This window comes from Salmo salar, chromosome 23 (genome assembly GCF_965601325.2).
Source record: "Salmo salar chromosome 23, fSalSal1, whole genome shotgun sequence".
Lineage (NCBI taxonomy): Eukaryota > Metazoa > Chordata > Actinopteri > Salmoniformes > Salmonidae > Salmo > Salmo salar.
This window is the reverse complement of record NC_138313.1, coordinates 32,359,491-32,647,848: the sequence shown is the minus strand read 5'-3', so window position 1 is coordinate 32,647,848 and position 288,358 is coordinate 32,359,491. Positions and strand designations below refer to the sequence as shown.

At 43.9% G+C, this 288,358-nt stretch overlaps 3 protein-coding genes and 1 non-coding gene across 11 annotated transcripts; 2 read left to right on the top strand and 2 right to left on the bottom strand.

Moving 5' to 3' along the window:
* Window positions 1-44,535: 44,535 nt before the first annotated feature.
* On the top strand, window positions 44,536-78,469 carry LOC106584410 (phospholipid phosphatase 2-like). The gene is made up of 6 exons (XM_014169705.3): window positions 44,536-44,884; window positions 72,571-72,722; window positions 72,910-73,172; window positions 73,415-73,472; window positions 77,489-77,665; window positions 78,031-78,469. Exons 1-6 carry the CDS (start codon window positions 44,824-44,826, stop codon window positions 78,181-78,183), a joined length of 864 nt encoding a protein of 287 aa, XP_014025180.1. The 5' UTR covers window positions 44,536-44,823; the 3' UTR covers window positions 78,184-78,469.
* Window positions 78,470-112,879: 34,410 nt separating this feature from the next.
* On the bottom strand, window positions 112,880-112,951 carry trnaq-uug (transfer RNA glutamine (anticodon UUG)). The gene has a single exon. It is a non-coding gene; the product is annotated as a tRNA-Gln (tRNA).
* A 7,026-nt stretch (window positions 112,952-119,977) lies between these two features.
* Window positions 119,978-166,609, top strand: tle2a (TLE family member 2, transcriptional corepressor a). 7 transcript variants are annotated; one of them, XM_082968058.1, is made up of 21 exons: window positions 119,978-120,154; window positions 120,586-120,651; window positions 131,047-131,192; window positions 141,562-141,625; window positions 144,941-144,985; window positions 146,605-146,667; window positions 148,284-148,358; window positions 149,081-149,319; window positions 149,573-149,633; window positions 149,848-149,943; window positions 150,367-150,411; window positions 150,538-150,702; window positions 151,256-151,415; window positions 153,318-153,511; window positions 155,437-155,516; window positions 159,409-159,658; window positions 160,009-160,256; window positions 161,393-161,540; window positions 164,124-164,274; window positions 164,687-164,763; window positions 164,952-166,609. In XM_082968058.1, the coding sequence occupies exons 2-21, from the start codon at window positions 120,628-120,630 to the stop codon at window positions 165,057-165,059; spliced, it is 2,439 nt and encodes an 812-aa protein (XP_082824184.1). In that variant the 5' UTR covers window positions 119,978-120,154; window positions 120,586-120,627; the 3' UTR covers window positions 165,060-166,609. The 7 variants fall into 7 exon arrangements, with proteins under 7 accessions (XP_082824184.1, XP_082824186.1, XP_014025173.1 ...); XM_082968060.1 differs by having other exon boundaries at window positions 119,978-120,651; window positions 148,284-148,325; XM_014169698.3 differs by having other exon boundaries at window positions 119,978-120,651; window positions 149,081-149,318; window positions 149,617-149,633.
* An 80-nt stretch (window positions 166,610-166,689) lies between these two features.
* LOC106584409 (transducin-like enhancer protein 4) lies at window positions 166,690-250,641 on the bottom strand. Of its 2 annotated transcripts, none has more exons than XM_014169700.3 (20): window positions 249,636-250,641; window positions 238,600-238,697; window positions 236,820-236,883; window positions 222,362-222,406; window positions 203,890-203,952; window positions 200,193-200,267; window positions 199,351-199,528; window positions 198,785-198,801; window positions 196,742-196,879; window positions 194,717-194,770; window positions 184,787-184,957; window positions 184,527-184,668; window positions 184,038-184,195; window positions 183,516-183,604; window positions 182,595-182,844; window positions 182,258-182,505; window positions 180,558-180,705; window positions 180,163-180,313; window positions 179,957-180,033; window positions 166,690-169,784 (listed from the first exon to the last, which is right to left on the bottom strand). In XM_014169700.3, exons 1-20 carry the CDS (start codon window positions 249,657-249,659, stop codon window positions 169,677-169,679), a joined length of 2,298 nt encoding a protein of 765 aa, XP_014025175.1. In that variant the 5' UTR covers window positions 249,660-250,641; the 3' UTR covers window positions 166,690-169,676. The 2 variants fall into 2 exon arrangements, with proteins under 2 accessions (XP_014025175.1, XP_082824189.1); XM_082968063.1 differs by having other exon boundaries at window positions 199,351-199,525; window positions 249,636-250,640.
* Between the last annotated feature and the right edge of the window lie 37,717 nt (window positions 250,642-288,358).

Genomic DNA, 288,358 nt, shown 5'->3' with positions numbered 1-288,358 from the left:
TGCTCTACAGTATTCTGCCACTAGAGGGATCTCAGCTGTCACATAGTCTGAAGAGAGCCTGCCTGCTTCACAACCCCTGCTCAGGTGGGCCGGAGAGAATACGTCCCCTGTGCTCTCTGCCCTGACAGCAGGAAAACGGCATGTCTTTATTTATTGTTATAGGTGGGGTCATCCTCTACTCCCTGCTCGGACCTAAGCTGTTCTAGATCTGTGTTTTCTTCAACCGTTTACAGGAGGTTCTGGATGTTGACTATCGGGGAAGGAAAGGGAGTAGAAACACAGCTTTTGTTTATTATTTTTTAGCATTTATATCGTACTGCTTCTGTTGGTTTGTAATTATAATTATTATATTTTGTAAAAAAACTTTAAAAAATAACCTATTAAAAATACACGTTGACAATGAAAGTCATTGCACATACACACTCACACACACTTTTTTTACTATCGAAGTGGGGATCAAAAAATGTATACCGATTCAAAATCCTATTTTCCCTAAACCCCTAACCCTAAACACAACCCTAACTCCTAACACTAATCTTAATGCCTAACACGGAACCCAAACTGGCTGTGCGTGTGCGCCATCGTGCATAAATGTATTTTGTCCCCCCACACCAAACATGATCACAACACGCAGGTTAAAATATCAAACAAACTCTGAACCAATTACATTAATTTGGGGACAGGTCGAAAAGCATTAAACATTTATGGCAATTTAGCTAGCTAGCTTGCACTTGCTAGCTAATTTGTTCTATTTAGCTAGCTTGCTGTTGCTAGCTAATTTGTACCTGTGATATAAACACCGAGTTGGTATTTTGCCTGACAAGCACAAGGTCCTCTACTCCGACAATTAATCCACACATAAAACAGTCAACCGAATCGTTTCTAGTCATCTCTCCTAGGCTTTTTCTTCTCTTGACTTTATATTGCGATTGGCAACTTTCACAAATTAGGTGCATTACCGCCACTGACCTCGTTCGTCTTTCAGTCACCCACGTGGGTATAACCAATGAGGAGATGGCACGTCGGTACCTGCTTCTATAAACCAATGAGGAGATGGGAGAGGCAGGACTTGCAGCGCGATGCGAGCAGTGTAGTCAGCCTGTAACCCCAATTGTAACCCTAAATCTAACCACAGGAGGCTGCTGAGGGGAGCACAGCTCATAATAATATCTGGAACGGAGCAAATATAATGGCATCAAACACATGGAAACCATGTGTTTGATATATTTGATTCCATTCCACCTATCCTCCGCTCCAGCCATTAACATGAGCCCGTGCTCCCAAATTAAGGTGCCACCAACCTCCTGTGAATCTAACCCCTAAACCTAAAATAGCATTTTTCCTTTTGGGGAATGTGAAATGTCTCCACTTTGTGCTTGTTTTACTATCCTTGTGAGGATTTTTGGAACCCAAAAGGATGGTAAAGTTAGACCACACACACACAAGTTCTTGAATCAAATTTACAACATTGTACCCAAATTAATCTTCATGGACAGACTACTTATCTGACCAAATTACATGAGTTTCTAGTTCTGGGTTAACCAAGATTATACCCACATAGGCAATACAAAAAATCCATCCTGTGATTATGTGGTGCCATAATAGTAGTTGAATAACCCACTGCACTGTGTATATAACCATTTGGGTATAGGTTAATCAGCAGCAACTTGGTTAACATAGAACTGATACTAAATAACCCAGTAGTTGAAAAACCCAAACAGATCAACAGAGTAGTGGCCTTTCTACTATGCCTATGGTATAACCAGGCTTCAAGTGCACCTGGATCCAGCGGCGTAGCCACGGGTAGGCCAGTTTGATCTCAGGCCTACCCCCAAAAAGTTATTAGTATTATTATTCAACATACATTTTTATTTGTATTTATTTTGTTACATGTTTAAAAATTCTGGCTACGCCCCTGCATGACCTACATCACAAGGCGCAGACGGCAAGGCTTTGAGTTGAATATGGTGATGATTTCATCATAATCCAATGTATCTGTCAGTTCACGCTCAAAAGACAGCAAACTGAAGTGGTTCAGCTGGGCGCTTGTCATTGATGTGTGAAGACAATTTTTTATCCTAGTTGTTGTTGAGAAAAGTCTCTCCACACTGCATGATGTCATTGGAAGTGTAACAATGATCCTTAACAGAGAGTTTATATTAGGGAAAATATAATCAGGGCAGCTATCAAGTACACTCATTATGGAGGAAAAGTCGCTCTTTCCCATGTTCATTTTGCGACTCAACTGCTGAATAAAGACTGTGAATTCACATCCTCAATTGATATTGCATAATGATCGCATGTGGTCTTCAGGCCGCAGGTTTGGGATTCTTTGGAAAAGGAGGCTGCTGCTTGCATGATCCCATATGTGTCTTCTTGAAATCTTGAGTTTAACTCCATAATCTGTCTGTCTAGAATATTGTTCCAACGTTGCCTCAGGTCACTGTCACTCTTGATGCTGGATGTTTTCCCTAATGAAGTTGTGACTACACTGTCTGCCAATTTTACAGGCAGTTTTTGCTGCCGTGATGCGCTCACATCCCAATTACTAATATCATGCTTAACCATCATCTCTTCAGTTAGCTTGAGAACTTTATCAAAGTCCCCCCCTGAGTTATCTCTGAACGTAGAAAAGCTGCTTTTGAGGATTTCAATTAAACCAATACAGTCCGTCACAGATAATGTAGAGCTTTGTAATCCCTTGGTAGAAAAATCACTAGTGTCAAACAATTTACTAAACGTGACTAACAGGAATAAAAACGTATTGTTCTGGAGTTGTTGTAAGAGGGCATCGGCTTCTAAATTGGTTTGTCCACAAGCCTCTGAAAAATCTGCAAGAACCTCTAAAATGACATCTAGTAGTAACTGCACTTTACTCACAGACCCTGATTTTGAACTCCAACATACATCCGTGGATCTTTCTAGCTCGATACATGGTCTATCGGGATGCAACTCTTTCTGTACTTCTAAGAATCGAGCATGTCTGTGGGATCCACGTATTGTGTGTAGCTGGTTTACTGTGTCAAAAAAAGTACTGACATGTCTCGACACTTGCCGCCATGCACAGAACCAAATTCAAACGATGGGAGTTGCAATGCACATATACTGCTTGCTTAAATGCTTGCCTTAGTAAGACATGTACCCCTCCTCTGTTCCCTGACATGACTAGCATCGAAACAAAAACCCACACACAGAGTGGGATCCAACTCCAAGGGTTGCAACACTTCAAGTATTTTCAGAGAAATTCCTTGTGTAGACAAATCAGCGGTTTCCATAAACCCAACAGCTCTTTCTTTAATCATTCCAGCATGAATGTATCGGATGCACACAGCAATAAGTTCTCGTTTAGATTGATCTTTATATTCATCTGCTAGTATGGCAAAATACGTGGAAGGCGCAGAATGAACTTCATCTTTTATCATGCACAGCAATTTCGGGGCTCATAAGCGTGGCATTGCGAGGTAGCTCTGTTATATCTAGCCTAGCTGTAGAAGAACGCACATCTGCACAGTTTCACATTGTACATCACTCTGTTGTTTAATGACATGTGCCACTCATTCTGACAACCCATTCATCCGTAAAGCAGCACACTGTCGTAAACCATAACAACGTACAGTATGACGTACAGCACGTCGTACCATACATAACATTTCCCCCCCCTTTCCAAAACCAGGGACTGGTACCATATATAAAATGTCCATAGGGCAAGAACCTAGAGTGATACCTGTAAGAAATAAACATTAACCCTTAAACGGAAGGACTCTCCAAACTAATCAGTTCAGTCCATTAACCTGGAGGTTGACTAAGACACCTACCGGAGCCTAAGAATGAAAAGAGGTTAAGTAGTCCCCCAGATGAGCAGGGCGAGATCGTGCCCGCATAGGCCTTTCTTCAACCGCCACCGCTTGTGGCTCTGGCCCTTGGGGAGCCCACAGAGGCTGGGGCTCGGGTGGTAGTGGTGGGGGAGGTCCATCCGGTGGCGTCTCTGGCCTGCATGTCTGTTTTGTGTGCATTCGTATTCCTCGAGGGGCAGGGACTTTTCTGAGGCGGCTGGCGTGCCAGCGTGATCCATTGCTCAACATGAATGTGGCGGGCCCCAGTTGTCAACTGACCTGCAAGGGGTCCGACCAGAAGCCGACCAGAAGCTGCAAGGGGTCCGACATTGAAGCCGGTGCACGGCTTCAATGTTCGACATGAGTGGGGCAATGCCTTTGGCTGACAGGCGGAACCCCACAAACTCGACGGCTGGAGCTGCAAAGGTGCACTTTCCACCGTTAAGGGTCAGGTTGTTCTGCAGTAGAGCGCTGAATACTCTGTGGAGTCGATAATCATGGATGTGGAGGTCAGGGCCGGGGACCACGATGTCATCCAGATAGACCGCCACCCCAGGTATTCCAGCGAGGATGGTGCTCATCACCTTCTGGAAGCAGCTGGGGGTGGAGCTTAGTCCAAAAGGCATGCGTGTATATCTAAACACGCCAGCATGTGTGACAAAGGCCGTGAGGTCTGCTAGCTGCATGGAGGGGTACCTGAAGATAACCCTGACGAAGGTCAAGCTTCGTGAAGATCGTGGAGCCATGGAATTGTGCGGTCAGCTCCTCAGCTGTAGGCAAGGGGTACTTATCCGGGACAACGGCCTTGTTCACAGCACGGAGATCCACACAGGTCCAGATTCCGCCTGACTTTTTGGTTGCAATGACCAAGTTTGAAATCCAGGGGGCAGCGTTGACTGGCTCAATGATGCCTGCATCCAACTGTGCCTGGAGATCTTTTGTGACATCATCATGCAGGGCAAAGGGAATGCGCCGCAGAGGCTGCATGACTGGGGTCACTTCCGGATTCACTAGGGGCCTGTGAGTAAAGGCTGTGAGGCAGCCCAGTCCATCAAACAGAGTTGGCCAGTTCTGTTGCCATGTGCAGGTAACCTGGTGGATAGCTGACCCACTGTCATCTCTCAGTGTGAATCCCAAGCCTGTGAAGAGGTCGAGGCCCAAGAGGTTGGCACCCCACTTTGCAACATGGGCTGTGCCGTGGCGGAGATCTTTGTGGGCTATACTCGGCCTTGTCCCGGGATGGTATGTTGGTGGTTGGAGATATCCCTCCAGTGGTGTGGAGGCTGTGCTTTGGCAAAGTGGGTGGGGTTATATCCTACCTGTTTGGCCCTGTCCGGGGGTTTCATCGGATGGGGCCACAGTGTCTACTGACCCCTCCTGTCTCAGCCTCCAGTATTTATGCTGCAGTAGTTTATGTGTCGGGGGGCTAGGGTCAGTCTGTCACATCTGGAGTATTTCTCTTGTCTTTTCTGGTGTCCTGTGTGAATTTAAATATGCTCTCTCTAATTCTCTCTTTCTCTCTTTCTCTCGGAGGACCTGAGCCCTAGGACCATGCGTCAGGACTACCTGGCTTGATGACTCCTTGCTGTCCCCAGTTCACCTGGCCGTGCTGCTGCTCCAGTTCCAACTGTTCTGCCTGCAGCTATGGAACCCTGACCTGTTCACCGGACGTGCTACCTGTCCCAGACCTGCTGTCCTAGACCTGCTGGAACCCTGACCTATTCACCGGACGTGCTACCTGTCCCAGACCTGCTGTTTTCAACTCTCTAGAGACAGCAGGAGCGGTAGAGATACTCTCAAAGATCGGCTATGAAAAAGCCAACTGACACTTACTCGTGTTACTGACTTGTTGCACCCTCGACAACTACTATGATTATTATTATTTGACCATGCTGGTCATTTATGAACATTTGAACATCTAGGCCATGTGCTGTTATAATCTCCACCCGGCACAGCCAGAAGAGGACTGGCCACCCCTCATAGCCTGGTTCCTCTCTAGGTTTCTTCCTAGGTTTTGGCCTTTCTATGGAGTTTTTCCTAGCCACCGTGCTTCTACACCTGCATTGCTTGCTGTTTGGGGTTTTAGGCTGGGTTTCTGTACAGCACTTTGACATATCAGCTGATGTAAGAAGGGCTATATAAATGAATTTGATTTGATCATACTTGAAGGGAACTTTGCTAGCTTTGGTTGACAGGCTGGTTCATCAATGGCAGACAAATCTGTTGGTGGACCTACTGCAGGTTCACCCCCGCCTGCAGCATCAAGAACGAGAGGAGACGGTGGGGTAGGCAAGCATGCCTGGCTCAATGTGCCAGTGGCGATTGTGATGGCGATTGCGGTTGTTTCTATCCTGGGGCCACCTGTTAATGTCTCATTCTGGAAGCTATCGGTAGATTGATCCAAATAATTTTCTGGCACACACTCTTTTTCCTCCAGACGTCTTTTTTTTTTTTTTTAAACCTAGCGATCGACATTTGGTTTGCCATTGCTAGAACTACTAAATGACCTTAGCTGGTGAGTCAATTCGAGTAAGCTAGCGTGGTAGAGGTTGCTAGCTTATGCGCTACAGAGTTTATCCATGTGACCTTGTTCAGTTAAACCACCGTATGATTTTATTTTTAAATGTAACCAATAGTCGGAAGCCAACTTGATTGTCACAGACTATTTCTTTGTTACATTATATTAAAATTACCCATAGAACACATGTATTTCTTTTAAACGTATAACAAAATAAATACAAATAACAATGTATATTGAATAATAATAATAATAACTTTTTTGGGGTAGGCCTGAGATCAAACCTACCTAGGCCTACCCGTGGCTATGCCACTGAGGTCACGCCTTATGATACGTCTACTAAAGGTAAGGTACCTTTTTATAGTACTACTGCCTGCCGTGGTATACATGGTGACATCAAATATAGGCGTGTTTGCCCATCGAGATTAAAGTGCGCCTGAAGATGAGTTGTATGTTGTTGGCAAGTTGGCAACTGGTCTAAAGTTACTGTCTTATTTTAATATGCTGGGATAGGTAATTATTTGTATATGTAACGAGGTTGCTCCAAGTACTATGCACTAGTATAAAACAATTGTATTACGAAATAATATACGGTGCACATCGCAAAAAAATGTAATAAACAAGTAGAATAAATGCCTATCCAAATTTTTCTAGGTCTATCCCCCCCTAAACAAATCTGGCTACACCCCTGCCTGGATCTACTGTACATTTCTGCATTCTGTGCTTTTAACATAGTGTTTTCAACTTACATATCTGACACACGTTGACCAAGATGGTTACATTGTGCATGTTCATTTCTACAGGTATTATTATTCAACAGTTCTCACCTGGGTTTTTGAACGCACAGCCTCTTGGTTCCCGGCACTCCAATCTTTCCGCTAAACCACCGTGCCCGTGTCCATAGCGGTTATCGGTCAATCTGACTATTCTCAGCATTGATTTTATTTTTTTATTTCAGCAAGTTAGGGCTTTCTGAATAGTTGTCTAATGTTTGTGGGGCGTGTTAACCTGTTTTAATGATACTCATGGTGAAAGTGAAAGAACAATGGTGAAAGTATAATTAATTTCTTCCCTGTACAGGACCTCCACATTTTTGTATGGGCCTAATCATATAATTACGTATATAATATGTTAATTCAATATGATCTCTGTGGAAATAGTCATAAAGATGTGTCATTTAACTTTTCAAATGTAGACCTAATAAGTTTTTATTCTGTCAAACTCTACCAGTTATGATGTTTTAATCTGATTGTCTAACAATCACGTTTAGGCTAGCGGCTGATTGTACACATGTGGCTGAAATATGAGAGGTTGCTGAAGAGCATCGTCATAACTGGTAAGAGGGGCTCGTTATACTAGCTATGTTCCTGCAACTGTCACACTATATTCAGAGCTCTGTTGTGTGACACTCCGAGGACACCGTTAGTGACAGCAGACCCCTTTCTAATGAGGCATGTTAAGATTTGTTTACACAGGCAAGACAAGCTGTTTAGGACCCATATTTTAGGGCAATACGAGGCTTCAGATAGTCAGCCATCTCATAATCTGGACTCGGGGTGCTGGAGGCATAGGAATTCATCGTAACTCGAGGATGGACGACAGGAGTCTAGCACTTGTGGCTCTATACATTGGACTAAATATTTGCACTGCTACAGGTGAGAGTTTGTATAACTTTTTAGAGTGTTGTATCTACATACATTGGAAGTTGGAACAAGTCTTGTTTCTCTTATGAAAGTAAAAAAAACTACCTATTTAAGAGATCTTGATTAAATACTAGGTAATGTAATAATTGGCATGCTGCTACCTACCCAGCTAACAACAAACATTCCCACAACTTTAGAGAACGTTCCTTTAAGAGTCTCATTAGGTCATTAACTAACGTTTTCATAGGAATGTTCCCTTGATGTGCAAGGAATGTTTCCAGAGACTTATCCCGGAATGTAAAATATACCATGTTCTCAGAATTTAAGATATTAATGTTCTGGACACGCTTCATGGGAACGTTGCAATAACATTCATGTGTCCAGTTTTCTGAGGATTTGGAGAATATTCAATCAACATCCCACCAAACATACACAGAACATGGTTGCCATGTTCTCCGAATAGAAGATAATGTTCTAGACACGTTTCATGCTAACGTTGCAAGAACATTCATGTGTCCTGTTGTAAGGATGTCGCCTGATGTTTAAAATGTTTATTTCATTACACATCAAGCCTCATTTCTGTTGCCGAGCCAAATAAAGCTCCGATTAGTGAACCACTAATCTGATCGTAGCTCTTTGTCTGTTTGCAATGTTATGGATACTCACACACACACAGTACTTTTAACATAGTGTTTTCAACGTTGACAGCAGTTGCCATACCAAGCGGTGATGAAGCCAGTCAAGATGCTCTCAGTGGTGCAGCTGTCATCTAGTAATGACAGAATGTATTTAGAACTTCACTCACAGTAAAAATTGTATGATTTAATACAATTATTTTATTGATAGGAGTGGGAAAAATGTCTTTGTGCACACCAAAGCACACCAAAAGACGGCATTAACGATAAGTAATAAAATAAAGACGCCACTTCTAAAATCCTATTTTACACCATAGCCTGCTGAATTTGCAAGATACATTTTATTTCATTTTTATTTAGTCACAAATGAAAATGTGACACTGACTCACCCATGGATTAATGTTTCAGTATTGTCTTAATGAAGAGTTCGGCGTTCAGTATCCACCGGTCGTAGTACAGATGTGTAACATGTACTCTGGGAAGCAACGACAGGGAGTGCAAATTTAATAACAAATAGAACATAGTACAAAACAAGAAACACGAAAAGCGTACAGATAAGAAACAACAGAAACAGAGTCAATAACACCTGAGGAAAACACCAAGGGGAGTGAAAGATATAGGGGAGGAAATCAGAAAGGTGATGGAGTCCAGGTGAGTGTCATGAGGCATGTAAGGATGATGGCAGGTGTGCATAATTTGTATTTATTTATTTAACTAGGCAAGTCAGTTAAGAACCAATTCTTATTTTCACTGACAGACTAGGAACAGTGAGTTAACTGCCTTGTTCAGGGGCAGAACGACAGATTTGAACCATATCAGCTTGGGGATTCGATCTTGCAACCTTTCGGTTACTAGTCCAACGCTCTAACCACTAGGCTTCCTACCACCCCAATGATGAGACAACTGGCGCCGGAGAGGGGGAGTGGGAGTAAATGTGACAAGTTGAAGCCTGAGCTGGAATGTGAAGCTAACTGAAGCTGTCTAGCTTTAGAAAACCCTGAGTAGATCTAGCTTCCTTCATAGTATAGTATACCTGGCATACTACAAAGCAGGATCAAGGCGTTAGCCAGCTAACTAGCCTAAATATTCTGGGGAAAAAACATCGATATTTTTGAAAGGGAGAGCTTGAAATGGGCAATCTCTAATTGACTCAACAACAAAAAACTCATATCTAAGTTTAGCTTTCTTACTGAACTGTAAAATCATCAATTATTTCTGGCTATTTATCAAAGTTATCTGGCTAACTTATTGCTCCTGCTTTGTAGTATACCCTGCAGAACTAATAACATAGATTTCTGCAACCTACTTCAGGTTGGTTAGTGAGGTCAAGCCTACACTGATATATTTAACAGTGTCAAGAGCACATGTGGAGAGGTAGCATACCAAATTTACATCACTCTAGTAGTCAATGAAGGTCAGTATTTTTGGTGTGCCAAAATCCTGAACTATCCCAAATTCAGGACCTTAATTAAGAGCTTGGTTGTGGAGGAATGCAATATTTTTTAATTGTTTTATTTTCATTGTGTATAGCAACATTTTTTGAAATGTATTTCTTTTTGATTAATTACTATGTATGTTGTTTCTTAATCTTTTATTGGCTTTCAGGATATAGATCAAATTAAAAAAATAGATGAGCTAATCTCAATATGACTTCATAGAAATGATATAAGCCTAAATAGATAACTAGATTAGTAAGGAATGCACAGTAATATCCAGGAGTATATCAGAGAGGACTATAATTTGTTGGTATTTCTTGAGAGAGACAACGATAGGGAGGAGGTCAGAGACCTGGCAGTGTGGTGCCAGGATAACAACCTCTCCCTCAATGTGAGTAAGACAAAGGAGATGATTGTGGACTACAGAAAAAGGAGGACCGAGCATGCCCCCATTCTCATCAACAGGGCTGTAGGGGAGCAGGTTGAGAGCTTCAAGTTCCTTGGTGTCCACATGACCATCAAACTGTCATGGTCCAAACTCAGATGTCGACCGATTATGATTTTTCAGACTGCTCTATCAAATATCAAATCATAGACTTAATTATAATATAATAAACGCACAGAAATACGAGCCTTAGGTCATTAATATGGGCAAATCCAGAAACTATCATTTCGAAAACAAAACGTTTATTCCTTCAGTGAAGTACGGAACCGTTCCGTATTTTATCGAACGGGTGGCAAACCGAAGTCTAAATATTGCTGTTACATTGCACAACCTTCAATGTTATGTCATAATTATGTACAATTCTGGCAAATTAATTACGGCCTTTGTTAGAAAGAAATGGTCTTCACACAGTTTGCAACAAGCCAGGTGGCCCAAGCTGCTGTATATACCCTGACTCTGCTTGCACTGAACGCAAGAGAAGTGACACAATTTCCCTGGTTAATATTGCCTGCTAACATGAATTTCTTTTAACTAAATATGCAAGTAAAAAAAATATACATGTGTATTGATTTTAAGAAAGGCATTGATGTTCATGGTTAAGTACATTTGTGCAATGATTGTGCTTTCTTCACAAATGCGCTTTTTTTAAATCATCACCCGTTTGGCGAAGATGAAGTAGGCTGTGATTCAATGATCAATTAACAGGCACCTCATTGGTTACATGCAACGCAGGACAAGCTAGTTACACTAGTAATATCATCAACCATGTGTAGTTAACCAGTGATTATGTTAAGATTGATTGCTTTTTTTATAAGATAAGTTTAATGCTAGCTAGCAACTTACCGTGGCTCCTTGCTGTACTCGCGTAACAGGTGGTCAGCCTGCCACGCAGTCTCCTCGTGGATTGCAATGCCGATTAAAAATGCCGATTACTGATTGTTATGAAAACTTGAAATCGTCCAGAATTAATCGGCTATGCTGATTAATCGGTCGACCTCTGGTCCAAACACACCAAGACAGTCGTGAAGACAGCACAACAACGCCTATTCCCCCTCAGGAGACTGAAAAGATTTGGCATGGGTCCTCAGATCCTCAAAAAGTTATATTGCTGCACCATCGAGAGCATCTTGACTGGTTGCATCACTGCCTGGTATGGCAACTGCTCGGCCTCCGACCGCAAAGCACTACAAAGGGTAGTGCGTACGGCCCAGTACGTCACTGGGGCCAAGCTTCCTGCCATCCAGAACCTCTATACCAGGTGGTGTCAGAGGAAGGCCCAAAAAATTGCCAAGGACTCCAGCAACTCTAGTCATAGACTGTTCTCTCTGCTACCGCACTGCAGGCGGTACCGGAGCGCCAAGTCTAGGTCCAAAAGGCTCCTTAACAGCTTCTACCCCCAAGCCATAAGACTCCTGAACAGCTAATGAAATGGCTACCCAGACTATTTGCATTGTCCCCCCACCCCCATTTTTACGCTGCTGCTAGTCTCTGTTTGTTATCCATGCATAGTCATTTTACCTCTACCTACATGTACATATTACCTGAATTATCTCGACTAATCGGTGCCCCCACACATTGACTCTGTACCGCTACCCCCTGTATATAGCTTCGCTACTGTTATTTTATTTCTTTTTTTACTTCAGTTTATTTTTGTAAATACTTTCTTAACACATTTTTTTCTTAAAACTGCATTGTTGGTTAAGGGCTTGTAAGTAAGCATTTCACTGTAAGGGCTGCCTACACCTGTTGTAATCGGCGCATGTGTCAAATTACGTTACATTTGATTTGATTTGAGACTGTGGTTTGTTCAGCCAATGGCAAGCAATAACATAGATCAAAACAGGTGATTTTGAATGTGTTGTTTCCATATGTGAGCATTAATTAAACATTATTTCTACACACTTTGACTCACCTATATCCTTTCTCTCCCCTCTGGTCCATGCAGAATTCTCCCTCAGCCCTAGCCAGCCTCAGTGTGTCTTTATTGCCTACTCCAACGTGACCTGCTACTGGACACCTGGACAAGGCTCTCCCTCAGACACACGCTTCACACTGCAGGTCAACATGTAAGACACGTGCTACAACATCTACGGCACAAGTTAATAGTTGTGATTGTATGAGGCCCCTTAGACAGAGGAAGAGGAAGTACTTGAATGCCAATATATCCTTCAACATGCAGTGCCCTGACTGAAGTAAACAAAGGCAGGCTGACATATTCCAGCAGTTGCGCAACCACAGAATGATTCATTACATTTCGGAGGAAGCTGGTGGGAGGACGGGCTCATTGTAATGGCTGGAATGGAATTTTTGGAACTGGTTTCCATACGTTTGATGTGTTTGACACCGTTCTATTAATTCCATTCCAGCCATTACAACGAGCCCGTCCTATAGCTCTTCCCACCAGCCTCTGTTCTATTTCAATGAGTACTCTACACCTTGACATCAGCATGCCTTTGTTTTCTCCATGACCACAGGCTGAATGAGGAGATTTAAAATATAATTCATAGAGTTCATTAATTATATTGATGGCAAAGCTCCCAGCATAAGTTGCCTAATGCCTACCCAAAGCCATTCTGGTGTATCAACTTTATCATTGTGTTTCATCATGTGTGAATCATATTTGAGTTTGTTATGGTTATTTCCCTGGTTTGTACTTAAAAATGACATTGTATTTTCTCAAAGTTGGTGCTCATAACCTTTTACATATAGATCATTTTATTTCATCACCAGGAAACATCAGGCGAAACACCTGACTGCAGTGTAATGTGATTTGAGGTTCGGATTGGGTTGTTCTGAGGCTGATACAGTGGAGATTCATTGTACAGGAAACAAACAAAAATATTTTGTGTGCGTGTGCATGCCTGTGTTTTTGTGCCTGTAGAACCGGATGTGATGACCCTGTGATCCATCAGTCCCAACTGTGTCAGACTGTTACCCAGACCCACTGCTCGGTTAACGTGACCTCTCTGAGCCGCTGCTACTGCATCAGGGTCCTGGCCGACAGCCCTCACACAACAGCCAGCTCACCCAGCCTCTGCCTCAATGCCATAGACGCAGGTAATACAGTGTCATACAATAGACTATACAGAATGAAGGATCTTAATTTGATCACCCTGTTGCAGGAGAATATTGGGAATGTAAACCTTGTAGTGTATTTGAAGTTTAAAAAGGCTTCTGAAGTTTGTAAGTTCCACTTTGACATTTCTGAGTTGATTTTCCCTTATGAAAAATGTATCAACCCCTACAAAAATGTCCATTAATTACAAATCACATAATAATTCACATTTCCTATTGCTACAGGATTATTTTCCTGCTGTAGCAAACTGGCTCAAATTAAGATCCTACATCTGTACATACATGTTTTACACACATCTTACTTTACATCTAACCCTTTGTCTTTTTTCCCCCCCAGTGAAGCTGCCCACCCCTGTCCTCTCCAATGTGTCAGCAGTGAGAGGCAAACCCAGATGCCTGAAGCTGCAGTGGACTACCAATACCAGCTTCCCGGTGACCAGAAAACATATCTCCAATGGTGCTCTGGTCTTCCAGGTGCAGTACAGCACAGAGGATAAGGTGTGTGGCCCACTGTCATCTCCAATCTATCAGTTACTGTAGGACTATGTAATGTATACAGTGTGATGTGTATAATATATGTATATCTACAGTGGGTGTTTGGCGTTAAGTTGTTGTCCGTTTTTTCCCTATATATTGCCATCAGCCTGAGCCCAAGACAGTGAAGGTGGACCTGAGACCTGAGAGAGAGCAGGGTCTCTTCTCTGCCTCCACGTGTCTCTTCTCCGCCTCCACTCTATATACACTGATGATGCGTTACCGATACAATAGTACCCTCAGCCACTGGAGCGACTGGAGCTTAACACAACAGCAGTGTACAGAGGTGGCAGGTGAGAGAGTGAGAGAGAGGGAGAGTGAGACTGAGTGTGTGTGAGTGTGAGAGAAAGAGAGAGATCTAGTGGTGTAAGCCGTGGCCTCCAGACCGGAACACATACAGTGGGCTCCAAAATTACTGGCACCCCTGACTGGCAATGCACAAACAATACTTAAAAAATATATAATTATGGAGATAAACTCAAAATACTGTACTTTATTAATGTTTTAATGGAACCAACCAAAATCATGCAATTATTTAATGCAAAATACATTTCCCCAAAATCAAGGTTTCCTAATTATTGGCACGCCTCATTTAGTACTTAGTTCAACCACCTCTGGCAAGGATAAAAGCAGTGAGTCTTTTCTTGTAATGTTTGACAAGGTTAAGGAACACGTTTGGAGGGATTTTGGACCATTCCTCTATGCAGATCCTTTCAAGATCCTTCACATTCTTGGGTTTGCACTTATCAACTGCCCTCTTCAACTCAGCCCACAGGTTTTCGATTGGATTGAGGTCCAGCGACTGAGATGGCCATGGCAGAACATTGATTTTGTTGTCACAGAACCATTTCTGTGTGGATCTTGAGGTATGTTTTGGGTCATTGTGTTCTTGGAATGTCCACCTACGGCCAAGTCCCAGCCTTCTGGCAGAGGCAACCAGATTGCCAGCCTTAATTGCCTGGTACTTGGTGGATTTCCTTATGCCATCAGTCTTAACCAGTGCCTCTGGACCTCTGAAATTAAAACAACCCTCAAAACATCACAGACCCACCACCATATTTCACCGTGGGTATGAGGTGCCTCTCCTTGTATGCATCTCTGTAACGACGCCAAACATGCTGATGCTGTATCTGACCAAAACGTTCAATGTTGGTCTCATCTGACCAGAGCACCTTCTTCCAGTCATAATTTAAATGACGTTTGGCAAACTCCAAGCGCTTGTGTCTGTGTCTTGGGGTCAGAAAGGACTTTCTTCTGGCAACCCTTCCAAAGAGACTGTGGTTGTGGAGGTGGCGTCTGGTGGTGCTTTTTGAAACCTGGTGACCCCAAAAAACCACCAGGCCTGCAATTCTTTCACAATGATTCTTGGGGATTTTTTGCTTCTCTCACCATCCTCCTCCCTATCCTGGGGGGCGAAATGCATTTGCATCCTCTACCCGTGAGGTTTTCAACTGTTCCATATCTTTAGATTTTTTTTATCATTGCCCTGACTGTGCTCAGTGGTATATTCAATCGTTTGTGGATCTTCTTGTAGCCATTACCAGATTTATGAAGGTCTACGACCATCTGTCTCTTTTAAACTGCCAGTTCTTTTGTTTTCTTCATGGTGTTGGATGGCAAAGAGATATCGCATGCGTGTTACCTTATTTTTATATCCTAGTGTAACAGGAAGTGATGTAATGGCTCAATATAGTTCCTTAAGACTTAGATAAACTTAAATAAGCGGAATTTAATTCCAGGTCTAATTTTGGTAGATGTTATTTACAATAATATTTAAGTGTGCCATTAATTGTGAAACCTTGATTTGGAGGTCATAGATTTTTTATTAAATCAATAATTGATTTTGGTGGGTTCCATTGAAACATTAATAAAGTACAGTATTCTCACATGTTGGTATTTTGAGTTTCTCTATAATTATATTGTTTATATTTTTTTAAGTATTGTTTGTGCATTGCCAGTCAGGGGTGCCAGTAATTTTGGAGCCCACTGTATACAGCTGCAGCATGGATTCCAATGCCCTACTCCTTTAGGAAAAAGAAAATAAGAAAAAAAGAAAGCGAGGAGAGGAGAGGGAAACCATGTGACATGAGAGAGTTTGATGTGCTTTCTGGTAGAAAAAGAAGAGAAGGGAAGTAGAGTAGAACATTATATTGTCAGCGTAGTGTGCTTTGTTCCTAGGACTATGAAACGGTCCAGGAACAATGATATGGGAATATCTTTTATCACATCAAATCAAAACTGTTGATAAACCCCAGTTCCTCATATTCCCCTCATATAGATCTGTGTGGCTTTTCAAATGACTCATGTAGAATAATTTGACCTGTTAACCTAGAACAGAAGTTGATTTCTAGTACATTCTAGCTCCTGATTGGCACAGCAGTCTAAAGCACTGCATCTCAGTGCAAGAGGCGTCACTGCAGTTCCTGGTTTGAATCCAGGCTGCATCACATCCGGCTGTGATTGGGAGTCCCATAGGGCGGTGCACAATTGGCCCAGTGTCGTCTAGGTTTGGCTGGGGTAGACTGTCATTGTAAATAAGACTTAGTTCTTAACTGACTTGCCTGGTTAAATAAATGTAACAAAAACATTCAAATGAAGGGAAGAGGAAATTCAGAAACCCCTGAAGAGTTGCTGAATTTCCTCTTCAGTTTTCTCAACAATTCATGATCATTTCATGACCGTTGGTTGGAGACTGAGGTCGTGGTAGTGTAGCTTCTTCCCCTTAGCACATGAAAAGGGCGAACTGAATTTTAAATTAATGATATATACCCAGAAATGTTTTACTAATTTAACTTATGCCTTATGAGCTTAGTTCAACTAACCCCATAAGAACCCAAAATATAAGCTTGTTTAACTCCTTAAACTTTGTAATTGTAAACAAACACTGTATAGCCTCAAAACATGGTTAAAGCTATAATTTTGATATCGTTAATGGTCAGTCCATAGCTCTTGTCTATGAATTTGAGAGTGGTTACATTTCTCCAGCCCCATCCCTAAATTGTTTATAGAAAGCGGGGTGGCCACTTTGTTATTGTTTAAATATGCAGATTGCCCCTTTTAAAAGTCACACACAAGGTGAAAGTGAAAACCAAGCCAAGTTGGCCATAGTGTGCTTTCTCCTTGGCTGCACAGGCTTATGGGAAATGTAGTCTGGGCAGACCATAAATCATATGTAGATAAGAACAGAAATTGTCTGCTTAAATGAGCACATTATTGTGCATGAATCTTTTATACATCACCTTACAAGTGTGGCAAGGATTTTGAATGGATGTGGTTAGGAGTGTGTTGTAGATACTAGTGAGGTTTGCGCTATCTGATTGTGTTCTCCCCTCTAGCACCCTCTACTGTCCCTCAGCTATGGAGGACCGTTCAGCCTGTAGGTGGAGCAGACATGAGACGAGTGACTCTGTTGTGGAAGGTAAGGTGGCACAGAGGAGGCTGGTGGGAGGAGGTATAGGAGGACGGGCTCATTGTAGTGGCTGGAATGGAATGGTATCTAACACATCAAATATATGAAAACCACGTTTGACTCAGTTCCATTTATTCCATTCCAGCCATTACAATGAGCCCATCCTCTTATAGCTCCTCCCACCAACTTTCTCTGAGGTGGCACTAGGGCTAGTTATTCTGCTCTCTCAGGTCTATTCCATTGTAAAGTGTCTATATGCATATTCTTCTATAAACATTCAGTTTGAGTTGTTGTTGTCCTTGTGTGTCTTGCAGTCCCCACCCAGGAGTCAAGTGAAATGCTCTGTCCCATGGTTTAACGTATCCTGCTGTACTGAGGGTTCCCAGAATGCACTGCATACATGGGACTGCAATGCCCTGAGTGTGTCTGACACTTCCTGTCATCTGACCCTTCCCCCTGAGCGCTGCTCCTGCACACTGAGCATGTCCAACCCTGCCGGCATCTCTCCTCCAGCTACCATCACAATCCCCAGCACCACGGACACAGGTACACAGACTCTGACTGTATTTGACCATTGACGTCAATAGCATTGCGACATATTAAGACGTATTGTGTGGCAGTGTATATATTGATATGAATTTGAACAAATGCCCAGAAACTTTTGCATCATTTTAGTTGTATTGTGTCCAATGCATATCCTCTGTAAAATGAGAGTATAACTTACTGATGGTATGATCACCAGCACCCAAGGCCCTGGTGGATGTCAGTGTCACAGCATTGGATGATTCCAGACTGGAGGTACGATGGACAGCTCTAGAGTCCCCATCACTAAGCAGCTTCCTGGTGGAGTGGTGGGCTTTATCTGAGACAGCTAGCTATACTCCATACTGGCAAAGACTGAGCCACAATGCAAGCAAAATTATAATCACAGGTAAATGGGTTGATTCTATGCACAATTCAGCTAGTTAATTGTCATGCCTATGACTAGGGCACAGAGTTTTCCCTGATCAGGTCACATGTCACAGGGTCCTCCTACTCTATGTGTGCCGGGGGATGTTCTAGTGGTTGTCCTGCCGCCCCCGCCACGACCAGCCCCTGGTGGCAGTGGTCCCTCCTATCTATTTCCCCATCTCATATTCTAACCTATACCTGTCAATATAACTTCCAAATACTCCACAAAATATGGCCAAAAAACTAAGTGGATAATATCCACCACTTAGTAAACGGAAAATGACGGAACATTTATTGTGGGTCTTACTTTTCCTCATCAAGGCACTCTTGAAAAAAAACAGAGAGATGAACTTCTTGATCCTTTTACAGCCTAATGAAGGCTTGTACCACACTCAAACACTTAGGCATTTCGGGTTGTCTGTTTTTTATTATATAAAAACATGACGAGCCAAAATGACAAGACAATAAAGGCTTTTTACATCAGCCCCTTTTTACATCATCACCCTTCAAGAGTGCCTTGATGTGAAAAGTCAGCCCAATGATTATTTTTTCAAAATTTTTCACTTACTAAGTTGTGGACATTATACCTTTTGTTTTTATGCCAATAATAGTCCACCCTTTACAAAGAGCACCTTCTACCAAGTTTCCATGGCCTTATAGTCTTTACCAGTGGAGGCTGCTGAGAGTTGGACGGCTCATAATAATAGCTGGAATGGAGTCAATGGAGTAGTATCAACCAAATGGAAACCACGTCTTTGATGTGTTAGATATCATTCCATTGTCCCCATTCCAGCCATTATTCAAATCAACTCACGTTTTATTGGTCACATGCACATATTTAGCAGATGTTATTGCTGGTGTAGCGAAATGCTTGTGTTCCTAGCTCCAACAGTGCAGTAGTATCTAACAATTCACAACAATACACACAAATCTAAAAGTAAAAGAATGGAATTAAGAAATATCTAAATATTAGCACTAGCAATGTCGGAGTGGCATTGACTAAAATACAGTAGAATAGAATACAGTATATACATATGAAATGAGTAAAGCAGTTTGTAAACATTATTTAAGTGACTAGTGTTCCATTATTAAAGTAACCATTGATTCTATGTCCATGTATATAGGGCAGCAGCCTCTAAGGTGCAGGGTTGAGTAACAGGGTGGTAGCTGGCTACTTATTATGACCCGTCCTCCCCTCAGCAGCCTCCACTGGTCTTTACCCATTTGAGTGCAGCAGCACATTGTTTTTCTACCCTAAAAATATGTACTGAACAAAAATATAAACGCAACATGTAAAGTGTTGGCCCCATGTTTCATGAGCTGAAATAAAAGATCCCAGAAATGTTCCATACGCACAGAAAGCGTATTTCTGTCAGATTCTGTGTACAAATTTGTTTACATCCATGTTATTGAGCATTTCTCCAATGCCAAGATAATCCATCCACCTGACATGTGTGGCATATGAAGAAACTGATTAAACAGCATGATCATTACACAGGTGCACCTTGTGCTGGAGACAATAAAAGGCCACTGTAAAATGTGCAGTTTTATCACACAACACAACGCCTGACATATCTCAAGTTTTGATGGAGCGTGCAATTGGCATGCTGTGTGCAGGAATGTCCACCAGAGCTGTTGCCAGAGAATTCAATGTTAATTTATGTACCATAAGGTGCCTCCAACGTCGTTTTAGAGAATTTGGCAGTACGTCCAACCGGCCTCACACCCGCAGACCAAGTGTAACCACGCCAGTTCGGACTTCCACATCCGGCTTATTCACCTGTGGGATCGTCTGAGACCAGCCATCTGGACAACTGATGAAACTGTGGGTTTGCACAACCAAAGAATTTCTGCACCTACTTTTAGAAACCACCTCAGTGAAGCTCATTTGCATGCTCGGCCAAAGTGTGCTCTTCACGGATGAATCCCGGTTTCAACTGTACCGGGCACATGGCAGACGGCGTGTTTGGCATCGTGTGGGCAAGCGGTTTTCTGATATCAACGATGTGAACAGAGTGCCCCATGGTGGCGGTGGGGTTATGGTATGGGCAGGCATACACTACGGACAACGAACACAATTGCATTTTATCGATGGCAATTTGAATGCACAGAGATACAGTACCATGACAAGACCCTGAGGCCCATTGTCATGCCATTCATCCGCCGCCGTCACCTCATGTTTCAGCATGATAATGTACGGCCCCGTGTTGCAAGGATCTGTACACAATTCCTGGAAGCTGAAAATGTCCCAGTTCTTCCATGACCTGCATCCTCACTAGACATGTGATTTCCTCATATGAAGTGTAACTCAGTAAAATCTTCGAAATTGTTGCATGTTGCGTTTATATTTTTGTTCAGTGTAAATAAAAAAAATTGCCTATATTTGGTGACGTGATCAGGAAAACCTCTGGGGGCCTACTTTTACAGTATATGTTGTATCTACAAAGACTTGACAGACAAGTATGTGTTGTTGCATGGGATTACATTCTGACGATGGGTATGAGTAATGTGCAACGAAATACCCATTGTTGTCAGAGGGCGTGTGGCCGAAACTGTGCTACAAAGTGACTGTGAGGCCTGAGTATGATGCAGAGACTGGGGAGGAGCTGTCAGTAGAAGCCTACACCAGGCAAGAAGGTCAAACACACACACACAACAACAACTTACTTTATATCCTAGGCTTTAGCTCATTCATTAATTTGTCAATAGCTGCCACCATAATGAATAACCTTTTATGTGGATGTGTTGTACACCTTTTTACTCACCCTTTTACACTGACTCTTCAGCCCCCTCTGCTGGCCCCAAGCCAGTGGTGCAGGAGCTGAGCAGCAGTGCTGTTGTCCTGCAGTGGGATCCTGTTCCTCTGGAGCAGAGGCATGGCTTCATCCGCTACTACACCCTCTACATCCAGACTGAAGAAGAAACTCCAGAGGTTGTAGTGGTGCCAGGAGACAGCCTGAGGTACCAGTTGAGTGGTTTGTCTGGACTGTACAGGATCTACATGGTGGCTCACACTGATGCAGGAGGGGGTCCTCCTGGTCCAATGCTTGATGTGTCTATAGGTGAGGACTAAGACAGGCTGAGATGTTTTAACAGTTCTATTGACTTACCTCCATTGGAGTAGACAGTTGTTCATTCATTTGTGTGTGTGCATGTGGGTGTGTGTTCCAATCTAGGGGGCATTGTTTTGGTGGACACCATCCTGTGGTGTTCCATTCCTACTGTGCTCACCGTCCTGATACTGATGAACTGCCTACAGTGGAGACAGAGGTGAGAGAGCCACAGAGAGAGCAGCCTACTAGTAGAGGTCTTGAAGTGGAACTCTCCCCATGTCTTGCTAGCCTGCTGCACTTTTCCAGACCCACATGTTTCCCTGGCTGATTAGCAGCAGACTGCAGATGCCTCCACTCAGTCTGTGAGTCTGATAACAGTGTCTGTTCTCTGCAGGATAAAGCAGAATCTCTGGCCTACAGTCCCTGACCCTGCACATAGTAGCCTGTCCACCTGGAACACAGAGACGAAATACACCACAGTCCTTTTCACTGGGGGGGTGAGTACTTTTATGATCCTTCCCATCCGGAATCCTTGGGACGTCCCTACCCCATTAACGTTTACATTTAAAATGGTTAGGGTAAGGGTAATAATAATAATAATACATTTTATTTTAAGTGCTTTTCACGACACCCAAAGTCACTTTATATACACAAGAAAATCTGAAGGATTAAAAGCAATAAAATCACACATTAAAATAAGTAAGTGTATAAAAGTACACCAAACATGATGACAGGCTAACCATGAAGAATACTAAACATGATGACAGACTAACCATGGAGAACGCTAAACATGATGGCAGGCTAACCATGGAGAACACTCAACATGATGACAGGCTAACCATGGAGAATACTAAACATGATGACAGGCTAACCATGGAGAATACTAAACATGATGACAGACTAACCATGGAGAATACTAAACATGATGACAGGCTAACCATGGAGAACACTCAACACGATGACAGGCTAACCATGGAGAACACTCAACACGATGACAGGCTAACCATGGAGAACACTCAACATGATGACAGGCTAACCATGGAGAACACTAAACATGATGACAGGCTAACCATGGAGAATACTAAACATGATGACAGCCTAACCATGGAGAACACTAAACATGATGACAGGCTAACCATGGAGAACACTGAACATGATGACAGGCTAACCATGGAGAACACTGAACATGATGACAGGCTAACCATGGAGAACACTCAACATGATGACAGGCTAACCATGGAGAACACTAAACATGATGACAGGCTAACCATGGAGAATACTAAACATGATGACAGGCTAACCATGGAGAATACTAAACATGATGACAGGCTAACCATGGAGAACACTAAACATGATGACAGGCTAACCATGGAGAACACTAAACATGATGACAGGCTAACCATGGAGAATACTAAACATGATGACAGACTAACCATGGAGAATACTAAACATGATGACAGGCTAACCATGGAGAACACTAAACATGATGACAGGCTAACCATGGAGAATACTAAACATGATGACAGGCTAACCATGGAGAACACTAAACATGATGACAGGCTAACCATGGAGAATACTAAACATGATGACAGCCTAACCATGGAGAACACTAAACATGATGACAGGCTAACCATGGAGAATACTAAACATGATGACAGGCTAACCATGGAGAATACTAAACATGATGACAGACTAACCATGGAGAACACTAAACATGATGACAGGCTAACCATGGAGAATACTAAACATGATGACAGGCTAACCATGGAGAACACTAAACATGATGACAGGCTAACCATGGAGAACACTAAACATGATGACAGACTAACCATGGAGAACACTAAACATGATGACAGGCTAACCATGGAGAATACTAAACATGATGACAGGCTAACCATGGAGAACACTCAACATGATGACAGGCTAACCATGGAGAACACTAAACATGATGACAGGCTAACCATGGAGAATACTAAACATGATGACAGACTAACCATGGAGAATACTAAACATGATGACAGGCTAACCATGGAGAACACTAAACATGATGACAGGCTAACCATGGAGAATACTAAACATGATGACAGGCTAACCATGGAGAACACTCAACATGATGACAGACTAACCATGGAGAATACTAAACATGATGACAGGCTAACCATGGAGAACACTCAACATGATGACAGGCTAACCATGGAGAATACTAAACATGATGACAGCCTAACCATGGAGAATACTAAACATGATGACAGGCTAACCATGGAGAACACTCAACATGATGACAGGCTAACCATGGAGAACACTAAACATGATGACAGGCTAACCATGGAGAATACTAAACATGATGACAGGCTAACCATGGAGAACACTAAACATGATGACAGGCTAACCATGGAGAACACTAAACATGATGACAGGCTAACCATGGAGAATACTAAACATGATGACAGGCTAACCATGGAGAACACTAAACATGATGACAGGCTAACCATGGAGAACACTCAACATGATGACAGCCTAACCATGGAGAACACTGAACATGATGACAGGCTAACCATGGAGAACACTAAACATGATGACAGACTAACCATGGAGAACACTAAACATGATGACAGGCTAACCATGGAGAACACTCAACATGATGACAGGCTAACCATGGAGAACACTAAACATGATGACAGGCTAACCATGGAGAACACTCAACATGATGACAGGCTAACCATGGAGAACACTAAACATGATGACAGGCTAACCATGGAGAACACTAAACATGATGACAGGCTAACCATGGAGAATACTAAACATGATGACAGGCTAACCATGGAGAATACTAAACATGATGACAGGCTAACCATGGAGAACACTAAACATGATGACAGGCTAACCATGGAGAATACTAAATATGATGACAGGTTAACCATAGAGAACACTAAACATGATGACAGGCTAACCATGGAGAACACTCAACACGATGACAGGCTAACCATGGAGAACACTCAACATGATGACAGGCTAACCATGGAGAACACTCAACATGATGACAGGCTAACCATGGAGAACACTAAACATGATGACAGGCTAACCATGGAGAATACTAAACATGATGACAGGCTAACCATGGAGAATACTAAACATGATGACAGGCTAACCATGGAGAATACTAAACATTATTTATTTCACCTTTATTTAACCAGGTAGGCAAGTTGAGAACAAGTTCTCATTTACAATTGCGACCTGGCCAAGATAAAGCAAAGCAGTTCGACACATACAACAACACAGAGTTACACATGGAGTAAAACAAACATACAGTCAATAATACAGTAGAAAAATAAGTCTATATATAATGTGAGCAAAAGAGGTGAGATAAGGGAGGTAAAGGCAAAAAAGGCCATGGTGGCAAAGTAAATACAATATATCAAGTAAAACACTGAAATGGTAGATTTGTAGTGGAAGAAAGTGCAAAGTAGAAATAGAAATAATGGGGTGCAAAGGAGCAAAATAAATAAATAAATACAGTAGGGGAAGAGGTAGTTGTATGGGCTAAATTATAGATGGGCTATGTACAGGTGCAGTGATCTGTGAGCAGCTCTGACAGCTGGTGCTTAAAGCTAGTGAGGGAGATAAGTGTTTCCAGTTTCAGAGATTTTTTTACTTCGTTCCAGTCAATGGCAGCAGAGAACTGGAAGGAGAGACAGCCAAAGGAGGGTGACTAGAGAGATATGCGTTTTGTGTTTTGTTGCCAACCTTACTTTGCTACCTGACAACTTTACGATTTTTACTTTTTAATTACCGTTTATATTTGTAGTTTTTCCCTCACTCAACTTTTTTCATTCAACTTTTTCACTCCGGACGTTTTATCTGCACATGGTTCGTCAGGACTTCCAACAGCCGAAGCTAAGTAGTAACATTAACATGATGCCTTCTAATTGCAGTCGTTGTACTCATAATATACAGGAGAACGATCGCCTTACGCTGAGGATAGCTGTGCTGCAAGGCCAGCTTCAGACGCAATCGTTAGGCAAGGGTAATTTCAGTGTAGGAAAGGATGAAACAGCGTCTGTGCAACCAGTAAGTACAGATAGTAACGTTAGTATAAATCCCCTCGCACGGTCCCCGCAGCCGGACATCTTTCTCATGGCTTCTGTAGGGAAATGCTGTAGGAATGCTCATTAAGCAGAGTCTGAGGCCGAGCCTTCTCTGGTCTCTACTCCTCCCGTTACGGGGTCTGAGACGCCGAAGCTTCCCACCATTAGCTCTGACAAATTGAAAACCCTAGTCATTGGCGACTCCATTACCCGCAGTATTAGACTTAAAACGAATCATCCAGCGATCATACACTGTTTACCAGGGGGCAGGGCTACCGACGTTAAGGCTAATCTGAAGATGGTGCTGGCTAAGGCTAAAACTGGCGAGTGTAGAGAGTATAGAGATATTGTTATCCACGTCGGCACCAACGATGTTAGGATGAAACAGTCAGAGGTCACCAAGCGCAACATAGCTTCAGCATGTAAATCAGCTAGAAAGATGTGTCGGCATCGAGTAATTGTCTCTGGCCCCCTCCCAGTTAGGGGGAGTGATGAGCTCTACAGCAGAGCCTAACAACTCAATCACTGGTTGAAAACTGTTTTCTGCCCCTCCCAAAAGATAGAATGTGTAGATAATTGTCCCTCTTTCTGGGACTCACCCACAAACAGGACCAAGCCTGGCCTGTTGAGGAGTGACGGACTCCATCCTAGCTGGAGGGGTGCTCTCATCTTATCTATGAACATAGACAGGGCTCTAACTCCCCTAGCTCCACAATGAAATAGGGTGCAGGCCAGGCAGCAGGCTGTTAGCCAGCCTGCCAGCTTAGTGGAGTCTGCCACTAGCACAGTTAGTGTAGTCAGCTCAGCTATCCCCATTGAGACCGTGTCTGTGCCTCGACCTAGGTTGGGCAAAACTAAACATGGCGGTGTTCGCCTTAGCAATCTCACTAGAATAAAGACCTCCTCTATTCCTGCCATTATTGAAAGAGATCGTAATACCTCACATCTCAAAATAGGGCTACTTAATGTTAGATCCCTCACTTCAAAGGCAGTTATAGTCAATGAACTAATCACTGATCATAATCGTGATGTGATTGGTGTCGTGTCTTTGGCATCATTAAAACTGAAGACATATTTATCAAATAACTCTGTAATTATTATTACGCGATTAACCTGATTAATCATGTAACTGTAATTAACTAGGAAGTCGGGGCACCAAGGAAAATATTCAGATTACAAAGTTATAATTTTCCTAATATTACTTTCAGATATTTTAATATCTGATCAATTAGTCTTCGAATTAATGACTTATTTACCTCACGTCAGTCTCATTCCAAACGTCGTAAATTGTTGGTTATCTGCACGAACCCAGTCTTCACTATGAGTCATCCATACATCAATTGTCTTAAAATCATTTATTTACTAACTAAGTAATTCACAGAAATGCATAACAAACAGTAGATGGTTACAAGGAAATCATAGGGGAATGTGCCCTAGTGGGTTAAACCGGCATGGCGGCTTGTTAGATAAAAGGGGAGTGGGGGGGTCAACTGAGAAGGCACTACAGAGTTGATAATTATAACAATTGAAATGCGGATCCTTTGCACATGAACGCTCACTCATTCGGGAACAATTGCAATCAATATATATATTTACGCTCAGTGTGTCGTCGGGATCTCTGTTGAAAAGTTAGTTTCTGTTGAAGAGTCTGTCCGCCCTCTCTCTCTCTCTGTCGTGGTTAGAATGCATAGTTCAGAGTAACATTCATTCATGTCATTATAGAATAGCTGTTTCGGCGGTTGACAGTCTTCGCGTTCAATGATACCGAATTCCTAGCTGCAGACTAGTAATTAATATCAAAGACTTGTTCTTATTCTGTCAGTATCGATAGTCTAAGAGTTTAACCACGTGGTATGGTTAAAAGTTCAGCAAGAGGAATGCATGGTCAAACCTTGGCCCTCTCGTTATCGAGGTAAGCTGGTATCCAACCTTTAGCCATCTCGTAATTGAGGTAAGCTCGGTCTCCAACCTTTAGCCATCTCGTAATTGAGGTAAGCTCGGTCTGGTGATAGAAAACCTAGGTGGGGGTTTTATTCGGAAGAGCAGAAAAGGGCCTGTCCCATGACGCCAGACCATAACTGTGCTCATGGGCGGTCCTCTGATTTAGTTAAGACTCCAAAGGGAATTGGAGTTTCCTTCATTAACCTCTATGGGCTAGGTGGGACGCTAGCGTGCCACCCGTGGTGCACTCCATCAACAGCAGGTGCATTTCAAGAGCGGCAAATTTGAATCCAAATAAATGTCAAAATTCAAATTTTTCAAACATACAACTATTTTACACCCTTTGAAAGATAAACATCTCCTTAATCTAACCACGTTTTACGATTTCAAAAAGGTTTTACGGCGAAAGCATAAATTTAGAGTATGTTAGGACAGTACATTTACAAGAGTTGTGTGTAATGTTTTGTCAATTCAAAGACAGGGTCACCAAAACCATAAAACCAGCTAAAATGATGCACTAACCTTTTACAATCTCCATCAGATGACACTCCTAGGACATTATGTTAGACAATGCATGCATTTTTAGTTCTATCAAGTTCATATTTATATCCAAAAACAGCGTTTTACTATGGCATTGATGTTGAGGAAATCGTTTCCCTCCAATAACCGGCAGTCAAGTCAGCGTCACAAATTAAATAATTAAAATTAGAAAACATTGGTAAAATATTATATTGTCATTTAAAGAATTATAGATTTACATCTCTTGAACGCAATCAACTTGCCAGATTTAAAAATAACCTTACTGGGAAATCACACTTTGCAATAATCTGAGCACTGCGCCCAGAAAAATACGCGTTGCGATACAGACTAGACGTCATGTTGGGGAGATCTAAAATCGAAAATACTATGTAAATAATCCATTACCTTTGATTCTCTTCATCAGATGTCACTTCCAGGTATCACAGGTCCATAACGAATGTAGTTTTGTTCAAAAAAGCTCATAATTTATGTCCAAAAATCTCCGTCTTGTTAGCACATGATCTAAGCCAGCCGGACTTCTCGTCATGAACGAGGGGAAAAAATATATTTACGTTCGTTCAAACATGTCAAACGTTGTATAGCATAAATCATTAGGGCCTTTTTTAACCAGAACATGAATAATATTCAAGGTGGACGAATGCATACTCTTTTATAACGTATTGGAACGAGGGTACCCAACATGAACTCGCGCGCCAGGTGTCTAATGGGCCATCATCGTTCCATGGCTCTTGTTCGGTCAGATCTCCCTCCAGAAGACTCAAAACACTTTGTAAAGGCTGGTGACATCTAGTGGAAGCAATAGGAAGTGCCAAAATATTCCTCAGCCCCTGTGTTTTTCAATGGGATAGGTTTAAAGGTAATACAACACATCAGGTATCCACTTCCTGTCAGAAAATGTCTCAGGGTTTTGCCTGCCAAATGAGTTCTGTTATACTCACAGACACCATTCAAACAGTTTTAGAAAATTTAGGGTGTTTTCTATCCATATGTAATAAGTATATGCATATTCTAGTTACTGGGTAGGAGTGGTAACCAGATTAAATCGGGTATGTTTTTTTATCCAGCCGTGTCAATACTGCCCCCTAGCCCTAACAGGTTAAACAGTCCAAAATCACATTACACAATTTCACAAACATTTCCATCCTTATTCATTCATTTTATACAACCATTTAGATGTAAGTCTCATAGCTGAGGCTATTGTATAAACATGATTATGGTAATGTGGCGGTATTGTCTCTCATGAGTTTCACAAAAATGTACCAAACGGACCAGTTCGTAGCTGGATTCTTCACCGATCTTTTATACCTTCTCCAGAACATAAATGTTGTTCGGTTCTCCAGTTCTCTGAGGTGGAAGAACTCCTTTGTTCTCTCTATACTGTGGCCATGAGGAGAGGGTCTCCTCGTAGGAATTTACGACCGCTCTTACAGAGCCTGGTGTCACAAGTATAGAGGTCGGGGGATGGTGCTCGCAGTGTCCAAAGAGGGCAACGTCATGACATTGGCCTGACTGAAACATGGCTTAAGCCTGATGAATTTACTGTGTTAAATGAGGCCTCACCTCCTGGTTACACTAGTGAACATATCACCCGTGCATCCCGCAAAGGCGGAGGTGTTGCTAACATTTACGATAGCAAATTTAAATAAAATATTAAAAAAACAACGTTTTCGTCTTTTGAGCTTCTAGTCATGAAATCTATGCAGCCTACTCAATCACTTTTTATAGCTACTGTTTACAGGCCTCCTGGGCCATATACAGTGTTCCTCACTGAGTTCCCTGCATTCCTATCGGACATTGTAGTCGTAGCAGATAATATTCACATTTTTGGTGACTTTAATATTCACATGGAAAAGTCCACAGACCCACTCCAAAAGGCTTTCGGAGCCATCATCGACTCAGTGGGTTTTGTCCAACATGTCTCTGGACCTACTCACTGCCACAGTCATACTCTGGACCTAGTTTTGTCCCGTGGAATAAATGTTGTGGATCTTAATGTTTTTCCTCATAATCCTGGACTATCGGACCACCATTTTATTACGTTTGCAATCACAACAAATATTCTGCTCAGACCCCAACCAAGGAGCATCAAAAGTCGTGCTATAAATTCTCAGACAACCCAAAGATTCCTTGATGCCCTTCCAGACTCCCTCTGCCTACCCAAGGACGTCAGAGGACAAAAATCAGTTAACCACCTAACTGAGGAACTCAATTTAACCTTGCGCAATACCCTATATGCAGTTGCACCCCTAAAAACTAAAAACATTTGTCATGAGAAACTAGCTCCCTGGTATACAGAAAATACACGAGCTCTGAAGCAAGCTTCCTGAAAATTGGAACGGAAATGGCGTCACACCAAACTGGAAGTCTTTCGACTAGCTTGGAAAGACAGTACCGTGCAGTATCGAAGAGCCCTCACTGCTGTTCGATCATCCTATTTATCCAACTTAATTGAGGAAAATAAGAACAATCCTAAATGTTATTTTTGATACTGTCGCAAAGATAACTAAAAAGCAGCATTCCCCAAGAGAGGATGGCTTTCACTTCAGCAGTAATAAATTCATGAACTTCTTTGAGGAAAAGATCATGATCATTAGAAAGCAAATTACGGACTCCTCTTTAAATCTGCGTATTCCTCCAAAGCTCCGTTGTCCTGAGTCTGCACAACTCTGCCAGGACCTAGAATCAAGGGAGACACTAAAGTGTTTTAGTACTATATCTCTTGACACAATGATGAAAATAATCATGGCCTCTAAACCTTCAAGCTGAATACTGGACCCTATTCCAACTAAACTACTGAAAGAGCTGCTTCCTGTGCTTGGCCCTCCTATGTTGAACATAATAAACTGCTCTCTATCCACCGGATGTGTACCAAACTCACTAAAAGTGGCAGTAATAAAGCCTCTCTTGAAAAAGCCAAATCTTGACCCAGAAAATATAAAAAACTATCGGCCTATATCGAATCTTCCATTCCTCTCAAAAATGTTAGAAAAAGCTGTTGCGCAGCAACTCACTGCCTTTCTGAAGACAAACAATGTATACGAAACACTTCAGTCTGGTTTTAGACCCCATCATAGCACTGAGACTGCACTTGTGAAGGTGGTAAATGACCGTTTAACGGCGTCAGACCGAGGCTCTGCATCTGTCCTCGTGCTCCTAGATCTTAGTGCTGCTTTTGATACCATAAATCACCACATTCTTTTGGAGAGATTGGAAACCCAAATTGGTCTACACGGACAAGTTCTGGCCTGGTTTAGATCTTATCTGTCGGAAAGATATCAGTTTGTCTCTGTGAATGGTTTGTCCTCTGACAAATCAACTGTAAATTTGTGTTCCTCAAGGTTCTGTTTTAGGACCACAATTGTTTTCACTGCATATTTTACCTCTTGGAGATGTAATTCGAAAACATAATGTTAAATTTCACTGCTATGCGGATGACACACAGCTGTACATTTCAATGAAACATGGTGAAGCCCCAAAATTGCCCTCGCTAGAAGCCTGTGTTTCAGAAATAAGGAAGTGGATGGCTGCAAACTTTCTACTTTTAAACTCGGACAAAACAGAGATGCTTGTTCTAGGTCCCAAGAAACAAAGAGATCTTCTGTTGAATCTGACAATTAATCTTGATGGTTGTACAGTAGTCTCAAATAAAACTGTGAAGGACCTCGGCGTTACTCTGGACCCTGATCTCTCTTTTGAAGAACATATCAAGACTGTTTCAAGGACAGCTTTTTTCCATCTACGTAACATTGCAAAAATCAGAAACTGTCTGTCCAAAAATGATGCAGAAAAATGAATCCATGCTTTTGTTACTTCTAGGTTGGACTACTGCAATGCTCTACTTTCCGGCTACCAGGATAAAGCACTAAATAAACTTCAGTTAGTGCTAAATACGGCTGCTAGAATCCTGACTAGAACCAACTAATTTGATCATATTACTCCAGTGCTAGCCTCCCTACACTGGCTTCCTGTTAAAGCAAGGGCTGATTTCAAGGTTTTACTGCTAACCTACAAAGCATTACATGGGCTTGCTCCTACCTATCTTTCCGATTTGGTCCTGCCGTACATACCTACACGTACGCTACGGTCACAAGACGCAGGCCTCCTAATTGTCCCTAGAATTTCTAAGCAAACAGCTGGAGGCAGGGCTTTCTCCTATAGAGCTCCATTTTTATGGAATGGTCTGCCTACCCATGTGAGACGCAGACTCGGTCTCAACCTTTAAGTCTTTACTGAAGACTCATCTCTTCAGTAGGTTCTATGATTTAGTGTAGTCTGGCCCAGGAGTGTGAAGGTGAACGGAAAGGCTCTGGAGCAACGAACCGCCCTTGCTGTCTCTGCCTGGCCGGTTCCCCTCTCTTCACTGGGATTCTCTGCCTCTAACCCTATTACAGGGGCTGAGTCACTGGCTTATTGGTGTTCTTCCATGCCGTCCCTTGGACTCAACCCACTTGAGTGGGTTGAGTCACTGACGGGGTCTTCCTGTCTGGGTTGGCGCCCCCCCTTGGGTTGTGCCGTGGCGGAGATCTTTGTGGACTATACTCAGCCTTGTCTCAGGATGGTAAGTTGGTGGTTGAAGTATCCCTCTAGTGGTGTGGGGGCTGTGCTTTGGCAAAGTGGGTGGGGTTATATCCTGCCTGTTTGGCCCTGTCCGGGGGTATCATCGGATGGAGCCACAGTGTCTCCTGACCCCTCCTGTCTCAGCCTCCAGTATTTATGCTGCAGTAGTTTATGTGTCGGGGGGCTAGGGTCAGTCTTATATCTGGAGTATTTCTCCTGTCTTATCCGGTGTCCTGTGTGAATTTAAGTATGCTCTCTCTCTCTAATTCTCTCTTTCTCTCTTTCTTTCTTTCTCTCTCCCGGAGGACCTGAGCCCTAGGACCATGCCTCAGGACTACCTGGCATGATGACTCCTTGCTGTCCCCAGTCCACCTGGCTGTGCTGCTGCTCCAGTTTCAACTGTTCTGCCTGCGGCTATGGAACGCTGACCTGTTCACCGGACGTGCTACCTGTCCCAGACCTGCTGTTTTCAACTCTCTAGAGACAGCAGGAGCGGTAGAGATACTCTCAATGATCGGCTATGAAAAGCCAACTGACATTTACTCTTGAGGTGCTGACTTGTTGCACCCTCGACAACTACTGTGATTATTATTATTTGACCATGCTGGCCATTTATGAACATTTTAACATCTTGGCCATGTTCTGTTATAATCTCCACCCGGCACAGCCAGAAGAGGACTGGCCACCCCTCATGAAATGTATGCATTCACTACTGTAAGTCGCTCTGGATAAGAGCGTCTGCTAAATGACTAAAATGTAAATGTAAATGTAGGTTTCTTCCTAGGTTTTGGCCTTTCTAGGGAGTATTTCCTAGCCACCATGCTTCTACACCTGCATTGCTTGCTGTTTGGGGTTTTAGGCTGGGTTTCTGTACAGCACTTTGAGATATCAGCTGATGTAAGAAGGCCTATATAAATACATTTGATTTGATTTGATATACCTGCTGGAGCGCGTGCTACAGGTGGGTGCTGCTATGGTGACCAGTGAGCGGAGATAAGGGGGGACTTTACCTAGCAGGGTCTTGTAGATGACCTGGAGCCAGTGGGTTTGGCGACGAGTATGAAGCGAGGGCCAGCCAACGAGAGCATACAGGTCGCAGTGTTGGATAGTATATGGGGCTTTGGTGACAAAACGGATGGCACTGTGATAGACTGCATCCAGTTTATTGAGTAGGGTATTGGAGGCTATTTTGTAAATGACATCGCCGAAGTCGAGGATCGGTAGGATGGTCAGTTTTACGAGGGTATGTTTGGCAGAATGAGTGAAGGATGCTGTGTTGCGAAATAGGAAGCCAATTCTAGATTTAACTTCGGATTGGAGATGTATGATGTGAGTCTGGAAGGAAAGCTTACAGTCTAACCAGACACCTATGTATTTGTAGTTGTCCACATATTCTAAGTCAGAACCATCCAGAGTAGTGACGCTGGACGGGCGGGCAGGTGCAGGCAGCGATCGGTTGAAGAGCATGCATTTAGTTTTACTTGTATTTAAGAGCAGTTGGAGGCCACGGAAGGAGAGTTGCATGGCATTGAAGCTCGTCTGGAGGGTTGTTAACACAGTGTCCAAAGAAGGGCCAGAAGTATACAGAATGGTGTCGTCTGCGTAGAGGTGGATCAGAGACTCACCAGCAGCAAGAGCGACATCATTGATGTATACAGAGAAAAGAGTTGGCCCAAGAATTGAACCCTGTGGCACCCCCATAGAGACTACCAGAGGCCCGGACAACAGGCCATCCGATTTGACACATTGAACTCTATCAGAGAAGTTGTTGGTGAACCAGGCGAGGCAATCATTTGAGAAACCAAGGCTATTGAGTCTGCCGATGAGGATGTGGTGATTGACAGAGTTGAAAGCCTTGGCCAGGTCAATGAATACGGCAGCACAGTATTGTTTCTTATCAATGGCGGTTACGATATCATTTAGGACCTTGAGCGTGGCTGAGGTGCACCCATGACCAGCTCTGAAACCAGATTGCATAGCGGAGAAGGTGCGGTGGGATTCGAAATGGTCGGTAATCTGTTTGTTGACTTGGCTTTCGAAGACCTTAGAAAGGCAGGGTAGGATAGATATAGGTCTGTAGCAGTTTGGGTCAAGAGTGTCCCCTCCTTTGAAGAGGGGGATGACAGCAGCTGCTTTCCAATCTTTTGGAATCTCAGACGACACAATTTCGGCAGATAATTTTTGAAAGAAATGGTCCAGATTGTCTAGCCCGGCTGATTTGTAGGGGTCCAGATTTTGCAGCTCTTTCAGAACATCAGCTGACTGGATTTGGGAGAAGGAGAAATGGGGAAGGCTTGGGCGAGTAGCTGTGGGGGGTGCAGAGCTGTTGACCGCGGTCGGGGTAGCCAGGTGGAAAGCATGGCCAGCCGTAGAAAAATGCTTATTGAAATTCTCAATTATAGTGGATTTATCAGAGGTGACAGAGTTTCCTATCCTCAGTGCAGTGGGCAGCTGGGAGTAGGTGTTCTTATTCTCCATGGACTTTACAGTGTCCCAGAACTTTTTTGAGTTTGTGTTGCAGGAATCAAATTTCTGCTTGAAAAAGCTAGCCTTGGCTTTTTTAACTGTCTGTGTATATTGGTTTCTAACTTCCCTTAAAAGTTGCATATCACGGGGGCTGTTCGATGCTAATGCAGAACGCCACAGGATGTTTTGTGTTGGTTAAGGGCAGTCAGGTCTGGAGAGAACCAAGGGCTATATCTGTTCCTGGTACTAAATTTCTTGAATGGGGCATGCTTATTTAAGATGGTGAGGAAGGCATTTTAAAAACATAACCAGGCATCCTCTACTGACGGGATGAGGTCAATACCCTTCCAGGATATCCGGGCCAGGTCGATTAGAAAGGCTTGCTCACTGAAATGTTTCAGGGAGCGTTTGATAGTGATAAGTGGAGGTCGTTTGACCTCTGACCCATTACGGATGCAGGCAATGAGGCAGTGATCGCTGAGATCTTGGTTGAAAACAGCAGAGGTGTATTTAGACGGCAAGTTGGTTAGGGTGATATCTATGAGGGTGCCCGTGTTTACGGCTTTGGGGTGGTACCTGGTAGGTTCATTGATAATTTGTGTGAGATTGAGGGCATCAAGCTTAGATTGTAGGATGGCCGGGGTGTTAAGCATGTCCCAGTTTAGGTCACCTAGCAGCACGAGCTCTGAAGATAGATGGGGGGCAATCAGTTCACATATGGTGTCCAGAGCACAGCTGGGGGCAGAGGGTGGTCTATAGCAGGCGGCAACGGTGAGAGACTTGTTTTTAGAGAGATGGATTTTTAAAAGTAGAAGTTCAAATTGTTTGGGTATAGACCTGGATAGTAGGACAGAACTCTGCAGGCTATCTCTGCAGTAGATTGCAACACCGCTCCCTTTGGCCGTTCTATCTTGTCTGAAAATGTTATAGTTAGGGATGAAGATTTCAGAGTTTTTGGTGGACTTCCTAAGCCAGGATTCAGACACGGCTAGGACATCCGGGTTGGCAGAGTGTGCTAAAGCAGTGAATAAAACAAACTTAGGGAGGAGGCTTCTAATGTTAACATGCATGAAACCAAGGCTATTACGGTTACAGAAGTCATCAAAAGAGAGCGCCTGGGGAATAGGAGTGGAGCTAGGCACTGCAGGGCCTGGATTCACCTCTACATCACCAGAGGAACAGAGGAGGAGTAGGATAAGGGTACGGATAAAAGCTATGAGAATTGGTCGTCTATGACGTCCGTAATAGAGAGTAAAAGGAGCAGGTTTCTGGGGGCGATGAAATAGCTTCAAGGTATAATGTAAAGACAAAGGTATGGTAGGATGTGAATACAGTGGAGGTAAACCTAGGCATTGAGTGATGATGAGAGAGATATTGTCTCTAGAAACATCATTGAAACCAGAAGATGTCATAGCATGTGTGGGTGGTGGAACTGAAAGGTTGGAATAGGTATAATGAGCAGGGCTAGAGGCTCTACAGATGACAGGCTAACCATGGAGAATACTAAACATGATGACAGGCTAACCATGGAGAACACTAAACATGATGACAGGCTAACCATGGAGAATACTAAACATGATGACAGGCTAACCATGGAGAACACTAAACATGATGACAGGCTAACCATGGAGAATACTAAACATGATGACAGGCTAACCATGGAGAACACTAAACATGATGACAGGTGTCGTGTCTTTGGCTATGCCGGATTAAGTGATATGACATCCTATTCTATAAAATCATTTCTCTGTAATTAATATTACCTGATTAAGCTAATCAGGTAGATAATTAACTAGAAAGTCGGGGCTGTCACGCCCTGACCATAGAGAGCCTTTTTATTTCTCTATTTGGTTAGGTCAGGGTGTGATTTGGGTGGGCATTCTAGATTATTGTATTTCTATGTTGGCCTGATATGGTTCCCAATCAGAGGCAGCTGTCTTTCGTTGTCTCTGATTGGGGATCATATTTAGGCAGCCTTTTCCCACTGGGATCATACTGTGGGATCTTGTTTTTGTTAGGTATCTGTGTAGCCTGCAGAACTTTACGTTTGTTGTTTTTGTATTTTGTTGTTTTGACGGTGTTCATTTTTAATAAAGGAAAAATGTTCGCCTACCACGCTGCACCTTGGTCTCATCCTTCCGGCGAATGTAACAGAAGATCCCACCAAAAACGGACCAAACAGCATGGCCAGGAGGAGTGGACATGGGAGGACATCCTGGACGGCAAAGGATCCTGGACGTGGGAGGAGATCAAGACCGGAAGGGATCGCCTCCCATGGGAACAGGTGGAAGCAGCGAGGGAGGAACGGCGGCAAGATCGGGAGTCACATCAACGACGGAACTCCCCAAATACAGGTGTGCCAAGCATGTAGCGTCATACCCAAGAAGACTCGAGGCTGTAATCACTGCCAAAGGTGGTTCAACAAAGTACTTATTAAAGGGTCTGAATACTTTTTTTATATATACATACATTTATTTAACTAGGCAAGTCAGTTAAGAACAAATTCTTATTTACAATGACAGCCTAGAAACTGTAACGATCGTCGTATATACTGGACCAAGGCGCAGCGGGTTGAGTGCTCATTTTATCTTTATTTTGAGACACGTAACAAAAAAACAAAACAAGAAAACGTACAAAACAAACAGTATTGCAGGCTAACACAGCAGTGCAACAACAACTTCCCACAAAGGGACAGGTGAAAACAGGCCTACTAAAGTATGACTCTCAATCAGCAACAACGATGTACAGCTGTTCCTGATTGAGAGCCATACCAGGCCAACAAAGAAATACACAACATAGAAAAACATAGAAATACAAAACAAGAACATTACCCAAAAACCCCGGAACACATAAATCAAACACCCCACTTACATAAATACATATCCCATTCAGGGGCGAAAATCTGATATCAACTTTGGAGGGGACAATTACATGACATTTTCTCAAGAGCAATTCCTGAGGGGGACACCAAAAGTAGTGCTGTAACACATAGCCTACATTGTAATATGGTAAATGTATATTGAGGAACCAAAGAAATAAGGTGTTTGCCGTACTCCTAACTACCGGTACCTAAAACTACACAACTAATCACAACAGCAATACCATTGCCTTTAACAAATCTTAGTTCAGTCACCAGTTTAAGTTGAGAGTGGGGGTATCCATGGCATTTTCCAATTATGTTCCTATTTTACAAGTCAAAAATGTTTAGAACCTTTCATAATGTTGCCAAACAAAGACTCAAAGTTACCTGAGACTCCCTGTCTCTGCCAGTCTGTCCCTGCATATCTGTCCCCAACTCTGCTGTCTGTGTGCCATCTGTTGCCTGCTCTGCCTAATGACATCATTGTGAAACATTTCCATTAGAATTTAATTTCTTTCTTATGAACATTTTATCAACTAGTCTTTGAGATATTAGGCTACTAGGGTTCTTACTATGCGTTTTGGTGTATTGAAAAATACTCTGATGTCCGTCTTTTATTATTCTGCCATTTTTCTACCTGGCTGGCTGGCTGGCTACACACACAGTGTGTAGGTTATTTACAGTAGGAGATGGGCTTCTATCATCTTCAATCATTCTATTTGGGCTTCGATCTAAAAGGTAGCTAGCAAATGTGAAACGGATTAAAATGACAAGAGTTGACAGCTGTATGAGTTCACCATATACACAACATATGCTGCAACCTTTTGTAATTTTAATAGTTTGTTTCATATTGGCTGGCTTCCAACAATAGCTGAATTTGCAAAGCTAGCGAGCACCAATTCAGTTTCAGTGGTGTTTGCTATAATCTTTGCTACCCGGGTTAAATAAAGGTGAAATAAATAAATAAAAGTTAACTTGCGACAATTTAGCTTTTGCAACGAGACCATTAAATATATTTAAGACAATGGTAGAAGAGAGTGTAGTTCTGTTCAGTTTGGATTTCAGTTTATCGCTAACCTTATCACAGGGACTTTGAAGCACTAACTTACATCATCTGCATGCTGATTCCATCTTTGACGACGCCACATAAATGGAATAGGTACTAGCTAGCTTAATAGTTAATATTTGCGCGCTAGCTCTGCATATTCAGCTAGTGTGTGTGCGTGATTGACTGGATTAACCTCACGTCAGTTACGTTCATTGAGTGCCTTTCAGACAGTAGATACGACCTATCTGTTACCTAGCAAACTAAGGAACTGGCAGTGGATCAAACCATTGTGAGGCAACGGGTGGGGGGGTTGCAATCTTTTGAAACTTAAAAACGCGCTATTAAGTGTCTATAATCAGCACAATTGCTTTCATTGCGTATTATTAATATTATTTAAATTACATAGTTCTGTTTCAGTGATATATTGGGGGGGACAAATCATATTTTTCCCAGGATGGGGGGGTCGTGTCCCCCCCGTCCCCCCCGGGATTTCCGCCCCTGATCCCATTAAACCCCGAACCACATAAAACAAATACCCCTTGTCACGTCCTGACCAAACTACAATAACCAATAACCCCTTATTCTGGTCAGGACGTGACAGTGGTTAGAGCATTGGGCCAGTTATCGAAAGGTTGCTAGATCGAATCCCTGAGCTGACAAGGTAGAAATCTGTCGTTCTGCCCCTGAACAAGGCAGTTAACCCACTGTTCCTGTCACGTCCTGACCAAACTACAATAACCAATAACCCCTTATTCTGGTCAGGACGTGACAGGAACAGTGGGTTAACTGCCTTGTTCAGGGGCAGAACGACAGATTTCTACCTTGTCAGCTCAGGGATTCGATCTAGCAACCTTTCGATAACTGGCCCAATGCTCTAACCACTAGGCTACCTGCCTCCAATAAGGTTGGAACGTAACAATATGTGGAAAAAGTCATGGGGTCTGAATACTTTCCGAATGCACTGAAAACATAAATAAATAAAGTCCTTAAAAATAGGCTACTACACATAAAAAAAAGATAGCCTACAGTCGGAAGGGCCCGCAATTTGCGCAGCTCATGCTGCAAATACCAAATAGATGATTGTTGAGTTATGACTGTCAGTGAAAAGCAGAGACCCAGCCAGGCATATCACAATATTTAAAAATACAATCAGGAAAAACTGTTTTAAAAGCAAATGGCTATTACTGTAAAAAGATGACAATGAAAAGACTCCAATTTGTCTTTTACTTATCAAAATGATTAACTTAATTGAGCAAACAGTAGCCTATCTTATTGGCACTTATTGGCATCTTATCGGCCATATCCCCTGTGAGTGTGCATATTCACTGTCTTTATCATTGGATCAGTGCCACTTTTGTTTGTTTTTGGACAATAATTTCCTCCTTCAGGTTAGATGGACGTCATATTGTATTCGTGTCGCCCCTTTTCGTAGGCCGATTATATGGATCAGACAACATCGTATTTATTGATCTGTTTGTCATTGTCAACAGAGTAAGCTACCCTGTAATTGTTGTACTATTAAAAGAAATGCGTGTGTACACTTGGGTGTCCCGTACCAGTAAGAAAGGGTGAGACTGTTGCAGCTGTTGGATAGATAGCCTCGGCCAGAATACTGTCACAGAGGTCGATGGTGGTTGTGAGAGAGGGGTTATCCAATGGGCGGAGAAGTTTGTTGATGTTTGAGAAGAGCTCTCTTGGGTTTCCTTGTTCATACCTTATGATGTTGGAGAAATAGGCAGATTTGGTTGTGGCAAGTGAGTCCTTGCAGTTGTGAATGTGGTCTTTGTAGGCCTCCTTGAGCCCTGTTCCGTTTGTAGAGCCGTTCTAGTTGTCATCTTGTGGCTTTCATGGCACGCAGCTCAGGATTGTACCATGGCGCTGGGATGTTGAAGGAGACCACCCTCCTTTTAAGGGGGAAAAGAACTTCCAGGTGGGAGGAGAGTTCACTGTTGTAATGAGCCACCAAGTCAGTCATTGCATGAGGGTCAGGGGGGTCATGTGATTGCAGGTAGGGGTTAGGGTTTAGGGTAGGGACGTCCCAAGGATCCACAATTGCATACTTTTATATACCAGATGGCAAAATTGGACTGTGCCCTAAAAAATGGAAAAACACAGATTTCTATTGTACATATCTGTAGACAATGATCTCATTGAAGATCTCTGGAAGTCCACATAAAAATACACGGAGTAGGACTAATTTAGTGAAGCATTTATTTTATTGATTACTCTGTATTGCACGTTTATGCTATATTATTTGTCTAACCAATAAAACATGTTCTAAGTTATTCTCTTTATTTTTCAGAATCTCAGAGGAGAGAACACCATTTCAAATAAAGCCCCAGTGTCCCCACTCCCCCAGCAGGGGGGCAGAAACCTATTGATGTTGATTGTATGTGGTAATGTGATTTCTTAGGACGTCTGAACCTTGTTCTTTGTTTTTCTGTTATATGTTCTGAATTTGTTTGTTATAACACACTGTGAGGTTTTCATTGGCATCTGTACAGTACTTTGAATATTGTTTTTATCCAATCAAGTCTCATTGTGACCTGGCAAGTCAAAGTAAGGCCACTTGCAAAGTAAATCAAGTAATATATGTTTCATCTGTTCTATATATATCCTTTATATGCTGTAATATCGTATCATCTACTGATGCGTGTCTAACTCCTGGTACGTATTTACTGCAGTTTCTTTTAAGAGCTGCTGTGTTATAAGAGAGGCTAGAAGGCTGTCACACCAGGCTAGAACATCTAGCCCCAGGTCTGGTGCTGATGAAGAAACAGAAACACAAGTTTTCCCAGTTCCTCTGAGTCCTACTGTTGCTTGGTGATGTTAATTCTACAGTCCCAGCAGGACTTAGAAAACTCCCTTTGCTTTTGTAACTCATAGAGTTGTAATGTTTCCACATACTGAGTCCAGTACTTTGTAACGATAATGTTATTACAATGTTTAGAATTATATTTAGTAAATAATTACTTGCCTTGAATTCTGTGACTAATCACTTTAGACTAATCATATAACCTTAATAAAATATATAAAAATATCTTTATTATAAATACGTCACCATTAATGTAGAGTGCCATGGATTTCCCCCAAAAATCCCAGTAGACACTGATCTATGGAAATGCCCTAAAATATCCCCATAAGTTTTATGGCACATGTACACAGTCAGTCAGTAACACAGGCAACTCCCCAATAGTCAGCTGCTATCCACTGTGTGCACTGTAGGCTACTCTGAGAAACGAACTGCTTTACCACCAGCAAGACTGACAGGGGCTGGTGCAGAACGCACGGATGATTTCTGCTCTGCTTTCCTTTATTGTTGCTGTCAGTAGCTACAGTAGGTTTCCATCCAATTGGGAACAGATTTTCATGCAAATATTCTAAAATCCGCATAACAGCAATATGTGCATTTTCCCACAAGAGATGTTTCCATCAAATTGACTTGTTGTGAATAAAAGGCTGTGCATGATGACGTAGTGCACAAAAATTACTTTTTGCTGTTAAATTCCCATATACCAAATAAAAAAATATAAGTTAAAGGAAAATTCCACCCCAAAACTTATCTGCTAACTTTCAAAATACAGAAATACAGCCGGTATGATCATATGATTCAAAATGCATCATAGAGGCTGTATTTCTGTATTTTGAAAATTACATATCTTGAAAACTTCATTGCTGAGATGCAAAACATTTTGAGACTATATCAACAATGGAAAAATGAAATGAATATTACAAGAGTTTTTTGTGGAGTTTTCCTTTAAACCTCTACGGGATCGGTGTCCCCCCCCCACGGGATGGTTGAGCAAACGTGCACTTATGTGATTAGCATGACGTAAATAACAAGAACATTTCCCAGGACATAGACATGTCTTATATGGGCAGAAAGCTTAAATTATTGTTAATCTAACTGCACTGCCCAATTTACAGTAGCTATTACAGTAAAAAAAAGACCATGCTATTGTTTGAGGAGAGTGCACAACAACAACAAACTTTTATCACAGCAACTGGTTTGATACATTCACCTCTGAAGGTAAATAATGTACTTACATTTTGTAATTTTTGTAATCTGATTTGTCATCCTGATGGTCCCAGAGATAAAATGTAGCATAGTTTTGTTTTGATAAAATCTATTTTTATATTCAAATGTAGGAACTGGGTTCTACAGTTTGAATCCCTGCTGTGTCTGGCCCCCCTCACCCCATCTAGATGTGTGAAGGTTGGTGTCTTTTCTGTAGGGAAGCTAATTATCCATCATTTATGACATTCCTGGGAGTGTGTAAACTTAAATGTTGTATTATCATACCAGTTTTGTATGTTCTCTATAGTTATGTACTTGAAAAAGTATCAATTGACCAATTCGGCACATTATACAACATTTTCAATAGTAATGCAATGGTTCATTGGAATAATCTAAAACTTTGTACACACACTGCTGCCATCTAGTGGCCAGAATCGAAATTGCGCCTAGAGTCCTAAGTGTAATAATGGCCTTTCTCTTGCATTTCAAAGATGAAAAAAATTTAAATAGAAAACGCAGGTTTTTTTCATTATATTATCTTTTACCAGAGCTAATGTGTTATATTCTCCTACATTAATTTCACATTTCCACAAACTTCAAAGTGTTTCCTTTCAAATGGTATCAAGAATATGCATATCCTTGCTTCAGGTCTTGAGCTACAGGCAGTTAGATTTTGGTATGGCATTTTAGGCGAAAATTGGAAAAAAGTGTCCGATCCATTTTAAATGGGTTTCCATGCGTTTTCAACTCTACCGATGGTTTTGTCTCAAACTGTTGCATTATATAGCAAATGTGCCCAGTCTGGTCTTGGCAGTGAGCTCTAACCAACAGCTCGCAGATACAGTGCTGGTATAGCCTACATTATGATATTATGGATAAGAGCGGGATCATTTTTATTTCTCAAACTGGAGCCAATTAAGCATTGATCATGTCACCAGAATTAGATCCTCCATATTTATTGAAATGGAGCATCAAACTCATCACAGTGCACTTTCACCACCCTGTAAAGTTCATAATTTATTTCAGCTGCAGCCTTCTAAACTGCATGCTTTCCCGAGTCATAGTGGGAAGACCATACGTCATCGCGTCACCTCAAATTGACTACGATATGATGGTTATTAGGCCTATAGGCTATCAATATTTGCGCATAAAGTCGTTTCCACCACCATTTCTCGAATCATTTATTTTACCGACGCAAACAAATCATACATTTTCTAGCATATTTTGTTTTGTTAACATTTGGAAAGTTTACTGATTTGCTATTACCATCGTGACATTTTTTATCCGACGTACTTTATATCTATAAAAAGGTTGTCTGGAAACCTGGCTAGTGTCAATTCTTACCTTTCAAACTTCGCACATTTAAGTAACAATTTCCGAGTTCCCAGTTGTTTGGAACGCCGCATAAAATACTGTAAGGAAGTGGGAAGGAGGGATCAGTGGCGTGGTGAACGGAGAGGGTTGAGTTGGTTTGTCAGACGCCTCAACTAATATAAAAACGTTTTCTTTTTCAGTCCGTAACCAAAATATGCGGGCAAATGGCGTAATAGTTTTAACACTGTGGCCGATTGAGATGATTAGAGTCTGAGTTCAGAAGACATTTTTGGCATTTCAAAATTGCATAGGCCCACCTAGGTAACAGCATTTGTGGGCAGGTAGGGAAGTAGTCTTCCGGAAAAATTCGCGATACAGGTTGGCAGTTTGCATACGGCACTCGTAAAGCAAGTTTTGAAACAAGTTTTTAATCAACTACAGCCTCTATCAACAGAAGGAAAAATGAAGGATTTTAGAAAGAAGAAGCTGTATGTCTTCGTGGACGTGCTGTGCGTGGTAGTGGGTAAGTACAGTAGCTACAGTGTATCAATTTCACACTGCGCTTGAACAAAGACAGGATTATATACTAGGCAGGCTACGTAAACGGATCTATTCACATACAGTCATTGGGACTACCGTGTCCGTGCCTCGGTAACATTGATTTTAATTATAGACTGATGAAAAACCATTGGACATGAGGTATCCAGATTGTTACCAACATAATATTCCTCCTCGTGGTTAATTTATGTGGCAAATGACAACGTCTTGACTGTAGATTTAACTGATTTAGTCACTTTTGATTACATAGTTGAGTCGGCCTACTCTTCATAAAAAAATAGAAAGTTCAAATATGTGCGCCCTAGAGACAATTCTTATAAAGCTGGCGGACTGTGAAAGAGTCAAATGTAAGTTTTTGTGTAAACACTTTCTCCAGTTCATACTGATTATAACACCGTAGTAGGGAATAAAGATGGGAGTAGCTTGTTTATAATGCCAGCCTGTCTGATCCAGACCATCACCACTTCCAAACATGCAGATTTGTCCAGATGACATGATGCGATATTAAATTGCACCATGGGAAAATAGGAAAAGCTCATTCGCATCATGGGCCTTTACTTTTTGTACTGAGTTTCAGTAAACTCAATATTTGTTTACGGAAATGTAATATGCATATGTGTGCCCCCTTATCCCTATTTTCCTCTATTTGGCCTTCCAAAATCTTTTGAAGAATATGCCTCTTGTCCACATTCAATGCATTTTCAAGGAAATTGCTTGCAAATGTGCATGACAGACCAGCTACTTCAATACTGAACTTCAATATGAACTCTGGCTGGGCATTTCAAGTGCAGACTGTCAATGAATCAATGAATATAAATAATAGGGCAGTGCAAATGTACAAGTGGACAGTGGTTTGAGGTGAAGCTATAGCAATACATACAGTACCAGTCAAAAGTTTGGACACACCTACTTATTCAAGTGTTTTTCTTTATTTTTACTATTTTCTACATTGTAGAACGATAGTGAATCAATCAAAACTATGAAATAACACACATGGAATCATGTATTAACCCAAAAATTTGTTTTATATATTTTACATTTGAGATACTTCAAAGTAGCCACCCTTTGCCTTGGTGACAGCTTTGCACACTCTTGGCATTCTCTCAACCACCTTCATGAGGTAGTCACCTGGAATGCATTTCAATTAACAGGTGTGCCTTGTTAAGTTCATTTGTGGATTTTTTTTCCTTAATGCGTTTGAGCCAATCAGTTGTGTTGTGACAAGGTAGGAGTGGTACAGAAGATGGCTCTATTTAGTAAAAGACCAAGTCTATATTATGGCAAGAACAGCTCAAATAACAAAGAGAAACGACAGTCCATCATTACTTTAAGACATGAAGGTCAGTTAATCTTGAAAATTTCAAGAACTTCAAATGCAGTCTCAAAAACCATCAAGCGCTATGATGAAACTGGCTCTCATGAAGACCGCCACAGGAAAGGAAGAACCAGAGTTACCTCTGCTGCAGTGGACAAGTTCATTAGAGTTAACTGCACCTCAGATTGCAGCCCAAATAAATTCACGCAGTTCAAGTAACAGACACATCTCAACATCAACTGTTAAGAGGAGACTGCGTGAATCAGGCCTTCGTGGTTGAATTGCTGCAAAGAAACCACTACTAAAGGACACCAATAAGAAGAGACTTGCTTGGGCCAAGAAACACAAGCAATGGACATTAGACTGGTGAAAGTCTGTCCTTTGGTCTGATCAGTCCAAATGTGAGATTTTTGGTTCCAACCGCCGTGTCTTTGTGAGATGCAGAGTAGGTGAACGGATGATCTCTGTATGTGTGGTTCCCACCGTGAAGCGTGGAGGAGGAGGTGTGATGGTATGGGGATGCTTTGCTGGTGACACTGTCTGTGATTTATTTAGAATTCAAGGCACACTTAACCAGCATGTCTACCACAGCATTCTGCAGCGATACGCCATCTGGTTTGGGCTTAGTGGGACCATCATTTGTTTTTCAACAGGACAATGACCCAACACACCTCCAGGCTGTGTAAGGGCTATTTGACCAAGAAGGAGAGTGATGGAGTGCTGCATCAATGACCTGGCTTCCACAATCACCCAACCTCTACCCAATAAAAAAATATATATATATTTAACTAGGCAAATTCTTATTAACAATGATGGCCTACACCGGCCAAACCCGGACGACAATGGGCCAATTGTGCGGTGCCCTATGGGACTCCCAATCACGGCCGGTTGTGATACAGCCTGGATTCAAACCAGGGTGTCTGTAGTGACGCCCCTAGCACTGAGATGCAGTGCCTTAGACCACTGCGCCACTCGGGAGCCTGACTTGAGATGGTTTGGGATGAGTTGGACCGCAGAGTGAAGGAAAAGCAGCCAACAAATGCTCAGCATATGTGGGAAGTCCTTCAAGACTGTTGGAAAAGCATTACAGTTAAAGCTGGTTGAGAGAATGCCAAGAGTGTGCAAAGCTGTCATCAAGGCAAAGAGTGGTTATTTGAAGAATCTGAAATATTAAATATGTTTTGATTTGTTGAACACTTTTTTTGGGTTACTACATAATTCCATGTGTTATTTCATAGTTTTGATGTCTTCACTATTATTCTACAATGTAGAATAATAGTAAAAATATAGAAAAACCCTTGAATGAGTAGGTGTGTCCAAACTTTTGACTGGTACTGTATATTGTTGTCCAATCATCCTCTCTGACTTTTCTATTATTGTGTAGCACATTCCCCATACATGTCAAGCAGGCCAATCAGTCCCTACTCCCTAGAGATGGGTTTCCCAACTCCGGTCCTCAAGTACCCACAACGGCACACATTTGTTTTTGTAGCCCCGGACAAACACCTGATTCAACTCATTTAAGGAATGATTCAGGTTTTTTCGTCCAGGGCTACAATAAATATACACTGCTCAAAAAAATAAAGGGAACACTTAAACAACACATCCTAGATCTGAATGAAATAAATAATCTTATTAAATACTTTTTTCTTTACATAGTTGAATGTGCTGACAACAAAATCACACAAAAATAATCAATGGAAATCCAATTTATCAACCCATGGAGGTCTGGATTTGGAGTCACACTCAAAATTAAAGTGGAAAACCACACTACAGGCTGATCCAACTTTGATGTAATGTCCTTAAAACAAGTCAAAATGAGGCTCAGTAGTGTGTGTGGCCTCCACGTGCCTGTATGACCTCCCTACAACGCCTGGGCATGCTCCTGATGAGGTGGCGGATGGTCTCCTGAGGGATCTCCTCCCAGACCTGGACTAAAGCATCCGCCAATTCCTGGACAGTCTGTGGTGCAACGTGGCGTTGGTGGATGGAGCGAGACATGATGTCCCAGATGTGCTCAATTGGATTCAGGTCTGGGGAACGGGCGGGCCAGTCCATAGCATCAATGCCTTCCTCTTGCAGGAACTGCTGACACACTCCAGCCACATGAGGTCTAGCATTGTCTTGCATTAGGAGGAACCCAGGGCCAATCGCACCAGCATATGGTCTCACAAGGGGTCTGAGAATCTCTTCTCGGTACCTAATGGCAGTCAGGCTACCTCTGGCGAGCACATGGAGGGCTGTGCGGCCCCCCAAAGAAATGCCACCCCACACCATGACTGACCCACCGCCAAACCGGTCATGCTGAAGGATGTTGCAGGCAGCAGAACGTTCTCCACGGCATCTCCAGACTTTGTCACGTCTGTCACGTGCTCAGTGTGAACCTGCTTTCATCTGTGAAGAGCACAGGGCGCTAGTGGCGAATTTGCCAATCTTGGTGTTCTCTGGCAAATGCCAAACGTCCTGCACGGTGTTGGGCTGTAAGCACAACCCCCACCTGTGGACGTCAGGCCCTCATACCACCCTCATGGAGTCTGTTTCTGACCGTTTGAGCAGACACATGCACATTTGTGGCCTGCTGGAGGTCATTTTGCAGGGCTCTGGCAGTGCTCCTGCTGCTCCTCCTTGCACAAAGGCAGAGGTAGCGGTCCTGCTGCTGGGTTGTTGCCCTCCACGTCTCCTGATGTACTGGCCTGTCTCCTGGTAGCGCCTCCATGCTCTGGACACTACGCTGACAGACACAGCAAACCTTCTTGCCACAGCTCGCATTGATGTGCCATCCTGGATGAGCTGTACTACCTGAGCCACTTGTGTGGGTTGTAGACTCCGTCTCATGCTACCACTAGAGTGAAAGCACCGCCAGCATTCAAAAGTGACCAAAACATCAGCCAGGAAGCATAGGAACTGAGAAGTGGTCTGTGGTCCCCACCTGCAGAACCACTCCTTTATTGGGGGTGTCTTGCTAATTGCCTATAATTTCCACCTGTTGTCTTTTCCATTTGCACAACAGCATGTGAAATGTATTGTCAATCAGTGTTGCTTCCTAAGTGGACAGTTTGATTTCACAGAAGTGTGATTGACTTGGAGTTACATTGTGTTGTTTAAGTGTTCCCTTTATTTTTTTGAGCAGTGTATATACTATTGGCGGTACTTGAAGACGGGAGTTGGGAAACACTGCTTAAAGTTTGGTTCTCCATCTGTCAAGGCTCCAATGTGGGGGTGTTGTTACACAGGGGGGTGTATGATAACTGCACTTACACTTGGCAGACTGATTGCATAATGGTCTGGCCTTTAGCAGCACATTCCCGTGTTGTTGTTGTTCAGTGTGGTGTGAGAGAAGAGGAGAGCAGAATGGGTCATGCCTGTTGGGACCTGCTTCAGAGCAGCATCCCCAGGCTTTCAGGATATGATCCATTCCACCATGAGATTCCAGCAGTGAGTACATCACACCGACTGCTACATGGAGAGAGTCTGGCTGGCCCCCCTAATGAACTCTAAAGCCCACCATGCCACGAGGCTTAAATTCTCACGGTCAAATTTAGAGGATCCGCCTCACTTCTTGCACCCTCCAAAGAAAGGAGAAATAAGTCAAATCCATGCTCCTGATCTTTGCAAAAAATAGTGTTTTTAGGCACAGGATACACTAGTTATGGTGTGGCTTTTGTTCCACCTCATAAATGGATTGAAATGCGCTCCACTGCCCATGCCCGTTGCAATAGTATGAGAACAATGTTTTTGCTGGCTTGCCTGAAGGACATAAATTGCTAGAAGTAAAAATACAACTGAATCTTTACCATGGGGAAGTTGATATAAAGGGAGGGTGCAGTGATGTGGTCTGTAGTTTAATTATTAGAAGGTTACTGTGAAGTGTGAATTAATGGTATTGCAATGGTTATGCAACAAGTCAGAACCACATTCCCCAGAGTTAACCTCTGATGTAGGCTATTACATTTAAATGACATTACACTAAGCTCTGTAGATATAATCACAGAGTAATATAACTGGTAAATACTTATCCTGCCCAGTGCTTTGCCCATGTCAAACTATCAAAAGCTGGTGTGGCAGGTGAGGTGTGTGATTATTAACCATGGGTCATTTCCATTTTTAAAGGAGCCATGAGCCCCAGCATAGGAAGTTCATAGGAGCATATCAAATTGGGTGTCAAATGAAAGCTAAGAGTCTATATTTTTGGCAAATGAAGGCATAGATTCATTTTTCAACCATTGTCCATGTAAAACAATTGTAATGGCTTTGATTTCTGGTCAAACAAATGGAAAAGGAGTCTTAGAAAACATCTTCCAGAAAAAGTCTTCAAAGGTATTAGAAATACATCAAAACACAATCATGTTGAAGAAAGAACCCTGCCAACTAATATCAACACTTCTATTTAGTTTTGGAGAATTTATTTTCCTTCTGTGAATTTATGAAACATTGCCTTGTGCCTTGTAATTCCATTACCAAAAACCCACATATCTTTAAGATATTTTCAAAAGTCTCTCCCTCATGATTAGGGAGGATTATGAAAGTTCACAGAAGTAACAAGTAAAGGTAGACCTACCAATTTGTTATAGTGTTTTTACTGATCAATATTTGTTTATGAGTTATTAAGCGACTCAAACTCAATTCTGTTACCAAATCAGTAAGAATGACTGAAAAATCAGTAACGGAATTACTGCAGTTGAATTGTCTACAATGGGAAATGATAGTAGTCACAATCCACAGTTAGGTCTCCTGCTACTGTCATCCCTTCCACTGGTATACTGGTATGTTCAGTTTATAACGGTTGTCTTTCTCTTTCTGTCGTTTCGTGGTCAAAAACTGTCTGGACAACCCCATCCGCTCTCTCTCTCTTTGCCTCTCTTCTCTCTCGTCTCTCAACTTCTCTCTCGTCTCTCAACTTCTCTCTCGTCTCTCAACTTCTCTCATTCTCCTCTCGCTTCTCTCTCCTCTCTCTTCTCTCTCTCTCCAGTTAATGTTACCTCTCCTCTTTCTTTCTCTCTCTCTCTCCAGTTAATGTTACCTCTCCTCTCTCTTCTCTCTCTCTCTCTCTCTCTCTCTCTCTCTCTCTCCAGTTAATGTTACCTCTTCTCTCTCTCTCTCTCTCTCCAGTTAACGTTACCTCTCCTCTCTCTTCTCTCTCTCTCCAGTTAATGTTACCTCTCCTCTCTCTTCTCTCTCTCTCCAGTTAACGTTACCTCTCCTCTCTCTTCTCTCTCTCTCTCTCTCTCTCTCTCTCTCTCTCCAGTTAATGTTACCGCTCCTCTCTCTTCTCTCTGTTCTCTCTCTCTCTCCAGTTAACGTTACCTCTCCTCTCTCTTCTCTCTCTCTCCAGTTAATGTTACCTCTCCTCTCTTACTGACAGCTACCCAGCATGAGCCCCCTCTCTTTCCATGTACTGTAACCAGCATTCCTACCAACTGAGCACTGACCTACACCGGACATCCATGGACGTTGAAAAGTAGTTGATTTGATTTCAACATCCACAGACGTTGTTTTTTGGTCCGATCCGGAACGGCCTTGATTTGGCCCAAACGTGGACGTGAACCAATCATAGACGTCTATTTCACAAGTTTGGTCATCACAGTACAGTCGACTATAGTACTGTAGAGCACACTAGAGTTTAGTACAGAAGAATGAACTCTACTGAACTGTACTGACCTCTACTTTACTGTGATGTACTGTGCTGTTCAAACAATGTGAAACAAAGATGTCTATGATTGGTTGAGATTTGGTCCGAAACAACCAAATTTGGGCTTGTTTGTGGGCGGAGCTCTTTACAATAATAGTCATATATGCAAAGGATTATGTTGCATATTTCTACCTTTATGTACCTGTTTAGGACACATCACCATGAAGAGAATGACATTCATATCCATAATTATGCATTTCTGTGTAGTACAGATCAGGGATCCATGATTGAATTGGTTACTGTAGTTCAGTAACCAAAATAGATTATTTAAAAGTCATAGCTGACATCCCATTCTTTCTGCAGACATCTTTGAATCTAAAAGGGATACTTCGGGATTTTGGAAATTAAGCCCTTTATCTACTTCTCCAGAGTCAGCTGAATTCATGGACACCATTTTTATGTCTTTGCATCCAGTATGAAGGAAGTTAGCATTAGCTCGCAAAACTACCTCTAACTAGTGTTACCATAGACTTCCAGTCATTGCGCTATCTACTAGCAGCTACCATAGACTTCTAGCCATTGCGCTAACGCTACTTAGCAACTTTATTCAAACTGCATGCAGACACATGGTATACATAAGTTAATCTCTGGGGAAGTATATAAAGAACTTCATTGCCTAAATCCTGAAGTATCCCTTTAATTCGGAACAAATACTGTTTTTGAAAAACGTGGTCGCATATATGGTTTTTTAAACTTTGAAATCAATGTTTTTTGTTTGGCTCAGCATAATTCCATTATTGTGGAATTGCCCCATGACAAAGAGGCAGTTTCAAAGTCACTAGTTGGAGTCCTCACAAGCCCCCTGCTTTACAACCCATGCTAGTATTTCACTGTGGAATTAGATGTTCCTCAGACAATAAGGTGCTTCAGAGAGCTTTCTCTCATGTTTAGGAAGATGGCCTCAGCGGCTAGTAAGTAATCTGCAGTTACCAATTTTTTGGGATACTCAAATATCTGCCCTAGTTTAGGCTTGAGTTTGACATTCAATATAGGCTCCTCACTCCCACCCCTCTCAAACCCTCTCTCTCCCTCCCTCTCTTCTGTCTGTAAACCTACACTCAGCACAAATAGACAGTGGGTGTTGGCTGGGGTTAACCTCTCCCTGTCTGAAGTTTTCATAGGTATCACTACAGAGAGACCAGCAGAGCAGAATAACATAGTCTACATTTTCAGCTGTACTCTGTGCTTCAGTCCATATGTATAGCTTTGTACCCCCCCCCCCCCCCCCCCCCCCCCATCCACATCGACAGGGCCGCAGTGGTGAGGTTGAAAAGTTTCAAGTTCCTCAGTGTGCACATCACTAACAACCTGAAATGGTCCTTTCACACAGAAAGTGTGGTGACACATCACTAACAACCTGAAATGGTCCTTTCACACAGACAGTGTGGTGACACATCACTAACAACCTGAAATGGTCCTTTCACACAGACAGTGTGGTGACACATCACTAACAACCTGAAATGGTCCTTTCACACAGACAGTGTGGTGACACATCACTAACAACCTGAAATGGTCCTTTCACACAGACAGTGTGGTGACACATCACTAACAACCTGAAATGGTCCTTTCACACAGACAGTGTGGTGACACATCACTAACAACCTGAAATGGTCCTTTCACACAGACAGTGTGGTGACACATCACTAACAACCTGAAATGGTCCTTTCACACAGACAGTGTGGTGACACATCACTAACAACCTGAAATGGTCCTTTCACACAGACAGTGTGGTGACACATCACTAACAACCTGAAATGGTCCTTTCACACAGACAGTGTGGTGACATCACTAACAACCTGAAATGGTCCTTTCACACAGACAGTGTGGTGACACATCACTAACAACCTGAAATGGTCCTTTCACACAGACAGTGTGGTGACATCACTAACAACCTGAAATGGTCCTTTCACACAGACAGTGTGGTGACACATCACTAACAACCTGAAATGGTCCTTTCACACAGACAGTGTGGTGACACATCACTGACAACCTGAAATGGTCCTTTCACACAGACAGTGTGGTGACACATCACTAACAACCTGAAATGGTCCTTTCACACAGACAGTGTGGTGACACATCACTAACAACCTGAAATGGTCCTTTCACACAGACAGTGTGGTGACATCACTAACAACCTGAAATGGTCCTTTCACACAGACAGTGTGGTGACACATCACTAACAACCTGAAATGGTCCTTTCACACAGACAGTGTGGTGACACATCACTAACAACCTGAAATGGTCCTTTCACACAGACAGTGTGGTGACACATCACTAACAACCTGAAATGGTCCTTTCACACAGACAGTGTGGTGACACATCACTAACAACCTGAAATGGTCCTTTCACACAGACAGTGTGGTGACATCACTAACAACCTGAAATGGTCCTTTCACACAGACAGTGTGGTGACATCACTAACAACCTGAAATGGTCCTTTCACACAGACAGTGTGGTGACATCACTAACAACCTGAAATGGTCCTTTCACACAGACAGTGTGGTGACACATCACTAACAACCTGAAATGGTCCTTTCACACAGACAGTGTGGTGACATCACTAACAACCTGAAATGGTCCTTTCACACAGACAGTGTGGTGACATCACTAACAACCTGAAATGGTCCTTTCACACAGACAGTGTGGTGACACATCACTAACAACCTGAAATGGTCCTTTCACACAGACAGTGTGGTGACACATCACTAACAACCTGAAATGGTCCTTTCACACAGACAGTGTGGTGACACATCACTAACAACCTGAAATGGTCCTTTCACACAGACAGTGTGGTGACATCACTAACAACCTGAAATGGTCCTTTCACACAGACAGTGTGGTGACACATCACTGACAACCTGAAATGGTCCTTTCACACAGACAGTGTGGTGACACATCACTGACAACCTGAAATGGTCCTTTCACACAGACAGTGTGGTGACACATCACTGACAACCTGAAATGGTCCTTTCACACAGACAGTGTGGTGAAGAAAGCGCAACAGCTCCTCTTCAACCTCAGGAGGATGAAGAAATTGGGCTTGGTCCCTAAGAACCTCACAAACGTCTACAGATGTACCATTGAGAGCATCCTGTCGGGCTGTACCACCGCCTGGTACGGCAATTGCACGAGCTGTAACCGCAGGGCTCTCCAGAGGTTGGTGCGGTCTGCCCAACCCATCAACGGAGGCACACTGTCTGGCCTCCAGGTCATCTACAACACCCGGTGTCACAGCCACCCGAACCTCGGCCTGTTCACCCCGCTACCATCTAGAAGGCAGAGACTGTACAGGTTCTTCAAAGCTGGGACCAAGAGACTGAAAACAGCTTATTTCGCCAGGCCGTCAGACTGTTAAATAGTCACCACTAGCCAGCCTCCACCGAGTACACTGATCAGTCTCTGACATCCCATTTGGCCAAAAAGCAACAAATTTGAAGTTTTGGAATGGCCTAGTCAAAGTCCAGACCTAATCCCAATTGAGATGTTGTGGCAGGACTTGAAACGAGCAGTTCATGCTTGAAAACCCACAAATGTCGCTGAGTTGTGCATGGAAGAGTGGGCCAAAATTCCTCCACAGCGACATGAGAATCTGATCAATAAGTACAGGAAGTGTTTGGTTGGAGTACATTGCAGCTAAAGGTGGTACAACATGTTATTGACTGTAAGGGGGCAATTACTTTTTCACACAGGTGTTGAGTGTTACATGACTTTGTGAAATAAGGATGTCATTGTTGTATTATTTGTTCCCTTTATCTAATATTAGGTTTTGGTTGAAGATGTAATTACATTCTGTAAAAAAAATATGCAAAAGTAGAGAAAATTAGAAAGGAGGTGCAAACTTTTTCACAGCACTAACTACTGCTGTACACGCCTTTTCTATTCATATACTGTCCTTACTGTGTATTCACACCATTATATACATATAGACATTGAGTGGACAAAACCGGATACAGGCTTCAATAAGCCTTGAGTTTCTCAGCATTTCCATTCTGTTTTCAATCGGCTGCAAGGTGTGAACATTCCTACCAATAGGATTTTGTATTGAAAGGCTGTGTGTGTGGAGACAGATTTCATGTCATACTGTCTAAAACATTTCCAGCTGTACAGTAACGACAGCCATGCACACAGTAGCCCTCAAGACAAGTTTATTTTCATTAGAAATGTATGTCCATGTCCACTGAGTGTACAAAACATTAAGGTCACCTGCTCTTTCCATGACATAGACTGACCAGGTGAAAGCTATGATCCCTTATTGATGTCACTTGTTAAATCCACTTCAGTCAGTGTAGATGAAGGAGAGACAGTTTAAATAATGATTTTTAAGCCTTGAGACAATTGAGACATGGATTGTGTATGTGTGCCATTCAGAGGGTGAACGGGCAAGACAAAATAAGTGCCTTTGAACGGGGTATGGTAGTAGGTGCCAGGCGCATTGGTTTGGTTTGGATGTGTCAAGAGCTGCAATGCTGCTGGGTGTTTCCCGCTCGACAGTTTCCCGTGTGTATCAAGAATGGTCCACCACCCAAAGAACATGCTGCCAACTTGACACAACTGTGAGAAGCATTGGCGTCAACATAGGCCAGCATCCCTGTGGAGCGCTTTCGACACCTTGCAGAGTCCATGCCCTGACAAATTTAGGCTGTTCTGAGGGCAAATAGTGGTGCAACTCAATATTAGGACAGTGTTCTTAATGTTTTGTACAGTCAGTGTACATATTTATATTCTGGTCTCTGACATTGCTTGTTCTGATATTTCTTCATTTGTGTGTATTGTTAGGTATTACTGCACTGTTGAAGCTAGAAAAATAAGCATTTCGCTGCAACTGTGATAACATTTGCAAAATATGTGTGCGGCCAATAAAATTATATTTGAATGTTAGTGCCATCGGTAAGAAAGTTTTTCTATCCGTGTTAAATAGGATAGTACTGGAAAAATGTTGGGAAAAAGATTTGACTCAATAAAATATGTTCCCATGTTCTTTGACCTGACTGCCCTGGAGTTTCTAGTGGTTGAAAGAGGCCTGTGAAGGAAACGATGAAGCAGTCTCCAGGGATTCAGGATTCTCATCCACATTGGTTGGGAAAAGGCATTGTCATGAGTTCTCCAACTGGTTCCACTCACGGAGAAATGTACTGATGACAGCAGAGGGAATAGTGCTCCCAGGGCAGTTACGTTATGGAATCTGAAGGCATTTCAATAAACAGAGTAGAATAGGTGGACAAACACACTTAGATGAGTTTGTTTAGTGAAGTATTGCAACAAATTTCGCAACCAATGACCTTAAGCACTACATTTTAAGGATTTGATACAATTAGGTTAAATGGAATGGAGAAGAGTACCTTAAATAGTTTCTTAACCTTTTTATATCATGGGTCTACAAATATCTATAGCTCCCAGATGTATAATCAAAATGTGTTGTCTGGTCTATTTGTTTGATCTAAGATAAGTCAGACTATTCCCCAGACCAGATTTAACTGCCCTCCATCCGCACTACTTGGTGCTCAGAATGCGTAAATGATGAGAACGAGAGAAAGGGGATTAGAAAGCAATGGGTAGCTGGATTTGGTGTGAGTGATTGGGGAAGTCGGGTGTTTCTAGTGTGAATTAGAATTCCCGATCCAAATGCAGAAGTTGTATGCTCAGCACATACCTTCCACATTAGTCAGTCTAGCCTGCCAGAGAGGACAGAGCAGAGTAGACTGTGGGGCTGGGAGAAGGGCCCTAGTCCACACACTACACAGTGAGGGAAGAAGACATTGAGAGAAGTTGAATGAAGTGCTCTACACAGTCTACGCAAACAGAGCCGATGTAGGTCCGTTTGCATTGTGTTCCAAAAATTCAGCCGCACAAATGTATGTTGAACTACGTAGAGAACGACACAGATGGACCTCCGCCAGCTCCATTTGTGTAGACTGGGTAGAGAGGACGGAGAGAGATTGTAATATTGGCAAGATGAGAGTTGAGGAAAGGGCGTAGATGGACTGGCGGAAGGAGAAACAGAGTAGAGGCACTGAATGAGAGACTTAGAGGAGAGTGGCTGGAGAGAAAAAAAAGTCGCTGGATGACCCTCACAGTGTGGAAAGACAGGCCATCCAATCCCAGGAAAGCAGAGTGTTCTAGCACGTGGTCCAGCTGTGACTCTGTAGGAAGGCCGCCTCTCCAGTCTGAACCAGTCAAGTCACACCTAGGGCTGTTGGGGTGACAGTGTTACTGTGAAATTCTAGATGACTGTCGAGTCACAGTAATCTCCTCTTATGCATTCTTGTACCTTTTATTGACCTTTTTATTCCAGTATTTGCACTGTCTCTATGCACACTCACAGGGCCCTACACACTCACACACACACACTCACTCCATCTGCTCACTCACACATAATAATGCACATACATTTATACTGACTCTACATACCTGCACACCCACTCACATACAAGCTGCTGCTACTCTGTTTATCTTATATCCTGCTGCCTAGTCCCCTTACCCCTATATATATCTACCTCCATCACTCCAGTATCACTGCACATGTACAGTAAATATGGTAGTGCAAGCTTTTTTTTGCAACTTTCTCAAATCATCAATAGCCTGTAGTCGCATCATGCAGCCCATGTAAGTTTTCATTTCTAATGCATTCTAAGGTTTGTTTCATTAACAACTAAAGTTGCCCAATAACTCGAAATCAAATGATCACTTTTATGTTTAACATAGCCACTTCATATGCGCGCGCTCTCTTGTTCCGGAATGGGAAATTATTCAGCTAAGTTCCAATATATTCTTCTTACTATAAAATCATGTAAAATAATGTCACGGGACTTATAAGCATATCTTGTCAGCTAAATGAACAAGCCTACAGCCTATATCATGGAGCAGAGCCAGATTACATACAGTATCTAGTCAGCTAAATGAACAAGCCTACAGCCTATATCATGGAGAATAGTCAGATTACATACAGTATCTAGTCAGCTAAATGAACAAGCCTACAGCCTATATCATGGAGCATAGCCAGATTACATACAGTATCTAGTCAGCTAAATGAACAAGCCTACAGCCTATATCATGGAGCATAGCCAGATTACATACAGTATCTAGTCAGCTAAATGAACAAGCCTACAGCCTATATCATGGAGCAGAGCCAGATTACATACAGTATCTAGTCAGCTAAATGAACAAGCCTACAGCCTATATCATGGAGCATAGCCAGATTACATACAGTATCTAGTCAGCTAAATGAACAAGTCTACAGCCTATATCATGGAGAATAGCCAGATTACATACAGTATCTAGTCAGCTAAATGAACAAGCCTACAGCCTATATCATGGAGCATAGCCAGATTACATACAGTATCTAGTCAGCTAAATGAACAAGCCTACAGCCTATATCATGGAGCAGAGCCAGATTACATACAGTATCTAGTCAGCTAAATGAACAAGCCTACAGCCTATATCATGGAGCATAGCCAGATTACATACAGTATCTAGTCAGCTAAATGAACAAGCCTACAGCCTATATCATGGAGCATAGCCAGATTACATACAGTATCTAGTCAGCTAAATGAACAAGCCTACAGCCTATATCATGGAGAATAGCCAGATTACATACAGTATCTAGTCAGCTAAATGAACAAGCCTACAGCCTATATCATGGAGCATAGCCAGATTACATACAGTATCTAGTCAGCTAAATGAACAAGCCTACAGCCTATATCATGGAGCATAGCCAGATTACATACAGTATCTAGTCAGCTAAATGAACAAGCCTACAGCCTATATCATGGAGCAGAGCCAGATTACATACAGTATCTAGTCAGCTAAATGAACAAGCCTACAGCCTATATCATGGAGCATAGCCAGATTACATACAGTATCTAGTCAGCTAAATGAACAAGCCTACAGCCTATATCATGGAGCATAGCCAGATTACATACAGTATCTAGTCAGCTAAATGAACAAGCCTACAGCCTATATCATGGAGAATAGCCAGATTACATACAGTATCTAGTCAGCTAAATGAACAAGCCTACAGCCTATATCATGGAGCATAGCCAGATTACATACAGTATCTAGTCAGCTAAATGAACAAGCCTACAGCCTATATCATGGAGCATAGCCAGATTACATACAGTATCTAGTCAGCTAAATGAACAAGCCTACAGCCTATATCATGGAGCAGAGCCAGATTACATACAGTATCTAGTCAGCTAAATGAACAAGCCTACAGCCTATATCATGGAGCAGAGCCAGATTACATACAGTATCTAGTCAGCTAAATGAACAAGCCTACAGCCTATATCATGGAGCATAGCCAGATTACATACAGTATCTAGTCAGCTAAATGAACAAGCCTACAGCCTATATCATGGAGCATAGCCAGATTACATACAGTATCTAGTCAGCTAAATGAACAAGCCTACAGCCTATATCATGGAGCAGAGCCAGATTACATACAGTATCTAGTCAGCTAAATGAACAAGCCTACAGCCTATATCATGGAGCATAGCCAGATTACATACAGTATCTAGTCAGCTAAATGAACAAGCCTACAGCCTATATCATGGAGCATAGCCAGATTACATACAGTATCTAGTCAGCTAAATGAACAAGCCTACAGCCTATATCATGGAGCATAGCCAGATTACATGCAGTATCTAGTCAGCTAAATGAACAAGCCTACAGCCTATATCATGGAGCAGAGCCAGATTACATACAGTATCTAGTCAGCTAAATGAACAAGCCTACAGCCTATATCATGGAGCACAGACAGATTACATACAGTATCTAGTCAGCTAAATGAACAAGCCTACAGCCTATATCATGGAGCATAGCCAGATTACATACAGTATCTAGTCAGCTAAATGAACAAGCCTACAGCCTATATCATGGAGCATAGCCAGATTACATACAGTATCTAGTCAGCTAAATGAACAAGCCTACAGCCTATATCATGGAGAATAGCCAGATTACATACAGTATCTAGTCAGCTAAATGAACAAGCCTAGAGCCTATATCATGGAGCATAGCCAGATTACATACAGTATCTAGTCAGCTAAATGAACAAGCCTACAGCCTATATCATGGAGCATAGCCAGATTACATACAGTATCTAGTCAGCTAAATGAACAAGCCTACAGCCTATATCATGGAGCATAGCCAGATTACATACAGTATCTAGTCAGCTAAATGAACAAGCCTACAGCCTATATCATGGAGCATAGCCAGATTACATACAGTATCTAGTCAGCTAAATGAACAAGCCTACAGCCTATATCATGGAGCAGAGCCAGATTACATACAGTATCTAGTCAGCTAAATGAACAAGCCTACAGCCTATATCATGGAGCAGAGCCAGATTACATACAGTATCTAGTCAGCTAAATGAACAAGCCTACAGCCTATATCATGGAGCATAGCCAGATTACATACAGTATCTAGTCAGCTAAATGAACAAATCTACAGCCTATATCATGGAGCAGAGCCAGATTACATACAGTATCTAGTCAGCTAAATGAACAAGCCTACAGCCTATATCATGGAGCAGAGCCAGATTACATACAGTATCTAGTCAGCTAAATGAACAAGACTACAGCCTATATCATGGAGAATAGCCAGATTACATACAGTATCTAGTCAGCTAAATGAACAAGCCTACAGCCTATATCATGGAGCAGAGCCAGATTACATACAGTATCTAGTCAGCTAAATGAACAAGCCTACAGCCTATATTATGGAGCATAGCCAGATTACATACAGTATCTAGTCAGCTAAATGAACAAGCCAACAGCCTATATCATGGAGCAGAGCCAGAATACATACAGTATCTAGTCAGCTAAATGAACAAGGCTACAGCCTATATCATGGAGCATAGCCAGATTACATACAGTATCTAGTCAGCTAAATGAATAAGGCTACAGCCTATATCATGGAGCAGAGCCAGATTACATACAGTATCTAGTCAGCTAAATGAACAAGCCTACAGCCTATATCATGGAGCAGAGCCAGATTACATACAGTATCTAGTCAGCTAAATGAACAAGCCTACAGCCTATATCATGGAGCATAGCCAGATTACATACAGTATCTAGTCAGCTAAATGAACAAGCCTACAGCCTATATCATGGAGCAGAGCCAGATTACATACAGTATCTAGTCAGCTAAATGAACAAGCCTACAGCCTATATCATGGAGAATAGCCAGATTACATACAGTATCTAGTCAGCTAAATGAACAAGCCTACAGCCTATATCATGGAGCAGAGCCAGATTACATACAGTATCTTGTCAGCTAAATGAACAAGCCTACAGCCTATATCATGGAGAATAGCCAGATTACATACAGTATCTAGTCAGCTAAATGAACAAGCCTACAGCCTATATCATGGAGCAGAGCCAGATTACATACAGTATCTAGTCAGCTAAATGAACAAGCCTACAGCCTATATCATGGAGCAGAGCCAGATTACATACAGTATCTAGTCAGCTAAATGAACAAGCCTACAGCCTATATCATGGAGCATAGCCAGATTACATACAGTATCTAGTCAGCTAAATGAACAAGCCTACAGCCTATATCATGGAGCAGAGCCAGATTACATACAGTATCTAGTCAGCTAAATGAACAAGCCTACAGCCTATATCATGGAGCATAGCCAGATTACATACAGTATCTAGTCAGCTAAATGAACAAGCCTACAGCCTATATCATGGAGCAGAGCCAGATTACATACAGTATCTAGTCAGCTAAATGAACAAGCCTACAGCCTATATCATGGAGCAGAGCCAGATTACATACAGTATCTAGTCAGCTAAATGAACAAGCCTACAGCCTATATCATGGAGCAGAGCCAGATTACATACAGTATCTAGTCAGCTAAATGAACAAGCCTACAGCCTATATCATGGAGCAGAGCCAGATTACATACAGTATCTAGTCAGCTAAATGAACAAGCCTACAGCCTATATCATGGAGCAGAGCCAGATTACATACAGTATCTAGTCAGCTAAATGAACAAGCCTACAGCCTATATCATGGAGCAGAGCCAGATTACATACAGTATCTAGTCAGCTAAATGAACAAGCCTACAGCCTATATCATGGAGAATAGCCAGATTACATACAGTATCTAGTCAGCTAAATGAACAAGCCTACAGCCTATATCATGGAGAATAGCCAGATTACATACAGTATCTAGTCAGCTAAATGAACAAGCCTACAGCCTATATCATGGAGCATAGCCAGATTACATACAGTATCTAGTCAGCTAAATGAACAAGCCTACAGCCTATATCATGTAGCATAGCCAGATTACATACAGTATCTAGTCAGCTAAATGAACAAGCCTACAGCCTATATCATGGAGCATAGTCAGATTACATACAGTAGGCCAACTCATATTCTGTTCTTCTGAAATACATTTTCTTCAAGTTTCTTTAGACCTGCCTAAAATAAATAATGAATTTATTGTGATGGTGTATATTCAATTGATTTACTATACTTTTTTAAATGTAGATGTTCCAAAGGTGAGCATCAGAGGCTTGTATGCTGCTTGTGTGAGTAGGGGGCCTGGAGATGCTAAACATGTTTATGTTAAATAACTGTAATGACAATAACCAGCTGACCATTTCATGACCGCCACAGCCCTAGTCACACCACAGCATGTGAATATCACATCAGATCAATCAGCTATGCTTTAAAAAAATTGCACAAAGTAAAATCCCAGGCTGTATGTTTTTGTAATTTTGTCCAACTGTGTCTATAAAGCAGTCCAGGTGCCACAGAGTAAAAGGCAGGGAGAGGCCCGGTCTATAGTGCAGTGTCAGTAAAGTTTGAGGCGGAGAATGATTCTTTAATGAAATCAGTGGTCTAGATGAGTTGTACAGTCAGTACAGTTACTCAGGTGTTTGAGTTCAGGCTCTGACCACTCCGTTACTGCACTCATTTCAGGGAATAAATGTAAATTCCAATGCAAGAATCGAAATGAGCCATGTACAGTGGGGGAAAACGTATTTGATCCCCTGCTGATTTTGTACGTTTGCCCACTTACAAAGAAATGATCAGTCTATAATTTTAATGGTAGGTTTATTTGAACAGTGAGAGACAGAATAACAACAATAAAATCCAGAAAAACACATGTCAAAAATTTTATAAAATGATTTGCATTTTAATAAGGGAAATAAGTATTTGACCCCTCTGCAAAACATGACTTAGTACTTGGTGGCAAAACCCTTGTTGGCAATCAGAGGTCAGACGTTTCTTGTAGTTGGCCACCAGGGTTGCACACATCTCAGGAGGGATTTTGTCCCACTCCTCTTTGCATATCTTCTCCAAGTCATTAAGGTTTCGAGGCTGACGTTTGGCAACTCGAACCTTCAGCTCCCTCCACAGATTTTCTATGGGATTAAGGTCTGGAGACTGGCTAGGCCACTCCAGAACCTTAATGTGCTTCTTCTTGAGCTACTCCATTGTTGCCTTGGCCGTGTTTTTTGGGTCATTGTCATGCTGGAATACCCATCCACGACCCATTTTCAATGCCCTGGCTGAGGGAAGGAGGTTCTCACCCAAGATTTGACAGTACATGGCCCTGTCAAATGATGCGGTGAAGTTGTCCTGTCCCCTTAGCAGAAAAACACCCCCAAAGCATAATGTTTCCACCTCCATGTTTGACGGTGGGGATGGTGTTCTTGGGGTCCTAGGCAGCATTCCTCCTCCTCCAAACACGGCGAGTTGAGTTGATGCCAAAGAGCTCCATTTTGGTCTCATCTGACCACAACACTTTCACCAGTTGTCCTCTGAATCATTCAGATGTTCATTGGCAAACTTTAGACGGGCATGTATATGTATTCTTGAGCAGGGGGACCTTGCGGGCGCTGCAGTATTTCAGTCCTTCACGGCGTAGTGTGTTACCAAATGTTTTCTTGGTGACTATGGTCCCAGCTGCCTTGAGATCATTGACAAGATCCTCCCGTGTAGTTCTGGGATGATTCCTCACCATTCTCATGATCATTGCAACCCCACGAGGTGAGATCTTGCATGGAGCCCCAGGCCGAGGGATATTGACAGTTCTTTTGTGTTTCTTCCATTTGCGAATAATACCACCAAATGTTGTCACCTTCTCACCAAGCTGCTTGGCGATGGCCTTGTAGCCCATTCCAGCCTTGTGTAGGTCTACAATCTTGTCCCTGACATCCTTGGAGAGCTCTTTGGTCTTGGCCATGGTGGAGAGTTTGGAATCTGATCGATTGATTGCTTCTGTGGACAGGTGTCTTTTATACAGGTAACAAACTGAGATTAGGAGCACTCCCTTTAAGAGTGTGCTCCTAATCTCAGGTCGTTACCTGTACAAAAGACACCTGGGAGCCAGAAATCTTTCTGATTGAGAGGGGGTCAAATACTTATTTCCCTCATTAAAATGCAAATCAATTTCTAACATTTTTGACATGCGTTTTCCTGGATATTTTTGTTGTTATTCTGTCTCTCACTGTTCAAATAAACCTACCATTAAAATTATAGACTGATCCTTTCTTTGTCAGTGGGCAAACGTACAAAATCAGCAGGGGATCAAATACTTTTCCCCCCCACTGTACAGCCAGGTCCAACATTATTGGCACCCTTGATAAAGATGAGCAAAAAAGACAGTATGAAATAAATAATACATATTTTATGTTCAACATTTTTTGGAAATGTATATTTTATACTAATACAATTACTCCAAAAAGAGGCGTATAAATGATTGGCACCCCTGTTTTCAATACTCTCGGCACCCTCTCCTTGCCAGGATAACGGCACCGAGCCTTTCTCTCAAGTGTTTTATGAGTTGGAGAACACATTGGGAGAGATCTTAGACCATTCCTCCATACAGAATCCTTCCAGATCCTTGATATCCTTCACCTGCACTTATGGACTGCCCTCTTCAATATAAACCACAGGTTTTCAATGGGATTCAAGTTTGGAGACTGAGATGGCTATTGCAAAATTATGATTTTGTGTTCAATTAACTATTTCTTTGTGGATTTTGATGTATGCTTGTATTGTCTTGCTGGAAGATCCACGTTTCAGCTTCCTGGCAGAAGCAACCAGATTTTTGGCTAAAATGTCCTTGTACTTGGTAGATGCCGTTGACCTTAACAAGGGCCCCAGAACCAGTGGCAGCAAAACAGCCCCATAACATCAAAGATTCACCACCATTTTTACAGAAGGTATGAGGTTATTTTCTGCATATGGCTCTGGATATGGCTCTGGATAAGAGCGTCTGCTAAATGACTTAAATGTAAATGTAAATGTTTCAACGCCAAACCCACCACTGGTGTGCGTGGCCAAAGGGTCATCTGACCATAGTACTGGTTCTAATCCAAGTGCCATTGGCGTTTAGCAAACTTTTACATTTGTTGGTGGCTCTCAATAAAGTCACTTTTTATGGCAACCCTTCCAAAGAGCCTATTGGCATGGAGGTAACGTCTAATTGTAGATTTGGAGACTTGGCGACCCAAAGATGTGACCAAGTTCTGTAATTCTCCAACTTTGTCCCTTTTGATATTTCTTTGCGTCCTGAACCATCTTCCTCACTGCGTGGGGACAAGATATGCGTCCTATCAGGCAAGTTTACCACTGATCTTAATTATTGCCCTAATAGTGATAAATGGTATATCTTTTTTTATTGCTATTTTCTTTGTACTCATTGGCTGATTTTTATGAAGGTCAACAACCAATTGTCACTTCATTTGTGAGCTCTTTGCCTTTTCCCATGGTAATGGCTGACAACAGGATTTTACATGCGTGTTATGTCATTACCAGTAAAACAGGAAGCCATGAAAGGCCACAATAGTTAATTAGTTGAAATTAACTTCAAATCTGCATTCAAATTGAAATGTTTTATTTTGTTTGATTTTATTTCTGAGAATCTTTAGATGTGCCAATAATTTCAATTCCATATGTGTTATTTCATAGCTCTGATGTCTACACTATTATTCTACAATGTAGAAAATACAAAAAATGAAGGAAAACCCTGGTATGAGTAGGTGTGTCCAAACCTTTGGCTGGTACTGTGTATATATACCATCCAATAGCTCAGTATTTTAATTATTTGTTTTATACAGTCTTTTTTGCTCATCTTTATCAAGGGTGTCTGACTGTATTTTCAATTATGTCTCTTTGGTTCTTTTGCTGGAAATTCAATTCACTTCATGAATTGAGATGGCATTGACCTTATCCCTGCCCTCCACTGTGTAGACAGAGAGAGGATGTGACAAATTGCAGTGACTCTCAGCTTCCAGTGAGATCATGACCCAAATCATCCCATGTAATTGCAGATCAGCTGTCTAAAATAAGCCGGGCTCCATTCAGACCTCTATATTTACAGAGCGGGAGAGTATAGGAGGACACTGGGATTGAAGGAATGACAGAGGATGAATGAGCTCGAGAGACTCTGAATAAGAGAGGATAGGAGGATAGAAATTAGTGGCGTTGATGTAATACAATGAATCTCTTCTACCCAGCTCAGAGGGGCCAGGTAGCTTAGGACCCTCTATGAAAAAGTGTAGATCTTATGTATATCCTGTAACTTTGAGCAGGTGCTGGATAGCTTTAAGTGAAACTTTTTTCCCATGTGTTTGTGTCAGAACCAATTGTCTTCAAGAGTCATTTTCCTCCCCTCTCCCTCGTATTTCTGTGCCCCAAGACCCCGTTTAGGAGAAGCATAGAGTAGATGAAGGTGACATTGTAAATGATTGTGAAAATCGAAACTAGAAGAGAAAAGGGGAACATTAGCTTCTGAAAATGTGACTGAAAGCTGTTCAAATGGGGTTCCTTAATCTGAGGCAGGTAATGTGAACTCCTGCTTCTTGTGACTTCAGAAGGCCTCATTATGGGCTCAAATAGGAGATATTTCACTGGCATTCCAAGCAGGGCCTCATTTCCCTCCAACTGTATAGTCAGGTGTTTCATGGAGCGAATACATTCCCTTTCAAACCTGCTTTCCTCTATTACTCTACCTTTTCTTGCAACAACTTTCATTTGGACCTTTAAAGACCAAGTTCCCTATTTTCCTTCTGTAAAAATAAGGTTCTGCAGCACTGTCAATTTGGGCTGTGGCATTTTGTTGTGGTATCCTGGAGACCTATTTTGCCTGTCTATTTTTGCCAGGTCAGTGTGGCTGTGTTTGTTTGTCTGTCTGTGTGAATGTTTTTTGGGGTGGGTGAAGAGGCTTGGAAATCTCTTTCAGATATTCTATGTAGACCTCATGAGGTTTGTTAGACACTTCTACTGTAGGACACTAGAGACAATTTATTTTTATTTTTGGTATTTGTTTATTTATTTATACATTTATTTAAATTTTTTGGTACTTTATTATTTTATTTTTTTGCTGACATTGTTTAAAAAACTATATTTTCATATTAACTTTTAGATGTATGTCTCATCAGTCAAAGTGATGTCTGCAGTATAAATGCAGTATTATGAGTACAGAAATAAAGATGTACACAGCTTAACAAGCCTGGAGGGGGTCATTTCAGGCTTGGTGTACTGCCTACCCCATGCCCTACACTAATACACTAATAGAAAAAGTGTCCTTCACTCTTCTAACTTCTTTATAGCCAGAAGTGCTAGATCCAAACTTGATGCAATGTAAGATTTCTGCACAAATATTGTAGTTATTTTTGCTCATCTCAGATTCGACACTGATTCTCTCCACTCCTGCACTGTCTTGTTACTTATGTTGTAGTGATATTTTTCTCGGTTTTCTGTTTTCAGTTTATAGGAACTAATATTCACAAGTCTGAGTATTCGGTCACTTTTCTTTCATAATTTGAACCTTATTTTTCCCACTTAGCCACTATTAATGCTCCTGACAGACCCTTCTGAACAATGGTGTTAAAAGCATTGCAATTGCTGCAGGGTGTTTGTTATACAGCATCAAGCACAAACTGGCTATTTAAAATGGCCTTTCACCATGCTGTATTAAAGAAAAGAAAAATGTCCTAGATTTTATCCAGGGGTGCAGACCAGCGCTCAGACTCACAACACTAATACTGTAAGCATTCTATGTTCACTCATATGGGCAATGCAAACCAGATACAGGTTTCTATAAGCCTTGAGTTTGTCAGCATTTCCATTCTGTTTTCAATCGGCTGCAAGGTGTGAACATTCCTGCCAATAGGATTTTGTATTGAATGGCTGTGTGTGTGGAGACAGATTTCATGTCATACTGTCTAAAACATTTCCAGCTGTACAGTAACGACAGCCATGCACACAGTAGCCCTCAAGCACAAGTTTATTTTCATTAGAAATGTATGGCCACTTATAGTCCCGGTAAATATTGTTTTTCTGAATACATTACAGAGGATTTGACAGCTGGCGCTAATCCCAAGCAAGCTACATTATGAAAGATCAAGAGTCTGGAACTTCGCTTTGAGAAAATACTGTATGTTGTATAAAAACTTTCAAAGTGATGTATGATTAACTCAGAAGTGAAGTGGTGATAGAGTGAATGTCCTTCAGAGATCATCAGCCTGTCCTGATTTAAGTTACACACAGTTCTTTCTGTGATTCACTTCCTGCCATGTGTGGATTTGGAGGAGGAAAAGGAAGCCGTTCCTTGACATTCTTGGTGTGATTCTGACTGACGTTGTTTGTGCTAGCTGGAGGCAGGGTGTAAGACAAATGAATTGACAATCAAATGGTGGATGGCCACATTGTCTTGTGGCACCACCAGAAAGGATGGAGGTGCTGAGGGCCTGGGGCCACTAAGGCTTTTATTCTAGGGTTCTATTCCCTCACAAAGCCTTCTACCACTGTGTAAACACTACCCCAACAGGCCTGTGCTGAGAAAAACATGGAGCGGCAGGCAGGTGAGCTACTGCTGCTGGTGATGACAAACACAGAGCAGAATACAGAGGGATAATGGTTGGTGCCGGTTGGTTCCCATATGAAATATCTGACGGTTAAGTGCAATCTGTTTGGTGGTGACGCTGTCTGATCTCTGTTGATATAATGGTGGGTGCTTGCATTCATATTAAATGTAATAAACATATCCTCTTGAACTAATATTAGAAGGCTAGCAATGCAATGGACCATTTCTGTCAATGTAGCTTGTGTGAATCTCAGCTGCTATTTCCAGTTTTTTCTCTCCAATGTTTGTCTCATTGTGCCTTTTGTCGTGTCTGAAACCTAGCAGCAAGGTTAGACTGTATGACACAGTACACTGATCTGTCTTTATCCTATAGGGTAGTTCCACCTCAAAAAGCACAAGAAAGAGGATTTCGACACCCACCATCTCAGATTGTTCTGAAATTGTTTCTGTTGTTGTAAGCAGATAAGTTTAGCATTCCTGCAACATTGTTTTATATAATTTGATCTCTGAGAAATTAAGCTAATAGATTACACCCAAATTGGCCATTTTAATTGATGGGATTCATATAATATTCAATAAATATAGTACCTAACATCTGATTTGGACCAAACTTTTTTTTCGAACAATGAGTTAGACATGAGGAATCCAAAGAAATGGTCTAAAGCCCCTCACGGACTCAGTCGCCAGGTGCACAGTGTTTCCTCCGACACATTGGTGTGGCTGGCTTCCGGGTTAAGCGGGCATTGTGTCAAGAAACGGCACTGCTTGGCTGGGTTGTGTTTCTGAGGACGCACGGCTCTTGACCGTCGCCTCTCCTGAGTCCGTACCGGAGTTGCAGCGATGGGACAGGACTGTAATTACCAATTGGATACCACAAAAATTGGGGAGAAAAATAGGTATTAAAAAAAAGTCCATAATAAAGTAATAGTGCTAAGTGGCTAGCTAGCCACGAAAAATTGGCAGTCAGCTACCCACGACAAATTTACATCTACCTTGCATAACGTTAGTTTTAGGTCATTTTTGCCTGTTTAACTAGCTGGCTAGCTAGATTATTACAGTTCACATATATCAAGCTGATAATTATGAAGTAAAACGCTTGCTTTGTTTATTTCTTGTTTCATCTATTGTTAACATTGTCCTGGCTGGAAGAAGGTTCAGTGAAGGGGGAGATGCAGCATTAGGTAGTATAGTAGGGGGAGCGATTGCTTCTTAAATGTAATGTTTTATGCGTTCTCCACACTCTCGCCCTTACAAGAACGTCCTCTGAGAATGCACTCGGAGAGTGTGGAGCACGATAGTATGCATATTGATAAACACCCTGTGTTTAAAAGCACTGTCTGTGTGTGTCCCTAACCTTGCCAACAGACAAAGCTGTGAATGGATCAGTGGTTCACCAGTCAGGGCCTTGATTAGCTCTGCAACAGTAACAAGGCGTGATGTGTAATGAGAAAAATAAAATGGGTGGAGAGAACGTTTCTTTAGGACCATCAGGTGACATCCTGACAACTGATAAACGGAAATGTTTATGGCAACTATGTTTGGTGGGATGTTGGTGGAATATTCTAACCCTCAGAAAACTGGACACGTGAAATGTATTGCAACGTCCCATGAAACGTGTCTATAATATTAATATTGGATATTCTGAGAACATGGTAACCACGTTCTGGATTGGTTTGACATTAAGGGAATGTTCGCCTAACTCTAACCCCAAAACATGCTAAATAGGTTTTCATTGAATGTTCCTGGAAAACTGGACACTCAAACATTAGGGATAATATTACAAACACTTTCTCTCTCCCTAGAATTGTTAGCTGGGAAGAGCTCCTTGCAGTTGTACCAATAAGGTATTTTTCCACATATGTTTTATTTCGTAGATGCAGCACAGACTAGAAGAACATTAGTCATTAGGTTGAGTTTATCAACAGGAACTGCAGCAACGAACGCGTAATGCCTTCCTTGTGGTGTGTTTGTGGCTTTGCATCACACATTAGACAGGTTGAGCGTGTGTGTGTGGATTCAAAGATGTTTTCTCAATGTTTCAAGTACATTTTCCATCCACTCTATAGTCTGGAGCGGCTATATTTGGGCTTGTTTGTGCACACCACCACATCAGTCAGTCTTCTAAGGAAGTGCACTGGGGAGGTGTGTGTGTGTGTGTGTGTGTGTGTGTGTGTGTGTGTGTGTGTGTGTGTGTGTGTGTGTGTGTGTGTGTGTGTGTGTGTGTGTGTGTGTGTACATCTCAGTCCATGTGTTTGTTTTTGCAATCCCTTACTCTAAAGACTTTACTACAACATTTCACAACCTACTTCAATGTGTGGTGTGCACAGCTTCGGTATACTGGGCTTTTCTGGGCCATGAATGTGACATATTTTCAGGATAGTGTTATTCCACTGAACGAGGTCTTCAGGAAAGGAGGAGAAATAAAACTTCTCAGAGCACCTTGAAGAAACATTTAACCTCCCAGATTGAATAGTGATGTAATGTCTGGGTTTCTGGAAATGTAAAATATATTTTATTTAACTGATGGATGCTCTCGTAAATCTTTATATACGTTAGCTTGAATCAACAGCATTATCATTAATCGCTCCTGATGTACTTTATCACCCTTTATTATAGGAAATGTCAATGCTGGTAGTTGAAGTGAAATAATGAAAGAGAAAATAAAATTCACATCCTGCTAGTTCAGGTGCTGGACATAAAAACGAATGAAGAATGAAATGATGTCAGCAGTTGGATCATATCCATACAATTGTTGCAGACATCATTTTTCCAGTTGGAGTGAATTAACAAGTTGCCTGCCTGCTCTCTCTTCTCATAGCGGCACTGCCTTTCCTCATTATGACCGTCGTTTTCCGGCCATACCAGAGGGGCGTGTACTGTGACGATGAGGACATCAAGTACCCCCTCAAACCTGACACTATCACCCACGGCCTGCTGGCTGCGGTCACCATCTCCTGCACCGTCATCATCGTGAGTCCCGCCCTATACTTTCCTCTCTGACACCTAGGTGAGATAAAGAACATCTGACTACATTGATTCCCAGATCAGTGTAACAAACAGCTGTTTCTCTATGTAGCCAGTGGACCAAACCAGATATTAGCTGTCATACTGGAAGGTTAGATGTAATTCAAGCTCCTCTCTCTTTCTCTTCCCATAGCTAGCATCAGGAGAGGCCTACCTGGTCTACAGTAAGAGGATTCACTCTAACTCTGAGTTCAACGGGTACGTGGCGGCGCTCTACAAGGTGCTAGGTACCTTCCTGTTCGGGGCAGCTGTCAGCCAATCACTGACGGACCTGGCTAAGTTCACCATTGGACGCCCGCGGCCCAACTTCATGGCCGTCTGCAACCCCAAGGTCTGCAAAGGCTACATGCTGGATATCAACTGCACCGGCAACTCTCATGACGTCACTGAGTCCAGGTAGTTACTGAGGTAGAGGGTGTCAGGGGAATATTGTTGACCGGTGCATTGCTCTATGCCAGTGGTTAATGCTGAACTGGAACCAATGCTTGCACAAACTGCTGCTCACCAGGACACGGGTTGGTGACCACAGCTTAATGCTCTGATAGAAACACACTGAATAGATCCACTGTCGTCTCCAAACAGTCATGATAGGTTGACATGACCATTTTTAAGAACATCAATTCTTTCCATTTCTCCAGGTTGTCCTTCTACTCCGGCCACTCCTCCTTTGGGATGTACTGTATGCTGTTTCTAGCAGTGAGTATCCAAGGCTCATGGAACAGACGCCAATATCGACTACAAACACCCTTATATTCAACATTCTCAAACAGAATCAATTTATGTAATGCCTCTCCATTTAAATTAGGAGTAATGGGGTAGATATGAAAAGGCAAAATAGAGCAGGCTTTACCGAGAGTGATTGTGATATATATATACGCAGAGGCTAATGCCCTGCTGGACTGCCATAGACCGGAGATGAAGGCTAGGCCTGTGCTCTGTTCCTGGTTATCTAGTTCAACTACCCTGGCCCTTGTCATTGGCTTTTTAGTATTTATTACCATCCCCATTAGCTGCTGACAAGGCAGCCGTTACTCTTCCTGGGGTCCAAACAGGAATAAAACAACACATCAAAACAATAGTCTACATCATAAATAAAACAATTACATCACCACAAAACAATAGACTACATCAGTGGTTCCCAAACTTTTTATAGTCCCGTACCCCTTCAAACATTAAACCTCCAGCTGTGTACCCCCTCTAGCACCAGGGTCAGCACATTCTCAAATGTTGTTTTCTGCCATCATTGTAAGCCTGCCACACACACACACTATACAATTCAGTTATTAAACACGAGAATAAGTGTGAATTCTTGTGAATTTTTGTCACAACCCGGCTCGTGGGAAGTGACAAAGAGCTCTTATACAGTAGGACCAGGGCACAAATAATAATATAATAATGATCAATAATTTAGCTCTTTATTTAACTATCTTACATATGAAACCTTATTTGTTCATCGAAAATTGTGAATAACTCACCACAGGTTAATGAGAAGGGTGTGCTTGAAAGGATGCACATAACTCTGCAATGTTGGGTTGTATTGGAGAGAGTCTCAGTCTTAAATCATTTTCCATACAGTCTGTGCCGGTATTTAGTTTTCATGCTAGTGAGATCCAAGAATCCACTCTCACATAGGTACGTGGTTGCAAAGGGCATCAGTGTCCTAACATCGTGTTTTGCCAAAGCAGGATACTCTGAATGCAGCCCAATCCAGAAATCTGGCAGTGGCTTCTAATTAAATTACATTTTCACAGAACAGCTTGTTGCAATTTTGATGACGCTCTCTTGTTCAGATATCGGTAAGTGGACTGGAGGCAGGGTATGAAAGGGATATCGAATCCAGTTGTTTGTGTCATCCGTTTCGGGAAAGTACCGGTACCTGCTTAATTACGCACCCAACTCACTCAGGTGCTTCGCTATATCACATTTGACATTGTCAGTAAGCTTGAGTTCATTTACACACAAAAAAAATCATACAATTATGGAAAGACCTGTGTGTTGTCCTTCTTAATGCAGACAGAGAAGAGCTCCAACTTCTTAATCATAGCCTCAATTTTGTCCCGCACATTGAATATAGTTGCGGAGAGTCCCTGTAATCCTAGATTCAGATCATTCAGGCGAGAAAAAACATCACCCAGATAGGCCAGTCATGTGAGAAACTCGTCATCATGCAAGAGGTCAGACAAGTGAAAATTATGGTCGGTAAAGAAAACTTTAAGCTCATCTCTCAATTAAAAAAAAAATGTGTCAAACTTTGCCCCTTGATAACCAGCGCACTTCTGTATGTTGTAAAAGCGTTACATGGTCGCTGCCCATATCATTGCATAGTGCTGAAAATACATGAGAGTTCAGGGACCTTGCTTTAACAAAGTTAACCATTTTCACTGTAGTGTCCAAAACGTCTTTCAAGCTGTCAGGTATTCCCTTGGCAGCAAGAGCCTCTCGGTGGATGCTGCAGTGTACCTAAGTGGCGTCGGGAGCAACTGCTTGCACACACGTTACCACTCCACTATGTCTGCCTGTCATGGCTTTTGCACCATCAGTACAGATACCAACACATCTTGACCACCAAAGTCCATTTGATGTCACAAAGCTGTCCAGTACTTTAAAAATATCCTCTCCTGTTGTCCTGGTTTACAGTGGTTTACAAAAGAGGATGTCTTCCTTAATTGACCCTCATAAACGTAATGGACATATACCAGGATGATGAAGTCATTGTCTGTATAGTTTTTGTGGCCTTTTCCCCCAGCATTGTCCCAGCCATATCCGCGGCAGCAGGAAGAATTAAGTCATCCACAATAGTATGAGGCTTGCCTGTCCTAGCCACTCTGTAGCTCACCATATAAGACGCATCTAGCCCCTTCTTATTAAAAAAAAGGCTGCCTAAGTATGGCTTCCAATCAGAGACAACGATAGACAGCTGCCTCTGATTGGAAACCAAAACATATAAATACCAACATAGAATGCCCACCCCCTATCACACCCTGACCTACCTAAACAGAGAAAAACCAGCTCTCTTAGGTCAGAGCATGACAGTACCCCCCCCCAAAGGTGCGGACTCCCGGCCGCAAACCTGAACCTATAGCCTTGAGGGCTAGTGGTAGGTCATTATTAAAAATAGAAAACAGTAAAGGACCAAGACAGCTGCCTTGAGGTATATCACACTCTACCTGGTTTACGTGAGAGAGGCTTCCATTAAATAAACCCCTCTGTGTTCTATTAGGTAGGTAGCTCTTAATCTACAATATGGCAGAGGATGTAAAGCCATAACACATCTTTTTCAGAAATCGATTACAATCGATAACCTCAAAAGCTGCACTGAAGTCTAACAAAACAGCTCACACATTCTTCTTTCTGCTTATCATCAGTCATTTGTCTCAGTGCCATACATGTTGAGTGCCCCTCCCTATCAGCGTGCTGAAAGTCAGTTGTTAATTTGTTTACTGTGAAATATCATTGTATCTGGTCAAACACAATTCTTTCCAAAAATGTACTAAGCGTCGGTAGCAGGCTGATTGGTCAGCTGAACCAGAAAGGGGTACTTTAATATTCTTGGGTAGCGGAATGACCTTTGCTTCCCTCCAGGCCTGAGGGCTCACATTTTACTGTAGGCTTAGATTGAAGGATAAAGGAGTGGCAACACAGTCCACTACCATCCTCAGTCATTTTCCATCCAAGTTGTCAGCACCAGAGGGTTTGTCATCATTGATCGACAGCAATAAATCTAGCCATTGACAGACACAGACAGACAGACAGACAGACAGACAGACAGACAGACAGACAGACAGACAGACAGACAGACAGACAGACAGACAGACAGACAGACAGACAGACAGACTCTAGCAGACGACTCGGTCCTCACTGCCAATCAAAGCAATCAGTCATCTGCTCTGCTTTGTTTCTCACAGACCCTTTGATATTCCCTATTAGGTGTGATTAATATCTCCATCTCCCTACAAGTGTTGAATGCTGAGATTGAGTGTATGTGCGGTAGGGGGGCATGTATGGATGCCAATTTACACACCTACTATGGCAGGAGCCTGCTAGCAGCCCAGAGAAATGAATGTGCCAGTTAGACATTCTGGCAGCAGCTCTCTTCTTCTGTGAAAAGGGGTTTCAGTCCATAGTTGGGCATAAATTAGATCAACATTCAACGTCTTTTCATGGTTTATGCGATTCAAAGCATACCATATTTCAGTTTTTGCTGGAATTTGATTTAGTATGAAGGGGCATTTAACTTTTAAATTATTGCCTGTTATCATGTTTATCTGACTAAATCAAATCACAGTTCATTTAATGTGTATTTAACAAAGTAACGACACACTTAACAGAAAGAAATTAAAAACAATTATTTCCTGTTACATGTTTATCTGACTAGTGACTACATGTAGCTGATGTTAGCATTTTGTAAAAGCTGAACAATGTGCTTTCATATTAGCCACTTCTAGAATGGACTCCCACACACTGTATACATGAAAATAACATTTACTAACAAATGCTGTGTTTCACATGTTCATTGAGGCATATTTGATGGACTGAAATATGATGATAGGCTTTATGTTACTGGGGCCAGTTTACAGTCAAATAACATTGCCTTATTTGGTGAGATGGTTCACCACTAATGACCTCAATCAGCAGTAAAAGCAAATAGTCTTCAAACAAAGATAGCTCTACTTATGAGAACTGAAACATCTCCTCCCTCTCTTTCTCTCTAGTTGTATGTCCAGGCGAGGCTGAGGGCAAAGTGGGCCAGACTCCTCCGACCCACAATTCAGTTCTTCCTGGTGGCCTTTGCAGTGTACGTGGGCTACACCCGCGTGTCCGATTACAAGCACCACTGGAGCGACGTTCTGGTGGGCCTCCTCCAAGGCGCTCTCATTGCCATCCTCAACGTGAGTGTTGCCTGCTGGCTTTTTATTGTTCCTAGTCCCCTGTTTTGATTGAACCTCTTTCAGCAGCGCCTTTTGGATGTCTCGGAGACGTGGGTGATTCATATTGGAAAGCGTAGCCGCGATTCGTATTTCAGACTACTGCATGCAATTGGGGACCCTCCCAGGCCCAATGTTTTATGACTTCTCTGGCCTGGTTAGAGAGCTGGAGGGGTTATGCAATGCACTGTGTGTTCCTCTCAGACGTGGAGCAGCTGCATGGTGCCCTCCACCACCAGACATACAGTATATAATCACATTTTCCAGCCCTACCCTTGGTCCTCTCACTTTATCTGACCCACACCATTTCACTCCTCTCCTCCCTACAGGTGCGCCACGTATCAGACTTATTCAAGCAGGGTCCTCCCCACTGCTCCAGCCCAGAGACGGCCGAGGACGAGGAACTGGAGCGCCGCAAACCCAGTCTGCAGATTTCAGATGCAGATCACAACAACCATTACAGCTACCCAGGGCCTGTGTGAGAGGGGCCAGCCCGGTCAACCACTCTCACAACAAGGTCCCACAAATCACTGGACTGACTGAGGGGGCTGCGCACATTACCAGAATCCTCTATGGCCTGGGTGCACCAGCGCATGAGTGGGAGAGGACTTTTATATTGAGACATCATGGTTGATGTTCACTAGTTTTTTTTTGTATATTCGTCTCAGATGTTTTTTTTACACAATAGATTAGGTAAGAGTACCAAACATTCAGATAAGAAAAAAAGAAAGACCATTCTCAGAAGACAAGATGTCTAGATGAGTCCCATTTTAGTGCACCTTAATCATATGAGTAATCTGAATTTCAGTGGGAGTTTGGGATTGATATGTTGAATGTTTCACCTATGTGAAATGGACTGCAGAGATTTAGAAATGTTGATTGTGTAAGCTTGATATACCACTAGATCACAAACAATCAATGCAAACGTTTGGCATAAAGATTTTAGAAATTGAAAATGAGAAATTCTGCTTTTAGCTATGCACATTCTGGCATCAATCACTCTATTTTTTTAAATGAAGAAATCAATGTTTTAACAGTAGCATTGCTCCTTTTACAAGAATTTAAGGTATTTGGAAAGTGCCTATTCATTTTTATTCTATAGATTACTTTATTCACAAGGTCGGAGATGTCTATTATGCCAGCGCTGTTAAGGTATTGTGCAATCACAATCACCCCTGTTAGCCACTATGAGCCACAAATACTGTATCTGCTAATAATATGGCTTTTTTCTTTTTTCAAGTATGTTATTTTTTTCTGTGGCCCATATCAAACCAGTGCCTTGTTGGACTAGTGCCCTTTAAGATTGACACAAATGGATCAGATTCCAAGTTCACAACACAAACCAGATGCCTTAACATGAACCTTTAAGAGTTGTAATGATACAGCTTACCATTCGAATCATTTGTGGCAAGCAGGTATAATGCTCTATGCAAAGTTGAAAGATTTTTCCTTTCCTGTGTGGACTGCTGGGGCTAATTTGTGAAGAAATGCTCCTGTACAGTGACTATGTCAGGCCTGGCCCTGCTTGGCACAGGAGGACTGATGACAGATCAGTCAGCTCTGGCAGAGAGAGGCTCACCTGGTAGTGATTGTGAGGCTCAGAGAGCTGACTCAGAGCTGGCCTGTGACTGTGGAATGGCAAGGTACTCAGAGGGGCCTCCTGCGGGGACGCGGGTCCTACGGACTTCAAGAGTTTTAAAGACTTTTCTTTGAATTCCATAAATGATAACCACCTAGAGCAGCTTCAGTGAAGTGTTGTTGTTGTGTAACGTCTCAGCCCAAATTTACCCATGAAGCAATAGTATCACAATGTTATGGGGTTTGAGTTTCCTCCAGGTTTCCATCATAAAAGGCCCTCCGTTAGCCTTGTTCTGGGTGGTGTGTGTGTGTGTGTTTCATATGTAATAATACTATTCCCATTAGAGGATTGGTGCCTAAGGTCCTGGTTGGCCATTATATGTACAGTTGAAGTCGGAAGTCTACATACACCTTAGCCAAATACATTTAAACTCAGTTTTTCACAATTCCTGACATTTAATCCTAGTAAAAATTCCCTGTCTTAGGTCAGTTAGGATCACCACTTTATTTTAAGAATGTGAAATGTCAGAATAATAGTAGAGAGAATGATTTATTTCAGATTTTATTTCTTTCATCACATTCCTAGCGGGTCAGAAGTTTACATACACCCAATTAGTATTTGGTAGCATTGCCTTTAAATTGTTTAACTTGGGTCAAACCTTTCGGGTAGCCTTCCACAAGCTTCCCACAATAATTTGGGTGAATTTTGGCCCATTCCTCCTGACAGAGCTGGTGTAACTGAGTCAGGTTTGTAGGCCTCCTTGCTCGCACATGCTTTTTCAGTTCTGCCCATACATTTTCTATAGGATTGAGATCAGGGTTTTGTGATGGCCACTCCAATTCCTTGACTTTGTTGTCCTTAAGCCATTTTTCCACAACTTTGGAAGTGTGCTTGGGTTGATTGTCCATTTGGAAGACCCATTTGCGACCAAGCTTTAACTTCCTGACTGATGTCTTGAGATGTTGCTTCAATATATCCAGATAATTTTACTTCCTCATGATGCCATCTACATTTACATTTTACATTTGAGTCATTTTGCAGACGCTCTTATCCAGAGCGACTTACAGTAGTGGATGCATACATTTCATGCATTATTATTATTATTATTTTTTTTTTGTGAAGTGCACCAGTCCCTCCTGCTAGCAAAGCACCCCCACAATATGATGCTGCCACCCCCGTGCTTCACGGTTGGGATGGTGTTCTTCAGCATGCAAGCCTCCCCATTTTCCTTCAAACATAACAATGATCATTATGGCCAAACAGTTCTATTTTTGTTTCATCAGACCAGAGGACATTTCTCCAAAAAGTACGATCTCTGTCCCCATGTGTAGTTGCAAACCGTAGTCTCTTTTTTATGGCGGTTTTGAAGCAGTACAATATCAAACAGCAAGCTTGAGTTGCGATAATAAGTTCTCTAACAATGGTCAGTTGGTTTAGAAAAGACGTGAAATCCGTCTCGCTACATGTACGTTACTGTAGAAATGATTGTCGTTAGCTAGCCTGCTACTGTTAGCTAGCTAGCAGCGCACTCCATGCTGAGCGGCCTTTCGGGTTATGCCGATATAGGACTTGTTTTACTGTGAATATAAATACTTTTGGACCTGTTTCCTCCAGCATTTTCACAAGGTCCTTTGCTGTTGTTCTGGGATTGATTTGCACTTTTCGCACCAAAGTACGTTCATCTCTAGGAGACAGAACGCGTCTCCTTCCTGAGCGGTATGACTGCTGTGTGGTCCCATGGTGTTTATACTTGCGTACTATTGTTTGTACAGATGAACGGGGTACCTTCAGGCGTTTGGGAATTGCTCCCAAGGATGAACCAGACTTGTGGAGGTCTACAATTTTTTTTCTGAGGTCTTGGCTGATTTCTTTTGATTTTCCCATGATGTCAAGCAAAGAGGCACTGAGTTTGAAGGTAGGCCTTGAAATACATCCACAGGTAAACCTCCAATTGACTCAAATGATGTCAATTGGCCTATCAGAAGCTTCAAAATCCATGACATCATTTTCTGGAATTGTCCAAGCTGTTTAAAGGCACAGTCAACTTAGTATATGTAAACTTCTGACCCACTGGAATTGTGATACAGTGAATTATAAATGAAATAATCTGTCTCTAAACAATTATTTGAAAAATTACTTGTGTCATGCACAAAGTAGATGTCCGAACCGACTTGCCAAAACTATAGTTTGTTAAAAAGATATTTGTGGAGTGGTTGAAAAAATAGTTTTAATGACTCCAACCTAACTGTATGTAAACTTCCGACTTCAACTTTGTCAAACATTATGCTGTTCTGTTCACTGTACATTTATCTATCCATAGCTGTTTATGTATACACAAAAGGAATCTAAATAAATACTAAATACACCATGTTTCAATACAATGCCATATTTTCATATTAACAAAACAGCTGAGTCTGCGTAGCTTTCATCATGGTTTAATCTTCGATGTATGCATTGTCTTGACACGTTATTTGTCATACATTCCATTCCACATTTAATGAGTTTGCATTCCAAAGAACTCATTCGGTAATCAAATAATTAGATGCCACGCTGGTTTCACTCTTGCAACACATTTCACAAGTATGGGTTAGGTGGTGGGGCTTGTGAGTTCAGAAGTGTGAAATGTAACTGATCTCACATTGTGTCCGAGTGATTTGTAAATCGTGATGAGGTGGGTATGATATCAGAGTGCGTTTTGAAGTAAATTTGTGGGCAATAAGAGAAACAGGATGCCTTGCCATCTAGTCTGGTTTTGACTAGATGGAATACAGCTTTTGTCAGATTTGACTTTTTGTAGCAGGTTAGGAGAACTTATGCAGCAGGTTAGGATAACTAATATAGCAGGTTAGAAGACATAGGTTAGGGCTAGCTAAAATGCTAAATGAAATCCAACTTCTGGCGTCAGTTTAACAAAAGCTGTATCCCTTATAGTCTGGGCATGCTCCAGCTAGCTTGTTTATAATAATCATGAATCCTGATTTCCAGCTGTTCTCTGCTTGATGATTCCAGTCCCTCTGCAATTACTTACTGTACGAGGTGGAAGGTCTCACTCAGAAATTAAAGTTTAAAAAATTATGTAACTTTGTTTATTTCACAAATATACACTAACTTGTATACATCTACTGATAAAGGATTGGTATCTGCTTTTATGGGTCTATTGTTTGTGAGAGATAAACCTGACCATAGATAATCCCTATGAGTTTGACATCCTTCTTCCTATTGACAGTGGAATTCCCACGAGTAAGTTATTCTGACTGTTAAAAACACCCTGCCTCACCATTGTTCCTGTGCAAAGAGGAAACCAACATTCTCTGTAAAAAAGCTATTTGCTCATTGTTCTGCTACTACCATGGTTCTCTTATCTGAGTTTCTGTTCTTGTGTGAGGAGGGTATATTTAGGGATTCTTCAGTCTCCTTCACTGTTTGTGTGCACTTGGCCCTGAGTATTTTCACTAGCCATTGTAGGCAGTTTATCCTGTGTACATTAAAGAGATGAATAGAGATATCACAATCATCAATGCCTGTCGGGTTTCTGCTCTTGCTCACTTGAGATGGAGTAGAGCTTTGAAGAAGCTATCTTGAGGTGGTTAATCATGACACTTCCGCTGACGTTTTCTGTCCATTTAGACATAGCGGTAGCAACACTGACTACATGAGGTTATACGTTTGATTAGTGTCTGAGAGCCCAAGGCTTTGCATGCAATGCATGGTGGGAATATGGCTCAACTGGGCAGATCCATGAATTACATGGTTTTTACTTGGAGACATCCTGTCCTGTGGCCCCAGCTCTGTCCTGCTTTACAAGTTCAGTACAAAACCCCTTGACTTATCCCCCTGGCTTTTCAACAAGACTAATTAAAATCAAGTTCCAGGGATTGGGAGAGGTTGAGCAAGACTCTACCCCCTCAGAGAAGGGCCAGAGAATGGGAACTCTCAACCAAAATAAACACACATTTATATCTAAATAAACATTGGACCCCATATTTTTAAAAGTCTTATTGGCAGCTCAAATATACACCACTCATTTAAAACAATATGAGTTACTGACCTATTTTGAAATTCCTGAGTATGTCTCTAACTTGTTTTGGATTTTCAATGTCAAAGCAACTCAGTCAGGAGAGTAAAAATCATTGATTGAGTTGCAGCTAGGTACTGAGTGGACTTAAATGCATATGCTACATTTCTCAGTAATAAATAACACATTCATACAATGGTATCCCGAGGTTGCTGAATATCTGTTCCTATGGTAACACAGGCACATTTCAGAGCAATGAGTGTGAGGCTACGGACCTATAACTGAAATGCTAAGACATTTCAACCCCTTGTTTAGCATAGTAATAAGAACATTCATAGATCTGACTGGAGAGTTAACCTCACGATAAATATGACTAGGCTAATCTTGCAGGTGTGCATTTATTATAACCCTGAAATCTCAGTATTAATCCAAAATACAGGTATCATAATCTTCATACATGACAAATAACACAGTAATTCACACAATTCCTTAAAACCCATCTGAGCTCAGTGCCTGGTGAAAAGTGGCTCCTCAAATGAGTGGTTAGAGAATCCTCATCTGGGAAGAAGTCTAGAAGTCTGAGAGAGAGAGAATGGGCTCCGGCTGCAGTGTTTTGGGGTGTGGCTCCAGCCCTGTAGTGCGCCTCATTCTGGTCCGACTCACACACACTGTGATGACCATGTGGTCCGAAGCTGGAATGCCTGGGCAAACACTGGAGCACGTTAGATTGTAGCCTTGTATTGTCTCTCTTCGCCTCGGCCTATGTTGTTATTTTGCGGCTTTCATTGTTGTTATTTTGCGGCTTTCATTGGGGTGTGTCTCTGTTTATGTTCATGGTTCACATGCTTAAGACAAGGGAAGTGAGTGCTCCTCACACTGTCAACACCCACTCTCAGTAACTAGCTACTAGCTGTTGTCAGACTTAAACAGGGGATTAGACCTATTGATCAAATGGCCCGGTTCAAAGGTTATCTAGATAAGACCATTAGGCCAGTGACTACTCACTGATTCTGCTGCATTCACTCATTTGCCAGTCGCTATTCAATGTAAAATGTACACTATGTATACAAATGTATGTGGACACCCCTTCATATAAAATCAAGCACATATACATGCAATCTCCATAAACAAACATTTGCAGTAGAATGGCCTTACTGAAGAGCTCGGTGACTTTCAACGTGGCAAGAAGTTAAAGTTTCATCATTTCTGCCCTGCTAGAGCTGCCCTGGTCAACTGCAAGTGCTGCTATTGTGAAGTGAAAATGTCTAGGAGCAATAACGGCTCAGCCGTCTAGTGGTAGGCCACACAAGCTCACAGAACTGGACCACCGAGTGCTGAAGCACGTAGCGTGTAAAAATTATCTTGCCTCGGTTGCAACATTCACTACCGAGTTCCAAACTGCCTCTGTAAGCAACGTCAGCACAAGAACTGTTCGTCGGGAGCTTCATGAAATGGGTTTCCATGGCCAAGCAGCCGCACACAAGCCTAAGATCACCATGCGCAATGCCAAGAATCGTCTGGAGTGGTGTAAAGCTCGCCACCATTGGACTCTAGTGCAGTGGAAACGCGCTCTCTGGAGTGATGAATCATGCTTCACCATCTTGCAGTCCATCAGACAAATCTGTGTTTGGCGGATGCTACCTGCCTGAACGCTACCTGCCCGAACGCGTAGTGCCAACTGTAAAGTTTGGTGGATGAGGCATAATGGTCTGGGGCTGTTTTTCATGGTTCAGGCTAGGCCCCAGTTCCAGAGAAGGGAAATCTTAACACTACAGCATACAATGACATTCTAGACGATTCTGTGCTGCCAACTTTGTGCCAACAGTTTGTGGAAGGCCCTCTCCTGTTTCAGCATGACAATGCCCCTGTGCACAAAGCGAGGTCAGTGTGGAAGAACTTGACTGGCCTGCCCAGAGCCCTGACCTAAACCCCATCGAACACCTTTGGGATAAATTGGAACATCGACTGCGAGCCAGGATTAAACGCCCAACATCAGTGCCCGACCTCACTAATGCTCTTGTGGCTGAATGGAAGCAAGTCCCCGCAGAAATGTTCCAACATCTAATGGAAAGCCTTCCCAGAAGAGTGGAGTCTATTATAGCAGCAAAGGGGGACCAACTCCATATTAATGCACATGATTTTGGAATAAGATGTTCAACGAGCAGGTGTTCACATACTTTTGGCCATGTAGTGTATCCACCATCAACTGTAGGTATACAGTAGGTGTCATGGTTAAGGTTTTCTTTTCTCATGCAGGATCCCTGTATAGAGGCATTTTTAGCTTAGCTCTACATTCTACCAATTAAAATGTCTCCACAAAATAAGCTGCCACTGCTTGAGTCACTGTTGTTTTCCACCTCCTATTACAGGCAGCTCTCTGTCTCACTGCTGGCTCCTAATGCGACATCACCCTCATGTGGCCTTGTCCCCATAGCATCCATTCACTGTTGTGTTCTGTGTTCATTCGTCGTGTCATGGATGGTAATACTCTAAATCCTCTTGAACTTGTATTGTAATCCCTAGAAATATAATTATTCTTTCTCCAAGCCATTTGACTAAGTTTTAGTCCACCGTCATATTTTTCATATAACTCCATTAGTCGACTTGTCTAACGCTTTAGTGAAATTGAGTCAAAACTGATTGTCATAACAGAAAAGCCACATGCCTCGCTATCAAGTATGTTAACATGTTTTGGTCCATTTCACTGCATCTATTTCAGGAAGCTTCAATTAATTTAAGTAATCTGTGATAGAGCGAAACCACGTTCTTAAGCCTATTATTTTCATGTCTAGTAGGGTTTGACTGTAAAACAGTCCAAAGCAGATATTTATAAAAATATGTGCATGTTTCATCCTGCAAAATAACCAAATGGTGGAGTGCCTCCAAATCCTTACCTCACACACTCCTATCCATTCCATAGTTTGTATTGCAAATTAACCCATGGTTTGATTCTCATGTGACCCATTCATATTTGCAATTTATATCTAGGCTTTACAGAACGATGTATTGCTTTTGCAGACATTCCTTTTACAAACCATTAATTTCAGATGCAAACTGTCCCTTAATGTAGTGAGCTAGAGTTTTCTCCTTCCCCTGAAGCAAAAATGGAAAAAGAGAAGAGCAGAGTTCAACCCGGTCTCATAGCCTTTCGCGTTATTATGTACGTAAACCCAAAATGCTCCCTTTAGGATGAAATATTATGTTTCGTATGGCATGCATTAATTTGTGCATGTCCATCATCCATTTTGTATGATATGTTACGAATTTGCGAAATGTACAATATGTTACGAATTAGCAAAATGTATGATTGTTACAAATTTCCAACGTATAAAAAATAAATAAAAAATAATAATATGTTGCGAATTTCATTTTTGGGGGGGTAACATTAGCTAGCCGGCTAATGTTAGCTAAGTTAATGGTTTGGGGTTAGGGTTAAGGTTAGGAGTTAGGTTTTAAGATTAGGGGAAGAGTTAGCTAAAAGTATTAAGGTAAGGGTTAGGCTAAGTAGTTGCAAAGTAGCTAAAAAGTAGGAGTAGTTGAAAAGTTGCTAATTACCAAAAATGCTAAAGTTGTCCATGACAAGATTCGAAAACGCAACCTTTGGGTTTTTAGATCTTCGCGTTATACAGTTACCTATCCATCCCCCTTTAAGGGATGGATCAAAATGTACAGAATGGTTACCTGGAGGTAAATGGGGTAGGGTAATGCTTTTTCAATTTGAGTCCAGGGGAGGGTCATGTAATTTGTACCTGATGAAATTTCAATATTTCTCAGTGTTTTAGAATTAGTTTATTAGCCTATATATCAATCAGAGGTGTCAGTGAAACCGGTGAGGCGAATTTACTGCATTTCTACACAATTTAAAAACTCTAACATGCTATTTGGAGAACAGCAAAAGCAAAACCAAATGACCCCAGATATTAATTATCACCTCAATATTAGGTTTAAATTCGGAAAGTATTCAGACCCCTTGACTTTTCCCACATTTTGTAACATTACAGGCTTATTCTAAAATGGATTAAATAGTTTTTTCCTCATCAATCTACACACAATACCCCATAATGACAAAGAAAAAACTAGTTTTTCAAATTTTTTTGCAAATGTATTAAAACAAAAAAACTGGAATACCTTATTTACGTAAGTATTCCTTTGCTATGAGACTTGAAATTGAGCTCCGGTGCATCCTGTTTCCATTGATCATCCTTGAGATGTTTCTACAACTTGATTGGAGTCCACCTGTGGTAAATTCAATTGATTGGACATGATTTGGAAAGGCTGTCTATATAAGGTCCCACAGTTGACTGTGCATGTCAGGGCAAAAACCAAGCCATGAGGTCGAAGGAATTGGCCGTAGAGCTCAGAGACAGGATTGTGTCTAGGAACAGATCTGTGGAAGGGTACCAAAACATTTCTGCAGCATTGAAGGTCCCCAAGAACACAGTGGCCTCCATCATTCTTACATGGAATAAGTTTGAAACCACCAAGACTCTTCCTAGCGCTGGCCGCCCGGCCAAACTGAGCAATCGGGGGAGAAGGGCCTTGGCCAGAAAGGTGACCAAGAACCCGATGGTCACTCTGACAGAGCTCCAGAGGTCCTCTGTGGAGATGTGAGAACCTTCCAGAAGGACAACCATCTTTGCAGCATTCCACCAATCAGGCCTGTCTGGAGGAAACATGGCACCATCCCTACGGTGAAGCACGGTGGTGGCAGCATCATGTGGTTGGGATGTTTTTCAGCGGCAGGGACTGGGAGACTAGTCAGGATAGAGGGGAAAATGAACGGAGCCAAGTACAGAGAGATCCTTGATGAAAACATGCTCCAGAGCGCTCAGGACCTCAGACTGGGGAGAAGGTTCACCTTCCAACAGGACAACAACCCTAAGCACACAGCCAAGACAACGCAGGAGTCTCTGAATGTCCGTGAGTGGCCCGGCCAGAGCACTCTCCATTCAACCTGACAGAGCTTGAGAGGATCTGCAGAGAAGAATGGGAGAAACTCCCCAAATACAGGTGTGCCAAGTTTGTAGCGTCATTCCCAAGAAGACTCGAGGCTGTAATCGTTGCCAAAGGTGCTTCAACAAAGTACTGAGTAAATGGTCTGAATACATATGTAAATGTGATTTTTGTTTTTATATTTACATTTGCAAAAAAATCGAAAAACTAGTTTTTTCTTTGTCATTATGGGGTATTGTGTGTAGATTGATGAGGAAAAAAACTATTTAATCCATTTTAGAATAAGCCTGTAACGTAACAAAATGTGGAAAATTGTCAAGGGGTCTGAATACTTTCCTAATGCTCTATATATTCTGTTCAGTTTGATAAGGAGAGCGTGACGATGAGAAGGAGGACCGGAGGTTAACTTTGATGGCATGCTACTACTATAATTTTATTTAATTTAAAAAATATATGTTTCTTGCCCATGATGTATTTATCAAAGTTATTGACCTCACTATAAGCCAGATTCGAGTAACTTACATTGTGGTGCTCAAACTTGAAGCAGCAGCCGCGTCACAATCAATTGGAAATGGACAGTTCATGGTGCTGAAAGTAAGCAAATTCGAGTAGGCATAATTAATTTAAACCGTCTTCATTTTAATTAGACTTTACTAACAACAAGACGGCTTTGTGTTGGAATTTCTTCCTTTTTAAGAAATAAGAGGTAGGCCTACCTGTTTGACAAACTATAGGCTATAGGCTGCTAAATCCATAGATTTGTAGGTCAATTCCTCCACCCACCATGCACTCTCTAAATCCTTAACAGTCTACTGACTCACCGTGCATCAATCTAAGTCACATAATAAAAAAATCCCATCAAAATCCATTTAAGCTAGAGAGAGATATTAATTTTTTTGCATGGTCTATGTCTCAATTCACAGCTACATTGATGTTTGTCAGACCATGAGACCATGAGACCATTCTCACAAAAACTTCTGTAGCATCCGAATGGTTGGCCTTCAAACTAATATGAGCACTCTATGGAATGATGAGACTCTCACGAACAAATGCGACTCTCTTGAAGGTAATTTTTTTTTATGGAAGTATGGAGGTAGTTTAATGCCAACAAAAAAGGGCTTAAATATGTGTCTAAAAAAATTATAATATATTTTGAGCTTTCTTGCATCTCCTAGATATAGGGCAGACACTTCAAAACCTTATTCCTCATTATTTATTTTTGGACTGTCTGTTTTGCCATTTATGAATGTATTATTCAATGTGTTTCTGTAGACTATAGTAAAAAGGGCAAATTCAAAATTCGATCTAATAGTTTTTCTATCTTTTTTTTATACCTACAACGGGGGTCCTAAAATTCTAAATCAAATAGCTAAATGATCCATCGTATAACCATCTTAAAAAATGTCCATATTTTAGCTTAGTTGATTCCCCCCCCCCCCCCCCCCCCCCTAAAATTGAGGGGTTATGAGAGAGTATGCCATAAGCCTACCTTTTATTAAAGAAAATGGCAAAAAGCACAGGCCTACCCCTTGTTAGTTTCAGATACTGAAGAAAATAAAACAGATCCGATTACATAAAGTGATCTATAACAGCACTTTGGTCCCACATACTTTATACTACAAACAAGTTGTAAAATACCCGGAAAGACGTGACTGTCACGACTTCTGCCAAAGTCGATGCCCCTCCTTGTTCGGGTGGTGCTCGGCGGTCGACGTCATCGGTCTTCTAGCCATCATTGATCCATTTTTCTTTATCCATTGGTTTTGTCTTGTCTTCCTACACACCTGGTTCCAATCCCATTCATTACATATTGTGAATTTAACCCTTTGTCAGAGATTGTTTGTTGTTTTGCGCGTGTTGTAATTTTTGGTGCGCAACAGGGTTTGGTACCCATGTTTCCTTTTTATTGTACTTTGGTTTTTGGAGTTTGTTTTACTTTATTAAACTACTCCAGTTCCACGAAGCTTGTTCCTCCTGCGCTTGACTTCTCTGCCACCTACACCCACGTCTTGACAGTGACTCTGATGCATATGGGGATATCATTGTTTCATTTCTTTGACATTCAGAGGCTGAGCTACAACCTTCTATAATCGAGGAGACAAAAAATTGACTTTGCTTGGGAAGTAACCTAATTCTGTCACTAATTGATTAAGCTATTCATATTCTGTACAATAGAAGATGTTTAAATCCAGACAATTTTAGGAAAACACTAGCCAGCAGTTAAAGCTTTCGTTTGTCTGCATCCGTAGACCAGGGGTGGAAAGGTAGGCCTAACTTTTGAAAGTACAATGCTCAGAATCCTAATGGCATCTTAGATGTAATTATTTTCAAACAGGGACAGTTTCTTTGCAAACAAGACATAATGATTTGGCATTGGAAAAATACTGTATGATAAGATGAACACATCTCCCTGTCCATTCTTAGCCTGTAATTTCGGTCATTTGTGTTATTAAAAAATATTCTGCCAATATGTAAAATGACTTAGAATTGCATTTAAAAAAAATCAAAAAAATTGTCGGACCTGCAAATACAATGATACTGTAGATTCATGTAATGCTTTTACTACAAAGGAGATCTTTCCACCCCTACTCTTGTCTACGGTGATCTGTGAACCCACAACATTCTGGCCTGCAGCCCTGGGCACTATCAAAATTCCTGAGTTGCCATGTAATGCATACAGAATGAACAACAGTTTCTAAAACTGCATATATAAGGCTCTGGTCTGTCCAAGAAGTGGGAGTAAATGGTAAACATGTTCTCTTCTATCCACTTTGTTCTAATAATTATTTTGGGTATAAGGGAGGTTCTTTTTTGTTTGTTTTTTTAAGCATTCAAGGAGGGTTTAGGTTAAATATATTATGCTGAATGTCGGGCCATCCATTTTCCTTTCAGAGAGGTCAAATGCTCGCCATGTAAACCTTATTATAAATAACGTTCACTCCCTAAGTAACCTATCTTATCTAACAGTACAAAGCGTAACATATCATACTAATTTGAGTGTCCCGTATTTACAATGACTATGTTACGTCTAGTCTATGACACCAGGCTGCAGAGCGAGGAGAGTAAACCATACAGCAGTCTGCAAGCAGGCCTATGAAAGACAGAGGGTGTAAACCACAGGAGACTGTTGAGGGGAGGAAGCCTCATAATAATGGCTGTAACGGCGGGAATGGAATGGCATCAAACACACGGAAAGCATGTGTTTGATTTATTTGATACTGATCCACCTTTTCCACTCCAGCCATTACCACGAGTCCGTCTTCCCCAATTAAGATGCCACCAACCTCCTGTGGTGTAAACAGGTTTTTTTTGCAGGACTCTGGGTCCCTTTGGACAGGCGTTGAGTTCTAGACCCGGGGCCTGGCTGGACAATGCTGCACTTCTTTCAGCCTGTGGAGCAGAGCACTGACGTCTGGCACCCAGCCATCCCCACAACCACCACCAGCCCTGACGATGGATTTATATATTTATACATGGCCACTGTTACTGTCGCTTCAACTGCGGCTCCAATCGCTACTATTTCACAGCGGCATGTGCTGTGCTGTCACCCATAAATCTATAAAGCTGTGGATGACTTACTGGCTCACTGGGAACGACCATCTCAGACACACAGAGAAAAACAGACGTTCAGTACCTGAAAGCGCAGCGTGAGAGCCATGTCTGACAGCCAGGGGCTTGATATGGATACAGCAGAAGGCTCTGTTTCAGTATGGAATGATGTCATTTTGCAGGGAAGGATACACTTACTGCAGCATGGGATAATACCTCATTTGTTGATCACACATGATGATGAGCAGATATGTTGCTGCGTCTATGTGTTTACATATACAATAATGTACACACAAATCATGTGAATTATATACCTTAATGATATACTGATGATACACAGCTCAGCCATCTCATCTAGTGTGGAATTGATTTATGTCTCTGCCAAATGGGTGAAAAGGAGTATTTATCCAACTAGATTTTTACCATGTTTATGTGTTTATCTTTAAGCGAGACCGATTTAAGACCAAGACCGGAGCTGAGGGAAAATAGAGCTACTCTACAAATTATTACTAACCCAAACACAGTGGAGAACAATGGGCCTTCTATGCCTTCAGAGAAGGGCTAAGGATTTATAAAATAATGATTATAATAATAATGACCATTATATTCTAAACAACGATGTTCTGATTTAATCTCCTCAGTTTTTGTTGGAAATGAAAGGGTTAAGACTGAAGAGAAAAATCAATCAGGATTTTTATTTTTGTTGTTCTCTGGGGAGATAAATCTAGCTAGCTAAGTCAGCCATTGGCTAGGCCATCAGAAGCTAGATAAATCAAATCAAATCAAATGTTATTACTCACATACACGTGTTTAACAGATGTTATTGCGGGTGTAGTGAAATGCTTGTACTTCTAGTTCCGACAGTGCAGCAATATCTAACAAGTAATATCTAACAATTTCACAACAAATACCTAATACACACAAATCTAAGTAAAGGAATGGAATTAAGAATATATAAATATATGGATGAGCAATGTCAGCCATTCAACTGCATTAGGGCAAAATGTTGGAGTGACAGTGGATTCAACCAATCACATTTTGACTGTTTTTACAAAAACGTATGGAAACTTCTGCCTTCTTGAAGGCCAACAGGTTACTGCGCAATAGCGAGCAGTAGTGTTCCCACAGTCTAGCTAGCTACCTTTTGTTGTCGTCTAGTTTGCAGCAGCTGCAGCAGGTGTTATCAATGAGGATGTTGTTGCTAATTTGTTAGTGTCTCCCTTCTCAAGAATAACATTTAAAGTGGACGTGACAGCATTTTAGCAATATCAAATCTTATTGAAATCATATACAGTCGTGGCCAAAAGTTTTGAGAATGACACAAATATTCATTTTCACAAACTTTTCTGCTTCAGTGTCTTTAGATATTTTTGTCAGATGTTACTATGGAATACTGAAGTATAATTACAAGTATTTCATAAGTGTCAAAGGCTTTTATTGACAATTACATGAAGTTGATGCAAAGAGTCAATATTTGCAGTGTTGAGCCTTCTTTTTCAAGACCTCTGCAATCCGCCCTGGCATGCTGTCAATTAACCTCTGGGCCACATCCTGACTGATGGCAGCCCATTCTTGCATAATCAATGCTTGGAGTTTGTCAGAATTTGTGGGTTTTTGTTTGTCCACCCGCCTCTTGAGGATTGACCACAAGTTCTTAATGGGATTAAGGTCTGGGGAGTTTCCTGGCCATGGACCCAAAATATCAATGTTTTGTTCCCTGAGCCACTTAGTTATCACTTTTGCCTTATGGAAAGGGGCTTCATCATGCTGGAAAAGGCATGGTTCGCCACCAAACTGTTCCTGGATGGTTGGGAGAAGTTGCTCTCGGAGGATGTGTTGGCTGTGTTCTTAGGCAAAATTGTGTGTGAGCTCACTCCCTTGGCTGAGAAGCAACCCCACACATGAATGGTCTCAGGATGCTTTACTGTTGGCATGACACAGGACTGATGGTAGCGCTCACCTTGTCTTCTCCGGACAAGCTTTTTTCCGGATAACCCAAACAATCGGAAAGGGGATTCATCAGAAAAAATGACTTTACCCCAGTCCTCAGCAGTCCAATCCCTGTACCTTTTGCAGAATATCAGTCTGTCTCTGATGTTTTTCTTGGAGAGAAGTGGCTTCTTTGCTGCCCTTCTTGACATCAGGCCATCCTCCAAAAGTCTTCGCCTCACTGTGCGTGCAGATGCACTCACACCTGCCTGCTGCCATTCCTGAGCAAGCTCTGTACTGGTGGTGGCCCGATCCCGCAGCTGAATCAACTTTAGGAGACAGTCCTGGCGCTTGCTGGACTTTCTTGGGCGCCCTGAAGCCTTCTTCACAACAATTGAACCACTCTCCTTGAAGTTCTTGATGATCCGATAAATGGTTGATTTAGGTGCAATCTTACTGGCAGCAATATCCTTGCCTGTGAAGCCATTTTTGTGCAAAGCAATGTTGACGGCACGTGTTTCCTTGCAGGTAACCATGGATGACAGAGGAAGAACAATGATTCCAAGCACCACCCTCCTTTTGAAGCTTCCAGTCTGTTATTCAAACTCAATCAGCATGACAGTGTGATCTCCAGCCTTGTCCTCGTCAACACACACCTGTGTTAACGAGAGAATCGCTGACATGATGTCAGCTGGTCCTTTTGTGGCAGGGCTGAAATGCAATGGAAATGTTTTTTGGGGGATTCAGTTCATTTGCATGGCAAAGAGAATCTTTGCAATTAATTGCAATTCATCTGATCACTCTTCACATCATTCTGGAGTATATGCAAATTGCCATCTTACAAACTGAGGCAGCAGACTGTGAAAATTAATATTTGTTGTTATTCTCAAAACCTTTGGCCACGACTGTACACCTCCAGGAAGAATATGACACTTAAAAAAAAAACATCTGACAAGCGACCACTAAGATATTGTCATTTTCACGTTTTGATAAATTCTTTGAATGTTTGGGAATTACGTATACTAAGGCATTTGTGAAAATTCTATAGCAAAATAGAGTGGGAAAGCAGATGTGCATTTGCACAATTAATAGACACTGCAGTAAATAAAACCAAATAAAAACATCTGTCTTGTCCAGGACCAGAGTCTACACAGACCGGTGCGCTATAGCCAATCAGAGTTATAGTTGGCCTTTATAAAAACAAGCCATTTGCCAAACGGACCTACCATCATTCACTTTGAACTGAACTGTGTGTTTACAGGTAGTTGCAACAGCACGACTTTAGATCATTAGAATGCATTTGGCAAAAGCCACATAAATACACCAGAATGGAATTCTGCAAATATGTAAACACCATGGGAGTCCTCTTACATTTGGGAACTTTACAGTCCCATTGATCAAGCAACCATGAAAGGTAGGCTCTCTCTCCCACAGTTATGCACATCAACTTCAACAAGATCAACAACTAATGCTAGCCAGAGCAAGACGAGCTAAAATGAACATTAAAGCTAAAAGGAACATTAGATAAACCCTCTCAAACTTTTCCAGCTAGTTGGCCATCAACATTGCACTGATAAATGATGGGGAATTGTAGCCTCCTCGTCCTGCTGTAGCTTGCCTGCCATTGCATGCTTGTCCCAACCAAGCACCCAAGCAAACTGGCTAAAGTTGGATAGCTTGCTAGCTACCTACTACCAGACATAAATGAGAGAACACCTCGTTCTGACAATTTTACTCGCCGTAGCAGAGCTGGTTAGGCTGTTTACATGTTATCTAGACAGTACTTGACTAACTATTACTTTTTTGGTCTACGTTTACTGACATCGGTCATATTCAGCGTTTGTAAATTCATCAGTTGTTCTGCGCTCTGGCACACTCAGACGAGAGTACTCTGAAATTGGAGTATATAGCAAGAGTGAATTTGCAAATGCAAGAGATTTGCTAACTGGATAACAGTCATACAAGTTCTTAAAACCAAATGACACCTGCATCTCTAGCTGTGTATAGCCACCGAAAAACAAAATGAGGGGGAAAAGTCAGTCACTCATCCACTCTTCCAATGGCATGACATTACATTTTCCTAGCAGCTGGATAGCTAGCTAGCCAACATTAGGCTCCATGTTTTTTGCTTGCTAAATAAATATATATGCTAGCCTATTAGCAACATTAAGACTGACTTGTGATCATTGCCCTTGCTAGTTTGATTGTATTGACATTCCCAGCCTTCATTACATTTGTCCATTTTTGGCCAGAATATTGAATAATTGAAACTGAAACAGTGCATTCCAAATGGAGGCAGCAAACAATGTACCAGGCCATCTGTGATTTACAACCTGATAGCAATATTTTTTGGACTAACAAGAAATGTATTGGTGAATTATATTAATCATGCATTGAACTGCATCTATCTATTCTGCCAACAATGCCTTAGTGTACATTATGGAACTTTGAGTCAAATAGAACCTATTTTTAAAACCTCTTATAAAGCTGGTTTTGTAGCATAAACTGGGAATTTGAAATGGTGTGCTGATATTATGATTGTCTGTTTGTTTCATATCTGCAAAGTAGTTAAAACGCTGTCAGTTCTACTTTAAACTTTAGGTCACTTTGTGTGCTAAACGGGAAATGTTTATGCAATGGGAAGTAATAGTTACATTTCGACTGGGAAATGTTTAATGGTCGTGTTTTTGTATTATTATGATTGGGACCTACTGTCTTATTATGTCAGAGTTTATGGACTGCTTATCCTTTAACATCATGCTGTATGTGACTGCTGTCTTTCCATCGGCCCTATGCAATGGTGTAGTGGTACCTGGAGAAGTGGGTATACTCATATTTTGCCAAAAGGTTCCCAAACGACCTGCCCAGCGAAGGAAAGGCACCCTGTGTGAAAAATCACACTTTTTACAGAAAAAAATACAAGGATTAGATGGTCGAACAATGCTTAAACAACATCAATCTGATTGGGTGGGCCTGTCAGGGCCTGGCTTCCCAGTGGGTGTGGCCTCTTGTCCACCCAGACACATCCATGTCTATGCCCCTGATGCAAACAGTGCATGATGACAATTTCACATCACAAATAGCCTACTAACCAACACTTCGGACTAAACTTTTTCAATATCTAGTTTGCATACCCATTGTTGCCTTAGATAGCGTTTACTGGTAGATATCAAAAGTTGAAACATCTTTCCTACCCTACCGGCTACCGATGTCATTCTTCTGTGAGCTGCTCCATGCCAAAACCAATTGAGAGCTGCACACTCTTGCTGCCTGGAGATGATATTCCACTGAAATTTGGCTATGTGTGCGGTGCGCGCATGTGAATATAATTCACTTGCTTTGCGATTGTGTGGGCTACTTTGTGCATGATTTCTCTATTGTACTAAATAATTGATACATCGTATACCTCCACTACACTACTTTGACACACATCAGTAGGGATTAAGAAGTGAGTATATGCAATGCCCACTGAAAAACAAAGTAAAAATGAAAACGAATTTAGTTTCATCCTTCAAGACATTTAGAAGTATGAAACTTTGTCTTGAAACTTTTTTTTTCAGGGTTATCCTTGCTCTAATGTTCTATTATCATTACGCTATTTATTATTCTACTATGAGAGATACTATGGCAGTAATTCACTGTAATAGGTACACACGTTGTATCTGACACAAGTGACGATTAAACTGATTTGGATTTCAAAGACTGCCATTTCATTACGTTTTTTTGCAAATGTATGCCTTTATTACATTTATTTTGGCTGAATACTCAACGATGATTAACACCTCAGTTATGTGTGCTGCTGTCATGGTTGTGGTCAAATGTCATTTAAAGTCAATTTAGCAATTGAACAAAAATCCAATTCAATTTGAAAATGTTCCTAATTGCAAAAGCATGTAACAGAATTTGGGTATTCCAGAACTGTAATTTACATGTAAATAAACATAACCCTGTTTTATGTTTTTAATACTGCAGATAGAATGCTCTGTGTGCCAGAGATTGTACCATTGAGGATGACAAAGAAGGACTTTAACAAAGCCAAAATAGAAAATGATTGGAAGGGGCCTCTGCTGTTCAATTAGAGACATATAAATAAATGACTGTTGTGCCTTGTAACTACTTTAAAATGTGGAACTGTTGCACTAAAAATGCGAACATTTATTTGGCATAGAATTTAAGATTGTAAACATTGTACAACTTTATGTAAACATTGTCTAACTTCATATAGAATAAGTTGCACTTGAAATGAACATTTCTTTAAAGTTATTGCAAATAAATGCATATTTTCACTTTTTTCTGAAACAGTCACTGAATTGGTTATTCATTTCTTCATCTTTAAATGCAATATTTGAGATTTTATGTATTTCTATCAAATCAAAATGCTGGAATTTCTACTCAAGGCAAAGGTTTTAAAAGTATGCTAGACATTTATATAATAAATCATACCTAGTTTGATGATTCTGTCATAATAAGTGAAAACGTTATTGATTTATATAGTTTAAATGGCATTTTATAGATGTTATATATTTCTAGCAAATCAAAACTGGAATTTCTACTCAAAGCAAAGGTTGTAAAAGTATGCTAGACATTTATAGAATAAATCATACATAGTTTGATGTTCCTGTGACAAACAGTGAATTAGTTATTGATTTATACCACTTTAAATGGCATCTTACAGATTTTATGTATTTCTATCAAATCAAAAGTTTTCAAATCATATTTTTATGTTTCTATGACAATCAATGAATTAGTTATTGATTTTTACAATTCTAAATGGCTTTAGGCGAATGTCTGTTGAATGTCAAATCAAATCAAATTTTATTAGTCACATACACAATACAACAGGTGTAGGCCTTACAGTGAAATGCTTACTTACGAGCCCCTAACCAACAATGCAGTTTAAAAAAATACGGATAGGAATAAGAAATAAAAGTAACAAGTATTTAAAGAGCAGCAGTAAAATAACAATAGCGAGACTATGTACAAGGGGGTACACCGGTACAGAGTCAACATGCGGGGGCACCGGTTAGATGAGGTAATATGTACATGTAGGTAGAGTTATTAAAGTGACTATGCATTGATGGTAACAACAGAGAGTAGCAGCGGTGTAAAAGAGGGGGGTGGGGGGCCATTTGATTAGATGTTCAGGAGTCTTATGGCTAGGGGGTAGAAGCTGTTTAGAAGCCTCTTGGACCTAGACTTGGAGCTCCGGTACCGTTTGCCGTGCGGTAGCAGAGAGAACAGTCTATGACTAGGGTGGCTGGAGTCTTTGACAATTTTTAGGGCCTTCCTCTGACACCGTCTAGTATAGATGTCCTGGATGGCAGGAAGCATGGCCCCAGTGATGTACTGGGCCATTCGAATAACCCTCTGTAGTGCCTTGTGGTCAGAGGCCGAGCAGTTGCCGTACCAGGCAGTGATGCAACCAGTCAGGATCCTCTTGATGGTGCAGCTGTAGAACCTTTTGAGGATCTGAGGACCCATGCCAAATCCTTTCAGTCTCCTGAGGGGGAATAGGTTTTGTCGTGCCCTCTTCATGACAGTCTTGGTGTGCTTGGACCATGTTAGTTTGTTGGTGATGTGGACACCAAGGAACTTGAAGCTCTCAACCTGCTCCACTGCAGCCCGTTGATGAGAATGGGGGCGTGCTCGGTCCTCTTTTTCCTGTAGTCCACAATCATCTCCTTTGTCTTGACCACGTTGAGGGAGAGGTTGTTGTCCTGGCACCACACGGCCAGGTCTCTGACCTCCTCCCTATAGGCTGCATCGTCGTTGTCAGTGACCAGGCCTACCACTGTTGTGTCATCAGCAAACTTAATGATGGTGTTGGAGTTGTGCCTGGCCGTGCAGTCATGAGTGAACAGGGAGTACAGGAGGGCACTAAGCACTCACCCCTGAGGGGCCCTGTGTTGAGGATCAGTGTGGCGGACGTGTTGTTGCCTACCCTTACCACCTGGGAGCGGCCCGTCAGGAATTCCAGGATCCAGTTGCAGAGGGAGGTGTTTAGTCCCAGGGTCCTTAGCTTATTGATGAGCTTTGAGGGCACTATGGTGTTGAACGCTGAGCTGTAGTCAATGAATAGCATTCTCACATAGGTGTTCCATTTGTCCAGGTGGGAAAGGGTAGTGTGGAGTGCAATAGAGATTGCATCATCTGTGGATCTGTTGGGGCGGTATGCAAATTGGAGTGGATCTAGGGTTTCTGGGATGATGGTGTTGATATGAGCCATGAGCAGCCTTTCAAAGCACTTCATGGCTACAGACGTGAGTGCTACGGGTCAGTAGTCATTTAGGAAGGTTACCTTAGTGTTCTTGGGCACAGGCAGTATGGTGGTCTGCTTAAAACATGTTGGTATTACGGACTCGGACAGGGAGAGGTTGAAAATGTCAGTGAAGACACTTGCCAGTTGGTCAGCGCATGCTCACAGCACACATCCTGGTAATCCGTCTGGCCCCGCGGCCTTGTGAATGTTGACCTGCTTAAAAGTCTTACTCACAACGGCTGCGGAGAGCATGATCACACACTCTTCCGGAACAGCTGGTGTTCTCATGCATGTTTCAGTGTTATTTGCCTCGAGGTGAGCATAGAAGTAGTTTAACTTGTCTGGTACGCTCGTGTCACTGGGCAGCTCTCGGCTGTGCTTCCCTTTGTAGTCTGTAATGGTTTGCAAGCCCTGCCACATCCGACGAGCGTCAGAGCCGGTGTAGTACGATTCGATCTTAGTCCTGTGTTGACGCTTTGCCTGTTTGATGCTTCATTGGAGGGCATAGCGAGATTTCTTATAAGCTTCCGGGTTAGAGTCCCGCTCCTTGAAAGTGGCAGCTCTCGCCTTTAGCTCAGTGCAGATATTGCCTGTAATCCATAGCTTCTAGTTGGGGTATGTACGTATGGTCACTGTGGGGACGACTTCATCGATGCACTTATTGATGAAGCCATTGACTGATGTGGTGTACGCCTCAATGCCATCGGAGGAATCCCAAAACATATTCCAGTCTGTGCTAGCAAAACAGTCCTGTAGCTTAGCATCTGCTTCATCTGACCACTTTTTTTGTCTAATCACTGGTGCTTCCTGCTTTAATTTTTGCTTGTAAGCAGGAATCATGAGGATAGAATTATGGTCAGATTTGCCAAATGGAGGGCGAGGGTGCGTTTTGTATGCATCTCTTTGTGTGGAGTAAAGGTGGTCCAGAGTTTTTTCCCCTCTGGTTGCACATTTAACATGCTGATAGAAATTTGGTAAAATGGATTTAAGTTTCCCTGCATTAAAGTCCCTGGCTACTAGGAGTGCCGTCTCTGGGCGAGTGTTTTCTTGTTTGCTTATGGCGGAATACAGCTCATTCAATGCTGTCTTAGTGCCAGCCTCAGTCTGTGGTGGTATGTAAACAGCTACGAAAAATACAGATGAAAACTCTCTAGGTAGATAGTGTGGTTTACAGCTTATCATGAGATACTCTACCTCTGGCAAGCAATAGCTTGAGACTTCCTTAGATATTGTGCACCAGCTGTTATTTACAAAAATACATACTCCGCCGCCTCGTCTTACCAGACGCCGCTGTTTTATCCTGCAGGTACAGCGTATAACCAGCCAGCCGTATGTTGATAGTGTCGTCGTTCAGCCACGACTCTGTGAAGCATAAGATATTACAGTTTTGAATGTCCCAATGGTAGTTTAATCTTCCGCGTAGGTCATCTATTTTGTTCTCCAAAGATTGCACGTTTGTTAGCAGAATGGAAGGAAGTGGAGGTTATTCGATCGCCTACGAATTCTCTGAAGGCAGCTCGCCCTCTGGCCCCTTTTTCTCCGCCTGCTCTTCACGCAAATCACAGGGATCTGGGCATGTTCCCGAGAACGCAGTATATAATTTGCGTCGGACTCATCAGACTCGTTAAAGGAAAAAAAGGATTCTGCTAGTCCATGGTGAGTAATCGCAGTCCTGATGTCTAGAAGTTATTTTCGGTCATAAGAGACGGTAGCGGTAACATTATGTACAAAATAAGTTACAAACAACGCAAATAAACAAACCAAAAAACACAGTCGGTTGGGGACACGTAAAACGTCAGCCTTCTTCTCCAGCGCCATTGTCTGTTGAATGTCTGTTGAATGTCCAAATGTGTGAATATAAAACCAACTTCACCTTGGTCCGCTCGTCTCAACTGGTCTCTGGAAGAAATCCCTAGTCCTCACTGTCCGAGACTGAGTCAAGACCGAGTACAAATGTATCCTACATCGAGACTAGACCGAGACACTCAATATGTGGTCTCGAGACCAGACTTGAGACCGGTCTCGAGTACTACAACACTGTCTTTAAGTCACCCTATATTTAGATTGGCTTTATGAAGTATTATCTTTTGGGGAGGTGAGTTGAGGTGAATCCGGTTGAGCATTAATTTAATGCCATCATTCAAATTCACAAACTCCGCACTTCCTGATAACTGTCAAAAAAGATCTGCTTTTACATGGCACCTTAACAACTTGCCTGAAATCCAATGATTTGTTTATAAATGATATTGACTAGCACCTCACAGTCAATCCCAGTGGGTTAGGGTGCAGTATATCACAATGCACTGGATTTGTCATGAAATGCCCTTGCACACAATTACAAACCCCACAACTCAGTAGCCAAAAGCATGGTTGACTTTACTAGCTACTGCTATCCAGACTTGACTAAATCCATGTAGCAAAGGGCTGGATCACATCTACTGGGTTTGTACTGGTTTCTATTGGGCTGGTGCAGTGGGCCCATTCCAGTTCCAGACAGAGTGAGGGACCACAGGGGGAACCAGGAGGCCTGGGTTTACTGCACTCTGCACAGCCAGCTGGGCTCCCCTGGAAAATGCTTGGTCCCTTCCTATGCCAGAAATGTGGAGGGGAGAGGGAAAAACAAGCGAAAAAAGGAAAATCTGAGTGTGATGGCCAGAGAGTGGAGGGCAGTTCAGTTCCCGTGCTCTGGCGCCCCAGGGGGAAATAAGAAGGCTTAAGAGAGGATGAGAGGCACATAGAGCGAGAAGGAGCCAATACATGTGGGAGAGAAACACAAAGGAAAATGTAAATTTAAGAATAAAAAAAGGTAGAGGATGGATAAGTGGAAGAGTAACCTAATACATGGATTGTTTTTCTTCATAAAACTGATGATGAATGGAGCCAGAGAGGATAGTCATCATAGCTTTCTATGTGGCTGTCCTGAGGCAGACGTTTTGGCTAGTGTTATGGAGAGACCGGGAAGACAATTAAGGGAACAGACATGTCAATAACAGTAGTATATATTCAGCATGAGACACCACAAACTCACCAAGAAGGGATACTTGAGAGAGAGCAAAGTGGTTTGCAGTCTGTTAAGCATGACCAGTCCTCAGGATAGAGAAGATGTGCTTCCTAAAATATTGTAGTCATCTAGGCCTGCTGAATGTGAACCAAAGGCTTGATACACAATACTCTTTCAATAGAGAGACAAATACTGTACTTCATTAGATAAATAGTAATATGGCCTCCCGAGTGGCGCAGTGGTCTAAGGCACTGCATCGCAGTTGTTAGCTGTGCCACAAGAGATCCTGGTTTGAGTCCAGGCTCTGTGCAGCCAGTCGTGACCGGGAGACCCCTGGGGCCGTACACAATTGTCCCAGTGTCGTCCACGTTAGGGGAGGGTTTGGCTGGCAGGGATGTCCATGTCCCATCGTGCTCTAGCGACTCCTGTGGTGGGCCAGGTGTAATACACGCTGACATGGTTACCAGGTGCACAGTGTTTTCTCCAACACATTGGTGTGACTGACTTCCGGGTTAAGTGGGCATTTGGTCAAGAGGCAGTGCGGCTTGGTTGGGTTATGTTTCGGAGGACGCATGGCTCTCGACTTTCGCCTCTCCCGAGTCCATATGGGAGTTGCAGCAATGAGACAAGACTGTAACTACCAATTGGATACTGAAAAATGGGTAAAAGTAGATAAAGATTAATATAAACATGGTGGCGTTTAGGTCAAAACGATGTACTTGAGAGCTTAGTCCAACCTCATAACAGTGACTTTCTTCTGACCCCATCCATTCCCCAGCAGAGCAGATCATCTCTGGTTTCCACTGATTATTTTCATTTGTCTGTTTTTGTTATCATTCATTCTGCTCATTAAGGATGTGAAATATTGCTGACTGATACAGATTCACTAAGATTCATATTTGGGCCCCTTTAGCTCCACAGAACTGGGTTTGTCCAGACAGCGGAGACACCCTTGACCCCTGACCTCCAGGATCTTCATGGTCCAGAGAGGAGTCAGATATCAAGATGGTCAGGAAGACTCAGCTCACTCATGAGTGTCTGTGTGGGTTTATTGGTTTTAGTAGATAACAGCAAACAGACAGTGAGTGGGAGGACATTATCATATTTCTACACAATTGTTTTTGTTTGTCCAGTTCCTGTGCCAAGTCAGATATGCATAAACACTCTTGTTGTTATTGGCTTTCATTAGTCATGTAGTCACCCTGGAGTCTGACTGATGAGACAAGAGCTCTACTGTATCTCTACTATATGACATGTTACTGCACTGGAACAATCTATTGACCACTGTGAAGAAGACTATGGGTGAGAACTACTAAGCAGCAACAGCCAGCAGGACCCACTAATTGGGCTCAGGGTGCCAGTGCCGATATGTTATAGTTTAGTTCATGATATTTCTGAATGGCACAACTGCAAGGAAAATTTTACGACAAACCCCAAATCTATGTGAATAAAGGTAGATCACTGTCTAATAATGTTTATATGCAAGAATGGATAGGATTTTTAAAAAATCGTATTCAGAACATTGTGATATCCCGAGTGGTGCAGCGGTCTAAGGCACTGCATCTCAACGCAAGAGGTGTCACTGCAGTCCCTGGTTCAAATCCAGGCTGCATCACATTAGGCTGTGATTGGGAGTCCCATAGGGTGGTGCACAATTTGTCCAGGGTAGGATGTCATTGTAAATAAGAACTTGTTCTTAACTGACTTGTGTAGTTAAAAAACAAATGATGTTGTTTTCTTCCAACAAACCTCCCTGTGCGGCGATGACTGTACATGGAAAATATGAACTTGTTTAGTGTTTCCAAAAGCTTATGGTTATTAGTCAAGCTTCAGAACATTGACTACACACACATAATCAGTGGTACATTTGTTGTGAATTACAGTCATCCACTGCCTGTGACAACTGAGACTCCTAACGGACATCATCCTCTGTGCCTCATTAGAAAAGATGCACACACAAACACAGACTGATTTTATTGTTGACAAGACTGCACTGATCCCTTGTCAGTCTGTGAAAAGCATATGATGGACCCATGAGGGATTAATATGATTTATCACATTTTTTGTAGGAAAAGAATGTTGGTCGTAAAAGGGAAGGAAAGGGGAAGTATAATACTACAACCAGTTGTGGGAAAGTCAATGGAAAACCCTCACATACCTTCAGAAGTTAGGGTTGAGGTTAGGGTTAAGGGTTAGGGTTGAGCTGTGTTTTGGACATAATGCCAAGTTTAGGGTCAAGGGTTAGGGTTAAACTGGGATGTGGACATGAAGCTAGGTTTAGTGTCACACCCTGATCTGTTTCACCTATTTCCTTGCTTGTCTCTACCCCCCTCCAGGTGTCGCCCATTCCCCATTATCCCCTGTGTATTTATGCCTGTGTTCTCTGTTTGTCTGTTGCAAGTTCGTTTTGTTCATAAAACCTACCAGAGTTTGTTTCCCTACTCCTGCCTGTTTCTTACTCCTGTTTTCTAGTCCTTCCCGGTTTTGACGTTCTGCCTGCCCTGAGCCTGATGCTGCCTGTCGTTTTGTACCTTACCCCACCATTCTGGATTATTGACCCCTGCCTGCCCTGACCCTGAGACTGCCTGCCGTTCTGGACCCTTTACACCCTCTCTGGATTATTGACCCCTGCCTGCCCTGACCCTGAGACTGAGACTGCCAGCCGTTCTGGACCCTTACACCCTCTCTGGATTATTGACCCCTGCCTGCATTGACCTGTCGTTTGCCTGCCCCTGTTGTTGTAATAAACTCTTATTACTTTGACACTGTCTGCATCTGGGTCTTACCTAAACGTGATAGTTAGGGTTATAGGAATAGGGTTGAGGGTTGACCAGTGATGTGGGCTAGGGTTAGGGTTAGGGCTAAGTTTAGGATTACTGCTGTGAGTACAGTGTAACACATTGAATCAATAAGTAATTACAATACTTGTTCAACTGTAATTGCACAAGTAGCTAGACAGTAATAAGGGAATTGTAATGTAAAGTGGTACCATTTAAAGTTAGATAATTATTTTTTGTATTTTATTGTGAAAACACAATTAGTAACAAGATGAGGACAGAAATAAATTGTTTATCTCTCATTAATTGTCTCTCATTCACGGTGTGTGTATGTATGACCATGAGATGCAAAAGTAACGATACAAAGCCCTGTGCCTAATGACTATCCTCTATCAGCTGTACTATACTGACTCCTTGCGGAAACCTTTATAACTGCAGTTTTGATAATACTTTATGTATTTTTTCCCATGGTGCCAGCTTGAGAAATGTGAGAGCTTGAGAAATGTGCTTTGCATAATAATAGGGTGTTATGTGACTCTACAAAAAACAGCAGTGATCAAATCAATTTTCACTAAATGTCATTAATGTGGTCATCAAAATTTCCAATAAATCATTTGAAAACATGATTGTGGAAATTGTTAACCACAATACTGTAAGTTAGGATGAGCATTTCTACTCCGATTGCAGAGCACTCTCTTCTGAGTGTGCCAGAGCACAAAATAACTGATGAATTTATGAACACTCAACACCCGTTGATTATGGCCGGTGTCAGTAAACGTCGGCAAAAAAACGTCATTAAATTGTTGCCAGCAGCACAGTTACAGTCACCAACGCTCTGAAAAACATGAAAACAGCCTAACCAGCTCTGCTAGTGCAAGTAAAATGGTCAGAGTGAGGTGTTCTCTCATTTGTGTCTGGAAGTAACTAGATAAATTTAGCCAGTTAGCTTGGGTGCTTGACTGCGGTTGTGAGGTCAGAACGCTCGGATCAACCCTACTCCTCGGCCAGAGCGTCCAGTGTACGCTCTAAACGCTCTGCATTTACGAACTGACAATTTACAAACGACCAGAACTCACTCTGAGCGGACTCTGGCACTCCAGAGTGAATTTACGAACACACCCAATATTTCCACGATATGAGCCCAAGTGACGTACTTAGAATGTTAAAATCTGTGGGACAGTCTTTTTTATGAAACCAGCGAAATCGGTATGTTCATATTTGTTCTTTGAGTTTGCGATGGGCATTCCACACTCCACCAGAGTAAGATCGATGGGACATTGTATTGCCAACAAGTATGGGTAAGTCCTGAGGTTGTTTTATGGTCATAAGACTTCCTTGGACTGAAATATAAGGTATCCTTCACTTCTGTCATTCAGGTGTTTTTAGAGACACGCCGTACTTAATTTGTACATCGGGAGGTGCCGGAACAAATAGTGAGCGCGAGAGGGGGGTGACCTGGGGAGCTCTGAGGTACCGGAAAATCGCCATTATAATAAAGTATTGCATGCACATCATCACATTTACGTAGTGGTCTAGACTAGAGCAGTAGAGTAGAGGCGCTTGCATTATTTTTTTGAAGCCTAGGGTCCGAGAAAAATGTGGCCTTTTAGAAACGCATTTCATGCAATTCTATGTCATTTTACATGACTAGAGACTTTAGCAGAATCTTTTTTAATACCGCACAAATGATTGAAATGTCAGGCTACTTTGACACTGACAAACTGAGAATGTGAGATCATTAAAAACGACCTCGTCTTGAATCCATATGTAGCCTAGGCCTAGGTGTGTGGAAGAGACACATATTGTACAATATGAGGAAGAAATTAAAGTCCTAAAAAGCTTCCAGTTTCACTGACTCAACCAATGATGAGCAACTCACTCACCAGCCATCGTTTAAGTTTGTAAAAACAATGCTATTCACTCAATAGGCCTATTTGGAAGGTATACAATATTTTTGCAGCCTACAGACAGATAAGTATTTTTGTTTCAGCAGGAGCCATTTACTTTACAACCTGTAGTATCGCACGATTGTGTTAAAAATATTGCAAAAGGCCTGTTTTGGCTGCATGCTGTTCACTGACAGATTTGCCACGCGTTCCCGAAAGTAGGCAATGCCTTGTTATTGGGCTGCACACCATCCACAGCTAGGCTATTTAATCAACAACAACAAAAGCGATTGATCCTCTGTGGCTAAATTATAGGCTTACTCCTGATGTAGTATTCTGAATTATTTTATTTATTTCTGAACAGACGGCAGTAATTCTATAACTTTGACAACTGTATTTCAATTTGTCAGGAGTGCTGAAGCGCCACCAGCACCCTATGATTCTATAAGGAAACAAATGATGAAGTACAACTCAGGAGAGATGGTAGTTGCAGGCTCATGTCTACCAGAGCAGAGATGGGGAAAGAGATCATAGAAAGTGAATCTCATTCTGGTTCTGTGAGAGATAGGCTACAGGCACGCTTTTCGTTCACGCCACAGAAACAGCCACGAGTTGGTATCTAGGCTACAATGTTGAGCAAATCATAACCCAGGGCTGGCCCAACCCGAAAACATTGTTAGAATATCGGGCACAGGCGGAAAATCTATGTTTTTTATAGGGAGCAGGACAATTACAGAGGAGACAACTCAAATGAACTCTGATGCTTTTATTCGACTGTTTACATTGCAAACAGTGAACATGGTGTTTCATGCCACGAGAGGTACCGGATGCTGGCAAATAGGTTCCCAGAACGAAACAGTCCAAAACTGAGAGGTGCTGGATCCTGTTCGGCTCAAATTAAGCAACAAAAACATCAAGTTACAAAGTAAAACTCATAGACTAGATGGAACACAGTAAATGTTATTCCGGGACACTCAAATTAGGGTGATATGTTACGCTTGGTAACCTCACAGACAATTGTACCTAATTAGCAAATTTTCAACTACTTACTACTTTTTAGCTACATTGTAACTACTTAGCATGTTAGCGAATCCTTCCCATAACCTTAACCCTTTTAGCTAACCCTAACCCTTTAACCTAACTCCTAAGCTTAACCCTAAAGTCTAACCCCTATCCCTAACGACTAGCCTAGATAACGTTTGCCAGCTAGCTAACATTAGATACCTAGCACCTAGCAGAATCCATAACATATCATATGTTTAGCAAATTCATAACATATAGTACATTTTGCAAATTCGTAACATATAGTATGTTTTGCAAATTCGGAACATATAATGCAAATTGTAATTTGTGACCTATAAGAGGATAACATACGAAATGTGTGATGGACATCCACAAATTAATACATACCATACAAAACGTAACATATTATACTAAATGGAGTGTCTCGGATTTACATACAGAATAATACGAAATGCTCTGAGACCAGGTTTACATGGCTGGCACTTTACTCCATAGTGTAAACATTCTTCATTGCTAAAGCATATGGCTCTGTACACTTTATGTATTCTATATTCTTCCTTATTCTCCTGTACTTATGTATATAACCTTTTACCCAATGCTGCTAATGCTCATCATGTTTGCACTGTTACTGTACACTTATGACCATATAATAATGCACCTACATACTGATATTCTATGAGAGAAAGAGAGAGAGAGAGAGAGAGAGAGAGAGAGAGAGAGAGAGAGAGACGCCCATGTTGGTGTGTGTGTTTATGTATATGGGGCTGGGGAATTATTTTTCTGGTCTTAATGCCTTGACAAAAAACATGCAAATCTGCTAGTGGGATGTCTCAACTTCCTGATGTCTTTCGGAAGGTGGCGTCGATTAGATTAGTGCATTCAGAAAGTATTCAGACCCCTTGACTTTTTCCACATTTTGTTACGTTACAGCCTTATTCTAAAATTAATGAACGTTTTTTTTCCCTCATCAGTCTATACACAAAACCCCATAATGACAAAGCGAAAACAGGTTTTTGAAATATTATATTTACGTACAGTACCAGTCAAAAGTTTGGACACACCTACTCATTCCAGGGTTTTTCTTTATTTGTACTATTTTCTACATTGTAGAATAATAGTGAAGACATCAAAACTATGAATCAACACATATGGAATCATGTAGTAACCAAAAAAGTGGTTAACAAATCAAAATATATTTTATATTTGAGATTCTCTAAAGTAGCCACCCTTTGCCTTGATGACAGCTTTGCAAATTCTTGGCATTCTCTCAACCAACGTCATGAGGTAGTCACCTGGAATGCATTTGAATTAACAGGTGTGCCGTGTTAAAAGTTAATTTGTGGAATTTCTTTCCTTTTTAATGCATTTGAGCCAATCAGTTGTGTTGTGACAAGGTAGGGTGGTATACAGAAGATAGCCCTATTTGGTAAAAGACCAAGTCCATATTATGGCAAGAACAGCTCAAATAAGCAAAGAGAAACGACACTCCATCATTAGTTTAAGACATGAAGGTCAGTCAATCTGGAAAATTTCAAGAACTTTGAAAGTTTCCTGAAGTGCAGTCACAAAAACCATCAAGCGCTATAATGAAACTGGCTCTCATGAGGACTGCCACAGGAAAGGAAGAACCTCTGCTGCAGTGGACAAGTTCATTAGAATTAACTGCACCTCAGATTGTAGCCCAAATAAATTCACAGAGTTCAAGTAACAGACACATCCCAACATCAACTGTTCAAAGGATATTCTGTGAATCAGGCCTTCTTGGTCGAATTGCTCCAAAGAAACCACTACTAAAGAACGCCAAAAAGAAGAAGAGACTTGCTTGGGCCAAGAAACATGAACAATGGACATAAGACAGATGGAAATCTGTCCTTTGGTCTGATGAGTCCAAATTTGAGATTTTTGGTTCCAACTGCCGTGTCTTCGCGAGACACAGAGTAAGTGATCGGATGATCTCTGCATGTGTGGTTCCCACCACGAAGCAAGGAGGAGGAGGTGTGATGTTGTAGAGGGTGCTGTGCTGGTGACACTGTCTGTGATTTATTTAGAATTCAAGGCACACTTAACCAGCATGTCTACCACAACATTCTGCAGCGATACGCCATCCCATCTGGTTTTTGCTTAGTGGGACTATCATTTGTTTTTCAACAGGACAATGACCCAACACACCTCCAGGCTGTGTAAGGGCTATTAGACCAAGAAGGACAGTGATGGCGTAATACATCAGATGACCTGGCCTCCACAATCACCCGACCTCAACCAAATTGAGATGGTTTGGGATGAGTTGGACCGCAGAGTGATGGAAAAGCAGCCAACAAGGGCTCAGCATATGTGGGAACTCATTCAAGACTGTTGGAAAAGCATTCCAGGTGAAGCTGGTTAAGAGAATGTCAAGAGTGTGCAAAGCTGTCATCAAGGCAAAGGGTGGCTACTTTGAAGAATATCAAATATAAAATATATTTTGATTTGTTTGCTACATGATTCCATATGTGTTATTTCATAGTTTTGATGTCTTCACTATTATTCCACAATGTAGAAAATACTAAAAATAAAGAAAGCTTGGCACACCTGTATTTGGGGAGTTCCTCTCAAGCTCTGTCAGGTTGGATAGGGAGCGTTGCTGCACAGCTATTTTCAGGTCTCTCCAGAGATGTTCGTTAAGGTTCTGGCTGAACCACTCAAGGACATTCAGAGACTTGACCCGAAGCATTGTCTTGGCTGTGTGCTTACGGTCGTTGTCCTGTTTGAAGGTGAACCTTCGCCCGAGTCTGAGGTCCTGAGCACTCTGGAGCAGGTTTTCATCAAGGATCTCTCTGTACTATGCTCTGTTCATCTTTTCTTCGATCCTGAGTGGTCTCCCATACTCTGCCGCTGAAAAACATCCCCACAGCATGATGCTGCCACCCCCATGCTTCACGGTAGGGATGGTGCCAGGTTTCCTCTAGACGTGACGCTTGGCCTTCAGGCCAAAAACTTACATCTTGGCCTCCTGAGTGGCGCAGTGGTCTAAGGCTGGTGGAGTCACTACAGATCAGGTTCAATCCCGGTTTGTGTTGCAGCCAACAGTGACCTGGAGACCCATGAGGCAGCACAGTGTTGTCTGGCTTATGGGAAGGTTCGGCCCGGCCGGGATGTTATTGTACACAGTCACCAGTAGTATGGCGTTTCCTCCAACACATTGGTGTGGCTGGCTTCTGTGTTAAGTGAGCAGGGTGTCAAGAAGCAGTGCGGCTTGGTGGGGTTGTGATTTTCGGAGGATGCATGGCTCTCGACATTCGCCTCTTCCGAGTCCGTATGGGAGTTGCAGTGATGAGATAAGACTGTAAGTGGGCTGTCATGTGCCTTTTACTGTTCATATTGTGAAAATGTATATTCTGCCTGTTGCATGGATCGTAAAACGTGTGCTGCTATACTTTACATTTCAATTTGCTGTTATACAGTGGTGGGAAAAGTACTCAATTGTCATACTTGAGTAAAAGTAAAAATACCTTAATAGAAAACTAGTAAAAGTCAAAAAGTATTTGGTTTTAAATATACTTAAGTATTAAGAGTAAATGGAATTGCTAAAATGTACTTAAGTATCAAAAGTAAAAGTGAAAGTTTAAACCATTTCAAATTCCTTATTTAAAGCAAACCAGACTGCACAATTTCCTTTTTTTTTCTTTTTATTGACAGATAGCACTCAGACATAATTTACAAATGAAGCATTTGTATTTAGTGAGTCCGCCAGATCAGAGGCAGTAGGGATGACCAGGAATGTTCACTTGATAAGTGTGTGAATGGGACCATTTTCCTGTCAAAATAGAACGAGGATTTTTGGGTGTCAGGGAAAATGTATGGAGTAAAAAGTACATTATTTTCTTTAGGAAAGTTAGTGAAGTAAAAGTTGTCGAAATGTAAATAGTAAAGTAAAGTACAGATCTCCGAAAAAGCTACTTAACTAGTACTTTCAAGTATTTTAACTTAAGTACTTTACACCACTGCTGTTATACTTTGGTTCTATATATATATATCACAAATAATACAACGTTACTGTTATAAAACAAGAAATCTAATGATTCAGTGTTTTGCATATATGGCATATATTTGGTGTACCAATATCAAACTGATATCTACTAACTTGCCTGTATTATCATTGATGATTTAGCCTATTGATAACATGTCAAATGTCACATAGAAATCCAAAGTTGCAATTTTTCATAAAATAAGGTTCTACCGAGATTTGAACTCGGATCGCTGGATTCAAAGTCCAGAGTGCTAACCATTACACCATAGAACCGTGCTGCGCATGACGAGTGGAATTATAAGATATAAAGATGATCTATCGTTCAAATGTTGACATTGAGTAATTGTAGAAATATTTTGAGTAGGATTGTATTCGCTTAACCCAATATTACAGTTCATATTTAGCGGTGTCTAGTAGCCGGCAAATCATTCCCCTACGTTTCAATGCAATTGCAATGCCACAAATGAACGGTAGGCGGCAACCTGTGCTTATCATCGCAAACAGATTTCCTTTCAAAGAAAGCCCATGTGGTGTCCAAGATGAGAAACAGAATGATTTGGAAGCTTTGGCAAATGGTACTACCAAAGATTTGTATAACTAACCCAAGATAGATCACAGCCTTTCGTTTTCAATGGGAGCAAATGAATCATAAGTGGGCAGAACAAGCAAGGAGGTGGGCAGAGCCAAGCACGAGCTAGCGAGATCCTATTGGCGTGTTCTAGCAAGTAGATAATTTGCATATTTCATTAAGGACACCTAATGCGCGTGTGCAATAACTCAATTCGCCCTTGGACTCCTAAACAACTTTTACAAACTTTGGCAAAGGTTAAAGCCTCATCTGCATTGTTTACCCCAATGGGCTAATCATTAGCTAGGTCACAGACTCTAAATAGGATGTTGTTGCTTGTTTAATGTCTTTAAATAAAAGCTCCCATTGGCACAAATACAATCATGTGATTTTTACGGTGTTAATAAATACAGTGAAATTGTGTGAATTTTACAGTTAATAGGCTATAGCAGCCAGATCGTTCAAGATTGACTTCGAAATATTGTCATGCCAGACACTCAGATTGTAAAACGCTGCCAATTGCGCAAAAAAATGGATTTCATAAATATATAGTATAGCATAAAAAACCTGCTACCCCGCGCTTTTCAATAAATATCAGCAACACTTGTCTTTTCCGTAAATTGTATTTAGGAATGTTGGCAGTGACTGGACTTATTCAAACATTTCTTTCCACGCAGCAATCAGCTTTGTGTGAGGAGTTGCACACTCTTGCCACCCGACAGCTGATATATTAAGCTCATAAATAAATGACATAGCTCATTATTAACAGCTTCGGGAATTAATATTTTCTTAAACATTATTTTATTTTATTTTTTACAATTAGGCCTATACAGACTACAGAATCGCATTACTACAATATTCATTTTTATTTATTCCTGTAGGCCTGGCCTATTTAACCAAAAAGTGATTTGTTTAAATAATGTTCATGTCTTGACAAACAAGCAGCTCCATAGTATAGGCCTACATAAACCTTTCTTTGCTAATAATGACATCGCTGTGTCTAGTATGAAAAAAATACAGAAAAGTAGGTAGTTATTTTCAGTGGTGTAAAGTACCTAAGTAAAAATACTTTAAAGTACTACTTAAGTAGTTTTTTTGATATCTGTACTTTACTTTACTATTCATATTTTTGCCAACTTTTCCTTTTCCTTCAGACATTCCTAAAGAAAATAATGTACTTTTTACTCCATACATTTTCCTTGACACCCAAAAGTACTCGTTACATTTTGACAGAAAAATTGTCCGATTCACACCCTTATCAAGAGAACATCCCTGGTCATCCCGTGTACTGCCTCTGATCTGGTGGACTCACTAAACACAAATGCATGTTTGTAAATTGTCTGAGTGTTAGTGTGCCACTCGCGATCCGTCAATAAAAAAAAAATGGAATTGCGCGGTCTGGTTTGCTTAAAATAAGGAATTTGAAATGGTTTATACTTTTACTTTTGATACTCAAGTACATTTTAGCAATTCCATTTACTTTTAATACTTAAGTATATTTAAAACCAAATACTTTTAGACTTTTACTCAAGTAGTATTTTACTTGGTGACTTTCACTTTTACTTGAGTCATTTTCTATTAAGGTATCTGTACTTTTACTCAAGTATGACAATTTTTCCACCACTGGATATTTTTAATGCGCATGCTGATGTTCAACACTAAATTGATGAGTTTTCCGCCTCCGCTGAGATAGGTCTGGCGCAAGGATCCAGGACGTATAGGCGGGGCTCACTCGAGATGGAGATTATTTGGCATTCTTACCTCTGCTTGGTTGATAACAAGTGTGAAGCGTCAGAGGTCGGGAAGATTGTGAAGCATTAAATACAAATATCATTTTTACATTTTTCTTTTTTGAAAATGTAGCCTACTGGCCCAAGCTGGCCATATGAAAGTTTAATTAACTGGCCCTGTGTGCTCGGAAGATGTTGCCGGGCCAGAGGGCATCCCTGAATGTCGAGCCCATGATTAACATACAGTAGGGAATAGCCTATGTGGTGGGACTGCCCATGAGCAGGATTTTCTAGATGTGAGAAAAGAACAGGTCCCACTCTACTGTATGTAATGAATGACAGGGCAGTGAGAAAAAGTTGTAATTTGCAAGTCAATGTTAGGCCAACATCTCTTCCTCATGCAGAGTGTGTTTGAATTCAAAATGAATTGCTAATGCCAAGATACTGGACTGTTTTAAATACATAGGCTATATCCGTTATATTGATCATACAGAGAACAAGAGAATATTGCCATCAATTTTTTATTTTATTTTGTACTTTATTGAGCCTTTATTAAACTAGGCAAGTCAGTTAAGAACAAATTCTTACTTACAATGACGGCCTATAGCCTACAGTAGGCTTATGTCAGATATTGACAATGACACCTTCAATGATCCCCCCCCAAAAAATTCATAGTCATATTGCATAAACATTGTTAAGCCAAGGGAATTGTATTTTTATGGTGACACATGGTTTATTCCAAAGAGATGTGTAGGTAGTTTTGGTTGAGCAATGTCTGCTGTTGTTGTTCGCATCCACAAGAGCAATGAACAAGTATATGAAAAAAGACAACATTTTATCACTCCTAAATACTGGTAGGCCTATATGACTGTATGCAACTAACTGATCAATTGGGATGGGGTGTATTGTTTCAGTTTCTAGTGTAGTATGGACATATAGCCTCATATTGCATCAGGAATGTGAGGGACAGTTGAGTGGGCGGGGAATGCAACATGAAAGGAGAGCAGTGGAATCCTGAGTTCACAGATACACATGCCTGTGGGTGTTAATGTGCCTGAGTCTGTGTCAGGAGTGTGTGTGTGTGTGTGTGTGTGTGTGTGTGTGTGTGTGTGTGTGTGTGTGTGTGTGTGTGTGTGTGTGTGTGTGTGTGTGTGTGTGTGTGTGTGTGTGTGTGTGTGTGTGTGTGTGTGTGTGTGTGTGTGTGTATATTTTGGGTTTATTTCTGAGTGCATGAAAGTATGTCTCTGTATGTGTGTGTGTCTGTGTGTGGCTGCTGATGTGGGTCATTACCCCTTCTTTTCCCCCAGGGGCCAGGAGGAAAGAGAGGAGGGAGGATGGAGGGATGGAGTGGGGGATGGAGGGAATGGGAGAGGGAGGCGGGTTCCCAGGAGAAGAGAGACCTATAAATCACTGTGCTGTCTCTGTGCTGACACCAGGCTTGTCTGCTGGGGGGAGGGGCACTCACAACAACACTGGAGCCTTGTCTCTCTGTCACTCACCCCCATGCTGGGCAGGAGCCATCCCCAGCATGGGGGTGCAGGGGGTGGGGGGCATTTGGGGGTACCCAGCCCCCCATCGGTTCAATATGATACCTCATTCTATCACTTGTTTTCATTTGAAATGGATGTACTGAAACAGCTTAGTTCTATGTTAAAACGTGATGTGAAATGGATGAATTTACTAACTCTTTTGACTCATCAGATATGCTGCTGTTACTGTTTATTATATATCATGTTGCCTAGTCACTGTACCCGTGCACATTGACTCGGTACTGGTACCCCATGTATATAGCCAAATGATTGTTACTCATTGTGTATTTATTCCTCATGTTATTATTTTTTATATATTTTTCTCTCTGCATTGTTGGGAAGGGCCCTTAAGGAAGCATTTCACTGTTCAAATCAAATCAAATTTCATTAGTCACATGCTCCGAATACCACATGTGTAGACCTTACAGTGAAATGCTTACTTACAAGCCCTTAACCAACAATGCAGCTTTAAGAAAAAATTATTGTTAAGAAAGTATTTACTAAATAAACTGAAGTAAAGTACGGCTTGCCATGTGGTAGCAGAGAGAACAGTCTATGACTTGGGTGGCTGGAGCCTTTGGCAATTTTTAGGGACTTCCTCTGACACCGTCTGGAATAGATGTCCTGGATGGAAGAAAGCTTTGCCCCAATGATGTACTGGGCCGTACACACTACCCTCTGTAGTGCCTTGCGGTCAGAGGCCAAGCAGTTGTCATACCAGGCAGGGATGCAACCAGTCAGGATGCTCTTGATGGTGCAGCTGAAGAATTTTTGAGGATCTGAGGACCCATGCCAAATATTTTCAGTCTCCTGAGGGGGAATAGGCGTTGTCGTGCCGTCTTCACGACTGTCTTGGTGCGTTTGGACCATGACAGTTTGTTGGTGATGTGGACACCAAGGAACTTGAAGCTCTCAACCTGCTCCCCTACAGCCCTGTCGATGAGAATGGGGGCATGCTCGGGCCTCCTTTTCCTGTAGTCCACAATCATCTCCTTTGTCTTGATCACGTTGAGGGAGAGGTTGTTAACTTGGCACCACACTGCCATGTTTCTGCCCTCCTCCCTATGTTAGTCTACACCTGTTGTTTGCGAAGCATGTGACAAATACAATTTTATTTTATTTGATAAATCAGTGTAGCTAGGCAATTGTATGTGTTTTTGCAGCCAAAAAACAGGTTGCTGCATCTCCACAATTCCTCATATTCAACCACTCCCTGTTGATGTTTTTTTTGGCTGCTGATATTTTCCTGTCGATAAATAGTAGTTTGCCTTGCTCTTACTGCTGTGTACAAGCCCATCTCTGTACCAAATGCAGTTCTGCAAGTTGTGATTACAAGGGATATTGCAGGTGCGTGACCATGTGTGCATGTATGATATAAAAGGAGTGTGTTGATCATATCGACTAGTTGCTTTTCAACAGGACATTTTCCTAAAAACAAAAGAGCCTCTTCCATAACAATGGTGTGGTGATTGAGGACTTTGAAAGGAGTGCTGTGCTCCAGACCAGACAGCACTGGGATCTGCAGGCCTCAATCAGACCCCAGTTAGTATCACCCCCTCTCTGGGCTGACCTGCCTATAGCAATAATGTGTGTCCTTCACTTCTACCAAATCACATTCTATCATCTATTATTATGCCTCCTCCAGCACACAACGCACACCCATACATCCTGCTGGCTGCCTGCCTGCCTGCCCTCTGCTGCCCGCCCTACCCGCCCACCTCCTACATGAAACATCTCCAAGCAGAAGCCTGCAATACATTGCATTCCTCACAACTTTTTTTTCTAATAAATGTGATCCTAGACCCTGGGAGAGAGACCAGCAAGCTGCATTAAAATTCATTGGGAAAAAATGGCAATAAAATCTCTCTCTCTCCCCCTCCCCATTTCTCTCTCTCTCTTTCACTCTCTTTTTCTACCACCCTTGGGCACTCTCTTTCATTCAATTTCTAACTCTCACACTGGCTCTTCTTTTTTAGCATCCCCGCTGTCCTTCATCCCTCTCTCTCTCCCTCTCTCTCTCTCTCACACACACTCTCTCTCTCTCTCTCTCTCTCTGTATTTTCAACTCCACCCCTGGCAGGTTGTGATTTCCACTGTCAGAAAATTGCTTTTTCAATATCTGTCTCTCTAATTATGAGGCCTGCTAAAGGGGTCGTGCCACCAGAATACCAATACATGTCTCTGAATTATTCCTCTTTTAAATGCTATTTTTGATTCTTTAAAGTTTAAAGGAACAAACAATACACACTGAAATGTGCAGGTGCTTGGCTATAATCACCATTGTATTACTCACTGGTTCATCAAGAGTGCAAGTCTCAATGCTGTGTTGTTTTCAAATCAACAATAACAACAATGGCAGTGTGTTTTAAAAACATTTTTAAAGCTTACAGCTATAGCTTTCCTTCTGTACCATACTTGCAATATTAACTAATTATGAGATTAAATACATTCGTTTGTGAGGTGGGATGCTCTCTTTACTCATGTCCATTGTTTATTTGAGATGTCCAAAAATGAACATTACTCAGATTTAGAATATCATTTTATCATAGGGCCTGACAATATATTTTCTTATTTTCAGCTGTGAATACAATTATATATATATATTATATTATATTATATTATATTATATTATATATATAGATAGATAGATAGATAGATAGATAGATAGATAGATAGATAGATAGATAGATAGATAGATAGATAGATAGATAGATAGATGATGATAGATAGATAGATAGATAGATAGATAGATAGATAGATAGATAGATAGATAGATAGATAGATAGATAGATAGATAGATAGATAGATAGATAGATAGATAGATAGATAGATAGATAGATATTATGCAACATTCAAGATTTGTGCACCGATATACGATTTGTGGGAAGAGGAAATAAACTATATGGACACTGTTCTGTAGGTCTACCACAACTTCACTATCACGTCTAAAGGGTTAAATTGTGCTCTCAGCGGTTTTAGACTACTTGATTGACGTTTGGAGCACTGTAATACCAGCATCCTCCAATAAACAAACGGTCGGTGTTCCCCACGTGGGTTTTCAGAATACTCATTGGTTACTTTCACCAGAGTTAATTGTGACTGGGTCGAGCCCCACGTGGCGATTTCATTCAATTGTTGAACGATTCCATTGTACCCCCACGTTCTATTGTAGGCTACACGTAGTGTATATACAATTATAACATGATTAATGTAGGAATCTCAAATATATATATATATATATATTGTTTAAATACAAAGCGGGCTTCAATTGCATGGCTACACGAATGAACCGAACTGAGTAGCAAATGTACAAGCATGGTGAGAAAATGAACAAGGGTGTTTACTTTACTAATATCATTAGACTATTTATACAAGAGTAATTGGCAAACTGTATGTCATTGGTCTGAAATGTTTTAGCACCAGCAAACAGATTTGGCCTTCTTTCATTAGAGTGGGTGGGTAGGCTAGATGCGTTGTTCATAAATAAGGACAGAAAGGCGAAACCTTAGCTCCAGTCCTATGCTGGCTTGATCAACGAGAATAGCGAGATACTCCCTTCTCATTCTGTCTAGCAAAGGTCCCTTTAGTTTCTCTCTCAAGAAAACAAGTCAGCTATGTCTTGAAGATCAGGCGAGGACCAGAAAAGAAGGTGGGAGTGTGAGGAGAGCAGTGTTGTAAAGGAGAAGGGCAGCGAACGAGACAAAAGAGGCTGCATTGAATGTGGCGGTGTCCGACTCATAACCCACATAGTACAACCTAGCCACATTTGCTTTTTATTCTTGGTGAGAATACACCGGGGAGGGGAATATTTACGAGAAGAAAAGGTGCCATTTTACTCATTCGAAGTGCGTAGTCACGAGGACTGTAAACATTTAGTCGTGGACTGGGTGCATCTTTACTACACCGAATGTTATTTGTCTGTGGGTTGAACATAGACCAGAACAAAGGGAGTCTTGAGCAAGGAATTAGCGAGCCGAGACTAGCTTTGCCATTACTGCCTCTGAAACCAAGCCAAATGCGTCTCTGAAACCGACAATATAACGTCTTCTCCATTTCTGTCCGAATCTTTTTGCCCATAAGAGAGGAAGAAGATTTTAAAAAACTAAGAAATCGGCGTCCAGAATGTTTCCTCAAAACCGACCTCCGGTAAGTAGGCTATACGATTAGCATGTAACGTTCGGTAATTGTTCTGTTGGAGCTATACTATACAACCTCAGCGATCGATACATTATTATCTAACCTTTCTCTGTCTATTGAAGTAAGTTTATTTGAAATAAAGGAAACAACTTCAGCAAGAATGTATACAGAGGTAGGGCCATACAACTTGCTACATGATTAATTGTTCCATTTTATCTCTGTCTTTGTATCTATGCTATTTGTATCCGGAATTCCTTTGTGATTATGTTGGTCAAAAAGTAACACATGCTGCAACATTGCAAACCCTTACTCATTTTACGTTTAGTACTTCAACGATGAGCGGTGTAAACTCAATCCGACATAGGTCAAATATGGGTCTGTTCTAAACAGAGGGGATTTATACCGCCAGAATCTGGCAAAACAAGAACTTTAGTGAAACTCATTCTGTGCAAATTCTGGTCTCCTGTTGTTGGTATAACTTTAAAGTGTCAAATTAGAACATTCAACCTCGAGTTATCCAAATGGTAGGCTGTATTGGCCTAGATGATGGAGTGGTCTAGGTTTGTTTGTCCTTTCCACACTCGGCAGTCTATTTGAGGGGTGAGTCAACTATAGGCAAGGGTTTGGATTGTTTATTTAACTAGGCAAGTCAGTTAAGAACACATTTTTATTTACAATGACGACCAAGGAACAGTGGGTTAACGGTAGGTAGCCTAGTGGTTAGAGCGTTGGACTAGTAACCGAAAGGTTGCAAGATCAAATCCCAGAGCTGACAAGGTAAAATTCTGTCATTCTGCCCCATTAAAAGTAAGAATTTGTTTTTAACTAACTTGCCTAGTTAAATAAAGGTAATATAAAAAAATATATTTAAAAAACAACATATTTTACCTTGTCAGCTCGGGGATTCGATCTAGCAACCTTTCAGTTACTGGCCCAATGCTCTAACCACCAGGCGACCCACTTATTGTTTTCAAGAATTCGTTTTTTCTCTCTGGCATTCATTTTATTGATGATGTATGTGCTTTTGATTTGTTTGATTCGAACAAAGTATCAGGCTTATATATAAATGAGGTTTTCTAGACACCCAGTACCAGGAACTACAATCTGAATTGACTTTGAACTGTTAACTAAATATTTGTGCTATAAACCTTACTCATGTCACATGTTTTTTTTAATGTACTTGTGTGGAATCACAAGTTTTTCGCAAAAATACAGTACATGTCTTCTATATGAAGTAGCCTATCATAAGTTTCTATTTGAAACAGAGTAACCCTCGTCTCTCCTCCATGCCAACCATACACCCCACCCTGAGAGTGCTTTCACATCCATGTCCTCCTAGGGATGGAGATTAGGCCCTAATGCTAAGTATGATGCCATGATTCATGGTCGGAGCCAGGGTGGGGAACAGAGGTTAATGGGGCACCTTTGTCCCCAGAACACATACAATGCCTTCAGAAAGTATTTACGCCCCTTTACACATTTTGTTGCATTACAGCCTGAATTAAACATTTATTAAATTGAGATTGTCACTGATCTACACACAATACCCCTGAAACCCCACCTCTTTAAGGAATACCTGGGATAGGATTAAGTAATCCTTCTAACCCCCCCCCCCCCCCCCCCCCACAAAAAAAAAGATATAGATGTACTATTGTAAAGTGGTTGTTCCACTGGATATCATAAGGTGAATGCACCAATTTGTAAGTCGCTCTGGATAAGAGCGTCTGCTAAATGACGTAAATGTAATGTCAAAGTGGAATTTTGTTTGTAGAGAATTTGAAATTACTATGAAATTAAAAGATGAAATATCTTGAGTCAATAAGTGTTTAACTCCTTTGTTATGGAAAGCCTAAATAAGTTCAGTAGCAATGTGCTTAACCAATAAGTTGAATGGACTCATTCTGTGTTCAATGATGGTGGTTAACATGATTTCTGAATGACTACCCCATCTCTGTACCCCACACATACAATTAGCTGTAAAGTCCCTCAACCGAGTACTGAATTTCTAGCACAGATTCAACCACAAAGACCAGGGAGGTTTTCCAATGCCTCGCAAAGAAGGGCACCGATTGGTAGATGTGTAAAAAATAAAGTACATGCTGCATATTCTTTTGAGCATGATGAAGTTATTAATTACACTTTGGATGGTGTACAGTATCAATACACCCAGTCATTACAAAGTTACAGGCATCCTTCCTAACTCAATTGCCAGAGAGGAAGGAAACTGCTCAGGGATTTCACCATGAGGCCAATGGTGACTTTAAAACAGAGTTTAATGGTTGTGATATAAGAACTGAGGATGCATCAACAACATTGTAGTAATCCACAATACTAACCTAAATTACAGAGTGAAAATAAGGAAGCATGTACAGAATAAAAATATTCAAAAACATGCATCCTGTTTGCAACAAGGCACTTAAGTAAAATTGCAAAAAATGTGGCAAAGAAATTCACTTTTTGTCCTGAATACAAAGACTTATGTTTGGGGCAAATCCAACACATCATTGAGTACCACTCTTCATATTTTCATGCATGGTGGTGGCTGCATCATGTTTTGGGTATGCTTGTCATTGGCAAGGACTAGGGAGTTTTTTTTTTTTTTGCATAAAAATAAACGGAATACAGCTATAAGCACAGGGAAAATCCCAAAGAAAAACCTGGTTGTCTGATTTCCAACACACTTGGAGACAAAGTCACCTTTTCAGCAGGACAATAACTTAAAACACAATACCAAATCTACACTGGAGTTGCTTATCAAGACAATGTTGAATGTTCCTGAGTGGCCTAGTTCAGATTTGATTTAAATTGGCTTGAATATGGCTGTCTAGCAGTGATCAACAATCAACTTAACAGCGCTTGAAGAATTTTGAAAAGAACAATGGGCAAATATTGTACAGTCCAGGTGTGCAAAGCTCTTAGAGGTTTGCCCCAAAAGACTCACAGCTGTAGTCGCTGCCAGGTATTTCTACAAAGTATTGACTCAGGTGTGAATACTTATGTAAATTACATTTCTGCATTTAATTCTCATTACATTTGCTTATTTCTAAAAGCACGTTTTCACTTTGTCATTATGGGGTATTGTGTATAGATGGGTGAAAGAACATATATTTAATCAATTTTGAGTTCAGGCGGTAATACAACAAAATGTGGAATAATTCAAAGGGTACTTTCTGATGGCTAGCACCAGACATTACACTGTTTTTAATCAATAAAACCTTGTACATATTTGAAAGTAGTTGAATTGGGTTCAAATGGATTCTACTAGTAATTTTGAATGTATTTATTTATGCCACTTCTTGAGAGGAAATTCTACCTCTTCAGATTCTCTCTGTTCTCTCCATACCATGCCCATAGTACCCTGACAGAAGAGTGAGAGGGCTCTAAACAAACTTAATGCGCCCTCAGCCCAGCCAGCTGTAGGACTAAAGGGAGAACAGAACAGAATGTGGCCCTGTGGTTACAGCTCTTAACCCAATCCATCTCATCCACCAACTCTACACTACATCCCCTGGGGAGCTAGCTACCAACCACAGCTCAAATGTATGGTTATGCATCCTGGAGGGAGAGGGGCGCTGGGTTGGGAAAGAAAGCACGGATTCTGTTTCATTTTAACCACAACAGACTTGAAACACTGTGAAAGCCTGTCTCTCCAAAGTCATTGGCTTTCATTAAAGCATGTTTGAAAGACCCAGGGAACAATTTATAAAACTATACTTTACAAAAATATAAACGCAACAATTTCAACGATTTTTTTTTCTGAGTTACAGTACATATAAGGAAATCAGTCAATTGAAATAAATTAATTAGACCCTAATCTATGGATTTCACAACTGGGCAGGGGTGCAGCCATGGGTCGGCCTGGGAGCCCACCCACTGGGGAGCCAGTCCCAGCCAAACAAAATGAGCTTTTCCCAACAAAGGGGCTTTATTACAGACAAATACTCCTCACTTTCATCAGCTGTCCGGGTTTCTGGTCTCCGATGATCCCGCAGGTGAAGAAGCTGAATGTGGAGTTCCTGGGCTGGTGTGGTTACATGTGTTCTGCGGTTTTGAGGCTGGTAGACGTATTGCCAAATTCTCTAAAACGACGTTGGAGGCAGCTTATGGTAGAGAAATTAACATTAAATTCTCTGGCAACAGCTCTGTTGGACATTCCTGCAGTCAGCATGCCAATAACACACTCCCTCAACTTGAGACATCTGTGGCATTGTGTTATGTGTCAAAACCACATTTTAGACTGGCCTTTTATTGTCCCCAGCACAAGGTGCACCTGTGTAATGAGCATGATGTTTAATCAGCTTCTTGCTATGCCACACCGGTCAGGTGGATGGATTATCTTGGCAAATGAGAAATGTTCACTAACAGGGATGTAAACAAATTTGTGCACAAAATCTGGGTGAAATAAGCTTTATGTGCATATGGAACATTTCTGTGATCTTTTATTTCATGTCATGAAACATGGGACCAACAATTTACATGTTGCGTTTCAATATTTTTGTTCAGTGTATATATAATCCTTTATGGAATGTTGTTTGTCAAGTTTCCTTTAATGTGGAAAGCATGGTAGAGTGCGTATACATTTACCTGGTCAGTCTGTCATGGAAAGAGCAGATGTTCCTAATGTTTTGTACTCACTGTATATGTAACAGAATATATAGCCATAAATGTGCTCTTGCTAGAGTTGTTCTTATGACTATGCCATGAATCAAGTTCAATTAATGTTTAGGTAAACACCTGACATGCAGATGTGTGAAAAACATCTTTCCTCATTTTTGTTACATAGCAGTGAGACATTGATTTGATAACATTTTGCTGTGGCAGGCAGACTGCTTAGTATAGCCTGACCAAGGAGACTAGCTCCACCTTACAGTTCTTGGAAATCAGCATAATGCGGACTAGTAGTAGATGTGTCAGCACTGCTGTTCTCAATGCTTAGCATCCAGTTCCATTTACCGTTAGCGTTTGCCGGCCAAGAGTAGTTAGCACCTCTGAGCAGAGTGCTGGACGTAAATTGCAAACCGATTCTACATGTAGAATCGCACGACAATGTCGGCAGTCAGACGTCCACCAGAGAGTAAGCTCACCTAACCAAACTCTGCTTATGGAAATGCACCACACTACACAGGTCTGGCTGTAGAGTGTAGATCTACAATCACACCTAATGATTAAGAGTTCTGTTTGTACATGTATCCATTCCACCCCCACCCCCTGTTCCTCTGAGGTCCAGTAATGCCAGCAGGCTCCTGGAGCTCCGTTGGCCCAGTCAGCAGACCCTCCTGCTCTCCCATCAGGCCCTGATTGATCCAGGACTCCCACTGGGCTGATTCTGGACAGGTCCACTTCAGCAGCACTGGGGAGTGATGGGGCTAGGAGGGAAGCGCCGGGGAGTGATGGGGCTAGGAGGGAAGCGCCGGGGAGTGATGGGGCTAGGAGGGAAGCGCCGGGGAGTGATGGGGCTAGGAGGGAAGCGCCGGGGAGTGATGGGGCTAGGAGGGAAGCGCCGGGGAGTGATGGGGCTAGGAGGGAAGCGCCGGGGAGTGATGGGGCTAGGAGGGAAGCGCTGGGGAGTGATGGGGCTAGGAGGGAAGCGCCGGGGAGTGATGGGGCTAGGAGGGAAGCGCCGGGGAGTGATGGGGCTAGGAGGGAAGGGCTGAGAAGAGGATGGAGGCAGAAGGACAGAGGGCCTCACCCCGTTGCCCCCACAGACCCAGCGCGTGTGAGGCACTTCCTGTAACCCAGCTTGCTTAGCTCTTTATTTCCAGTGTTCGATTAGATGGCCGCCCGCCTGCCAGAGGAGATGTTTTTGGGCCAGGTTTACACCAGCTCTGGAGGTGTGGCTCTTAAGTCTGAGCCATGGAAAGAACAAACCGGCTGTGGGTGGGTTACCTAATAAAGGAAGGTACTTACAGCAATTAACACAGCTGACAACCAAACAGTTCTGCACCGCCTATATACACTGACAGCGGGGACATTTGAATAACAAGCTTTCAGGAGCGAGGGGAAAAAAAGAAAGGTGTAGCGCAAATGAAAGCAGTGCCTAGCAGCCCTCCCCTTAGTAAGAGAGAACTGGGGCATTTCTCTCACTCATTCACTCCCACATCACAGCAGAGAGATCCTGGTGCTTGTGATCAATTGTGTGCGTGCGTTTGTCTATGTGTATTTGTGTGCGCGTGCGTGCGTGTCATCCACCCACAGAGGTACTTTAAAATGCAAATAACTGGTTTGTTGACTATCATATTTGAATAATTTGATATGAGGCTTGAACTTCAAACGCTTTCTGCAAGGACAATATATTGCCATGTTTCACAGTTGTTGTGTTTTAATCAGTAGGGGAATGCTTGGGTGAGAGTAGAGGGGGGCAGGGGGCTGTTACTCTTCTATGGTTCTCCAGCTGGAGGCCGGGGTTAGGTCTGCCATGCCCTCCTTCCCACTACTGTGTCCCCAGAGACGGGCGGGCAGACAGGCAGGCAGTGCCCCAGCAGTGAGGGAGCATAGTGGCTGTTTACTCGGAACGATGGGCTCTGTGGGAAAGCACAGTGTAATTAGCAGGATGGTTCGTTGGCTAGATTGGTTTCCAGTTCTTATGCTGTTGGAGACTGGGAGAAAGACTGCTTGGCATAGAAGTGCAGGTAACATAAAGAACTAAAGTCCTCAAGGGGCTTCACCTTTTGTGTGTGTGTGTGTGTGGGCGTGTTGCGTCGTGTGTGTTTTGGGGAGAATCAAGGGATGTGAGGTCATAGTGGTTTAGTGCTATTTGGTTTAATTAGAAGGAGTAAAAGGAAAACAACATTGATTGCATGCAGGGAATGCCACACCCGCTGTTCCTTAGAGGGTGTGTGTCTGTGCATGTCTGTCTGTGTGTGCATGTCTCGCTCTCTCTGTGTGTGTTAACATGTAGGACTTTAATAGCAGCCAGACTCTCTATATGAAGCAGCAGGCTGTGTGTGCTAGCCAGCCTAGCCCCAGCCAGCCTAGCTCCAGCCCAGCACCCAGCGGCAGTCTTCCCTGGCTGGGGTGTCCCTGTAGGCCTTCCTCCAGCCTATTTAAAGGCCCATTAAAGACAACTTAGGCCTGATTAGAGACATTACTGTCCCGGGATGCCTCTTCACCTCCTCTCCTTTCCACCACTACTGCTCCCAGCTGGGGCCTGATTTAATCACTACAATGTATTCCTTGCTGAGCTGGACCAGGGCAGATTACCAGGGGACTCAGGGAGGAAGGTGGCTGATCAGATAGCAGCCTGACTGCCTATGGTTCCTTTACCCTGATGGTGCTCTCTAGCCTCTGGCTCTTCATGGCACGGTGGAACATGGCTGTTTGGAGCTTGGCACATTCCCTGACTTCCTATAGGGACAAACAGGATTAGTTGGAGTAATCAGAGGGATTGTAATTGTACTTGAGAGTACATTTGAGTCCTATCTGGCTGGCTGGATGCCTGGGTGGGTGATTGGGTAATCCAATGGTGATCAGGTCAGCAGTGTGACCTCTGACATCACACTCAACCAGAGCAGCTGACCAGTGAGGTAGAGGGATCAGAGAGTCATCTGACTGACAGCTAATGGAGGGTCTGCTCTGCAGCACTCCACTCTTTCATATTGTTGTTTCCGTGAGGGGCCACAGGGGTCTGCTGTGTGCCTGCAGGCACCTATTCTGTATTTGGCCTGAATCATAACAGCACCTGGGCATCAGAGACAGAATGGCTGATGTTAGCAGAAGCCCAGGCAGCAGTTTCCTCTGTCTTCATAAATCTCCCCCATCACCGAACTCAACTACTGGGTCAGCCTCGATCCCACACTCCCACACTCCCCATTTCTGTCTCAAAAAGGCTCTCTGCACCTGTTCTCCGGAGCGCACACACACACTGAGGTGGAAAAACAAGAAAAAAGGGAGTGGAAGGTGGAGAGAGAAGGGCAGAAGTATTCCCCCTCCCCCTCCTTACCTCCCTCTCCGCCTTCTACAAAATGGCCTTGGCGCTCTTGTTCCTGAGGCGCCTTTCTCTGGCCTGTGAAGAGTAATTGGTGTGTGAGAGAGAGAGGGAGTCTGTGTGCCTGTGCTCAGGGGGAGGATCTGGCCAGCAGATTGAGTTGGAGCGCAGGCAGCCAGGCAAGCAGGCAGGGGAGAGGAGCTCGTTAGAGGCTGGAACAATGAGCAGCCCCTCTCTTGAACCTCAGTGGACCTGAGGGGTGTACTACGATTTAAGCTAGATCTACTCAGGGTTTTCTAAACCTTGCCGGCTTCAGTTAGCTTCACATTCCAGCTCTGGCTTCATCCTTACTACGACGGTGGATATTTCTCGTCTGCCTATGTCATGCTAACACACACCTGCTTTTAGCGGTGCTGTGCAGATCCACAGTGCAGTCACATGCAGGACCGAGCACTGAGTTCCATATGTCCTCTCTCGACCTCTCCCTTCTCCAGTTTCCCCCTCCACCAGGGAATCCAGCGGAACGAACAAGCCATCTACTTAATGTGACTGTCACTTTATAAACCAATAACATTCTTCTGCATAGGGCACATGAGTAGAGCTATACCCACTCAAATATTTCCTCTAGACACACACACACACACACACATACACACACACACACACACACACACACACACCACCTCTGTTCTCATTAAAGAGAGCAGTGGTGTGAACGGCCTGTCGTATATTCTTCAATGTAGCTTTAGCACCAGGGCGGAGGGGTGGGCCTCCATTGACAGAGACCCAGACAGACAGACAGTCGCTAGCCCAAGGTCCGGTCCATTGTCTGGCTGTCCTGAAGCATTACCTCTGAGGCCCTGCTAACTAATTGCTGGAAGTCCCGCAGAGAGGGATCAGAGAAGAAGGCCAGGCTACCGAGGATGCTACTCCAGAGAGGGGAGGGCCAGGCTACCGGGGATGCTACTCCAGAGAGGGGAGGGCCAGGCTACCGGGGATGCTACTCCAGAGAGGGGAGGGCCAGGCTACCGAGGATGCTACTCCAGACAGAGGAGGGCCAGGCTACCGAGGATGCTACTCCAGAGAGGGGAGGGCCAGGCTACCGGGGATGCTACTCCAGAGAGGGGAGGGCCAGGCTACCGAGGATGCTACTCCAGAGAGAGGAGGGCCAGGCTACCGGGGATGCTACTCCAGACAGAGGAGGGCCAGGCTACCGAGGATGCTACTCCAGAGAGGGGAGGGCCAGGCTACCGGGGATGCTACTCCAGAGAGAGGAGGGCCAGGCTACCGAGGATGCTACTCCAGAGAGGGGAGGGCCAGGCTACCGAGGATGCTACTCCAGAGAGAGGAGGGCCAAGCTACCGAGGATGCTACTCCTGAGAGAGGAGGGCCAAGCTGCTGGGGTTGCTACTCCTGATGGGGTCCCGCCCATTCTCCCGCTCTCCTTCCTTCCTTTCAACCCAGACTTAATATTAAACAAGTGTCTTAATTTGGTCAAGAGCCCCTTGTTCTCCCCTCCCTCCTGGTTCCCCTCACACATCTGGCACTGACACTTTTTTGTCCCATCACAATGGTTCCTGTCTCCCCTGGCCTCTCCTGGTTTCCCGACAGTCTCATCCTCCCTCCCCTCTCTGTGCTCACACACGCACACCCCTCCGAGTCTTTCAGCTTTGTCCTTCAGCTTCAGGAAACCCATCATGGCTCTCCAACTCACAACTGCTCCCCATGCATACAATCACATCTCTCATAGGACCCACACACAGAGATGACTAGTGTTTGGCAAACATCTGGAATTAGATTCATACGTGAAGGATGTTAACCTGACTTGGAATGTAAACATACAGTGATAAAACGTGTACAGGTATAACATTATTACCAAATCACCACAAAATATACTGGTTATGTACAGGTAACTGACAAATTAATGGAAACATTTGAGTAAATGAAGCATACAAAGTATATTGAAAGCTGGTGCTTCCACACAGGTGTGGTTCCTGAGTTGATTAATCAATTAACATCCCATCATGCTTAGGGTCATGCATAAAAATGCTGTTGATTTGGTCATTATTTTGTCTGCCATAACAATGCCCCCAACCACAGGGTACGAGTGGTCACTGAATGGTTTGATGAGCATGAAAACGATGTAAACCATATGCCATGGCCGTCAGTCACCAGATCTCAACCCAGTTGAACAGTTGTGGGAGATTCTGGAGCGGCGCATGAGACCGCATTTTCCACCATCAATAAAACACCAAATTATGGAATTTGTTCTGGAAGAATGGTCCAATAGAGTTCCAGACACTTGTAGAATCTATGCCAAGTCACATTGAAGCTGTTCTGGCTCGTGGCGGCCCAACGCCCTATTAAGATACTCTATGTTGGCGTATCCTTTATTTTGGCAGTTACCTGTTTATAGAGTCTGAAAGATGTTCACACTTTTGACAAGATATGTTCACAGTGCTTATTGTCTTTCTGCGTAGGCACCTCTCCAGCCACCCCCTGGGTCTTCAGCGTCTGCGGCGGCAGCTGCAGCCTCGGGAGCCCCCCAGGCCCTGAAGCTCACCTACCCAGAGACCCTGGACCGCATCAAGGAGGAGTTCCAGTTCCTCCAGACCCAGTACCACAGGTATATAACCTCCCCAAGTTTCTCTCTCTCTGTGTGCGTGTTTGTTTGTGCTAGTTTACAGCTTATGTAGCTCACAGGGGCCACGAGGGTTTGGAGATCTGCTTAACATCTTATTAGGCTACCATGACCAGAAGCAGGAGTGGGTTGGTTATATACTAGATCTGTTCTAGAACGCCCACATCACCCAACCTCAGCTTGTACTGAGGGGGAGGAAGAGGAATGAGAGAAGTGAGAGAGTACAGTGGTGAAATGGGCCACAGAAAGGAAACGGGGAAAACCACAACAATGGATGGAGGCTCACAGGCCTTCTTCATCCTTTTAGTTTGTAGCTGGACTGGAACATGCATCTTCTGGATGTCGTTAACTGTATATGAGTCGTTTTTTATGCCTTTCAAGGCTTTGAGAGTTTTCCTTCTGTGGGCTGCTGGGCATTGGGGGTGGATTGGCACTCTGTTGTTGGGGTAAGGAGTTTCAGAAGATTGAGACTCCATAACAATATTCCAACATGTATGTGTGTGTCTTCCTGTATGTCTGTGTGGTTGATGTGTAAGAATGTAGACAGAGCTGGCCTGACTGGCTTTGACTGTGGAACTCTAGCTGTCAGTGTCGTCCCAGCCTCAGCCTGCTCTGCCTCTCTCTGTTCTCTTGGCACACCTTCACACGGTCCCCCGCTTTGATTCGACCAGCCAGAATCAGCTCATCCACCCTCTCCTCCAGCTAACTTCTATTGTATGGCCCCCTCTCCCTCCACCCAGCTCCCAGGAACCGGATGAAAGGCTCCCTATACAAACAGGGGGCCAGCGTTCAAACAGGCCTGGCTGATTCCAGATATATCTTCCAGTGGCGCTGCATGTCGGTGACTCGTTTCTCTCAAACAAGCCAGCAATTAAAAAAAAATGAAAATAAAAAAATGTGTGGGTTGCCTGCACATTTTCTTGTTCTATGTGATACCATAATGTGGATAATTCCCCTACCCCTTTGTGGATTATAAAGTCTACAGATGTGATCAATATGTTCAGAAACATTGAACTCAACCTTCTGGCAATCGCAACATGCTTCTTCCTTATCAAATGCGTAGTGTTGGGATCACCTGGATGCTGGAGCTCCCTGGGGAACGGAGATGTGCTCTGCTGCAAGAAGGACGGGCTAATCCTGCTAAGGAACACTTTGAATGGGGAGAGGGAGTGTTTTCCAGACATACCGGATTATATGAGGAGGACAGAAACCAAACACAAACGAGTCAAGAAGGGCGTAGTAAGGCAGCACGTCAGAGCCAGAAAAAGCCACCCACCTCTCCAAACTATCCTCCTAGCTAATGTATGTTCCCTGTCAAAGCATCATGATGACCTTGCTGCCAATTTCAGACACCTCAATTGAATACAGAGAGAGTTTTCTACTATGTCATCACAACCTGGCTAAAAGACATTCATGATGGCAATTAACTTAAAATAGAAGGCTTTGGAACCCCGATTAGAACAGAGATCCCATAATCACCCAAAAGTCACTGGGGGACTCACAAGTCACTGCTTACTCACAAGCCCTTTCCCAACAATACAGAGCCAAAAAGTAAGAAAAAATTACAAAAAAAGAAGATGGTAACATAATAAAATGACAGTAACAAAACTATATACAAAGAGTACCGGTATCGAGTCAATGTGCAGGGGTACGAGGTAGTAGACACAGAGGTAAAATGTACATGTAGGTAAGGGCAAAAGTTTGCATTTAATATAAACTAAATATGAATTGGCAAGAATCAAGCTTGCTGGATTAACACTGAATTCATTATCCCCCAACTATAAATTGCATTCTGTGGCAGATTCTAGATTCGACTTAAGCATTCTACGGCAGCGAGCCACACACATAGTGTTATGCAAAGCATGTTTAGGACAGACACCAGTCTATTGGATTAGGGGTGACCTGCTTTAGCATCCCTCCGCAGACAGACAGGAAAGCTGCAGGTCTCTCGCCACAGAGGATCTCATGAGCACACACTCCCCTATTACTGACAGACTAATCAGACTTACTCGAGGTTAAAACGCATGGCACACAACACGCACACACGCCACAGTGGACAGAGACCGACAAGCTGAATGCAGCCTCACACTCAGACCTGGGTTAGAAATAGCAGGGTTTAGGTTAGTATTTTGGCCTTATTGATCATGGCTGGAGCCTGATTGTTGTTGCTGAAGTGGATTAGGAGGCAGGAAAGAGACCAAGGTAAAGGGATTAGGAGTAATGTGCTATGTCTTTCCTGGTGTCTTTCAGTGTGTGTGTGTGTGATACAAGATACAGTATCCGGACCCCATAGAAGAGGAAGACATTCATTAAACCTAGCTAGATGTGTGGGTCACTTGCTACTGCATGAAATGAACTTGTTTGTGCCTGCCAAGTTAGTTTTGTGTGTGTGTTCTGCAGCTGCTCTTTAAACAACCTCTAATCAGCAGACTGGAGGGAGCTGCTTACATGGGGCTCTCATTACAGTAATTCTCTCTACACACAACCCCCCCCACACACACACATGCGCACGCACACACACACGGATCTGTCTTGACTGGGGAATGTGTGACATAGAAACACTGTTTCCATACGAAGGTCAGTGCCGGCACACACCTAACATAGTGTGTTGTGTATGGAGGTCTAGAGTGGAGGAGAGGCTCTCATACTGTTACCATGCTGCCTCTCAGAGAACAGAGTACCCACTTCTCTCTTCTGCTCTGACAGGATCACACTGTTTTGATACCAGGACTGTGCTCAAAACAACTGTGTGAGCTGATGGAACATTGGGTTTATGTCTGTCTCAAGGTTTGTGGTTCAGGGTTGTTTGTGTGTGTGGCACAGCCTGTCTTTGTGGAATTGTGTGTGACTGAGCATGTGTTTGGTGGTTACTGGTTGGTGCTTAAGTGAGCAGGGTGGGTCTGAGCATGTTTTCATGAAAGGACAGTCTGTACAGTAAACTAGTCTCATGTGTGCACACACTGTCTTTACTGTAAACTCACACATGCTAGTTAGTACAAAGAGCACTGCCCCCACCCTTGAAAGGCTACACTGAGTGGAGCGCTGGGGGCAGGGGTTTAAGAGAGGACGAGATGGGGGGGGGGGAATGAGATGGAGGTAAAATGTGCTGTGTTACTGCAGAGGAAAAGCTCATTAATAATGAATTACATGTAAAATGAACATCCACACACCTGGAGGGGGTAAATGGCCTTAATGTACCCCGAGCACGACAACACGAACAACCATCCGCCGGCCGGCCTGTCCTACTCCCCGCCCGCCGGGCCTGTCCTACTCCCCGCCCGCCGGGCCTGTCCTACTCCCCGCCCGCCGGGCCTGTCCTACTCCCCGCCCGCCGGCGTGTCCTACTCCCCGCCCGCCGGGCCTGTCCTACTCCCCGCCCGCCGGGCCTGTCCTACTCCCCGCCCGCCGGGCCTGTCCTACTCCCCGCCCGCCGGGCCTGTCCTACTCCCCGCCCGCCGGCGTGTCCTACTCCCCGCCCGCCGGGCCCGTCCTACTCCCGGCCGGCCTGTAGCTGTCAGTGGGGCGTTTTGTGTCCAAGCCTTGACTCGCTCATTGGGAACAAGGTGAAGATGATGATCTGGACTCATCCAATAAGAATTGCTCATTTAAATGTTCTGTTACAAGACGTTTTGAAACGTTCCATTGCGTGGCCTAATGAACCCCAGGCAGGTGTGTGGGTAGGAGAGGCAGCAGCAGAGGTTTAGCATAGCCACCTGCGCTACAGCTCTGACACACATTGGAACCATGCAATGTACTCTGCAATACGCTATGGTATTTTAATGAGACCACGTTTGTTTTGATTGAGGTATAGTGCGTGTGTGCATGTGATCGAGCGTGTGGGCACTGCAGTGCGCAAACATGCCTCTGTGTGATCGTGTGTGTTTAGTGTAGGTCTGGTGGCACGTGTGCCGTGCATGTTTGTGTGTGTGCTTGGGGTAATGGTGCACTGCTGACAGAGCTGTCTGAGTGCTGGCAGGCTGCTAATTCGTAGCGCATTCCGATGATCATCTTATCTGCTGTCACCGTGAGGGAGAGATGGGGAGAGCAGAGCATGCTGACATGTAGCAGACTCCATATCACTCTGTTTCTCTCTCTCTCTTTCCCTGTCTTACTCTCACACTGTGTTTCTCTCTCTCTCTCTTTCTACTATCTCTACCAGGGGTTGGAACCGGTTCAGGGAACAAACCCCAAAACTGGGAAATAACGACATTTATCCAGGAACAGAACCATCGTGTCCTCTAGTATTCCGGAACAGAACCGTCGTGTCCTCTAGTGTTCCGGAACAGAACCGTCGTGTCCTCCTAGTGTTCCGGAACAGAACCGTCGTGTCCTCCTAGTGTTCCGGAACAGAACCGTCGTGTCCTCCTAGTGTTCCGGTACAGAACCGTCGTGTCCTCCTAGTGTTCCGGAACAGAACCGTCGTGTCCTCCTAGTGTTCCGGTACAGAACCGTCGTGTCCTCCTAGTGTTCCGGTACAGAACCGTCGTGTCCTCCTAGTGTTCCGGTACAGAACCGTCGTGTCCTCCTAGTGTTCCGGAACAGAACCGTCGTGTCCTCCTAGTGTTCCGGAACAGAACCGTCGTGTCCTCCTAGTGTTCCGGAACAGAACCGTCGTGTCCTCCTAGTGTTCCGGAACAGAACCGTCGTGTCCTCCTAGTGTTCCGGAACAGAACCGTCGTGTCCTCCTAGTGTTCCGGAACAGAACCGTCGTGTCCTCCTAGTGTTCCGGAACAGAACCGTCGTGTCCTCCTAGTGTTCCGGAACAGAACCGTCGTGTCCTCCTAGTGTTCCGGAACAGAACCGTCGTGTCCTCCTAGTATTCCGGAACAGAACTGGTTAATTGTTATTCACCAAAAATATTCCTATCTAGTATATCATTCTGTAATTCAGTGAAGTTATTTTCATCCCCCCTCTACTCACCCGTGAAATTTCTGTCGCATCTCGGACCTGCACTTAACTGACCAATTAAACAACTACCTTACCCGTTCCATAGCAAGCTGCTCTAGCCGTGCTAATTGGTAGGGTAAATTAATGAGCTAAATGTGAAAACGATGTTGATTTCACAGCTTAAAAAATGAACGAAAAGGAACTATATGAACAATTACATTTTTGGGGGTTTGAACCGATTCAGAACTTTATTATGCTGGTCGGATCAGGGGGTGTTTGGAACGGAGCAATGAATCTTTCTCTCTCAATCTACACACCATCCACTCTCTCCTTTCTATACACACTCTCTCCTCTCTTCTGTCTGAATGCTGCTGAGCCATGGACTAATTATTACAGGCAATCATTTCTACATGAAATACTCCCCCCCCCCCGCCCCCTTATGCTCTTGTGGTCACTTAATGACATGGAGACACACACATGCCCACACACGTACAGTAGCACACACAAAATGAGACCCCCCCCCCCCCCCCCATACACACTAGGAGAGAATTGTGCCATTTTCTTTTTGAATGTGATCCTATCTTCTGTGCTAAATTCACAATAAAAATCTAGGAATATATTTGCCAGTATATGTGCGGTATATTCCTCTGCTGTTGTATTGTATAGATGGGCTGATATAAAGGTCAAACATTACAAAGGAAGGGTGTATGTCAAATCAAATAAAAAAAAATCTAATCAAACTTTATTTGTCACATGCGCCGAATACAACAAGTGTGGACTTTACTGTGAAATGCTTACTTACAAGCCCTTAACCAACAGTGCAGTTCAAGAAGAAAATATTTACCAAGTAGGCTAAAATAAAAAGTAATAATTAAAAAGTAACACAATAACAATAATGAGGCTGTATACAGGGGGCACCGGTACCTAGTCAGTGTGCAGGGGTACCGGCTAGTTGAGGTAATTTGTACATATAGGTGGGGGTGAAGTGACTATGCATAGGTAACAAACAAACAGCGAGTAGCAGCAGTGTACGGGGGGGGGGGGTTGTCAATGTTAATTGTCCGGTGGCGATTTGTATGAATTGTTCAGCAGTCTAATGGCTTGTGGGTAGAAGCTGTTGATGAGCCTTTCGGTCCTAGACTTGGCGCTCCGATACCGCTTGCCTTGCGGTAGCAGAGAAAACAGTCTAACTTGGGTGACTGGAGTCTCTGACCATTTTATGGGCTTTCCTCTGACACCGCCTATTATAGGTCCTGGATGGCAGGAAGCTTGGCCCCAGTGATGTACTGGGCCGTTCGCACTACCCTCTGTAGCGCCTTACGGTCAGATGCCGAGCAGTTGCCATACCAGGCGGTGATGAAACCGGTCAGGATGCTCTCAATGGTGCAGCTGTAGAACCTTTTGAGGATCTGGGGGCCCATGCCAAATCTTCTCAGTCTCCTTAGGGGGAAAAGGTTTTGTCATGCCCTCTTCACGACTGTCTTGGTATGTTTGGACCATGATGGTGTCCACATCACCAACGAACTAAGGAACTTGAAACTCTCCATCCGCTCCACTACAGCCCCGTCGATGTTAATGGGGGCCTGTTTGGCCCGCCTTTTCCTGTAGTCCACGATCAACTCCTTTTGTCTTGCTCACATTGAGGGAAAGGTTGTTGTCCTGGCACCACACTGCCAGTTCTGACGACCTCCCTGTAGGCCGTCTCATCGTTGTCGTGATCAGGCCTACCACTGTTGTGTCGTCAGCAAACTTAATGATGGTGTTGGAGTCGTGTTTGGCCATGCAGTCGTGGGTGAACAGAAAATACAGGAGGGGACTAAGTACACACCCCTGAGGGGCCCCAGTGTTAAGGATCAGTGTGGCAGACGTATTGTTGCCTACTCTTACCACCTGGGGACGACCCGTCAGGAAGTCCAAGATCCAGTTGCAGAGGGAGGTGTTTAGTCCCAGGGTCATTAGCTTAGTGATGAGCTTCGTTGGCACTATGGTGTTGAACGCTGAGCTGTAGTCAATGAACAGCATTCTCACAGGTGTTCCTTTTGTCCAGATGGGAAAGGGGAGTGTGATTGAGATTGCATAATCTGTTGGGGTGGTATGCGAATTGGAGTGGGCCTAGGGTGTCTGGGAGGATGCTGTTGATGTGAGCCATGACCAGCCTTTCAAAGCACTTCATAGCTACCAACGTGAGTGCCATGGGGCGGTAATCATTTAGGCAGGTTACCTTCGCTTCCTTGGGCACAGGGACTATGGTGGTCTGCTTGAAACATGTAGGTATTACAGAATCGGTCAGGGAGAAGTTGAAAATGTCAGTGAAGACACTTGACAGTTGGTCCGCGCATGCTTTGAGTACACGTCCTGGTAATCCGTCTGGCCCAGCGGCTTTGAATGTTGACCTATTTAAAGGTTTTGCTCACATCAGTTACCGAGAGAGTTATCACACAGTCGTCCAGAACATCTGGTGCTCTCGTGCATGCTTCAGTGTTGCTTGCCTCAAAGCGAGCATAAAAGGTTAGCTCGTCTGGTAGTCTCGTGTCACTGGGAAGCTCGCGTCTGAGTTTCCCTTTGTAGTCCGTAATAGTTTTCAAGCCCTGCCACATCCGACGAGCGTCAGAGCCGGTCTAGTAGGATTCGATCTTAATCCTGTATTGATGCTTTGCTTGTTTGATGGTTCGTTTGAGGGCATAGCAGGATTTCTTATAAGCGTACAGATTAGTCTCCCGCTCCTTGAAAGCGGCAGCTCTTGCCTTGGCTTCTGGTTGGGATATGTATCACTGTGGGGATGACGTCATCGACGCACTTATTGATGAAGCCAGTGACTGAGGTGGTGTATTCCTCAATGGCATTGGATGAATCCCGGAACATATTCCAGTCTGTGCTAACAAAACAGTCCTGTAGTGTAGCATCCACGTCATCTGACCACTTCCGTGTTGAGCGCGTCACTGGTAGTTCCTGCTTTAGTTTTTGCTTGTAAGCAGAAATCAGGAGGATGGGATTGTGGTCAGATTTACCAAATGGAGGGCGGGGGAGAGCTTTGTATGCATCTCTGTGTGTGGAGTAAAGGTGGTCTAGGATTGTTTCCCCCCCCCCCCCCCCCCCATGGTTGCACATTTGTGACATGCTGGCAAAAATGTGGTAAAACTGATTTAAGTTTGCCTGCGTTAAAGTCCCCGGCCACTAGGAGCGTCGTTTCTGGTTGAGCATTTTCTTCTTTGCTTTTTTTTTCACCTTCATTTAACCAGCTGGCTAGTTGAGAACAAGTTCTCATTTACAACTGCGACCTGGCCAAGGTAGGCGGCAGCGTAGGCGGCAATAGACGGCTACGAATAATACAGATGAGAACTCTCTTGGTGTGGTCGGCAAGTTATCATAAGGTATTCTACCTCAGGCGAGCAATACCTCGAGACTTCTTTAATATTAGACCTTGCGCGCGCACACCCCCACCCCTCGTCTTACCAGAGGTAGCGTCTCTGTTCTGCCGATCCATAGAAAATCCCGGCTGCTCTATATTGTCTGTTTCTTTGTTCAGCCACGTCTCGGTGAAACATAAGATGTTACAGTTTTTAATTTCACGTTGGTAGGATCATCTTAATAGGTCATCAATTTTATTTAACGATTGCATGTTAGCAGGTAGAATGGAAGGCATTGGGAGTTTACTCGCTCGCCTCCAGCTTCTCAGAAGGGTCCCCCAGTCTGCATCCCCTTTTCCGGCATCTTTTCTTCATGCAAAAGCATGGATCTGGGCCTGTTCCAGTGAAAGCAGGATATCCTTCTCGTCGGACTCGTGAAAGGAAAAAGTTTCTTCCAGTCCGTGGTGAGTAATCACTTTTCTGATGTCCAGAAGTTATTTTCGGTCATAAGACTGTAGCAGCAACATGAAGTACACGATAAGTAAAAAAAATAAGTTGCGCAAAACAAATGACAAAATTGCACAATTGGTTGGGAGAATGTAAAACGTCAGCCATGTTCTTCGGCGTTGTCTGTGACCTGTGGGATTTAATTAGACATTGGCCTCAATGAATGCACTTTCCCACTGAATCCCAGTCTGGATACGACATGCCAGTCTGTCAAGGCATTGAATACAGAACCAGTCTTCTAAACTCCTGATAACCTGGCTGTCTGAGAATCCATCTCTCCTGCCCCCTCAGCACTCCAGAGTCCTCTGGAACCTCAGTAAGGGCTCACCACTTCACTCAGCTCGACTGTTTCCTGTACTTAATTACATGTTGTAAATCCATTAAACATTATGAAAATATAATATTTACCCTGATCTGAGAACAGTTATTGTCCTAATCCCAGGATCGGTGTTTGTATATGTCATCGGTGTTAGCATGTTTCTCTCCACACAACTTGAGGAAAGTCACCCTCGGAAATGCCCAGCCTTGTCTAGGTGAACTGATACGGATAGAATTGTCACTTCTCAGAAATCCTGCCATGGGGGACTTCTGCGTGGGAGCGACACCACTATAATAAAATCTATCAGGGGAATGAATTTAATCCCCCGAGCTCTCACCCGCCCTTCCCATCCCTCAATCTCCTCCCCCTCTCGTCTCCTCCCTGGCGTTGATAAATGAGTCAATTATGGGTGGCAGCGCCGGCCTTCTGAAGGGGAGCGGATGTGCTGTTATTACCTGTTGTAGCCTGGTAATGTTGCAGTATTAATCATATTCTAATTTCCCAGGCCCTCACTGCTCTCCCCCGCATAAATCTGCTACACACAAACAAGTCAGCAGCATGCCCGCCGGGGTGAAATACAACCCTGGGCTGGGGAGGAGGGAGGATGTGTGTGTTAGAGGACACGGGGGAGGGGTGTGTGTTAGAGGACACGGGGGAGGGGAGGTCGATGGCTAGTTCCTTAAAGGAGCGCTGTGTGTGTGTGTGCTTGGCTGAGGATTCCTGGGGTCCCATGGTGGGTCATGGTCACAGCAGGGTGACTTGGCAAAGACAGAAGGACTGAGGGAGGAGGGGTCAGAGAGGCAGAAACGGACAAATGGAGGGAAGAAAAGAGGGAGGAGGGGACTGATAAATAGTGAGAGGGAGGGGACAGACCAGGAGCAATTAGAAGGGGGAGATGGACAAATGGAGAGAGGAGATTGGGAGGGAGAGGTGCGCCCCGTCCCTGCCCTTCAATGACACCTTAGTCATGGGAGAGACTACCGCCAGGTCTGGTCTGGCTGGGAGGCAAGTGCTAAGTGTGAGCTCAACTATTCCTGGTGTGCTCTGAAGCGATAATGTCCTGTCCACCTGCCCAATCCTATTTCTGCTGGCACACATCTATCTGCAGGTGTCTGCACTGCCTACTAAACATGGATGTGTGTGTTAGTTAATGTGTGTGTATTTCTGGCTCTGTGTGTCTTTGTGGGCGTGGGGAAACTTTTAGAATTATATTGTATGAAAACATTTGAACAGGGTGTGTATTATATAGATACTCATATCTGCTCTCTTGTAAATCTTAATCTCTTCCTTACAGCCTGAAGATGGAGTGTGAGAAACTGGCCACAGAGAAGACTGAGATCCAGAGACACTATGTTATGGTGAGACCCTCAAACACAGTCAACAACAAACACTCAATCCACTCCACCTTGGGTCTTCTAACAAACACCATGCTCATGATTCTTGTCTGTAGGAGAAGAGTTGAGATTTGTGTTTCACTGAGCAGGCAGACAGTTCAAGGGCTTTATTGTCATGGGAAACATATGTTAACATTGCCAAAGCAAGTGAAGTAGATAATAAACAATAACAATTAACAGTAAACATTACACTCACAGAAGTTCCAAAAGAATAGACATTTCAAATGTCATATGTCTATATACAGTGTTGTAACGATGTAAATATGGGTTGTATTTACAATGGTGTTTGTTCTTCACTGGTTGCCCTTTTCTTCTGGCAACAGGTCACAAATCTTGCTACTGTGATGACACACTGGTATTTCACCCAGTAGATCTGGGAGTTTATCAAAATTGGGTTTGTTTTCGATTTCTTTGTGAATCTGTGTAATCTGAGGGAAATATGTGTCTCTAATATGGTCATACATTTGGCAGCAGGTTAGGAAGTGACCTAATTTTGTGGTCAATGTGCACATAGCCTGTCTTCTCTTGAGAGCCAGGTCTGCCTACGGCGATCTTTCTCAATAGTAAGGCTATGCTCGCTAAGTCTGTACATAGTCAAAGCTTTCCTTAAGTTTGGGTCAGTCACTGTGTATTCTCTGTTTAGGGCCAAATAGCGTTCTAGTTTGCACAGTTATTTTTTTTGTTTGTTAATTCTTTCCAACGTGTCAAGTAACTTATCTCAAATCAAATTTTATTGGTCACATACACAAGGTTAGCAAGATGCAATAGATGGTATAAAATACAGTATATACATATGAGATGAGTAATGCAAGATATGTAAACATTATTAAGTGGCATTATTAAAGTGACTAGTGATCCATTTATTAAAGTCACCAATGATTTCGGGGCGGCAGGTAGCCTAATCACTTTAGCTTTGGGCCAGTAACCGAAAGGTTGCTGGATCGAATCCCCGAGCTGACAAGGTAAAAAATGTTGTTCTGCCCCTGAACAAGGCAGTTAACCCACTGTTCCCTGGTAGGTCGTCATTGTAAATAAGAATTTATTCTTAATGGACTTGCCTAGTTAAATAAAGGTTAATTTTTTTTATTCAAGTCTGTATGTGGTAGTAGCCTCTGTGTTAATGATGGCTGTTTAACAGTCTGATGGCCTTGAGATAGAAGCTGTTTTTCAGTCTCTCGGTCCCAGCTGTGATGCACCTGTACTGACATCGCCTTCTGGATGATAGCGGGGTGAACAGGCAGTGGCTCGGGTGGTTGATGTCTTTGATCTTTTTGGCCTTCCTGTGACATCGGGTGGTGTAGGTGTCCTGGAGTGCAGATAGTTTGCCCCTGGTGATGCGTGCAGACCGCACCACCCTCTTGAGAGCCTTGCGGTTGTGGACGGTGCAGTTGCTGTACCAGGCGGTGATACAGCCCAACAGGATGCTCTCAATTGTGCATCTGTAAAAGTTTGAGGGTTTTAGGTATCATCAAATTTCTTCAGCCTCCTGAGGTTGAAGAGGTGCTATTGCTCCTTCTTCACCAGACTGTCTGTGTGGGTGGACCATTTCAGTTTGTCCGTGATGTGTACGCAGAGGAGCTTAACTTTCCACCTTCTCCACTACTGTCCCGTCGACGTGGATAGGGAGTGCTCCTTCTGCTGTTTCCTGAAGTCCACAATCATCTCGTTTTGCTGACGTTGAGTGAGAGGTTGTTTTCCTGACACCACACTCCAAGTGCCCTCACCTCCTCCCTGTAGGCCGTCTCGTCGTTGTTGGTAATCAAGCCCACTACTGTTGTGTCGTCTGCTAACTTGGTGATTGAGTTGGAGGTGTACATCGCCACGCATTCATGGGTGAACAGGGAGTACAGGAGGGGGCTGAGCACGCACCTTGTGGGGCCATAGTGTTGAGAATCAGCGAATTGGAGGTGTTTCCTACCTTCACAAGGGTATGCGCTTGATTTGGTTGGGCCTAATTGTGTTGCTGTCCTGGGGCTCTGTGGGGTCTGTTTGTGTTTGTGAACAGAGCCCCAGGACCAGCTTGCTTAGGGGACTCTTCTCCAGGTTCATATCTCTGTAGGTGATGGCTTTGTTATGGAAGGTTTGTGAATCACTTCCTTTTAGGTGGTTGTAGAATTGAATGGCTCTTTTCTGGATTTTGATTGTTAGTGGGTATTGGCCTAATTCTGCTCTGCATGCATTATTTGGTGTTTTACGTTGTACACAGAATATTTTTGTAGAATTCTTCATGCGGAGTCTCAATTTGGTGTTTGTCCCATATTTGTGACAGACCTCACAACCATAAAGGGCAATGGGTTCTATAACTGGTTCAAGTATTTTTGTTGTTGTTGCCAGATCCTAATTGATATGTCGAATTTTATGTTCCTTTTAATGCCATAGACGACCCTTCTTGTTTTGTCTCTCGGCTCACAGCTTTGGTAGTTACCTGTGGCGCTGATGTTTAGGCCAAGGTATGTATAGTTTTTTTGTGTGCTCTAGGGCAATGGTGTGTAGATGGAATTTGTAATTGTGGTCCTGGCAACTGGACCTTTTTTGGAACTGTCTCGGGTTAGACTGGCTGTGTGTGTCTGACTACACAACACCACTGATGCCAGCATCTGGCAAGGGACTAAACATCACACCCACTGGAAACCACATGGACCACACGTGTGTTGTCTCCAGCCCAAATATGGGTAATCCTCCACATTCCCTTAGAGCAAGCGGTGTTCAGATGAGGCGTGATCAGAGAGCCCCCTAACTGCAGCTGACTGTGTGGTGCCAGGCCCCACTGTTGCAAAAGGAGCTATGTGGTAGCCTGGCACAGCCCTGGCACTCTACCCATTTCTCGCTTCTTTTTTTGGGCTCTGAATTTTGGAGTCTGCAAGTTGCCTAGCAACAGCTCTGAATCTTGGCACAGCGGCAGAACAAACAGCCAGCTGTCTCATACATACACACACACGCGCTTCCATCTCTCTATTTCTTCCACCTAGCTGACAAACCACTCACTACTTACTCCTCAACCAACCCTGTTGAAAATGACATGTCAGAATGTCATATAAGGGACGTCTGTTTTTAAAATGATTTGAGCTCTGCCCAATGATGATTTTCCATCCTTGTTCTGAACCAATTGATTGACACACCATCTCTGGGCTCACATGCCAGGTTGGCATAGCTTGGAGCTGAGGGCACAAAATGAAACAAAACGACTCGCCCACTCATCTAGCCTTGAAAGGTGTATTTTCTTTGTAGATCTACATATATGCAAATGTATAACCATCGATTTATGTCTCATTTTTACAGTATTACGAGATGTCATACGGCCTTAATATTGAAATGCACAAACAGGTGAGTACAACCCCCTTCCATTGTCATCTCTCTCCCTCTGTCCCTTTCTAGTCAATCTGGGTCTAGAGGAGGTATGTATGTATGTATGTATGTATGTATGTATGTATGTATGTATGTATGTATGTATGTATGTATGTATGTATGCTATGCTGTTGGGAAAATCTAGTGAACTGGCCTCCAGCACAAAATGCTAATCCGCCCATGGTGGACCCATGACACTATGCTGCTGTTGCATTAATAGGATCTGCAAACAGAATTCTTATTTCTAGACAGACAAGAGGAGAGACGTGCCCTTCCTAAAGCAGCTGGAACATCCTCTTTACTCCCCTCAAAAATCCTCTCTATTACCGCTGCTGACTTTACCCTCCTCCCTAGATCCCTCCCTCTCTCCCTCTTTATTTATAACCTCCTCCTCTCTCTCCCTCTTTCTCTATAACTTTCTCCTCCTCTGTAACTCCCTCTTTCTCTATAACGTTCTCTTCCTCTCTCTAACCTCCTCCTTTGTCTCTCTCTCTCTCATACTCTTTCTCTCTCCTTCTCTGCCCATCTCTTTTAGTCTTTTCCTCCCTCTCTCCTGCAGGTATACAGTCCATGCTGCTGAATTTCACTTTAAATCAGGTCACTGCCTTCAGAGCGTCTGCTCTCTCCCTTCGTTTCGCCATCTCAATCGCTCTGCTTTTGACAAGCCACACAAATCACCCTCCTTCCTTCCTTCTCTCTTTCTTTCTCTCTAGCTCTTTTTTCTCCTCCTTATGCATCCTGCCTCACTGGCTGTCAATTCCTCAAACGCACAAGAGCCTCCCCTTTCATTTCACTCTCCCATTTTGTTCTCCCCTCTTTATCTTCTTTCTCTTGCTCTCATTTTCATTCTCTCTCTCCCTCCCACCGTGCTGCCCTTCTCTCCAATCTCCCTGGCTCCCTCTCTCCTGAAGATGACATTCAGTAGTTGGCGTTCTCTAACAAGAAATCATTGTTTTTCCCTGGGGGGGGAGCTGATGGATTTATGGAGGAGAGTGCTGAAGGGTGGGCGCTGCCTGTCTGCAGAATAGAGGGAAGCGGATGGAAGGCGGGGGAGACAAGAAGGAGAGGAAGAAGAGTGTGAAGGAGGATATGGGTGGGAGTTCACCACAGCATCAATAAATCACTTAGTAGAGAATGGTGTGGGGCTGTGTGGCCGGCCGGAGCGAGAGGAGAGAGGGAAACCGAACAGCAGAGGCTAGCTGTCAGCAAGACTAATGACCCCCAGTCATAATGATGTTGTCATCATGATCTCTGCATGCATATCATTACTGGTCTTAACAGGTTTGCTGGGGGCCACCGCTAAGTTAATGAGGGGAGGGAGGGAGAGCTGTGTGGATCAGAGAGGCAAACGCCCATGGCTAAGCCCACTGAACCCCAGCAGGTAGGCATGCACACACAGATGCTGGCCATGAATATTTTAGCTAGGCTCCCTGGCAGTGTTTGGATTTGCATGGACCAGATGTGAGGAGCTGAAATATTTACCATACTGGCCCTCACAGCCAGCCCTGCTAAGGTTTTGGGGTGTGTGTTTTGCTTTGATGAGCACACACAAAACCACAGTGTCCTGCCTCACACACTCGCCCTCTCTTTTTCTGCAGACGGAGATCGCCAAGCGCCTGAATGTGATCTGTGCCCAGCTCATCCCTTTCCTTTCACAGGAGGTGAGACACACATACACACGGTCATGCATATTAACACATCAGTAACACGTTGGGTATCTCTGACATCCACCCACAGACTGGCGCACATGCATGCTCCTCGTAACAAAAAGTCCCAGTGTAACATTCAGACGTACAGTACCACTAGGAAGCAGACACGCACATTAACACAGATGCTGTGACAGAGTAAAAACATGAATAAAAGTCCTATGATGGTAGTGATTGCCCATTTACTGCTTATCACTTAGTAACCATTTTTTCTCATGACTTTAATAAAATGATTATTATTTCATTCCAAGTCATCGTCTAATCTCTATAGAGCTGTTGCCTATGCTGTCTGACATAATCACTATTTTAGTAGTTATTCAGCCAGCTGTGCAGGCCGACTCTCATCGTCCAGGATATGTTTTGCATTATTCTAAAGGACTACTGCAACACATAGCATGTTTTAGTTTCCCTTACAATACATTTGATTAGTAATAGTTACAGTAAATAAAACAGTCCTGTAACAGGTCATTTTTACAGAGTAAAACGTGAAAGAGAATAGTATCAACCTACAAGCCATGTGGTCAAAGTATTAAAATGAACCACAGATAAATGGGCATAACATTAGCTCATCATTACACTATTGTTCTATATTAGATCAACCTCTTCACCCTCATCATTCAGTTAGGCCTCATTTAAATTAGATGGTGAAGTAACTTGCACAAATAGTGCCCCTTCCATGCATTTGTCATTCATTCAGTGGTTTGGCATCGTTTGCGTCGCTGGATATGTTTTGCATTATTCTAAAGGCCTGCTGCAACATGTAGCATATGTTCGTTTCTCTTACAATGCATGTTATTAGTAATACGGTTTTAGTAAATAAAACAGTCCCATAACAGCTTCTTTTTACAAAGTAAAACGTAAAAGAGAATGGTATTAACCCACAAGGCCTGCGGTTAAATGATTTGCCGCTGATAAATGGGCATAACACAAACTTCTCATTAGACTATTGTCTTTCTAAATGAAATCAACCTCTTCACCCTCCTTATCATTCAGTTCGGCTTAATTTAAAAATGAATTGTGGGGTAAGGTGCACAATTATTGCCCATTCATCCATTTTGTCTTTCATTCATTCAGTGAGGCGAGAGAGAGTGACCCATTATCGCCTGGCTGGGTACTAACGTCCTACAGTTAAGAATAGATGTGAAAAAAACTAGTAAAAAGGCTCAATACTTTTTCTGTTTGTGATTTCAAAATTCTGACAAATGAGCAGTGTAAAATACAAATATTTAGGAAGTCAGGGAAGGAGCTAGACAAAGATTTGTTTTTGGAGCATTTTTTTATTTATTTACAAAATCAGATGTTAGTGGCTGTTGGCCTATGGTGGTTCTAGTGTTAACCGGTTCACATGCTGTTCCGGAACAGTATTGATCAATTTAGTTTTTGGTTCGGGGTCTGTTCCTAAAATAATGTAGTTATTTTCCAGTTTTCAGTTCTGTTCCCTGAACTGGTTCCAACCCGTGCTATATATACCACATTTTTTTCATTGAATGTATTTACATTTTGTTAAAATGCAGACTTTTATTTAAGTTTCCCCTCTCCCCATCTCACTGTTACCTTGGCTTGTCCCACAGCACCAACAACAGGTGGTCCAGGCCATGGAGCGCGCCAAGCAGGTGACTATGGGGGAGTTAAATGCGTCGATAGGGGTACGTGGACTCCCTCCTATACCTCATACAGTGTTTAACTCATCCTCTCATACATCTTAATTTTGGTTATTTTGTTTGTGCTTTCTGTGGGTAGTCAATTCCCCCTCCTCCCAGCATGCACACAGGTTCTCTCACACACACACACGCGCACACACAGACAAATTGGTCACTTAGTGCAGGTCTGACTGGAACAGGCTGAGATGAGTGTTAGGAAATGGAGAGGGAGAAGAGAGAGGGATGAAAGATGACACTGTTTGTGTGTCTGCACAATGCTACTGCTGTGTGCCAAGAGACAACTCAATGGCCTCACCAAACCGGAGGACTTTCAAATTGCACATTGCATTGATTTTTACACTCTTGAGAAAAATATTTTAGTGCTATGTGAAGAAATACAATTATTATTTTCAACTGAAGATGATTAGAAAAAACAGAAAACACAATTATTTGAGAGATTATGATTTTCTTGGCTCTTTTCACGTCACATCTTTTTAACAATCATGCACTCCATGGATTGATTTTGTGACAGTCTTCGCTCTCCTAGGGAGACTCTCCTTCCCTCCACTCTCCCACCATCTTGGATGGCACCATGCATGGGCTCCTGCATCACTGGAGACAGACCTCTTTCTGTATACCTGTCCCCCTTCAGCCCCTGTACAGCCCACATCCAGTCCACCTCTAACCCTGCATTGTCTTCTCTCTCTCCTTCTCTCTCCTCCTTTCAGCAACAGCTGCAGGCGCAGCACCTCTCCCAGCATGTGGCCCAGGGTTTGCAGGGTCTGCACGGTATGCAAATGGGGCCCCATCCTGGGGGTCTCCCTCACCCTGGCCTGGCACTGGGCGGAGGGTCCGGCCTCTTGGCTCTGTCTGGGGCCCTGGGGGCCCAGCTGGCTGCCAAGGAGGGCCACGAGAGGGCCCACCTGGAGGCTGCCGCTGCTGCAGCTGCCGCAGAGCACCACAGAGGTATGGGCTAGGACGGGGACAGGAAGGGGAGCAGGATAGAGAAGGACGGGACTGGTAGGGATGGATTAGACTGAAAATAATGAGATGTGTAGGGTTTGGTCTAGGCTGGGGCTTGGCTAGATTGTTGGAGCTGATTGGGTTGGGCTAATAATGTGTGAAATTGATAGTGATATGCTAAAGAAATAGACATTTCAAGAAAAGACCATGTGTGAGAATGGTGATAGTCATGTTGTATTGTGTTTGCTCTGTTTTGGCTGGCTGCGGGGACGCGGGGCGATGCTGCCCATCATGGACGTAGACCGTGAAGCTGGACCGGTGAGAACGGCTACACCCAAGTTCCCTACACCCAAGTACACTGCAATATAGTACACTTCACCATATTACACTTCACCTCGATCCTCAATCTCCCTCACAGACACTGAGCCCCAGTCGATGCTGTGTGATTTTTCCCATCACATTTAGCCAGTGTGGTTATGAAGTTGACATGGTTTATACAGTTCCTCTTGACACCTCATATTCCCTCCCTCAGAGCTCTATGTCCAACGGGGATAAGGGCCGTTCAGCAGACTACCTCAGCAACGGGAAGAAGAGGAGGGCGGACGAGAAGGAGTTCATGACAGACTATGTTAGTATGCTGCATCGCTGGAAAGTTGATTAGCAATATGTGTTTGTCACATTAATTCAGTAATTAGGTGGGTGTGTGCGCGTGCGTGCACTAGAGGTTCTGGGGGGGCAGTGCCCCTGTGACAACAATTTTGGACCCCCTTGTGGCCCCCCTAAATGTGGAGTATGAAATAATTTTTACATAACAAATTTTTGCTATCGTTCTTTTTTTACATCCGTTATTAGACAGTGGCAACGATAATGATTATGCACATGGTCTTTTGCCTGCTAATGCCTGCAATGCAGTGAAGAAAACGATATGACAACAATAACGTCTAATGTAACTGGCCCCTCTAACAGTACAACTGGCCCCCAGTTGAAATGGTCTAGAACCACCACTGCGTGCATGCACATTTTTAACTAATATCCCACATTTTGATTGCAGGGCAGCGATGCGGATAAGAGTGATGATAATTTGGTGGTGGATGAGGTGAGTTGGCCTGTCTTTGCATCTCAGTTCAAATCCCCTAAATCACTCTGATAATTGACTGATTCAGATTGATGAGAGAAACACTGTGGGGCCATGGCTGGTAAACTACCCCCCCCCCCCCCCCAGGACCCCTCGTCCCCCCGCAGTGTCCACTCCTACTCGTCCAGAGAAAACGGCCTGGACAAGTTGCCCCCGTCTCGTAAAGACGCCCCTCCCCAGGCCAGCCCTGCGTCCCTGGCCTCCTCCAGCAGCCAAGCCTCCCCCTCCCGCTGCAAGGACCGGGAGCCACCGGTATGCTCAGCATCACTCCATTACATGCCTTTATTGTGAGACAAACGCACAGCTTCATACAGTTATGCCCAGGGTAAGATGAGTGCTTGTATGTATGGTGAGGCATGCTCAGCCCACACACTTAGTTCCAGTGATGGTCCTTCCATTCAGCCTCACTCTGTGTCAAGGGCACTCACGTCCCATGTGACCCTAGCCTTACTGAGTCTTAGTGAATTACTGCATTTCTACATGACCTCTCTACAGTATAGATAGATTGTAGATGCATAGAACAGCAGTGATACAGAAGCCATCTGTTAAATATTCCATTCCAAATGGTTTCTCCATGTTGGGTGTCCTTCATGTAACTCCACAGCATTAGCACCTAGTGTCTCTCTGATAACTGTGGTGTGATGGAAGGATATCTCACATTCACGTCACACGATCTCTTCTCTCACACCCTCTCGTTCTCTTTCACACTTTTCAATCTTTACCTCCCTCCTCCTCTCCCCATCTCGCTCTCTCTACTTCCCTCTCGCTCTGTCTCACTCTCTCTGTCTCTCTGTCTCTGTCTCAGAGGGAGAAGTCCAGTACCCCAGGTATGAAGCCAGGCACCCCCCACAGTTCCCAGGACTCGTCCACCCCCGGCCCCAGTGCACCCCCACAGTTCCGGCCCGTCCCTGGCAAACCTGGCGTTGACCCTCTGGGTAAAACCAACAACATCATGGATCACATGTGTACTGAAGTTTTCAATAGGTTTTTTTAATATCAGCCTTGATCATTGATTATCAGATTTTATCTGAAGCAGCCTACAGTTTCCATCTGCATTCAGTATTTGAGTCCATGCATGAATCAAAATGGTAAGCCATGTTACAACCAGCTGAGCTATACAAAATGCCCTTGACATGGGTTACCTGATGTGTTTGTGAGAGTTGTGGATTTTCAGCTGGGAGTTTGAGAGGTGACGGACTCTGACACTTTCATAATTATGCTGTGTCAGTCTATTGCAATGCATCAATCTCCCCTCCCAGCAGCTCCCATTCAGTAGTCAAGTGGCTCCACACTGCTGTGTGGCAGACCAGCCAGCAGAGTGCAGTAGTGCTCTTGTGATGTTCTCGCTGCTGTGGCAGAGAGCTATGCGTTTGAGCCTGTTTGATGTGGAATCCTGCGTAGAGGATCAGAGCTGGCTCCCAGGCTGGCTGTTTACACAGGGTCTCTGTCTTATCTAACAGTGTTAACTCTATCAGCCACACTAATGGGAATGGTAATCATGTCCTTTCCCAAGAAAATGAATACACCCAAGATGGGTAATAGAATGAGGATAGAAAAATGCAACTGGATCAATTCAACCTGATGTAATATAGATTTACATTTTAGTCATTTAGCAGAGGCTCTTATCCAGACAGACTAAGTGCATACCTTTTCATACTGGTCCCCCCATGGGAATCGTACCCACAAACCTGGCGTTGCAAGCGCCATGCTCTACCAACTGAGCCACACGTATAGGTGCTGACACTTTTTTGTTGTAGTTGATTATTGGAACAAAGCAATACAAACTTGTCTTGGTGTCTCCTCCATCTCTGTATTCATAGTTCTAAGGTAAACATCAGCTACTAGTCTCTGTTGGATTCTAGCTTTTTTTATATTTTATTATTACTTTTCTCTCCAATTTTATGGTATCCAATTGGAAGTTACAGTCTCATTGCTGCAACTCCCATATGGACTCGGGAGAGGCGACGGTCAAGAGCCATGTGTCCTCCGAAACAGGACCCAACCAAGCCGCACTGCCTCTTGACACAATGCCCGCGTAACCCGGTAGCCAGCCACACCAATGTGTTGGAGGACACCTGGTGACCGTGTCAGCGCCTGGCCCGCCACAGGAGTCGCTAGAGCACGATGGGACAAGGACATCCCTGCCGGCCAAACCCTCCCCTAACCCGGACGACCCTGCGCCAATTGTGCGCCATCCCATGGGTCTCCCGGTCACGGCCGGCTGCGACAGAGCCTGGACTCGAACCAGGACCTCTAGTGGCACAGCTAGCAACTGCGATGCAGTGCCTTTAGACCATTGCACCATTCGGGAGGCCCGGATTCTAGCTTTTGAAGGTTAATTTCCTTTGTCGCTTTATCGATTCTTAATCTTTTAAATCATTTTATTTTATTTTTTACCTTGTTTTTCTCCCCAATTTGGTGGTATCCAATTGGTAGTTAGTCTTGTCTCATCGCTGCAACTCCCCACCGGGCTCGGGAGAGGCGAAGGTGGAGTCATGTGTCCTCTGAAACATGACCCGCCTAGCCGCACTCCTTAACACCCGCCAGCTTAACCCGGAAGCCAGCCGCACCAATGTGTCGGAGGAAACACCGTTCAACTGATGGCCGAGGTCCGCCTGCAGGCACCCGGCCCACCACAAGGAGCCGGTAGAGTGCGATGACCCACGTGAAGCCTCCTCCCCCACCCGGCCAAACCCTCCCCTAACCCGGATGACGCTGGGCCAATTGAGTGCCGCCCAATGGGACTCCCAATCACGGCCGGTTGTGATAGAGGCCGGGATCGAACCCGGGTTTGTAGTGACGCCTTAGACCGCTGCGCCACTCGGGAGGACCCCGATTCTTAATCTAATCTTTTCTCTCCCCATCAGCTCTGGGTCTGAGGAACCCTTTGGCGGTGCAGGGAGCGTATCCCCCCGGGGCATTTAGCCTGCCCCCTCCAGGGGTGAATGGGGAGCTGGCGGGGGCAGCGGCAGCCTATGGGGCGGGGCTCCACCTGGTCTCGCCCCAGATGAACGGCTCTGCAGCCGCCGCCGCTGCAGCCGGATATGGACGATCACCAGTGGTGAGAGAGGGATGGGGTAGTGATGGAGGGGAGGTAAACGGAAAGAGAGCGAGAGGGAAACGGAATATATATACACACACACACACGCACACACACAGTTGAAGTCGGAAGTTTACAAACACCTTAGCCAAATACATTTAAACTCAGTTTTTCACAATTCCTGACATGTAATCCTAGAAAAAATTCCCTGCTCTTAGGTCAGTTAGGATCACCACTTTATTTTAAGAATGTGAAATGTCAGAATAATAGTATAGTGATTTATTTCAGCCTTTATTTCTTTCATCACATTCCCAGTGGGTCAGAAGTTTACATACACTCAATTAGTATTTTGTACCATTGCCTTTAAATTGTTTAACTTGGGTCAAACGTTTCGGGTAGCCTTCCACAAGCTTCCCACAATAAGTTGGGTGAATTTTGTCCCATTCCTCCTGACAGAGCTGGTGTAACTGAGTCAGGTTTGTAGGCCCCTTGCTCGCACATGCTTTTTCAGTTCTGCCCACAAATTTTCTGTAGGATTGAGGTCAGGGCTTTGTAATGGCCACTCCAATACCTTGACTTTGTTGTCCTTAAGCCATTTTGTCACAATTTTGGAAGTAAGCTTGAGGTCATTGTCCATTTGGAAGACCCATTTGCGACCAAGCTTTAACTTCCTGACTGATGTTTTGAGATGTTGCTTCAATATATCCACATCATTTTCCTGCCTCATGATGCCATCTATTTTGTGAAGTGCACCAGTCCCTCCTGCAGCAAAGCACCCCCACAACATGATGCTGCCAACCCCGTGCTTCACCGTTGGGATTGTGTTCTTTGGCTTGCAAGCCTCCCCCTTTTTCCTCCAAACATAACGATGGTCATTATGGCCAAACAGTTCTATTTTTGTTTCATCAGACCAGAGGACATTTCTCCAAAAGGTACGATCTTTGTCCCCATGTGCAGTTGCAAACCGTAGTCTGGCTTTTTTTTATGGTGGTTTTGGAGCAGTGGCTTCTTACTTGCTGAGCGGTCTTTCAGGTTATGTCGATATAGGACTCGTTTTTCTGTATATATATACTTCTTTACCTGTTTCCTCCATCTTCACAAGGTCCTTTGCTGTTGTTCTGGGATTGATTTGCACTTTTCGCACCAAAACACGTTCATCTCTAGGAGACAGAACGCGTCTCCTTCCTGAGCGGAATGACGGCTGCGTGGTCCCATAGTGTTTATACTTCCATACTATTGTTTGTACAGATGCACGTGGTACCTTCAGGTGTTTGGAAATTGATCCCAAGGATGAACCAGACTTTTGGAGGTCTACAATTTTTTTTCTGAGGTCTTTGCTTGACATCATGGGGAAATCAAAAGATATCAGCCAAGAGGCACTGAGTTGGAAGGTCGGCCTTGAAATACATCCACAGGTACACCTCCAATGGACTCAAATGATGTCACTTAGCCTGCGAGAAGCTTCTAAAGCCATGACATCATTTTCTGGAATTGTCCAAGCTGTTTAAAGGCACAGTCAACTTAGTGTATGTAAACTTCTGACCCACTGGAATTGTGATACAGTGAAATAATCTGTAAACAATTGTTAGAAAAATTACTTGTGTCATGCACAAAGTAGATGTCCTAACCGACTTGTCAAAACCTATAGTTTGTTCAACAAAAGATTTGTGGAGTGGTTGAAGAACAAGTTTTATTAACTCCAACCTAAGTGTATGTAAACTTCTGACTTCAACTGTATCTGTGTACTTGCACACTGAGTAGGCTTTTATTGAAAATGAAATTATATGACCTCATAAACCAGTTATATCTCTTCATGTTATGGACTTATTATTCACTGTGGGAAAGCAGTACATTTCTGCTATGTGGTTTTGAGAAGGCTTTTTGGGAGTGTGAGTTGTAACTGTTTTGTCAGATGCCTGAGCTAACATTTTGTCCCTGTCCTCCAGGTGGGCTATGAGTCTCCTCACCCCCACATGAGGGTCCCAGGGTTACCCGCCAGCCTGCAGTCCGCTGCCTCTGGGAAACCGTGAGTGCTGTTCTCTGTTCTCTCAGCCTCTGCTTACCACAGCCACTTATACGGTCATCACGCCCTCTTATTCTCTGACCACAGCACAATTTTACTGTTATGTCTTCATACTCGTTTGTTGCTATTGTAGGCTTTTATTGTTTTGAGGGTAACCTCAAGCTTCAGCCTTGTTAAAGGCCCAGTGCAGTCCAAAAAAATTATTTTCCTGTGTTTTATATATATATATTTTCACACTGAGGTTGGAATAATCAGCGGCGTGGACTCAGTTGCATGACTTGGACTCTATTCTGACTCCAATTGCAAATTTGACTTGAGACTCGACATGATGGCAAATAAAATGACTTGACTTGGAGCCTCAAGACTCGGCTTTGACTTGAGACTGATGACTTGAAATTATCTGGGCAGGTTTTGTCACTCATTTTGTGGCACGGTGTCTATGTTGATTACTCTCCACGCAGCCAGAGACAGTAGCTGCTCCATCGACTTGCATAGATTTTCTAGTGAAACGCAAACTCTGCGCTCTGATTGGACCAGCTAACTGTTAATCAACACATGTCAGGGTAGGTAGTGCAGTTCTCAAAGTGAGATGGTTTTGGGGGGTAACGAGTGTGAAATTGAATGGGAAAAAAAATATATTTTTCATATATTTTAATATGCTACCATTTTGTATTTTCTATATATCTTTGTCCATTTGATCTGATTTCTAATATAGGCCTACTGTATTGCACTAAATTGTCTCAAACATCTCTTCTGTGTTTCAGAACCCAAAAATTGCATGTCTTGATTGTTGACCAGTCATCAGCATAGGCACCCATAGTCGAGCACGCATACCCAGAGATTAGTGACCAGAAAGCTCTTGCTTACTTTTCCCTGGCAAAAACAGAGTAGGCCTACGTTTTATATTATTCATATAAAATACAGTTTAGAAATCTACTACAGACGCATCTTTGCAAGAACAATAATAGGCTACCTGGCATTTTCATTGATCATTTTCATATTTCAGGTGGCTACTGGCTAACGTTATGTCTAAAGATGGCTGTAACATCGCACTGCCTTCAATATTATGGGACGAAGATGTAACATATAGTACGGGGGAAAAATGTATGAAATGTATGCATTCACTACTGTAAGTCGCTCTGGATAAGAGCGTCTGCTAAATGACTAAAATGTAAATGTAAATGATATTCTGGTGAATTAATTATGTTATTTGTGAGGAAGAGGGTCTACCCAGTTGGCAACGAGCATTCTGCGGGCAGGCGGCCCTCAAGTGATGGCACGAGGCACTGACAGACCATGTTTTCCACCCTATCCTGCTACCTCCACTGCATACAGTTAGGCATTATGATTCTGCTTGCTCTGGACAGAGAAGTGAAATGATATCCCTAGTTAATATTGGCTGCTAACATGAATGACTTTCAGATAAAACTGCATTTTACAACCGGATTTGTATTTCTGTGTCTTGCGTTTTGAAAATGCTTTGCCATTTATGTCTCTAATGACAGGCGATGTTTGCGCAGTGATTATGTGCACTCGTGTGCATGGGGGGGTCGTGGGTCAAAACGTTTAGGACAGCTATAGGATCAGGTGCAGCGCAAACGTCAAATTGTAGGAAGAAAAGATTGACATATCTAGCTCCAAATATTGTTTGGTGACAATATTAACTGGTTACTTTGCAAGCTCACCAGCAATGGAGCTCAATCAACAATTACTAGCATAAGCCTAGCTACTGGTCTTATGGTAGGTCTATGGTAGATTTATCATTTACTTATGAAGCTTGAATTTGTTATTAAACTTAATTCTTACATATCAAAATGTGTTAGACAAAATACTGAAAAGGCCTTTCTGGTAGCTTCAACAAATAGACAGATTTGTAGTTGAACAAGTCATTGTATGTAAAGCATTTTTTGCATTTTTGCTTGACTTGAGACTTGGCTTAAAACTTGTCTTGATTCTATTCTTAGAATGCACGACTTGGTCTTGACTGGACTCGTTCTACTTGGGACACGATTTGAGACTCTGACCTTGTGACTTGAATAATAGTGATTTGGTCCAACCTCTAGGAATAATATTATGCAAATTGAGATGATGCCCTTTTAGTGTAAGAGCTGTTTGAAAGACTGACTGAAATGTTTGCCTGTTTTGGTCTGCCAGGTGACATCACCAGGTGGTAAATGAGTTAATAGACCAAGTAGAGTTCCAAACCTCTGCCAACAGCTAGTTTAGATATTTCGCCTCCCCACTCAGACCACTCCCAGACAGTCCTAGTAAAATTCTTGCTTGCGAAATTGCTATTTGCTAAGAAGCTATTTTTGTTTCTTTTTGCCAATTTTAATTGAAAACAATCATAGTAAGGTACTTAATTAAATAAAGATGACTGCATTGGACTTTTTTTTTTTTAAATGAACAACTACTGCAGAGCAGCACATTTCACTGCGCCTAGCTTGTGTATGTGACAATAAAACACACTACTGGCCAAAGGTTTTAGAACACTTACTCATTCAAGGGTTTTTCTTTATTTTACTATTTTCTACATTGTAGAATAATAGTGAAGACATCAGAACTATGAAATAACACATGGAATTATGTAGTAACCAAAAAAGGGTTAAACAGAATATGTTTTCGATTTTTCAAATAGCCACCCTTTGCCTTGACAGCTTTGCACACTCTTGGCATTCTCTCAACCAGCTTCACCTGGAATGCTTTTCCAACAGTCTTGAAGGAGTTCCCACATATGCTGAGCACTTGTTGGCTGCTTTTCCTTCACTCTGCGGTCCGACTCATCCCAAACCATCTCAATTTGGTTGAGGTCGGGGGGATTGTGGAGGCCAGGTCATCTGATGCAGCACTCCATCGCTCTCCTTCTTGGTAAAATAGCCCTTACACAGCCTGGAGGTGTGTTGGGTCATTGTCTTGTTGAAAAACAAATGATAGTCCCACTAAGCCCAAACCAGATGGGATGGTCTATCTGTGCAGAATGCTGTGGTAGCCATGCTGGTTAAGTGTGCCTTGAATTCTAAATAAATCACAGACGGTGTCACCAGCGAAGCACCCCCACACCACCTCCATGTTTTACAGTATGAAATACACATGCGGAGATCATCCGTTCACCCACACCGCGTCTCAAAGACACGGCGGTTGAAACCAAAAATCTCAAATTTGGACTCTAGACCAAAGGATGGATTTCTACCGGTCTATTGCTCATGTTTCTTGGCCCAAGCAAGTCTCTCCTTCTTATTGATGTCTTTTAGTAGTGGTTTCTTTGCAGCAATTTGACCATGAAGGCCTGATTCATACAGTCTCCTCTGAACAGTTGATGTGTCTGTTACTTGAACTCTGTGAAGCATTTATTTGGGCTGCAATTTCTGAGGCTGGTAACTCTAATGAACTTATCCTCTGCAGCAGAGGTAACTCTGGGTCTTCCATTCCTGTGGCGGTCCTCATGAGAGACAGTTTCATCATAGCACTTGATGGTTTTTGCGACTGCACTTGACATTTTCCGTATTGTATGACCTTCATGTCTTAAAGTAATGATGGACTGTCGTTTCTCTTTGCTTATTTGAGCTGTTCTTGCCATAATATGGACTTGGTCTTTTACCAAATAGGGCCATCTTCTGTATACCCCCCTACCTTGTCACAACACAACTGATGGGCTCAAACGCATTAAGGAAATTTGACAAATTAAAATATACATTTAATTTTCTTAAAAACGATTGTTTACTACAAGATTTCATAGTTTTGATGTCTTCACTATTATTCTACAATGTAAAAAATAATAAAAATAAAGAAAAACCCTTGATTGAGTAGGTGTTCTAGAATTTGACCGGTAGTGTACACAGTAATGTTTTTGTTCTTCTCCTCCCTCTGTTTACCTCCTCTCTCTCTCTCTCACCAGTGCCTACTCTTTCCATGTAAGTGCGGATGGACAGATGCAGCCGGTGCCTTTCCCTCCGGACGCCCTGCTGGGCCCGGGCATCCCACGGCACGCCCGGCAGATCCACACTCTGAACCATGGAGAGGTGGTGTGTGCCGTCACCATCAGCACCTCCACACGCCACGTCTACACTGGCGGCAAGGGCTGTGTCAAGGTGTGGGACATCAGCCAGCCTGGCAGCAAGAGTGCCATGGCCCAGCTCGACTGTCTGGTGAGTGGACACACACACACTCTGCATAGTCACAAACGCACTGACACAAAAGAGATAGCAAAGGAAGGACTCACTCAAACAGTGGTCATGTAAGGACAACTTAGTGATAGGCATTTTTTTATTATGCTTTACAGTGTATATGAAAAATGTATGTACCAAGTTGTCTTGAAGGGAAATGTTACTGGGTGGTAATGTTTTACTCTGGTGGTACTGCTGTGGCTGCAATCCTTAGAGGACTTCATTCTGATGCGGTCATATTATTAATAGTTGTGAATTTTATGTTGCCCACCTCACACAGTCACATTTGCACCCTATAATCACTGGAGTTTTTTTCTCTGTTACCCATTCAGAATAGGGATAACTACATCCGCTCATGCAAACTCCTCCCTGATGGGCGGACCCTCATTGTTGGAGGCGAGGCCAGCACACTGTCAATCTGGGACTTGGCCACACCCACTCCCCGCATCAAGGCGGAGTTAACGTCTTCTGCCCCGGCCTGCTACGCTCTGGCCATCTCCCCCGACAACAAGGTCTGCTTCTCCTGCTGCAGCGACGGAAACATTGTAGTCTGGGACCTGCACAACCAGACCCTGGTTAGGTAAGGAGAGGAGAACGAGAGGGGGATAAAGAGGAAGATGAGGTTAGGAGAGGGGGGAAATATTGTGGTATGGGACCAGCACAACCAGACCCTGGGCAGAAGAGGAGGGTAGGGCAGGGCTGGAGGAGAGGAGGAGGAGGAGGAGGGTAGGGTAGGGCTGGAGAGGAGGAGGAGGAGGGTAGGGTAGGGCTGGAGAGGAGGAGGAGGAGGGTAGGGTAGGGCTGGAGAGGAGGAGAAGGAGGGTAGTGTAGGGCCGGAGAGGAGGAGAAGGAGGGTAGTGTAGGGCTGGAGAGGAGGAGAAGGAGGGTAGTGTAGGGCCCGGAGAGGAGGAGAAGGAGGGTAGTGTAGGGCCGGAGAGGAGGAGAAGGAGGGTAGTGTAGGGCCGGAGAGGAGGAGGAGAAGGAGGGTAGTGTAGGGCCGGAGAGGAGGAGGAGGGTAGTGTAGGGCCGGAGAGGAGGAGGAGGGTAGTGTAGGGCTGGAGAGGAGGAGGAGGGTAGTGTAGGGCTGGAGAGGAGGAGGAGGGTAGTGTAGGGCTGGAGAGGAGGAGGGGAGGGTAGTGTAGGGCTGGAGAGGAGGAGGAGGAGGGTAGTGTAGGGCTGGAGAGGAGGAGGAGGAGGGTAGTGTAGGGCTGGAGAGGAGGAGGAGGAGGGTAGTGTAGGGCTGGAGAGGAGGAGGAGGGTAGTGTAGGGCTGGAGAGGAGGAGGGTAGTGTAGGGCTGGAGAGGAGGAGGAGGGTAGTGTAGGGCTGGAGAGGAGGAGGAGGGTAGTGTAGGGCTGGAGAGGAGGAGAAGGTTAGTGTAGGGCTGGAGAGGAGGGTAGGGCTGGGGAAGAAAGGAGAGGAGGAGGAGGGATCAGGCAGGAGAGGAGGAGGAGGAGGAGGGGGGTAGGGCAGGAGAGTGGATGAGGAGGGATCAGGCAGGAGAGGAGGAGGAGGGTAGGTCAGGACAGGAGAGTAGATGAGGAGAGAGCAATAGAGGAAGAGGAGAGCGCATAAGAGTAGAGTGAGAGGGTAGGGCAGGAGAGTGGAGAGGAGGGGAGAAGGGTAGAGGGGAAGAGAGCAGGGCAGTGGGCTAGATGACTATGGATCACATCTGAATGGCTCTGGGTTGATGTTGATTGTATTTCTGTGCTCCCCAGGCAATTCCAGGGCCACACTGACGGGGCCAGCTGTATTGACATCTCCAACGATGGGACCAAACTGTGGACGGGGGGGCTGGACAACACAGTACGCTGCTGGGACCTGAGAGAGGGACGACAGCTGCAGCAGCACGACTTCACCTCACAGGTACTGACACCAGCTGAGACTAGATCATGGCCAGTATTCACAGTGTCTCAGAGTAGAAAATTGGTTTGAAGAATATATTGAGAATATACATTTTACCCCTACTTTTATGGGTGAAAATAAAATCTCTGCATGAAGCCTCCTTAGTCATAACAGTCCCACCTTGTCGACATGTATTTAGGACACCTCATGAGCTGTCCTAAACAGTTAAGTTACCAGCAGGTGTCTTGATAATAGAAAAATGCAGTGAGTCAGTGGTTCCTGCGCCACATCCAACTGCTTTGGAGTTGTTGAGTGTTTTGATATTTCTTTATGATCAATCCATATACAATCTAGGTCTGTGTACAACAGTAGACTTATCTCTTGTGCTTTAGACAATGATTTCACAAGATATGCCTAAATACTTAGAACCATAGGACTAATAAATAATACAGCTTCTTTTCGATTATTTAATTAAACTACGTATGTGTTATTTGAAGTTATCCTTTTGGAGCGCAATTTCACATTGTAATTTTTTTTAAACTTTGTTCAATTTGATTGTGTTCGATGAAAATTCTAGACCTTTCAAATTATTTATATTACATTATCGGCAAGTGACTTGATGCCTACTGTGCCAAAGCAATTTAGTTGTGTGTTAATATAATGGTAATATTATAAAAATTCCACTTTTTAACAACCATCCGTTAGTTAAAAATGTTTTATGCATACTAACATACAGTGGCGTGAAAGTATTTGGCCCCTTTATTTTCTATTTTTACATATTTTGGATATGAATTGCTCTTCAACTAAAACTTAATATTAGATAAAGGGTACCTGGGTGAAAAAATTACCTGTTGACACTTTTTCATTTATTTAATAAACAAAGTTATGCAACACCTTTGTGTGAAAAAGTAATTGCCTCTTTACACTCAATAACTGGTTGTGCTACCTTTTAGCTGCAATGACTGCAATCAAACGCTTCCTATAGTTCATCAGTCTCTCACATTACAATGGAGGAATTTTGGTCCACACTTCCATGCAGAACTGCTTTAACTCAGTGACATTTGTGGGTTTTCGAGTATGACCTACTTGTTTCAGGTCCTGCCACAACATTTCAATCAGGTTTAGGTCTGGACTTTGACTAGGCAATTCCAGGTTTCTTTTCAGCCATTCTGATGTAGACTTGCTTTTGTGTGTTGAATCGTTGTCTTGCTGCATGACCCAGCTGTGCTTCAGCTTAACCATGAATTCTACTCTGTATCAATTCTCTGATACAGAGCATAATTCATGGTTCTTTCAAGGATGGCAAGTTGTCCATGTCCTGAGGCAGAAAAGCATCCCCAAATCACACTACCACAACGCTGGATCCAAAAAGTAAACATTTTGAATCGTCTGTTCATAGAACATTCTTCTAGGAGTCTTGATGGTCATCCAGGTGCTTCCTGGCAAACTTGAGTCAGTGTTTTGGACGACATGGGTCCCATTTATGTCTGCTAAAAACCAAACGCTGCATTCCACAGTAAGAACCTCGTACCAACGGTCAAGTATGGTGGTGGTAGAGTGACGGTTTGGGGACCTGGAAGACTTATGTATGTTTTGAAACGTGCTATAGAGTTCAGAGCTGGCGATGCCTTATTGCAATTGGTTATTCCCCATTTGCAACAATGTCAATGAGCGTCATCACTATCTTTTCTTTGCAGTAACTGTTGTGATTACCAGCTGAGATAAACCTGTGTTGATTTTACTCCTGGCTCAGTGTCTTATCATCCTAAAGCCTACTCTGAGCTTTGAGTGTTTTTAGTCTTAGCATCTCCGAAAAGGTTTTAGGAATCGTGTTATGTGGATATGGCCCCTGTACTGTACTTCACTTGTTAATATATATGGAGTGGCTGCATTTCCGGATTTTCTGGAACCCGATTTGCTGTAGCTAAATATGGAGATTTATGCGCATGTGCAGTATTTATTTTTTTTGTTGATGTACCGCTGCCCACTCCGCTGCCTATGTAGCGGCTCTCAGTAGTGATTGGAAGTTTGGATCTTTTTACTGACTCCAATCTTTCGACTCATTTAATTTGATTCAGTAATGCCCAGAGCACACAGGACCCCCCTACCGGCGAACTTAAAACTGGAATCATGATTCTACAAGCTTCTAGTTCACTGTTGGAGGCTTATTGTAGCTGTCATTTGTTTGAAGCACGCTTTTATAAGTATCAATGTACATACGATTATTTATTGATGGCTTTGAAACGAGGTCTAGTTGTGGCCACAAAGGACTAGATTGTGAATGACTTTTGGCGGAATGCTTTCGGCTTGACTGCCGCGAGGGAGATTAGCACAATATCGTTTGAACTGCAGCAGCCCCCCCAAATGAATTGTTCGAGTGTTGAGCAGAGGCGTGTTTGTTTTGGTTCTACAAAGCTGTGTCCATCGATAACATTCGCTAATCAATTAATTGCGTTCATTCTTGCACCATGTGATCAATTATCAGTTCTAAACATGTATTTTTCTTTGTCAAACTGTATCCACAGCCTAATATACAAGACCTGTCGCTCCATTCAGTCACGTAATGAGCTAGTTCTCTCTCTCTCATCCTCTCCCTCCCTCCAGATCTTTTCTCTGGGCTACTGTCCTACAGGAGAGTGGCTGGCAGTGGGTATGGAGAGCAGTAATGTAGAAGTGCTGCATGTCTCCAAACCAGACAAGTACCAGCTGCATCTCCACGAGAGCTGTGTGCTCTCCCTCAAGTTTGCCTACTGTGGTACGTACCACACTGCTAATTGTTCCATTCAAATGTTTTCTTGTGTCATCTTGAGGACAAAATAACATTTTAGTAATTTAGCAGACTCTTATCCAGAGCGACACACAATTAGTGCATTCATCTTAAGCTAGCTAGGGACAACCACATATCTCAGTCATAGTAAGTACATTTTTCCTTCAGTAAAGTATCAATGAGCAAAAGGCTGCTAGGAAAATAAGAAAAAGGGAGGGGGACTTATTTAAGATACTCTTTTGAATAGGTAGGGTTAGCCTGAAATGACTGTAGCTCACAAAGCAGAAGTCCCTTTCTCTTTCTCCCGGTATGCAATAAACTAGCCATCCCTCTGTCATGCTGCATCTCCTCTGCCCATCTCCCATTGTGTGTGTGTGTGTGTGTGTCTTTGGTTCTGCAGGTAAATGGTTTGTGAGCACAGGCAAAGATAACCTTCTGAATGCATGGCGGACACCCTATGGATCAAGCATATTCCAAGTAGGTCCCCACTTTGATTTACTTCTGGTTTGTGTCTTAGAATTTCTCTAGTGACAAAGTTTATTTCAAGTGCATTTGTTGGATTTATACTATTTATTATATAAATCACTTTTTTGTAATGATATTGTCTCTGTGAATATGGCTTGTGTGTGTAACTGGAGTCTTTTTTTAAATGTTTGTTTCTCCAGTCAAAGGAGTCGTCTTCTGTGCTCAGCTGTGACATCTCCCCTGATGACCAGTTCATTGTGACAGGCTCGGGTGACAAGAAGGCCACTGTGTACGAAGTCATCTACTGAGGAGGGAGCACTCTGACTGGATAAAGTGGGGGTGAGGCTCCCTTGGCGCACCAATGACTGTAAAGAGAGTGGTGGGCGTCGTGGAGACCAGAGACACATTGTACTTTGTTTTATTGACTTTTGTAAAGGATGCAGATGAGGGTGAAGTCGGATATCTGGAACTTTGACCTTAAAAAAAAAAAAATGCTCAGAAAAAGCTGGTAGTCTAGCGACACAAACCGTGGGATTCCTCCAAAGACCTGTTTTTTCCCCCACCTTTTTTTTTTTTACAAAATGAAAAAACATATTTTTTTAGCCTTAGAATTCATGATGAGCAGTAGGACCATGGTGTGTGCACAGAGGGAGATAAGGGGGTTGTGAGTGCTAGAGGGGGGTACTGGACGGAGGGGTGTGGGTGGGTGACCACAGTTTTGTGTGTAGCCTTACCCAGTCTCTGTTCGTATCACTGTCTGTCTGTACTCATCTAGCAGATGGCATGGCGGACAGACAGTTTGCTGTGAGATTCCAATGGCTAAAGGTGGTTAGATTCAGCAGCAATATGATTGTATTGTAATACATGATAAAAGGACAGAACACTATCCAGAATACAAAACTAAAATGTGTTCACAGTATTCTGCAATTTCAGGGAAATGGCTACTTACATCAACACTCAACAATTACATGTTTTCTATTGTATTTGTTAGGGCACATAGACAGGTATTTTCACTACTGCATCTTGACCTTTGAACTCAGTATATATCAACTGTAAATAAAGCTCTCTAAAGGCAAAAAAAAAGGACATTCGTGGGTCGGATTTGCTTAGAGCCGAGGAGAAAAAGAAATGGAAAAACTAAATTGTATGATGTTTGTACATTGTAGTTGAGTATCTCTTTTAAGTGCATATTCCCAAGAGAAGCAGGACTGTGACTAACCACCATACGGGACTGATGGGTCTGGAAAGGTGTCTGCAACCACACAGCTTAGTGGGAGCTTTGATATGAGCCTGGCTGAATGTCTGCTGCTTTTAATGTCATTGTCTCATTGTGTCCTTAACTGGAAGTGTGGCTGAGGAGGACCTGCCTCTAACTTCAGTGTCCTCTCAACCCTTCCCTACACACACCCTGTGTATTCGCTCTCTATAGTACAGCTTTGCTCAGAACAGAATCCTCAACCATGAGTAGGGCTCATTTCCAAAGGTGGATATGTTCCAGCAGGGGGGAGTTCTGCCTGAGTACAGATGGATAATAACACAATGTGTTCAAAGCTACTGTGTGCCCCCTGTAAATCTGAATGGTCTGAAGAGTATAGCAGCGATGTCATGGAGGCCCCCCCAGGGCCATGTCTTTATAATGGACTCTCATTAGGAGTGGGATGAAGTGGCCCTGGCCTAGACATTTACCTGGAGGAGCTGGTGATTTATGGGATGATGGAGGTATTCTCTCTAGATGGGGAGCCGGTGTGTACTGGCCAAGGAATGGACCTGTGGGCTAGGTGAAAGACGCTGGGGGAATGATGTGGGCAAGAGTAGATCTAGGTGATGTAATGAGACCAATAAACTATTTTGTATGGTTCTTGGTGTTTTCATACTGTACTGCATGTATCCAACATTCAAAACTGCATTCAATAAGAAAAATGAATACTCAGCAGGCACTTAAAAGATGAACACTTTATTTTTCCAGTCGTATTTCTTGTAGAACACATGGAAAATTCGTTAGGAAGGAAAACAATGCATTTTTTTAAAAGTTCATTGGCTTTAAGTCATTAAATAAGAGCACTATTCAATCCGTAGCGCTGAAGAGCTGTGCTACAGTGCAGTAGAAATTTAAATGTTCCCATTTTCAAGGAGACTTCATTAACGGTAAACACTGCATATGTCGGCTCAATCGAAGATGACCCTTAAATTTCAATCGCGCTACGGCTTGAATCGAGCACTTAAAACAAAAGTCATTAACTGTCGTAACAGAGAAAGCAGGGGCTGTGGAGGTTTTACTGACAGTGACCACGTTTACATGCACACCAATATCCCGATATTCTGGATACTTAAGTATTCTGTTTCTAAGTTGACGCATATAACGGGATATGTTTTACAATAACCTGAAAAAGCTTGTATCCCGGTTATGAGAGAACCAGATAAGATGCCTGGGATGTGCTAATCTTTGACGGGATACTGTGGCATATAAACATCTTATCCCGTTTCGAATATCATGGGTGTTGGGTGATGTTTTCATCTGATTGTCAAACAAATCACTTCAAAAAGTAGGCTACCATAATATTTCCATAATGAATTTTTCCTCGACTCCGTACTGGACCGTATAGCTTAGTGACTACTTTCACCCTTATTTTGACAAATTTCGGACATTTAGTAGGCCAGATTATAATTTCCAACATTCGGTAAGCCATTTGCCAACTAGTTAGATTCATGCAGCTTCTCTTCTGTCATAACTTGTTGCCCGAGAAGACTAAAAGTAGTACGCACCAGAATGTCTTACATCAATAGAATGAACACCGGTAAAGTTGTCTGTTTCGTTAGGGACCGGGGAGAAAATGCAATAATTCAAACAGTGGAAAATGTCCAAATGTGATCAGTTTGACTGGTTTTAAGGAAATGAAAAGCTGATCAAATGATGAAACACATTTCTAAAAAGACTTGTTTGTCTTGGGTGCATATTTTCATGTGGTTGAAATACTGTCTGCTTGCATAAGTGTCAAAGATAAAACGCATTTTTCTCACTCTAGTTCCTGACAATTTACATTAATTGTATAATTTTACTGCAAGAAATGCATAATTCAGCAGGAGTTAATATTCTATTACACTACATGTGTGGTTATAGACCTACAGTCAGTGTCCATATTCAGTTACTATTCCATTTAACCCATATGAACTTAAAATGAGGAATATTATGTTTATTCATGGTTACAGGGATTCTCACGATAGGGATATCAAAGGTGCATGTAAATAACTGATCCCAAATAAGACCTTAAGCGGGATATGAGCTACAATCCGGAATACAAGTACACATGTAAACGTGGTCAGTGAGCTGAGACACTCACCCGCAATAGCATCTGCTAAATATGTGTATGTGACCAATAAAATGTGATTTTGAATTGAGAGAGACTGTCTATTGTTGACAGGCAATGAGTGGGGTGGTGAGGCAGGCACCATATACTGTACACTTCCCAATGTCTCTTCACCTTTCCCCAACACAGCGACATGACCTAACACCTGCTGCTGTATACTGATTGACTACAGACTGAACAGAAACACTGAAATAGCATTACACACTAATGACTGAGAACCTACATAAGTACAGTTATTACTTCTGCTTGAAACGGGAACAAAAACAGGAATCGGAACAAGCCTTCCCCAAAATGGTAGCCCAGTTTTAGGGCCCTTGTGGTGTTGTGAAAAGGGTAGTACAGTCCAATGCCTGTCACCATCACCAAGGAGAAGGACACATCAGATAGATAAAAAAAGAAAAACAAAAGGACATATTTCCCTCACCCACTTGTGTCACTAGGTCGTGTCACTAGGTCGTGTCACTAGGTCGTGGGTCGTGTCACTAGGTCGTGTCACTAGGTCGTGTAGTGTATCGCTTCATTTTGCTCTCCAAGGCCAACGTACAGACGTAGGCAAACACAGCACCCTCTTAAAACATAAAGCAACAACTATTCAAGTAGCTTGAGCGTGACTTAAAACAAATGTACACATTAAGCTCCGTGACAAGTTCTATCGAAGCAGGGTTTTGCAATATACGTGGATATCATCAATTTCCTTATTTGCTACAAGTTGAAGCATGTAGTATTAAACAGGGAAGTTAAATGAGCATTAAAGGGTGAGTGGTGTCAGGAGAACAAGCCATTGGTAAGCATGAAGATGAACAGCGTAGCCCAGTGTTGCTCCTGTCTGTTTAGTGTTTGTGGCACAGGGGCCCGCTGAGACTCAGATTGACTCTGCTCCTCATTAAACGCGGCCTTTGTGAGACAAAAGTAAAATAGATATTAGGGGAGTGAGATGGGGAGCGCTGCTATGAATATTTAATTGGGTGCAGGGCTGTGTGTGTGTATATCTCTGGGGCAGAGCTCCAGCACTTCTCCAGCCTGGCTCACGGTGATAGCTCTCCCAAGCTCCTGACACCCCTGGCTGGGGAGCTGTGGCGCAGCGTTGGCATCATTAAGGGTTCCACTGTCTGACTAATGAATCGATTGTCTGGTATCAGTGCTCCTCGCTGCAGCTCCCAGAGTGGCGCGCTCCTCCTCTGGGGTTTCCCTTCTGCTGAGCTCTTAATCAGAAAACACTAATTACCCTCCTTTTCTCCCTCTCCTCTTCCTTCTCTTGTTATCTCTCGCTCTCTCCCTCCATCTTACTCTCCCTCTCTCTTGCGCTCTACGCATCTCTCCCTCTTTCTACCCTGCCTCATCCTCAGGGCTATGGTGGTAGTGTACACGCTGGGAGGTGCAGCTAGCTGAGATGAGGGGGGTGTTGTTGTAGGGTCCTTTGGGAGCCGGAGCTGGAGAGCATTGCTACTGTACAAAAGAGCCATAGCTGCCCCCACCTGCCCTGCTGTAGTCCTGAAGTAGGTAACCCCCCCCCCCCCCCCCACACACACACACACACACACACACACTTATTTCCTGTTCTCAGTAGACCACCTCATACACGGTGGCCTTCTTGTCTCCAGAACCAGTCACTATGTACTTATCATCCGGTGACACGTCACAACTCAGGACAGACGAGGACTCCTTGGACTGACAGAGAGAGAGTGATAAGAAGAAAGGAGAGCGGGAGGGGAAAAGAGACAGAGAGAGGAAGAAAAGGAAAAAGTTGTTACAAATCAGTGTCATCCATGAACTCTGATGTGGACCAGAGGTGGACCTGCCAAAGCCTGGTCATTATCAGTAGGTGTAATAACACTCAGCTCCACACAGCTACATGTCTTAAACAAGGGAGTGAAACTGAGTTTAAACAGAGAGACTGATAAGGCACTGCCATACTGTGTTAGATCTTGTCTAGCCATCTTGTCTCGAGGACCACAATGGAAATAAGTCCCAGACTTTGTGTGTTATCCTCTGATTTTATTTATGTGCATGTATGGCTTTTTCAAGTTTTATCTGTGCTTGTTTTTTAAAATGGTTGAATTAATAAACTAAATGGAGTCACAGACAGTATGAGACAGACAGAGAGGTTCAGTGAGAGACAGATGTGTGTTTACTCAGGAACACGTATGTCTGGGAAGGAACACACTTCCACCAATTCTTCCACAGCATTGGGTGAGGTCTGGGAAGGAACACACTTCCACCAATTCTTCCACAGCATTGGGTGAGGTCTGGGAAGGAACACACTTCCACAGCGGTGGGTGAGTGACAGTGATTAGGAGAGATCTCCCTGGGGGTCCCACATGGCACCACACATCACTGCTCTACTCAGGAAGCTAATGTCTCACTTGCCTCATGCCTCTATAGCACCGTTTATACCTGGTTCTAACATGTGTCCTTTGTCCTGATCCTGTCCACATTCTGATTGTGCCCACATTTTTAGACAGGTGTAGATGACTAAAGGATGCATTAAACTGATTGTGATCAGGTCTTCCTGACCACCTCCTGTAAGATAGATATCCAGACACATTGTGTAGACAGATCTGGACAGTGAAACCATTTAAATCACCATTATCCCACCCTCTAAAATCATTGACATGTTGCATCAATATGTGTCTTAAAATAAATAAATACATTATTTTGAAAGAATATCTGGACAAAGGACGCATGTAAGTGTAACCGATGTGAAATGGCTAGCTAGTTAGCGGGGTGTGCGCTAATAGTGTTTCAATCGGTGACATCACTCGCTCTGAGACCTTGAAGTAGTTGTTCCCCTTGCTCTGCAAGGGCCGCGGCTTTTGTGGAGTGATGGGTAACGATGCTTCGAGGGTGGCTGTTGTCAATGTGTGCAGAGGGTCCCTGGTTCGAGCCCAGGTAGGGGCGAGGAGAGACCCGGAAGCTATACTGTTACATAAGCACTAGGTATAAACCAGGCTTATCTCTATGTTGGTCCACTACAGAGTTGGCTCCTTATAGCTCAAAATGCCCTAAAAACACTAGTGTGTATTTTCCGAGGAGGCTGGTGGGAGGAGCTACAGGAGGATGGGCTCATTGTATTGGCTGGAATGGATTATTGGATCGGTACGAAACATATGGAAACCACGTTTGACTCTATTCCATTCCAGGCATTACAATGAGCCCGTCCTCCAATAGCTCCTCCCACCAGCCTCACTGATTACCGCCTAGAAGTATTCATTGAATCAAAATAGGGCACAAAATAACATGTTTTTCGGAATAGTAAATAATATCGGAATAGTAAATAATATATTATGGTCTTTCTGGTGTATTATTGACCATTCTTTACTTTGTAGAAAATTACCAAGTCATTACAAGGGTTTTTAGATCATCCCAGTAATGGTAATTGCTACACAATACATGTTTTATAACAGACAATGGTGCCTGTAACTTTTATTCTTCTTCATCTGACCGGCAGAGAGATGTCTCCCAAGTGGCACAGCGGTCTAAGGCACTGCATCTCTGTGATAGAGGCATCACTACAGACCCTTGTTCGATTCCAGGCTGTATCACAACCGGCTGTGATTGGGAGTCCCATAGGGTGGTGCACAATTGGCCCAGCGTCGTCCAGGTTAGGCCGTCATTGTAAATAAGAATTTGTTCTTAACTGACTTGCCTAGTTAAATAACGGTTAAATAAACATTTCAAAAAGTCAACCCAGGTTCTTAAAGGAACAATCCACCCAAAACCACAAATTCCTATGATTTACAATGTTAAATAACTCTATATTTTTGTTGACAAATTATTCATTTTGTCATTATAACAAGGTTGGTAGCAACATGTGAAAATCGTTGTGGAAATCTGTTGCAGACAAGTCGACTACAAAACCCACAATGCAATGCTCTCTCTGGACTGGCTGTCTAGTTAGCTAGGTATCTACTAGTCAGCAAACGTAGCTACACACAATAATACTAACGTCAATATCAGCATGCGAAGTAGCTAGCTACCTGTAAAATCACCTAAAGAAACCGCAATTTACGAGTACAATCTCAACCATGTTCAAATTGCAGTTCCTCTCAGTCTACCTCAGAGCCCAGGGTGAAGACGTTGTTATGGTAACAACGGCCCTTTCACACAGACACACAAGGCGCATTGGGTGTAGGGTTGCCAGGTCTACCAAAATTCTCCAGCGAATGACTACTCAAAACCCGATCAAAAGGCCTGGAAACAATGACCATATTTTGTTTTTCGCAGCAAGAGAGGAGTTGCCACATGTATCCAAAAATATGTCAAATAAGCTAGCGCTGTTAGTTTGTTGTTCTCACATCACTTGTCATGACGTGCACAACTCTACTCTGTCACGTGACTCAGCTGCCTGCTATACCACTCTTCCAACACAGGTTTGACGTCAAAACACCTAAGACACACCCTCTCCCCTCAGCTCTCAAATTAAGTGGACACTTCTGATGACGTGTCATGACGTCTGACGAGTATACGCTTGCAGGGCAAGGAGCGAGGGCGGAAGGAATACTCTTAACAAAAAAGCTGTTCGAATTGAGGTCCTTGTGTAATGTGATATTGTACCCCCAGCCCAATTGTCCTTTGTATATTATATATAATTGTGTTCCCACATGTACTTCCTGTATTGATTTGTTAATAAAAAATAAAATCGTTCATACCGCGATGATTGTGTTTTCAGCCACAGGTAGCTTGTGGGTGCTTTATATGCGCTACAGTCAATTACGAGTGCATGTCTACTTATATTAAATATATCATCATTAATTTACGCCTACAGTATGATAGCTACCATTAGTTAGCTAACTAACGTTAGCCTGCCTAGCTGAAACTTCTGAAGGAAAATGTTTTAATTCTACAATTTCCAAAAGATAATCAAACAAAAACATATTGAATTTTTACGAGACGTTTGTGCCATGTGCATTAGTAGAACAATTTCTAACTTTTTTGCATTCGTTTTAACTTACACTTGTATGTTGACTTCTCCATTGATGTTGTTTTTAAGTTTTTGCGGACTTTTCTTAGCAGATGTACAATCGTAGCAAATTGAATTATGGGGAGTTTCAGGCCCCGGAGTTAACATAATTGTACACTCGCAAAGCCGACTAAAAACAAGGGCTGAGGGGCTTACGTTGCAAACTTCCCTTGCTTGGCCAATCATTTGGATCACCCTCCAAGATGGCGACAGGGATTCTCCCAAGGGCACAAGGCGAGGGTAAGTGGACGAGGGTGTGTCTTTTAAGTGTTTGGAATGCATCTGTTTGGACCGTAGAGAGTGGCAGCATTCCAAACACTTAAAAGACACACCCTCTCCCCTCAGTCCTCAAATTAAGTGTACACTTCTGATGACGTACCATGACGTCTGACGAGTTTACACTTGCGGGGCAAGGGAGGAAGGAATTCATTTTAAATGGACCGCCCTTGTCCGGAAATTCATCCCTCGTTCGGCCTGCAACGATTGTGTTTTCAGCCACCGGTAGCTTGTCGGTGCTTTATATGCGCTACAGTCAATTATGATTGCATTTCATATCTTGGCTAGAAGACCACGCATCCGCAGACATCGAATATTAGCCATCCTACTATATCAGGTAAATGTAAAATTACAATGTATAAGTGTGATGTCAGGAAACGTTATGTGCGCAAGTTAACGTTTCCAAAAAGCTAAACGAACAAAAACATCATTACATGTTTGAGCCGTCATGTGCATTAGTAGCACTATTTCTAACTTATTTACATTTGTTTTTACTTACGCTTGTATGTTGACTTCTCCATATTAATGTTGGTTTTAAGTTTTGGTGGACTTTTCTTAGCGGATGTACAATCATCGTGAATTGAATTATGGGGAGTTTCAGGCCAGGAGTAAACATAATTGTACACTTGCAAAGCCGACTAAAAACGAGGGCTGAGGGGCTTGCATTGCCAACTTCCCTGATCATTTGGACCAATGACAAAGATGGCCACAGGGATTCCCCTAAGGGCATAAGGCGAGGGTAAGTGGAGGAGGGTGTGTCATTTATGAGTTTGAAACGCAGCCTGAGGGTGACTTCCAGAGAATGGGGAGAGGATCAATAAACCCATCAATTTTGGGGGACACACACTTGACTTGAATGATGCAATTCATGTTCTACTTAAGAAATAAGGCCCGAGGAGGTGTGGTATATGGCCAATATACCACGGCTAAGAGCTGTTCTTGGGCACAAAGCAACGCTATTATAAACTGTTTACCAAAATAATTAGAGCAGCAAAAATAAATGGTCTTGTCATACCCGTGGTATACTTAAGTGATAATGCCCGAGAAGCCGGTGTTTGGAGGATATATAGGCACAGGTGTTGTTAACTTTAACTCCTACATGTACATATTACCTCAACTACCTCGACTAACCTGTGCCCCCACACATTGACTCTGTGCCAGTACTCCCTGTATACAGCCTTGCTAATGTTATTTTACCGCTGCTCTTTAATAATTTGATTTTTTTACTTAACACTTAATTTTCTTAAAACCGCATTGTTGGTTATTTATTTTTTATTTCACCTTTATTTAACCAGGTAGGCAAGTTGAGAACAAGTTCTCATTTACAATTGCGACCTGGTCAAGGTAAAGCAAGCAGTTCGACACATACAACAACACAGAGTTACACATGGAGTAAAACAAACATACAGTCAATAATATAGTAGAAAAATAAGTCTATATACAAAGTGAGCAAAGGAGGTGAGATAAGGGAGGTAAAGGCAAAAAAGGCCATGGTGGCGAAGTAAATACAATATAGCAAGTAAAACACTGGAATGGTAGATTTGCAGTGGAAGAAAGTGCAAAGTAGAAATATAAATAATGGGGTGCAAAGGAGCAAAATAAATAAATACAGTAGGGGAAGAGGTAGTTGTTTGGGCTAAATTATAGATGGGCTATGTACAGGTGCAGTAATCTGTGAGCTGCTCTGACAGCTGGTGCTTAAAGCTAGTGAGGGAGATAAGTGTTTCCAGTTTTAGAGATTTTTGTAGTTTGTTCCAGTCATTGGCAGCAGAGAACTGGAAGGAGAGGCGGCCGAAGGAGGAATTGGCTTTGGGGGTGACCAGAGAGATATACCTGCTGGAGCGCGTGCTACAGGTGGGTGCTGCTATGGTGACCAGCTAGCTGAGATAAGGGGGAACTTTACCTAGTAGGGTCTTGTAGATGACCTGGAGCCAGTGGGTTTGGCAACAAGTATGAAACGAGGGCCAGCCAACGAGAGCGTACAGTTCGCAGTGGTGGGTAGTATATGGAGCTTTGGTGACAAAACAGATGGCACTGTGATAGACTGCATCCAATTTATTGAGTAGGGTATTGGAGGCTATTTTGTAAATGACATCGCCTAAGTCGAGGATCGGTAGGATGGTCAGTTTTACGAGGGTATGTTTGGCAGCATGAGTGAAAGATGCTTTGTTGCGAAATAGGAAGCCAATTCTAGATTTAACTTTGGGTTGGAGATGTTTGATGTGAGTCTGGAAGGAGAGTTTACAGTCTAACCAGACACCTAGGTATTTGTAGTTGTCCACATATTCTAAGTCAGAACCGTCCAGAGTAGTGATGCTGGATGGGCGGGCAGGTGCAGGCAGCGATCGGTTGAAGAGCATGCGTTTAGTTTTACTTGTATTTAAGAGCAGTTGGAGGCCACGGAAGGAGAGTTGTATGACATTGAAGCTCGTCTGGAGGGTAATTAACACAGTGTCCAAAGAAGGGCCAGAAGTATACAGAATGGTGTTGTCTGCGTAGAGGTGGATCAGAGACTCACCAGCAGCAAGAGCGACATCATTGATGTATACAGAGAAAAGAGTCGGCCCAAGAATTGAACCCTGTGGCACCCCCATAGAGACTGCCAGATGCCCGGACAACAGGCCCTTGGATTTGACACACTGAACTCTATCGGAGAAGTAGTTGGTGAACCAGGCGAGGCAATCATTTCATAAACCAAGGCTATTGAGTCTGCCGATGAGGATGTGGTGATTGACAGAGTCGAAAGGTTAAGGGCTTGTAAGTAAGCATTTCACTGTTAGGTCTACACCTGTTGTATTCGGCGCATGTGACAGTTAACATTTGATTTATGGGATTAAACTTCGCTCTGAAGCCGGCAGCATTGCTGGCTCGGTCAAAGTGATTATCGGAGGGTCTAATTAGCCCCTACCTACACCCTCCATAATTTTCACTCCTCCAGTTTTGGGACACTTGTGCATAGGGCGGAGACACACGGGAACGTGCAAATGGAGGGCTGAGGGGAAGGGGTTGATTTGGGAATCAGCGACACACACCTCTCTGGCCCTGCCCCCCACTCACTCAATCAGCAACAGCCTGCCTCACTGCCTGATAGTCAGCAGCAGCAGGTCGCACTGTCACAGTGAAAATAATAATAAAAAATATCAAAAATTATGAGAAAAGTCATGGCTGACGCGGTGCAATTTAGAAGTAGCCCAAAAACCCGCAATCAATACATTTTCACCCGTGACATCGTTTTCAAAGTAGACCAACTGCTAGAAAACTATGGTCATGGCAACCCTGATTGCATAATGGTACTTGATGGAAAAACTGAGATGAATAATTTGGTACACTGTTTAGATTGAGCACATCTAAGCGAGATATATACTTTGTCATGACAATATAAACGGATGGAACTGTTCTAGACCAAGCGGATCTCAAACCCTTTGTGGCCGGGGACCCCTTTTGTGATAGCAAATTCATCAGGGACCCCTCAATCAGAACACAACTCGAGTGCGTTCTGATAGCCTATAAGGAGTTTTACTATGACGTCTGAAATCCATGGCTGGACGAAACAGGTCTCGGGCCCGGGGAGAGAACATTTTAAAAGCCTGCCTCTTGGCACTTTTCAAGCTAATTTCCTGCAATTCTACACATTTTGTCATGGGGCAGAGATATTTGTTGTTGTTGCAGCTTTAAAGCGAATATCCTGCAATTCTACACATTTTGCCATGAGGCAAAGAGAAAACATTGCAGTTTTAAAGCTTAAATTACAGTGCATTTATGCATAAAAAAAATAATACATTGGGGGAATAGTATTGAGTCGAAAAGTGTATAATTAGGAGTACTGTGGATACAAATATCCCTGTGAGCCAGGCCCATGTTGCCCAGGGTTAAGAACATACATTGTAGATGAATAATATTACATTGTCTTGTATTATTACACACTTTAAGAACATATTCCATGGATCCCTTGGCCAAAAGTAGTTTCATCTGTTAGTAATATTCATAAAAAAATGCAATGTATAATAAAAAATAAAAAACGTTTCAAAAAAATAATATATATATATATATATATTTTGAGATCTGGCCGCAGACCCCCTGCAGTACCTCCGCGGACCCCACTTTGAGAACTCCTGTTCTAGATAAGTATGCCCATACCATCGATTGGCTGATTTGGCAATCTGGAGTGCAGGTAATTGTTTTTTATTTACATTTTAGTAATTTAGCAGACATCCTTATCCAGAGCAACTTACAGCAGTGAGCGCATACATTTTTTTTTAAGCGTTATGAAATGTGATATTGTCTTATCCCCTATCTCCAGTGATTAGAACCTTATAGGTTTGACAAGTTCCTATACGATTTCCTGATTTCATAGACGGACCACTTAGACGTTAAATCATGGTGAAAATAGTTATTTTACACACTCATAGAACATACACTATCCTCAAACTGACAGGAGTTTCATGTTTCACTTCTGGGGGTGGATTATCCTTTTAACCCTACGTGGTTCAGCTGTGTTCTCAGCATCACTAATCACAGTTGTCAGAAATACAGGGAGCTGACTCTCTCTCCGACTTCCTCTACAATAACTGAATAAACAATCCCTACTACTGTACCTCCATTCTGTCTCCACCAGGATCTGTCTCTGTCTGCATCAGACCTATGATCCTATCCCCAGATGGTTCCCTACTAGCCCTGCTCCTCTCTCAATCCATCCCTCCTTTAAACCTCTACCTCCTGGCACTTCTCCCCCTCCACTTCTCTACCTCCACTTCTCTCCCTCCTCTTTCAATCTCATCCTCCTTGCATCCCCTCTCTCCTCCACATGACAGGTACATATCACCAGGGCTGTCAATCAGCAGGCCACTGGTGAGAGAGGCCATGTTGACTGACAGATACGCTCACACTACAGAGAGAGACGGGGAGGAGGGAGAGAGGATGGATCGGTACAAGGGATGAGGTAGTGTTGAGTGAGAGTAATTGGAGGGAGGAGAAAGGGGGGGTGTATGTACATGTGAGAGAGAAAGAGAGCGAGAGAGAGATGAATCAGGGGAGTTAAAGTGAGCAAGAGAAAAAGCGAGAGAGGAAGTAGCAGAATAATACCCTTCATAGACAGAACGCCACTACAGTAACATTTCGATAGCAACAACTGATAACCTTTAAGACAATTTAAAAAAGTGCAGCATCAAAAGCGTCTGTACCTTTTCTGACAGTAGAATTCTGCTCCGGCATAGAATGTTCTGTATTGTTTCCCTGACGACAATAAACGTTCCTGATTGCTGTGTTGTTTTTATGCTGTTTTTTTATGGTGGGGAAGCTAGATGTGTTTTCTTTCTACTAAATGTCTTGGTAAGTCACAGTATTTAATGAACTTTTAACATAATATTTTTAGGAGAGAGTGGTCTGCGCGCAGGCAGCAGGCAGGCTGGTTACGAGCAGGCATCTCAAGATTATTATTTACAGTTCGCCTAATGATTGATGTTAGTCCCACTTCAGAAGTGGCATTCCTTTATAGACAAGTAAAATGCCCGTTTAGTGGCGCTTTGAATTTCCAGAGAAGGTTTCGTGTCAGCATTTCAAAAGCTGTAGTATATGTACCCTTACAGACAAACATGCCATAGCCGAGGAGCTTTCAAGGTTCCACTTTCCATATGTCTGAAAAGGGTATCAGTGTGAGAGACACAGAGCGACACAGAGAGAGAGAGACAGACACAGAGCGAGAGAGACACACAGAGAGACAGAGAGAGAGAGAGAGACACAGAGAGAGAGATGCGAGGGAAATTGTGAGACGTCATGTAGAGGGAACTGAGAGGCATTTGGATAATAAAGATAGCCTCTGTGCTCATCAGAGTTCTAAGGAGACACCAGCCAAGGCTGCAGATTCCTCCCTCCCTGCACTAGACTAGCAAACGACAATGACAGCCATACTGCCTCCCTCCCACACACAACACAATATCTCCCCTTTAAACGGTCTTCCTGTAGCTCATCATCACACTCATACATACCCAGCACAGATAAAGCCTAAAGTATGTGTGTGTGTGATGCAGTCTGTTCTCTGTCTGATAAAGCCCAGAAAGTCACCTTGAATCATATCTGTGATAAACAACTTGTCTTTCAACCTCTGTCCCACCCTCACTCTCTCACAGTGGGAAGAAGCTAACGTCCTGCAATTATACACATTTCATTTTGCCAGTGAAAAAATGTGCAGTTTTAGAGCTAATCTCATGCTATTCTATACCTTTTGCCATGGGGCAGAGAGTGAATGTTGCTGTTCTATAGCTAATCTAATGCTATTCTACACATTTTGCCATGAGGCTGAGAGAAAATGTTGCAGTTTTATAGCTAATTTCCTGAAATTCTACACATTTTGCCATGGGGCTGATGGAAAACCAGGGGGCCCCCAACACCACAGGGGCTGCGGGGGGTTGTGCTATGCCAGTGCTCTGACTAACACACACTGATGGGAATAGGAGAATATTAGAAGATTGGGCTATGGATTGGTGTTGGTCGTGGGATAGGGAAAATAGATTGTGTTGGGGTGGGATAGGGTTAGTGTTGGGTTCACTGACGGTACAATACCATATGAGTATTAGCCAGAGGGCTATCCTGCCTCTCTCTCTCTCACCTGGAAAATACTGGCTCCATATGGCGTCCTCCATGCATTCAGCAGATTGTCCTTCCCTGTGCTCACAAACCACTTGCCTGAAACGCACACGTTATACTTCAGAGTTAGCTGATGTATCCAAGCACTATACATCTCATTAGCATAAGTATGCAAGTTAGTATGAGAGTGTATGTGAGTGTCAGTCAGAGTTCTGAGCTTGTACGTACCACAGGAAGCAAACTTGAGGGAGAGCACACAGCTCTCGTGGAGATGCAGCTGGTACTTGTCTGGTTTGGAGACATGCAGCACTTCTACATTACTGCTCTCCATGCCCACTGCCAGCCACTCTCCTGTAGGACAGTAGCCCAGAGAAAAGATCTGGAGAGGATGAGAGAGAGAGAAAAAGTTCATTACACGACTGAACGGAGCTCATCTGACAAAGATTATCATCTGCATCATCATGGAGATATGATACAACAGAGAGGAGCAGAGTGACTGGTCTGAAATTGAGGCTGATAGCTACACTATCATATTAAGGTGAAGTCTTCTCAGAAAGACAGTCCTGAGTCGGTCAGAGCTAGCGTTAGCTAGTCTCACAACGTCTGAGGTGTTCCATCAGTACCTGTGAGGTGAAGTCGTGCTGCTGCAGCTGTCGTCCCTCTCTCAGGTCCCAGCAGCGTACTGTGTTGTCCAGCCCCCCCGTCCACAGTTTGGTCCCATCGTTGGAGATGTCAATACAGCTGGCCCCGTCAGTGTGGCCCTGGAATTGCCTGGGGAGCACAGAAATACAATCAACATCAACCCAGAGCCATTCAGATGTGATCCATAGTCATCTAGCCCACTGCCCTGCTCTCTTCCCCTCTACCCTTCTCCCCTCCTCTCCACTCTCCTGCCCTACCCTCTCACTCTACTCTTATGCGCTCTCCTCTTCCTCTATTGCTCTCTCCTTATCTACTCTCCTGTCCTGCCCTACCCTCCTCCTCTCCTGCCTGATCCCTCCTCATCCACTCTCCTGCCCTACCCCCCTCCTCTCCTGCCCTACGCCCCTCCTCCTCCTCCTCCTCTCCTGCCCTACCCCCCCTGCCCTACCCCCCCTCCTCCTCCTCTCCTGCCCCTCCTCCTCCTCCTCTCCTTTCCTGCCCTACCCTCCTGAACTCTCCTCCTGCCCTACCCTCCTCATCCTCCTCCTCCTCCTCCTCTCCAGCCCTACCCTCCTCCTCTCTAGCCCTACCCTCTTCCTCTCCAGCCCTATCCTACCCTCCTTCTCCTCTCCAGCCCTATCCTACCCTCCTTCTCCTCTCCAGCCCTACCCTACCCTCCTTCTCCTCCTCCTCTCCAGCCCTACCCTACCCTCCTTCTCCTCTCCAGCCCTACCCTACCCTCCTCCTCCTCCTCTCCAGCCCTACCCTACCCTCCTTCTCCTCCTCCTCTCCAGCCCTACTCTACCCTCCTTCTCCTCTCCAGCCCTACCCTACCCTCCTTCTCCTCCTCCTCTCCAGCCCTACCCTACCCTCCTTCTCCTCCTCCTCTCCAGCCCTACACTACCCTCCTTTCCCTTCCTCCTCCTCTCCAGCCCTACCCTACCCCCCTTCTCCTCCTCCTCCTCTCCAGCCCTACCCTACCCTCCTTCTCCTCCTCCTCTCCAGCCCTACCCTACCCTCCTTCTCCTCCTCCTCCTCCTCTCCAGCCCTACCCTACCCTCTTTCTCCTCCTCCTCCTCCTCTCCAGCCCTACCCTACCCCCCTTCTCCTCCTCCTCCTCCTCTCCAGCCCTACCCTACCCTCCTTCTCCTCCTCCTCCTCTCCAGCCCTACCCTACCCTCCTTCTCCTCCTCCTCCTCTCCAGCCCTACCCTACCCTCCTTCTCCTCCTCCTCCTCTCCAGCCCTACCCTACCCTCCTTCTCCTCCTCCTCCTCTCCAGCCCTACACTACCCTCCTTCTCCTCCTCCTCCTCTCCAGCCCTACACTACCCTCCTCCTCCTCCTCTCCAGCCCTACACTACCCTACTTCTCCTCCTCTCCAGCCCTACACTACCCTCCTTCTCCTCCTCTCCAGCCCTACACTACCCTCCTTCTCCTCCTCTCCAGGCCTACACTACCCTCCTTCCCAGCCCTACACTACCCTCCTTCTCCTCTCCTCCAGCCCTACCCTACCCTCCTTCTCCTCTCCAGCCCTACCCTACCCTCCTTCTCCTCTCCTCCAGCCCTGCCCTACCCTCCTCTTCTGCCCAGGGTCTGGTTGTGCTGGTCCCATACCACAATATTTCCCCCCTCTCCTAACCTCATCTTCCTCTTTATCCCCCTCTCGTTCTCCTCTCCTTACCTAACCAGGGTCTGGTTGTGCAGGTCCCAGACTACAATGTTTCCGTCGCTGCAGCAGGAGAAGCAGACCTTGTTGTCGGGGGAGATGGCCAGAGCGTAGCAGGCCGGGGCAGAAGACGTCAACTCCGCCTTGATGCGGGGAGTGGGTGTGGCCAAGTCCCAGATTGACAGTGTGCTAGCCTCGCCTCCAACAATGAGTGTCCGCCCATCAGGGAGAATCTTACATGAGCGGATGTAGTTATCCCTGTTCTGATTGGTAGAAAGAGAGAACATATGTACTGGAAAGCTAAAACAATCAATATGATTGGTTAAGCCTTTTATAGTTTGTGTCCACTCACCAGACAGTCGAGCTGGGCCATGGCACTCTTGCTGCCAGGCTGGCTGATGTCCCACACCTTGACACAGCCCTTGCCGCCAGTGTAGACGTGGCGTGTGGAGGTGCTGATGGTGACGGCACACACCACCTCTCCATGGTTCAGAGTGTGGATCTGCCGGGCGTGCCGTGGGATGCCCGGGCCCAGCAGGGCGTCCGGAGGGAAAGGCACCGGCTGCATCTGTCCATCCGCACTTACATGGAAAGAGTAGGCACTGGTGAGAAAGAGGAGGTAAACAGAGGGAGGGAAGTAGGAGAAAATGGAATGAGTGCCAACCACTGAAATGGAAATCTGTATATTATTACTAACAGTCATGCAAAAGCATTGAAGACTGTCAACCTCGCAATGGGAATGGCAATTGAGAAATATTCACCCAAACCTTGCTAATTGTTTTTACACAAAAGCCGTTGGCAGAATGCAAAAGGGAATATTGTATTACAGGGGCCAGAGTAAGAGTGCTATTTCCAATGGCCAATCAGTTAGGGCCGGGACAATACCAGTATTGAGAACGTTAATATCGTGGGCAAGGAAACAAAACACAAAGCGGATTGAACTTCTTTAGGAAACAGACCTAATGATGGAAACAAACATCAATATGTTGTCATCCAAAGTCACATTTATTTATTTTCCAAGCTATAACACACAATATTTTACATAGAGCAGGTTTTTAAAGGACCAAAGAATTTGGTCTACTTCATATTTTCATTTTTGACATGAAAACTAAATATTGCAATACTGGTATCGTCCTGGCCCAACAATCAATAGCATAGCGATGCCAAGGTTGTTGTGTAATTTTATATCTAAATTGGGAGAGCTTGCTGCTTGCCCCAGCTAAAACAACAACGACGGTTCTCTATGTTTGGATGGAGGAGAGGAGCGACGTACGGTTTTCCCCCAGAGGATCCACCAGGCAGTGAGGAGGACAGCCCTGGGGCCCTGAGGTGGGACCGAGACTCATATGCCACCTGGAGAGCCTAGGAGGAGGACCAAGACATTAGGAGGATTACTAAAATAATCATCCTGTGTTGTAACAGTTCAATCTCAGTAAATCCTAATCTTATCAAATTCAGTGAAATCTTGACAATTCATCCAGCATAGGCTTTCAAACCAGTTACTACCACAGAAAACATTGTCAAAACAGAATAAGGTTGTAAGTTTTGTTTTAAACCAGTGATGCATATCTTCCATGCTTCAGGGTCACAGTGTTTAGACTTTGTTTCCTTATAATTAGTAATTGATTCACACCTGGACAACCAGGTGGGTGCACTAACTGGCCAATTTGGGACATAATTGATCAATTAAGTGCCAGGAAGAGACAAAGACGATAGACAATGCAGCCCTTGAGGTCTGGAGTTGTGGACACCTGTTTTAAACAGAGAGATGAGTGAGGTGTGCTAAAGAACTCACCAAGGGGCTGCGGGTGTAGGCGCTGGCGCTGGCGGCAGCGCTGATCTGGGGCGAGAAGCCCCCGGGACTGGCTAGCTCCCCATTGACGCCTGCGTGGGACACCCCCCCAAATTGAGCCGGGTACAAACTGGGGGGCACAGACAGAGGACTGCGGAGAGCTAGGGGGGTGAAGAGAGGGTGGATGAGAACATTTTAGGTCACGGAGGACCAGAGAGGTCAGACAGGTGGGGTCTACAGAGAGTTGTGTTGGTGATATCTTATACTATAACATGTCTTTATTGCTTTTGGCTGATCAACAGTACCACAGGAGCACATTATCACAGTAGGGAGTAGGGGGGAGTTCTAATGGTATTATGAGCAGAATAAAAGTATAATTATGGTACTACATGGCTATATGATCACAATAGATTAATAGGATGGTATAGCAGGGGTATAATAACAGGGGCACAGACAGAAGGTATGAAAGACAGACAGGTGTGTCTGACTCACCCAGAGGGTCAGCGGAGGAGGCAGCCCTGCTGACCAGGCGGAGGCAGGACGTACTGGGGCCGGCGGGGCCGGGGGTAAGAGCCTCATGGTGAGACGGGGACGGGGTGCTCGACTTAGACAACGAAGACCCAGACTTCTCCACCTAAAGAGAGGTAACGAGATACAGTCATGATACACCTTCATACAGATAAGTAAGTGATAATACTTTAATTTGTTGATGTTGGGCACAATGTTAATGCTTGACAATGAATGTATAATACCTGTGCTGGATCCTTGGCCTTGCCCGGTGTGGGGCTGCATGGTAGGGGGGAGGACGGGACCTCGCCGGGGCTCCTGGGGGACCCTGGTAACTCCTTCCTCAGGGTGGGGGCCCGGTCCAGACCGTTCCCGTGGGGGGAGTGAGGGGGGCTGCCTGCGGGAGACGTGGGCTCCTGTGGACATAGACAGATAAGGGACTCCAGGTCACCCCAAAACAATAGCTTCACATTAGCTTTCAAAAATCTCTAAAGCTGTAAGATTATAGACATTATAGATTACTATAGTGTCCGTATGGATTTAAGCACAAGTGTGTATGAGGCCTGTACGGTACTGTAAGTCAAACCCAGCAGACTGTCTACATCCCTGCCACAGCCACCCCAATAAAACCATTCCCATCTTCTCCCAGTGTGCTGCAGTCAGCACATCTCCTGTAGCTGTCTGAGTAGAACACACATCCACAGACTGTACTACAACAATCCCCAGAGACATTCCCACTCTCACACCCATTAAGAACATCTGTCAAATTCTCAAATTGTTCTGTATGCAAAAATCACACAAGAGACTTTCCCGCTTTTGTGCATTGTGCTGCGCAGTACCAAATGCAGAAAGCTTGGATAAAACATATATTTGGGTAGACTGCATTAAGTATTTAAACAATTGAAAATATTCTGAGGGCATAAATAAAGGAAACACACTGCTGCTATCTGGTGAGAGGAGGGGGTCTGTGTGTGTGTTCCAGAGCTGTGTTCAACAGGGAGAGACTACTCACTAGGAAAGGAGAGAACAGCAGCTCCTCATAACTCAGTGATTGGTGTCCTCATTATGAAATTATCAATTTTACCCTGTACATTTAAAAATGACCAAATACACTGATTTGTTTAAAGCAAAACTACCAAAACTATTGCTGATGGTGAACCTGAACAATCAATTATATTGGAAGACTTAGCAGGTAGGCTATAGCCAGATGACAGTTGTCTCCGGTAGCTTACTTTTATTCCGCTACATTTTCAGCAGCACATAGATGTCAATAACCTAGCAAATTACATAGGTTTTATTAGTTGAGTGACAACCTAACAACACACAAGCCATTTTAGTATTTGAATGCTGAATGTGCCACACAGATTTGCAAGATCAAGAACAGGCAGCCTACTTCATGTTTGTCAGCGCGCGAAGCTGGGCACAGTACACAGTTTGACCAGGCTACTGACACTGCCTGGGGTTGTTCAGCATGCAAACTGATCAATGACTCACTTTTCACTTTCAAACACTTTCACTTTACACTGAAGGAGAGAGGATGCATCAGCTGTCACAAAAGATTAGGTATTTTCGAAAGATACGAAAAATGTAATATTTTTTGGGGTGACAAATTGTTTATTTTATCATTTTTTTCTTTGGGGAGGGCTACAGGTACACTACGCAAACTCATACAATCTCATACTCTGTTCGCATTTTCCTGTTGGCTAATGCTCAAAAAGAAAAAAACATCCCAAAAAAGGTACAGAAATATAAAGTACTGATCATTTTGACCATATTACAGAATCAAAAAGTAACAATAAACCCTGTTTGCAAAGGAAAATAAAAACAAAAGTTAGTCTCCACGCCCAACATCTCACTGTGGATAATTCTAATGATAGAACTTCTAGTAGTAACTGCATCCACTGGTGAATTGAGAGAGAGTGAGGTGATTGCCATCTAATAGCCAACATCTGTTTTGCAGCAGTGCTGCCTGCCAGCAGTAATTGTCTCTGATTAATTAGGAGATTCAAGAAACTATCATCGTTAAGTAACATAGTACAGTGCATTCGGAAAGTATTCAGACCCCATCCCCTTTTCCACATTTTGTTACGTTACAGCCTTCTTCTGAAAGGGATTAAATTCATTGTTTTCCTCATTAATCTACACACAATACCCCATAATGACAAAGCAAAAACAACTTTTTAGAAATGTTTGCAAATGTATAAAATAAAAAACTTATTTACATAAGTATTCAGACCCTTTGCTATGAGTCTCAATTGAGCCTAGGTGCATCCTGTTTCCATTGATCATCCTTGAGATGTTTCTACAACTTGAATGGAGTCCACCTGTGGTAAATTCAATTGATTGGACATGATTTAGAAAGGCACACACCTGTCTATATAAGGTCCCACAGTTGACAGTGCATGTCAGAGCAAAAACCAAGCAATGAGGTCAAAGGAATTGTCCGTAGAGCTCCGAGACAGGATTGTGTTGAGGTAAAGATCTGGGGAAGAGTACCAAAACATTTCTGCAGCCTTGAAGGTTCCCAAGAACACAGTGGCCTCCATCATTCTTAAATGGAAGAAGTTTGGAACCACCAAGACTCTTTCTAGAGTTGGCTGTCTGGCCAAACTGAGCAATCGGGGGAGAAGGGCCTTGGTCAGGGAAGTGACCAAGAAGCCGATGGTCACTCCGACAGAGCTCCAGAGTTCCTCTGTGGAGATGGGAGAACCTTCCAGAAGGACAAGCATCTCTGCAGCACTCCACCAATCAGGCCTTTATGGTAGAGTGGCCAGATGGAAGCCACTCCTCAGTAAAAGGCACATGACAGCCCGCTTGGAGTTTGCCAAAAGGCACCTAAAGGACTCTCAGACCATGAGAAACAAGATTCTCTGGTCTGATGAAACCAAGATTGAACTCTTTGGCCTGAATGACAAGCATCACGTCTGGGGGAAACCTGGCACCATCCCTACGTTAAAGCATGGTGGTGGCAGCATCATGCTGTGGGGATGCTTTTCAGCGGCAGAGAATGGGACACTAGTCAGATGAACGGAGCAAAGTACAGAGAGATCCTTGATGAAAACCTGCTCCAGAGCGCTCAGGACCTCAGACTGGGGTGAAGGTTCACCTTTCAACAGGACAACGACCCTACGCACACAGCCAAGACAACACAGGAGTGACTTTGGGACAAGTCTGCCAAATGTGCTTTTTTTCTTTGTCATTATGGGGTATTCGGTGTAGACTGATGAGGAGAAATACTTTTTTTATCAATTTTAGAATAAGCCTGTAACGTAACAAAATGTGGAAAAAGTAAGGGGTCTGAATACTTTCCAAATGCACTGTACATGCAAAGCATTGAATATTTACATTCATGTACTTTGAAAGGAATTTTGTAACTTTGTCCCAGAAGCATTTAACTGCAGTGCCTACCTGATTTAGGGGACACAGTGAACAGTTGGGAGTTGGGGCCAATTTCTTCGTAAAATGTTTCCTTGGTGTTAAATACAGTCTGTGAACAAACTTAAAGTTTATAAATTGATGGTTCAGATTACTGGATGCCATGGTCACGTTTCCATATTCTGTTCCAATAAAGGGTTGTTCAGATTCACTTAGATCTAACTCATACTTTTTAATGGCTAGCTCAGAATATGAGCTTTCCAAAAGTTGTTTATTGACATCAGTCCTTTTGGGAGCCCGGATAATTTATGATATTTCACATAATTGGATGGTTCGGTATTTGGGTTCCCCAAGGGACTCCATAGGACAGCATTGCTGACCTAAGTTGTAAATCTAGAAAAAAGAAGTTGCCTGTTAATGTTTATGTGTATTTCAATCTTGGAATGTTTTCAAACCATTACTATCCATGATATCGACAAGGGTACGGATTACACATTTGAACCATTGAAAAGGCCGCCCTCCAGATCGCAAGGTATTATTGTGAAATATTGGAGTATGGGCATGCCATTTTGATTTCAACAAAATGTCGCGCAAAATAGAGATTGTGTGAGCAATAGTAGGACGAAAGCGTAGTTTACATTGTTTAAATAGACGGATTTTGATGGGGATTTTTGTTTTATGTTAATTTGATTTCCGCGGAGCCACAGAAATTGTAGGAGAAGGATTAAGTGGTATATCAGTGAAGACCACCTCTTCCAAGGCAATAGGAGACACCATTTTTCTCTCTATACTCAGTCAGAGAGCGGAAGAATAATGTCTAAACCAATTTAGGATGGGGAAAAATGCTAGTGCCTGGAAATACAATTTCAAGTTTGGTACGGATAGTCCTCCTACTTCTTTCCCTCTTAATTTTATCTGGGATCACTTACATTGCCTTATTCATTTTTTAAATCACACTATGAATTTCATCCCAAAAGCCAGAAGGGGGAGACATGGGAAGAATTGAATTTCAAAAATCCAGCCATGGCCATTTTTCATTTTGACAATACATATTCTGCTGGTTAAAGCAACAGGGATGTTAGTCCATCTACTGAGGTCTGATTGAATTGATTTGAACATTCTGTTAAAGTTTCTAGCAATGGTTTTATATAAGGAAGAACATTTATTACACCTAAATATTTAAAATGGGAAATGATTGGGATTCCAAAAGCAGAGATGGAGTCCTCCATCTGGGTCTTGAGAGGAAGTAAGGCTGATTTGGTTCGATTAATTTAATAACTTGAGATGAAGCTGAATTTATTGATGATCTTCAATGCATTTGGGAGTGATTGACATACATTGTCTAGATATAGTAAAATATTGTCCACGTATAATGAGATGAAGTGATCCGGGAAATTGGTATTATTTCCTTCAATGACAAATTGCCTGGGCCAGGGGTTCCATGGATAATACAAATAACAAAGGAGAAATCAGATCGCCTTTTCTGTTGCTTATTGTGATTCTGAATGATCAGAGCAGATATTGCCTATAATATCTATGGCTGAGGTATTGGCATATTTAGTATTTTAATCATATTAATGAAATTGGAGGCCAATTCCCATATGTTCGAAGACAGACCAGAGATATGACCATTCTAGTCTATCAAAAGCTTTTTCTGCAACAGGAGATAAAACAGCCCAAGGCGCTGTTGTTTCTGATGAAGCATTTAAGATATGTAATAGTCGATGAGGTTTTCCGAGAATAAACGTTTTTTAACAAACCCACTTTGGGTAAGGAAGTCTCAAGACGGGACGACAACATTTTGGAAAACGGTTTGATATCTGTGTTTATCAAGATAGGGAGCGATAGTGAGAACACTGGGTAGCATTCTTACCTTTAAAAAAAGAATAACTAAATTAGTGGTGTATTCACATCTCCCAAATGAACCTTTGTGAACGGCTGTGTTAATCATTTCAAGCAATAGTGGACCAAATTGATTCCCACATTTTAAATAGACCTTAAGGGGGAATCCCATACAGGCGATCTTCCTTTATTCATTCTACCCAATGCCCTTTTGAGTTCATTGAGAGAGATTTGGGTCCCAGCGAGGCGGCTTCCTCTGTTGAGAGAAGAGGAGTTCTTAATTATTTTAGAAAGGCCTTAGTCTGACATTGTGTGGATTTACAATCAGAAGTGTACAGTTCTTTATAGCAGCGGGACAATCTTTGATTAATTTCGGTTCTGATATTAATTCCCCTTTTTCAGATTCAATAGTTGCTATATCAGCTAATTGATCATTACTGCATAGCTTATTGGCCAGTAAATGACTGGGAAGATTACAATGGAAGTAATGGTTGAGTCGAACTCGATGGATGGCAAATTCTGCTCTCGGTCTTATCAATAAATTAAGTTCTGTCTTGACTTTGGAAAAAGTAATAGTTACCTGGTCTGAAAATAGTGTTTGTTGTGAATGCTCTAACGCAGTTAACAACATTTCCAATTCTGATATCTTCTTGAATTGTAATTTATTCAACCCAGATGCAAATGCAGTTGCCTTCTTTTTTATAAAACATTTGGTAGCATCCCATAGAATCCAGGAATCATCGGTTGAATTGTTATTGATCAATATGAATTAGTTTAGCTTTAATTTTAAATTGATCCCAGAATGTAGGATTCTGTAGTAATGAAATGCTGAATCACCATCTTGTAGCTCTTTTAGGAGATAATACCATAAAATCGATTCGGGGGAATGTTTTAATTCCTGTTTGAGTAGACTTGTGTACTCATTTGCTTATGGATTATGTGCTCGCCAGGCATCAATGATGTTGTAATCAGAAAGAATATACAGTTGAAGTCGGAAGTTTACATACACCTTAGCCAAATACATTTAAACTCAGTTTTCTGACATCAATCAATCCTAGTAAAAATTGCCTGTCTTAGGTAAGTTATCATCACCACTTTATTTTAAGAATGTGAAATGGCAGAATAATAGCAGAGAGAATTATTTATTTCAGTTTTATTTCTTTCATCACATTCCCAGTGGGTCAGAAGTTTACATACACCCAATTAGTATTTGGTAGCATTGCCTTTAAATTGTTTAACCTCACTAGGGTAGGGGGCAGCATTCGGAATTTTGGATGAAAAGCGTGCCCAAAGTAAACTGCCTGCTACTCAGGACCGGAAGCTAGGATATGCATATAGATTTGGATAGAAAACACTCTACATTTTCCAAAACTGTTAAAATAATGTCTGTGAGTATAACAGAACTGATATGCCAGGCAAAAATCGGAGGAAAATTCATCCAGGAAGTGCTATTATTTTGAAATGCCTGTTATTCCATTGAAAGCCTATCCACCATACAAAGACTTATGACCGAGTTCACGATCCCCATGGCTTCCACAACATGTGGCCAGTCTTTAGGCATTGTTTCTGGCTTTTACTCTGAAAAATGAGGGAGAAACACCACTTTCAATCAGAGGACAGTGGAAATTTCCAGATATGAGTCCTGCGCGTGACCGGGAGCGTGCCTTTCTTGTTTTTCCTTTTCTATTGACGAAGCTATTGTCCGGTTGAAATTTGATCGATTATTTATGACAAAAACAACCTGAGGATTGATTATAAACATCGTTTGACATGTTTCTACGGTACATGTTTCTATGGTACTTTTTGGATTTTTCATCTGTGTTGTGACCGCGCTTTGTTCCAATGGATTACTGAACAAAACGCACCAACAAAACAGAGGTTTTTGAATATAAAGAGGGACTTTATTGAACAAAACAAACATTTATTGTGTAACATGGAGTCTTGGGAGTGCAACCATATGAAGATCAAAGGTAAGTGATACATTTTATCGCTATTTCTGACTTTTGTTACTCCTCTTCTTGGCTGCTAACTGTTTGTAATGATTTGTCTGCTGGGCGCTGTTCTCAGATAATCACATGGTTTGCTTTTGCCGTAAAGTCTTTTTGAAATCTGACACAGCGGTTGGATTAACAAGAAGTTTATCTTTAAGCTGGTGTATAACATTTGTATCTTTTATGTATGTTTATTATGAGAATTTCTGTTTTGTTGAGTTTCACGCTCTGCAATTTCACCGGATGTTGTTTGAGACAGTGGGTTACTGAACAAAACACACTAACAAAATGGAGGTTTTTGGATATAAAGAGGGACTTTATCGAACAAAACAAACATTTTTTGCGGTAACTGGGAGACTTGTGAGTGTAACCATATGAAGATCATCAAAGGTAAGTGATTAATTTTATCGCTATTTCTGACTTTTGTTACTCGTCTACTTGGCTGGCTACTGTTTGTAATGATTTGTCTGCTGGGCGCTGTTCTCAGATAATCGCATGGTTTGCTTTTGCCGTAAAGTCTTTTGGAAATCTGACATCGTGGTTGGATTAACAAGAAGTTCATCTTTAAACCGATGTATAACATTTGTATATTTCATGAATATTTATAATGAGTATTTCTGTTTTTGAATTTGGCGCTCTGCAATTTCCCTGGATGTTGGCCATGTGGGACGATAGCGTCCCACACCCCCTAGAGAGGTTAACTTGGGTCAAACGTTTCAGGTAGCCTTCCACAAGCTTCCCACAATCAGTTGGGTGAATTTTGGCCCATTTATCCTGACAGAGCTGGAGTAACCGAGTCAGGTTTGTAGGCCTCCTTGCTCGCACGCACTTCAGTTCTGCCCACAAATTTTCTATAGGGTTGAGGTCAGGGCTTTGTGATGGCTACTCCAATACCTTGACTTTGTTGTCCTTAAGCCATTTTGCCACAATGTTGGAAGTAAGCTTGGGGTCATTGTCCATTTGGAAGACCCATTTGCGACCAAGCTTTAACTTCCTGACTGATGTCTTGAGATGTTGCTTCAATATATCCACATAATTTTCCATCCTTATGATGCCATCTATTTTGTGAAGTGCACCAGCCCCTCCTGCAGCAAAGCACCCCCACAATATGATGCTGCCACCCCCGTGCTTCACAGTTGGGATGGTGCTCTTCGGCTTGCAAGCTTCCCCCTTTTTCCTCCAAACATAACGATGGTCATTATGGCCAAACAGTTCTATTTTTGTTTCATCAGACCAGAGGACATTTCTCCAAAAAGTACGATACTTGTGCAGTTGCAAACCGTAGTCTGGCTTTTTTATGGCGGTTTTGGAGCAGTGGCTTCTTCCTTGCTGAGCGGCCTTTCAGGTTATGTCGATATAGGACTCGTTTTATTGTGGATATAGAGACTTTTGTGAAGATGCTGGAGGAAACAGGTACAAGGTCCTTTGCTGTTGTTCTGGGAATGATTTGCACTTTTCGCACCAAAGTACATTCATCTCTAGGAGACAGAACGTGTCTCCTTCCTGAGCGGTATGACGGCTGTGTGGTCCCATGGTGTTTATACTTGTGTACTATTGTTTGTACAGATGAACGTGGTACCTTCAGGCATTTGGAAATTGCTCCCAAGGATGAACCAGACTTGTGGAGGTCTACATTTTTTTTCTGAGGTCTTGGCTGATTTCTTTTGATTTTCCCATGATGTCAAGCAAAGAGGCACTGCGTTTGAAGGTAGGCCTTGAAATACATCCACAGGTACACCTCCAATTGACTCAAATGATGTCAATTAGCCTATCAGAAGCTTCTAAAGCCATGACAACATTTTCTTGAATTTTCCAAGCTGTTTAAAGGCACAGTCAACTTAGTGTATGTAAACTTTTGACCCACTGGAATTTGAATACAGTGAATTATAAATGAAATAATCTGTCTGTAAACAATTGTTGGAAAAATGACTTGTGCCATGCACAAAGTAGATGTCCTAACCGAGTTGCCAAAACTATAGTTTGTTAACAAGAAATATGTGGAGTGGTTGAAAAAAATAGTTTTAATGACTCCAACCTAAGTGCATGTACACTTCCAACTTCAACTGTATGTTGGAGAGCCTTGGTTGTGTGTGGACAGTAGTTTGTCTTATTAGATTTGTCCCGCATGTCCAAAATGGCATTCATGTCTGTCAGATGGAATTGAGTTAATTCTAACAATATGGTGTTTAGAAAATCAAAACATTTAGGATCATATGAATTTGGAGTGTACACATGAATAAAGGCAATTTTCTGTAAGATTGTAATATGAGCAAAACATTTTAGTGAACTGGCAATTCGTAACATTTGAATCGATTTTCTGACCGATGCATACTACATTTAGATGGGTTTGGGGTCTGCGGACCGATGGTGCACTTGTATCTGTTATACTCCCTTTTCTCCCCAATTTCATGATATCCAATTGGTAGTTACAGTCTTGTCTCATCGCTGCAACTCCTGTACGGACTCGGGAGAGGCAAAGGTTGAGAGCCGTTTGTCCTCACAACCCATCCAAGCAGCACTGCTTCTTGACACAATGCCCGCTTAACCCGGAAGCCAGTCACACCAATGTGTCAGAGGAAACACCGTACACCTGGTGACCATGTCAGCGTGCATGCGCCCAACCCGCCACAGGAGTCGCTAGAGCACGATGGGACAAGGACATCTCTGCCGGCCAAACCCTCCCCTAACCCGGACAATGCAGGATCTCTAGCGGCATAGCTAGCAACTGCGATGCAGTGCCTTAGACCACCGTGCCACTCGGGAGGCCCGATGCACTTGTATCTTAAACATTTGAATCGGGGACCCATCCGTATCGGTGAATTGTTACATGGGGTCAGATGACGGTGCATGTAGAAAGGTGCTGATCTAAGGCCAGTTTAGCCTTTTCCCTCTGACGGGTTTGGTTAGAATTGGGAGAGGGTAAGCTCATCCAAGATCTGTGCCTACGTGTGACTTGGTTATTCTTACTTCATTAGAGACATCAACCACCAGGTTATCCTCACTCTTGTCCCCATCACTGTCCTAAGAGACACAGAGGAGAGAATGTCAGGTACACACACGTAAACAACATTGCCCACCCTTCACGTCTTCCCTCTGTCAGCCATACACACAGACTAACACACACACTACACCAACCCAGGCTTGCACACATACACAGATATGCCCACCCATCCCTCCCGTTCTCCATCTGTTTGGCTATATTACTACTTTATTCCTCTCTTCTTCTCCTTCTCTCTCTCTGGGAATAGTGGTGACAGCGATGGCACTTAATCACCATGGCAACAGTGCGTTGATGTGATCGTGGCCTGATATTCCTACTGACATCACGGTGGAGTGGCATCACCCCCTAATTATATTGAGCCAGATCAGGGCCATGTTGGAGAGGAGACTATTCCTAAACATAGACAGACCAGAGCTAGGAGAAAAACATCCTGGACGTAGACCGACCGGAGCTAGGAGAAAAACATCCTGGACGTAGACCGACCGGAGCTAGGAGAAAAACATCCTGGACGTAGACCGACCGGAGCTAGGAGAAAAACATCCTGGACGTAGACCGACCGGAGCTAGGAGAAAAACATCCTGGACGTAGACCGACCGGAGCTAGGAGAAAAACATCCTGGACGTAGACCGACCGGAGCTAGGAGAAAAACATCCTGGACGTAGACCGACCGGAGCTAGGAGAAAAACATCCTGGACATAGACCGACCGGAGCTAGGAGAAAAACATCCTGGACGTAGACCGACCGGAGCTAGGAGAAAAACATCCTGGACGTAGACCGACCGGAGCTAGGAGAAAAACATCCTGGACGTAGACAGACCAGAGCTAGGAGAAAAACATCCTGGACGTAGACAGACCAGAGCTAGGAGAAAAACATCCTGGACGTAGACCGACCGGAGCTAGGAGAAAAACATCCTGGACGTAGACAGACCGGAGCTAGGAGAAAAACATCCTGGACGTAGACCGACCGGAGCTAGGAGAAAAACATCCTGGACGTAGACAGACCGGAGCTAGGAGAAAAACATCCTGGACGTAGACCGACCGGAGCTAGGAGAAAAACATCCTGGACGTAGACCGACCGGAGCTAGGAGAAAAACATCCTGGACGTAGACCGACCGGAGCTAGGAGAAAAACATCCTGGACGTAGACCGACCGGAGCTAGGAGAAAAACATCCTGGACGTAGACCGACCGGAGCTAGGAGAAAAACATCCTGGACGTAGACCGACCGGAGCTAGGAGAAAAACATCCTGGACATAGACAGACCGGAGCTAGGAGAAAAACATCCTGGACGTAGACCGACCGGAGCTAGGAGAAAAACATCCTGGACATAGACAGACCGGAGCTAGGAGAAAAACATCCTGGACATAGACAGACCGGAGCTAGGAGAAAAACATCCTGGACGTAGACCGACCGGAGCTAGGAGAAAAACATCCTGGACGTAGACCGACCGGAGCTAGGAGAAAAACATCCTGGACGTAGACCGACCGGAGCTAGGAGAAAAACATCCTGGACGTAGACAGACCGGAGCTAGGAGAAAAACATCCTGGACGTAGACAGACCGGAGCTAGGAGAAAAACATCCTGGACGTAGACTGACCGGAGCTAGGAGAAAAACAACCTGGACATAGACAGACTGGAGCTAGGAGAAGAACAACAATTACATCATGTAGTACAGATAGGGGGATGATCAACAGAGCTCCCTGTCCAGCCTGTTTTAAAAACACAACATCTCCCTTCACGAGAGGCTACACTTATGTGATATTTAAGGCAGTTCTCATAGAGGAGCTATGTCAATCAGAATACTCACTCCACAGAGAGAGAGATCATGTTCACTAGGGTAATCTATTTTGGCCATTGCATGTCTTACCCTTCCAAGCTAAACACATATTTGACTAGCAGAATGACTGTGACCCCTGGTTGACCTGTGATGTCAGAGACTTGGGGCTGATCCAGCGTTAATACTGCAGTGCAGGTTTAATTGAATGGCATACGTACGTAGTGAGGTGGGAGGGGCTCCTTGTCATCACAGCGCCTCCTCTTAGCGTCGCCCCCTCCCTGGGAGGAGGAGTACCCCCCTGACGGGCCCTGGCGCTCCTCCACTTGCTGGCTGTCTGTCGACGACACAGACTTACTCTGCACACACACACACACACACACACACACACACACACACACACACACACACACACACACACACACACACACACACACACACACACACACACACACCCGCATAAAAAAGAGCCGACAAACAACAGGTAAGTCATACAGAAAATGCAATCAAACAGCACATTAAAAGTGTATTAACTTTCTCCCTGACACGGAAAAGCTCATATGACTCTCAAATATGACTCTGATCATTTTACAAGAAGCCAATTTTCTGGCTATTTATACTAGAAAGAGCATGGTGTGATCACCATAACAGAGGAATAAAACATCAAAGTGGAGTATTATTTCTGGGGTCTATGTGGGCTAACTCTATTCTCTTTCATCGGTTGACTCCTATGGAACATTCTGTGGAGGACACAGACAGGAAGCTGGTTGGACGGACGAGACCAGAACACACAAAGAACCACAGTTTTCTCAACAAACTCCCAGTCTTCTCCTCCATCTGTCCCTCTCTCTCTTCTCTCCCGCTCTTCCCCTTGCTTTTTCTTTCTTCCTCTCCATTTAAAAAAAAGTCACACAAGCACAACTTAACAAATAGCAATTGATATGCACCTCTCCTTCCTCCCTCCATATTTTGGAGGACGTTATCACAAACACGACCTCTTTAAGATCAGTGCATTAGTATAAGTGCATAATTCTCTAGAGTAAGATGTTGGGAGGGTGTTATAAGCTGACATTGAATTGTTTTATGATGGTCATATGTATAATTTAGCTATTTGATTTTAGTTACAGTCTGTCTCATCGCTGCAACTCCCGTATGGACTCGGGAGAGGCGAAGGTCGAGAGCTGTGCGTCCTCCAAAACACAACCCAGCTGAGCCGCACTGTTTCTTGACACAATGCCCACATAACCCGGACACCAGCTGCACCAATGTGTCGGAGGAAACACAGTACACCTGGTGACCATGTCAGCGTGCACTGTGCCCGGCCCACCACAGGAGTCGCTAGAGCACGATGGGACAAGGACATCCCTGCCGGCCAAACCCTCCCTTAACCCGGACGACGCTGGGCCAATTGTGCGCCGCCCCATGGGTCTCCCGGTCACGGCCGGCTGTGACAGAGCCTGGACTCGAACCAGGACCTCTAGTGGCACAGCTAGCACTGCGATGCAGTTCCTTAGACCACTGCGCCACTCGGGAGGCCCCTTGGTAATTTATATTCTAAATAAAAATATTTGAATAAAAACTATATATTCATATATATAGTTTTCATTTTTTATATCTGTGTCCATGAGTTTCTAGTGTATAGACCATATGGTTCAAGAGAAAAATTGGCTAATTAATGAAAAAAGCATCTAATCAACAATGGCATTATTTTCAATTAACTCTGCAACTCGTCCAACTACTGTCTTTTTTTCATAACCGCCACCAGTTTGACGCCAAAACATCGACATGTTAACATAGTGAAATAAATAAGTGTGTATAAAATATTAAGGATATCCCATGCTGAAACCCTCATATTAAACACCAATGGTATTCACTAAGTTGATGGTTTACATTTAGGATCATGTTTAACAGCTTTGCCATTAATTATTTCATATAGGCCAGAGAGAGGGCCAGAGATAATTACAGACACTTGTGATCATTTGAAGTACTCAAAAGGGCCACTATATGTCTTGTGATACTTTACATAAAATACTTGAAAGATACCAACCCCTCTCTTTGCAACCCTACCATTGGGCCTAAGTTAAGGAACAACAGAACTGTTCTACTGTTGTACTAGCTATACTAACTCTGGTGCTGGTCCTATTAATGGGAACTCTCCAACAAAACAGACCCTTTTAGAGGTCCTCTTTAAAGAGGGTCTCACAGTCACACACACACACACACACACACACACACACACACACACACACGTTGGGGTTACTTACCCTGCTGGGCGCAGCCTCTGTGAAGGGAACAGAGAGAGGGAAGGAGCAGTAGAGGGGGTGAGGGATAGAGGGGGAAGGGGTAGAGGGGATTGACGTCAGCATAGATAATAATAACAACAGCCCCACAGCATGCCAAGGTCAACCTGAAAAAGGCCTGTCCCAGTGCAATAAAAACACAAGCTTTGTATTGTACATGTTTCCAATCTGCAGTGCTGCCCTCTCCGTCTCTGTCTCCACTCCTCAGAGACACAATGCTTTCCGTCTTCCCGTTCATTCATTCAGCACTCATCTGTCTGCTCATTCTCTCTCTCATTCTTCTTCTGCACCAGGGTCCTACAAGTTTAACATCTAGTCACCCTCCATCAATACAGCCTCGCAGGCAACAGAATGCCATTTGTTAGTTGTTCTATGTTTAATGAGCGCTGTTCCTCAAAATATTCCGCCACCCTTTGAGTTCAACAAAAGTTCAACCAGTAAGTGGTTATTTTGTATCAAAAGCTGACACATTTCAGTACTACAGTTCTTCACCAGTGTCCTTCACGTGGAGGTCAGTCAGTGAGTCCTACCTCTCAGGTGCTCAGGGTCCAGGTGGTTGCGTTCATCCTTGGAGGCCAGGTGGGCTGAGACCCCCATGGCACCAGTAAGGGCAAGCAGACCTGAACCTCCCCCCAGAGAGAGGCCTGACGGGTGGGGAGTCAGGGGAATACCTGGGGTGTGGTGAGACAGGTGCTGGAGCTGCTGCTGCTGTACACCAGGGAGACAGGGCAGGGGGAGAAGGAGGACAGAGAGAGAGAGAGAGGACAGGGAGAGAGAGAGGGAGAGAGGACAGAGAGAGAGAGCGAGAGAGAGAGAGAGAGAGAGAGAGAGAGGACAAGGAGAGCGAGAGGACAGGGAGAGCGAGAGAGAGAGGACAAGGAGAGCGAGAGAGAGAGGACACAGGGAGGGAGAGAGAGAGAGATAACACAGGGAGGGAGAGTGAGATAACACAGGGAGAAAGAGAGGGAGGACAGGAGGAGGGAGATAGATCGGGAGTAGGAGGAATAGAAAAAGAGAGAAAAGAGAGCAACAGAGAGAGAGAAAGAGAAAGAGTGGGGCAGAGAGAGAGAACAAAACAGAGGGGGGGAAAAGAGATGGGATGGAGGGAGAGGAGAGGAGGGGGGTACAGACAGATAAAGAGAGGCTATTTTCCTTGGGTCTTATTACAGCTTATTTTAGTGTGTGTGTGCTACAGTGAGAGCTTGTCGGAGCTCTGATCACATTACACTCTACTTACACCCCAGCACTTTAAACACTGCAGAGAGAGAGGTGTGCATGCCCCTGTAGACTGTGTCTTTGTGTGTGTGTGTTGATGTTGATAGTGTCGCTGTTGGGGGTGTGAGGGTTGTCATGGTGACCAGAGGTGACTCACCCCAATGATGGCGTTGAGTTCGGCCATAGTGACCTGTTTGGCCCTCTCCACTGCCTGGACCACCTGCTGTTGATGCTACACACACACACACACACACACCACACACACACACACACACACACACACACACACCCCCGGTTATTTATCCCGCTTTGTGCTTCTCATAACACATAGACATACACTATATACAGTACCTTGCAAAAGTATTCATCCCCCTTGGCGTTTTTCCTATTTTGTTGCATTACAACCTGTAATCGAAATAGATTTTTATTTGGATTTCATGTAATAGCATACACAAAATAGTCGAAATTGGTGAAGTGAAAAAAATAACTTGTTTCAAAATATATATATATTTTAAAAAAATATAACGGAAAAGCAGTGCGTGCATATGTATTCACCCCCTTTGCTATGAAGTCCCTAAATAAGATCTGGTGCAACCATCAGAAATCACATAATTAGCTAAATAAAGTCCACTTGTGTGCAATCTAAATGCCCCAGAGTCTGCAACACCACTGAGCAAGGGGCACCATCAAGCAAGTGGCACCATGAAGACCAAGGAGCTCTCCAAACAGGTCAGGGAAAAGTGGGGGAGAAGTACAGATCAGGGTTGGATTATAAAAAAATATCAGAAACTTTGAACATCTCACGAGGCACCATTAAATCCATTATTAAAACATTTAAAGAATATGGCACCACAACAAACCTGCCAAGAGAAGGCCTCCCACCAAAACTCACAGACCAGGCAAGGAGGGCATTAATCAGAGAGGCAACAAAGAGACCAAAGATAACCCAGAAGGAACTGCGAAGCTCCACAGCGGAGATTGGAGTATCTGTCCATAGGACCACTTTAAGCCATACATTCCACAGAGCTGGGCTTTACCTAAGAGTGGCCAGAAAAAAGCCATTGCTTAAAGAAAAAAATAAGCAAACACGTTTGGTGTTTGCCAAAAGGCATGTGGAAGACTCTCCAAACATATGGAAGAAGGTACTCTGGTCAGATGAGACTAAAATTGAGCTTTTTGGCCATCAAGGAAAACGGTATGTCTGGCACAAATCCAACACCTCTCATCACCCTGAGAACACCATCCCCTGTGGGGATGTTTTTCATCGGCAGGGACTGGGACACTGGTCAGAATTTAAGGAATGGTGGATGGCGCTAAATACAGGGAAATTCTTGAGGGAAACCTGTTGTTTCAGTCTTCCAGAGATTTGAGACTGGGATGGAGGTTCACCTTCCAGCAGGACAATGACCCTAAGAATACTGCTAAAGCAACACTATAGTGGTGTAAGGGGAAACATTTAAATGTCTTGGAATGGCCTAGTCAAAGCCCAGACCTCAATCCAATTGAGAATCTGTGGTATGACTTAAAGATTGCTTTACACCAGCGGAACCCATCCAACTTGAAGGAGCTTGAGCAGTTTTGTCTTGAAGAATGGGCAAAAATCCCAGCGGCTAGATGTGTCCAAGCTTATAGAGACATACCCCAAGAGACTTGCAGCTGTAATTGCTGCAAAAGGTGGCTCTACAAAGTATTGACTTTGGGGAAGTGAATACTTATGCACGCTCAAGTTCAGTTTTTTTGTCATATTTCGTGTTTGTTTCACAATAAAACATAATTTGTATCTTCAAAGTGGTAGGCATGTTGTGTAAATCAAATGATACAAACCCCCCCAAAAAATACATTTTAATTCCAGGTTGTAAGTCAACAAAATAGGAAAAATGCCAAGGCGGGTGAATTCTTTCGCAAGCCACTGTATACACAATAGTATGTGGACACCCCTTCAAATTAGTGCATTTGGATATTTCAGCCACACCCGTGGCTGACAGGTGTATAAAATCGAACGCACCGCCATGCAATCTCCATAGACAAACAGTGTTAATAGAATGGCCTTATTGAAGAGCTCAGTGACTTAAAACGTGGCACCGTCATAGGATGCCACCTTTCCAACAAGTCAGTTCGTCAAATTTCTGCCCTACTAAAGCTGCCCCGGTCAACTGAAAGTGTGGTTATTGTGAAGTGGAAACTTCTAGGAGCATCAACGGCTCAGCCGCGAAGTGGTAGGCCACACAAGCTCACAGAACGGGACCGCCGAGTGCTGAACCGCCTAGCGGGTAAAAATCGTCTGTCCTGAAGCAACGTCAGCACAAGAACTGTTAGTCGGGAGCTTCATGAAATGGGTTTCCATGGCTGAGCAGCCGCACACAAGCCTAAGATCACCATGCACAATGCCAAGCGTCGGCTGGAGTGGTGTAAAGCTCACCGCCATTGGACTCTGGAGCAGTGGAAACTAGTTCTATGGAGTGATGAATCACCCTTCACCATCTGGCAGTCCGACGGACAAATCTGGGTTTGGCGAATGCCAGGAGAACGCTACCTGCCCAAATGCATAGTGCCCACTGTAAAGTTTGGTGGAGGAGGAATAATGATCTGGGGCTGTGTTTTTCATGTTTTGGCTAGGCCCCTTAGTTACAGTGAGGGGAAATCTTAACGCTACAGCATACAATGACATTCTAGACAATTCTGTGCTTCCAACGTTGTGGCAACAGTTTGGGGAAGGCCCTCTCCTGTTTCAGCATGACAATGCCCCTGTGCACAAAGCGAGGTCCATACAGAAATGGTTTGTCGAGATCGGTGTGGAAGGACTTGACTGGCCCACACAGAGCCCTGACCTCAACCCCATCGAACACCTTTGGGCTGAATTGGAACACCGACAGCGAGCCAGGCCTAATCGCCCAACATCAGTGCCTGACCTCACTAATGCTCTTGTGGCTGAATGGAAGCAAGTCCCCGCAGCAATGTTCCAAAATCTAGTGGAAAACCTTCCCAGAAGAGTGGAGGCTGTTATAGCAGCAAAGGGGTGACCAACTCAATATTAATGCTCACGATTTTGGAATGAGATGTTCGACGAGCAGGTGTCCACATACTTATATTGTACCTGACATATGTTTTGTAATCTCATTCACAAACACACCGTTTGCCACATACTGTTCACGTAATACAAATATCACAACAAACACTCGTTGAAGAAAACATACTGTATGCACATGCAGTACTAATGTATGCACTGATTGAGCTACCAGACACCCACACAGAAAAAAAGTCACATACCCACACAAACGTACGCAGCAGGACTACACACTCAAACAACCCAAAACCTACACCTATTTACTCATTCAAATGTACACACACACACACACACACACACACACACACACACACTGCGTAAACACACACACAGGCAGTATTGATCAATGTAAAACAGTCGCCAGCTCTGTGACCTTCCCTTCAGTGGACACACACTTGTCACCGGACAAACACACAAAAACAAACAATGTATTATAAAGCCAGTGCAGCCAGGTTTTACCTACGATTGTTGTTCACCACATTTCTGTCACAAACATGGTAGTCAATGGGATTTCAGGCAAACATATTAACCCAATTTAAAATAACATGGTAAGAAACTGATTTGGGTCATTGTATGTGTTGATAGATCAAATAACTACCATGAGTTATGAAACAAAAGTTAAAGAAGAAAAACAGCATATAAATGTAAAAGGCAACCTGGCTGTGTGTGTGTGTGTGTGTGTGTGTGTGTGTGTGTGTGTGTGTGTGTGTGTGTGTGTGTGTGTGTGTGTGTGTGTGTGTGTGTGTGTGTGTGTGTGTGTGTGTGTGTGTGTGTGTGTCAGTGAACTTACCTCCTGAGATAGGAAGGGGATGATCTGAGCACAGATGGCACTGAGACGCTTCACAATCTCCGCCTGCAACACACACACACACACACACACACACACACACACACACACACACACACCACACACACACACACACACCCCCCCTTCAGTCTCATCTTATGTTTCATACAAGGTAATTCATGCGCTTGGGCCCTCAGGGTAATTTGCTTCAGGGGAGCAGCAGGAGCAACAAACACATACATCAATGAAAGTACAGACACTCTGTCCATACCATCTCATACAATTATCAAAGTTAGATCATTTCATTGAGGCAAATCCGGTTGGTAAACGTGATGGAGGTAGTTCGGTGACAACTTAGCTCCTTAAGCTCATACCTTGGCTTTCGGTCAGCGAACTAACAGTCATGTGGCATGCGGGTGACCTGGTTTCAAACCCAGCCTACCACAAGCGAATGAGAGAGAGAAATAATATGAGACCGGAAGAGAGAAAGTGGAAGAGAGAAGCTTTGAAAGGCCAGCTATGTTATTAGACTCCAGTTTCTCATGCAGCTCTCTCCTTCTCCTCACTGCATTCAATGCCATTCTTTCATCCATTTTCTCTCGCTTGCCGAGGCCCATTGAAAATTCTCTCTCTAGATGTGAAGAGTCGAGGACATTGAATTGTTGTCTATTCTACATACACACACGCGTACACACGCACGCACACAGAAAAGCACTAATGTGGTAACACACACGACATATGGTACAAAGGAAAATGTACAAATGAGCATGCACACACACGTCTACGCACACACACACACACACACACACACACACTACATGCCTCACCTATTTCTGCCCTGAGACTCATTATGTTCTCTTCTTCACTCAGGCGTTCTCACCCTCTTTAACAGCCTTCCCACTGAGCCATTATTACCCTATTCATCCTTTTCCTTCCTTCATCTCTCTCTATCCTCCCTCCCCTGCCTGCATCCCTGCCTGCCTGCCTCCCTCCGTGATGGTTGTCTATTTGTGTGTCCTCCATCCCTCCAATCTAACACATGTTTCTGACACACAAAGGGAGACAAACGAGATTAGAGGACACAGGAAGTCCTGACACCCCCTCTACACTGACTGACAGGAGCTTATTTATACACACACACACACTGCCAGCCTGTCCCATCTCAATACAGGCCAAATTATACAACACAGCTCTCTGATAGATACATCGCTCTGTTCAAAGGGTAGAGAAGACCTAGCTAATTATATAATGTGGGTGTGTGTGTGTGTGTGTGCTGGTGTGTGTGTGTGTGTGTGTGTGTGTGTGTGTGTGTGTGTGTGTGTGTGTGTGTGTGTGTGTGTGTGTGTGTGTGTGTGTGTGTGTGTGGTGAAAGGGAGAGAGAGGACGTGAAATAGTCAGAAGAGAGAAAGGGAAGAGGGAACAGGGACTCTCCTATTGGCCTTGAGACAGAGGGGGTTATTTTCACTGGACTGTGTCTACAATAAACTGTATTGATGCTGTGCAACAGTAATACATGTAGCTAGACACAGACAGAGATGCATACAAAGCTCTCCCTCGTTCTCCATTTGTCAAACCTGACCATAACTCTATCCTCCTGATTCCTGCTTACACGATAAAACTCAAACAGGAAGTACCAGTGATGCACTCAAAACGGAAGTGGTATGAAGCGGATGCTAAACTACAGTACTGTTTCGCTAGCACAGACTGGAATATGTTCCGGAACTCATCCGATGGCATTAAGGAGTTAACCACATCAGTCACCGGCTTCATTAATAAGTGTATTGATGGCATCATCCCCACTGTGAACGTACGTACATATCCCAACTAGAAACCATGGGTTACAGTTAACATCCGCTAAAGGCTAGAGCTGTCACTTTCAAAGAGCTGGACACTAACATGAGTGGTAATAACAAATCCTGCCAAGCTCTCCGTCAAACCATTGAACAGGCAAACTGTCAATACAGGACTAAGATCGAATCCTACTACATCGGCTTTGACACTCGTCGGATATGGCAGGGCTTGCAAACTATCACGGATTACAAAAGGAAACCCAGCCGCGAGCTGCCCAGTGATGCAAGCCTACCAGAAGAGCTAAATGCCTTCAATGCTTGCTTCGAGGCAAGCAACACTGAACCATGCGTGAGAGCAACAGCTGTTCCAGATGATTGTGTGATCACTCTCTCCGTGGCCGATGTGAGTAAGACCTTTAAACAGGTTAACATTCACAAGGCCGCAGGGTGAGACGGATTACCAGGGCATGTACTCAGAGCATGCGCTGACCAGCAGCCAAGTGCCTTCACTGACATTTTCAACCTCTCCCTGACCCAGTCTGTAATACCTACATGTTTCAAGCAGACCACCATTGTCCCTGTGCCCAAGAACGGCAAGGTAACCTGGCAGTGTGGTGCCACTAAAACAACCACTCCCTCAACGTCAGCAAGACAAAGAAGCTGATCGTGGACTCCATAGTGGAAAAAGTACCCAATTATCATACTTGAGTAAAAGTACTTTCATTGAAAGTAAATGTCACCCAGTAAAATACTACTTGAGTAAAAATCTAAAAGTATTTGGTTTTAAATATACACAACATGACAAAAAGTATGTGGACACCTGCTCGTCGAACATCTCATTCCAAGATCATGGGCATTAATATGAGAGTTCACCACTTTGTTGCTATAACAGCCTCCACTCTTCTGGGTAGGCTTCTACCCCCAGGCCATAAAGGCTGCTAAATAGTTAGTTAAATAGTTAACCAAATATCTACCCGGAATATCTGCATTGACACTTTTGCACAAACTTCTTTTTTACTAATCACATACGCTGCTGCTACTGTTTACTATATGTTACTTAATTCTTAGTTATGTGTACAAACTGTATCTACCTCAATTACCTTGTACCCCTGCACATCGACTCAGTACTGGTGCCCCTTGTACATAGCCAAGTTATCATTACTCATTGTGTATTTATTATGACTTTTATTATTACTTGTTTTACTTTTCTATTATTTCTCTATTTTTCTTTCTCTTTGCATTGTTGGGAAGGGCCTGTATGTAAGCATTTCACTGTTAATCCACACCTGTTGTTTCCAAACATGTGAAGAATAAAATGTTATTTTATTTAGACAGAGAAACTAATCATTTAGTTGTTGACGAGCCAACAACACAACCATGACTGCAACTGATCCTGGATCTGTCAGACAAAAGTCTTGGCAGCCTGCTACAAACAGAGATCAGCACTGCTTCCTCTCCTTCATCCCTTTCACTCTCCCTCTCTTTCTCCAGCGTAGGCCAGTTGTCAGCAATAACATGGACTTTCTCTGCCAAACAAGTGCATAACATGCTGACAACACCGCTCGCATTACGCATTACATACAGTGAGGGAAAAAAGTATTTGATCCCCTGCTGATTTTGTACGTTTGCCCACTGACAAAGAAATGATCAGTCTATAATTTGAATGGTAGGTTTATTTGAACAGTGAGAGACATGTATGTATTCACTACTGTAAGTCGCTCTGGATAAGAGCGTCTGCTAAATGACTAAAATGTAAAATGTAAAATGTAGAATAACAACAAAAAAATCCAGAAAAAAGTAATGTCAAAAATGTTATAAATTGATTTGCGTTTTAATGAGGGAAATAAGTATTTGACTCCTCTGCAAAACATTACTTAGTACTTGGTGGCAAAACCCTTGTTGGCAATCACAGAGGTCAGACATTTCTTGTAGTTGGCCACCAGGTTTGCACACATCTCAGGAGGGATTTTGTCCCACTCCTCTTTGCAGATCTTCTCCAAGTTATTAAGGTTTCGAGGCTGACGTTTGGCAACTCGAACCTTCAGCTCCCCGCACAGATTTTCGATGGGATTAAGGTCTGGAGACTGGCTAGGCCACTCCAGGACCATAATGTGCTTCTTCTTGAGCCATTCCTTTGTTGCCTTGGCCGTATGTTTTGGGTCATTGTCATGCTGGAATACCCATTTACGACCCATTTTCAATGCCCTGGCTGAGGGAAGGAGGTTCTCACCCAAGATTTGATGGTACATGGCTCTGTCCATCGTCCCTTTGATGCGGTGAAGTTGTCCTGTCCCCTTAGCAAAAAAAACACCCCCAAAGCATGATGTTTCCACCTCCATGTTTGACGGTGGGGATGGTGTTCTTAGGGTCATAGGCAGCATTCCTCCTCCTCCAAACACGGCGAGTTGAGATGATGGCAAAGAGCTCCATTTTGGTCTTATCTGACCACAACACTTTCACCCAGTTGTCCTCTGAATCATTCAGATGTTCATTGGCAAACTTCAGATGAGCATGTATATGTCACGAGCGGAATGAACAGTTTAAGGAGTGAGTCAAGCGCAGGAGACTGAGGTCCGTTGGAACAATCTTAATTTAATAAATCCACGGGTAAGTTTCACATACGGCTGGGAGCATAACAGTCAGGAAAAATGACAAAAAGAAGCTCCGCTCAAAAGGCAGACGGGGCGCAGCCCGGCAACCCTAATGCCTATATAATATAAGTAACACCACACGTAACAACGAACAATCCCGCACAAATCCTAGCTAAACACAGAAAGACTAAATACCTCCCCACTAATGACAAACACAAAACAGGTGCAAACAAAAAACAGACATAACTAATAGACACTGAAACACAGATCGGTGGCAGCTAGTAGGCCGGCGACGACGACCGCCGAGCGCCGCTCGACCGAGGAGAGGCGCCACCTTCTGTGGATGTTGTGACAGTATATGTGCTTTCTTGAGCGGGCGCTGAAGGATTTCAGTCCTTCACGGCGTAGTGTGTTACCAACTGTTTTCTTGGTGACTATGGTCCCAGCTGCCTTGAGATCATTGACAAGATCCTCCCGTGTAGTTCTGGGCTGATTCCTCACCGTTCTCATGATCATTGCAACTCCACGCGGTGAGATCTTGCATGGAGCCCCAGGCCGAGGGAGATTGACAGTTCTTTTGTGTTTCTTCCATTTGCGAATAATCGCACCAACTGTTGTCACCTTCTCACCAAGCTGCTTGGCGATGGTCTTGTAGCCCATTCCAGCCTTGCGTAGGTCTACAATTTTGTCCCTGACATCCTTGGAGAGCTCTTTGGTCTTGGCCATGGTGGAGAGTTTGGAATCTGATTGATTGATTGCTTCTGTGGACAGGTGTCTTTTATACAGGTAACAAGCTGAGATTAGTAGCACTCCCTTTAAGAGTGTGCTCCTCATCTCAGCTCGTTACCTGTATAAAAGACACCTGGGAGCCAGAAATCTTTCTGATTGAGAGGAAGTCAAATACTTATTTCCCTCATTAAAATGCAAATCAAAAACATGCGTTTTTCTGGATTTTTTTGTTGTTATTCTGGATTTCTGTTGTTGTTATTCTATCTCTCACTGTTCAAATAAACCTACCATTAAAATTATAGACTGATCATTTCTTTGTCAGTGGGCAAATGTACAAAATCAGCAGGGGATCAAATATTTTTTTCCCTCACTGTATACATGTTGTTATTCAATCATTTCATTCAAACTGTGCGTTAACAAGCATCTTATTTTTTTTTTCGCTCCGTGTCGACAATAAAGGGTCCAGGCCAATTGGCAAGGGCGGTATTGTACCCCTAGAATTAGCTGGTATATGAGCCTAGCTCGGGGCTAGCTCAAGGCTAGCTGGTGCTTGCTTCGGGACAGAGGCGTTAGCTAACAGTAGCCACTCGTTTGCAGCTAGCTAGCTGCGATGATCCGGTGTAATGATCCAGAGCAGCAGGAATCCGGTGATGTGGTAGAGAGAAGCAGTCCGATATGCTCTGGGTTGACATCGCGCTATGCCGACTGGCAGGTATTGTCCGAGCTAAGGCTGGCTGGTGACCGAGAAAAAGGTGAAGACTGCTAGCTGTGGCTAACAAAGACTAGTAGCTAGTTAGCTGGCGAGCTCCTGATGGAAGTTCCAGTTATAAGGTGGGTTGCAGGAAAGTATATCTAGTTCGTAGATAGAAAGTGAGATTAAGATATATACGAAAAAGACCAGCTATTTACATGGGATAAGACAAAGACTAACACACATGTCCGACTGCTACGCGATCTTGGATCAATGTCTGCGTAGCCAGGCACTAAAATAGAACTTGATGTGCTACACGACGCGCTGCAAGTCCCGCCTCTCCCATCTCCTCATTGGTTTTTAGTAGCATATACCCACGTGGATGATTGAAAGATGAACTGAGGTCCGCACTCCAGTCCAGTTGGTGGTGGTAATGCACCTTAACGTTGGTTGCCAACCGCCATATAAAGTCCACAGAAGAAGAAGAAGAAGCCTGAAGGAGGAGAGATTACTAGAAGCTGACAAAATGTCCCCTTTTATCTGTGGATTAATTGTTGGATTAAAGAACACACGATTTTGTGTGACTCAAAATGGGTCAAAATTAAACAAAGATCCCGGAAAAAAAGGACTTTGTGCGTTTCAGATAAAATAACAACCCAGTGTTTATATCCCAGGACAAATTAGCTAGCAACAGCAAGCTAACTGAATGTCCATGAATGTTTAAAGTGTTTCGACCTGTCCCCAAATTAATATAGTTGGTTCAGAGTTCGTTTTGATATTTCAACCCGCGTGTCCTGATTGCGTCTGGTGTGGATAGACAAAATCAACATGTGTGCGACGGCAGACGCACACACCCAGTCTAGTCAGCATGTAAGGGAGTTTTGGCAGGGCTGTGAATAGAGGGATGGATGAATGGGTGGATGGATACAAAGGAGGAAGAGAGAGCTGGTCAATAAACACCTGAGGATAAATAATCTGCCAACAGAACACTGCTGTCTCTTTGTCTGGCAGAGGGGGGGTGAGATGAGATGGAGAGAAATGCGGAGGAGAGGAGAGAGAATGTCATTCTATCTTAAGCTACATTTAGAACAGAGCAGCAAATCACCCTAAATTCTTACAAAATGAGGGAGGAAGAGAAGATGGATGGATGAGAGGGAGGACAAGGACCCAGTCCTCTGGAGGCTGTGGAGCACACCAGTCAATCACTGAGACACAAACGTGAACGCATGCACACACACACATGCACGCACGAAAGCATGCACGCACACATATACACTCAGCGTGCTCGCCAATCATCAGATATGTGTCAGAGTCACAATTAACACAGTTTGCTGAAACACAAGTCATTACTGAGACTCTGAAACTAATGCAAGTGGATCCTCAGTATGACATAGACAAGCTGCAGTAAGCTTTTCTGGAGTATTTACTTTATAACACAATGCAAATGCTTTGCTAATAAAGCTTTGTGAAATTTAATGTGATTGGAGTGGGAGGGGGGGGGGGGGGGGGGTGCATTTGGGCAATGCCAGCTGTGTCTTTCCCTGAGCCCCAGTGTGGCTGTGCTGGTCAGCTTTACAGAGAAGAGGTGGGTGAGAGTGTGTGTGTGTGTGTGTGTGTGTGTGTGTGTGTGTGTGTGTGTGTGTGTGTGTGTGTGTGTGTGTGTGTGTGTGTGTGTGAGGGGGAGTGTGGGGGGTGTGTGTTTGAGGCATGTGCATGTGTGTGAGTATTTCATTTTATGTGTTTGTGCATGCCTTCCTGACTGCAGTGCATCTCAGTGTATGCTTGCGCGCCTACATATGTGTTTAGCAGGAGTCCCCCCAGCCCCCTCAGCCCTGTAGCACCAGAGACAGAGAGAGAGAAATCATATCTACTGGGTGAAATACCACAGTGTGTCATCACAGCAGCAAGATTTGTGACCTGTTGCCACAAGAAAAGGGCATCCAGTGAAGAACAAACACCATTGTAAATACAACCCATAATTATGTTTATTAATTGTCCCTTTTGTACTTGAACTATTTACACATCATTACAACACTGTATTTAGACAATGACATTTGAAATGTCTTTATTCTTTTGGAAAATCTGTGAGTGTAATGTTTACTGTTAATTTTTATTGTTTATTTCACTTTTATTTATTATCTACTTCACTTGCTTGGCAATGTTAACATATGTTTCCCATGACAATAAAGCCCTTGAATTGAATTGAGATCCTGGTCAGCCAGCCTAAGTCTAGCCTTATCTCCCTCCCCCTGCTACCTAACACCATGCCCAGACAGGACACGGGTCTGTGCCATCGTGAGCAAATAGATTTTGTCCCCCGACACAAAACGCGATCCCGACGCGCAGGATGAAATATCAAAACAAACTCTGAACCAATTCTATTAATTTGGGGACAGGTCGAAAAGAAATTAAACATTTATGGCAATTTAGCTAGCTAGCTTGCAGTTGCTAGCTAATTTGTCACATTTAGCTAGCTTGCTGTTGCTAGCTTATTTGTCCTGGGATATAAATGTTGAGTTGTTATTTTACCTGAAATGCACATTGTCCTCTACTCCGACAATTAATCCACACATTAAACGGTCAACCAAATAGTTTCTAGTCATCTCTCCTCCTTCCAGGTTTTTTTCTTTGGACTTTATATGGCGATTGGTATCTACTTTCATAATAAGGTGTATTACCACGACCGACCGACCGACCGACCGACCGACCGACCGCAGTTCATCTTTCAATCACCCACGTGGGTATAACCAATGAGGAGATGGCATGTGGGTATCTGCTTCTATAAACCAATGAGGAGATGGCGTGTGGGTATCTGCTTCTATAAACCATGGGAGGCAGGACTTGCACCGCATTCAGCGTCACAAATAGAACTGACTTCTATTTTAGCCCATGGCAACGCAGACGCTCGTTGGCGCGCGTGAGCAGTGTGGGTGCAATGATTGAATAACATGTATGTGTAAATTTATTTTGCAACGCACGCGATGCGAGCGGTGTGGTCAGCATGTAATGGAACTGCTCTCCTCTCTCTGCAAACACTTTAAGACAAATATTAGTGACCAATGACGCACTAACGAGCCACTGGTTGTGGTCACAGCCACAGATCAATAAAATAACTGATCTCTTTCTCCCTCACCTATTCTTTCTCTCACTCTTTCTCTCCGTTCACTTAGACTCTCTGTCTATCCTTCTCTTTCCTCTGTGCAGTTGGTCTCTCTCTCTCTCTCTCTTCATCCTGTTCACAACCCCCCCTTCCTCTCTCTCTCTCCCTCTCTCCCTCCCACTCTCCCTCCCCTCTGGGCAGAGTGCCAGCCTCTCTTCCTGGCACTGAGCCAGCAGCCCCCCTTCCATCCTCTCTGATTGATGGCCCCTCTATTCGGGAAGAGGAGAAGGAGAAACACACAGAGGGAAAGAGGAAAGGAGAGCAGTAAAGCAAACATACACAAGCATGACCACATGCGCACATACACGAACAACAAAACACAAACAGTGCAGAATAGAGCGCACACACACACACACACACACACACACACACACACACACACACACACACACACACACACACACACACACACACACACACACACACACACCACGGAACAGGAAGGCGCGCCAGCTGCGCCAACAGTACCAGTCAAATGTTTGGACACACCTACTCATTCAAGGATTTTTCTTTATTTTTACTATTTTCTACATTGTAGAATAACAGTGAAGACATCAAAACTATGAAATAACACATATGGAATCATGTAGTAACCATAAAAGTGTTGAACAATCAAAATATATTTTATATGACATTTTTAAAAGTAGCCGCCCTTTGCCTTGATGACAGCTTTGCACACGCTTGGCATTCTCACAACCTGCTCCATGAGGTAGTCACCTGGAATGCATTTCAATTAACAGGTGTGCCTTGTTAAAAGTTAATTTGTGGAACTTCTTTCCTTCTTAATGCGTTTGAGCCAATCAGTTGTGTTGTGACAAGGTAGGGGGGTATACAGAAGATAGCCCTATTTGGTAAAAGACCAAGTCCATATTATGGCAAGAACAGCTCAAATAAGCAAAGAGAAATGACAGTCCATCATTACTTTAAGACATGAAGGTCAGTCAATACGGAACATTTCAAGAACTTTCAAAGTTTCTTCAAGTGCAGTCGCAAAAACCATCAAGCGCTATGATGAAACTGGCTCTCATGAGGACCGCCACAGGAAAGGAAGAACCAGAGTTACCTCTGCTGCAGTGGACAAGTTCATTGGAGTTAACTGCACCTCAGATTGCAGCCCAAATAAATGCTTCAGAGTTCAAGTAACAGACATCTCAACATCAACTGTTCAGAGGAGACTGCATGAATCAGGTCTTCATCGTCAAATTGTTGCAAAAAAAACACTACTAAAGGACACCAATAATTGGAAGAGACTTGCTTGGGCCAAGAAACACAAGCAATGGACATTAGACGGGTGGAAATCTGTCCTTTGGTCTGATCAGTCCAAATTTGAGATCTTTGGTTCCAACTGCCGTGTCTTTGTGAGACGCAGAGTAGGTGAACGGATTATCTCTGCATGTGTGGTTCCCACCGTGAAGCATGGAGGAGGAGGTGTGATGGTGTGGGGGTGCTTTGCTGGTGACACCATCAGTGATTTATTTAGAATTCAAGGCACACTTAACCAGCATGGCTACCACAGCATTCTGCAGCGATACGCCATCCCATCTGGTTTGCACATAGTGGGACTATCGCTTGTTTTTCAACAGGACAATGACCCAAAACACACATCCAGGCTGTGTAATGGCTATTTGACCAAGAAGGAGAGTCATGGTGTTGCATCATATGACCTGGCCTCCACAATCACCCAACCTGGTTTGGGATGAGTTGGAACGCAGAGTGAAGGAAAACCAGCCAACAAGTGCTCAGCATATGCGGGAACTCCTTGAAGACTGTTGGAAAAGCATTCCTCATGAAGTTGGTTGAGAGAATGCCAAGAGTTTGCAAAGCTGTCATCAAGGCAAAGGGTGGCTACTTTGAAGAATCTGAAATATTTCATATATTTTTATTTGTTCAACACTTTTTTGGTTACTACATAATTCCATATGTGTTATTTCATAGTTTTGATGTCTTCACTATTATTCTACAATGTAGAAAATAGTACAAATAAAGGAAAACCCTGGAATGAGTAGGTGTGTCCAAACTGTCGATTGGTGCTATATGTAAGCAGAATCACACAGTGAGACCCAACAAACAGTTATCCTTGTGGGGACCAAAACATCTATTTCCATTCAAAATCCTATTTTCCCTAAACCTAACTTTAACCCTAAAACGAACCCTAAAATAGCTAAATGTCTCCACTTTGTTTTAATATCCTTGTGAGTATATCTGGTCCCCACAAGGATAGTTAAACCAACACACACACACACACACACACACACACACACACACACACACCACACACACACACACACACACACACACACACACACAAGCCTTTATAGGGCATCTGTAAAAATGTAGTCCTGCGGACAAATTTCTGCCTGTCCCAGAGTTTTTAACAATATCTCTCCTAGCCTCCCCAGCAATATAATGTGCTTACCCATTACTCTGACATTCATATTCACACACTGCCAACTTACCAGCTTGGCCTGACAGACTGCCTCAGCTTTAAACTCCTGTCCACCACAAAGCAATTATACAGTACACAGCTAGCCCTGTATACTGGCCACACACACACACACATAGAAAAGATACATACACACAATGTGGAAGCACACACACATATACACTGTGGTAGTACACACACAGCAAAGGAGTGTACCATACCGTACAAACGCAGTAACATACTGGCACACACACGCAGGCAAACACAGACATTTGTTTATGCTTTCAGTCTCACACGCATATATAAACAGGCTTGCATGTGCACACACCTGTAGACACACACACAGATGTATTCACACACGTACACATACACACAGATGGGCTCACACACAAACACCCAGCAGGGCGTGTGCAGCTACTCAGATGCCTTTTGATCGAGTGACAAACCCATTATGCTAAAAGACTAGCTCCCTGGGAATCCCTCCCTCCCTCCCTCCCTCCCTCCCTCCCTCCCTCCCTCCCTCCCTCCCTCCCTCCCTCCCTCCCTCCCTAAATGAGCTCTGTTACACACACACCTCTGGATTCAGGTCATAACGCCAGCCAAGCACAACCAGAGGAGGATGTGAATTAATATGAACTACATATAAACATGCACTGGGCTGTCTGAGCACATAGCTAGCGGTAATTAGGCATGAGCGAACAAACACACATTTATATTATGCAGATGCTAGAGCACACACACTCACACACTTTTTATAAAACCCTCTCACTTTCTCGGTCTATAACTCTCTCTCTCTCACACACACACACACACACACACACACACACACACACACACACACACACACACACACACACACACACACACACACACACGGAACAGGAAGGCGCGCCAGCTGCTTCATCTGTCCTTAGGAGTCTACTGGGGATAGAGCAGAGCAACTCTAAAAACATCACCCCCCCCCCCCCCAGCCTTCCGTAGGCAGTAATCACTAACTACAGTGCCTTCAGAAAGTATTCATACCTCCTGACTTATTACACATGTTGTTGTGTTATAGCCTGAATTCAAAATAGATTTTTTGTCTCTCACCAATCTACACACAATAACAAAGGGTTTTTAGAAATGTCTGCAAATGTATTGAAAATGAAATACAGAAATCTAATTTACATAAGTATTCACACCCCTGAGTCAACAATACATGTTAGAATCACTGTTGGCAGTGATTACAGCTGTGAGTCTTTCTGGGTAAGTCTCTAAGAGCTTTGCACACCTCGATTGTACAATATTTGCACATGATTATTTTTTTAATTCTTCAAGCTCTGTTAAGTTGGTTGTTGATTATCGCTAGACAACGTTCAATGTTGTCTTGGTAAGCAACTCCAGTGTGTATTTGGCCTGCTAGAAGGTGTGTCCCAGTGTCTGTTGGAATGCAGATAGAGTCAGGTTTTCCTCTAGGATTTGACTTGTGCTTAGCTCTATTCCATTTATTTTTATTAAAAAAAATAACTAGTCCTTCCTAGTGTAACCGATGTGAAATGGCTAGTTAGTTAGCGGTGGTGCGCGCTAATAGCATTTCAATCAGTGATGTCACTCGCTCTGAGACTTGAAGTAGGGTTTCCCCTTGCGTTGCAAGGGCCGCGGCTTTTGTGGCGCGATGGGTAACGATGCTTTGTGGGTGTCAGTTGTTGATGTGTGCAAGGGTCCCTGGTTCGAGCCCAGGTTGGGGCGAAGAGAGGGATGGAACCTACACTGTTACATTGGTGCCGTGACCCGGATCATTGGTTGCTGTGGAAAAGGAGGAGGTCAAAAGGGGGGTGAGTGTAACCAATGTGAAATGGCTAGTTCGTTAGCGGTGGTGTGCGCTAATAGCATTTCAATCAGTGACGTCACTCGCTCTGAGACTTGAAGTAGGGTTTCCCCTTGCGTTGCAAGGGCCGCGGCTTTTGTGGCGCGATGGGTAACGATGCTTCGTGGGTGTCAGTTGTTGATGTGTGCAAGGGTCCCTGGTTCGAGCCCAGGTTGGGGCGAAGAGAGGGACGGAACCTACACTGTTACACTACCATACCCATAACATGACGCAGCCACCTCCATGCTTGAAAAGATGAAAAGGGGTACTCAGTGAGGTGTTGTGTTGGATTTGCCCCAAACATGATGCTTTGTATTCAGGACATAAAGTTAATTTCCTTAACACATTTTTTTGCAGTTTTACTTTAGTGCCTTATTGCAAACAGGATGAATGTTTTAAAATATTTGTGACTCGTTTCTAGCTAGCTAACATTAAACCTAGTTGGTTAGCTTTAGCTACCTGCAGATTTATGCATGGTGGCTAGCTATGACAATCAGTATGGGTTGGGATTATTGCTGCGTTCAAAACAATCTCGGAACTTGGAAATCTCAGACTTCTGACTTCAGTGCTTTCAAGACAACTGGGAACTGAAAAGAAACAAGCTCCGACTGGGAAAAATCGTTTTGAACGGTCATCCAACTCGGAAATCCAACTCGGGCCACTTTCTAGAGCCCTGACTTTCCGACATGAAGATCACTGACGACGTCATGATTTGACCTCGTATTTTTCAAAGTTCCCAGTTGAAAAACACTGTTAGGTTCATTGTTTAGCTAGCTAGCTACAAATCTAAACAAAATACTCCACTTTGCCAGATGATTACATGACTGACCCATCAGGTTAGCCAGGTGTGTCTGGGGTGATTTTGGTCATCTACTGTATTTCATGAACATGTGTTCATGTCTGGACAATAGTGACCCATCCACTTAGCTAGATGTGGCTGTGGTGTGGTTATAGCATTTCCTTCACATGACCCATCAAGTGTGTCTGGGTAAGAATCATCTAATAATTTATACAATTTAATTTATACAATATTTATACAATACAATATTTTCATTCTATTTTGATATTGCTACTATGCACGTAACCATTTCACTGTACCGTTTAAACCTTTTGTATCCTGTGCATGTGACAAATAAACTGATTTTATTTGATAAATTGTGTGTTTACCAGAAACGGTAATGTGAAGAACAACATGACCTGCACCAAAGTCAGATTAGGATATAGGCCAAGGACTAGATAAACTGTATTTATGCTACTACTTTCACCACTTTTAGTCTTGAAATCTTTGTATGTTGTTTACTACACTACTTTACCCCACTCTGTTTAGCACATGGCCCCACATGAATCCTTAAAGATGGGTGGGGCTAAGGCTTAAGAGGGTGTGAACAATGCTGAATGGGGTGTGAATACCTTCCAAAGGCACTGTATATCTACTGGCATTCTAGACCTGACTGGATATATAGAACTAGCCTTCTGTAGGCCGTTATCACTAACTATATCTACTGGCATTCTAGACCTGACTGGATATATAGAACTAGCCTTCTGTAGGCCGTTATCACTAACTATATCTACTGGCATTCTAGACCTGACTGGATATATAGAACTAACCTTCTGTAGGCCGTTATCACTAACTATATCTACTGAGCCTTCTAGACCTGACTGGATATATAGAACTAGCCTTCTGTAGGCCGTTATCACTAACTATATCTACTGGCATTCTAGACCTGACTGGATATATAGAACTAACCTTCTGTAGGCCGTTATCACTAACTATATCTACTGAGCCTTCTAGACCTGACTGGATATATAGAACTAGCCTTCTGTAGGCCGTTATCACTAACTATATCTACTGAGCCTTCTAGACCTGACTGGATATATAGAACTAACCTTCTGTAGGCCGTTATCACTAACTATATCTACTGAGCCTTCTAGACCTGACTGGATATATACAGGATATTGTCGGGCAATATCCCTGAATACAGTATATAACATCACTGAATATAGTAAGTAACTAGCCTTCTTCAGAACTACAGTATATACTGTATATCACTGAATATTTAAATCCTTTTTTCTTGGACCTATATCTGTGAGCAAACTTACTGCAGGCTTCTTAGGACCGATATCACTAGAACTACAGGGGTGGTGTACATCTGTGGAGATAAAACTACTACTGCAGGCTTCTTAGGACCGATATCACTAGAACTACAGGGGTGGTGTACATCTGTGAAGATAAAACTACTACTGCAGGCTTCTTAGGACCGATATCACTAGAACTACAGGGGTGGTGTACATCTGTGAAGATAAAACTACTACTGCAGGCTTCTCAGGACCGATATCACTAGAACTACAGGGGTGGTGTACATCTGTGAAGATAAAACTACTACTGCAGGCTTCTTAGGACCGATATCACTAGAACTACAGGGGTGGTGTACATCTGTGAAGATAAAACTACTACTGCAGGCTTCTTAGGACCGATATCACTAGAACTACAGGGGTGGTGTACATCTGTGAAGATAAAACTACTACTGCAGGCTTCTTAGGACCGATATCACTAGAACTACAGGGGTGGTGTACATCTGTGAAGATAAAACTACTACTGCAGGCTTCTTAGGACCGATATCACTAGAACTACAGGGGTGGTGTACATCTGTGAAGATAAAACTACTACTGCAGGCTTCTTAGGACCGATATCAGTGAATATAATGTACCACCATACCTCCTGTATACACATACCACCATATCCCTGAGCCTTCTGAGAACATATAGCATGGAATATATAACTAGCTGTCTGCAGACCTAAAACATCACACGTGATGATATGACTGTATTGCTGCCGACATATATATCACTACATATGTAACTCCATTATACTAAGCCCTCAGTGTTTCTACATATCAGTAGTGCTCCTCTCTCTCTCTTCCAGTGAGGCAGGAAGGTGTGTGTTGTGCTGCGCCTGCTGTTTTAAAGCCACCATGATGCCATGGCTGATCAGTGATCACCATCTCCACGGCAGGAAGGGAGGGAAGGGCAGACAGAACACACACACAGATGCTATCAGATCAGTTGGTATCAGTAGCCCTGTTGGCAGATGGCCCATTCCTTCCAAATCCTCCCCTATACACATCCCTCCCGGATCAGTAGAAGCTAAAGGGAATAGTGACTCCTGTAGACAGCGAGTGACTGCTTGATGGCTCAATTAATGGCAGCAGCACACCACGAGATGGCCCCGCACGTGATGAGGAGGAGAGTAATGGCACACGGCTGGGGCTGGGAAGAGAGGAACTAAGAGCAGATACTGTTAAATCTATTCATGATTCATTATTCCTTGCTTTGGCTCAAAGCTCCCCTTGTCATTTCTCAGTGCACTCTCGCTCATTTAAAAAAAAAAATGTTTCACCCTCTCTCTGGCTCATCCTTTCTACAGCATCTCTCTCTGGCTCATCCTTTCTACAGCATCTCTCTCTGGCTCATCCTTTCTACAGCATCTCTCTCTGGCTCATCCTTTCTACAGCATCTCTCTCTGGCTCATCCTTTCTACAGTATCTCTCTCTGGCTAATCCTTTCTACAGCATCTCTCTCTGGCTCATCCTTTCTACAGTATCTCTCTCTGGCTCATCCTTTCTACAGCATCTCTCTCTGGCTCATCCTTTCTACAGCATCTCTCTCTGGCTCATCCTTTCTACAGCATCTCTCTCTGGCTCATCCTTTCTACAGTATCTCTCTCTGGCTCATCCTTTCTACAGTATCTCTCTCTGGCTCATCCTTTCTACAGCATCTCTCTCTGGCTCATCCTTTCTACAGCATCTCTCTCTGGCTGATCCTTTTCACAGTATCGGTCTCTCTGGCTCATCCTTTCCACAGTATCGGTCTCTCTGGCTCATCCTTTCCACAGCATCGGTCTCTCTGGCTCATCCTTTCCACAGCATCTCTCTCTGGCTCATCCTTTCCACAGTATCGGTCTCTCTGGCTCATCGTTTCTACAGTATCGGTCTCTCTGGCTCATCCTTTCCACAGTATCGGTCTCTCTGGCTCATCCTTTCTACAGCATCTCTCTCTGGCTCATCCTTTCTACAGCATCTCTCTCTGGCTCATCCTTTCTACAGCATCTCTCTCTGGCTCATCCTTTCTACAGTATCTCTCTCTGGCTCATCCTTTCTACAGCATCTCTCTCTGGCTCATCCTTTCTACAGCATCTCTCTCTGGCTCATCCTTTCTACAGCATCTCTCTCTGGCTCATCCTTTCTACAGCATCTCTCTCTGGCTCATCCTTTCTACAGCATCTCTCTCTGGCTCTTTTTTTACTATCCATTTGTCTTTCTCATATCACACTCTCTATTTAATTCCCCCCTCACCCTCTCTCTGTTCTCTCTCATCACCTGTCTCAGCCCTCCTTCTCCCTTCGCCTGTGTCCCCTGCCAGCAGCCTCACTCCCCCTCTCTCATTCCCTCCTTCCCCTCTCTTCCTCCCCTCCCCCCCCCCTCCCTCCCCCTTTCTGGAGTAGCACAGGCAGATCTCTATTTACATCTCCTCTGTGGTGACAGTAGAGCTGACAGTGGAGCTTTACCCTGTCGGCCTGGCTACTGGCTAATGGCACATATTCACTATGGTTCTGGATCTGTTTGGTTCTGTGCCTAGCTCTGGGTCCAGCATGTGGAATGCTAAACACCACCGGACCTTTTCACTGCTGTCCGTGACGATGGAGTAGAATGAGCCTGTAAGTCACCTTGAATGAAGACGTCAGTCAAGTGGATAATGCGCCACAACACACACTCTGCAACAAGAAAGGGACATGGGGTGCCTGCCAGGACTCTGCTGATCATGACGCGCGCGACACACACACACACACACACACACACACACACACACACACACACACACACACACACACACACACACACACACACACACACACACACACACACACACACACACACACACACACACACACACACACACACACACACCCTACTGCGATGAACACACTCTTTCAGAGATGATGAGAAATACTACAGTTCATGAGTGTGAAACACACATGCACACACACTCGGTTTGAGGGTGTGTGTGTGTGTGTGTGTGTGTGTGTGTGTGTGTGTGTGTGTGTGAGAAAGAGAGAGACAGACAGTGGCTGGTGTCAGAGAGGGCTGAGAGGGATGGTGACTGTGGTGTCTGCCCTATACTGCTCCCTGTAAAGACCAGACACAGACAACACACACAGTAATACTGACAGACAGTAACGTCTCTCTTACCTGCTTGTGCATCTCTATGTTCAGCCCATAGGACATCTCATAGTACTGTATGGAGAGAAATAACAACATTCAATAAGTATACAGAGGTAATACATTAAATATAATCAGGTGATCAATTCTGTGTGTGAGTGTGGGTCCGTTCATGTGTGCATGGTGGAAATGTGAATGTGTGTCTGTCGTTGTCAGTGTGTATGAGGCGGTGTTTGTCTGTCTCCGCGCCAGTGTGGGTGTGTGTACACAGTAATAACTTCCATCCGGGCTGGAGAGACAGCGGGGATCAGTCATTGTGACATAGCCAGTCCCAGTCTCAGCAGGCACATGAACAGCACTGAGAATGATGACCATCAAACCTGACTTCTCTCCCTCTCTCTCTCTCTCCCCCCCCCCCCCCCTCCCTCTCTCCCCCCCTCTGAACCTCTCGCTGTCTCTGTCTTTCTGTCTCTTCTCGCCCTCTCAGAATCTCTGCATCTCACAGGGACTGTCTGTCTATATCTCTTTCTCTCGCTCTCCATCTCTTGATCTCTCTCTCTGGCATTTCTCTCTCGGTTTCTCTCTCTATCACACACACACGTACGATGCATGCACACACACATGCGCTCACACAGTTCACACAGTTCATACACACACACACACACACACACACACACACACACACACACACACACACACACACACACACGGTCCTCTTAAACCTTCCTTCCTTTGTCCATCTCTGAATCCTCTCCTCTCTCCAACATCATAAAAGCCATGTTCTTTTGTGCCATCTCTCCTCATCATGTCCTCCCTCCCTCTACCGCTCCATCCATCCCCCATCTCTCTCTCTCTCTCCCCCTCGCACTCTAACCATTATTAGTCTCTCTTTCTCTCTCCATTCTTATTCATTCTCTCTCTCATATTAGATAAGTAGGTTCTGAGGACCAGTATGCTAATGTGGCCATGTACTGGACAACACAAGCCTCGTCACAGAGCAGTCTGTATGGAGGAATAAGGACTATGTAAAGGCTTTAGAATGCTCTACATACCATATTATAGACTGAAAGATAGTGTATAAGGCTCTATAGAGAACCAACATGGCTGGACCCATGTAGAGAGGTGAACAATGTGGGGATGGATTACTGAGTATACCAAACATTAAGAACACCTTCCTAATACTGAGTTGTGTCTGTCTGTGTGAGGATACTCCTCTGGCAAAGTCAACACTGATAGAGAGTCAGGCTAAATTAATTAAATGGCATGAAAGATCAAGATACTGTACAGCCACATATGATCCATACAACACACTGCACAGTGTACTACAAGGAATCTGCTCAGCTTAATCACACCAAAATACATCTGTCATGTCATGTCTTGCATATTCTCATTCATCTAATCTACCCTCATTCATTTGAATAATTCACATTCTTATAACTCTCCACACATACTATTCCAAGGATCATCATTCTCAGCCGTATAAAAGAACAACGCTAAAATCCCTATGCAGGCTTATGATCCCAGGTGATGAAGCTGAGCTAGCTAAGAGCCCCACACTACACAACAACACAACAACAGCAGGCAGCCACAGAGCTGTTATCAAGGCTGATCTACTACAGACAGACAGCAGAGCGAGGCAGCGTTGTTGTAGCGTTGTGCAGGTTTGCCTGTTCTGTTTCTTAATGGCTTCATCTTCCCCTAGCTGACTGCCTGACTGTCAGCCCCTCGTCCTACTCCCTCACCACCCACCATTATATAATCTCCCTCTCGTGTCAGTGCATTCTCATTGAGCGCTATGTGTATAATACCTGGTGTATGCGTGTGTGTGTCAGTCTGGAGCAGATTGTGCACGGCATGTGGCGGATGTGGCGAAGGCTAAGCCCGGCAGAGAAACAGTAAGCCAGCCTGCTGATGCTGACGTCACCTCCCCAACCACCACAACGAGGAGGGTGTGTGTGTGGTGTGTGTGTGTGTGTGTGTGTGTGTGTGTGTGTGTGTGTGTGTGTGTGTGTGTGTGTGTGTGTGTGTGTGTGTGTGTGTGTGTGTGTGTGTGTGTGTGTGTGTGTGTGTGTGTGTGTGTGTGTGTGTGTGTGAGAGAGAGAGTGATAAACAGAAAGAGAGGGTGAGACAGAGATGAGGGTGTATGTCGCCATATATAGGTTCGCCTGTGTGTGCATATGCATGTGTGTGTGTGTGTGTGTGTGTGTGCGTGCGTGCGAGCACACGTGCGCATTAACTTGATGGCGAGGATCGACCATGCAGCTGGGTGTGAGTGTGTTGGCCCTCACACTAGACCCTGCTAGGTCACTGTAGCGAGACGATGTCTGTCATTGGCTAGTGGTTGATGGCTGTCAGGGTGTGTCAACACAGAGGTGGGCCTGTACAGATACATCTCTGGGGCCCACTGCTGCTCAGAGATCCCCTGCCAGATAGCCTGGAGGTTCAAGACAACCAGTCAACGTGTGCTGCTGTGAGGAGGCCCGACAGGAGTCTTGGTCATGGAGAGGCTTTGTACCGGCAAGGGGAGACTTGTGCATGACTTGTGCATGAATCCACGTCAAGGGCTAGCCGGCAGCAGAGAGCTGTAACGAGAGTATGCAAGCACGTAGTAAGCGGGCATGCAACTAACCTCTACCTAGGCACTACTGCACTAGACAGTTGCCCGCTGCCCGCTGCCTTGTGGGTTAATCTGTTACGACAAAGGCTAGGGGGGCACACCCTGAGAGAAAAGCAGTGTGCTGGCGGCGCGCGGTAGGCGGACGCCGGCAGACTTGGTTTCCGGCAGCCTCCTGCAGCTGTAGAAGATACTGGTCATCCTGGGTTTCCCCCTTGCCACTGGAATTTCCCATTTCTACAGTGCTGTTGGGGATTGCGCACCCTCAGCGGCACTTTAAATAACTTCCTTTGAGCAGGTATCCACTTCTGACCTCGGTGAAGACATCAACTGGAAACCGGACTAAAGTCTGGCGGTGTTGGGGTGTCTGGTGACGGCGTAGGAGTGGATGCATCGGGAGCCCTTAATCAAACCCCTGCACGCCAGCAGCACAGAACTATTATGGTCACTAGCAGTTGGGACTTGAGTGGCAGCTGCTCTCAGCAGACCTATTTAGGAGCCACATTGCTCACCCCAGCTGGGGAGAGGCCTTGAAAAGGTGGCCTAAAAATTCACTTCATCCTGGATAGGCTACCGCACCTATAGGGAGTTCCACTCAGCTGTCGAAAAATGCAAAAGAAAATAATTCCCCTGAAACTGGCGACATGGAACATCAGAACTCTTGGACACTGACGATAACAGCGATAGACCCCATCGGAGAACAGCTTTGATTGCTACAGAACTAAGGCGCTACAACATTGACATTGCTGCCCTGAGTGAGACCAGGTTCCTGAATGAAGGTTCCCTGAAAGAGGAGGGAGAAAGTTACACCTTCTTCTGGAAAGGTTACCCTCCGGTTGGACAACATCAGCACGGTGTGGGACTGGCAATTAAGAACAGCCTACCACCCAGCCCTTCCGAAACACCTGTCGGCATAAGTGAAAAACTCATGTCTCTCGGTATCCCCCTAGCCAAGATGCATTATGCTACTCTTCTCAGTGCATACGCACCCAAGTTACCATCTGAAAATGAGGCAAAGGACTGCTTCTACAAGTCACACCGCATCCCCAGGAATGACAAGATATTTCTGCTGGATGACTTCAACGCTAGGGTGGGACAGAACAACAGGATATAGAGCGGAGCCATGGTGTTGGCCAGGTCAATGAGAACGGCATGAGACTACTAACTCTATGTGCCGAGCACAATCTTATTGTCACTAACACCTTGTTCCAGCAGAAGAACAAATATAAAACATCATAGCTGCACCCACGCTCCAAACATTGACACCTGATTGACTACGTCATAGTGAGACATGCTGACACTAATGACGTCCTGCTAACACCTGCCACGAGGGGTGCAGAATGCTGGACAGATCACCGTATGATACTGGCTAAACTCCAGGTGAGAATACATCCCCCCAACGCCAACAGAAGTCCAGTAAGAGGCGTCTGCACTGTATCTGGCTTGAGAAAGCTACAGTAATGGACGAGTTAAGTTGCTCTCTCGCTGAAAGGCTGAGGAAGACTGAGCCTCTTCTGAGCGCAGAGGACCCCATGGACCAGAAGTGGGCATCTATTAGCTGAGTGCTCTATCAGGCAGCGGCCCACTCCATTGGCTACAGAGCTAGGAAACATCATTGTAACACCATCACAACCTTACTGGACAATGGTATGCATAGCGCAAGGAAGTGCATCCAACCTTGCGTGCTCTGCAGAATGCATGGTGGATGAATAAGGAACAAGAAATCCAAATTTATGTAGACAAAAACAGCATGCACAATTTCTACAACTCAATTAAAGCTATCTATGGCCCTAGAAGTCGCTCCATCACCCCCATGAAAACAGCCGACGGTCTGACTCTCTTGAAGGACCAAAACCAGATCCTGATGAGGTGGGCTGACCACTTTGAAGCACTACTCGATCAGCATACCTACAGACCACTCCATCCTGGAAGAACTGCCTGTCCGTCCACCCATTCAAGACTTCAACCATTCGCCAACCTTCCAGGAGGTGTTATCAGCTATCCGTCCCTCAAGAACAACAAGACCCCTGGTGCTGACAACTACTTAACAAGGGAGGTTACTTCTGCACGGACCGGGAGATTGTCCCCCCAACAGTGGCGGGATGCAAACATTGTCACCATCTATAAGAACAAGGGTGACAAGTCCATCTGCGGCAACAGATGGGGGATATCGCTTCTGGCAGTGACCAGCAAGTTCGTGGCCAAGGTGATGCTACACATGCTGGTGAACAACATCACAGAGGAACTGCTGCCAGAGTCACAATGCGGCTTCAGAAAGAACAGGAGATGGTTGACATGATATTCACAGCACAGCAACTCCAGGAGAAGTGCCGTGAACAAGATCAGGACCTTTTCATGGCCTTTGTCCACCTCTCCAAGGCCTTCGACACTGTGAGCAGGGAACTACTATGGGGCATTCTACTCAAATTTGTCTGTCCAGACAAATGTGTCAACATCCTTTTCCAGTTCCATGATGGGATGATGGCTCAGGTGGCTATAGGAGGGCAGGAGTCAGTGCCCTTTGGAGTAAGCATCAGTGTGAGACACGGATGTGTGCTGGCACCGGTACTCTTTAACATCTTCCTCCTATGTGTCACTCAGCTTTTCCACAAAGTTGCGGTGGACTTCAGACTGGATGGAAACCTATTCAACATAAGGAGGCTCCAAGTAACCACCAAGGTTTTGACGTAGCGGGTTCTTGAGCTGCAGTATGCTGATGACTGTACTCTTGTGGCCAACACTCCAGAAGACCTTCAGTCCATCCTTGTAGCATCTATGAGGTTCTATAGCAGGATGGGACTGTCTATCAACACCAGCAAGACAGAGGTGGTCTGCCAATGGAGATCCAGCCCTCCACCCACCATGCCTGTCTTCACCATTGACCATAAATCACTGACAATAGTCCTGTCTTCCAAATACCTGGGCAGCATTCTCTCAGAGGACTCAAAATTCAAAATAGGATAAAGCAAGCATTTGCTGCCTTCGGGAAACTCAGACGCAGGGTCTTCCAAAACAGGGATCTCCACCTCCACACCAAAGTCGCCGTCTATCAAGCCGTCTGCATCACCACACTTCATTACAGCTGTGAAGACTGGGTCACTTACAGTCGCCACAACAAACAGCTCGAGCGATTCCACATAAGACGTCTGCAACACATTCTGGGAATCACCTGGTGCAACCGTGTGCCCTATACAGAAATACTTGCTAAGACCAACTGCAAGAGTATGGAGGCCATGGTCACCCAGCACCAACTGTGCTGGCTTAGGCATTTCATTAGAATGTCTCAGGAGCGCTCGCCACGGAAGATCCTGTATGGCCAGATACATCTTGGCCGGCGATCTGCAGGGGGCAGATGAAGCACTACAAGGACCAGCTAAAAACATTGCTGAAGCAATGCAACTTAAAATCCACAGACCTAGAGGATGCTGCTGTCGACCGTTCCACCTGGCGGCAGCTCTGCCAGAGCGGTGTACTGAGGTGGGAGGAGGAGAGGAGCACAAAGAGACGGCCAAAACAGCTCGGGAGACATACAACCATGCCTGCCCCGCCAACACAGACTGCATATGCCCCACCTGCAATACAGTTTGTGGATCTCAGATTGGACTCCACAGTCAAAGAATTCACTGTTAACTCAGAAGTGGAAGTCATCATCAGATACGATGGACTACCATAAGGAAGTCATTGGCTAACTAATCTCTAGTCATGTGATAGTCCTAAACCATCAACAACATCACCCCCACTCTGTCTTTCTATTCCTTTCTCTAACACTCACACACTCACATTCACACACAGTCATCTGAGCAACCAACGCATTAAGCAGTCAGTCATTCATTTCACTCAACCAGCTGCTCCTCTTTCTCTCTCTCTCTCTCTCTCTCTCTCTCTCTCTCTCTCTCTCTCTCTCTCTCTCTCCCTCTCCCCCCCCATTCATTTCAGAGTGTTTGCGCTCTCGTTTGCCCTTCCTCCATTTCAGTGACTCATCGTGTTGAGTGAGTGTCAAAGTGTCTTTACAGCCAGCCTGTCTTTACTATTCTGTTAAATCTCCAGACTTAAGAAGATGCTCTGTGGAGTGCATCTAATCCAAGGTGATTTGGCTAAATGGTATGTGTGTGAGTGTGTGTGTGAGTGTGCGTGCGTGCACGTAGACTGCATTGTTTATCAGAATCCCTCAGGTGGTGCCTGTCTCTCCACTACTCTCTCTCCTCCCACACCGACAGATACCATCAGTGTATTAATACATTCATTAGCAAGCTTTACTCACATGTCCTTAAAACTGGTGAGGTCTGACTTTTAGCTCTGTAAACTCCACATAGAGAAATAACTAAAAGTAGATTTAGGATAGAAAGTCTTTACTTCTTGGTTCATCATCAGAGTTGGAGAAATATGACCAAATCCCAACCAAAATGGATTGACCTTGGAGTAGCCTTTCTCATTGGGCCTAGAGAATGAGGGGCATATTTTACCAGGTAAATTGACTGAGAACACATTCTCATTTACAGCAACGACCTGGGGAATAGTTACAGGGGAGAGGGGATGAATGAGGCAATTGTAAGCTGGGGATGATTATGGGGACTGTGATGGTATGAGGGCCAGATTGGGAATTTAGCCAGGACCTCAGGGTCTTACAATAAGTGCCGTGAGATCTTTAGTGACCAGAGAGAGTCAGGACACCTATTTAACATCCCATCTGAAAGACAGCACCCTACAGAAGGGATATTTTCTTAGACCAGAGGAAAGGGTGCCTCCTACTGGCCTTCCAACACTTCCAGCAGCATCTGGTCTCCCATCCAGGACCAACCCTGCTTAACTTCAGAAGCAAGCCAACAGTGGGATGCAGGGTGGTATTCTGCTGACAAATGTTGATAGAGCCACCAGCAGCCAATCTTTGTAAAGATGTGTGTTCTGCTGTGTTCCGACATGTTACCAGACAGTCGAGGCAGATTGAAGACTCTTAAAACACAATCCTCCTGGCCCCTTTTTTTCTCCCTAAATCCTCAGCTCGCACTATCATATGTCACAGAAACGGTTAGCTTACCAGGGTGCATTCCTTTTACAATTCTATCCTCATCCCTTCCCCTCTCCCCCTCTGCCCTGGTTCTCTCCTTCCTCCCCTCCCCTCTTCTGACACTCCATCTCTCTCTCCATCTCCCTCTCTCCATCTCTCTTTCGCAATCTGTGACTGTAATGTTCCTGAAGAGAGCACAGTTTGTCAGGCTGAATCAGACAGATAAGCTGGGGGTGGAGTAAGCGGCTGAGAGTAGTGCATTAATCCACCCCCCTCACAAACACTCCTCCCCCCTGCGGGGATGTATAGCACGCAAACACACATGAACACACAGGGTTATAGTGCATGTGACCACATGGATGGTCATTAAATGGGACCCCTGCAGACCCCCTCTATTTCAAACAGAAACACTACACACAAATACTAAACACACACACAAACACACTCATAAAACCCACAGAAATGACACAGACATATGCCAACCTCATCTGTCTCCCTGTCTCAGGCCTGACACACACACCTCTCATTCTCTGATTAGACAGTTGAAACAATGGGGTCTTATTTAGGCCCAGGGAGCCAAAAACGTGATTTTCCTGTGTTTTGAGGTTGGAATAATACTGTGAAATTGGGAAAATTATGATAATGCATTTTGAAAAGCCTGCCTGAATTTCAGCCTGTTTGGGTGGGATGTCCTAGCAAAATACTTGCTTGAGAAATTGCCCTTTGCTAAGAAGCTATTTTTGTTTCTTTTTATATATTTTTTTTACTTTTTACCCCTTTTTCTCCCCAATTGTTTGTGATATCTAAATTGGTAGTTACAGTCTTATTCCATCGCTGCAACTCGCGTACGGACTCGGGAGAAGCGAAGGTCGAGAGCCATGCGTCCTCCGAAACATGACCCTGTCAAGTCGCACTGCTTCTTGACACACTGCTCGCTTAACCCGGACACCAGCTGCACCAATGTGTCGGAGGAAACACAGTACACCTGGCGACCGTGTCAGCGTGCATGAGCCCGGCCTGCCACAGGAGTCGCTAGAGTGCGATAAGGACATCCCGGCTGGCCAAACCCTCCCCTAACCCGGACAATGCTGGACCAAATGTGTCTCTGTCACGGCCGGCTGCGACACAGCCCAGGATCGAATCCAGATCTGTAGTGACACCTCAAGCACTGCAGTGCCTTAGACTGCTGCGCCACTCGCGAGGACACTTTTCTACCATTTTAATTGAAAACAATCACAGTAAGGTACTTAATTGTTACCCAGAAATGATTTGATATTGGGATAAAAATGGCTGCAAATACACAGATTTCAGGAGAGCTGTGAAATCTGAGCCCCATGAATTATAAATAGAACAACCAGAAACAAGGCGCCCGCAGACACCCTCTCGTGTGTGTATGTCCATGTCTCTGTAGACTACCACAGAAGACTAACAGAGACGGCTTCCATATCTAACAGAGATGGGTTCCATAAAAAAGAAACTTCCTCACTGTCAACTGCGTTTATTTTCAGCAAACTTAACGTGTGAGGGAGTCAAAATTAAAAGTAACAGTCAGTAACGTGTGAGGGAGTCAAAATCAAAAGTAACAGTCAGTATCTGGTGTGGCCACCAGCTGCATTAAGTACTGCAGGGCATCTCCTCCTTATGGACCAGATTTGGATTTTTGCAAATTATCTTTGAAAGACAGGCTCCTGAAAAAGGGACATTTCTTTTTTTGTTGAGTTTAGCTTATGCATAAAGCTGCAGAGTGCGTTAATCAAACGTATAAAACACCACCCAACCCCTGCTGCCTGCTGATGCTTTTACCTCATTTTATGGAGGCAACATTCCAATATGCTGCTCCAAATTAATCCTGATGTCTATTCCATGCTCAACATCATCATCATTATCATCATCAGCCGAGTCGTAAGTCATTCCCTGGAAGTAGTACGTTAGCGGGCGGGAACATCCCATTCCTGTTTTTTTAAATTACAGAATAATGAATGATAGGAGCAGTCTAAAGAAAGACTGGACTGCCTGTGCAAACAAGTCTTAAGGCTACTGTCTAACTACCTAAATATATCCTTCTGGGTTAACTCCACTGTGGAGCCACTGAAACCTTGTTACTTCACATTATTTATGTGTCTGTGCTCACGCTCTCTTTCTCTATCCCTCTCTTTTCCTCCCTTTCCATCTCAGCCACTCTATCTTTGTCATTCTCTGTCTCTCTCTCTGTTGGTGTTGTATCTCTCTCTGTCTGGCTGCCTCTCTCTCAGCCTCTCTTTTCTATTTTTTTTCTCTCCCTTTCTCACTCCTGAGCCCCTGTCCCTGCCTTTCTCCCTCACTTTCAATCTCCCTCCTTCTCACTTTCTGTTCCTTACACTCCCTCCCTCCAGATCACTGCCAATACAGTAGGCATCACAGACACAGATGGTAGAGACCATTCCTCAGAGCTAACCTCAAACCCAGCCATTCATAGGCTACTCAACATAACTTGTATGTACACCAATATACAGTGCTGTGAAAAAGTATTTGCCCCCTTTGTGATTTTCTCTATTTTTGCATAATATTGATACCGAATGTTATCAGATCTTCAACCAAAACCTAATATTAGATAAAGGGAACCTGAGTTTACAAATAACAAAACATATGGATACTTATTTTATTTATTCAAAAGTTATGCAACGCCCAATTTCCCTGTGTGAAAAAGTAATTGCCGCCTTACACTCAATAACTGGTTGTGCCATTTTTAGCTGCAATGACTGCAACCAAACGCTTCCTATAGTTCATCAGTCTCTCACATCACTATGGAGGAATTTTGGCCCACTCTTCCATGCAGAACTGCTTTAACTCAGCGACATTTGTGGGTTTTCAAGCATGACCTGCTCATTTTAAGTCCTGCCACAACATTTCAATAGGGATTAGGTCTGGACTTTGACTAAGCCATTCCAAAACGTATACTTTGTTGCTTTTTAACAATTTTCATGTAGACTTGATGGTGTGTTTTGGATCATCCAGGTCCTGAGGCAGCAAAGCATCCCCAAACCATCACACTACCACCACCAGGAACCACCGCATTTAACCATGGAAAGAGGTCTGGGAATATGGCTGAATATAAACAGCGTAGTTATTCCCTCCGCAAGGCAATCAAACAAGCGAAATGCCGATACAGATACAAAGTGGAGTCCCAATTCAACGGCTCAGACACCAGACATATGTGACAGGGTCTACAGGAAATCACGGACTACAAAAAGAAAATCAGCTACGTCATGCTTCCAGACAAACTAAACACCTTTACTCACTTTGAGGATAATACAGTGAAACCGTCGCGGTCCGCTAACAAGAACTACGCCCCCTCCCCCTTCCTTATCTGTGGCCGATGTGAGTAAAACATTTAAACGTGTTAACTCTCGCAAGGCTTCTGGCCCAGATGGCATCCCTAGCCACGTCCTCAGAGCATGCGCAGACCAGCTGGCTGGTGTGTTTACGGACATATTCAATCGCTCCCTATCCCAGTCTGTTGTCCCCACATGCTTCAAGATGGCCACCATTGTTCCTGTACCCAAAAAGGCAAAGATAACTGAACTAAATGACTACTGCCCCGTAGCACTCACTTCTGTCATCATGAAGTGCTTTGAGAGACTAGTCAAGGATAATATCACCTCCATCTTACCAGCCACCCTAGACCCACTTCAGTTTGCATACCGCCCTAACAGTTTCACAGACGATGCAATCGCCATCACACTGCCCTATCCTATCTGGACAAGAGGAATACCTATGTAAGAATGCTGTTCATTGACTACAGCTCAGCATTCAACACCATAGTACCATCCAATCTCATCATCAAGCTGGAGGCCTGGGCCTCAACACCGCCCTGTGCAATTGGGTCCTGGACTTTCTGATGGGCCGCCCCCAGGTGGTGAAAATAGGAAACAACATCTCCACCTCGCTGACCCTCAACACTGGGGCCCCACAAGGGTGCATGCTCAGCCCCCTCCTGTATTCCCTCACCCACGACTGCGTGGCCATGCACGCCTCCAACTGAATCATCAAGTTTGCAGATGGCATAACAGTGGTAGGCTTGATTACCAACAACGATGAGACAGCCTACAGGGAGGAGGTGAGGGCACTCAGAGTGTGGTGTCATGAAAACAACTTCTCACTCAACGTCAAGTCAACAAAACAAAGGAGATGATTGTGGACTTCAGGAAACAGCATAGGGAGGACCCCTCTATCCACATAGAAGGGACAGCAGTGGAGAAAGTGGAAAGTTTTAAGTTCCTCTGCGTACACATCAACGACAAACTGAAATGGTCCACCCACACAGACAGTGTGGTGAAGAAGGCACAACAGAAATTTGGCTTGTCACCCAAAACCCTGACTAACTTCCACAGATCCACAATCGAGAGCATCCTGTCGGGCTGTATCACAGCCTGGTACAGCAACTGCTCCGCCCACAACCACAAGGCTCTCCAGAGGGTGGTGCAGTCTGCACGCATCACCGGGGTCAAACTACCTGCCCTCCAGGACACCTACACCACCCGATGTCACAGGAAGGCAAAAAAGATCAAAGACAACAACCACCCAAGCCACTGCCTGTTCACCCCGCTATCATCCAGAAGGCGAGGTCAGTACAGGTGCATCAAAGCTGGGACCGAGAGACTGAAGAACAGCTTCTATCTCAAGGCCATCAGACTGCTAAACAGCCATCATTAACACAGAGGCTGCTGCCTACATTGAGACACTTTAACAAATGGATCACTAGTCACTTTAAATAATGTCACTTTAATAATGTTTACATATCTTACATTACTCATATCACATGTATGTACTGTATTTTATACCATCTATTGCACCTTGCCTATGCCGCTCGGCCATTGCTCATCCATATATTTATATGTACATATTCTCATTCACCCCTTTTTAGATTTGTGTGTATTAGGTAGTTGTTGGGGAATTGTTAGATTACTTGTTAGATATTACTGCACTGTTGGAACCAGAAGCACAAGCATTTCGCTACACTCGCATCTGCTAACCATGTGTATGTGACCAATAAAATTTGATTTGATTTGTAAACCATGCTTGACCGTTAGTATGAGGTTCTAACTTTGAAATGCTGTGTTTGGTTTTCGCCAGGCATAATGGGACCCACGTCATCCAAAAAGTTATACTTTTGACTCATCTGTCCATAGAACATTCTTCCAAGAGTCTTGATGATCATCCAGGTGCTTCCTGGCAAACTTGAGTAAACTTTTTGGACGAGATGGGTCCCATTATGCCTGGCGAAAATCAAATACTGCATTCCTCAGTAAGAACCTCATACCAACGGCCAAGCATGGTGGTGGTAGTGTGATGGTTTGGGGATGCTTTGCTGCCCCAGGACCTGGACAACTTGCCTTAATAGAAGGAATCATGAATTCTGCTCTGTATCAGAGAATTCTACAGGAGAATGTCAGGCCAGTGTCTGTGAGCTGAAGCGCAGCTGGGTCATGCAGCAAGACAATGATGCAAAACACACAATAAAAATGTTTAAAAAGCAACAAATTCAGACCTAATGCCAATTGAGATGTTGAAAATCAGAAAGGGGGCAAATACTTGTTCACAGCATTGTACATTACATGCAATATATACACATTTTAGAAAAAAAGGTGCTATCTAGAACCTAAAAGGGTTCTTCGGCTGTCCCCATAGGAGAACCCTTTTTAGTTCCAGATATAACCCTTTTGAGTTCCATGTAGAGCCCTTTACGCAGAGGGTTCTACACGGAACCCAAAAGAGTAGTACTGTACCTTGAACCAAAAGGGGTTCTCCTACGGGGACAGCCGAATAACGCATTTGTAACCCTTTTTTCTAAGATTGTACATGTATATCGCACCTGCCCCACCTATCCTCCATCTCTATGGAGACCAGGGAGTCCAACACTATAGAAAAGGCTTCATTCACAGACGTTTTAGCCTATTTCTTCCTGCTGTTGACCAACAGTCCTGTGGTCACAAAGGTCATGACATTTAGTATGTATGCATGAGGGTTGATCAAATGTCGCTGACTGTCCCCCAGTCTATAACACAGAGTACACTGTAGTCTCTCCTCACATTGTAGTAAAGGCTCCTACATATCTATCCAACTACCGCCAACCATCCATCAAACCCTGCAAACGTGAAATCATCCATAAAGTACAGCCTCTCACAGTCACAGAGAACAGTGTGAATACTCTTAGTCTGAGGTAGTGTCTGTCTGTCTATCACTGTGCACAGCCCTTCCCCTTTCTCTCAGTCTCTCTCACTCACTTTCTTCCATCTCTCTCTCTCTCCCTGATGAAATGGGAGCTTCTCAGCAGATGGTTCATATCATATTCAGGTTGTCCTCACTGTGTTTGTTCCACAGACACAGACATAGTTAATAACATACAAGTCTTTAGGCAGACAGACTGATGTGGAGGGGCTCAAGCTGTTGCAGAGGGAGTAGAGCGAGAGCGAGAGACAGAGAGAGGGACATGTTCTGCTTTTGGACAGTCTGAGAGTCTCATCCTCCTAACTCAAGATGATGCTCCTCAACAAGCTAGAATCAGGGATGAGCAACTCCAGTCCTCAGGGGGCCTGATTGGTGTCAAACTTTTGCCCCAGACCCAGCTAACACACCTGACTCCAATAATCAACTAACCCTGATCTTCAGTTTACAATGCAATGACTTTAAATCAGCTGTGTTGCTTGGGATGGGGAAAACATTTGGCCCCCGAGGACTGGAGTTGCCCATTCCTAGGCTAGATAGTTTCCTATGTTGGTGTAATGGAGAGAGGTATATTTGTAAAGCAAGACAGAGACAGGGCCTTCCCTCTCCATGTTGTCTCATTGATGTCTGTGAACCAACGCTGGAGGAAATAGAATAGATCTTACCATGATGTAGTGTCTCTGCATCTCTGTCTTCTCACTGGCCAGCTTCTCACACTCCAGTTTCAGGCTGCGGAGAAAGAGGGAAAAGACACACACACACACGTGTCAACAAACTGATCTAAGGCAGGACCGACCCTGCTGCAGCTCAACCTGAATCTCTCCTTTGTGTCAAAGCTGAAAAAGGTTATGGGTCTAGATCAATTAGACAGAGAGACCGATGGGATCCAAGCTGCAGTGGGAGAACAATGCTATCTTCAACACACTGTTCACTGCTGTGACCGAGAGAGTTATGGCCATGAGTATTCAGCTCATGATGTGAAGCTGGGCTCCCAGCACCAAGGTCACAGTCTGGAGGTCAACTCTACTCTGCTAACACTCTGATAAAACAGACACTCTGCTATGATATGGAAGAACAGACCAATATCACCACACCCTGCTAGCCTGTGACATCGGGTGTAGGAGTCAGTAAAACAGCACAAACAGATCTGGGACCAGGCTTGCACCCTGCCACTGTGACATCGGGTGTAGGAGTCAGTAAAACAGCACAAACAGATCTGGGACCAGGCTTGCACCCTGCCACTGTGACATCGGGTGTAGGAGTCGGTCAAACAGCACAAACAGATCTGGGACCAGGCTTGCACCCTGCCACTGTGACATCGGGTGTAGGAGTCAGTAAAACAGCACAAACAGATCTGGGACCAGGCTTGCACCCTGCCACTGTGACATCGGGTGTAGGAGTCGGTCAAACAGCACAAACAGATCTGGGACCAGGCTTGCACCCTGCCACTGTGACATCGGGTGTAGGAGTCGGTAAAACAGCACAAACAGATCTGGGACCAGGCTTGCACCCTGCCACTGTGACATCGAGTGTAGGAGTCGGTCAAACAGCACAAACAGATCTGGGACCAGGCTTGCACCCTGCCACTGTGACATCGGGTGTAGGAGTCGGTCAAACAGCACAAACAGATCTGGGACCAGGCTTGCACCCTGCCACTGTGACATCGGGTGTAGGAGTCGGTCAAACAGCACAAACAGATCTGGGACCAGGCTTGCACCCTGCCACTGTGCCAGGTGGACGAAGATGGATAAGATTAGAATCACTACCTGCATTTGACCTGTGTATGACTGTTATATCAACCATATAGTTCACTGCACCCAGCCTTGGCTTTCACATACATCAAGTGTAGTATTATTAAGCCTGACGTGTAATATTCCTCAGAATAATAAGTGGAGCAGTAGAAGTGTGACAGTGGTTCCCAGGGGGATCCCCCAGTCCTTTAGAGAGAGGAGGGACAGTTCCCCCCTGAGGTACACACATTCATATAGGACACAATCCTCAGACTCCCATCTTCAGACACACACATCTTTACTTCTATTGTGTATTAATGTTTATGACATACAATATCACACAACTATAGTTCCTTTCGAACCAGGGTGTCTGTAGTGACACTGAGATTCAGTGCCTTAGACCGCTGCGCCACTCAGGAGACCAATATATATCGTAGGTAGAGCAGCGGCAGAGATGGAGATCCATGTTGAGTCTTTTTTCCCCCACTGTATGGTGTCTAATTTGTCATAAACTTCAACACAGAATAGAAGTAAAAGTCTGTGCTATCCATGTATCTGTGTGTCTGAAGATGGGAGTTTTGAGTTACATACATGGATTTTACGTTAGGATTGTGCCTACATATGCCTGCATGGGGTAAGATGGAGGGTGGTGTGTATATACTATCTGTATAGTCTATAAGGGGGAGGTGGGGGGTAGTGAGTGAGTATATAGCACCTGTGGTATTGAGCCTGGAGGAACTGGAACTCCTCCTTGATGCGGTCCAGGGTCTCCAGGACTGTGAACTTGAAAGACTGGCCAGGCTGAATAGGGACCTGGGGGAGAGAAAAGAAAGGAGAGAGGAAAGAAGAAGGGAGAGTAAGGTCACTTCAACAGACATCATAAAACATTTTCCTTGCTCTCTTTATCTCTCCGCACCCCTCTTTCACAAACACTCTCTCACTCTTTTCTTTCCAACCACCCTCTTCTTCTCTCCCCTTTCCTCCTCCTCTCTCTCTCCTAATGACGGTCTCCCTCCCCCTCTCACATTAGCATCTCTCTCGCCTCTCCTCTCCTCCCTCTCTCCTCCCTCTCCTCTGCTAGGATGCTTCTGCTAATGTATTCTTGCCTACAAAGCACTGAGAAGGGAATACGTCAAATGAATAACTCATGGTGAATCACAAACATTAAAACGGCACTGTCTTTCACCTGTTAAAAGCAAAGAATCTCAACAAACGCCCCCCAGGAGAACCCTGCTCCCCCCTGAAGCCCGTCTGAAGCACTTTAGCTGTGTAGTTGGGGGAACACAAACACAGCAGGGATGTTGTTTTAGAGGCAGGGCGATATAACCGGGTAGAGGGTGGGGGGGGACTAGGTAGCTGACTAGTGGTGGCTATTCAGCAGCCTGATGTTCTGGGGGTAGTCTTGGTAGTATTGGCCAGTCTTTCCGTTTTTGCCATGATGCTCCTGTACTGCCTGCGTCTGAGTGATGGAAGTGGGATGAACAGGCCGTGGCTCGGGTGGATGGGGTCCCTGATGATCTTCTTGGCCTTCCTGCGACACCTGGTGTTGAAGGTGTCCTGGAAGGCAGGCAGTGTGCACCCAATGGTGTGTTCGGCTGAGCGTTCCACCTTCTGTAGCACCTTACGGTTAGCAGGGGTGAAGTTGTGTTGCAGCTTAACAGTATGCTCTTGATGGTGCGCCTGTAGAACACTGGGCCCTCGGAGACATGTCAAATTTCTTCAGCCTCCTGAACTTGAAACCTTTGACCGTCTCCATGGCAGCCCCATTGATGAGGATCGGGATGTGCCCAGCCTGGTTCTTCCTGACGTCCACAATCAGCTCCTTTGTTTTGCTGACGTTGAGCGAGAGGTTGTATACCTGGCACCAAGCCGTCAGAGTGCCTACCCCCCTGTAGGCCGTCTCGTCATTGTTGATAATCAGGCCTAATACTGTCGAGTCGTCAGCGAACTTGACGATGGAGTTCGACCTGTCTGAGGCCACGCAGTTGTGGGTATACAGGGAGTACAGGAGGGGACATATGACGCAACCTTGTGGGGCCCCCGCGTTGAGGATCAGTGTGGAGTTAATGTTACCTACATTCACCATCTGGGGGTGGCGCGTCAGGAAGTCCAGGAACCAGTTGCATAGGGAGTTCAGTCCCAGGGCCGTGAGCTTTCTGGTGAGCTTAGAGGGCACTATGCTGTAGTCGATGAACAGTGTCCTCACATATGCATTCCTTTTCTCCAGGTGGGTGAGGGTAGTGTGCAGTGAAATGGCGATTGTGTCGTCCGTGGCTCTGTCGGGGCGGTATGTGAATTGGAGAGGGTCGAGTGTGTCAGGGAGGGAGGAGGTGATGTGGTCATTGACGAGCCTCTCAAAGCACCACACGGTGACGATGGTGAGTGGTATGGGTCGGTAATCATTCAGTTCAGTTACATTCCCTTTCTTGGGCACTTTATAGCTGAGGGGATGGAAGTGTCGTGAGGGAGGGACATAATACTGAAACATACAAACAGGTGCGTACACACACACGCGCTGAGCTGACATGCAACAAGCCCTTGTGCTAAATGGGGGCTACGCACAAAAAGCCTGGGACGCACGCAGGCAAAAATGCACGCACACAACTGAGGCTAAAAAGATAATGCATGTCAGTGTTATTCAACCACAGGCTCCAGATCAGTGGCATAGGCTGCTTCAAATCAAAACACATAGATAATGCATGTCAGTGTTATTCAACCACAGGCTCCAGATCAGTGGCATAGGCTGCTTCAAATCAAAACACATAGATAATGCATGTCAGGGTTATTCAACCACATGCTCCAGATCAGTGGCATAGGCTGCTTCAAATCAAAACACATTTTATTTGTCACATTTAGCAGATGTTATTGCAGGTGTAGCGAAATGCTTGTAATACTTCACCTCACACGCCCTGACCGGACTTTAGTCTGCACAACTCTCTGTCCATCTCCCTCTCCCTCCTCTCATTCCCTCACCACACCCACCCCTGAGAGCCAATACCAGACCTCTCCCCTTTGCCCTTCTCCGCTCCACCTCTTCACCCTCTAACTTTCTCCCCCTTTTTCCTCCCCCTTTCTTTCCACAGAATAGGGTGTGAATCCAGTCTGTCCAGAGGCTAGCTAGGCGGCTAAAAGATTGCAGGTTTCAGTAGGAGCTTAATTAGTCTAGACAAGGAAATTCAATTAAATTTCAATTAGGCTAATGGTGGAGGTCAGACACTCTTTGGGCTTTCCAGTAATTAAGCTGCGGGTTGTGCAGCTCAGTTTGTGCCTCAACTCAGTACACAACCCCAGTGGGGGAGGGGCGGCTGCCGACGGAGCCCCACTGACCTTCATTCATACCACACTGGTCTGACACACACACAGGGGCAGGGAGGGGGATAGACAGAAGTAGAGAAGAGATGGCCTAACAAATCCTCTGACCACTAGACAGTGGACCACCACAGACTACATTCCAGACCGACTACTGTTCATTTTACATCAGCACTCACAATAACACATTCCTCAATGTAGTCCGGTTTTCTGTATGGGTCAGGTTGTGAGTGATATAACTACAGACCCAGCGTGTTCTGGTCTCAGTGCATCCTGGGGGAGTGGGGGGTGGGGGGAGTGAGGGGGGAGTCTCCTCTCCTCTCTCTCAGTGTGGCTCAGTTGGGCCCTGGTGGTGTCAGACAGCATGGGGGATCCTGAAACACCAAACAGATCCGGTTAATCTAGGAGAAGAGGGAGGGGGTAGACAGACAGGCCAGCCATGTGGGACGACAGCATTCAATCACAATTTAGAGGAGCTGGAACTGGAGCAAGTTGAGCCGAGAATTTAGAAGGATTATCCATGGGGGGGGGGGGGGGAGACTGGGCTAGGAGATCACATAACAGTACAGAGCCAGCAACCGGGCCACAGCCCTCCCTACCCCTCCCTCCATCCGTCCTCTCATCACTCCCCCTAATCTGTCCATCAATCACTGGGGGAAACATTTGATTTAGGCCGCTGTTTCTGGGCTGAAACAGATGTGGGTCTGGGACTGATCGGGACTGCAGAGCGTCTGTCTGCTCTGTGGCACACTTTCTGTTCTGCCACCCCGCCCGCTCCCTCTCTTCCTCAATCTTTCTCTTTCCATCTCCCTCTCTTGCTCTCACTCTGTCTTTCTCACTCACTCTCTGTCTCTCTGTATCAGACAGGCTGGGGAGAGAGATGTTCAGAGGGGCATGAAATAATCATTTGCTGGTGAAATATTTAGGGTAAAGGCACATGAATAGATGAAGAGGACCAAGTGTAGAAGGGAAGTGTTAACGTGATCTTGGGTGTAGGGGACGTGTGTGTATGTTTGTGTGGGTGGGTGTGTCCTCCACATCACTCCGGTTCTCTCTTTTTATTTTTCCCTCCACTCTTTCTCCTCTCCTCTGGGTGTCCCCATCTCTCCTCTCAGTCTGGTGTCTCCATCTCTTCTGTCCCCCTCTCTCCTCTCACTCTGGTGTCTCCATCTCTTCTGTCCCCATCTCTCCTCTCACTCTGGTGTCTCCATCTCTTCTGTCCCCCTCTCTCCTCTCACTCTGGTGTCTCCATCTCTTCTGTCCCCCTCTCTCCTCTCAGTCTGGTGTCTCCATCTCTTCTGTCCCCCTCTCTCCTCTCACTCTGGTGTCTCCATCTCTTCTGTCCCCATCTCTCCTCTCACTCTGGTGTCTCCATCTCTTCTGTCCCCCTCTCTCCTCTCACTCTGGTGTCTCCATCTCTTCTGTCCCCCTCTCTCCTCTCAGTCTGGTGTCTCCATCTCTTCTGTCCCCCTCTCTCCTCTCACTCTGGTGTCTCCTTCTGTCCCCCCTCTCCTCTCAGTCTGGTGTCTCCATCTCTTCTGTCCCCCTCTCTCCTCTCACTCTGGTGTCTCCATCTCTTCTGTCCCCCTCTCTCCTCTCACTCTGGTGTCTCCATCTCTTCTGTCCCCCTCTCTCCTCTCACTCTGGTGTCTCCATCTCTTCTGTCCCCCTCTCTCCTCTCAGTCTGGTGTCTCCATCTCTTCTGTCCCCCTCTCTCCTCTCAGTCTGGTGTCTCCATCTCTTCTGTCCCCCTCTCTCCTCTCAGTCTGGTGTCTCCGTCTCTTCTGTCCCCCTCTCTCCTCTCGGTCTGCTGTCCACCGCTTCTCCTTCCTGCAGGAGTTCTAGAGCGCTGGTCTGGGCCTGTCCTGTGTAAAAAGGCTGGTTGATGGATAACAGGCTCCAGGAGGCACGGCTTTGTAGGGACTATGGTTAGCGGGATGGGACACACCCACCAAAGTCCTAAAAAGATTAGTGGATCAGGACACACGCTTTCAAGGCAGTCAGCAGCAGCATTTTAGCTGGAACGGAGCCCTCCTTCAACACCTGAAGGTTTTGATACATTTGAATCATTTAGCAGATGCTCTTATCCAGAGCAACTTACAGGAGCAATTAGGGTTAAGTGTCTTGCTCAAGGGAACAGACAGATTTTTCACCTTGCCGGCACAGGGATTCGAACCAGCAACCTTTTGTTTACTGGCCCAAAGCTCTTACTTGCTAAGCTACCTGCCACCCTTTGATAACATGGCTCCAGCCAGCCTGTCACTTAGTCACAATACATTGTGGTGAGAGGCAAAAGCCACTGCCATAAAATACTGGATTAGAAATGGAGGGATTGGCAGTGAAAAGAACGCTTGGAGTGGATCCAAAATTTGGTCAGATCAGCTCTTTTTATAAAAACAACAAAGGCTTTGACTGAGGGGAGAATGAGCGTTAGGATTGGAGAGCACAGTTCATTTGGATTGATGTGTTCATACTTGACTTCATAAGAACCAGCTTGTTATCAGAAATGTAAACAGGTAACAGTATGGATAAAGATGATGGTTACATCTGCCAGAAAATATCCATGATGTATGTACCTGTATATCATTAAAATCCTGAGGCGCGAACAGAACAACAAGCTCCACAATACAGATGTATCCAGAGGAAAACAACCTAAAAGCAAGAGAGCGCTAACGCACGCACACCACCACTCGCCCTAACCTAATTAAGGGAACATATGTGATTTGTGCAGCCAGATATTTGGCGTTGGTTTGTTTACTTGGCTGTAAAAACAAAGTGTTACCCTGAGAGACGCAGAGAAGTGAGACCAGACCCAGTACACACAGCCCCAAGCTAGAGTATTAACATGGGCCTAATGGTCAGGAGGTGGAACACAGAGGCCAGACTTAAAGCTAGATTTACTAGGCAGATGAGAGATTACTAATACTTAAAAAGCACAGTTTGTGAAAATCTACTCTCTGCCGACCCTGAATAGTCACGGGGAGTATGAACTGTTCTGCTGCCACTCCAGCGCTACCAGAGAACAGAATGTACAGTTACACACACACACACACACACACACACACACACACACACACACACACACACACACACACACACACACACACACACACACACACACACACACACACACAGCTGTAACATTGGCACCCTGGTGAAGCAGTTAGTAGCAGGCTCTCTGTCCCTGCCGTATCCCCCCCTGTGAGTCTACTTCCATTAGATTAGGATCAGTCCAGGGCCAGATCAACTCTTTCCAGACAACTATCACAACCGTCTCTTGGGGGGGTTGGGGGAGGGGGGGTTACACACACTCAGTCTAAGCGTGCAGGAGCTAATGTCCACCACCGAAGCCTGCTCCATCCCCCCCAAAAATGTACAAATCAACTGCACCAACAACAATATGTAAAGTACAAGGATTCCCTCTGTGTTCAACATCGTGTAATGCCATGTTCATTTCAGTCCATGCTGTGAGTCCCTACAGGTAAAGACAGAGTGGTCTAGTCAGTGGATGTACTAAGAATCAGCTAGTCTTTCACAGACCTCAAAGTAGACTTCAGCTTTAACACAAAGATTACCAGATGACCTACCATACCACTAACTTTAAACTCATTATGGGGGTAGCAGTGGTCGTTTGCTACCTACTTTGTCTATGTAGATAAGGACGGTGTCCATCCCACCATCTGTCCACTCTCAGGTCTGCCTCCCATGGCTCTTGCTGCAGTGGTTGGAAATGTGTGTTTGGTAACTGCGGAAACTCTGGGCGTGACAGCTCAAGCATTCACAGCCTGGTTTTAATGTTCTTGGCCTGGGCGGGTGGCGATTCACGGTAGGGTGGGCGATATTACGATAGTATCGTCTATTGAGGATGATTGACAGCCATCGCCGATGGTGACGACATTGTGATGTGACAGACGATTCAATTTGACTATCCTCGCGCCATAAAGAGAAGAGCGGAGTCATGCAGTGCACAGCAGGGCAGTGCATGGGTGACAGTCTGATTAAATTACCTATATTCCTATAGCCCAATTCAATTCATATATTATATTTACAGAATGCAAGAGAAAAATGTAGACATGGCTAGGTTCCACCAAAGCAGCACTAAATGTCTGGTCAGAAAATATGTTTTTGTTTTTTCTCTCTCTCCAGTAGTGGATGATCATGATTCCATGATCAAACAATGAATCTCTCAGAAAGTTTTAAAAGTTGCTACATATAGAATTCTCCCCCATGTGTAAGATATGTGAATTGCAAGAACACAAGGCTGCATTCAAAACAAATCTCCCCCGTATCCCATTTCACCATAACATGGTGGAGACTCGAGCTTCAGTTTTTACTTTCGGTTTTGTCCACCGGTTTTTAAACAGATGTAAAAACAATATTTTTTGTTATTGAAAAGATATTTCACAGTGATTTAGACGGTACAATGATTCCCCACACTATTTAGTGCTTTTTTTCCTCACATAAACTGAAATTTAACGAACTCTGTAGATTTTTAGCAACCAGGAAATGACAATGATTTCTACATTGGCCCCTTCCCCAGTTTCCACTAGATAACACAGCTTCAGTGTTGCCAACTCCTCAGTAAGGAAAGTAGCTATTGGCTGCCCTAAAAGTCACTAGAAGTCGATAAATGACGTCATCGCCTAATTTGCTTACTTGGCCATGTGCATGTAACTGTGATGGACGCTGTAGGAGAGAGGAATAACATCGTGGGAGAGACAAAAAGTGAGTAAAAAACACCCTAAATATGTTTAGAACTACAAATGAACTTTCTTCTGTCGATTCTTGTTTTTTTAATGTCACAATTCCAACCCTCCTCCTTTATCCGGGCTTGGGACCGGCAAAAATGACCCAAAAGAGACACTCTGGCGGAGTTAGTTTGTTTTTAAAAAAAATTATTTATTTTTTGGGGGGGTTTTTAGTTTAGTTTTTTACATTTACATCCCGCCCTGAATGTAAGCCAGGGTGGGATCAGCCAGCAGCTGCTTCCCGCATGCGCGATTCATTTGCAGTCTGGACGCGGAGGGGTGAACATCTCCTGCTCTGACTGCAGCTGGGAGGGACTGCTGTGTGCGGACTGGGCCGCCTGTGAGTGCTTTGGGACGGGGTGGGGCCCACGGCAGCACCCGCTGCTCGTTGAGAAGAGTAAGAACGATATGTGCTTTCACGTCAGAGTCTCCAATAACACCAGAAAAAGTCGCTAGATTTGTCGCTAGTTGCTTTTTGAAAACGTGTCACTAGAGGGTCTGAATACTTGCTAAATATAGCGACAAAGTCACTAAGTTGGCAACACTGCACAGCTTTCCTATTTTGACAGCAGAAGCCGGCAATAGGCAATATCACAACACTGGCAGGTAAGTTATACTGTGAAACACTATCATTCCACTATTACTGCAGATATATTATGGACATTTTCTAAAATTACAATGTAAAAATACAAATCCTATTGGTAATACCTTTTACGTTGTTTTTGAACAACCTACAAATATGGTAGGCTTAATGTAATAATGAGAGCGATAGAACAAACAATAGCAAGATAGAAACATCCAATGAGAAATTTTAACAAACCTGACTGTTGAGCAAAGCATTATGACATAAAATGCATTGATGCAAGACCGCAAATGTTTGTTTTTTTTAAATGCCAAAAGCCTAATCCTAATAATTTAAATAACATAAAAGCATTAAGACAAATTCAGTTATGAAAGTATTTCACAAATATTCTGTGTTTAATGTCCTAAATTTGCTGCATTTAAATGGGAACAATTATGTAAGTCAGAGTCTATGCTATTTTCAATCACAACTTTATTCTAAAATGACAAATAAGTGACATTGAGAAAACAATACCAAGATGGAAAAATCGAAACATGAAATAAAACGATGTGTAACCTAGTTGGCCTGGCCCTATTTCCATATTACTCTAGCAATGTCAACCTACCTTCAAGGCCTAGTAGCCTAATAAGAGAGGATTAGGCAAAAATGCTAATCAGTTTATAATTATCCAGTTCTGAGGACAGCAAAGTAGCTTGCTCTGTCTGCAACCCATGATGATTTACAACCCATTGCACGATGCACAGCCAGCGAGGCTCTTTGACTGTGTCACTCGCTCTATCTGCGCGCTTCGGCACACACAGACATGCCCACACACCTCTTTCGTGCCACAGATCCACTAAATATATTTTGTCAATGTGGGGATTTATCTCATCCCTCTCATAGCATGCAAGCTCACTGTGGGATCTTTTAAAAACTTGTTTGGGGGGGGGGGGGGGTCAATAGCGGGCTATACCAGAGTATATCACAATGTTTAATGAGTGCATAATCACGTGAGAAAGATTGACATCACCCAACCCTAGTTCACAGAGCAGTCCCTCACTTCAGATAACACTAGCCACAAGAATCCAGTGGAACCAATTATGTTTCTGTTTACCTTGTAAATCAGCCCTGGGTTTAACCCTTTAGGAGGACCACTGAACAGATAACAATGTCTCTGTTCTGCCACAGGAGTCAACACAACACAGTGCTGTTGCCATGTCTATGTGGTTTATGTTTTCAGTTACTTATTTCAAAAGGCCAGTGACATTGTGAGTGACAGTGGAGATAGAGGCCCTTCCTCCTCTTTGTCTCGGATGGTGCATACAGGATGTATACAGATACCGCTAGTGAAGTCCAGTGAGTCTGACGTTTAAATTATCTGGACATTGATGTGTTAATTTGATACAAAAGTAGACATTAATTCATAGGATATTAATAGTATAACAAGATGAGGATTGGGATATACACAAAACATGACTACCTTTGAAAAATGAGATGCAAAGAAACTAGTCTCTTGACAGTAATAGGTACAAGGGGCTATTTCAAAGTCTACACAGTCACCCTCTTTTCCTTGTTCTCTCTCAAGCTCACACGCGTGCACACGTTCCTTGCACCCTCACTCTGTGCTGTAGATCCCATTACACTGGCAGCAGCAGTATGTATTGATCTGTTAAGGTTGGCTCAATCTGGGACCGAACTTTATCACAAACACTACAACTCTGAACAAAACCTCTGATCTGTGACTGAGTATAGTCCTATTTCCAGTGTGATCTCCTACTCATTTCTAATTCACAATGCCTCGGTTCTCTCTCAATCTTGCTTCCATTCTATTCCCCTGATTTGCATTCTTTCTGTACATATAATTGATTTCACATGCCCCCTCTTCCGAAAATGTCACTTATAATTCTCTGTGATTGCAGGCTGAAAGCTAAGTGTTCACTGACCTATTTGCACCAGATACAAAGACATGGACAACAAATCTGACTATAGAAACTAGACCTTGGCCTCCCAAGTGGCTCAGCGGTCTAAGGCACTGCATTGCAGTGCTAAATGCGTTACTACAGACCCGGTTCATTCGGAGCTGTGCTACAACCGGCTGTGGCCGGGAGTCCCATAGGACGGTGCACAATTGGCCCAGCGTCGTCCGGGTTAGGGGAGGATTTGGCCGGTGGGGCTTTACTTGACTCATTGCGATCTAGCGGCTCCTTGTGGCGGGCTGGGTTCCTGCAGGCTGACTCCGGTTGCCAGTTGAACAGTGTTTTACTCCAACACATTGGTGTGGCTGGCTTCCGCGTTAAACTGGCGGGTGTTAAGGAGCGCAGTTAGGCAGGTCATGTTTTGGTGGACGCATGACTCCACCGTCGCCTCTCCCGAGCCCATTGGGGAGTTGCAGCGATGAGACAAGATCGAAAATTGGGGAGAAAAAGGGGGTAGTAAAAAAACAAATAATAATAATAAATATATATAACTACACCTTGTCTCTCTCTATCTGCCTCTCTCGCATGTATGGTCAAACCCATCCCCTCTTCCAGCTTCATCCTTCAGTTCCTAATGAAAGGAGGGTGGTAGGGGCAGAGGGGACTGAAGGGAATACCTTCCAGTGCCTTCTAACACATTATCCCTGGACACTTAAACACAGATACAGCACAGAGTGCGCACACACACAAGCGTTTGTTTTATTATCCAAACAATTGATTCCCATTCAAAATCCGATTTTTCTTAACTTTAACCTCAACCCTAACCTTAACCCCAAACCTCACCCTAATTCTAACCCCTAAACCTAAAATATACCTTTTTCCTTGTGGGAACATTTGGCCAGTCCTCACAAGGACAGTAACCCCCCCCCCCCCCCCCCTGTCTTTCCCCTGTCAGCTGCACCCAGGGGCTGTTGAGAGGTAGTTGAAAGGTAGTTGTGTGGGTGGCATAGCTGACTCTCACTTCACGTGTGTGTGCGACTGCATGCGTGTGTTTGTATATGTGTTAGAGGGACTCTCTTCATACACCCTAACTGTTCCATGTCTCTGTCCTCTCAGTGTAGTCCCTGTCTCTACCTCTGTCCTCTCAGTGTAGTCCCTGTCTCTACCTCTGTCCCTGAGCAGTAGTCAGATAAAGAGAAAAAGAGGAGCGACTTACCGGATGCCTGCCCTGAGGGTACATGGTCCCAGGAGAGATGTTCAGTCTGTTTGATTATCAGGTCAGAGCCTGTCCCCTGGCCCTCCACTCCTCTGCCCACCACCAGGAACACAGCCCAGTCCAGATCTTTCCCCTGCTTTGGTCTGGTCTCAGGCAAGGTTGAAGAGAGCAGTCCTCCCTCCTGCCCAGTCCTGCTCTCTTCTCTTCTTTCCGTTCAGCTCTGCTCTGTCTGTCCCTGTCCGACACGGAGCCTGTCGACACAGCTTGGAGAGCTCTGTCAGTGCATCCGTCAAACAGGTCTCACGGTAAAACAAATCCCCACACTAACACTTTGGCTCCTTTTCCTTCTTCCCGTTTCCTCGGTGTAACCAAAGTCTCACTCTCGTTTCTCTCTTCCTCTCTCCGTCTCTCCCGCTCTGTGATCAGTTGGAGTCCACACACACTGACATGGCAGTGAAGCTTGAGCGTTACACCCAAGTACCCCCCCTTTCCTGTCCCTTCACCAACCCCTCCAACAAGATACAAACACTACACTCCTCCATCCAAATTCACCTACAATCTACAGTACCTCCAGTCCCTCTTCTTCTCATAGGAGAGAGCAGAACCTTAAACTGAAGGGTTGTGTTGTCTGTTGGAATACAACATTTAAAAAAAGAGGGAGAAAAACTATGACAGAGAGCGAGCTTTGCTTTTAATCTAAATAATAATAAAAAAACAGGAAAGCAGGAAAGAACAGCAGGTCACTAGAAGATCCTGTAGGATTTTCAGCAGGGAGCCCTGGACTGTAATATATTGTGCCTGTTGGCTTCAACATAAACAAGACAGCCTGCTAAAGCTCCCCTTAAGGTGGAGCGGCTGAGATAGAGACACACCGACATGGAGATAGAGATCCCCTTTCAATTGTAGTCAGATGGACAAAGCAGTCAGCCATGCACAAAGAGACAGGCGCAAACAGAAACACACATCCTTACACGCTATCGTTATAGATACGAGTGCACACACACTCGTAAACGAACCACTCACACAAAAACACACACAAACGCATAATTAGTCATTCTGAAGAGATGAAAGGTATGTCAGTATTCTAGTTCATACACGCACACACACTGACGACACACAGAGAGAGAGAGAGAGAGAGAGAGAGAGAGAGAGAGAGAGAGAGAGAGAGAGAGAGAGAGAAAGGGATTTCACACACTTCAATACCCCTGCATTTATTTGAACGTCAAGAAGAAAATAGTCCTTTCAGTACATACATGTATCCTCAGCAAAGAACTGGGTCTACAAAACATAGGCTATGTTAAACATGCAATGTTTCAAGACATACGAATAATGTAGCGGTTATTTCTGCCCAGATTGTTATTTAAAGCCATAAGTCTGTACTCCCACTGTTTGCCTATTGGCTTGATGAGTTTACAGAGGGCAGCTTCACTGTTGAACTTGATCAACCAGGAATTAATCCCTTATGATTGAACATCCCCCCTCTCATCGCTTCCAAGACTCTTACCAGGAAAGAACACACAGACACTCTTACAGCATCTTGAAAAAGAGGTCACTTAGTAACAAGTTAAGCTCTTTCCATTTTTACAGAACAAAAGTTTACAGTAACTAAGGCATTTGGTACACAATAACAGGTTAATACACATACCTGGACCTAACTGTGCTACACATCAATCCAGGGGCGAAAATCTGATATCAACTTTGGGGGGGACAATTACATGACATTTTCTCAAGAGCAATTCCTGAGGGGGACACCAAAAGTAGTGCTGTAACACATAGCCTACATTGTAATATGGTAAATGTATATTGAGGAACCAAAGAAATAAGGTGTTTGCCGTACTCCTAACTACCGGTACCCAAAACTACACAACTATTCACAACAGCAATACCATTGCCTTTAACAAATCTTAGTTCAGTCACCAGTTTAAGTTGAGAGTGGGGGTATCCATGGCATTTTCCAATTATGTTCCTATTTTACAAGTAAAAAAAATGGAGAACCTTTCATAATGTTGCCAAACAAAGACTCAACAAACTTACCTGAGACTCCCTGTCTCTGCCAGTCTGTCCCTGCATATCTGTCCCCAACTCTGCTGTCTGTGTGCAATCTGTTGCCTGCTCTGCCTAATGACATCATTGTGAAACATTTCCATTAGAATTTCATTTCTTTCTTATGAACATTTTATCAACTAGTCTTTGAGATATTAGGCTACTAGGGTTCTTACTTTGCGTTTTGGTGTACTGAAAAATACTCTGATGTCCGTCTTTTATTTTTCTGCCATTTTTCTACCTGGCTGGCTGGCTACACACACACACAGTGTGTTGGTTATTTACAGTAGGAGATGGGCTTCTATCATCTTATCTTTTATCATTCTATTTGGGCTTCGATCTAAAAGGTAGCTAGCAAATGTGAAACGGATTAAAATGACAAGAGTTGACAGCTGTATGAGTTCACCATTTACACAACATATGCTGCAACCTTTTGTAATTTTAATAGTTTGTTTCATATTGGCTGGCTTCCAACAATAGCTGAATTTGCAAAGCTTGCGAACACCAATTCAGTTTCAGTGGTGTTTGCTATAATCTTTGCTACCTGGATTAAATCAGTTTATCGCTAACCTTATCACAGGGACTTTGAAGCACTAACTTACGTCATCTGCATGCTGATCTCGGAATAAATTGACCATAGCAAAGATTCCATCTTTGACGAGGCCACATAAATGGAATAGGTACTAGCTAGCTTAATAGTTAATATTTGCGCGCTAGCTGTGCATATTCAGCTAGTGTGTGTGCGCGATTGACTGGATTAACCTCACGTCAGTTACGTTCATTGAGTGCCTTTCAGACAGTGGCTACGACCCCTCTGTTACCTTGCCAGTGGATCAAACCATTGTGAGGAAAAGGGTGGGGGGGTCGCAATCTTTTGAAACTTAAAAACGCGCTGTTAAGTGTCTATAATCAGCACAATTGCTTTCATTGCGTATTATTAATATTATTTAAATTACATAGTTATGTTTCAGTGATATATTGGGGGGGACAAATCATATTTTTCCCAGGATGGGGGGGTCGTGTCCCCCCCGTCCCCCCTGCGATTTCCGCCCCTGCATCAATCCTTCTCTCTTACAGTCAGTAACTGGAGTTATTCATATCCCTAACTAACCCTCACTCCACTCCATCCATCTCTTCATCTCACACACTTCATCATCCACAACTCATTTGCCCCCCCCCCCCCCCCCCACATATTTGTCTGCCTCCCTCCCTCCTCTCCCCGAGGTAAGTGTTCCCTCACCCTCCACCCAGGCAGGTAGAGGATTGCACTAATCATAGTTATCTAATTGCAGGGATTAGGCAGGTAATTATTCACATGACTCTGAGTCTGTTTCCCTGGGAGAGCTGATCGGGAACACAGGGTTCATGGCTGATAGGCTGATGGGCTGTCTAGTCTACACATGGCTGGCTGGGTGGTGCTGGATAAACAGGGCTGGGTGCTGGCTAAATATGGATGACTGTGTTCATGTCTACACAGGCACCTTGAGATGTGCCTAAGAACACCTAAGTATAGTGGTCACTCAGTATGGTGGTCAGCTATTGTAGGTGGTACCAGTGTTTTTGACCAGTGTTTGTGATTCTCCATACTCAAGTCGATATGGCCCTTATCCAACTTCAATTTACATTTATTTTTTGTTTAACCTTTATTTAACTAGGCAGTTAATAACAAATTCTTATTTACAATGGCAGCCTACCAAAAGGCAAAAGGCCTACTGTGGGGATGGGGGCTGGGATTAAAAATACATTTTATAAAAATATAGGTCAAAACACACATCACGACAAGAGAGACAACACAACACTACATAAAGAGAGACCCAAGACAACAACATAGCATGGCAGCAACACATGACAACACAGCATGGTAGCAACACAACATGACTACAACATGGTAGAAACACAACATGACAACAACATGGTAGCAGCACAAAACAGGGTACAAACATTGTTGGGCACAGACAACAGCACAGAGGGCAAGAAGGTAGAAACAACAATACATCACGCAAAGCAGGCCACAACTGTCAGTAAGTGTCCATGATTGAGTCTTTGAATGAAGAGATGGAGATAAAACTGTCCAGTTTGAGTGTAACAACCAATATACAGCCTGAAACAAATGCCTACAAAATTGTCTAAATGTTCCTGACAAGCCAGAATGTTGAATAAAATTAAATTTAAACTTACTCTACAGGTTGTCTGTGCATTTGTCCTTCAGCTGCTCGAAATGAGACTGAATATCCACAGGAAAGTATTGTTTACCCAACTTTTTAGAGAGCTAGTAGAGGTATATGGTTCAGTTAGGCACCGAGGTAAGATTCGTTTTATACTGGATAATCTCTCGTAAATAGCTATTGAACCCAGCATGCAATGCCAATGAAGATGGTATATTCTGATTGGGGGGGATGGAGAACAATCAACACCTTTTTCGGATTTCAATCTACAAAACAATTCTCAAATTAAATTCATGGAATGGTTGGTTGGTTCAATAGCTATTGATGAGAGAAAACCGAATATCCAAGATAAAATAATTTAACCTCAGTGCCAAGCCATATATCTACCAGTTCTCTAAAAGGTTGGGTAAACAATTTGACTACCCATCTGTGGATATTTAGTAAAAAATGTCGAGCAGCTGAAAGACAAACCACACAGAACCGGTGAGTAACTGGAACTGTAATTATATTAAACATTCTGGCTTGTAAGGAACATTTACACGATTTTGCGGGCATTAGTTTCAGGTTGTATATACCAATTATTGTGTATTGCAGCCTGATTAATCAGACTACCTTCATGCAGGATTGGCCTATAAAAGCAATTGTTATAGTCATTTCATGGCATCTTCCTAATGACTAAAGTTCTGTCTGCATCAATCTCACCTCCCAGGAGGGCTTCGAACCTACCTGTGACCCCAGTGTGCATAATGATATCATAACCTACCTTTAGTCAACAGCGCAGCAACATTATTATATTTCTATAGAAGTGCACGCCGTGGGCGATACTGTATTAGATTGCAATCATATTTGCCTTTGTTGATGGCAGTTGAAACTATAAGCCTAGACAAGTGAGTTATCCCTGCTTTTCTTTCAAAATTCACACATGTAGTTTGTTATCTACAGTAAGCGCCATCAAATAAGTTCACTCAATCAAAGACGAAAAAATAACCAGCCTAAACAGATATAAGATTAAAAGAACAGCCCTAGCTGTAAAGATAACTGTGACGAGACAGACCAACATTATCGTCGAGGCATGATACCCTCTGGGATGATTCAATTTGAGGAAACGAGTACATACCGTAATAGTTCAGGACCACCTTAAAAGCTTGCCACTGTCGAACTGTGTAATCGCTCTCTGATTGGTCAAGCGTGCTGCCTGCTTTAGCCAATAGGCACCACTTTGTCCCACGTTGGGTCTTGACATCGTTCGAAAAGTCTGACCAATCATGGCTTGGATGCCAAATGACTGGCTGTGGGCAGTGGAGAGGGAGTTTTAATTTATTTTTTATTTAACCTTTATTTAAGTAGGCAAGTCAGTTAAAAAAAGAATCGCATTTTACAATGACGGCCTACCCCGGCCAAACCCTCCCCTAACCCGGACGACGCTGTACCAATTGCCCTATGGGACTCCCGATCACGGCCGGTTGTGATACAGCCCGGGATCAAACCAGGGTTTGTAGTGATGCCTCTAGCATTGAGATGCAGTGCCATAGACCGCTGCGACACTCGGGAGCCTGTGAGGATTGTGGGCATTGAAGTTCCAATTATTTTGCACAAACACACACACACATGCCTTCACCGACTCCTGCTGTCAGTCACGCTACATAAATGCTCAGTAAATTCTGCCATTAATTTCAATTCTTCTATTCCTACTGCTGTATTCAAGCTGAGCGGGTAAGCTTCCCACTCGTGTCCGCAGTCCGAATAAAAGATGAGAAATGTTTTGAAGGAGACTGAAAAAATGACCATTATGTTCATTTCAAAGCTAGAATTATTCTGTTTACAGTATCTTCAGATGAGACCATTCCATGCCATGGACAGAATATGATGTGTGTGTATTTCTTATTCTGTCAACATAAGAAGATTTAAGACAGCGAGGAGTCTCTCTACTATACTTCTTTTGCATCTGCAACCTACAGATTAGTCGCAGAGACTAACGTTTGTTGATGCAGTACTCTGGAGTCTGTATTTCTATAACATGTTACTGTAAAGCAATGCAGAGGTCTCAGAACCCAGAGCTTTGAACTCACTCCAGCTGTCTGCTTTGAAAGCCTCCCCGTTTGAAACAGTGTTGTCACTCTGTCCCTGTCTATGACTGTGTTATCTGCTGCACACACATGCACGCACTCATACACACACACGCAAACACATACACACCAACATAAACACACTGAGCTACACACACTTGTCAGTAAGCATCGATCGCTATGATAGATGAAGCCTATTCCATGAGTAAGTGTTTGCCACCTTTGGCCCTGTACCTCATTGCCTGTATCACCCTCAGAGCAGTGACTCACCTCTCTCTCTCTCCCTGATTCAGAGTGGTTGGGGTAAATGCAGAAGCCACATTTCGGTTGAATGCATTCAGTTGTACAACTGACTAGGTCTCCCCTTTACTTTTCTCTTTCTCCATCGCTCTCTATCACCCCATGTCTCTTTATCGCTCACTTTCTGTGTGCCTGTCTCCCCATCTCACACACACAATTCAATTTAAGGGCTTTATTGGCATGGGAAAAATATGTTAACATTGCCAAAGCAAGTGAAGTAGATAATAAACAATAAAAATGAACAGTAAACATTACACTCACAGAAGTTCAAAAATAATACCTCTCTACCTCCCCCACTTCTTTTCTCTCTCTCCACCCCCCTCTGTCTGCTCGTCACTTGTTGCCTCCTTCCCTCCCATATTTGTGAAAGTCAGTCTGTCAGGGCGTTTCACTATAATGATAGTTCTGTTTACAACTCCATCAAAAGGAGAAAAAAATGATCTTCACCTCCCATGCTCCAGACAGGTTCTCTCTGCTATGAACACAGCAGTTACTCCCTAGTTCACAGTAGCACACATTCAACTTTTGCAGGTTTCAACCTCATAGGACAAATACATTCAGTAAAATACAATGGCAGTTAAAAAAAACCATTCCCTTCAAATGTGAAACTCTGGACAAGCTGGATGTTGGCCTTGTAAGTAAGCATTTCACAGTAAGGTCTACACCTGTTGTATTCGGCGCATGTGGCAAATAACATTTGATTTGATGTTGACATTGGGTAAACAGAACGGTTCCAATGAAAATGATGTGAACAGCGTCCCTGTGTTTTACCAGTACTGTGGCCTAGCCCTCTCCTGACCTAGTAGTGAAAACATTTGGGTGTGTTCATGTGGACATTCCCTTTCCTGTCTGTGCGCTCAGGGCCATATGTGAGACTTATTCAGTCACACTTCCATTTAAGTTTATCCCACTTATATCCTGTTTGATTTGGAGATGGGGGTGCAGAGTTGAGCTTGTATGTACAAATGTGTGTGTGTGTGTGTGTGTGTGTGTTTGTCAGATCGCAGGTGTAGCGAAATGCTTGCGTTTCTAGCTCCAACCGTGCTGTAATACAATTAAAATAAAAAACACAATACACACATAATCCAGAAAAATTATGAAATATCAGCACAAGCAATGTCAGAGACCAGAATATAAATATATGTACATAGAATGTATATAAATATATACATATAATGGTGTATTTTGTCTGTACACATTATTAAAGTGACCAGTTTTCAATGACTAGAATACAGTATATACATATAAATGGTTAGGGTCAGTATATACATATAAAGTGGGTAAAACAGTATGCTGATCCGTAGCTGATCTTTAAATAAAATCCCAAGTTCAAGAAACATTGGGAAACAGTGGCACTCAAACGTTTTTTTTTTAAAAGGACAAAAAGATGTCACCTCATTTCACCTTTTTATTTTCGGTCAGGCTGGCTAACGTACTTCAGCAGTTATGCCTTCATCAGAATATGTGCCAAAGCCATCGTTTTTTTTTATATGCAGGTGCCTAGGTGATAATTACAATTGACAACACCTGTGTGAGTGCGGTACACAGTGGTAATGAAAACATTAGTGAACCAACAATTGTCACAAAATACACTATCTATACAAAAGTATGTGGACACGCCTTAAAATGAGTGGATTCGGTTATTTCAGCCATACCCGTTGCTGACAGATGTATAAAATCGAGCACACAGCCATGCAATCTCCATAGACAACCACTGGCATTAGAATAGCCTTATTGAAGAGCTCAGTGACTTTCAACGTGGCACCGTCATAGGATGCCACCTTTCCAACAAGTCAGTTCGTCAAATTTCTGCCCTGCTAGTGTAACAGATGTTAATCGTCCTCTCCTTGCGTTGTGTTTAGTTCAAAGAAATCGCCCCAGCCAGTGGTCCCAGTTGAGCGTTATTTATTATCTGTGATTAAATAGGAAACAGCACGTTAGTTGTGCAGGGCTTAATAATGTTGATGGCTGTCGATGGTAAAATCTGTAGCATGAAAACAACTGTGTTAGCAGTGAGCTTATGTGACCATTACATCGGTGCATGCTAGCTAACACTCTTATGTACAGCAATCATATATTAAAGCACATCCCAGAAAGCCCCTCAATCTCTAACAGGTACCATATGCCCACACATGTATAAATCAGGAATGTACAGCTAACTTGTACACATTGTAAAATATGAAAATAGAATGCAGTATTCAGCACGTGACCTACCCCATGCATCACATTTTGATACTGGGGAGACCTGACGTTCGCGATCTCCCCCTACAGGTGAAGTGGGAAGTTAACATACACTTAGGTTGGAGTCATTAAAACTCGTTTTTCAACCACTCCACAAATTTCTTGTTAACAAACTATAGTTTTGGCAAGTCGGTTAGGACATCTACTTTGTGCACGACAGAAGTCATTTTTCCAATAATTGTTTACAGAGAGATTATTTCACTTATAATTCACTGCATCACAATTCCAGTGGGTCAGAAGTTTACATACACTAAGTTGACTGTGCCTTTAAACAACTTGGAAAATTCCAGAAAATTATGTCATGGCTTTAGAAGCTTCTGATAGGCTAATTGACATCATTTGAGTCAATTGGAGGTGTACCTGTGGAAGTGTTTCAAGGCCTACCTTCAAACTCAGTGCCTCTTTGCCTAACATCATGGGAAAATGTAAAGAAATCTGCCAAGACCTCAGAAAAGAAATTGTACACCTCCACAAGTCTGGTTCATCCCTGGGAGCAATTTCCAAATGCCTGAAGGTACCACATTCACCTGTACAAACAATAGTACGCAAGTATAAACACCATGGGACCACGCAGCCGTCATACCGCTCAGGAAGGAGACGCGTTGTCTCCTGGAGATTAACGTACTTTGGTGAGAAAAGTGCAAATCAATCCCAGAAGAACAGCAAAGGACCTTGTGAAGATGCTGGAGGAAACAGGTACAAATGTATCTATATCCACAGTAAAGAGAGTCCTATATCGACATAACCTGAAAGGCTGCTCAGCAAGGAAGAAGCCACTCCTCCAAAACCACCATAAAAAAGCCAGACTACGGTTTGCAACTGCACATGGAGAAATGTCCTCTGGTCTGATGAAACAAAAATAGAACTGTTTGACCATAATGAGGGGGAGGCATGTTAACCGAAGAACACCATCCCAACCGTGAAGCACGTGTGGTGGCAGCATCATGTTGTGGGGGTGCTTTGCTGCAGGAGGGACTGGTGCACTTCACGAAATAGATGGCATCATGAGGCAGGAAAATTATCTGGATATATTGAAGCAACATCTCAAGACATCAGTCAGGAAGTTAAAGCTTGGTCGCAAATGGGTCTTCCAAATGGACAATGACTCCAAGCATAATTCCAAAGTTGTGGCAAAATGGCTTAAGGACAACAAAGTCAAGGTATTGGACTGGCCATCACAAAGCCCTGACCTCAATCCTATAGAAAATTTGTGGGCAGAACTGAAAAAGTGTGTGCGAGCAAGGAGGCCTAGAAACCTGACTCAGTTACACCATCTCTGTCAGGAGGAATGGGCCAACATTCACCGAACTTATTGTGGGAAGCTTGTGGAAGGCTACCCGAAACGTTTGACCCAAGATAAACAATTTAAAGTTAATGCTACCAAATACTAATTGAGTGTATGTAAACTTCTGGCCCACTAGGAATGTGATGAAAGAAATAAAATCTGAAATAAATCATTGTCTCTACTATTATTCTGACATTTCATATTCTTAAAATAAAGTGGTGATCCTAACTGACCTAAGACAGGGAATTATAACTAGGATTAAATGTCAGGAATTAGGAAAAACTGAGTTTAAATGTATTTGTCTAAGGTGTATGTACTGTAAACTTCCGACTTCAACTGTATCTGTATGGGGGCCAATAACAACACGCCTTATTGTCATCGGAATTGAACCAACCAATACGAGTGCTTTAACATTAAATAAATACAAAATTGTAGGCAAATGGAAACATAACCAACCCTGTTACACTAGAGCTGTCCCAGTCAACTGTAAGTGCTGTTATTGTGAAGTGGAAACGTCTAGGAGAAACAACCGCTCATCCGTGAAGCTCACAGTATGGAACCACCGAGTGCTGAAGCGCGTAGCATGTAAAAATTGTTTGTCCTCGGTTGCAACACTCACTACTGAGTCAGCATAAGAACTGTTCGTTGGGAGCTTCATGAAATGGATTTCCATGGCCGAGCAACCGCACACAAGCCTAAGAACACCATGCGCAATGCCAAGCGTTGGCTAGAGTTGTGTAAAGCTTGCTGCCATTTGACTCTAGAGCAGTGGAAACACATCCTCTAGAGTGATGAATCACACTCCACCATCTAGCCGTCCGACGGATGAATCTGGTTTTGGTGGATGCCAGGAGAAGAGTAATGGATGGTGGTTTACTATCCCCAATGGATAGTAAAAAATGTCAAGTTTGGTGGAGGAGGAATAATGGTCTGGGGCTGTTTTTCATGGTTCAGGCCCTTTAGTTCCACCGAAGGGAAATCTTAACGCTGCTGCATACAATGACATTCTAGACGATTCTGTGCTTCCAACTTTGTGGCAACAGTTTGGGGAAGGCCTTTTCTGTTTCAGCATGGCAATGTCCTCATACACAAATCGAGGTCCATACAGAATTGGTTTGTTGAGATCGGTGTGGAAGAACTTGACTGGCCTGCACAGAACCCTGACCTCAATCTCATCAAACACCTTTGGGATGAATTGGAAGGTCGGCTGCGAGCTAGGCCATGGTTCAGGCCCTTTACCCAACATCAGTGCCCGACCTCACTAATGCTCTTGTGGCTGAATGGTAGCAAGTCCCCTCAGCGATGTTCCAACGTCTAGTGGAAAGCCTTCACAGAAGAGTGGAGGCTGTTATAGCAGCAAAGGGGGACCAACTCCATATTAATGCCCATGATTTTGGAATGAGATGTTCGACGAGCAGGTGTCCACATACTTTGTCATGTAGTGTACATAGACATACATATACAAATACACAGATCAGCAGAATAAACTTGATAAATAGCATTTAGGTATCATGATGACATGTAGGGAATGTGAGACTTTTTTGGTGCATTCAGTTACTTCCTATTGCACAGTAAAGCCTACAAAAACAGATGCTATGAGATATAAAACATTGACATCTGGATAGAAAGATTGCAATTGAATTGAAATACATAAACTTAAAAAAACAGAGCAGCCATATACATCTATAAAATATCTGAATGAGAGATCATAATTTAGACCTTGAGGATGTGTGGTATTCAGTGATGTGCACGCCGAGGAACTTGAAGCTTTTGACCCTCTCCACTGCCCCATCAGTGTGGATGGGGGTGTGCTCTCTCTGCTGTCTCCTGTAGTCCACAATCAGCTCCTTCGTTTTGTTGACGTTGAGAGAGAGATTATTTTCCTGGCACCACTCCGCCCTGGGCTCTCACCTCCTCCCTGTAGACTGGCTCATTGTTGTTGGTAATCAGGCCTACCACTATTGTGTCATCAGCAAACTTGATGGTTGAGTTGGAGAGTCTCTCTGGAGAGACCTTAAAATAGATGTCCAGCGATGCTCCGGTTGGAGGTTGGATGCTCCCCATCCAACCTGACAGAGCTTGCAGAGAAGAATGTAAGAAACTCCTCAAAAACAGGTGTGCCAAGCTTGTAGCGTCATACCCAAGAAGACTTGAGACTGTCAACGTTGCCAAAGGTGCTTCAACAAAGTACTGAGCAAAGGATCTGAATACTTAAAGTATGTACACTACCGGTCAAAAGTTTTAGAACACCAACAAGCGTTTTTTATTTTTACCTTTATTCAACTAGGCAAGTCAGTTAAGAACAAATTCTTATTTACAATGATGGCTGAGGAACAGTGGGTTAACTGCCTTGTTCAGGGGCAGAACAACAGATTTTTACCTTGTCAGCTCAGCGATTCTATCTAGCAACCTTTCAGTTACTGGCCCAACGCTCTAACCACAAGGCTACCTGCCGTTTTTCTTTATTTTTTACTATTTTCTACATTGGAGAATATGAGTGAAGACATCAAAACTATGAAATAGCACATATGGAATCATGTAGTAACCAAAAAAGTATTAAACAAATCAAAATATATTTTATATTTGAGATTCTTCAAATAGCCACTCTTTGCCTTGATGACAGCTTTGCACACTCTTGGCATTCTCTCAACCAGCTTCATGAGGTAGTCACCTGTAATGCATTTCAATTAACAGGTGTGCCTTCTTAAAAGTTCATTTGTGGAATTTCTTTCCTTCTTAATGCATTTGAGCCAATCAGTTGTGTTGTGACAAGGTCGAGGGGTATACAGAAGATAGCCCTATTTGGTTAAAGACCAAGTCCATATTATGGCAAGAACAGCTCAAATAAGCAAAGAGAAACGACAGCCCATCCTTACTTTAAGACATGAAGTCAGTTAATACGGAACATTTCATGAACTTTGAAAGTTTCTTCAAGTGCAGGAATGGAAGAACCAGAGTTACCTCTGCTGCAGAGGATAAGTTCATTAGAGTTACCAGCCTCAGAAATTGCAGCCCAAATAACTGCTTCACACAAGGAACAGACATCTCAACATCAACTGTTCAGAGGAGACTGTGTGAATCATGCCTTCATAGTCGAATTGCTGCAAAGAAACCACTACTAAAGGACACCAATAAGAAGAAGAGACTTGCTTGGGCCAAGAAACACGAGCAATGGACATTAGACGGGTGGAAATGTGTCCTTTGGTCTGGAGTCCAAATTGGAGATTTTTGGTTCCAACCTCTGTGTCTTTGTGAGACGCGGTGTGGGTGAACGAATGATCTCCTCGTGTGTATTTCCCACCGTAAAGCATGGAGGAGGATATGTAATGGTGTGGGGGTGCTTTGCTGGCGACACTGTCTGTGATTTATTTAGAATTCATGGCACACTTAACCAGCATGGCTACCACAGCATTCTGCAGTGATACGCCATCCCATCTGGTTTGGGCTTAGTGGGACTATCATTTGTTTATCAACAGGACAATGACCCAAAACACACCTCCAGACTGTGTAAGGGCTATTTTACCAAGAAGGAGAGTGATGGAGTGCTGCATCAGATGACCTGGCCTCCACAATCCCCCAACCTCAACCAAATTGAGATGGTTTGGGATGAGTCGGACCACAGAGTGAAGGAAAAGCAGCCAGCAAGTGCTCAGCATATGTGGGAACTCCTTCAAGGTGAATTCCAGGTGAAGCTGTTTGAGAGAATGCCAAGATTGTGCAAAGCTGTCAAGGCAAAGGGTGACTATTTGAAGAATCTGAAAAATAAAATATATTTTGATTTGTTTAACACTTTTTTGGTAACTACATGATTCCATATGTGTTATTTCATAGTTTTGATGTCTTCACTATTATTCTACAATGTAGATACTATTAAAAAGAAAGAAAAACCCTTGAATGAGGTGTTCTAAAACTTTTGACCGGTAGTGTAAATGTGATATTTCAGTTTATTTTTAATACATTTGAAAAAATGTCTAAAAATCTGTTTTGTCTTTGTCATTATGGGGTATTTTGTGTAGATTGATCAGGGGGAAGAAATTAATCAATTTTAGAAGAAGGCTGTAACATAATAAAATGTGGAAAGGGGTCTGAATAGTGGAGGGGTCTGAATACTTTCTGAATGCCGTGTATGTCTCATGTCGGGGCTGTTGAATTGCTACTCTACTTTGTTCCTGTACTGTCGTTTTGCCTCTAATCGTCACAGTGGAAACAACATCCTCTATGCACTTTCTGATGAACCCCGTTACCGAGTCAGGGTTTACGAGTCAGGTATACTATTCTCAGAGGCGACCTGGACCATTTCCCAGTCTGCATGATCAAAACAGTCTTGAAGTATAGATTCTGCTTGGTCAGACCAACGTTAAACAGTCCTTACCACGGGAGCTCCCTGTTTAAGTTTTTGCCTATAGTTGGGGAGAAGCAGAATGGAGGCATGATCTGATTTTCTGAAGGGAGGGCGGGGTACGGCCTTGTAGCCGTCCTGAAAGGGAGAGTAGCAATGATCCAGGGTCCGTGTTGCGCGTGTAGCACAGGAGATGTGTTGATAGACTTTTGGTAGTATTTTCCTCAGATTACCTTTATTAAAGTCTACAATAAATGCGGCCTCAGAATATGCGGTTTCCAGTTTGCACTTAGTCCAGTGTAGTTCCTTGAGAGCCATCGCGTGTTGGCTTGGGGGGGAATATAAACGGCAGTGACAAAGGAAATTCTCTCGTGTGGTAATGCGATCGGCATTTGATAGTGAGGTATTTGAGATTGAAAGAATGGTATGCACGCCGCCTGAGTCTGACTAGGGCCCTGCTCCTTCTACCTCTTCTCTGGCATTGGCTTTGTGGTGCAGCCCCGGGATGAATAGAGCTTCCTCTGGAAGTTCAAACAAAGGATCCAGGTCAGGGAAGACGAATTTCTGCTTGAATATCTGGTGAGTGACCGCTGATCTAACATCCAAAAGTTATTGCCGGCTGTAGGTAATAATACAAGAAACGTTCTGAGCAAATAATTTAAGAAATAACACCAAAAAATTGAATACTGCAAAGTTGGCTAAGAGCTAGAAACAGGGTGAGGTGACGGTGCCAGCTTGTGCGTGCGTGTGTGTGTGTGTGCGCATAGTACGTATGTACATGCGTGTGTGTGTGTGTGTGTGTGTGTGTGTGTGTGTGTGTGTGTGTGTTGAGGTGGTCATTGTGTTTTGATATGAATGTGGAGAATCTCCAATCTCCAGGAAACAAGACAAGCATCCAAACTTGGATCAGGCTCATTTCCATCTCACTACCGCCTCCCGCTCACACACATGGACTTGTGTTGGCAGCTACTCATATGTGTGTGTGTGTGTGTCTCTCTCTCTCTCTCTGGGTTCTATAAAGCATACATGCCTGGTGGCGTTTTGTGTGAGCTTGCATACAGTTTGAGGTTGTGAGTTTGCATGCATGTTACTATTGACATATTGGTTATATGTTGCTATTTTTGTTCAGTGCTCCATCTTTCCTCTATGTGTAGGACTGTGTAATATATCACACATACAGGTATAAAGGTAGCAGGTAGCCTAGCGGTTAGAGCGTTGGGCCAGTAAATGAAAGGTCGCTGGTTCGAAATACCAGAGCCGGTGAAAAATCTGTCTATGTGCCCTTGAGCAAGGCACTTAATCCTGATCTGCTCCAGTGGCGGCGTACTACAATTGCTGACCCTGTAAAAACAACACATTTCACTGCACCTATCTGGTGTATGTAACAATAAAACACTATTTTGTACAATATGGTGTGTATGACGTATGTATAATGTTGTTGTGTATACTGTACGTGTAGGCGTATATAAGCGCATAAATATGTACAGTACCTCCACTGTATATCTCCTGTTTATCTGTGTGAGTCAGTGTCCCTATGAAGCCAGCCAGCACATCCTTGGTGCTGCCTGTGAGTGGAGTGCTGCAGTACTTTCCTTTGGGCTATGTACTGTACTCTGATCACGCTGCTTGGCTAAAGCCAATTGTGTGACTAATTGGGATTCAGGCAGGCTGCAGTGCAAAACAGCTTTTTTCAATGCCTGGCTCTGTGGAAGGCTGGAGTGTATGGTAGTGTCGAGGGAGGACAATGTAAGTTATGCATAAGATAAAATACACACCACACCCAAAACACACACACACACACACAAACAAACGTGCATGCATACACACATCATGCATGCACAAACACGCAGTGTGCATGTCACACAGTGACAAAACCCAATGGTCAAGTGCATATATTTGGAACAAATACATAACATGTACTATGACCATGTACAGTGCATTCCGCCTCTTCCCTGTTTCCAGATTTTGTTACGTTACAGCCTTATTCTAAAATTGATTAAATAAAAAATGTTCCTCATCAATCTACACACAATACCTTATAATGACAAAGCGAAGAAAGGTTTTTATAATTTTTGAAAATGTATAAAAAAATAAAAATGTAAATACCTTATTTACAGTTGAAGTCGGAAGTTTACATAGAGTTAGGTTGGCCCATCTGCTAGCCTGCTAGCCGCGGCCCGCTAGCTGTCTAGAGCATATTGGACTGTTGGCTGAAGAGATCCATTGGCCAATTTCTTGGGCCACTATACCTACTTTGTCAATTGGACTGGATCCCTTTACTACATGGAACCCTACTAATCCATCACGACTGGACTACCGACGTAACAGCACGAGGAGGCTCCGCACGAGGAGGCTATAACAGACTTTGTCCATCGCGACGTCCCTCTAAGGCCCTTCTGCTAGCTTGCTAGCACCGGCCCGCTAGCTGTCTGAATCGCCGTGTCTCCAGCCAGCCTAACTAGTCACTGGGCTCCTATGATCACTCGGCTACGCATGCCTCTCCCTAATGTCAATATGCCTTGTTCTTTGCTGTTCTGGTTCGTGATTATTGTCTTATTTCACTGTAGAGCCTCTAGCCCTGCTCAATATGCCTTAGCTAACCCTTTAGTTCCACCTCCCACACACGCGGTGACAATATCTCTCTCATCATCACTCAATGCCTAGGTTTACCTCCACTGTATTCACATCCTACCATACCTCTGTCTGTACATTACGCCTTGAATCTATTCTATCGCACCCAGAAACCTGCTACTTTTACTCTCTGTTCCGAACGTACTAGACGACCAGTTCTTATAGCCTTTAGCCGTACCCTTATCCTACTCCTCCTCTGTTCCTCTGGTGATGTAGAGGTTAATCCAGGCCCTGCAGTCCCTAGCTCCACTCCCATTCCCCAGGCACTCTCATTTGTTGACTTTTGTAACTCTAAAAGCCTTGGTTTCATGCATGTTAACATTTGAAGCCTCCTCCCTAAGTTTGTTTTATTCACTGCTTTAGCACACTCTGCCAACCTGGATGTCCTAGCCATGTCTGAATCCTGGCTTAGGAAGACCACCAAAAATTCTGACATTTCCATCCCTAACTATAACATTTTCCGACAAGATAGAACTGCCAAAGGGGGCGGAGTTGCAATCTACTGCAGAGATAGCCTGCAGAGTTCTGTCTTACTATCCAGGTCTGTACCCAAACAATTCGAGCTTCTACTTTTAAAAATCCACCTTTCCAGAAACAAGTCTCTCACTGTTGCCGCTTACTATAGACCAACCTCTGCTCCCAGCTGTACCCTGGACACCATATGTGAATTGATTGCCCCCCATCTATCTTCAGAGCTCGTGCTGCTAGGTGACCTAAACTGGGACATGCTTAACACATCGGCCATCCTACAATCTAAGCTTGATGCCCTCAATCTCACACAAATTATCAATGAATCTACCAGGTACAACCCCAAATCCGTAAACACGGGCACCTTCATAGATATCATCCTAACCAACTTGCTCTCCAAATACATCTCTGCTGTCTTCAACCAAGATCTCAGCGATCACTGTCTGCATACATAATGGGCCTGCGGTCAAACGACCACCCCTCATCACTGTCAAACACTCCCAAAAATACTTCAGCGAGCAGGCCTTTCTAATAGACCTGGCCCCGGTATCCTGGAAGGATATTGACTTCATCCCGTCAGTAGAGGATGCCTTGTTATTCTTTAAAAGTGCCTTTCTCACCATCTTAAATAAGCATGCCCCATTTAAAAAATGTAGAACCAGGAACAGATATAGCCCTGGGTTCACTTTAGACCTGATTGCCCTTGACCAGCACAAAAACATCCTGTGGCGTACTGCATTAGCATTTAATAGCCCCCGTGATATGCATCTTTTCAGGAAAGTTAGGAACCAATATACACAGGCAGTTAGGAAAGCTAAGGCTAGCTTTTTCAAACAGAAATTTGCATCCTGTAGCACAAACTCAAAAACGTTCTGGGACACTGTAAAGTCCATGGAGAACAAGAGCACCTCCTCCCAGCTGCCCACTGCACTGAGTCTAGGAAACACTGTCACCACCGATAAATCCACTATAATTGAGAATTTCAATAAGTGTTTTTCTACGGCTGGCCATACCTTCCACCTGGCTACCCCTTCCCCGGTCAACATCTCTGCACCCCCCACAGCAACTCGCCCAAGCCTCCCCCATTTCTCCTTAACCCAAATCCAGATAGCTGATGTTCTGAAAGAGCTGCAAAATCCGGACCCCTACAAATCAGCCAGGTTAGACAATTTGGACCCTCTCTTTCTAAAGTTATCTGCCGAAATTGTTGCAACCCCTATTACTAGCCTGTTCAACCTCTCTTTGGAAAGATTGGAAAGCTGCCGCGGTCATCCCCCTCTTCAAAGGTGGTGACACTCTAGACCCAAACTGCTGCAGACTTATATCTGTCCTACCGTACCTTTCTAAGGTCTTCGAAAGCCAAGTTAACAAACAGATTACCGACCATTTCAAATCCCATCGTATCTTCTCCCCTATGCTATCTGGTTTCAGAGCTGGTCATGGGTGTACCTCAGCCATGCTCAAGGTCCTAAACGATATCATAACCGCCATCGATAAGAGACAATACTGTGCAGCCGTATTCATCGACCTGGCCAAGGCTTTCGACTCTGTCAATCACCACATTCTTAACGGCAGACTCAACAGCCTTGGTTTCTCAAATGACTGCCTTGCCTGGTTCACCAACTACTTTGCTGATAGTGTTCAGTGTGTCAAATCGGAGGGCCTGTTGTCCGGACCTCTAGCAGTGCCACAGGGTTAAATTCTCGGGGCGACTTTCTTCTCTGTATACATCAATGATGTCGCTCTTGCTGCTGGTGATTCTCTGATCCACCTCTACGCAGACGACACCATTCTGTATACTTCTGGCCCTTCTTTGGACACTGTGTTAACTAACCTCCAGATAAGCCTCCAACTGCTGGCCTCCAACTGCTCTTAAATGCAAGCAAAACTAAATGCATGCTCTTCAACCGATCGCTGCCCGCACCTGCCCGCCCGTCCAGCATCACTACTCTGGACGGTACTGACTTAGAATATGTGGACAACTACAAATACCTAGGTGTCTGGTTAGACTGTAAACTCTCCTTCCAGACTCACATTAAGCATCTCCAATCCAAAATTAAATCTAGAATCGGCTTCCTATTTCACAACAAAGTATCCTTCACTCATGCTGCCAAACATACCCTCGTAAAACTGACCATCCTACCGATCCTTGACTTCAGCGATGTCATTTTCAAAATAGCCTTCAACCCTCTACTCAACAAATTGGATGCAGTCTATCACAGTGCCATCCGTTTTGTCACCAAAGCCCCATATACTACCCACCACTGCGACCTGTATGCTCTTGTTGGCTGGACCTCGCTTCATACTCGTCGCCAAACCCACTGGCTCCAGGTCATCTACAAGTCTTTGCTAGGTAAAGCCCTGCCATATCTCAGCTCACTGGTCACCATAGCAGCACCCATCCGTGGCACGCGCCCAGCAGGTATATTTCACTGGTCACCCCCAAAGCTAATTCCTCCTTTGGCTGCCTTTCCTTCCAGTTTTCTGCTGCCAATGACTGGAATGAACTGCAAAAATCACTGAAGCTGGAGACTCATATCTCCCTCACTAACTTTAAGCACCAGCTGTCAGAGCAGCTCACAGATGACTGCACCTGTACATTGCCCATCTGTAAATAGCCCATCCAAATACCTCATCCCCATACTGTATTTATTTATTTATCTTGCTCCTTGGCACCCCAGTATCTCTACTTGAACATTCATCTTCTGCTCATCTATCACTCCAGTGTTTAATTGCTATAGCGTAATTACCTCGCCACCTTGGCCTATATATTGCCTTACCTCCCTTATCTTACCTCATTTGCACACAATGTATATAGACTTTTTCTACTGTATTATTGATTGTATGTTTGTTTATTCCATGTGTAACTCTGTCTTGTTGTATGTGTCGAACTGCTTTGCTTTATCTTGGCCAGGTCGCAGTTGTAAATGAGAACTTGTTCTCAACTAGCCTACCTGGTTAAATAGAGGTGAAATAAAAAAATACATTAAAACTCGTTTTTCAACCACACCACAAATGTCCTGTTAACAAACTATAGTTTTGGCAAGTCGGTTAGGACATCTACTTTGTGCATGACACAAGTCATTTTTCCAATAATTGTTTACAGACAGATTATTTCACTTATAATTCACTGTATCACAATTCCAGTGGGTCAGAAGTTTACAAACACTAAGTTGACTGTGCCTTTAAACAGCTTGGAAAATTCCAGAAAATTATATCATGGCTTTAGAAGCTTCTGATAGGCTAATTGACATCATTTGAGTCAATTGGAGGTGTACCTGTGGATGTATTTCAAGGCCTACCTTCAAACGCCTCTTTGCTTGACATCATGGGAAAATCAAAAGAAATCAGCCAAGACCTCAGAAAAAAATTGTAGGCCTCCAAAAGTCTGGTTCATCCTTGGGAGCAATTTCCAAACGCCTGAAGGCACCACGTTCATCTGTACAAACAATAGTACACAAGTATAAACACCATGGGACCACGCAGCCATCATACCTCTCAGGAAGGAGACGCGTTCTGTCTCCTAGAGATGAACGTACTTTGGTGCGAAAAGTGCAAATCAATCCCAGAACAACAGCAAAGGACCTTGTGAAGATGCTGGAGGAAACAAGTACAAAAGTATCTATATCCACAGTAAAACGAGCCCTATATTGACATAACCTGAAAGGCCGCTCAGCAAGGAAGAAGCCACTGCTCCAAAACCACCATAAAAAAGCCAGACTACGGTTTGCAACTGCACATGGAGACAAGTATCGTACTTTTTGGAGAAATGTCCTCTGGTCTGATGAAACAAAAATAGAACTGTTTTGCCATAATGACCATACTTATGTTTGGAGGAAAAAGGGAGAGGCTTGCAAGCTGAAGAACACCATCCCAACCGTGAAGCACGGGGGTGGCAGCATCATGTTGTGGGGGTGCTTTGCTGCAGGAGGGACTGGTGCACTTCACAAAATAGATGGCTTCATGAGAATGGAAAATGACGTGGATATATTGAAGCAACATCTCAAGACATCAGTCAGGAAGTTAAAGCTTGGTCGCAAATGGGTCTTCCAAATGGACAATGACCCCAAGCATGCTTCCAAAGTTTGGCAAAATGGCTTAAGGACAACAAAGTCAAGGTATTGGACTGGCCATCACAAAGCCCTGACCTCAATCCTATAGAAAATTTGTGGGCTGAACTGAAAAAGCGTGTGCAAGCAAGGAGGTCTACAAACCTGACTCAGTTACACCAGCTCTGTCAGGAGGAATGGGCCAAAATTCACTCAACTGATTGTGGGAAGCTTGTGGAAGGCTACCCGAAACGTTTGACCCAAGATAAACAATTTAAAGGCAATGCTACCAAATACTAATTGAGTGTCTGTAAACTTCTGACCCGCTGGGAATGTAATGAAATAATTAAAATATTAAATAAATCCTTCTCTCTATTATTATTCTGACATTTCACATTCTTAAAATAAAGTGGTGTTTCAGATGTACCTAAAACAGAGAATTTTTACTAGGATTAAATGTCAGGAATTGTGAAAAACTGAGTTTAAATGTATTTGGCTAAGGTGTATGTAAACTTCCGACTTCAACTTGTAGATGTGTGGATAAACCACTTCTCCAATCTTTTTGGCTCTATAACAAAGAACAAACAGCAAAAAGATATACATGATAAATTACAAATCTTATAATCAACTTTTAAAGACTACCAGAGCCCACTGGATTCTCCAATTACATTGAATGAACTATAGGACTAAATACAAACCCTCCAACCCAAAAAGGCCTGTGGTGTTGATGGTACATTCCCAAATATTTGGAACCAAGGACTGATAACCCCAATCCACAAAAGTGGAGACAAATTTGACCACAATAACTACTGTGGGATATGCGTCAACAGCAACCTTGGGGAAATCCTCTGCATTATCATGAACAGCAGACTTTTACATTTCCTCAGTGAAAGCAATGTACTGAGAAAATGTCAAATTGTCTTTTTACTACATTACCGTACGACAGACCACGTATTCCCCCTGCACATCCTAATTGACAAACAAACGAAACAAAGCAAAGGCAAAGTCTTCTTATGCTTTGTTGACTTAAAAAAAACGTTTCACTAAATTTGGCATGACGGTCTGCTATACAAATTGGTGGAAAGTGGTGTTGGGGGAAAAACATACAACATTATAAAATCCATGTACACAATAAACACACACAGGGCAGTGGGGTGAGACAGGGATGCAGCTTAAGCCCCATCCTCTTCAACATATATATCAAGAAATTGGCGGGGGCACTAGAACAGTCTGCAGCACCCGGCCTCACCCTACTAGAATCTGAAGTCAAATGTCTACTGTTTGCTGATGATCTGGTGCTTCTGTCCCCAACCAAAGAGGGACTACAGCAGCGCCTAGATCTTCTGCACAAAGTCTGTCGGACCTGTGCCCTGACAGTAAATCGTAGGAAGACAAAAATAATGGTGTTACAAAAAAGGTCCAATTGCCAGGACCATAAATACAAATTCCATCTACACACCTTTGCCCTAGAGCATACAAAAAAATTACACAAACCTCGGCCTAAAAATCAGCGCCACAGGTAACTTCCACAAAGCTGTAAACGATCTGAGAGACAAGGCAAGAAGGGCCTTCTATTTATTTTATATTTTTTTATTTAACCTTTATTTAACTAGGCAAGTCAGTTAAGAACAAATTCTTAGTTACAATGACGGCCTACCCCGGCCAAACGACGCTTGGCCAATTGGGCGCCGCCCTATGGGACTCCCAGTCATGTCTGGTTGTGATACAGCCTGGAACATGCCATCAAAAGGAACATCAAATTTGACATACCAATTAGGATCTGGCTAAAAATACTTGAATCAGTTATAGAACCCATTGCCCTTCATGTTTGTGAGGTCTGGGGTCCACTCACCAACCAAGAATTCACAAAATGGGAAAAAGACCAGATTGAGACTCTGCATGCACAATTCTGCAAAAATATCATTTGTGTACAACGTAAAACACCAAATAATGCATGCAGAGCAGAATTACGCCAATACCCGCTAAAGGAGACATTAAATTCTACAACCACCTAAAAGGAAGCGATTCCCAAACCATCCATAACAAAGTCATCACCTACAGAGAGATGAACCTGGAGAAGAGCCCCCTAAACAAGCTGGTCCTTGGGCTCTGTTCTAAAACACAAACAGACCCCACAGGACAGCAACACAATTAGACCCAACAAAATCATGAGAAAACAGAAAGATAATTACTTGACACATTGGAAAGAATTAACAAAAAAACTAGCTGGAATGCTATTTGGCCCAAAACAGAGAGTACAATGTAATTGACCCAAAATTAAGGAAAGCTTTGACTATGTACAGACTCAGTGAGCATAGCCTTGCTATTGAGAAAGATTGCCGTAGGCCCTCAAGAGAAGACAGGCTATGTGCACACTGCCCACAAAATGAGGTGGAAACTGAGCTGCACTTCCTAACCTCCTGCCCATTGTATGACCATATTAGAGACACATATTTCCTTCAGATTACACAAAGAATTCGAAAACAAATCCAATTTTGATAAATTCCCATATCTTTTGGGTGAAATACCACAGTGTGCAATCACAGCAGCAAGATTTGTGACCTGTTGCCACAAAAAAGTGGCAACCAGTGAAGAACAAACACCATTGCAAATACAACCCATATTTATTTTCCCTTTTGTACTTTAACTATTTGCACATCGCTACAACACTGTATATATACATAATATGACATTTGAAATGTCTTTATTCATTTTGGAACTTGTGTGAGTGTAATATTTACTGTCCTTTTTATTGCTTATTTCACTTTTGTTTATCCATTTCACTTGCTTTGGCAATGTAAACATATGTTTCCCATGCCAATAAAGCCCCTTGAATTGAATTGAGAAAGCGAGAGCGAGAGCGTGTGCCTGCTGGCTGAGGGGCAGACAGTGGATGTCAATGTTGAAAAAATCATGATGCCATGTTTGGAAAATCCTTCGGGGAGCTTTGTTGTTTAACTGGCCCAAAACAACTGTGCTACGGGAGAGTGTGGACAACACTGACCACATTTACATGCACTCCAATATCCAGTCATTATTCTGGATACTCAAGTATTCTGTTTTTGAGTTGACGCAAATAAACATCATATCCCGTTTTACAATAACCCGAAAAAGCTTGGTTAAGGGTTTGGAGTTAAGGTTAGGGTTTGGTTAAGGTTTAGGGTTAGAGGTAGAGGTCTTCATGGATCCACCTGTACCCAAATACCCAACACCCAATCCGGGACCCAAGTGGGTCTTAACATCACGGTTCTGGGTTGGATCTGATATGATTGTCAGGGGTCTCAGGTATGTATAATCTTAACTGACTTGTCTGGAAGGGCCCGTAAAAAGATCCGAACGCGACTGCTGCAGTAGAGAGACATTTTATAATTCCCTTGCATTTCACGAGAGTGGAGCTTGGTACGTATTGCTTGTTGTTGGCCAATCATAAGTCATCAAAGCAGCAATAGGCTACAGTCCAGAGCCTCCGTGTGTGGAAAAAAGTTAGGAGATATCTAATCAATGGAAGATGGAATTAAAATGACGGAATTAAAAGTTAAAGGAGAAGAATAGGCTACAACAACCAAGAGCCAACAGGTAGGCTGCTACTTAATATTCTGGAGTTGTTGATATTTGTAACTGTAGGATGACAAAGCGCATGCACTGCAGCCTCAATTAGCCTAGCTATCTAACATTAGCCAGCTTAACTAGTTTCACCTGGTTTAACACAGTCAATATAAGTACTACGTAATCAAATTTGATGATAAATAACCTAGCTATGGCAGCTATTAGTCTACAATAGTGTGAGTCGGCTTGGTTGGTTGCTGTCTCTCATCTCTCCCTCCTCTCTGCTCCTGTCACTCACTCACAGTACGGCCCCTCCCCCGGCTGCTAGAGCAGCACCGCTCTCTTGCATGCTTTATCAGCTCCGGTTAATAAAGTAGCTTACATAAATTACTTTTCTGCTTCTTCCTTCACTCTAATCGGAACGGGTCTGGATTTGACCAGGTCTATACAGAACGGGTCTAGTTGTCCTCCAGTCCGTTCGGAACGCGTCTCTATATTTAAAAACATTTATTTATGTATATCGGGTCCAGGTGGAAACATTTTGGACCCGTGAAGATCTCTAGTTAGGGGTTAAGGGAAATATGATTTTTAATGGGAATCAATTGTTTAGTCCGTACAAGTATGGTAAAAACAAGCGTGTGTGTGTGTGTGTGTGTGTGTGTGTGTGTATGTTGGTGCGTGCGTGTGTGTGCATACAATAGGCACACATAACAAGAAAGTAGTAGGAGTGCCTGTCTGTGTGTGAACCAGTGGAGGCTCCTCAGAGGAGGAAGGGGAGGACCATCCTACTCAGTCAATTTCATAAAAATAAAAATAGTGGAACATTAAAGTTATCCTTTTTAGATAAAACTATACTAAATATATTCATGTCACCAAATAATTGATTAAAACATACTGTTTTGCAATGAAGGTCTCCAGTAGCCTCAACAGCACTCTGTAGGGTTGCGTCATGGTGTAGCCAGAGGACACCTAGTTTCCGTCCTCCTCTGGGTACATTGATTTCAATACAAATCCTAGGAGGTTCATGGTTATCAACCCCTTCCATAGACGTACACAGTAATTATGACAACTTCCGGAGGACGTCCTCTAACCAATCAAAGCTCTTGCAGCATGAACTGACATGTTGTCCTCCCAATCAAAGGATCAGAGAATTAATCTAGTACTGAAAGCATAAGCTACAGCTAGTTAGCACTGCAGTGCATACAATGTGGTGAGTAGTTGACTCAGAGAGAAAGCTAGCTATATTTCTTTGTATTTCTTTCACTTTCACTTAGCTAGCGAATGCAGCAAGCTAGTTTAGCCTACTCAAACACCCGGCTCAAACAGAGAAGGATGCTATGTTAGCTATCTGGCTATCCAACACTGGAACTCTTCCAAGTCAGGGTTTTATTAATTTACTTCCATCAGGCCTTGCCGGTGTAACCGCTAAACTGCTTGCTGACTACAGTGTACTGCATGATTGTAGCGGGTTTACTAACACGTTAGTTCTAGTAGCTATGTTGACTATGATGTGAGCTAATATGGTGACAACAATGTAGGCTGTGTGTAGTGGTTAGCGGTAATGATATGAACATTTGGCTTGGAAAGGTTTTTACGCCTGGTCACAGACAGTTGATGTGTTGTGTACTGAAATCCACAAGCGAATGGAAAAGGTGAGAGGACGAGAGCGTGTAGATGCTACAAGGAATTATACAACGAGCAAAATTATCATGCTGTTTGTTTGTGGCTGCTATGAAAGTGAACTGTGTTTGTGTATGATCAGGCGTGTATTCGTTGCGCCGATTCTGTTGAAAAACGTTTCTTAAATGGAAGCAAATGGAACGAAGATACACATAGCTGAATATGTCCAATAGAAACTCTCGTTTGCAATTGTTGGACTAATGATTACAGCCTAGATCAGCTAGATGCAGGCAAGAGTGTGCAAGGTGGTATTGAATGTGTCACTGTCACCTTGATTACTCAAATTGCTCTCGAGCTCTGCACCTACGTTGTAAACTTTCATTCATAGGCTAGGTTGTAGCAACCTCATGATTGGTATAGGGAAAACTGGAGTATTATGTAGTAGCCTAAACTTCCCGAAGTTACATTGAACTGGGTGAATGGAATATGAATGACAGTCATCCAACATGCTGTAATAGAAATAAGGCCATTAAAGCTCATAAAAAAAAGTCTCGTCCTCCCTCATCTTAAATGTTACCAACCGCCACTGGTGTGATCATCCATGTGAACAAAAGGAGAGAGGAACTGCATTACACAAGATCTGGTGGATTACACCAGATAAAGCCCTGAAATGTCCTATGTTCAACAGAAAACCGCATTGAGGAAGGCTTACTTTGTTGTACCCAGCCAAGTCCAAATGTTAAAACAGAACAGTTAAAACACTACAGGCAATCCGGTAATGGAAACTGACTACACAACACACGTATGTGATAAGCTGTTTAATCGTCTATTTTCATTATTATTCACATGCAAAACATTATAGGCCTCAAATATTTATTGTTTTACAGAATGGAAGCAAATAGAAGTGGAAAGATAGATGGGCTGATAAACAGATGAGGTATCAAATCCCTCCCATCTCTTTCCCTCCCTCACTCCCTTTCATTTTTCTCTCCCTATCTCCCTCACTCCCTCCTTACCTGTCTTCCTCTCCCTCTCTCTCCCCATCCATCCCTCTCTCCACACACACAGCTGTGGAATGTCCAGGCAGGTTGGCTGGGTGCCTGGTTCATGTCATGCCAATTAAGTTCAGCAGCTAATAGTCTTCCATTTGGGAATCCATCCTGTTACAGACAACATTAACCCTTCCCTGAACTGAGAGTAACTAATACACACTCTCACATGCATGGAAATGGGCAGGCATGCTGTGACGAACACACACACACACACACACACACACACACACACACACACACACGCACGCACACGCACACGCAGATGCACATACTAGTAGCTATGTTGACTATTTATTAATGTGTATGTGCGGGTGTTTGTTAAAAGCAGAACTAAAATTTGGGTTGGACCTTGTGGGTAATTCAGCAATAAAGTGATATTAAGCTTAATCTCCCACCAGCCTCCTCTGATAAATATACATAGAAATATAAATTTACAGAACACACGTAAACACAGCCACAATAATTTATACAAAAACCGACCCTCTCTCAATTATGCACATTGAAAACATTTTCCAAATAGAAATCCAGATGTTACATCCCCCTCTCCCACATTCCATTTGAACATGTTCTCGATATCATCAAAGCACGACGGCAGAAATGAGATACAGTACATTAACAAAGGAAGTGAAAAATATGGAAAGAGAGACATGATTGTGGGATGGATGGATGATGGTGGGGTATGGGGAGGGGGTGTTGAGAGAGGGACCCAGAGAGACATCTACATCATTTGGCCTAATGACACCATCTGGTGGATGGTAGGGACATCAAGATCACACTCACACAAAGAGGAGGGAAGTGGGTGAAGTGTAATGAAGCATTTGGTTCTGGGGGAAAAACACTTATGAGAAAATTCAGTTTTCAAATCAAATAAAATCCAAATGTATTTGTCACATGTGCCGAATACAGGTGTAGACCTTTCTGTGAAATGCTTACTTACAACCCCTTAACCAACAATGCAGTTAAGAAAATATAGTTAAGAAAATATTATCTAAATAAATTAAGGTAAAAAGTTACACAATTAAATAACAATAATGAGGGTATATGCAGGGGGTATCAGTACCGAGTCAATGTGCGGGGGTACAGGTTAGTCAAGGTAATTTGTACATGTAGGTAGGGATAAAGTGTGAGAACAGTCTGTGACTGGAGTCTCTGACAATTTTTTGGGCCTTCTTCTGTATATAGATCCTGGATGGCAGGAAGCTTGGCCCCAGTGATGTACTGGGCCGTACGCACTACCCTCTACAGCGCCTTACGGCTGGATGTCGAGCAGTTGCCATACCAGGCAGTGATGCAACCGGTCAGGATGCTCTCGATGGTGCAGCTGCATAACTTTCTGAGGATATGGTGACCCATGCCAAATCTTTTCAGTTTCCTGAGGGGAAAAAGGCATTGTCGTGCCCTCTTCACAAGTTTCTTGGTGTATTTGGACCATAATAGTTTGTCGTTGATGTGGACATCAAGGAATTTGAAACTCTCAACCCGCTTGACTACAGCCCCGTAGATGTGAATGGGGGCCCTCCCTTTCTTGTAGTGCTGATACTTGACTCTTTTCCCACATTATACACAGTTATGGTAAAAATACACCTGTATAGTGGGCTTCTGTTTTGTATTGAATTCTTATCAGCGTGTACAGTATGTGAGCTGCCATTTTGCATTGAGTTCCCTTCAGTGTGGATGTTTCCCTGTGAGAGTAAATGTCAGAGTGATTGAGCGGGCAGCAGCGGCGTTGTCTGGTGAGGCTCTGTGGGTTGGACCAGCCAGGGATTCCCTCAGGACTGGAGCACTGTGACTGCATGTTCCACAGCTGTCAGCAGCCATTGACTCACCACTAGACACCACTGACTCACACACTGACACTCACACACACTGATACTCTCACACACACTGCACAAACACGATTGTACACACACACACACACACACACACACACACACACACACACACACACACACACACACACACACACACACACACACACACACACTCTCTATGACTGCAGAATGACACCCCTTGTCACACTAGTGACCACTATCGTCACACACCAGACCCCAAAGCCCACACACACCATATACAGGACACACACTTAACCCCCAAATGAGACCTTGAATCTGTCCCAGTACTTCATGTCAATGAGGTATCATCACTGTCGCTGTAGACATACAGTACATTCAGTGGGATTTTGTGGCTTTGTTGAATCCTCTGCATAGAAATCTATACAAATATAACTGAACCGAATTAAGTCAAATCATGCCAACCCCCTCCCCTCCCTCTGTCTATTTCCAACCGCCTCCCAGCTGTACCTCTCCGTGACCCTCAGATCCCTCTCTCCCATTTCTCCACAATTCTCTCCTTCCCTCTCGCGTCTTCCCTCCCTATACCTCACTCTCTCTACACCTCTCTGTCACTCTTCTCTCTCCCCATCCTCTGCCCTGTCTCTGACCTCACAGTGGGGCGTCTCTGTGCAGCATCTGACCCCCTGGCCGCCTGTCTCACAAATCTCCCATAGAGCCTCTAATGGCTTCTACACATGCAGCCGTGACAGGACATTATACACTACCTGTACTCATTAGATACTGGCTACTGCTGCCGCTTCACTCTGTGGATCACACTGTGGATAGCCTGGTGCTGTAGTGTGTGCTTCTATCCTTACCCGTCTTCACCTTCATGTAACCTGGAATGAAGAGCTGACCTTTACTAATCCAATCACATACTAATCAGCAAATATCTCAAAAGAGTGAGGATGGAGGCATTTCACAGTATTGGAACATGGCCCTAGTTTTCAGTCCTTTTTGAATGAGATTGTTCGTTCCTCTGAAGGAGATGATCCAATTAACATGCAGTTCAAATTTGTCTTTGGGTGAAAAGCATCATTTCTGCAAGATCATTTATGACATGTATCATTTTCTCCCAGTTCATTATGACTTACAGGCTAGCCTCATGGCAGGCTATGATGGTAAATGACTTTTCTCAGCTCATTGCCAGATTATTCAGGATGTGGAGCACACTAGCTCTCATAGTGTAATAATGAGATGATCGACAGTAGGAAAGAGAGCTATGAGAGGTCCAGAGACGGCAGCGTGTACATTTACATGTTTTATTTAACCTTTATTTAACTAGGCAAGTCAGTTAAGAACAAATTCTTATTTACAATGACGGCCTACCCCGGTCAAACCCTAACCCGGACAACGATGGGCCAATTGTGCACCGCCCTATGGGACTCCCAATCACAGCCAGACGTGATACAGCCTGGATTCGAACCAGGTACTATAGTGACGCCTCTAGCACTGAGATGCAGTGTCTTAGACTGTTCCGCCACTCAGGAGCCCTCGAAAAGAGTGAGAGAATGTGTGTGTGTGTGTGTGTGTGTGTGTGTGTGTGTGTGTGTGTGTGTGTGTGTGTGTGTGTGTGTGTGTGTGTGTGTGTGTGTGTGTGTGTGTGTGTGTGTGTGTGTGTGTGTGTGTGTGGGTGTATGTGTGTGTATGTACACTGGCTTTCTAATCACACCCTAGCAGAACCACAGAGGGTTTCATTGGGAAACGCCAGTCAGCAGACAGAAAGTCACAAGCCCCAGTCAGAGAGCAGGAAGAACCACACTGGCAGTGCAACGAGACCTCAGTATGACTACACCACAACCACACGCCACTCGCCCAACGACCACAGCTTAGGGGCAGGCCAGCACCAGAGCACGGTCCTCTGGGAGTGGAGACTGGAGAGGGAGGGCGAACTGGGACAACAGTACCATCATACAGTACTAAGACTCATAGGGCTGATTGATTGACTGACAAAGAGGGGGATCCAACTGGAGAAAATGTTACTTTAGCTTGTCTGTGTTTACAACAGTAATAACCCTATCATTATCATGTCATTGACACTTACACTGTTGCTTACTGTCTGGGACAAGGGAACATTAGCAAAAAGACAGGAGTTAATAAGAGGAGAGACCATGTGACAGAAAGATATAGTGAAGAAAGGCACTATTGTACATGTAGCTGGAGGTGCTTTCCTACTTCAGAGTGGTGATGGATGGAGGTTGTAAAGGGATGAATAAGAGATGAGGATCAGGATGAAAGGGCTTTCCAGAAACAGCAGCCTTAGTCACACAGCTGGGCTGGGACCCCTGAGCCTACCAGGCCACACCACACCACAGCCAGCCTCACTGATCAACACAGACACACACACACAAAGTAACAAACACACACAGTCATATGCAGTCACACAAACACACACCTCCCAAGAATCCAGATTCCAGCTCCAGCCTAACCCTATACCCAGCCCCAGTTGACATGAGAGTCAGAGGGAGGGAGGGAGGGAGGAAGAGAGGAGGACTGCCAGCCAGCCAGAGAGGTGGAAGGGAGGAAGTGAGGAGGACTGAAAGCTAGCCAGACAGGTGGGGGTGGGAGGGAGGGAGGAAGAGAGGAGGACTGCCAGCCAGCCAGAGAGGTGGGGGTGAGGAGGCTAATCTGAAAACAAGGCTCCCTAAATTTTATCAGCATATCGAATGCGCGACCCGGGCTGGCAACACCCTGGATCATTGCTACTCTAATTTCCGCGATGCATATAAAGTCCTCCCTCGCCCTCCTTTCGGCAAATCTGACCACGACTCCATTTTGTTGCTCCCAGCCTATAGACAGAAACTAAAACAGTAAACACCCGTGCTCAGGTCTGTTCAACGCTGGTCCGACCTATCTGATTCCACGCTTCAAGAATGCTTCGATCACGTGGACTGGGATATGTTCCGGATAGCATCGGACAATAACATTGATGTATAGACTGATACGGTGAGCGATTTTATTAGCAAGTGCATCGGTGATGTGGTACCCACGGTGACCATTAAATCCTTCCCCAACCAGAAACCGTGGATTGATGGCAGCATTCACGCAAAACTGAAAGCGCAAACCACTGCTTTTAATCATGGCAAGGTGACCGGAAACATGACAGAATACAAACAGTGTAGCTATTCCCTCCGCAAGACAATCAAAGCGTCAGTATAGAGACAAAGTAGAGTCGCAATTCAACGGCTCAGACACGAGACGTATGTGGCAGGGTCTACAGTCAATCACGGACTACAAAAAGAAAACCAGCCCCGTCACGGACACCGATGTCTTGCTCCCAGACAAACTAAACAACTTCTTTGCGCAGACCAGCTGGCTGGTGTGTTTACGGACATATTCAATCAATCCCTATCCCAGTCTGCTGTTCCCACATGCTTTAAGATGGCCACCATTGTTCCTGTTCCCAAGAAATCTAAGGTAACTGAGCTAAACGACTATCGCCACGTAGCACTCACTTCCGTCATCATGAAGTGCTTTGAAAGACTAGTCAAGGATCATATCACCTCCACCCTACCTGACACCCTAGACCCACTCCAATTTGCTTACCGCCCCAATAGGTCCACAGACGACACAATCGCAACCACACTGCACACTGCCCTAACCCATCTGGACAAGAGGAAAACCTATTTAAGAATGCTGTTCATCGATTACAGCTCAGCATTTAACACCATAGTACCCTCCAAACTCGTCATTAAGCTCAAGACCCTGGGTCTCGACCCCGCCCTGTGCAACTGGGTCCTGGACTTTCTGACGGGCTGCCCCCAGGTGGTGAGGGTAGGAAACAACATCTCCACCCCGCTGATCCTCAACACTGGGGCTCCACAAGGGTGTGTTCTCAGCCCTCTCCTGTACTCCCTGTTCACCCACGACTGTGTGGCCATGCACGCCTCCAACTCAATCATCAAGTTTGCAGACGCCATAACAGTGGTAGGCTTGATTACCAACAATGACGAGACAGCCTACAGGGAGGAGGTGAGGGCTCTTGGAGTGTGGTGTCAGGAAAATAACCTCTCACTCAACGTCAGCAAAACAAAGGAGATGATTGTGGACTTCAGGAAACAGCAGAGGGAGCACCCCCCTATCCACATCAATGGTACAGTAGTGGAGAAGGTGGAAAGTTTTGAGTTCCTTGGGGTATATATCACGGACAAACTGAAATGGTCCACCCACACAGACAGTGTGGTGAAGAAGGCGCAACAGCGCCTCTTCAACCTCTGGATGCTGAAGAAATTTGGCTTGTCACCAAAAACACTCTAACTTTTACAGATGCACAATCGAGAGCATTCTGTCGGGCTGTATCACCGCCTGGTACGGCAACTGCTCCTCCCACAACCATAAGGCTCTCCAGAGGGTAGTGAGGTTTGCACAACGCATCACCGGGGGCAAACTACCTGCCCTCCAGGACACCTACACCACCCGATGTCACAGGAAGGCCAAAAAGATCATCAAGGACAACAACCACCCGAGCCACTGCCGGTTCACCCCGCTATCATCCAGAAGGCGAGGTCAGTACAGGTGCATCAAAGCTGGGACCGGGAGACTGAAAAACAGCTTCTATCTCAAAACCATCAGACTGTTAAACAGCCATTCCTAACATTGAGTGGCTTCTGCCAACATACAGACTCAATCTCTAGCCACTAATAATTAATAATTGGATGTAATGAATGTATCACTAGTCACTTAAACAATGCCACTTTATATAATGTTTACATACCCTACATTACTCATCTCATATGTATATACTGTACTCTATACCATCTACTGCATCTTGCCTATGTCGTTCGGCCATCGCTCATCCATATATTTATATGTACATATTCTTAATCATTCCTTTACACTTGAGTGTATAAGGTAGTTGTTGTGAAATTGTTAATTACTTGTTAGATATTACTGCACGGTCGAAACTAGAAGCACAAGCATTTCGACTACACTCACATTAACATCTACTAACCATGTGTATGTGACCAATAAAATTTGATTTGATTTGAGGAGGGAAGAAGAGAGGACTGCCAGCCAGAAAGGTGGGGGTGGGAGGGAGGGAGGAAGAGAGGAGGACTGCCAGCCAGCCAGCCAGAGAGGTGGGGGTGAGAGAGGAAGAGAGGAGAACTGCCAGCCAGCCAGAGAGGTGGGGGTGGGGAGGGAGGGAGGAAGAGAGGAGGACTGCCAGCCAGTCAGCCAGAGAGGTGGGGGTGAGGAGGGAGGGAGGAAGAGAGGACTGCCAGCTAGCCAGCCAGAGAGGTGGGGGTGAGGAAGAGAGGAGGACTGCCGGCCAGCCAGCCAGAGAGGTGGGGGTGAGGGAGGGAGGAAGAGAGAAGGACTGCCAGCCAGACAGTCAGAGAGGTGGGGGTCAGGAGGGAGGGAGGGAGGAAGAGAGGAGGACTGCCAGCCAGTCAGAGAGGTGGGGGTGAGGAGGGAGGGAGGGAGGGAGGGAGGGAGGAAGGAAGGAAGAGAGGAGGACTGCCAACCAGCCAGCCAGCCAGTCAGAGAGGTGGTGGTGAGGAGGGAGGGAGGAAGAGAGGAGGACTGTCAGCCAGCCAGCCAGCCAGAGAGGTGGGGGTGAGGAGGGAGGGAGGAAGAGAGGAGGACTGTCAGCCAGCCAGCCAGCCAGCCAGAGAGGTGGTGGTGAGGAGGGAGGGAGGAAGAGAGGAGGACTGCCAGGCAGCCAGAGAGGTGGGGGTGGGGAGGGAGGGAGGGAGGGAGAGAGGAGGACTGCCAGGCAGCCAGAGAGGTGGGGGTGGGGAGGGAGGGAGGGAGGGAGAGAGGAGGACTGACAGGCAGCCAGAGAGGTGGGGGTGGGGAGGGAGGGAGGGAGGGAGGGGAGGGAGGGAGGGAGGGGAGAGAGGAGGACTGACAGCCAGCCAGTCAGAGGTAGGGGTGAGGAGGGAGGAAGAGAGGAGGACTGCCAGCCATCCAGAGAGTTGGGGGTGAGGAGGCATGCTGCTAATAGAGCTAGGAGGAGGAGTGCACACTAAATTAATTTGGCTTTGAGCAAGGGGGAGTCTACAACAATGTGTCAGTGGTGTGTGTGTTTGTGAATGTGAGTCAGTGTGTGTGTGTTCTGCGCCAAGGTTGTGTGTGTGACTGCGCGTGTGTGTGTCTATGAGAGCCAGAGAGTAGGTGGTGGAGAGGAGGGGTGTGTGTAAGGATGGGGCCAGGTGGAACTCTAGCTAGCTCTGTATGTGGTGTCACTGGGATGGGAAGTGACAGGCAGGAAGCCCCACAGACAGCTGGGTAACAGCTCACTCCCACACTGGAGAGGGCTTTACACTGAACACCAAAAGTACTGCCTCTCCTCTCATTCATTATTTTTTTCTCTCACTAGCACTGGATAGAGGGGGAGGATGATTCATAGAAAGAGAGAGGAAGAGAAAACGATAGAGGGTGGAAGAGTGAGAAGGAGGGATAAAAGAGTCTCAGGATAGATTGGGAGGTAGGGTGAGACAGGGAAATAAGAGAGGAAGATGTTGAGCAAGAACAGAGATAAAGAGAGAACAGAAAGAAGGTGAGAGGGAATTATAGAGGAGGACATGAGACGGGGGAGATAGAGCGGGAAGGACAGTGAAGGAGAGAATAGATAGGCAGTGAAGAAAAAAGCGGGCGATGTTGTTTGTATTCACATGACTCCATTAAACAGTCCTCATTTCTCCAGTTAGGTTTCCTGCTACTAGATCACCAAAACAGCTACCGCAAATCCCACAGCCGACCAATGACGAGACACATTTCCCCCCCCCTCTCTCTCACACACACACACACACACACACACACACACACACACACACACCTACACCTACCTAAGGGACAGAGTAGAGAGGCAGTGAGAGGAGGATACAGTGCCTTCAGGAAGTATTCATACCCTTTGACTTATTCCACATTTCGTTGTTACGCGCTGAATTGTCAACATGGACTCCTCCAGCTGGGTCGTGTCAACATGGACTCCTCCAGCTGGGTCGTGTAAACATGGACTCCTCCAGCTGGGTCGTGTAAACATGGACTCCTCCAGCTGGGTCGTGTCAACATGGACTCCTCCAGCTGGGTCGTGTAAACATGGACTCCTCCAGCTGGGTCGTGTCAACATGGACTCCTCCAGCTGGGTCGTGTCAACATGGACTCCTCCAGCTGGGTCGTGTCAACATGGACTCCTCCAGCTGGGTCGTGTCAACATGGACTCCTCCAGCTGGGTCGTGTCAACATGGACTCCTCCAGCTGGGTCGTGTCAACATGGACTCCTCCAGCTGGGTCGTGTCAACATGGACTCCTCCAGCTGGGTCGTGTCAACATGGACTCCTCCAGCTGGGTCGTGTCAACATGGACTCCTCCAGCTGGGTCGTGTCAACATGGACTCCTCCAGCTGGGTCGTGTAAACATGGACTCCTCCAGCTGGGTCGTGTCAACATGGACTCCTCCAGCTGGGTCGTGTAAACATGGACTCCTCCAGCTGGGTCGTGTAAACATGGACTCCTCCAGCTGGGTCGTGTCAACATGGACTCCTCCAGCTGGGTCGTGTCAACATGGACTCCTCCAGCTGGGTCGTGTCAACATGGACTCCTCCAGCTGGGTCGTGTCAACATGGACTCCTCCAGCTGGGTCGTGTCAACATGGACTCCTCCAGCTGGGTCGTGTAAACATGGACTCCTCCAGCTGGGTCGTGTCAACATGGACTCCTCCAGCTGGGTCGTGTCAACATGGACTCCTCCAGCTGGGTCGTGTAAACATGGACTCCTCCAGCTGGGTCGTGTAAACATGGACTCCTCCAGCTGGGTCGTGTCAACATGGACTCCTCCAGCTGGGTCGTGTAAACATGGACTCCTCCAGCTGGGTCGTGTCAACATGGACTCCTCCTGCTGGGATGGGCCATACTATACACTCACACAGAGAAGGAAGATGAAGACAGACACAGAGAGAAACAGATGAGAAAAAAATAAGAGATTGACAGGGAGGAAACAAGGGTTGAATTGTGTGTGTGTGTGTGTGTGTGTGTGTGTGTGTGTGTGTGTGTGTGTGTGTGTGTGTGTGTGTGTGTGTAAAAGAAAGACATGAGAAATAAATGAAGATTAAGATAAATAGGGAGGCCTTTGCAGAAAAAAAACAAAGACCGCCACAGATGTAAGAGTCAGAACAAAAGAGAGCGAGTGACAGAGGGAGAGTGACAGAGGGAGAGTGACAGAGGGAGAGTGACAGAGGGAGAGTGACAGAGGGAGGCAGTGAGGGAATGACAGGAGGAGAGATAGACGGAGGGATGGAGGGGAGGATGGATGAGAAGCAGAGAGATTGACAGCTTCCGTTCCCTGGGACACATGAATAAACCAGCACAGCATATATTGCCTTGGAGAGAGAGGGATGACAGAGAGAGATAGGGATGAGAGAGTGAGGAGAGAGAGGGATGACAGAGAGAGATAGGGATGAGAGAGAGAGAGGCAAGAGAGAGAGAGGAGAGAAAGGAGGAGATGAAGAGAGAGCGTCTCCATAATCAAGCCATCAAGGAGAGCAGGAGCGAGGGAGTGATGGGGGAAGCAGCGATGTCTCTGAATGAGTCAATCATGATTAATCAAAACGCTTCTTGCTCTCCATTCAGGCGCTCCCCTCTATCTCCTCTGCTCAGTACATGCACATGGTTACTCGACAACATCACAATATGGTCTTCTGGGCATTTCCATCAAATCAAATGTTATTGGTCACATACACATATTTAGCAGATGTTATTGCGGGTGTAGTGAAATTCTTGCGTTCCTAGCTCCAACGGTGCAGTAGTATCTAACTATACACACATCTAAAAAGACACTGTATATGTGTTAGTGTTGCTAATATAACCATTGAAGTGAAATCCAAATGATTTTCTCAGCCTTTATGTACAATGTGTTGTGTCGCAGAGGAAAAAAACATTCCCACCACATCAGTGCTTCTCAGAGGAGTCCTGTATCCTGACAGAAAATAGGGCACTTTCATATTTATTTAAGTACTGGGCTCAGATCCAGAGGAGTCCTTGGGAAGAGACAGAGCGGGCAGGAGAGGAGGAAGCGGGTTGGAGCCACAGTAGCTCTGAGGTTTCACCAGCACTGCCTCCAAGCACACAAACACACACAGCCAAG

Bases quoted from the DNA above. Each gene is read 5' to 3' on its own strand.
- LOC106584409 (XM_014169700.3), bottom strand. From the start codon at position 249,659: ATGTACCCTCAGGGCAGGCATCCG. The intron at 194,771-196,741 runs GTACGTATGCCA...TGTGTCTCTTAG, and splicing joins AGCCCCTCCCACCTCACTAC to GACAGTGATGGGGACAAGAG. The intron at 184,958-194,716 runs GTAAGAATAACC...CTATGTCCACAG, and splicing joins TGGTTGATGTCTCTAATGAA to GAGCCCACGTCTCCCGCAGG.
- LOC106584410 (XM_014169705.3), top strand. From the start codon at position 44,824: ATGAAGGATTTTAGAAAGAAGAAGCTGTATGTCTTCGTGGACGTGCTG. The intron at 44,885-72,570 runs GTAAGTACAGTA...CTCTTCTCATAG, and splicing joins CGTGCTGTGCGTGGTAGTGG to CGGCACTGCCTTTCCTCATT. The intron at 73,473-77,488 runs GTGAGTATCCAA...CTTTCTCTCTAG, and splicing joins ACTGTATGCTGTTTCTAGCA to TTGTATGTCCAGGCGAGGCT.
- tle2a (XM_082968058.1), top strand. From the start codon at position 120,628: ATGTTTCCTCAAAACCGACCTCCG. The intron at 141,626-144,940 runs GTGAGACCCTCA...TCATTTTTACAG, and splicing joins TCCAGAGACACTATGTTATG to TATTACGAGATGTCATACGG. The intron at 164,275-164,686 runs GTACGTACCACA...TTGGTTCTGCAG, and splicing joins CCTCAAGTTTGCCTACTGTG to GTAAATGGTTTGTGAGCACA.